Raw genomic sequence first — 288,358 nt, forward strand, 5'->3', positions numbered from 1 at the left:
AGGATTTGAGGATGAACCGAAAGGAGAACCCAATTCTCCTATCCATAGAAAATCATGATGCGGAGAGTCAGCTACGAAAGTAAATTGATATGTCGTGAGGAGAAATGGACTGTCATTGATCTTAATGGATGAATCTCAATTCCTCGTCACACAGTAGGATAAGGGTTATTTGGGATTTGTGGGATCTCATGACAGGGTCTCCTTATGGAAGTGATCCCTAATTTCAACCACTTCGAAAGTAGGCAATGAGTTGAAATTGTTACGTCAGTATAGTTCTAAAAGTTTACATCAAATACATAGGATAGTCCACCTACATAAATCAACATTGAGGATAGGAAACCAAGCATAGATTAAGTGTTTAGTAACATAATGGTGAAATTGAAGTCCTAAAATTGCCTTCACCAATCGATTTCTCTTGATTCACTCTGCATTTCTACTATTTTTCTTGATCAAGCTTTCTCTCCCTCTTTTCTCTTCACCCTAGTCTTTTGATTTTCTCATCCTTGATACTCTACACATTAGTCTAGACAATTAAATTTGGTTAGTAAGATTACTCAATCACCAGTCTTTATGATTTCGATATCTTTATTACTTGACGACATTTCTGTGCACTTGCGGATTTATCATCACTTCATCTACCATCAAATATGATCAATCTCAAAGGGTCGTAAGGTGTACGTCTATGTGTTTCTTTTTTAACCACCTGATGTAAACAATTCACCCTGTAACAATCATTCTTAGTGAATTTTATTAATAGCCTTAGATAGATCAAATGTAATTTTATCTCCACCAATCAAAGAGAGTTTAACATTCTTAATTTCTATTATGGCTCTGGTGGTGACTAAGAAAGGCTTTCCTAGATTCTCGAGTTGTGGAGTTAATTTATCTTGCATTAATGCACTGCACTCCTTTGTTAAAGCCACAACTTCATATTCCTCAAGCTTCCCATCATGTGATGTATGAATGACTTTATTCTTTTCGATTCTTATACCGTCTTCAACCTCCTCACTCAACTTAGGCTCCTCCAAAGCTTTACCACTACTCAAAGTAATAGCATCACAATGTTCAATAGGATTTGTCTCGAGTTGACTTGGAAATCTATCCGAAGCCTTTGAAGAAAAACTATCAACTTGTGCAGTTCGAGTTTCTAATATATGATTATAGTTAACTAAGTTATCGAGCATGCCTTCAATCTGTTTAATTGTGTCTCTCGTGTCTTGATGTTATTGTATATACTTCACCATTTGTTGCAAAAACTCCTCATGTTGTTTAGTTGGAGTTGCAATAAAATTTTCCTTAAGAGTTTCTAAGTTGGATTTTGGTGCCTAATGAAATTTTGATAGTGGTCCATAGTTTCCTTCCCCAACTTGATCCTGATTGCTCCTAAAATTTTTTTTATGATTCCCCTAACCAGGGTTATAGGTGTTTGAATATGGATCATTCTGCAACTATTGGTTGTAGTTATAGATGGTATCCCATTGTTCCACTTGTACTCCTTGTGAATGTGCAAATATTATTAGGCAATTAACATTTGTATGATCATTACACCACAAATCTCACAATAATCAATTATTAGCAAAATTCACAGCATTAAATTAATCAAACCTTCGAGTTAGAATGCCCATCTTCGCATGCAAGGGAAAGAAAGAAATAAATAAAAGAAAGAAAAGAGAAAAAAAATTTAAAAAAAAAAGGAAAGGAAATACAAATAAAATCTAGATTAACTAAATTGAAAATAAAACTAATATCAATGAAAATACAGTCCTAGACAATGATGTCAAAAACTTGATGAGTGCTAACAGCAAGTGAATGATCACTGTCAAGTAGTAAAAATATCATCATTTATGACTATGTTGTTAAGGACCAATTTATGTGCCACAAAAGCTATTTAGACAGATCAAACAAGGGAATTATTGTGAAATAAGCAAACTAAGAAAGTAAAATTAAAAGAATAAGAGTTCGGTTTCATCATGATGATCGTTGATAATTTAGTTGTGAATCACTCTCTTACCTCAATGTTAGATCATGCTTGAAGGTGGTCTATCCTAAGATACCCAATGCTCCATTTCAGAAATACACCAGTATATCTATTCTAACGCAGACCCTACTTTCATGAAAATCAAATCGGGGTAGACACTTTACGCTCTATGATAGCTATGCTATCCTTGAGAGAGTTTGAAGTACTTTCGTGAACAAATCCTCAAGTCCTGTTCTTATAGGTCTGAAATTAGATTTCACCTTCCGATCCATTCCCTTTTCTCTTATATATATGCTAACGGACATTAATACATATTAGCATATTAAGTATATTAAAAACCAAATCAATAATCAAACATATTACACAATAAAAGATAAAAGTCACAAACTATTAATTGTCAATTCAATATCGGGTTACTCTCTAATTCAAGAATTAAGAGAATTACTCTATACTATTAGAATTATTGGTTGTATACATCATAGCTCCTCCAAAATCCTCGATGTGGCCTCCTCCTCGATCCCCTACCACGGGATCGGGAGATCTCTTAATTCCCCCAATCACCATAACCCTTGTCTTCTTTTATAGTTTCAGAACCTTGACATAGTTTCCTAAAAACAAGGACAAACCTTAACATAATTTCTTAATTAAAGAGGTAAATAGGTTATTCGCCCCTCCCGCATCTCTAGCATCCGTCTCAACCTAACAATCTTAACCCTAGCTACTAATTGGGGACTTCAATTGTAAGCTTAAAGACAAGGTGTGGGGTTTAGTTTGTGGTGATTTGAGGTGAGCCTTTGGGACTTCGAGTTCATTGGTCTGCTTGAATATAATATACTTGAGTAATGAATAATAAGGGGATGGTCAGAAAATTTTAGCTAATGCCAAATGAAGCTTGCCCTAACCTGCCCAGTGTGATGGTAGACTTTCACATCATCAAAGGGTTTCTTGTAAATGTTGTGAAATACTTGTTCTTGTTTTTTTTTAAGTGATCCAAGTATACAACTTTTACAATCCGGCTAATCCTAGAGGTGACCGATTTAATCTTACGAAAAATTTTTAACGGCCACCAAGATAAAATAAAAACACACAGATGATCCAGTGTCATAAAATTTTTCAAACTCCCTCCTGTTGAATACAGCAGCAACTGCCATTGCAGCAGCATCTGGACAACATAAAAGTTGTATGAAATATAATAAATTACCTTTGATTACAACACAAGTTATCTGTCCAAAATCCGATACAAAGTTACTCCAATTGAAACTGTATTACACATTTGAGTAATTTAGATAAAGCATACATTCAACATCTGAAAAATAATATATTGTGAAGAGAATCTGCAAGAACAGCAGCAGTTTTCAGTATGCTAAACAAGAATAACAATTTAGCCGAGTAATTTCCAATAAATTCTATATCACCAAATCCTTAACGGGATTACTATAGCTTGTGCCTTTGCTGCCGCGTATACTCCCAAAGTGCTATGGCGCCACTGACATGAACATTGAGTGACCTGATGATCCCCAGTTGTGGTATCTCAACACAGCCATCGAGTACATGGATAATATCAACAGGAATACCTTCCTTCTCGCGGCCTAAGACCAGAACCTGCCAATGAATGAGGTGCCGGACGATCACTAGTGTACAAGATTCCACTGAATTCGAGTAGGCTTTGAGCAAATTCTTGCTTACCGTTTTTGTCGGGAAGGAATACTGATCAAGGCGTGTGCTGTTTGCCGTCTGCTCAAGGCCCAAGATAGAAAAACCTTCTTTTCTTTTCTTTTCCAGGAAACCTTTGATATTGGAAATTGGAACCTCTATAATAGGTACCCATTTCTCAGCTGTCACACTGTGGGAGAAGCATTTGTTGAAGACTGGATTCTAAATGCAAGGAATTTACTCATGCATAAAACACATCCAAATCTAAGGAATCAACCCATGACAACAGTTTGGATGTTTCAATGATATATTTGGAACGGTTTCTTCTCTACGATGAATATATATTTTCTGGAACTTCAACAATGGAAACAAGCAACATAAAACCAAAAAAAATCAGATGTCATGTTCGCTAACAGTTTATAAACCAAATATGGCCTGTCTGATCAAGTAGCATGAATATAGTGACTTACCAGTTAAAAACTTAAAATAACATGTTTTCAAGACATGAGAAAGAGCTGATAATTGCACATATCCCTACTAATCTTACAAATATTGATAGGAACTTCAAAAAAAAAAAAAAAAAAAGCAGGCTAAATGAATTTTGCTGGATACCTTAAACAGAGATACGTCAAAATTTTAAATTATCTTGTTTTCTGATACCATTTTTTATTTTCTTTTCATTTATTAAAATTTTCATCAACTCATATTGTTCCTCAATAGGCATACTGAAAAGTTTGTTTCAACCACCTAACAAAAAGGATTTCAAACTAAGTGTGGATAAATGTTATCGAATCACAGTTTGCAAGTTCCAAGGAGAAAAGAATTTGATTTTCTGAAATAAAATTATAGAACTCAATCTGCATAAGTGAAGTTTAAACAACTGTAACCACCTTAGAAGGATGACAAAAGGAGAAAAAAGTAACCTGATAAGTTGGAATTGCTTGTCCTGCAAAATGCTAGCATCGGCAATAACCAAGCCAGCTGCTTTGAATATCTATCCCAAAAGAAATCCTTTCAAGTTTAATTCAAGAGAAACACTATGCAGCAAATAATAATTTACCTCACAAGTTCGTGCTAAGCCAGCAAGATTTGGTATACGGTCAATCAACGAAGCTACAAGAATAAACTGTTGTTTCTGTTGTCTTATCCTCTCCAAAGCTTGATTCCTAACTTGCAACACTGAGTCAAAAAGCTGGTCTTCCTTCTCAAGGTCTGAACAAATAGCATGGATCCTAAATGAGCTATGTTTACAATACCACTTTAATCAAAGATATAAAAGATGTTTCATTTCATGGATCTTATTACTACACAACGTGCTACCATCTTATAATTGTGGAGAAACTGCAACAAAAACTATCTAGGGATAAAAGAACTACTACAAGTTTTTTTATCCAAGTATCAGACTTCTATGTTTTCGACATGTAGATACATTATCTGTGACATCTAGCATAGGTAACCAAGAAGAAAACTACAATGCACATACAATTCTAGAGGGAATGTTGTGTATTGGTAAAACACCAACAACACTGACAATTGTGTCATTAATGGATTTAAGCATCTAAATTATTAAAATAAGACGCCATAGGAAACTAGGGTTTCCTACAGAAAAGATGTCTCTTTCAAGAAGAAGTTTACCCGAAAGTAATCTTGGAAACTCAACATCACTAGCCATGGCGATACTATCATCGTCAATAGAGGGCCTAACTTCCTTCTGCAGTGTGATTTTCCTTTGGAAATCCAAGTTAGTATCCTTCAACATTGCTTGTGGTTCTTTAGAACTGCCATCAGGTAATTCTGCCATGTCCTTGCACATATTTGTAGCATCAAAATGCTCATTCTTAATGATCATGGCATCCTTAGCCATGGAGAATCTAAGATCCTCTCTCACACCCTACATGTAGGGATGAAACATCAATAATTAACAATAAATATACAAGAGATCCAGATAACCAGTACTTACATTTAAAAAGTCCATTACTTTTTCCATCAGTGAAATAGGCACACATTCAAACTCAGATCCCTATGCAAGGAGGAAACAAACCTTTAAGAGTAAAGAACCCAGCTTCTATAGTGAAAAAAAGTATCCATGACACTACGTCATTTAAGACACATCTAGCTAATTGTATAACAGAAATTTGAACTTAGAGGGAACTAGGAACTTATAGAGTTGAATATATTTGACCTCTTTCTGGACATCAAACACACCAGAAGGGGTTGCAGATAACTTGGGATCAAAAGCATTAAGCAGGCCTTCCATTGATGCCCTTAACCTGAATGAAAACAAAGACAAATCATCAAGTGATAAGATAATGCATAAAAAGAGGTTGATGAGTGAGACATGTTCCAGAAAATTGTAGTCAATGCTTCATTATCTTGCTACATATTCCTACGTAGTAAAATAACCACTTGAAATCAATAATACTTCAGCTTTGAACACAGAAAAATAATGACATTAAAGCCTTTTATATCACAGAAGTAACCTATAAGAACAATAACCAAGTTTGGGTCATGCTTGGTAGATAGAGAAAAGCACTGCCATTAGAAGTGCCTTTTACTGTAAAATCAATTGATTAAATTCCAATAAAAAATTAGAAGTGCATTTTATGTACAACTCCATATGCTTCCTTCACACTGTTCATACACCACCTTCGTGCTATCGGCACACCACGTTTGCATTGCCAATAAAATTTTGCCTTTAGGACATCCATACAATTCCATATGTGGTGAAATTCAGATTGACCACAGAAAGACTCCCTCCTCCGCAACATTTGAGGTCACCTCATTATAATTCCAATGTCTCCAACCTAGTGGAATGTTTGATGGCAGTCAAAGGATCATCATTATATGACACAAATTTAATAGAACCAATTATCACCAATAATCCCAATTGGTGATCATGAGATATGAGGCCAAGGAGGGTGATTACCAACAAGATAGAAGAAAATTTTCTTCATTATGGGACAATAGGAGAATTATCAATAGCAGTGAGGAAAACTTATTCATATAAAGAGGATATCTCAAAGTTCTTTACAATTTGTTCATATTCACAGAGTTGCCCTGAAGACAAAGTCTAAGTATAGGCAATTTGATGAAAGAAAAAAACATAAATTTTGTTTGGGATCAACAAAAATCTAGATTAACTTTGAGGAATAATTTAGGGGAAAAGGCAACAACTCAGCCCATGGGAAGTTTTTGAGGTTAGGAGAGAAGAGAGCAGAAATAAGGTGATGTTGGGTACACCAACTCCAGCTATCAAAAAAAAACCCTGAGAATCTACAGAAGAAGAAAAACCCATATTGTGAACATTGTCACAAGCTTGGTCACAATAAGAAAACATATTGGAAGATTCATGGGAAACTTGCAAATTGAAAGCTCTCACGCTCACAAAACTAAAGCAACATCGCAATCAAAGAAGAAAATTTTGTACAAATTGAGTCTAACACTTTTGGTAAAGAACAACAAGAGATTTTAAAGCAATTGATCAAACAATTGCAGCAATTGTTCTACTCAAAAATTTCTCCAGGGTAAAAATTTTATAATTGCCCTAGGTATTATTAGAAAAGATAAATTGATTTAATGAATTGTAGATTCATGAGCTTCAAACACATGACTGGACAGAGAGACTAAAAAAATTTCAACACATGTCATGGGAAAATAACAAATTCCACCCATGACGAATAAACTCCACCATGGTAGGTCCTAAGCCCAGATAAAAGAGAAGGGTTGCGTTAGGTTATCAGCCAGCATAAAACATAGGCAAATGTTATGTACGGATCCATTAAACTATTGCACTAATGTTAAATTATTCCTCAAAAGAAGCATATTGTAGGGTCCAACTGCAAAGACCGTTATATATCCATGAGAAATTGGATGTAGTATTAAATATACAATATTTTTCACTCTAGATTAAATATGAATAGGTGCGTTTTAGATTTGGAATACAAAACATAGAAACGTTCATTGACAAAGCAATAAAGATAGTAGATACGATTATGAAGAAAAAAATTAATATTTTATGTTTATAGAAGACAAAATGAGTAGAGGAGAAGATAAAGATGATAAAGAATTCAAATTTTAAGTTATAGTATACAAGAAAAAATAAAATGAGAAATAGAGCAAATATTGTCGTAGATAAGTTGCTAAGGGATGAGGAGTAGTAGTTAGGAAAGGAGATAGGATTATAGATCTTAAGATAGTGGTAGTTAAAGAAACTATTAATGCAATTAGTATAAATGCACCTCAAGTAGAATCAGATGAAAACACAGGTTTGGAAAGGCCTAGATACAACAACCAATTCTTATCCCACTATGTGTAGTTGACTATATGGATTCTTCTACGGCATTAGGCTTTATCACCTACTATATCATGATTTATATTTAAATAAATTTTATCTTGTTTATTTTGTTAACCAAGTCTTTTTTAGTCTCCATCTTCCTCGTTTGATGTGCACATTTGTCATAATTTCATATCGTCTAACTGAAACATTTATTGTCTAAGTCTATGTTCGTACAATCTTAAACGTGTCTCTGTGAGTTTTCCCTCAATAGGTGTAACCTCGACTTTTTAATATTTTCATTATGATCCTGTCCATCCTTGTAAGTTCCCATATCCACTTTAATATTTTCATCTTGCAACTCTCGTCTTCTACTCATGTGTTTGAGTTATAGCACAACATTCAGCTTCATATAACATAACAGGCCAAATCGTCGGTTCATAAAACTTTCCTTTTAGTCTTAGAGGTATTTTATGATCATAAAGAACACCTGACGCTCTCCCCCATTTCAACCACTCGCTTGTTTTCTATGTGAGATATATCTCAAGTCCTTCATCATTTTGAAGAAATGATCCTAAATATTAAAAACTTTCAGTTATAGACAACTCGTCATCTCCTATCTTAGCAATTATTTATTACGTCTAATATTGCTAAACTTAAATTTCAGATATTCTGTCTTTTACTCTACTAAGCCTTAACCTATCAATTCTAGTGTTTCTCAATAAGACTCGAATTTAGCATTTATTCATTCACATGTTTTATCTACCAACGCAATATCATCTGTAAATATGCACAACCACAATACCGTATCTTAGATATGTTTATCCATGATTAGTGTAAAAATATAAGAACTTAGAGTTGATCCTTGATGTAACCCTATCTTTATAGAAAACATTTAGATTATCTATCTGGAGTCTTCACTTTTGTTATTATATCCACGTACACATCTTTAATTAGTTCAATATATATTATGCTAATAGCTTTTACTTGTTAGAATTCTTCATATAATTTCTCTAAAGGCTTTATCATAATCTTTTTCTAGGTCAACAAATACCATATGTAAGTCTTGCTTCTATTCCCGATACTTTTCAATTAGTTGTCTGAGAAAATGTATAACTTCTATTTTCGACCTTCGAGACATAAATCTAAATTAATTTTCGGTCATGTCTCCTTCCTAATCTTTTTTTCTTCCTTCCTAATCTTTTTTTCTTACTCTTTCCTAAAGTTGTATGCTATGACTCATTAATTTAATACACTATAATTCGTATAATTTTGTACGTCTAATTTGTCTTATATACCCTCCATCATTATTTTTATTTTTAATATCAGATTTAATAACATTATAAGTCATTCAATATCTTACTACCCTAAGCATTTTCACATCTCTATCAGAATATCATTCAGTCCAACTAATTTTCCATTGTGAATTCTATTTAAAACTTGTTTGACTTCTGAAGTTTGAATTCTATGATAAAAATTTAAGGGGGAAAGAGCATTTTCTAAGAAAACACAGAAAAATCATTTTCTGAAAAATGAGAAAATACGATTTTCTGGAAAATGAAATGAAAATGCAAACAAACCAAACACATCCTAAATTTTTATACTCATTTGACCTACTTAAATTAAGTTGGTCAACTAAACCTTCATTAAAAAATTAATGAAAATATCGCTTCCATCACTCTTTTATTTCCTCATCATTTAATAATACTCTTGTAACGACCTGGCCCTTTGGCCTTTTGGGCGGCCCTTGTGGCGGCCCACTGGCGGCCCCTTATGTCGTCGGCCCATTTGGCGACCTCTAATGTCGTCGACCGACGACCCTTGGCCGTGCCGTTACTCACTAGGACTTTCCACCCCTGTCAATGGATTTTTGCCTTCCCCAGGATTCGAACTCTAGACCTCCAGGCTTAGGTACTAGAGTTTATGAATCCTGGTAGCCAAGTGAGCGGCGCTCACCACCGTGGCACTGGGTGCCTCCGCTCTACGCACCACCAAGGCACTGGGTGCCTCCGTTTCCTGCACTGGGTGCGTCCGCTCTGCGCACCACCGTGGCACTGCACTGGGTGCCTCCGCTCGGAAGAGCGTCGCGCAGGGCTAAGGCATGGGTGCCTCGGTTACCAGGATTCATAAACTCTAGTACCTAAGCCTGGAGGTCTAGAGTTCGAATCTTGGAGGAGGCAAAAATCCATTGACCGGGGGTGGAAAGTCCTAGTGAGTAACGACACGGCCAAGGGTCGTCAGTCGGCGACATTAGAGGTCGCCAAATGGGCGGCGTAAGATGGGCCGCCCAGAGGGTCGTTCTGATAAAAGGCGGCGCTGCCGGGTTCATAAACTCTCTACTTGGTTTGAAAGTCTAGAGTTGAATCACGGGAAGGCAAAATCCGCGGCGGTGGAAAGACACAGTGAGTACACGGCCGGTCGGCGACCAGGGTCGCGAATGGGTCGGTCGTTCTGATAAAAGCGCCTTTTTGTTATAGCGACCGTTGGCGACCCGTTAGCGACCCTCGGGTGCGTCGGCCGTCGATCGTGCCGTTACTCACTGGGTCTTCCACCTTGGCCGATGGATTTTGCCTTCCACTCAGACCTCGGTAAGTAGTAGAGTTATGAATCTGGACACTTGGCTACCAGGATTCATAAACTCTACTACTTAGCTTGGAGGTCTAGAGTTCGAATCCTAGGGAAGACAAAAATCCACTGGCCAGAGTGGAAAGACCTAGTGAGTAACGGCACGACCGACGGTCGACGACCCGAGGGTCGCCAAATGGGCCGCCAAATGGGTCGGGTCGTTACAACTCTATTGCATTTATCTTTAAGACATTTTATTTGGATAAGATTTATTGTCTTCCTCCCTCTCACTTTAGCGATTTCTCCTTTTGTATCTAATTTTCAATATAAGTGTTCAAAAGTTTCATTCTTGGCTTCATACATTAATTTCTTAGCTTCTGTCTTGCTACTGTATACCTTTTTAAGTTTTCATCGCTTACAAGTGTATAATATCTTATAAGTTGTTCATTTTTTCTTCACTTTCTCTTATACTTTCTCATTTCAACATCAAGATTTTTTACTTAGTGGTGCATATCCCTTTGACTCACCGAGTACACTCTTGGCTATTATTTTCTACTTTAATATTATTTTATCCCATATTGTATTCGAGTCACCGTGTATTTCTCCTAATACTTATGCTCCTACCCTCTTATTAAATATGTTGTGTTTCCCATCTTTTAACTTTCACCACTTAATTGTATGAGTTGTGCATATTTTCATTTTATTGATATTACTTAAGGTGTATATCAAACACTACTAACCTACGTTGGGTAGTTAAGTTTTATCCAGGAATGACTTTGCAATCTTTACCACTTTTATCCTTCTTCATAACCATAAGAAAGTCAATTTACGATTTTTTATTCTCACTTTTGAACGTGACCAAGTGGTCTTCTATTTTCTTGAAAAATGTATTTTATAGTATAAGGTCATATGTTATTGCAAATCCAATATAATTTTTCCTTCATTTTTTGTTCCAAAGTCATAACTGGCATGCACCCTATCATATTCTCATTTTTAGTGCTACATACCCATTAAGATCTACTATTAAAATTATTTCGATTGATGGAATATTTTATAATACCTCATCTAAGTCGTCCCAAAATCTAAATTTAGTGTGCTTATCTAATCCTACCGAAAGTGCCAAAGGCCTATATGATATAAATTTTTTTTTTTGACAAACGAGATAATTTTAATAGGAAATCTATATAAGCATGTAGGAATAAGAAATAAGGAATATAATAGGATGGATAAGACCTATGATTTTAGAATATGAAATGAAGAAAAATATATATTAGATTTCACAATAACATATGAACTTATAATAGCTAATGTGTTTTTCAAGATGAGAGAACACCTAGTTATGTTAAAGTAGAAATACTAAGTCAAAATTTACTTGCATATTGATTCAGCTAGGATCGAGATAGGTTGATGGCGGGTGAAGAGTTTGGATAGTAAACGACACTTGCGAAACAACGAGTCGGCAACGATGAAGAGGTTGACTGCCCGATTGGGATTAGGATAACCTCCGAACTATTGATATCCTACTCAAAAGAAAAGTTAGAAGGGGGCCGAGGTGGTCCTCAGCAAGACCCCTTAAACGCTCAAGTCACTCGAAGACTTAGAGAAGAGAGTAACAAATATGTGAAATAGACAAGAATAATGTACCACCCCAAGCGTTTGTGGCATTAACTTATATAGAGGTGAAGATCAGTGAAAACTATTTTTCCTTTACCCAAAAGATGCCTCTCTTACATCTATGCTAAAGGGTGCATCCCTTGGTAATTAATACAACTGTTTCATAATAAATGCAACTGCCACATAATCATATAGTCCATGCCTTCGTAAAGACACTCAAGCTCTTAGTGTTCGAGCATGCTCAAGAGCTCAATCCACTCGAGCACTCGGCTGCTCAAGAGCGCAATCACTCAAGGGCTCAAGAACACAACCCACTCGGGCACTCAGGAATGCAACCCACTTGGTCGCTCAGGAGCACAATCATTTGGGTGCTCGGGAGTTCGACAACCTCAAACCATTCGAGCTCAGGCTCCCGTAGTACATCAACCCCTTTGGCAATTTGATAGATAAGCTGAGCATGATTACGTGACTGGTTCGAGATTAGGCCATGCAGGTGCATCACTTGGGTCAGGCTGAATACCGACGATATCACATATGATTAGGAAAAGAAAAAAAATTACAAAAATTACAAGGGCATCATTAGAGAAAACCTAGCTATCCAATATAGGTTAGTGGTGTTAGACACATGTTTCAAGGATAGTATAAGTAAAAGAAAAACATACATAACTCCTAAGATCAAGTGGTGAAAGTTAAAAAAATAAAAACCAAAGTATCTTTTAGAGAGGGTAGGAACACAATTATTAGGAGACATACATGGCAACTCAAATATAACATGGGGTAAAATAGCGTCAAATTAGCATGACTAAATAAAGAATTTTGATGGTGCAATGAGGAAATACAAGAGAGTAATGGAAAAAATAAACAACCTATAATAAATGTACACTTGCAAGAAAAAAGAAGTCACCCCAAAATAAAGGGAAAGAGATATTTATATAATAGTAAAGTGAGATAAAGTAAAATAACGGATCTTACTCAAATAAGATGCATTAAAAATAAATTTGATATGGTACTATTGAAGACTGAGAAATAAGGGAGCTGTGGAAAATTTAGGTGGCCAACTTAATCTACGAAATTTAAGTAGGCTAGAAAATTATGAAAATTTTAATTTTATCAGAGAATTCAAATTTTAAAAGTTAAAAAGCATTAAATGGGATGCAAAATGAAAAAACAATTGGACCGGATGATATTCCAATAATGATATAGAAGTTCTTAGAGAAGCAATATATTGAATGACTTAAAAAGTCATTCAACCTAATATTGAAAACAAAAAAATATTTGACCATTAGAGTGTAACTAGATCTCACCCAATGGAGTAGAAGAATCCATATAGTCGATCTCATCTAATGGGATAAGACTTGATTGTTATTGTTATTGTTATTGTATTGGAGGGAAACTATTCTAAGTAAGTTCTCTAGTCCCCTATATAAAAACAAAGGAGAATTATAAAATTATATTAATTAAAGGGGCATTAAGCTAATAAATTATATCATAAAATTTTGAGAAAGAGTGATAGAAAAAAGATTAAGAAGATCAAGATGACTGAAAATCAATTTGGATTCATGCTAGAAGTTATATATTTTAGATAATTTATTGAAAAATATTGGGAAGAGAAGAAAAATTTACATATGGTATTACCTAAAATCTCTTATAATAGAATTTTGAGAGAAATTATATGGAGAATTATAGAAAATAAAGATGTTATTATAATATATATTGCAATAATTAATGATATGTATGAATGATATAAATGAAGACTCTAGGCGGATTAACTAAAGTATTTCTTATAAAGATAGGGTTAAATCAAGGATAAATTTAACTTCATATCTTTGTATACTAGTTATGGATGAACTCACTAGACACATTCGAAACATGTTACCATAGTGTATATTGCTAAGCTTGAACCCTGACGAGAAACACTAGAAATAAAAGTTTTTCAGTTTAATAAAGTAAAGATAGAATATATAAAATTTAAGTTTAGTAGTAGTAGACACAGTAAGACAATTGTTAAAATAAATGATGACAGGTTGCTTGTAATTGAAAATTTTAAGTAACTAAGAATGAGTTTTCAAAAGAATGGAGCGGTTAAGATAGATGTTTTACATAAGATACAAGTAGGATTGTTGAAATGGAGGAGGTCATGTGTCCTTTGTAGCTTAAAAGGAAGCCTTACAAAATGACTATTAAACCTGTTATGTTATATGAAGTTGAATGTTGGGCTATGAAGTATACACACAAATAGAAGATAAGAGTCACAGGATAAGGATGTTAAGGTGAATGTGTGGACATATGAGGATGAAAAAAAAATAAGAATTGAGAATATTAGAAAAAAAAGTCTAGGTTTCACCTATTGAGGTAAACTTCAAAAGGTACGATTAAGCTACTACGGACATGTACATAGACTACAAATAAATGCCCCGGTTAAGCATGTGAGAAACAATGACAAATACACACATTAAGGAAGAAGAAGATTTAAATAGATGATAATATAGTAGAAGATAGAGCCTAGTGGCATACAAGCATCCATCTAACTAACATCACTTAGTGGGATAAAGATTTATTTTTGTTGTTGTTATGCCTTTTCTCAAAGAAATCAATAAAATTGAGTCATGGATTTAAAACACCTTCAATAATTATAGAGGAAACCATATCAATACATGAATTGGATTGTATAAATATTTTTGCAAAGTTTTATAGTGGGGCTTAACCTCTTGCAAAAAACATACAATGGCCTTTTAAACTTTTTTCATGATCTTCCATGTATGTCTTCATTTGCAATGTTAGAAGATTGAGATAAGATTTAAGCTCGAGGTGGTTGAGTTGATATTGGTGATACTAGAGATAGATTGAGAGTAGGCAGATCCAAACTAATTTAGTGTTTAGATGCTTCCTCCTAGAAATGAGAAGTTAGAATGGCAAATAGTTCATTTCAGGTAACATCCATGGATATAAAAACTTTTCAAGTGTACACACAAGTGCCATAAAATGAAGCTTTCCTTGGTGTTATTTATGAACACATGCAAATGAAAAAAAAAAGAAACAACCAAATACCTTAGGAACAAGATGGATAGGATAAGCTACACAATCTAGATAAAAATGGGGAAAGTATTTGAATCAACTTTTTGTCTCCAAGAATACAAAAAGAAGCTTAGTTGTTAGTTGATCAAAAAGTAATAGTAAGAATGGCTTTGCCCCAAAGATATTAGAGGCATTGTATTGGAATTGTGTTTCATCATTTTATGAGAGTGGGTCTTACTTTAGATTTCTCTTTCTCAAGCTATAACCAAGTAATACATGTACAGGACACCAAACATCCACATAAACTAAAGACTAGCATAATGAAAAGTTTTGCCAATACCGACCAAAATGGTTGACTCCAAGCTAAGGGTGAGCAGTCAATCCGCCAAACCGACCAACCCGCTTATACCGACCCAACCCGAACCGAAAAAAAATAATCCGCCGGATATAGGGCCGGATGTAGGGTCCTAATATTGCATTATCTGATCTAGTAGGGTCGGATAATTTTTTATCCCAATAACCGAACCAACCCGATCCGATCACCCCTACTTGTAGCAACTAATGTTGATAAGCTGTTACACGTTGTAACAACTACTGCCGATAAGCTGCTACACGTTGTAATAGTTATTTCCAATTAGCTGCTATAACGTGTAATGAGTAATGTCTATTATCATTTTTAAAAAAATTATTTATTTTTGTTATATTTATATTTATATTTATATTTATATGTTATATTTCATTGGATATAGGGTCGGATATCCAAATAACTGACAACCCGTCGGATATCTGAAATATAAGAACCGCCGGATATAGGGTCGGATGTAGGTCCCGATTTTGCATTATCTGATCTAGTAGGGTCGGATAGTTTTTTACCCCAATAACCGAACCAATCCGATCCGTGATCACCCCTACTCCAAGCATTGATAAAAAGGAAGTTTAGAATATGCAAGTATTAGTAGATAAACTGGAACTATCTCGAGCAATTCTAGAGTGACAACCAAGGTTCTCAACAGAATTCGCTATTCTACTTCATGGACTAGAAGAATGGTACTCTCAGCTACTGCATGCACAAGTGTAGGACAATTGGATTCAACTATAGGGGATGAATAGACGCTTGCAGATTTTACCATCATTTTCTCGTCTACAATGAGTTAGCATACTGTGGAAATAATAGAAACAAAACTCAAAGCGAATATGAAGAGAAGAAATGCAAACCACACCAAGATTTACATGGTTCAAAACCACCCACCAGTTTCTACCCCACAGTCTATGTCATAAGGTGAATCACTCTAACACTACTATGTTTTCTCCTTCTTGAATATTTTTCAAAGGCGAAGAAATCTATCATGTTCCTACAAGCAATACGCAAAAAAATACAAGAATACAAGAGAGAAATGAAATGAATAAATGAACTTTACAGCAATCACAATCATGCTTTGCTTTGAATTTAATGATTTTTTATTGCTCTTTGAAATCCTTAGAATGCAGCAGCACTCGCCCAAAGGAACTCAAGAACCTTAGCCTCGAAGCCTTCATAGAACTAGCTTTTATAAGCCTCCGCATGAATCAGAATAACACTACCCATTCAACTGATCAAACACCTCTAGTGAATTGCTCGACTATGATTTGTCAGAATTCAAACGATTACCTACATCTATCTAGATAACAATTCTCTCCTAGTTTCTTGGCATAGCAATAGTCGACTAATATTAATCGTCTAGATCTCAAACGAAATAGAACAGAAACATTTTATTGTTTTACCAACGTTAGACTGCTCAATCAATTGCTAAAACCTAAAACACAATACATGATTTCATATTTACGAGTCAAACCTTGAATCCGTACAAACCACAACTACATATTTTCTGATTCACCAGTCGCCTAGACCATTTCTATTAGTTGACTCATGTAATCCCAAATTCAATCATACCGCAACTTTATGGATTTGGGTTCATTAGTTGACTATCATTGTGATTATAGCCTTACCAAAGTTGAATCCCTGTCGAGACTCCATATCTCTGAGGCCTGCTCATTTGCCTAGTAGAAATCGGTCTTAACTAACCATGACTTTATGGCTATCTAAAATCGGATTGACCTCAATCTACTAAGACTTTCTGTGTAAAGAGACTCATCATCTTTAGGATTTTACCGCGCCAAGAAACCTCTATGTTTCTTAGACTTCAAGTACCTAACATCTGGTCATCATTGATCAGCTAGAACATCCACTGTCAACTATCCGGTCCTTAATAACCTACCTAAACTTCATTCATTTGTCAGGCATTTGATCCTTGTTAACTTTCCTTGACTTCTCATCAAATGTCAAACATCTTATCCAACTTGACATGTTTGAACTTCAACTACTGACTCTTTTGTTGAACCTCAACTTCTATTTTCCAAGTATTTGTCAATTTTAACACACTTGGACTTTTAAAATATCAACTTGACGCAACACAGCAGAGCAAACGATCCTCACCTAGAGAAAAGTTACCGATTCCCACCTAAATAAAAGGGAATCGAAAACTTTATTAACTCAAAACTTGTCTATTACATGACATCCTAATCTTTTATAGTTTGATAACCAGACCTATTCTTTATAAATAATAGACTTTTTAAATAAAACCCTAACCAACTTTTCAAAAAAAAAACTAAATATTTTTTTAAGTTCCAATTTTTAATAAAATAAAATTCTTGAATGAGTTATTCTCCACAACCACTTACTCCAAAGAGTACTTACTCCGTCAAGTGGAAATGTGGTGGCAAAAGGTGATTCGCTCGCCCTCCATGCCTTCCAGTCCCCAGCCAGCACGGAAGAGGTAAATCACGGATAGCTACTAGCCTTGGGCAGTTGAATAGCGCATGGGGGAAGGCAAACACCCAGCTACTAGTCGAGATTTGACCCACAGACCTCATGATGACAACACCACCATAACTAGCCAACTGTCCATCCCGACCATCAAGTGAGAATGCGGAGTAGTCATGAAGTGGAGGTGCCTTTTTAACCAAATCAAACAGTTGGTTTATTTCTTCAAACTTTATCTTGTTAATGTTGATGTGTTTACTTATTTTATCGAGAGGGAAGGTAGAATAGTGATGAAGTGGAGGTGCCTTTTAGCCAAATAGAGCAGTTATTGATTTTTTCATTCAATCATTATTTTTTTTTATGCTAATATATTTACTTATTTGCATTATTCTCCTGCACTAAGAAAAACTCGACTCCTTATGAGTTTTTGATTTTTTTTCTTGGATCGCCTTTTCCAAGCATAGAAAATAATTGATTCGTTAACCCTATTTAGTAATATTTCTTCATTAATTTTGTTCCTTGGATGCCCCTTCCAATGAGAAAGAAATAAATGCACTTTGTTTCTATTTTTATATTGTGACTTTGAGATGTTATCTTTTGGTCATCCTTTCTTTCCAACAAGTAAGTAAATATCTAAGTTTGTTGTATGACAAGAATGATATATTGAAATTATATAATGTGAAGGTGATAACGATGAGGATAATTCCAGAAAACCAATAACAAAATCAACATACAGAGACGCATGCTTGAGCTTCTCCCAACAAATTAGCATATCATCCAATTTAAAAATTGAACTTAGGTTTAAATAAGGTTTAAAAAATCAAATAAACAAGTTATCAATCTCTCACAACATCACCAAATAAAGTAATTATGAAAGGATTCATGTCAAGTGATTTGTAAAATTTTAAATTATTGTCTTGCATTACTAGATCATGACATTTGTTCACTTATTTTTCCTCATTTGACTTATTTTGGTGGCATAAATGAGTCATAATTTCAAAGTCTAAGTCATGGTTACTAAAGAGGTTAAGTCAATAAGAGATTTTTCTTGGATTGCATTATTATGGGACTTGTTTAAAGTATCATCGAAGGGCTCTTCTAGATTGTTATTAGACATATGTTTTAATGAGGTTTGAGCTATCAAAAGATTTATCTGACCACAACTCTTTTGATGATGATTTTGAAAATTAACTTAAGGAAGATTGTCTCTTAAAGTTTGATGGGCGATATCTTTTCATCAGTTGTTTTCTCATTTCATGCTAATGTACAATAGTGTTTTGTCCACTTTGGAACATCGCTAATAAGTTTTAGAAATCCAATGAGGGTAAATTTCGCAAATTGTACTCGTTGAGTAGAGGTAAAATTATATTGGTCAAAATAATTTTCAGTATCGTCCAACCAATCAAGAAATACATTAGAGTTCCTAGTTCCATCAAATTAGGGGCATATGTCCTAACACATGGTTTGGAAAAATAATTAGATTCCTCTTTTGATATGGAATGATGTGATTGTGATGTTTTACATGTCATTCCCAAATTGAATAGTATTTGAAGAATAACCATTATTGTTGTTAAGTTCATCATTCACATAAGTATAATTTGGTTGATACCTCAACATTTCTGAAATCTAAATGTAACATATATCTAGTGGTAACTATGGTGTTTTCCCTTATCATGTTGATCTAAATATTTATAATGCAAGTAAATACAATGAATGATTAGCAAATTAAGTGCAAGTAGAAATATATTAATAATGATATTTTTTTTATAAATGATAGTTTTTTTATGACGACTAAATTGAATATGATTTTTTTCATGAATGATGTGATAATATGTATGAAATTGTGAGAAAAAAATTTAAATGTGGGTTATTTAAAATTATCAACTAAATAAACAAGAGTCAATATTCAAAAAGGAAAAAATATTTTATACCGAGATAATGCAAGTTTCATTGATGTTGAAGTTATTCAATAAAGCTCACAAGCAAACTTGATCTCCTCAGCTTGTGATCTCTTATGTTATCGGTGGATGTCATGAAGAAACAAAGATGATGGAAGCAACGGTAATTAGAAGATGATGATGCACAACAATGATATTTGAAAATGATTATAGAGCATGAGAATCCGATTAAAACCCCAAAACCGATAAAAATAAGGAATTAATGTTGGTGGTGAAATAAAATACTGAAAGGTGGAGATAGGAGTAGATGGGTGTAGGATGCAATGGAAGAAACAATGTGTGGCGATGATGAGAGAAGATAATCTCAATAAAAGTGGTGATGGAGAAGATGAAGCAACACTACTCGATGATAAGATTGCGATGGGTGGATTAGTAGCAAAAAAAAAGAAAATGATTGTACATAAGGAAAATAAGGCGTGGTGAATAATAATGTAAATGATAGCGTTGGAGAGAACGTTAATGGGAAAAAAAAGTAATGGCGGAGACAAATAATAATTGTGAAGAGGGATGGGAAGGTATTGAACACCAAATTAGAAATTCAACTCTGATACCATTTGACGCAACACAGTGAAAGGATAATGATACGATCCTTACCTAACGGAAAGCGCTAATATCATTTGACACAGCACAGCAGAGTGAACAAAGGAAAGCCCTAATACCATTTGACATAGCAAGAGAATAAAGATACAATCCTCATCCAGAGGAAAGTCACAAATTTTCACCTGGAGAAAAGGAAATTGAAAACTTTATTAACTCAAAATTTGTCTACGACACAGGAAAGTTACATCCTAACCCTTTTTATAGTTTGATAACACAACCTATTCTTTATAAAATAACAAAAATTTTAAATAAAATCTTAATTATTCTAATAAAAAGCTAACAATTTTTTTTTTAAAAAATAAACTTATTTAAAAAGTTCTAACTAATTATAAAATTAACTGACTTAGATAACTTTTAATAAAATTAAATTCTTGACTACATTATTCTCCTTAACCGAAGAGTAATTAACTTTATCAAGTGGGAAGGTGATGCAGTTATGAAGTGTAGGCGCCTTTTTAGCCGAATGAGTGGTTACTAATTTATTTCTTCAACAATTGTCATTTTAATATCGATGTATTTGCTTATTTTGTCGAGTAGGAAGGTGGAATAGTTGTGAAGTGGAGGTGCCTTTTTGCTAAATTGAGCAATTGATAGTCTTTTTCTTCAATCATTATTTTTTTTATGCCAATATATTACCTTATTTGCATTACAAGTATTCGGTCAACATTAACCTATTTGACTCATTCAATTCATACAATAGTCAATAGGACTGTAAATGAGCCAAACGTTCATGAACAAGCTTAGTGTTCGGCTTGATAAGAGTTTGTTTATGTTCGTTCAATAACAAACATATTACAACAACAAAAACAACCAAGCCTTTTCTCACTAGGTGGGGTCGGCTGTATGAATCCTTTTATGCCATTGAACTCTATCTCTTATTATATCATCATATATATTTAAATAAATTTTATCTTGTTTTATTGTTGCTAACCAAGTCTTTTTTGGTCTTCTTCTTCCTCGTTTGATATGCATATTTATCATAGTTTCACATCGCCTAATTGGAGCATTTATTGGTCGTCTAAGTACATGTCTGTACCATCTTAAACGTATCTCTCGGAGTTTGTCCTCAATAGATGCAACTCCGACTTTCTCTCTAATGTTTTCATTTCTTATTTTGTCCATACTAATATGTCCACACATCCACCTTAACATTCTCATCTCTGTAACTCTCATCTTCTGCAATAAGAAACATATTACTCTATAAAAATTTTAATGAACAAAGTTTGAGAACCACGTTCATCAATAAAACTTTTATCAACATGGTAAGTAAACAAATAAGCTTTCAAAATGAATAAATAAATTTGTATTATGAAGCTCAATAACCAAACAAACTTAAAATGTATAAGTTTCAAACAATCAAACAAGCTTAAATTGAAAGCTCTATAACATTTAAACGAACCAAGCTCAAATCAAGCTTGAACTAAGCTTAAGCTCATAAAAAGAAACCAAGTCAAGCTTGAACAATCATTTCAACGGCTTAACTCATTTTATGTTCAGCTTAGTTCGATTATCTTATCAAACAAGCATGAACACCACAAAGCTTGGCTTGTTTACCAAACCTCACTTAAACAATCTCCAAAACATGTTTTAATAACAAACATATTACTCAAACATGAAAATATAATCCATAACACACTCATCCTTAATTAGGGGTCAATTGCATCAACAATCTCCCTTTTTAAATTTGACAATATGTTTAACTTAGACTCAACTAACATTCTAAATTTTATCTATGATGCCAAAACTAAGTAAAGATTTCCTAACTTAAATGCTTTAGTTCTCTCCCTTATGAAATGTAATCAATTAGCTCTATAGATCATGAATGCTCTTATATTCCCCTATCCTACACAACATATCGTTTAGCAAAACTTTACTTAAAAATCTTGTTATATTATAGTTTGCCTCCGATTTTTGAACCTGTTCCTCGATCCATTTACTTCTCTTAAGTGGAGTCTTCCTTTTTTTTATCCTTTGGGGCTTCATAATCATTTATGATGTACTTCATCCATGACCTCCAATATGTGAAATCTCTTATTCCAAATGCTAGTGGTACTCGGATGACATAGCCACATATGAAATCCATCGTGAATTTGGCCCCTCTAGCAATTTGCCTCCTTGGCAATTAGTCCGATGAAAATTAATCTTGCTCTGATACCACTTGTACTGCGTTAAAAATGGGGGGTGTGAATAAATGCTTGCATATTTTGCGATCGCTTGCTCATATACAAGTTAATACACAATTGAAATAATAGAAAGAAAACACAAAGAAAATTAAAGAGAAGAAATGCAAACCACACAAAGATTTATGTGATTTGAAACCCTTGGTTCCTACTTCATAGCCATCAATAACATGGATCACTCCTCACAACACCACTATGTTTTTTCCCTCTCGGATATCTTCTAGAGCCAGAAAAAAAATCATGTTCTTGCAAGCAATACAAAAAGATACAAGAACATAAGAAAGAAATGAAATAAATAAATAAATGAACTTTACAACAATCGCAATCTTGATTTGCCTTGTCTTTGATAGCTTTGAATTGCTCTCTAGAAGCCTTAGAATGTAGCAACACTTGCCAAAAGGGCCTCCAAGAACGTTAGCCTCAAAGCCTCCACAAATCCGACCTTCATAAGCCTCTACACGGGTATAGAAGTCGTCATCCAATCAACTAATAAACACCTCCAATCGACTTCTCCACAATAGCACATCAAAATTCGATAGTTTACTTGCATCTTTATCCAAATGAAAACTTTTGGTTTCTTGTCTTGTTCATACTTGTCAAAAGCGCTCGCTTCGTTCGCTTGAGCGCGAGGTGCAAACTTCACGCTTTTGTGAACTCGGAAGCGCAAGAGGTCCAGGAAGCGTTCAGAAATTTCCTATTTTGTTCATTTTTTTTATAAGTTTAAAGCCCTAGACCTCTTTAATCTTCATCTACTTCAAATGTTGCCTCTCGCCGCTCTGCTTCTTCAATTGCTTCAAAGATAAGTGCTTCGCCTCTGTTATTTTTGTTTATTAGACTCTAAATTTTTCCAATGTGCATCCCGTGAGTATCTCGCGCCGCTTCCGACGGCTCTGCATGCATCACGCCGTCGTAGGACACTTCCGGCATCCGACGATGCATTCGGCACCTCGAGACACGTCGCAGCGCGCTTCCAGTGGCACCGAAGGCGTCCTGCGACGCCTCCGGTGGCGCCGGAAGTGTCACTGGATGCCTCCGATGGCACCAACAGCATCGTCGGATGCCTCTAGTGGCGCTAGCAGCGTCCCATACGCCTCTAGTGCCGCCGAGGCGTAGCGGCGTCGCGGTCACAATCATGACGCTACTGTTACTTTTTTTTTTCAAATTTATTAAATTAAACAACTCCTAACTTAAGTGAGGTATTAAATGGGGTATTTTAAATAGATTTTTAAAAAACCTAATTAAATTTATAAATTAATATATTTAAAACTAAAAAAATAAAAAAATTAATAAATTTTAATAATTAATATAAAAAGATTTAAAATTTCTAAAAAATATATTTAAAATAAAAAATGAATAAATTTTATTAATTAATATAAATCAGATCTAAAATTTATAAAAAATATATTTTAAATATAAAAAAATCTGATTAATTTGGATAAATTAGATTTAAATATATAAAAATATATTAAAATTAAAAAAAATTTAAATTTTTATTAATTCAAATAAATCCGTATACAAGATTTAAAATTTAAATAAAAAAATATATTTAAAATAAAAAATCTAATAAATTTTATTAATTAGATTTAAATATATAAAAAATATATTTTAAAATTAAAAATATAATAAATTTTATAATTAGATTTAAATATATAAAAAAATATATTTTAAAATTAACAATATAATAAATTTTATTAATTCATAAAAAACAGTAAATCAAATTTAAATATATAAAAAATATTTAAAATAATAAAATTCTAATTAATTTTATTAATTCATATAAAACAGTAAATCAGATTTAAATATATAAAAAATATATTTAAAATAAAAAATTCTAATAAATTTTATTAATTCATATAAAACAGTAAATCAGATTTAAATATATAAAAAAAATATTTAAAATAAAAAATTCTAATAAATTTTATTAATTCTTATAAATCAGATTTATTTTCTATAATTATTTTTTTTCCTATTTTATATTTTTTATTGATTGATTATTATTGATTTCAGCGGTCTTGATTCTTAACCATGTCAACAATTCTATCAACTCAAAAGAATATTGCTTGGAATTATGTAACATGTTCGTATCCTAAAAATCAAAATATTGTCAGTTGTATTTTTTATGATAAAATAACAAATGGAGAAATTTATCGATACAAACTATATTTAGTTGGGGGCAATAAAAATATGAAAGTTTGGTGAACTATCCTGAGCATGTTAAAGAAAAAATTAGAGAGCTCATGTAAAAAAAAAGAGTAATTTGTCCTTATTTTGATAATCTTGATGATTTGGAAGAGTTGGAAGAACATGAAGAAGATGATCATCAAACTAAAGTGAAAAGGAAACGACCAATATCCGATCCAAGCAATCATCCTACGGTCCAAGGTAAAAAGTGTAAACAAACTAGACTTATTAATCTTTATTTTATGAAAGATGATGAAATTGTCAAACGAAGACATGTAAAAAACAAAGGACAATTTGATGAAAATAAAAAGAAGTTAAGAGATATTGTAGTTGTGAAATTGCAAAATGGATGTATAATGTTGGAATTTAATGTTGTTAAATGTGACTCTTTTGAGCCTTGTATTGAAGTTATTGAACAATTTGGATCGGGATGAAACCTTCATCATATCATGAAGTGAGGGTAAGTATTTGAAGGAGTTGGCAAATACGAACTCACTTCTCAAATCCCATGAAGAAGATCATGCTAAGTTTGGGTGCACAATAATGGCAGATGGATGGACGGATTAAAAGGTAGGACTCTTATAAATTTTTTGGTGAATGGTCCCAAAGGAAATATATTTATTGAATCAGTTGATGCTTAAAGCTATTCTCACACAGCGAACAAGATGTTTGAGTAACTTTCTAAATTTGTGTATCGCATTGAAGAAAAAATATGGCTCAGTCGTCTTTTGGAAAACTGATTTCCACACTTGCACTGGACTCCTTGTGCAGCTCATTGTTTAGATTTGTTGCTCGAAGATATATTCAAAATTTCTCATCTTAAAAAATTGCACGAACGGACGTTGATGGTGAATGGTTATATTTACAACAGACCACAAGTATTGAGCATGATGAGAGAGTTTACGGGATAGAGAGGCATGGTAAGAACCGTAAAGACACGTTTTGCAACCACTTTTTTTATTTTAAAGTGGTTTCATGTATAACAAGCAAATATGAGAAAGATGTTTACATTTGAAAAGTGGGCAAATAGTCGATTTTCTAAAGAGGATGTAGGAAACCATGTAGCAGAAATGAAATTGATGCCTTCTTTTTGGAAAACTACGATTTTTGCATTAAAAGTTGCTCATTGGTGAATGTATTACGACTGGTAAACAGTGAAAAAAGGTCGCCTATGGGTTATATTTATGAGTCAATGGATAAGGCCAAAGAAGCTATCGCTACATCATTTAACAATAATGAAAAGAAATATCGTAGCATTTTTGAATTCATTGACTAAAAATGGAATGTTCAACTCCATCAACCTTTGCACGCAGCTGGATATTTCTTCAATCCAGAGTGTTTTTACACAAACTTTGACATAGAAAATGATACAGAAGTGATGGAGGGTTTGTACAAGTGCATATCTAGATTGGTGAGAGGAGAGGATTTACAAGATAAGATCACGAATCAATTGAAAAAATACAAGAAAGTAGGACTTTTTGATTTGCCAATGGCTATCCGACAAAGCACTTTAAATTCACCAGGTAAATTTGTAAATAATATATTGTGCAATATCAATATTGGATGGTAATAAAGTTAATTTAATAATTTATATGTTTTTGTATTTCAAGCTGATTAGTGGTCTTCTTATGGTACATCAATGTCTGAATTAAAATCATTTGCAATGAAGAATTTAAACCTCACATGCTCTTCTTCATGCTGTGAATGTAATTGGAGTGTTTTTTTTAACATGTAAGTTGGAATTTTTTTAATACATATTAAAATTTATATTATGAACTTAATCTTTTACTTTTTAATTTTTTTTGTAGATACATTCTAAGAAAAGAAATAGGTTGTCTCAAATTGAATGATTTGGTATATATCAAGTACAACAGAGCTTTAAGGAGAAGATATGACATGCAAGATAAGATTGATCCTATTACATTGTCAGAGACAGATGATAGTAATGAATGGTTGTTGGGAAAATTGACAGTGGTAAAGACAATGATAATGATTGAAGATTTGTGTTGAAGTGATGTAGCACGAGCATCTGGGATTGGTGGAAGTGCATATGGCTTTCAATCTCGAAATGCGTCTTCTTCAAAAGAAGCATCATCATTTGCATCCGCAAAAAGAAAACAATCTTCATCAAGCGAGGGAGATGATGACGTAGATTTGAACAATGAAGATGAAGAAGATGATTATTTGATATTTCATCTATCACATTTTCAAAGACTTTTGATTTATTTTTAGTTTTTTGAATAATCTACAGCTTTATTAAAGAACATTTTGTTTATGGTTATTTGGATTTTTAAAGACATTTTCAAAGACTTTTAATAAATATAATAGTCCTTTTGTTTATTACGCTTTTTTCCATAAAGTCTGCGTTTCGTCTTGCACTTTGCGCTTTAAGCCCCAAGACCCTTGAGCGTTATTTTACGTCTTGCGCTTTTGACAACTATGGTCTTGTTAATAGGCAAACAAAACCTAAACAAAAACATTCTAGTTGTTTTGTGTTCTATTTGAGTTAACTACTCAAACCCTGTCCAAATTATAATTTCATGGTTTTAGATTCACAAGTCCAGTTAGAAACCCTATAAATCATTTCCGCCAATAGACTGTTGTATAGACGAATTCAACCATATCATAACTTTATGGTTTCAGATTCATCAATCGACTCAATCGATTGGATTATTTTCATCAGTTGACTACTACTGTGATTCCAACCCTGAATCTATGTCGAGCCAAAAGACTCCATATCTTTGGGCCTTCCTTGTCTACTTGTTACAAATCGATCTCAACTTACCAAGACTTTATCATTGTCTAGTATTCAATTGACCTCAGCTTACTATGACTTCTTATGCCAAGAGACTCCTCGTCTCTATGATTTCAGTAACCAAGAAGCCTCTATGCTTTCGAGACTTCAACTACCTAAAGTTCAATCACCATTGATTTAGGACTTCCACTGTCAAGTATCTAGTCCTCAATGACATACCAGCCTTTCTTCACGTATCAAACATTCGGTCCTCATTGACTTGCCTTGACTTTTCATCAACTGCCAAACATCATATCCACCTTTAGATGTTTGGACTTTCATTGTCCACTCTCTTACTGGACTTTTGCATTTGAAGTACCTGATAAACCTTGACTTAGGTGTTAATTATACCAATAATCTCCCCAACAATCTCCGAAACATGTTTCAATAGCAAAACATATTACTCAAACATCAAAGCACAATTCATACTATGGTCATCCATGATCACAAGCCAATTGCATCAGGAACAAGTTCTTAGGAAACATAAGCTTTCAACATGTAGAAGGCGATGAATTGGAAAACAAGCATAGATAAATAGCAATATTAGCATCAAACCAACGTAGTTGGAAAACAAGTATGGATCAAGCCAAAAAGTTCCATAACTTTCTTGAAAACTAGATGCTCAATTAATAAATGGTTAGGAAAAAAATTTGATAACAAAATAAAATCAGCTAGAAAAATAGATAAAAATCATACTTGACACAGTCTGTATTTTTTGCCAAATGTAATCTCAAATCGCCAAAACACTTCTCCGCTAGCGATGCAACTTCTGAACCATTATTTATCATAATCGGCCACAATTTGCATAAAACATGATAAACAAGTAGCTGAAACATCAAAGGATGAGAATCCAAGAGAATCTAATATGATTACAAATGCTAGAAAATTTCACAACTTGAATGAAGCAAATACAGTACCTGAGTAAAACCACGTAGACTGTGATGATGTGAGGTTAATAATGGAATTATTGGAGGAAATAATTCATTTAAATGTATTCTTTGGGCAACAAGGTCACTTTCATGACGTATCACATTAGCTGCTATAAATACATATGAAGAAAGTGCCTAGACGAAGCAGTCATCCTTAGTTGATCAGAATTGAGATGAGATTTTTAAATCAGTAGCACTAAATTACCTGTGGCCGCATGTTATAGTTGTGAAAAATAGGAATTAATTGCTCTTCGGCCTGAAACAATTATGACATATATTACCAAATGCATTTAAGTTCCAGCTACAGTTACAACTTGCAAAAGGAAAAAAAGAGACATATAGCATTTTCCCCTTTAATAAATGCAAACATCTATACATGCAGCCTTGTCAACTAAGAAAATTGAAGATTAGGAAGAAAAGCGAAACTTCTTTGTGCAATGATAACAGAATCCAGATATTGCAACTTCAAGTAACTCTATATGCTACAACATTCGATTCCAGAAATGTGTTCCTCAATTTAAAAAGGAAAAGAAATTGATACAGAAACACTATAGATATTGGGCAAATTGCCCAAAGGATGCACATAGGTTTTGTTTTTGTTTTACTCAAATCATGCACCACAGTTTGTTTCTTTAGAACAAGTCCCCCTCCTTTTTGTTACATACCCAAGAGACCCCGATCCATATGGCATTAAACCCTTCTTTATAGTTTTCTTTGAGGTTTGACACTTAAGTATCTTAGACAAACAAAAGTATCATTAAATTTTTAAGACCAAAATCAATAAAAATAAATATTTTGAATTTAAATGGATATTAAGGTGTTTTCTCAATAAAATGATAATTTTATACTTAATGAGAGTTCTTTTTTAACAGAAAATGACTAGAATATTCTAATTCAGAGGAGGCATTAGTATATTTCGGGGAAAATGAGTTTTTTAGGCATCAAGGTATTTTTACATATACACTTTATGACCCTACCATTATAAAAAAAAATTAAATGATACCATAATTTTGCTCCTTGGACTCCTAGGAAATCACATCCAAAGCTAATATAAGGCAATCAACCCACTACCTACTACCTACTACCTACGAGGTTGGTGGGCACTTAGGCAAAGGCCAAGGCCATTGATATTAAAATTCAATAAAAAAGCAAATTAAATTCAAAATGACTAATATTAATGAATTATATATTGACTCATTAATTTATCAAAATTTACAAATAAGTTATAGAACATCAACGATGACAACTAAGTCTTTATCCCATTAAAGGCGATCGGCTAAATAAGTTATAGAAAGATAACCATAAAAACAACAACAATAATAACCAAATCTTCATCCCACCAATTGCCTCCTATTTTACCTTGTATCATTGCTAATAAGTCTTCTTTGGTCTCTCTCACATTGCCTACCCAAGGCATTTTATGGTCGCTTATGTCATACCATGTTGAACGTGTCTCTCGAAATTTTTCCTCAATATGTGCAACCACAATTTTCTCTAGTTGTACAATTTAAGAATGACCAATCTTGGGATGGATCACTAAATGTAGTAAGAACTCTAGTAGTTATATGTTTAGGTAATGTTGGGTACTCACTGATTGGGTAACATAAAGTTATTATTTGCTTAGAGCTTCTTGTGTCTCAAGGATAGGATCACTTGTCAAGATAAAAGTATTCATAACATGTTGAGCATTTCTTAATGAAAATCAATTATCAATGTACTCATTTTCAATTAATGATTGTTGAGATTCAATTAGAAATTTTTTGGTTTTAAAAGGGATAAATTAAGGAGAGTTTCTTTAAATATTTGGCTACGGTAACTATGATTAAAGGACTAGAAATCAAACCATTCTAATAACAGACTAAAATGAGATTGTAATTTTCTTCTACTGGTCAGACTATTCAATCCAAATCTTCATTTTATGATGTCAAACTTTTGATATATGTGCTCACAGCCTACACCCCTATAACTAATTAGGACATTTGAAACATTTTCTTTTTGGTTTAGGAACTTTTGAAACTTGTAATAGATAAACAAGCGAGGTATTCTTCGTATATGTGATAAACCACATAATCATAATTTCCCCTAGCATAATTTCCTTATTGAGACTTGAAACACTCACCAAAGATGGAAATTTTAAATAAATTTGTATTGCAAAAGTCTCTAAATACTGTCTTACAGCTGGAAGGTTGTTTCTCTGCAGGAAAAAGAAATACATATTATCAGGTAACATTTCAGGAACCATTGTGAAGAAGCATAAAAAAGAATATAAACAAATTAGTAAAGAAGTAACAGAAACAGTTTCAGTATTTTGAATTCTGACTCTGATGGGAACTACTTCTATGTATCATCCTCTGTTCCCATAAAAATATAAGCATTAATTTTTTTTTTACACTGATAAACCATGCAAAGCATAACCTTTTCTTTTATGTGTGTTAGCCTTTTAATTGTGATTGTTATAATGTATATGTTCAGTTCTACATGGGACATTATTTTGCTGCATTTGCTATGTAAGAGTCATATATGCATTACATATACCTGATATTGTTCTTTTTTATTCAGAGTAGTACAATTTCATCACTTTTAACTTGGAACCAATACTGTCAAAATTAAGTCTTCACTTTTTAAGGTTATCTTTTTTCTAATGCCCTTGGGTGGAGACTGCATTTGAGGTGATAGCATAGGCCTCCTTGGATCCAATGCCTCTTCTCTCCAAATTTCAACATAATATTCTTTTCCATACTATTGCCAAAGTAAAAAATCAGAAGCTAACACTTCCTGAAAAGATCTGTTATTCTTCTCTGTATACTCTTATTTATTACTTTCAAAATCTTCACTAGACCACATAGCTCCTTACTCTTCAAAAAGGAGAAAGTACAAGACAAGGAAGAGAAGACAAGGGTTTGATGTTTATTGAAGTTAAGTGTCATGGGTATTATGGGACTCTCAGGTGCCAAAAGACAGTCGTGTATTTTACACTAGCATATTATCCATAGACTCACTCTATAAATAAAGAGCAAAGCCACTATGAGCAAAAGGCATCTGGTCCGCCTACTACTAATTTATGTGACTATTGTTATGGTTCTAGTGTTCTGAAGTGCTATAATCTATCCAATGAAGAGTTATATCAGATAATCTGATTTCATTTTGGTAGTTTCTCTCTTGTATGTCATTCTACCCTGTAAAAAATAACTAATGCTTTATGAGGTTTCTCCACCTTTAGAAAGAAAAAATCATTTCAATTAATAGTTTTGAGGAGTGGCTCGACTAACAAGTCATAGACTATGGAGTAAGAGCCTAGGATCCGAACCACATAAAATATCTATCTTAGCATTGTGTTTATCTTATATCTTTCTGCTACATTATTTTTGACATTTGAACTGGTAACCAATTTTCGCCAAGAGTAGAAAAAGGGTATTTAAATTTATAGATCTAAGATGCCCTGTGATCCCAACAACTGACAAAACAAAATTTTAAATTCTTTTAAAAATGGAACTATAGCTCAGCTACAGAATTGATATTCCTCCAGCCTTTGATGAAAAAAAAATTGCTTATTGAAAGTCACCGATGAAATGCTACATTCAAGTAAGACTTTGATTGTTAGATAGTTATGATGAATCAATTTGAACCCCAATAATCAAGAAAGAAGTCAGAAGAACAAATGCACAAATCTAAGGCAAATCAAAAGTAATAAGATAATAGATTTGTTAATAAATGTTTTGCCTCAGTCACTGCACAAAATAGGAGAATATCAGAATGCAAAGAAGCTATGATCTCACTAACATAACAACATCAGAATCTGCAATTAACTTCTCAGTACAGGGATATCAAAAGCAGAGTAAACAAACACAAGTGGCTCATGTAGCAAAATCACTTCCACAAGCTCTACAACAACACGACGTAGAAGAAGAATCATCTTATTTCAAATTGTCAATGATTGGAGGAAAACAAATCAACATTTGATCAACAAGATACCTCTTTAAGTATCTCAACTATGACATCAAAAGGTATATTTAAATTTAAAATGCATATAATATGTTTTGCTTGAAAGGGAGCCTTAGCGCAACGGTAAATGTCATGTGAACTGGTGGTCATAAGTTCGAGTCACGAAAACAGCCTCTTGCAAAGCAATATAAGATTACGTACAATAGACCCAATGTAGTCCGACCCTTCCCAGACCTTGCATTAGCGGGAGCATCGTGCACTGGACTATCCTTTTTATATAATATGTTTTGCTTGATGAAAAAGACTAGTATAAATATAGGCGTCCTCAAGTAAAGACTAAGCCAAAGAAGAAGAGAAAGAAGAATTCAAAACCAATGAAGATATGCTAAGATAACAAAAGGTCAAAACACAGATTAGTATCACAGACGCTCGCAGTAAGTCTTCCAAAATTTGTATCACCCTTTCTGACTGACAATCTGTCTGAGGATGAAATGTTGTACTAAATAATAGTTAGTTCCCAAAGCCAAATGCAAACCTTTCCAGAAAGTCGAGGTGAACCTTGGATCTCTGTCTGATACTATGGAAACGAGAATCCTATGCAATCTGACTATTTTCCGAATGTACAACTCTGCATACTGAGTCACGGAGAAGGTCGTCTTCACTGTTAGGAAGTGCGCCGACTTAGTGAGACGATCAACTATTACCCAAATGGCATTAAAGCCTTTCACCGTCTTTGGCAAGTCCACTACAAAATCCATGGTGACGTTCTCCCATTTCCACTCCGGAATTGGAAGTGGCTTAAGCATCCCTGCTGGCCTCTGATGTTCTGCTTTGACCTATTGACAAGTTAGGCAATCAGAGACAAAACGCGCGATGTCACATTTCAAACCTGAGCACCAATAAAGTAACTACAGATTCTTGTACATCTTCGTATTCCCTGGATGTACAGAATATGGAGTATTATGGGCTTCTGTCAAAATCTCGACCCTAAGCGAGTCAACACCGGAACCCAAAGTTGACCCCGATATTTGACGGTACCATCTTCGACCGAATATAAACCCAATCCCTTAGACTCATCCTTCTGTCTCCACCTTTGTAGTTGCTCATCAGTAGCTTGTCCTATCAGAATTTTGTCCCTCAAGGTAGGTTATACTGTCAGAGTGGTTAAGTTAGGAGTATGGCCCCTAGCATACATCTCGAGATTAAATCCCTGAATTTCTAGCTGAAGAGGTCTCTGTACTGATATGATAAAGAACCTTATAAATAGATCGCCTTGAAATTCAACTTGGGGAAGGGTATTGACGCCACACTCAAGCAAGATGAGAAAGTGAGTGATAAGTCATAGGGTTTGATCGCCACAAGTTGCCTTGATAAGATCAGAATTAGTTCTTTGCCTAAGAACTAGAAGGAAGCTCTCACGAAAGAGAAACTCAAATTTTCGTTCAAACTCACATAATTTGCCATGCAAAAGTTCTCCTATTTAACATCCCCTAAGATCCACTATGCACTAATTATGCAATAAATATCATGCTTGCATGCATGGTATTTATTATCCACTAATGCAACCACTAATCCCTAATAATAGCTTAATGCAACCATGCATGCATGGTATTTTAATACTAGCTTAGGAACTCTCCAAAAATGCATTAAAACCCCACAAAGGATATCAAAAATCACTTTAGAAACCCCCCCCCCCCCCCCCCAAATGCATACAAAAATGATCCTCATGTTGGTTCAATTTCAATTTCAAATTGAAGGAATGTGATCCATTTAGTTGTTGCCTCCATTGTGCATTGATCCTCCTTTTCCTTGAGCCCCATTATTAAGCCTTCCAAAGCTTGCTTCATTCTCTTAGTCTTGGACCTTGTCATGGGTCCCCCAATTCCCTTCAATGCCTCTTCTTCGCTCACATCATTCCCTCCTTTAGATGAATTCATCCTCGAATTTAGGTCTTCATCACCTAAATCAAAAGTACTCAAATCAGCCACATTAAATGTTGCACTAACACCATACTCACCGAGCAAATCAATTTTGTAAGCATTGTCATTAATTCTTTCCAACACTTGGAATGACCCATCTCCTCTTGGTTGAAGCTTTGATTTCCTTTGGGTAGGAAACTGTTCCTTCCTCATATGAACCCACACCCAATCACCGGGTTCAAGGAGAACTCTTTTTCTCGCTTTATTGGCTCGATTTGCATATTGCTCCATTTTCTTCTCAATTTGAGCTTTAACTTGCTCATGAAGCTTCTTCACATATTCTGCCTTTGTTTTGTCATCCTTGTGAACTAAAGAAGAAGTGTTAGGTAAAGGAAGCAAATCAAGAGGTGTTAGTGGATTGAACCCATAAACAATCTCAAAAGGAGAAAATTGAGTAGTAGAATGGATCGCCCTATTATAAGCAAATTCAACATGAGGTAAACATTCTTCCCAAGACTTAATGTTCTTCTTAATAATTGCTCTAAGAAGAGTAGAAAGTGTCCTATTTACCACCTCAGTCTGGCCGTCAGTTTGTGGGTGGCATGTGGTGGAGAAAAGAAGCTTTGTTCCCAGCTTATTCCATAAGGTCCTCCAAAATGGCTTAAAAATTTAGTGTCACGATCTGAAACAATGCTCCTAGGCATACCATGAAGTCTTACCACCTCTTTAAAACAAAGATCAGCCACATATGAAGCATCCATGGTCTTTGTGCAAGGTATGAAGTGTGCCATCTTGGAGAATCTATCAACTACAACAAAAATGGAATCCTTACCTTTTTGAGTAATGGGTAGCCCAACAACAAAATCCATGCTAATAGCTTCCCAAGGAAAATTAGGAATAGGCAAAGGCGTGTAAGCACCAGAATTTAGATTTTGCTTTTCAACACAAACCGGCACCTCTTGACAAATTTTACATACATGTCGATAAAGTGTGGCCAAAAATGACCTTTCTTTGATCAACATCAAATGTCCCATTAAACCCCCCTCATGTGCTTCCCTAACTAGCAATTTACACATGGATCCTCTAGGCACACAAAGTCTGTTATTCTTAAACAAGTAGTTGTCATGCCTAACAAATCCATTTTGTGATTTTTTTTCACACGCAGCATATAATTGGGAAAACTCATTATCATGTACATACAATTCCTTAATATGTTCAAAGCCAAGCAATTTAGTTTCAAGTGTAGCTAACAAGTTATACCTTCTTGAAAGTGCATCTGCTACAACATTTACCATTCCTTGCTTATGCTTAATCACATAAGGAAATTGTTCAAGAAATTCGACCCATTTGGCATGCCTTTTGTTGAGCTTCCCTTGCCCTTTCAAATACTTCAAAGATTCATGATCACTATGAATGACAAATTCTTTAGGCAAAAGATAATGCTGTCATGTTTGCAATGCTCTAACAAGTGCATACAATTCTATATCATAAGTGGAATAATTGAGGGTGGCGCCACTTAATTTCTTACTAAAATATGCAATGGGATGACCATCTTGAAGTAAACACCCCAATACCCACATGAGATGCATCACATTCAATTTCAAATGATTTGGAAAAATCAGGTAAAGCAAGAATGGGTGCGAAAGTGAAGATCAAGATCTACGGAGATCACTGTGAGTTTTATAGTTTTTGTATTTATGTATTTTTCATGCTTTAGAACTATCAACAATGGTATCAAGCATTGTTCTAAAAATTCATGAAGCTTACCCCTATGCCGGGAGATCATTGCTTGCCGGGGACAACATCTCGAAAGAGGAATGCTATTAGCGATAGTGTCACTCGCCGACAAAAATATTGTTGTGAACAGTGCTACGTCGAGTCAAAAAAAAATGACAATGTCATGATTTCCATCGAAGTCGGGCTTCACATGGTGGAAGGTCGATGGCAATTATTATCGTGACAATTCGGTGGATGTTTATATCGAATTGTGATGTTGTTGATTGCTCTACAGTCAGTGCACATCCTCCATGATCCATCCTTTTTAGGCACCAAAATTATGGGTACAGCACAAGGACTAAACTTTCTCTAACCCATCCTTTTTGCAATAACTCCTCCACTTGATTTTGTATCTCCTTTGTTTCTTGAGGGTTGCTCCTTTAAGCTGGCCTATTGGGCAGAGAAGCGCTAGGAATAAGGTCTATTTGGTGTTCAATCCCCCTCACTGGTGGCAAACCGTGAGGTACTTCCTTGGGAAACACATCCTCAAAATCTTGCAAAATAACAACATCACTAGGCAAGGAGTTAATATTATATTCCAAGCAAGTTTCCTTGCACAAAAGAAGAAATATAGGCTGCCTTGTCAAATAAGCTTTCTTCACCTCACTTCCTCTTGTAAACAAATTTTCTATTTTTCTCTCTTTCATTTCCTCATTCCCTCTTTTCTTTCGAATTTTGTCCTCAAAATCAAGCATTTTCTTTTTCACACACTCTTTCTTTTTCTTAAGCTCTCGCTCTTCTTTTTCTCTTTTCTCTCTCATTTTTATTTGATCCTCACAAACCTCCCTAGGTGATAACGGTACAAGTGTGACTTTGCGAGAATTGTGGACAAAAGAGAACTTATTGGAGAATCCATCATGGTGAGCTCGCCTATCAAACTGCCAAAGTCTTCCAAGAAGAATGTGGCTTGCCTCCATAGGCACAATATCACATAGAACTTGATCTTCATATTTGCCAATGAAGAAATTAATCAACATTTGTTGGTTCGCTACCAATTCATCACTATTACTTAGCCATTGGAGTTTATATGGTCTTGCATGTGATGTAGTCTTGAGGTTGAGTTTGGTGACCAACCTAGTGCTTGCCACATTGGTACAACTTCCACCATTAATGATCATAGAGCATGTCTTACATTGAATAAGGCAGCGGACATGAAAAATATTTTCTCTTTGGTCCTCCTCATGCTCCTTGGCTTGGCTTCCCAATAATCTCCTAACCACCAAGAGATCTCCATCTTACGCATAGGCTGCTCCATCATTTTCCTCGGTGCTTGAGGAAGAGGAATGAGAAGAAATTTCTTCACTAAAGATACTCCCATTAACCCTCACCACCATAGTCTTCTTATTCGGGCATTCGGATGCAATATGATATGTTCCCAAACACCTAAAACACTTGATATCCCTACTCTTAGAAGTGGAAGAACAGGTTAGTAGGAATAGGCTTCTTAGTGCTTGTTGCCTCCTTAGAATTTGAAGAAGAACCCTCCTTCTTTGGCTTGTCCTTCCAACTTAAAGAGTAGTTTGGAGAAGATGATTTCTTCATAACGTCCTTTCTCTTTAATTGTTGCTTTATTTTCATTGCTTGATGCACTAAGTCGTTAAGCTCCACATAATGTTGTAACTCCACAATGTCTCCAATATCTCGGTTTAGGCCATGGAGAAACCGAACCATGGTAGCTTCCCTATCCTCCACAATATTGGCCCTAATCAAAGCCACCTCCATCTCCTTGTAGTAATCATCCGCACTCCTACTCCCTTGGGTGAGTCTTTGCAATTTATTGTGCAATTCCTTGTGGTAGTGGGAAGGCACAAATCTCCTTCTCATCAAAGTCTTCATTTCGTCCCAAGTGTTGATAGGAGGCTCTCCATACCTTCTTCTCTCCTTTTGCAATTGATCCCACCAAATTAAGGCATAATCGGTGAACTCAAGGGCAACCACCTTTACTTTCTTTGCATCATTGTAATTGTGGCATGAGAAGATTTGCTCTATTATCATCTCCTACTCAAGATATGTTTCGGGGTCATTCCTCCCTTGAAAGGAAAGTATCTGGACTTTCACACCTCCTAGATCATCTTCTCGTCTATGGTCTTTACCTCCTCTTTCACGTCTTCTTCCCCCTTCATGCCTCCTTCTTTCTCTTGGTGAATCATAGAATGGGTCACTTTGACGAGATTCTTCATGATTAGAATTGCCCCCGCAGTTGAAAACTTTTTCTCCTTCAAGTCGGTCCATCCTTTCGTGTAATTCTTCAAGTTGTCTTTGAAGCATTCTCTCAAATTGTTGAGTAAGTGTCTCCATTTGAAGCCTATTAAGATCTCACCTAGGGGAATAAGGTGATCTTTCCCCACTCATGCTTGCAACAAAAGAATATGACAAGGAAAATTACAAAAGAAATGGTAGATGGACCTCACCACTCTACTCATGTGGTTGCACTCAAATTTATCCACTCAGCTTCCTTTATAAGCTCTTAAGGAATGTCTTTCTCAAGACAGCAAGTAGACAATCAAGTGAACAAGAAACCAACAAGAGAAATATAAGTAGAACAAAAGAAATAAATGAATAAAACGAGAAATTCAGCAACGATCAAGAGCAATGAAAGGAATATCTTTGAATTCAGATTTCACAAAGAAAGAATATTGAGTCCTTTCAATTCACATTTTTTTTTTCCGAATTTTCCTGCCTTTTTTTTTTTTTGAGTTGAGGACCCAAATAGTGAACAAAAATTTGCGACAGATAGGGACGGAGAGATCAACAAAGAGGGACAAGAACAAAGATGAAAACAAGACACAAACCTGAAAATCAAGGAGCCAAGGCTATGATACCAAATGATAAAGAACTTTGTAAATGGATCGCCTTGAAATTCAGCTTGGGGAAGGGTATTGACGCCACACTCAAGCAAGATGAGAAGGTGAGTGATAAGTCATGGGGTTTAATCGCCACAAGTTGCCTTGATAAGATCAGAATTAGTTCTTTGCCTAAGAACTAGAAGGAAGCTCTCACGAAAGAGAAACTCAAATTTTCATTCAAACTCACATAATTTTCTATACAAGAGTTCTCCTATTTAACATCCCCTAAGATCCACTATGCACTAATTATGCAATAAATATCATGCTTGCATGCATGGTATTTATTACCCACTAATGCAACCACTAATCCCTAATACTAGCTTAATGCAACCATGCATGCATGGTATTTTAATACTAGCTTAGGAACTCTCCAAAAATGCATTAAAAACCCACAAAGGACATCAAAAATCACTTTAGAAAAACCCCCCAAAAAATGCATACGAAAATGATCCTCATGTTGGTTCAATTTCAATTTCAAATTGAAGGAATGTGATCCATTTAGTTGTTGCCTCCATTGTGCATTGATCCTCCTTTTCCTTGAGCCCCATTATTAAGCCTTCCATTGCTTCATTCTCTTAGTCTTGGACCTTGTCATGGGTCCCCCAATTCCCTTCAATGTCTCTTCTTGGCTCACATCATGATAATTGTGCAATGACTATCGTTTTCCTACTCAAAGCATCAGCAACCACATTAGCTTTTCCGATGTGGTAGCTAATATCACAGTCGTAGTCCTTCACAAGCTCTAGCTATCTTCTCTGTCTGATATTTAACTCTTTCTGGGTAAAGAAATACTTTAGGCTTTTGTGATCAGTAAAGATTTTGCACTTCTCCCCATACAAGTAGTGTCTCCATATCTTCAGAGCAAACACCACCGCTGCTAGTTCAAGATCATGAGTCGGATAATTCTTTTCATGCACTTTTATTTGTCGGGATGCATATGCAATGACTCAATCACGCTGCATAAGAACCGCCCCCAAACCTAGCTTTGAAGCATCTGTATATAACATATACTCTCCTTGTCCTGATGGCATAGCTAAAACCGGCGCCGTGGTAAGTGCTTGCTTTAACCGTTCAAAACTGTCTTGACAATCAACTTCCCTTTCAAGAACTTTCCTCTGATACCAACTAAAACGATCCAAATTTTTTTTTAATATTTCCAACGAAAATAAGGGATATTGTCTGTAATTAATAAACCATACTCCTACACCCAAATCCATTACAAGTACCATGAAAGAAGAAAAAATCCTAAACTAGACTACCATATTATAACGGCTAAATTCGATACTACTTAATTCCTTCTTGATCATATTCACTGTTTATTTATTCTTAATTGCGGAATGGTAAGGTCCTCGGGAGTGTCCTGTCCAACCCAGTCAGATTAAGGGTCCGAGCCTCCAACGTCGTTAGTTGCTTGACCTGTCACATAATCAAACCCCGTGAGTCTAACTCAACACCTCTAAACTGCAATAGAAAAAAAAAATTCATATACCATTGCATGCATAGTTAAATCTACCCTTACTGAAATTTCTTGTCGAAATACTAGTAAATTAAACAAAAGAAAAATATAGGCATCTACTATGAAGCGTCAACTTTAAATACAACAACTCACGTATCGTTCTTGGGTGGATGTATATCATATATCCTTTATTCTTTATTCAATTGATCAATTTGTATAATCAAGGTACCAGGCGGTGGGGCGTCAACAACTCTCGTCACTGGGCCATGGCCAAATGTGAAAAATCTGATATTGGGGTCCCTCTGGGGCCTTGTCCTGTAAATGGGGTCCCTCTGGGGCCTTGGCCCTCACAGAATTTTCTATAAATCCTCATCATCATTATCATTTATCTTTATATAAGCATTCATCCACATAAGACCCAAACAAATCAATAAACATGGGCCTGGTTCGATGAGCATGGATATCTTTAAGCGAATACACTAAATCAGTATGATAATCATTTACTAGATAAGGCCAATTAAACAACCTTACCAATAATCTACTTGCGGCTCAATCAGACATGCATATCGCTAACTACGTAAAACTCAATAACTTGAATATTGTTAACTATGCGAAGCTCATTAAGCATGGATATCATCAGTTAAGCTCAATAAGCATAGATATCATTAACTACACAAAGCACAATAAGCATGAATATGATTAAGTACATAAAACTAATTAAAAGGTCTTATCATTAATCTATATGAAACTCAAATAAGCATACATACTCCAGCCTATAAGGATGAACTCAAAACCCCCACCTTAGGGACCCCAATCCTCTATTCACGGAACGAACTCTACCTTGCGACTCCACTCCCTCCCTGCCCGAAGTAAGACTTGCCTCCAGCCCTCTATACACCTCCTGGACCTCATCCTAGAGAATCCCAAAAAAAACACAGCAACACCCCTGCAAGTCCCCAACGTCTTTACCCTATGGAAACGGCAAAAATCTGAGGGAAGGAAATGCAGTAGCATCCCTGCGGGTTTCCAGCAGCCCTACCCTAAGAGAACAGCAAGATCTGAGGGAAAGAAATGCAGCCACATCCCATGCTGGTTTCCAGCGACCATACACGACAAGACAACAAGATCTAAAGGAAAACCTTTACCCTACAGAACCCCCAAAACGCAGCAACCTCTCCTGCAGTTTTCCAGCAACAAAACTTGACAAGAACAACATGAACGAAAGGAAAATTTTGAGGAGCTTCGAGAAGCCACGTTGTCAATCAACACGACATGCTTCTACGCATCTTCGTGAAAGATTCCAGCAAGTACCAATACTACAAATTGAATGGGGAAAGAGAAGAGTTTTGGAGGTGCCTGGGTGCTCGGAGGCTTGGTGTTGGCTCGTTCTTCTCTCCTCTCCCTTCCTTTCTGCCGCCGCCGAGACCCCTCCCTTCCCTCTCTCGCGTTCTTTTTTTTTCCTCCTTTTTCCACCACCCCTTCCTCTTATAAGCAACTCAACCCTAGGGTTTAATCCATGCATTGGGTTGAACCCATAAGTCCCTTAATTGATAAATAACGATTTAACCCCCCCCCCCCCCCTACTTTCATAATTATTTCAAAGAAAAGTTTATTATCACCCCCCCCCCCCCCCCTTTTGGAATTTCCCCCCTTTTCTTTTCTCTCTTTTTTTTTTTATTTTTTTAAGAAAACGGACCTTACAAAAATATTAAAAAACAAAATCTAGGTTGCAACTAAACTTCGAGAGACACGTTTAAAATGGCACTAACATGTTTATAGACGACTAATAGATGTTACAGTTAGGTGATGTGAAATTATGATAAATGTGCACATCAAATATGGAAAAGAAAGACCAAAAAAGAATTGGTTAACAATAAAATAAGATAAAATTTATTTAAATATAAATGATGATATAATAGGGGATAGAGCTCAGTTGCATAAAAGGATCCATATAGCGACCCCACCTAGTGTAACTTTGTTGTTGTTTTTGTTGTTGTATCATTTTCATCTTCCTATGCATCCTTGACTTTCTTATTGTAGCAACGTACTATTGTGCTACCGTTTCTTCTTTAGAATCATCTTTCATACATAAATAATTGTGATGCAGAGAAGCATGGGCAAAACAAAAAAAACAAAAAGGCTGACATGCAACTAATCTATATTTGCAAGGCTGGCTTTCTTCGTAGAAAGATTGAACAAAATATAAAAATGATATAGACAAAGTTCAAACTAAGATCTCAATGTAAAAGAAACTAATACATTCAGAAATAATTTGAATGCACATTGGAGAAAGGCTTACATAGAGGCAAATGTGCAGGTCAGACGTAACTTTTCTGACAATGTCATCCTCAACAAAATGTGAAAGTATACAAATCATCTGCCATGCTCGGACCTTTCTCCTATGAACCTGAGAAGCCATTGAGAAAATTTTGAAACATGAAACATTACCTACTAATATATAACACGTCAGAAAAGGGCTAGAAAATGAGAGCACGCACACCACTATACTTCTTGTAAAGTTCTTTTGCAAGATCTTGCTCATTGACCTGTAGAGAATACAAGGTAATGCTACCTTCAAACATGAACCAGAAAACTAAAAGCATTGATTAACGAAACATCTAATTATAGATAACAGATGAAACATATTATATACATGTATCATGAGAAATACCTCAGTAATTACTAACAAACACTTATCCATTATAGTACTCACATTCATACAAGGTAAGTCAAGAGCAATTAATTTTTTTGCCAAAGAGAAAATAAGGTATAGTAAACTTAACAATGCAGGGGAGATAGACCTTCAAAATTAATTAAAACTCAACAATAGACTTACATGCCTATGTAAATCCTTATAATTACTCAAGAAAAATGTTTGTAAGCATAGTCTGGTTTCAAGTGACAATCTGTATTATTCATCAGAATTAAAATGTATCATTTCAGCTGCTGCTCCCTATGCATACTGTCTTAGCACAGATAAATGTCACTACATTATTTGTGCATACATAATTTTAGCGGGTATTTACCAAGGCAATGCTTATCTCAACCAATAAAAAAAAAAAAAAAAGCAGCCCGGTGCACGAAGCTCCCGCCATGCGGGGTCCTGGGGAAGGATCCATTGTATGCAGCCTTACCTTGCTTTTTGCAAGAGGTTGTTTCCAGGATTCGAACTCGTGACTTTTTTGTCACATGGCAATAACTTTACCGTTGCGCCAAGGCTCCCCTTCGCTTATCTCAACCAATACAATCAATAAAAAATTTGCTCAATGATAATTGGCACTATCAAACCATTAAAGTCTGCCCATCGACATGCGGAATAGCCCAAGACACAACTATGGCACGAACCCTTCCAATGGCGTTGATAAGAAACTCATGCAAGAGTTTTGTCTCCGTAAGAGTTTCATTTATTCATTGCAAGATCTAACAATGCCTGCACACTGCGGACATCCGACTCCTTTCCTCTTCTCATTGTTGTTTCATCAAAAGATCCATCGATGTTCATATGCCATTGAAGTTTAGCTCCTTCCCCCTTCTCCTTGTCATTTTAGTCACGATAGCAACAATCGAAATGTCCATGATGTGGTTGATGTCTCCTTATTTGCAACGGAACAGGTAACCTTTTTCCTCCTCTTCTCCCCCTTCTCTCTTCCGGTGTTCAGCTCATCCTTCAACACTCCATACGCCTCATATAACTCGAACCAAACCGAAATCCTAGATCAAATATTAAGATTAAATCATGACTGATACAATCAAGAAGGGACTAAGATTCTCTAGTCCCAAAGTCTTCCCATGCCAGTAAAGTAACGGATTATAGACCTATCTATTGTCGTACAGTCTTCTACAAGGTCATATCAAAGTTATTGGCAGGTCGTCTAGCAAATATCATGGACAAGTTCTTACATCAGTCACAAGCTGCGTTTGTAAAGGGCAGACTCATTACAGATAACATACACTTGGCTCTGGAGCTTTTTAGGAAATACAGCCGAAAGCGATTGTCTCCGAGGTGCATGAAGATTGACCTGCAAAAGACATTTAACTTGATCCACTGGGAATTCCTAAAGGAGATACTCCTTGGGTTGCAATTCACAGGGAAGTTTATAAATTGGATTATGGAATATGTGACCACTACCTCATACTCACTTGCCATTAATGGAGGGACTTTTGGACAATTCTGTGGAGCTAGAGGATTGAGGCAAGGAGACCTACTATCACCATATTTATTTGGAATCTGTATAGAAATCTTTGGGAGACAAATTCAGTAGTGCACAATTGGTTCAGCCTTCAGATTTCATGCCCAATGTGCACCTGTGGAACTAACTCACCTAGCCTATGCTAACGATCTCTTTCTTTTCCATAAGGGTGATGAGAATTTGATTGCAGCTTTATCTACCTGTCTGAGTGAATTTGGGAAAACAACAAGCCTTCGGGTTAGCAAGATGAAATCATGTATTTACTTAGCTAGAGTTGAGGATAGGGTCCACATGAGGTTGCTATCCGGAGGGATCTATATCGTTTAGATATCTTGGAGTTCCCCTTGCAACTGAGTGGCTTCGGATTTCGAACTATAGCCCTCTCCTTGACTCATTGGTCCGACGTGTTAACGGTTGGCCAAACACGCTCTATCTTATGCAAGCAAGGCACAACTTATTTCCTCGACGCTTTAAGGGGTGAAATGTTTCTCGATGTCCATCTTACCAATGCTTATGGGAATCATAGACCGTATCTATAGGATTTACAGATCTTTCATGTGGACATCTAAGCATCCTTCAGATCTTGGGCTGATATGTGTAAATTGAAGGAGGAAGGAGGCTTGGGATTTCAGGAGTTAAAAAGTTGGAACTTAGCTATGCTAGCTAAGGTACTTTGGCGGATTGAGGTGAAAACAAATGCTCTTTGGATCAAATGGAACCTCCACATATATATGAGGCATGTAGATGTGTGGTTCAAGGAAGTATCCCCTTCAGATTCACCTTTGATTAAGAGGTTAGTGCTAATAAGGGACCAAATTCTTTCAGATGCGAGCTCGACATTTGATGCTAGACAAAGACTAGCAAGATGGTTTGCACAGGACGGTGGAGTGGCAAGGGCATATGATTTCTTTAGACGTCCCAGTCCTAAAAAGGTATGGGCGTGAACAGTGTGGAAAACTTACTTGCAACCTAGTCATGCTACCACTTGCTGGATACTAACCTTGGGGCATCTTCGCACTAAAGACAGGCAGGAATACTTGGAGGATAAGCGGTGTGCATTTTGTCGACAAGTGTAAAAAACACGGAAGCATCTGTCTTTTGGGCGCCCCCTATTGTTGAGTTATGGAGGTGGGTAAGAGACGGGCTCCACATGCAACAGGAGATGTCCTCTTTCAGGCATGCTCTAAGAGTGTTTGGGAGATGTTACCATGGGAATAGGGTAATAATGAAGGCTCGGTACTTGGCGTTGTTTTTGTTAATATATTATGTATAAAAAGCTAGAAATAAATGTATCTTTGAGGGTGAACAATTAAGTATTGAGAGGATATTCAGAAGTGTGTGTATACATGTATGGGTGTACTCTGGTCTGATGTTGCGTCAATCATAAGTAGCCACGATAGACCATTTCCTATACTCTTGAACTATGATATGAAATTTTTTCTTATAAAAAAAAGGGACTAAGATTCCAAGCAAAGCTAACAAAAATACCCTCTCATATGGTGGCTTGCTCGATTTCCTGATTTATCTCTCTACAAATGGCTATGGGGCTGGCCATGTGGAGCGTCCGACATCAGCGTATGACCTTTTGCAGAAAAAAGAAATGGGATAAGATATAAAGATTCTCTTTCTGCAACTCATCCTTACACATAATTAGATTATGTTTGTCAATTGTTATAACTCACAAGACAAAACTGTAAACATACTAATCCCCTATACACAACCTACTATGGAGTTCCTCAACCCTATCCCAAATGGATTGTGCCCTAGTAATGTTTTCCCCATGGAGAGATTTTGAGCTTCTTATCCCCTATAATTCCTTTATGAGGAAAAGATTGCAAGCTCTCTTCCCTCTCCCTATGACCACATCTTTTCTAATCTAACACTACAAATGCATCAAGCTCTAGAAGCGCAATCAACACTCAGTCATGTCTTAGCTTTCCCCTATTTCACCCCCTATGAGTGATGCCAATCACTATCTTCATCCTCTCGTGAGCCCTTCATTACATTTGTGCGCTTAAGAACTATTGATGTCCAACATCCCCCTCTTCCTACAAGCAATATCAATAATCAACCTCCCAATGTGGGCAATTGCTGGTGCACTTCGGCTTGCAGCAATTTTTTTTCACATACAGTGTGAAGGATCCCTCTACTTAGTTCTCTATGGTTTCTTAAGGGAAAGAAATGCCCAATCTATGCATCTCATCAGACTATGCGGGAATCCCAAAGGTCAGTGGTGTAATTTGAACAATTTCATTTGCAAATCTTCAAGTTGTATGCTTCTCCTTCTACCTTGCCTTGTTTAAAATCAAATGTATAATGTATAGGCAGACATTGTCCTTGGAGTTCTTTGCACCTTCTTCAAGTTTTAAAGTGAGTGTTGCTCATGTGGACTAGTAAGATACTAGACTAACTTCCCTTTCCTAGTAATATAGTTATTTGAGACGTGAGACGCCCAAAAGCGCATAGGTGTTGTAGGGCTTGAGGCACTAGGCGCAAGGTGAGGCATACGCCTTACGGAAGTAAGGCACTTTGGATATAAATTTTTACAATTCAAATATATATAGGGAATTTCTACCAAAATAATTCACTAACATAATTCAAATATTTTACAAATCATTAAACAATAATGTAAATATAAAATTCACTAACATTCAAATATTAAAATAGTTTATCTTCATAATCAAAATCAAACTTCAAATTCAAGAAAAATCAAAATGAAATAAAAATTCTAAACTAATTTACAATTTGAATTGGTGAGGAATGAGAAAATAGAATCATTTCTGAACTAATTTACAATTTGATTTTGTGAGAAAAAAATAAAACCGATAAAAAAACTTATGAACTTAAATCTGTGAGGAAAAAAACATGCCGTTACAATGAAACAAAAGGAGAAGAGAAAGAAAGTGAAGCCAACTCTAGAAGACTGATGTTGATGTTATAGGCGAGTGAAGAGTTCATGTTTAAGAGGGCAATGTAGGGGAAGGGAGTTTGATGCTGAATTTTTAGGGAGAGGAAGAGTCATGCAAGAGAAAAACAATGAAATAAGTTTGCAAGGGACTAGGGGAGGTTGATGTTCATTTTTTAGGGGAGAGGAAGAGTCAAGCAAGAAAAATGTGTCGCATGCATGTAAGTTAATGTTACCTAATTAATTTAAAGGGTATTAAAGGTATGGGTTGGACTTTAAAAAAAAATAAACTTCAATAAAGCAAGGAAAATCGTGCCTTAAGCGCGCCTTAGCCTCTCAAAAGACATGCGCTTCATTCAAGTATTGTGCCTAGGTCATGCCTAGGCACACGCTATTCACAACTATGCCCGGTAATTATTCTTTTTTAGTTTTTTCCCCCTCAAGCCTTGATTTATCATTCAGGTAAGTGGCTACAACAAGGAGTCCCTTGTTTTCCTCATGAATTCAATTATGTCAAGCTCTGCTTCAGGTATGATACTTACCTCCATTTAATGGATCATTATCCATCAAATAAGAGGCATTGTAATGGTAAATCTTTATACTTTGTTTTGACCTTCTAAGAGGAAAATAGAGAAAGGGATTTGTTAGTATTTGCAACAAGGAGAAGTCATCACTTTAGCGGCCCTTACAATCTCTGGAAGGGGTAAATCATGGAGGGCATTTGCTTTAGCGCAGCGGCCCTTTGCATGGGAGAGGTCAAGCACCCAACATTTTTGCACCCAATGGAAATTGATCCCAAGACCTATTACACCAAACACTCATGCAGGTACCAACTGCGCCAACCCGTGAGGGCTAGGGATTTGTTACTATTTGATTATATGATGAGGTCGTCAAAATGAGGGGTATGGTTTAATCAAGGCATTTTAACAGATGTACTAAAATAAGACAGCAATGTCCAAGGATATGTTCTCCTTGGTCATGCTGTCATTGCAGAAGTGAACAAGATCCTTGGCCTCTTTAAACTAAAGTCTTCTACACCTTTAAATGGATGGCTTTTATGGTTTTTGAAGAAGTGGCTAAGGGAAAAGTGTGAAACTATACTTCTAGAATCAAAATGTGAAGCTTTTAAGGGTTATCTCGTTAGGGTTTTACCACAGATAATTATTATCCAAAAAAGGACACAAGGGTATAAGAGTCAAATTCCTTAATCTTTGTAGCAATTTTATGTTTAATATAAACTGTACCATCAACTGCCAGTAACTTTTTTATTTAGCTATTATAGGTTGACTCCTAAATAATGATTGAAAATGTAGCTCACCCTTGTAATATCATGTTAGTTTAGGAGGTGTTTACATTTGTGGATTAGAAAATGCTAAAGGACCTTGGTTAGGAAAATTGATAGAGAAAGAATTCCATCTTGTTTACTCTTAGTTTCTTGATCTTGTTTGGTTTAACCATTGACGCTTTTTATACTTCTGCACATGCATCATGCACAGTAGTCGCTCATGCTTAAATATTCAAGCTATATATTATTCTTAATGTTTCCTTATAAAATTGCTTAATCTTCGTAACATGTTATAGCTTAATATTATTGCTTTCATAAACGGCATGATAATTGGGGCACTAAAATGATTGTATTCTACAATTACAAAGTCTTTAATAAACTAAATGGAACAACTACAATGATAGTACATATGATGATCTAAAGCATACTAAATAAGTTAAGTGAAATAAATAAAATGAATGCTTAAATAAAACCAAGCTACCTTGATGGTTGCAACCCGGAGCATTAAATTACTACTAAACACACTAGAATCTAGATTTGTAGCTTATGAATGTGAAGAGTGCTGCTATGCTTTGGCAACTATATGTATGTTAAGCATGCACAATGTACTCTTAATTCCTTCCAAGCACAAGGGATAAACCTTTTCCCAACAAGTTCAAAACACTCAGCTAATTTACAGATAAAGCTAACTATAATGATAAAATATGGTACAACTCATTCATAGTGTAAGTTGTATATATTTATACTTTGCTATGCTCGTTGCTACCTGCCAACCTTCCATGGTACATACATTTTGTTGTATCGCTAACAACTAGTATAGTTGATTTTGACTTAGCGAGGTTGAAGAAATTATCATTCCTTGTTGCTGGTGTCATGCCATGCCTATTGTTCTGGAGACTGATTGTGCATGCTAGTTAGAAAGTATAATCATTAGCCAGGATGGTTGTCATAGTGCTACTTAAAAAAAATTATTGAATTGACATTTTAATTGCTAGATTTATATTTGGAGGTAAATAAATTAAGTGGAATGGTATTTATATTAGATTTGAGTTGATCTCAACATGTTCTGAAAGTGCAAGTGTCAATATGACACAATGAAACTGAACCATTTTGAACATAGACAAAATTCTGGCAAAGATGCTTGAAACCTTGATGCATAGTAAAGATATAGTTGTTGTATAAAGATTGTGTTCCTGACCGTATAAAAATAATAAATGTATGATTTTATTTACCTCTAGCAAAATGAATAAAACAACATCATGAAAAATGTGCAAACACATTTGGACACTACTTAAAGAACCACCAACTTACCTGCACCTTATAAGTACACTAGTAGTATCCAAAAAAATTGAACAAGAATATTTGAAACTCACAAAAGAGAAGGATCTAGGAAGAAAAACAAGATGCACTTTCATTTTGTTCATTCTGCTGCATTACTAGAGAAATTGACTTGTTTATATAATTAAAGCATTATCAAATTGCACATACATGTATCCTACGTACAATATCATATGGCTCAATAGAATCAAGATAATTAGTTATTTTTAATCTAATAATCTGTACCACAGAGTCGAGCATCTCCAATAGAAAAACTTTTCCACTTGAAATTGCATCATTCTTTTCCCTTTCCCCATCCTCTAAAGTAAAATTTGCCAGCTTGTAGAAGAGAGCAGCAACAGATGCACGAGCATACATCTCAGTATTAATAAACATCTGAACAGTGTAAATCATCAAATTTGACAGGTGAAACTATTTTAAAAAGAAATCAGGATTATTATTAAATAAAGAATCAAAGTCTATTTCATTCTAAGTTGTGTGTATGTGTACCTGCAAGAGACATGTTAAAGAAATTATAAAAAAAAAAAAACAGCAGGAGGATGAAAAAGATGGGAAATTCATTCATCCAAGAATGTTATATTCTGAACACTTTTCACTGATTCATCTTGTTTTAGGAATTTAAAGAATGTCAAATTAAGGCTCAAGATAAGACGTTAAGGGTCAATTTGTTGTTAATTACTTAATTGGACCAAATTTGGGTCTAATTAGAAGTTTTGTGGACTCCCCTTATGTGGAATTTGCCTGGAATTTGCTAGGGTTTAAATTGAACTCAAATTAGATTTCAAACAAGTGTGTTTGGGTTGAATCAAATCAAAACCAATTAAATTTGAGCTGAACCAATCTGCTTGCTAATTTATGTAGCTAGCTGGGTTCGGTGACAAAATATGGTTTCTTCCTATTTTTACAAATTCCATGTGATTTTCACTCCCATTCAAAAGTCCCTGTCCCTTCCCTTATTACAATTCTCTACTCCCTTCCTAGATGAGCCAAAAAAATGGCCTCCCCACCTCCACCCAATTGTGCATGAGTATTATCTTGGTGGGTCAGAGGGCCAGACATCAAACAGGAATGTCTTGGTGGGTCACGAAGACTAGACACCAAGCAGAAGAAGTCCCGATAAGTTGAGTTTATTTTTGGTTGAGGAGAATAATGCAGTCAAGATTTAATTCTATTTAAAAAATACTTAAAGTTGTCCAAGATGTTAATTTTTATAATTTGTTAGAACTTTTAAAAAGTTTATTTTTTTAGAAAAGTTTATGAGAGTTTAATTAGGATAATTTGCTATTTTATAAAAAAAAAAAAAAATAGGTCATATTATCAAACTACAAAAGGAGGTTGGAATCCCATGTAACGAACATGTTTTGGAGTTGTTACAATTTTCAAAAAAAAAATCTCTGAGTAAGGAACGGTACTTCCTCTAATGAGGATCGTATCTTTATTTGTCTATTATGCAACAACAATTGACTTTTCTTCCTAATCAATGCAATGGGCATATACATCAAACATGATTGTGGGTGAGTTTTCCCTTCTTACGTTGCTTTTCAACACAATCCATGAAGTAGCAAAGGGTCGATTACTTAAACTCTGTGTTTTCTTCTTCAATTATACTTCCCTATCATATCAATAGTGATGGAGCTTATCATTCCCTTGGCATCTTTTGTTTGGTTGAAAACTTAGAGAATATAAAGAAGAGTAACAGCAGAATAAAAGTGCTAAAAGATTAAAACATAGAAAGAGTAATAGCAGAATTAAAGTGCCATAAGGTGAAACTTAAAACCAAGCCATGTGAGTTGCAACCTTCAGCCCATTTGCATGCAATGTAGTTTTAGCCCCAATTTGGATATGTTGTAGGCTTTGAACCGATTTTATATGCATTAGCAAGGGCTTCGACTCATTAGTACACGCCTGATTTAGGGCATCAACCTATGTATCAAGTGTCACCTTTGTAAATGGTGAGTGTGGCTCTAGTGTTTCAACTTAATAAAAGAATATAAATATGGACTTAAGTGGTGATAAGAAGATTTAACATTCAGCTTGTAAATGAAAATAAATTGAGCTAGATCATTATTTAAAGAGTAATGTGGATATTCGTTGATTTAAACTGCGATTACATGGAACTCTTTCTAAAACATAATAATTCATGCATATTTATCCTATATACACACTGCCCACTTTTATGCGCATACCTTGTGTTTCTATAACCTCAAAATTTGCAGCGAGGGAAAATGAGATGTTGGTTAGTTGGAGTTGTCAGTTTCTATAATTATCATATGTAATTATTTACACATCTTGCAGCATTTTCTTCTTGTATGACGCATTGTTCCATTACAAGAATCAACTTCTTTATTGTGGCTTTTTCTTTTACATAAAGGTTTTTACTTCAAATTATATTTTTATTCCAAATCAAAGGAACTCAATAATAAAAATGTCTTTACTATCATTCCTGTGTTCTCATCGAATGTGGAATTATTCTTGGAAAAAAAATAAAACAAAATATGCGTTTAGAATTATCATGGGTGAGGTGCCCTTGTATGCAAAACGAAAAACCTATTACATGTGAAAAATATTTATATTAAAACTAGGGTTGTGATTTAAGTTATGAATTTTCTATTTATTTGACTTTAATGGATTTTTTTAATTTGTGTAATTCACAGGAAGTTGAATATATCTAAGCGATAAAATCTAGAGTCCAATTTCCTTTTGGTTTGGTTTTTTGAACCAATAGTTCTATACTAAGGTTCTTATCTATATCTTTGGTGTCAACATCGGTATGATTTCTTAAGCTTCAAATATGGGAATGAGAATGTAGTTGACAATTGTGCCAAGTTTGATAAGATGGCAGAGATTTGATTCCAATTGTTTGCTCAGGACAGTGCTTCATCTAGGGGCTTGCGCCCTACATCTCAATTAGGTTATCTAGCCACTTTCTAGCTTCTAGAAGGCCATAGACAAAGCTTTTGTAATCAAGATCAAGATATAAATCTCGTACCATGTTGGGTGACTCATTCTGATAAATTATCAGAACTTGATACTAAACGCATATTTCACTTAGATGAGTATTGTATTGTGCCAACACTTGACACCCCTTAGCATACTATAATATAAGTTAAGATGAAATCAAAAAATGTTATTATTTTATGTATTGCATTCATACAAGATAATCTATTAAAACTATACCATTATAAATGGAACACAAAGTCTGAAGTTAAGTATATAGTTATTTACGTTCTTCCTTTTCTGCTTCAACTCTTTTCTTGTTTCACCTCTAATTTGTCACTAACACCGTACATCAGAATGTGAGCACAATACTAAAACAATATGGTTCTTGTTCAAAGTTAAGTACATATTTGTCTTTTCTTCCTTTTTTTTTCTTTATCTCCTTTCTTGTTCCACCTTCAAAATTTGTCACCAACACTATACATCAGAATGTTAGTACAATTGCGAAGCAATATCATTTTAATCAAAGATAGAAACTCCATACAACTTAATGGAGGTCTACACATTCATATCAGTCTCAATCAGAACTCCATGTTAAGCTCTAAAAAGAGGCTAAGTTCTATGGATGTGGTGGTTGTGAACATATATACAGTGTCATCTGCATCAGGACTTGTATTATAAATTGTTGGGATAACAAAGAAAGAATTGAGCATTAAGAGCAAGCATCAATCATCAAGATCTCAGACTCCTGAGTAAGTCCCAACCATATCCGCCACAGCCTAATCAGTAAAGAGGTTAACAGAGAAATTGACTATCTCTGCAAAAGAATCATGAACCTCAATGTCATTCTCAGCAGCCTCAGCTATATCACTTGCAACCCAGCCTTCACTGCAGCACCACCTTCCAGCATGTTGGCAAGTGGCTAGGCAGTTTTCACAGCGGCGAGGGTTCGATCCCCAACAAAAGCACTTGCAGCAAATTTATGTGTGCATGGGTGCTACATCAGCAGCTAGCACATTTCTTTAATTTACTTGGTGGGCGGAATGTGGGCCCGGACCATTAATCGGGTTGCAAAATCTCGATACCTGGCATAAAAAAAAAAAGTATTCGAAGTACTTAGCTCAAGGAGCCAACAACAGGGGTCCTTGACTGGTCATGTTTACTATCACACATGAGGCACAGCAGGCCAGTAGGCAGTGATCAAGAAGTATTATTTCTGGTCATGGTTTCGTTGCTAAGAATTGTCATGGGTAAGGTGCCTTTATATGCTAAATGAAAGCCCTTATGAACATGACACACTTGTAGCAACTAATTCACATTTGCAAGTTATCCATTGATGCAATTCAATCTCTTTATATAATGTCTAGAGCCATGCTTAGCCCTACCTAAAAACATTTTGCTTGTAGATTTAGCTACAAGGGAATCTTTGTGGCACTTTTGAACAACTAGTTGTGGAACAACACACCAATTAATCTTTGGTGGTTCCTCATCAACTTTAAGAAAGAGTGATAGAAAAAAGATTGAGAACAAAGTGACTGAAAATCAATTTGGATTTATACTTGAGAAGTTGGCAATAAAAGGTATACATTTTCTTAAACAACTAATTGAAAAGAAGCAAAAAAAGAAGCAAGAGTAACACTTGGTATTCTTTGGCCTATAAAAAGTTTATGATAGTCTCGAAAGAAATTATGTAGAGAATTCTAAAAAAGAAATGTGCTATGACAAAGTCTTGTTTCGTATATTGAGATAATTAAAGAAATATATGAAGATGTAATAACAAAATTAAAGACTCTTGACAGATTAACCGATGTGTTTCTTATAAAAATAGAGTTACATCATGATCGACTCTAAGTTCATATCTTTTTACACTAGTTATAGATGAACTGGTACATGTTGTTTGTAGATAACATTATTTTGGTCAATGAGAATAGAATATAATGAGTTACATATAACTGAAAATTTTAAGTATCTAGGATTATTTTTGTAAAAAATGGAGAGCTTGATAGAAATGTTTTACATAGGATACAAACATAATAATTGAAATAGAGGAAGGTGTCAGGTTATTCCGTGTGATCGTACCATACCTATAAAACTTAAAGAGAAGTTTTACAAAATAGCAATTCAACCTACTATATTATATAGAGTTGAATATTAGGTTATGAAGCATGCACACAAGTACAAGATAAGAGTTGAAAAGATAAGGATGTTAAATTGGATGTGCGGACATACGAGAATAGATAGGAAAAGAAATGAAAACATTAGAAAGAAAGTCTAGGTTGCACCTATTGAGGAAAGACTCAAAAATATGTATTTAAATGGTATGCACATATACTTAGACGACCAATAAATACCTCAAATAGGTGATGTGAGATCATAATAAATAGGCACATTAATCAAGAAAAAGATTTATAAAAAAGACTCAGTTAGCAATGATATATAGGATAAAATTTATTCAAATATAGATAATGATATAATAAGGGATTGAGCTCATGGTATAGGAGAATCCATAGAGCCGACCCCACTTAATAGAATAAAAGTGTGATCGTTGTTTTTTCCTCTGACCAACTCCTTGAAATCATGGTGCACATGATTTATTTAATATGTATATACCATACCTATCCATCAAATACTACCCAAGTTGGATAAGAGAGTAAATTGAGTATTTAGATGTTGTGATGAATTAAATTCTGGTCAAGAAAAAAGTCCTACAATAGGTAAGTTTTAGGCCAGAGTTTTGAATAAACTTAATAAAGAAGGGGCAATTGTTCACCTTGTAGTACAAAAGGGTAATTGTTCAAGTTGTGTTGAATATTGAATGACAGTGTTAACTACATAATACAAAGTTGGCTTTAAATAGAATACTGACTTGTGTCAACGTTGGTTAAACAAATGGAGAGGTCAATGTAAACATTGTTGATTAATAGATCCATTAAGCCTAAATGACTGTTTAGATCCTCCCTTTGGGACTGAGCATGGGTATATGCAGTTGACTTGAGTTAATGAACCATATAATGTAAATCAAATTTAGTGTGGTATGTAAAATTAACACAGAGATGGAGTTATGGTAGGTGTTGAGTGTGGGTTAGGATGCTCATCTACTGCTCTTCCCTATCAGGATTACCATATATGAAAGTTATATTAATTGTTTTTGTTGCTTTTTTCTTCAATTGGACTCCTTGAAAGAACAATAGCTTAGCCACATGGTATGTCTATTAGAGAAACATGTTTACAGACATATGTCAATCATGAGATCATGGTTTAGCCACTTGGCTACAAGATTATAATTTAAACAATACATTAACTCTACACTAACTGATATAAAAAAAAAGATGATTAAATTTTATTAATTTTGATTCCTTCTTCCAATTGCATGAGATCATGGTTTGAAATCTCATATTGTATTGGTTAGCATGGTCAAAATGTATTGTTCTGATAAATTGCACTAGTAATCTTTTGTGTCGTGATGTCAATCATGTGAATGAGTATTGTGTTATGCTGACACTCAACACTCTCTTGGCATGGTATAACACACATTAAGATTACCTAAAACTTGTGTTTAAAAACTCTTCTCCAGATTTTGAACCTTGCATGCGATTATCATGCTCTCATTGATATTATCAAAAGCTTTGCAAAAAGTTTTAACCTTTGGTGGTACCGTCCACGTAAAATCAAGTGCATGCTCAAATTTATAAACATATTACAAAGAATAGATGGAAAGTGCACATGTGATATTGAGAAACATGATTAAGAAACTAAGCCCAAAATATAACTTTGAAATTTATATTGTAGAAAATTACAAATGGAAAGAAATAGGTATATACTCATATTTATATTTTTTTATGTTTATAATGATGATGATGCAAGACAAGAATTTGGTCATGATTGCAATATAAATTTTTCTGCTGACACTATCATTCCTTTCTTAGTTTCAAATTTCATTCTCTAAAAAAAGAATTAAGAAATTAAAAAAAAAATCTATAAAAATGTTGGTAAACAAAAATATTGAAGATGAGAACAAAAAATAGTTTCCGATTTTTATAAACAAACACACCATAATTTTTACTTGGAATTCTATATGATAAAGTGTGACCAATCATTGTCGCAAAAACTATGTCATGTCAACTGGGTTAGGACCAACTTTTAAAATCTCAACTCGTGTCGAGGTTTCGGTCCTAGACCAGAACGATACGATTTCGATATTGTATCGTGTCATGCCAATATAATTTCGGTATTTTTTAAAGATAAATATAAATGTATATTAATATTTGATTATTAAATATGTTTTATATTTTAAGATGTTGAATTAATATTTTAGTATTTTCTCAAAAGATAATGCCTATTAATTTTTTATAAAAAATATTTTAAAAAATAAGTAATTCTTAAAATTCAAAACTAAATTTAAAATTATAAAAATAAATATAAAATTATTTAAAAGTTTATATTAATTTTTTAATGTATTTGTAAATTTTTAATTTTAAAAATTTATTTGCAATGTTTAATAATTATATATTTTTTTAGTTTTTAGATTATTTTAGATTTATGTTTAATTTTAAAATTATTTTATAAAATATTTATTAAAATTCAAATTTATTTAAAAATTTTGAAATAATTTTTAATATTTTATAATTATTATTAATAATAGTTTATTTTTTAAAAAAATAGACATTTAAAAAATTAAAAATTAACTATATAAAAAACTAAAAAATCAAGAGTGTGGTGACCTGCAAAGACCATCGCTACACCGCGATCCTTACGGAGGGTTATAGGAACATATAAGCTTTTATTAGAATTTTAAATTAATTTTATATATTTTAATAGGATAATTTAATTTAGATTTTAAAAAATATATTTGATTATTTATTTAAATTAGAAATAATTAGATAATTAAAAATAATAATACATAACTAAAATAAACAAATAAAAAAAAAATTATTATATATTTTAAAAATTAAAATAAATAAAATATTTAATTAATTAGATAATTTTATTAGGATTTAATTAAGCCTCTTTGAATTATCCTCATCCATCCTTGGAATTGTTTTAATTAAAAAAACTTTGAATTAAAAAACCTATACGCGTCGCGACTACCGCAACCCCCAGCCTCGGGGTCGCGCGACCGCGGGGGTCGTGCGGCCCCCCTGCGTGGCCGCGGGTGTCATGACGCCCTTTGCACGACCGCGGGCATCGCAACACTCCTCTAGCATCGCCGCAAGCATCACGGCTGCTTTTGGGACTGGTGTCAGTTCGTGCCGATGTCCGTCGATGGGCGGAATGAGATGTTTCGCCCGTTTCAACCAATTCGGCACAAAATCTCAATCCCTAGTTAGGACCTTGGCTATTCTTCCCATCCAATAGCTTGTATATTGCCATTTATTAGCACTCGTGTTGAGATCCCTACCCTATAGTTCTCTTTTGATGTGGTACCACCATTAGACCTAACCGCGGACCATGTCTGTAACTAGGTCCACGGATCGGTTACCCGTTGACCTAGTTATCAAGCCTGAACGATAACCGGCCCGACCCCCAACCAGGCCGATCACGATTCATTTTATTATAGATAATATATTTTTATCGATGGAAATTTGTTAAAAATACTGATATTGCATAGATTTGAACCTAGATCTCTTGGGGTGAAAGTCAAATGTCCTATCCATATGATTTATCATATTGGCATCTATGATTGTTAGTTAATTTTTTAATAACTAATCAATAGTTTTCTTTTTCCATATAAAAAGAAGAGTACTAGAGTAAATAATAATAATTTATAAATTATTAATTAATTAAGAGAATTTTGTTAGTTAATTTATAAATTTTTAATTTTTAAAATATAATAATAATCTTGAACCATGGTGAACAATGCATGAACCATGAGCTGGCTGTTCCGAACAGTGATCCGTAACCGTCTTGAACGGTTAAGGTTAAGGCCGACCCTAGGAACCGTCAAACCGTCAATTCCGAACTATTGAACCGTTGATTTTGAACCGTGGTCAGATCTGTCCATGGTCAGGTCTGTCCACCATGTTCCACTAATGCCACTACCTCATTACCAATTTAGGTCACAATGAGCCAGTAGAATGGCATGTGCTACCCATTATCAGCAGCAGGAAGAGAGATTCAATTTCATGCTTTCTCCTTCGTATCTTAAATTCTTCTTTTTAGAAATAATTACAAAGAGTTGAACAGACATGTAAAAGTACCTCAGCTTTCCAGATATCCATAATAAAGAATTATTAATCCAATAAGTATTACATTGCAAACAATGTCCAGATACTGCAAAAAATAGGAATACCTCTGTGAATTCTTGATCAGGACTTTGAGCAAGCATAGAAACCTCAATTTCAGCTTCATGATTTTCAGACAGCTCTGCTTCAAAATCCTCATCAAAGGCCACTGCAAAAAAAAGAGGATTTATAAGGACAATGGGGCAACCTTTTGCACTACTCTTGAAGAAAAACAAAACAGTTGAGTCAGCAAATATAGTGGGGAAAAATACACCAGAGCCATATAGTGTCAGCAACTTCAACTCTTTTATATAATATTTAATTGTTGCCGGATACAACAGCAACAGTCCTGTTAAGTGTAAAGCTCCAAGTCGAATGGTGCGGGGACTTCTTTTGCCATCATCAAGAAGTTTTCCAACGAACTGCAAGATAACAGGGAATTAAGTTGATAAATAATTTTGGCAGAGGATTATTTAATGACATAATATATCAGGAAAAAGTAACAAAAACAGAAAAAGACTCCCCTATTCCATTCTAATTAACATTCTAGCACCAATAAGAACTGATGGATGACAATGAATAAACAAACACAGAAAATGGAAATGACTGACAAATTAACCCTCCAATAAAATGAGTAGCTAAGCTAAAATCAAACAGCAGAGTATGTGCCATGAATATAAACATCATATTTATATGCTAAAACTACTCTTGAATAGAATCTCCAACCATAAGCAACAACCATCATCAAACTTCTTGAGAACTACATTACAATCTTCACAAAACTGTGTCCAAAGCATATTTTATGTGTAAAAAGCAAGAAAAAATAGGTAAATTTTAACTAGAGTAATGTTTAACACTAATACAGAATATTTAAAGTATCTAGGCACAACACAGGACAACCTGTCCATAGGAATCTGTCTTTGTGATTGTAGTGTTCTCATTTATATCTATGTAGGAAAACATTTAGGTTACCAGCAGAAGCAGTATATAAATTATGCAGTTCATGGATGTCAGAAGAGAAAATGAGAAACAAAAACAGGAATCTAATATGTGAACTGTCTACATTTTGTATAGCAGAGACTCCAATACCTAGGTAATGAATGTGATCAAGTAAACATTGAAGGAATATTGAGAATCCAGAGCTAATGAGGTGAAAAGAAAGGACTCAGCTTTAATCAATTCTGCTGACATCATGCAGATGTGGGATAGAGGATATATTGGAATTCAAATGGTTGTGGAAAAGATTCCTCTGAGAAAAGGATCTGGAAAAGGTTCAAGATAATGAAGAAAAAAGAAACCATTTTACTGGAATGTCACAGATCAGCTTCTACTCCAGTCAGATAACTTGACCTCAGTTAGAAAAATTTGATAACTAGCAAATCTATCATGGTAGCATGTAGCAAATTGATCCGTATGTTATCTATCTAATTTTTTCAACTCAAAAGAAGACAGACATGAAACTGCATTAGGTAATGAGCTATAGACTAGAAGGATAAAGGAAAAGGAAAGATAATACAAGGATAAGTAAGAAAGAACGGAAAAAAAAACTTCCAATGCTCCAGCATCAAGACAGCATAGAGTTTAAGTTTGTCAAGCTGCAACAAAATTTAACAAGGAGTTGACCTGAATGAAAAATTTAACAAATACATACCCAACACAGAAAATTAAGAATGCTCAAAATCACACAATCTATCAATGGGAACTTGATCACAACAATGGAACATCAAGAAGAGTGGAAGAGATAGGAGGATAATGGTGTTAAGAACCAAAGATTGTCACATCCATAGGTGTGGTTTACAATTCAAAGTGATGACATTTTAAAGCCAACGTTCAAAATCTCAAGTTGTGCTGTATTGGAGTATAGGTCTTTGACTAAAATAATATTGTTTAGGGAAATGACAAAGGAGATAAAGAAGACAGAAAAAGAGAACTACTGACTTTGCGTCCCATTTGGAATGCTATAGTTTTCACGTTATGTTGTACGAACACAAACTACAAAAAATATTAGTTCAATTCATCTACACGTTATATTATACTAACAGGTGTCGAATATCTACATCATAAAATACTCATCGATAATTGACACAGCGACATAAGATAAATTACTTGTTCCGAATCTAAATAATATCAAGTTTTGATAATTTATTGATTCAATCGTGTTACCAGCATGATACGAGATTTCAAACCAACGTTAAAGCAATGAATAAACAAAATTTAACATAAATATTAAAGCTCTTTGTTCCAAAAGAATGTTCCATTAATACAATAACTAGTCTAAGTTAGGCACACAATTCACAAGGTTGTATCATCAAGGATATGCATTCATTCCATTTGTTCCTTCCCGATGTTATCAGTTATGAAGAGAGTGAACAAATAAGTACAATTATAACTTAGCCTTGGAAGGATACATATCAACTGTGCTACTAGCATAATATGAGATTTCAAACCATGGTTAAAGCAATAGATAAACAAATTTAACATAAGTATTGAGGTTTCTTGTTTCAAAAGAATATTCCATCAACACAATAGTTGGTCTAAGTTAGGTACAAGATTCACGAGGTTGGGTCACCAAGGATATGCATTCATTCCATATGTTCCTTCTCAATGCTATCAATTATGAAGAGAGTGAACAAAGCAATACAGTTATAACTTAGCTTCCTACCTCAAATATATTAGACATAAGTTAGAAGCATGCTAGCTTAGATGCTCAGTGTTACATGCCTCCCTCTCTGTCTCACAAACCATTTTTTCCTAGTTTCTTAGTGCTCATCAAGACCTACCATTCTAAATTGCTCTAGTGCCTCATCCTCCTCTTAACTCCACGACACCTTCATATGGTCCACAATCCTAAGTATTATGGTTGACGAATCTACTTGCACACCCCTAATCATCTCAATGAATGATAGACCATCCCTCAATACAATCTCCTCATTTTCTCCTCTAAACCTCTAGAGCATACTATGGATTGAAATTCCGTGTCGGGCGGCACGGACGATTTTTACCGTTTCATTGGGGAACCGAAATCAGCACCCTAGGCGTGACCGTTTCAAGCGCGTGTCGCGAGCTGCAGAGCGTCCCAAATACATCACCAGACGCTTCCGGTGCCACCAAAGGTGTCGTCGGACGCATCTAGCGGCGCCGGAGGTGTTGCGGGGCGCCTGATGCATTGTGTCAGAGGAGTCACGACGTGACTCTTCTGGCAGAGCCCAAAGCGTAACGCAACGCTTCCGGGGCCGCTGGAAGTGTCGTCGGACACTTTCGGTGCCGACGGAGGCATTGTCGGACACCTTTGGAGCCACTGGAGGCGTGAGGGGAGCCGGAGGCGTAGCGGGTGCACGTCGCGGGCGCAGGTCGTGGGCGTGCGTCACGGGACTGTGCAAAATGAATGGTAATTCAAACAATTTTCATTCACAAGTGTGATATTTTGAAGAGTCTTTTATAAATCCTAATTAAATTATCTTAATAAAATATAAAAAAAATATTTAAAAATATTTAAAAATTTTAAAAATTATAAATTTTTAAAAATTATAAATTTTTAAAATTTATTATGAAATTGTTTTTGCAGTTTTAAATTTTATTTAAAAATTCTAAAAATCCTAAAAAATTTTATAAAAATTCTAATAAATTAAATTTATATTCGGATTTTTTTAATTATTGTGTATTTTTTTACTGTTTTAATATTTAATTGATATTTTAATATTTATTATTATTTTAAATATATATTATTTAAATTAATAATTAATTAAATGAATAAATAATTAATTTATATAATTATTATATATAAAATAGTATCTTTGTATTAATTTATATAATTATGATTAATTAATCTGGGTACTGGAGAACTTTAGAGGTTACCTAAGCAAATGTTAACCCATGTTTCCATCTGATTCACGCTACTCCTTTTAGTATTAGTAAGATAACAAGATAACATATTATGATGTATTAATTTTAATTTGAATTATTGATAGATCAATTTTTTTTTAAAACTACATTCAATTATTTTTTCAATCAATACTAAGTTGTTAATAATGGAGAACTTATATAAAATCAATATATAATTTATTTTAAAATTATACACAATAAATATATTTATCTAATAATTACTATATATAAATAAAAAAATACCGAAACTTTATCGGCATGGCACGATACGATACTGAAACTGTATCGTTCCAGTCTGCACCGAAACCTCGGCATAGATCGAAATTTTAAACCTTGGAACATACTGAAAGCACCTATGGGGGAAATTATTCTACATGAAACCCTAGGTAGTCCCCATCTAGGTTTATATAGGTATTATTGACAAAGACGAATGTTATAGGTAGACCCCTTACATATTGCATATTTTCATAGTGTATAAGCCCACATCTAATTTATCCTATCACATATGCTCATAACACTCCCCTCATGCCAGTTAGAATACATTGTACAGATCACCTTATGATAAATAAATTCAACTTTAAATTTCTTAGCATTTTGGTTAGCAAATCTAATGACTGATCAATGAAACTAATAAAGCAATCGTGATTTTATTTAACTGCAATTCATTCCGTTGAAATGGCAATCCATCTCTATATGCTTAATACTTTTATAAATAGAGGACGGTGTCTTATCTGAAGAGTACCCTAAAGAAAGCTATTTTATTTCATGATTGATGTTTTGCTCTGACTGTGAGATACTCTAATGCATCTAGAAATTGCATTATCTGAAAGAAAATAAGCAAACAATGGTTATAAGGTCAAGTGCAAAGGTTGAATATAAAGTGATGATCTTCGCAACATGAGATCTCATTTGGGTTAAGCATCTAATGATCAAGCTAAGATACACCCTGTAGGACCAATGAAGGTTTTTTATGGCAATTAAAACAATGATGCATATAGTGTTGAGAACTAAGTATAAAGAGATTGAGCGGTCCAATAAAATTTTATATTTAATTAGTTCAGACACTTAGTAGGTTTGTTAACCAAATTGTTAAGAGGGCTTAAAAGCTAATGGATTCAATGTTATACACATTGTATAATTGATTTTTACAGTAAAGCTTCATTGGCTCTATAGGGCATGTCTTAGCTCGTTCATTAGATGTTTAACCCAAGTGAGCTCTCATGTTGCTAAAGTCATCACTTAATATTCTACCAACGCACTCAATCTTATTACCAATATTTACCTCTTGTTGTTCTAGAAAAAGGTTCCATTCTAAGAGAACACAATAGTCAGATATAGACTACCTATCTATAGGAGACCCTACCTAGTCTGCATTAGAGTATCTCACAATTAGAATACAACATTAATCACAAAATAAAATAACTGCCTAGAGAACTTTTCGAATAACATAGAATCCAATTAGTTGTTATGCCAAATCTCATGACATGAATTCTCGCCAAACTAGTCGATTAGACTAATAGCAAATGAGCCTTTTATATTTCACAAGGTCAATTAGTGGCTCCGCTTATCTTGATACTACTGAGTGATCTATATAACTCCTAGTCATGTTGTAAAGAAGGAAAAGAAGAGCTAGACTTCTCGAATCATTTGAATTCGTATAGTGATTTCATCAACTTGCAAACTAGACCAATCTCCCAGTAATTAAGTAGTGAACCTAGAGGTTTCTTTATATGAACCTCCTTTGAAAGAAAATCATAAAGGAGGAAGACAATTTTGATGGCAAGATGATGTAGGGGCAGCGAAAGGAGAAAAGGAGTGATCGTGGCTACTAAAGAGAATGTATCAAGGTAGTCAACATTATAAATCTAGGTGTAGTACTTGGTCACAAGCTAGCTTTAAATTGATCAACATTGTCATCAAGTGAATATTAGAGTAAGAAAACTAATCTACAATCTATTATAAACTTCCTAAGATAAAGATGAACCAATTTCTAGTGTTATTAAAATGTAAAGCATTCATCTCGTCTACTATAGTCTAACTCTATCAAGGTTCAAAATCTCAAGTCATGCAAAAATTTTGATCTTTGACTAGAATGATAGTGTTTCAATATTGTGTCAATGTTTAGATGCATGGTGTCAATAATGTATTGGAGCTGAAAAAGAAAGGAGATGAAATATAAGAAAAAGGCATTGTTTATGTCGAGCGTGGTTTTAAATCTTGTGTCATGCCAAGCGAAACAATTGAAACATACCATTCCAATAAATTATCGAAACTCGATACCACTTAGCACACACAATATCTCCTTCCTTTGCTTCATCTCCTTCCTTCTTCAACTACACATTGGAGCATTAGCACAATATTGTAACTATATTTTTGCTTGGCATGGCTCAAGATTTTGAACTTTGATGTCGAATGATATCGAGTTTCGGTGATTTATCGGAATGATATGTTTTAACCATTTCGCCAGTATAACTATGTAGTAATGTGGCAATTTGTGTTTTGTTAATCGTCTCATTAATCAGTCATGTTATTCGAGTCATTAATGGGTCATGTTACTTGAGTCCTTCAAAAAATATACAAAATAATATAAACTAATTATATTTTAAAAACAATGATATCAGATATAAGATTATCTAAACCTCAAAAAAAAATTAAGTTATATAACACAAAAGTTATTCTTGCCATGTTTAATATTGTTAGATCTAGTTGAAAGCAATGAAATCTCTAAATTGGTGGCTGGAGAGCAAAATTTTTAAATATGTTGAAGCATCTTCATGCGGTGGATATCGACTATACACTAGTAGATGAGGTGTATCAGGTGTTGAACCTAAAGGTAGGGATTCCCACAACTAGGGTGGGGAATGATAACGGTGTTGGAGTATATAAAACTATACAAGTGACTTGGATAGAGATAGGGTAGATAGAAAGAGAGACTCATAGGCCACATCAGCAAAGATAAAGGCAGAACATGACACAATAAGAGTAGCAATTGATAGCCTTCTAGAGGTGTGAATAACAAAAGTACAAGATACAGACTATGGTAATAACTTATCACTGCCAAGGGATACGACATAAACAAAGTAAGTGAACCTAATGACCTTGGTGGAAGGCAATAGATGGCATCTTAACGGAAAGAGAATAGTGAAGGGGATTTGACTAAGAAGGGTGAAGGATGGTATACGATTGATAAGATCCCATGTGGGAATAGCATTACCCCAGAACAAAGCAGGCAGAAGCTTATACTAGAGGAGAGTCGTATCAATTTCACCTATGTTGATCTTTCAATTCTACCACACCATTTATTGAAGTGTGTGTAATGTAAAGACTATGAAGAAGACCATATCTCGATGGGAATGATAAACAAATAAGAGAACTATTTCATAGCATTATCACCACTTAAAATCTTAAAAGAGGTGCCAAATTGATTTTTAATTTCCCTATAAAAAGAAAAAGTTCAAAATGTCTATTTATTAGAAGCACCATGTCATTCTACAATAATTATCCATGGAAGTTGCAAAATATTTGAAGTTAAAGCACATCAAAATGAATCAAAGCAATAAGGTGAATAGGAACACTTTATGGATACTTCTAGTGAAAGTGAACTTAATATGTTTACCCAGTTAACCTGACTTACATTCAAGAGACTGAAGACTAGAATGACTAGTAATCATTTGCTTCAAGTTCTAACGAGGAAGATGACCAAGATAATTGTATAGCTAGAGAGACGGGTTGGCAAAGAGAGTTGAGACAATCTAGGCATATTCAACTAGTAAAGTTCTTGAGACACATGTCAAAATCTAATCACCTTACTCATCTTTAAATTTTGAATAGAAACAGAAGTAGCATCAAATGTGACAAAACAATTCAACGATCGATCAATTAAGTTTACTAATAGACAATAAGCTCGATAAAAATTTATAAGTACAGGGAAAAAAAATAAAGAATGGGTGAAAGTGAAACATCTCTAATGTCCTTAACCAAAGAGTGAAATACATTGGCTATCCAAACATGGTAGAATTCGTGAGTAACAAGACTACAGAGAAACAAAATGAGTTTCTAGAAATATGTGCATAAGCCCTTGATTATATAAGATAGCCTAGAACTATAAGATAGACAGTAATTCAATCTACTTCCGTGGGCAAATGCGGTAACTAGCTGGTATGATCTTGGCTGAGATAATGCATTAGCAATCACTTAGAGTTGAAAAAATCAAAAGCACTCCCTTGCAAGAACAATAGTGGTGTAATTCAACTAAGAAGATTGAGGAACATCAGATTGGGTAGACAAGTTCTGTGAAACGGATGACTTGTGGGAAATCTATATAGAGAATAGCAAGAATCTTAATGTGCCCAAATCTACCACAATCAGTAGTCATCTCGGTTTTGCCTTTACATAACTAGAATAGGTTACAAATTACATAAGATACTCGAGAGATATCATTCATGTAGAGGGTTTGAGAATGTGTTCAAGAACCATAACAAAAAAGAAGCAGAATGCACATCAATCTAGGGTCAACAAACTTCTACAGGACAGCAAGAAGTTAGTCATCAATTTGCAACTATATGGCTCGAGTGGGCTCTGGAACCTCAAGTACTCGAGCAGTGAGATACTACAACTTTCCTTGACGCATGAACAATACGCAAATAACTACAACCCAAGAAAGATAATTCTTCAGTTCAATTTCACCATGGTAATCGTCATAGACCCAAAGAGCTTAGGAGAGGTGATAGCAGTCGTCATGGAAGATACAGAACATAAACTCAACAGGTGATTCATCGACGAATTACCTTGATAGCTTTGGTACCATGTGGGAGGAAATTATTCTTCAAGAAACTCTTACTAACTCCCCTATGACAAATAAAGAATTCACCTTATACAAAACAAATTAGCAGATGTGGGAGGAAATTATTCTTCAAGAAATCCTAAATAGCTCCCCTCTACCTTGATACTAGTGTTGTCAAATAAAGAATTTTTTTGTACAAAACATATTTACATGAGTTCATAAACCAGTGGCATCTAATAAGAGCCCAAAATACACCCCTAGAAGCACATCTCCCACTCGTTGATGGCAAAACCTTCGCAATTTTTACATTATCTGACAAGATCCCAAGTCTAATGCCAATATCCTTGATGCGCTCCCTCGTAGAATCTTCTCATCCATTTTGCCTCACCACCAACACAATCTTTCCTTGCATCCAACCTTAAAACAACCACACCAATTAAAGCAATTGAAAAAACCTGCATGTACAAAATAAATCCCATCTTCCTCTACTATATTGCATCCCTCTCCCTCTCTAGTTCCTGCAAACCAACCTGCCTGCAACAAACCGTAACAGTCCTTCCTATGAAACCACCCCTCGACTACAAAGTTTCTCCTACAACAAACCTTCCCAAAGTTATTGCTACTCTATAGATCTCACAGATACAACACCTGTAGATCTGCTCTGTGGAAATTAGCAAAAAAAAAAACTGCAAATTTGTTTTAGCAGATCAGAAGATTCCTACTAGAGAAACACCTCAACGAGCTTATCTTCACGTAGCATTTGATTCAAGACCACTCTAAGAGGAATACCACCTCATCCGAACTACTATAGCTTCTCTTTGCTTCTTTAAATCTCCACTTCCTCAAATTTATAAGGTGGGCTCTTGTTAGCCCACATGTAAAGCAATATGTTAAGGTTTGAAGGTTCAATAAGAGCAATGCTTCAGGCCATCCAATGCTCTCCTCTTACACATCATCCACATTGTGGCTACTGACCTTCAAGACTACCTCCACATCATCAGTCATGCCATCATTTCTCATCTAGAAGAGAAACTGTTATCACCAGCTCAAGTAATGATCACATCATCCCATGAGAACACAAATCATCCATAGGGCTCACGAGAACCATCAGATCTAGTGTAGAAGATGAATAATAATCCTTGTATTGATAGGCATTTTAGAGATACCTTGTCATCCCACAAATTGAGGATACAATCCTAAAGTGGGTTTATGTCATCTGGTCTTAGCTTATACTAGTAATAGGAAATTTACACAATGCTCAGTCGTTCATCAGCTTTGTCCATGTCCAATGCAAACTAAAGTTATTAGTAGAACCATCAATTTGAGAGGTGAGGTGATGGTAACAAAAACCACTGTAGATTGTTCAGGAGATTATAACCCTAACATGTGTACATGTTGTATTCTATAACTTTCCACTTACTATCAACGTTTAAGAAATTGAACTGTCACCTAGCATTGCCAAAATATATTTTTCCCATTGGGAGATCAAGACTCAGAAGTGAGATGCATAGGGTTTGGTCAGTTTTGCCTGTGTCACAATAGTGTGTCTCATGTGAAGAGTAGGAATGGGCAATGCATTTGTTTGTCTCAATCAGCATGGATAGTGTGGAAAAAACAATCTTGGCAGTAAAATCAATCTTGGCAGATTTATTATTTATTGTAGATTTGATTTGATTTGCTATAATTAATTAGGAGATATTCTATAATTAATTATTTTGATTTCTTAAGTAGGAGTATGTGACTTGTATATAGAGAATTTACAGATATTGAAATAGAGCAAGATATTTTCTTGAAAACTTTCATGGTATCAAAACCATCCTAACCTAAATCCAGTTCTACCCGGCCATCGTTGCCAACTTCCATCTTTTTTGACTAGAACATCTCTTCTGTAAAATACCACAACAAAATAATAATTAAATAATAAAGTTTAATAGACGAATAACCTTAATGGAATTTTTAGAAATTTTCTGAGAATTTTTCGGAGCTCGTATGACGAATTTAAGGGGATGAATTTATAGGTTAAGTGAAAGCTTGTTTGGATATCCCAATTAAAGTGGGAGTTGATTGAGGAGTGTACTTAGGATTTGATTAAGCAAAACCTACGTTAGGATTATAAAAAGCTATTTTGTTTATTTTATTTATTTCTCTCCTCTCCCTCACACCGATTCTCCTACCCGATCCCTAATCTCTGTCGAACCCTTGCTCCCGACGCCAAACCCCTCCTCCCTCTCGCTGCGATCCCGACTTCTCCTTATTCATCTCTCGAACCCACCGCGCCACCTTCTCCTCTCCATCGCCGCTTCTTCCTTCTCCTCTCGTTACCACCGACCACCACGGCTCGACGCCGGCCGTTAGCCCTTCCACATCTTCTTCGTCACCCGATGTCGAGTCGTCCTTGTCATTCTAGCGATCATTGACGCTATCCTACCCCGATTCTTACCCGATGCCATTGTCTATGTGCGATGTCCGATCGCGCCAGCGCCGCCCTACGCCGCCATTGCTTGAAGGGAGGAGTCGATGAAAGGAGCTATGGGAGCCTTTCTCTCTCCCTCGTTTGCAGATCTAAGTAGAACGATGGCCAATGCCACCGGTGAGGGCATCGCCGCGAGTCCTCACCAACAAACAGTGATGCCGCTGCCCTATTCCCTGAGCGCCGAAGCCACTCGATCTAGCCATTGGCGGTCTGAGAGCCATTGGCGCATATTTTTCCCCGTGTAATCACTGTTCCCATAATTTCTCCCCATGTGCACGACCGATCGTCGGAGGCACGGCTGCCTTCGAGAGCCGATGATGCTACAATGCCAAGATTGAAGCCACATCGTCCTCGGTCGTGCCCTAGCGCCATCGTCGCCCTCCTCGGTACTGGATCGACATCACGACAGCCCTGGATCCTTCACTATGTGGCTACATATCTGGATTTGGGGTAAGTTGGTTAGTTTCAAGTAATGGATTGAGATTTGAGTCTAATCCTCATGTGTTAAGATGTTAGTTGTGATTTAGGGTATTTGTCTTGGGAGATCAGCAACCCCACCTTGTACCGGCTACCAATTCTCGACAGCCAACATCTTAGACCATGGATCAACAGCAGTGCATCCAGATTTGGGTGAGTTTAAGATTTAAATTCCTTTCTACATTGGATTGGATTACTGGTGATAGATTGTGGATTGATTAGGGTTATTTAGTCCATTTTGTTGGTAGAATGCTTAAGGATACTTAAATCCAAGGTAGTTGTGATTGATTATCAACCTATTGTTTTATTACGATTGTAGTTGATACATGGATTAAATGGTGGTGTTAAATGGAATAATCAGTTGATTGGGGTTGTCATGATTGGTTGATGAGAATTAAGGAATTGATCGGTGGTTTAAGAATGGACTCATTAACTAATTAGATTTGGATTGTTAAGTGGAATTAAATGAGATTACCTAATCGAGTTAGAATTGGGTTTTGGGTTTAGCTAGTTGTTGTATACGTGATTAGCTAAATTGTATATCATGTGATTTGCAAGACGTTGATTCGAGACGAGCATCTCGACGTGGGATTTGTTCCAATGCGATCGACAGATAAAGACGGGTGGGTACCTTTGACTTATCTCTTTTAATATTGTCATTATGATATGCGTAGTAATTTATACCTAGTAGTAATGGTTGTGTTTAGCTGTCATTGGTATGTCACTACTTGATCCCTATAGCATGCCTTTGCTTGTTATTATCTGTTATGCATTTAGACTTATATTTTTTTGTTCTTGCCATGTGTACTTATGATCATATAAGTAGTGACATGCGTTGTCTTACTGTGTACAGGACTAGTTACTAGACATACCTGACATATGTACCTAGTTTCATGATACTTAGAGCCTTGTTGGATTTCACCTTTTTGGTATATATTATAGAGGTGTCAGAATTTACATGTTGTAGTGTCATGCGCCATATTACATGATTGTATGCTAGCACATCGCCAGTTACATAATCTGCACATGCAATCACTCATGGGTTAGTGGTACATCAGGCAGGGTGTGTGCAGTTTGCTCTGTCAGGGCTCCACTGGTCCGCTCATGGGTATGCAACGTGTAGCGGGCATGGATCCCTCCCCTTGACCATGATACAGGGAGATGAGAGCTTAGGCTCCCCACTATGTTTGGGGTAGGAGGATAGGTGCACTTCGACAGCATCCTGCCCACTCGATCACTCAGGAGTAGTGATGGCAGAGTGCACAGTTGTCATAGCCCTACCCACTCGATCTCATCATCGTATGTGAGATGGCTGACTGGCGTTAGGGGTGACCATGTCATTTGCATCATATGCATGGATTACATTTATTGCTTGTGATTGCTGCATTTTGGATGTTGTATTTTTGTGGATGCATATGTTTGACATGCATACAGGATACATTATGTATTTGGTCTGATGACTCTGCATCTGTTAGTGAGGTTCACACCCTTATGTTCGGATAGGAGGTCCCGGTGAGTACAATTTCTTCTGTTATTCAGTTTTGCATTTCCTTTTATTAGTAAGGAGACTGTACTTTATGATTATTATTGGTAGTTATATTTTACTATGCATATCTGCTTGATACCCGCTGAGTTGTTGAACTCACTACCCCTTATTTTTCATGTTGTTTTCAGGTTAGCACATAGATGTCGTGTGGCTTGGAGTATCATGTCTACCAATCCCACGTCACATCAGAAGATGGTTTACCTCGCTCTTGATTTCTTTTTATATATTCTTTATTGATTTAGCTTTGTATTGGTGTTTAGCCATGTGGCTATTTTATTATTTTGGTGTTGTGTTTGTGTTTAAGTCGTGTCGGCATGCATTATGTTGTTATGGTTGTATGGGCTTCCCGTTTATTTTTCCGTTGTATTTTTAGCGCAACCGTGTGAACTGTTTAATATATATACCTGCGTGGTTGTGTTTTTAGTACAGTCGTGTGGGCTATTTAATATATATAACTGCGTGGTTGTGTTTTTAGTGCAACCGTGTGGGCTGATGCATTTTGTTTGTGATGTATTCATGCTTCAGATTGTCACCAGTACAGGGGAGATGCTGCCAGATTTTCCCGTGGCAGAGACTCCTCTGGGGCGCGTGACATCTTCCTACAACTAATAATGTCAAGACTCCGAGCAGATTTCAATAAGCTCTTCCGTAATCTCAATTCTGCCCCAAATCTCCCCATGATGCCATGATTCCCAACTCAACCAGAAATCTCTGGTTCAATTATCATCACAAATTGAATGACCACAATTATCTTCGGTGGTTACAATCTATAATGATGTTCATCAACGAGCGAGGAAAAAATGGTTATCACTTAAGTGTTATGAATAAGCAGTCCGTGCCGAAAACAATCTGGTTATGTCATGGCTAATTAGTTCTATGAATGCAGAAATTAGTGAGACTTTATGTTGCAACAGCCTAATATATATATGGGAGGCAGTTCAGGATACTTTCTCTAGTCAAGACAACATTGTTTAATTATTTCACATTTAAAACACTCTCCAATACTTCAAGCAAGGTAACCATCCAGTGACAACTTATTTCACAACTCTCTCACTATTGGCAATAGGTGGATCTCTTTGAAACCCATAACTAGAAATGTTCTTAAGATCAAATATATTTAAGAAATTTGTGGAAAACAAGAGAGATTTTAAGTTTTTGATAGGATGTGATCAGTCTCTAGATGCAATAAGGGGCAGAATCCTCGGCACAAAACCACTATCAAGCATGGTTGAAAATTTCATTCCGTGCTGGGCGGAACGCCCACGCACTGAAACCGGCATCAATTTTGCGACAATTTCATGCACACGATAGAGTAATCGCGCTCACCAACGCTCGACAAAAGGCATGTCATGATTCCATCGCGACTGTCGTCGGAGGAGTCGCAGGACTCCTTCAACGGCGCCGGAGGAGTCCTGCGACTCCTTCAGCGGCGCCAAAGGAGTCCTGCGACTCCTCCGGTGGCGCCGGAGGCATCCCCCACGACTCTCTAGCACCGCGACACACAAAAATCGTGAATTTAGGGTTTTACTGTTAAAAATTAAATATTTTGATTTAATTAATTCAAACATTTCTAACTTAAGTGTGATATTTCAAAGAGCCTTTATAAAGTCTAACTAAATTATTCTAATAAAATATAAATATATTTACATTTTTTAAAAAAAATAAATTTTATTAATTAATATTCTGAATATTAATTTTACTAATTTAAATTGTATTTTAAAATTCTAAAAAAATCTAATAAATCAGATTAATATTCTGATTTTTTTATTTTTTTTATTTTTTCTATTTAATTAATATTCTGATTTTTTTATCATTTTAAATATATATTATTTAAAATAATAATTAATTTAAATAAATAAATAGTTAATTTGTATAATTATTATGCACAACGTAGTATTTTTTTAATTAATTTATATACTTATTATAGAAAAAATATAGAATTAATATAAAATTTAGATCCATGAATATTAAGATATTTAGCTTTTTAAATTTTAGAATTTTTTTTTTTTGAACATAAGAAACATATATTTTTATCTGAGAACATCTCTACTAATCTACTTAGAAAATATTATATGTCCTTTATTTAAGAAATTTTGATAAAGGTCTGTCAAATTTATGATTTCTAATAAAACACTTGTAATTTTGTAAATCTTTGATCATTTTAAACTGAGATAATTAAATTATTATTATTAGAAGATTATTTCAAGTTTAAATAAAAAAATACCGAAATCATATTGGCACAGTACAATACGATACCGAAACCATATCGTTCCGATCTGGGACCGAAACCTCGATATGGGTCGAGATTTTAAATCTTGCTATCAAGTCTTCGGGAGGCATTTTCAAAAGTTAGAAGGGAAGAAAGTCATATGTTGGTAATGTTGGGACATTCAAACATCGAAATTCAGCCTCTCAAGTCCACTGGAGCAAGTGCTCCGACTGCCCAGAATCCCTTTTACAGCACAATGAAGGGACGTCCTTTTTCATAAAAAAAAAAAAGAAGGGACATCCTAGGTGTGACTACAGTTGAAAGCAAGGTCACACCAAAGACAAATGTTGGAAACTTTATGGGAAACCAACAAATTGGAAGTCCTCTCAAGACCACAAAACAAGGGGAAATTCTGTAGTCACACCCATGACACAATGTGACAACTTAGTTCCTTTATCTAATGAACAACTTGATATTCTCACATCCAAGATGACATCTGAGGACCATTTCATACTCCGAGTCTCACATGCTCAAAGTGGTTCCTCCTATTGGTTGACGAGCACATTAGACTATGTTGGGCATTCCTAATAACAGGCGAATCAAAAGCAAGTATATCTTCCAAAGCTTCCATGTTATAGTCAAAAACTAATTCAAAGCTAATAATCAAATACTCAAGACTGACAATGCCAAAGATTTTTTTCAATTCTTGGCTCATACCTCAAATCTCATGGAATTGTCAAACAAAGCTCCTATGTTGACACACCGCAACAAAATAGTATGGCTGAAAGGAAGAATCACCACATTCTTGAGGTGGCCCGATTTCAAACTAATGTCCATTGCAGAAGCAATCCTCACTTCTACATACCTTATCAAATGCCTGTCTTCTTGAGTACTCAAATACTGCACTCCATTGCAGACACTACAAAACATATTTCCCCAGTCTCACCTTATCTCCAATCTTCCTCTCAAACTCTTGAATTGTACAACTTTTGTGCACATTCATTCTCAATATCGAGGCAAGCTTGATGCTCGGGCTCATAAATACATCTTTCTTGGTTATTCCTCTAATCAAAAAGGATACAAATGTCATTCACCAGTCACCAAAAAGTTCTACAATATTATGAATATTACATTCTTTGAAACTTACCTAACTACTCTAATACTACAATTCAGGGGGAGAAATTGACCAGTGAATTGCAGCATTACGAGTGCCCCCAAAAACTAGTGATTCGCCATCACCAAACCTTGATAATTACCCTCCTCATCCTCCTCCTCTACAGATGTATGAAAGAAGAAAACATCAAGGGTATGTACTACCTCAACATTGCCAAGAGAATTCCCCGAGCCAAGTTGAACCTAAATCACAATAGAAGACAACAGATTCTAGTCCATAGTTGAATTCTACATTAAATCTACCAATTACACATAGGAAAAGTATAAGATCTTACACTCAACACCCTCTTCACAGTTGCATCTTCTACGTGAAGCTATCATCACCATTTCATGCATTTGTGACTTCTTTAGACCGAATCAATATTCCTAACTCTGTGTATGAAGCTATTAAAGTTCCTGAATGGAATAAGGCAACTCTCAAGGAGTATAATACACTAGAAAAGAATGTCATATAGGTGATAACAAAGCAACCACCACGAAAGAAAATTGTGTGGTGTAGATGGCTATTCTCAGTTAAACAAAATGCAGTGAAACCATAGACAGGTAAAAAAGCACGCCTAGTGACAAAAGGATATACTCAATCATATAGTATTGATTATCATGAAACTTTTGCACCCGTAGCTAAACTCACCCATTGTTGCCAACTTGGAGTGGCAACTCTATCACCTTGATGTTAAAAATGCTTTCTTTAATGAAGATTTGACTGAAGAAGTATACATAGATATCCCTTTTGAAACAAGTGATACACAAGGAAAAGTAGGCAACCTCAAAAGGGTCATGTATGGACTGAAACAGTCACCAAGAGCATAGTTTGACAGTTCACAAAAATCTTAAAGAATGATGGATACTCTCAGTCACAAGCTAATCACACCTTGTTCATAAAGTATTTCTCAGATGGAAAAATCACAATTCTAAATGTGTATGTTGATGACATTGTCTTTATAGGAAATCATGGTGATGAAATTAGAAGACTCAAGTCTCTCATGTCCAAAGAATTCAAGATCAAAATTTAGGATAAAGTATTTCTTGGGAATGAAGGTAGCACGAAGCAACAAAGGCATATTTATTTCCCAACGCAAATATGTTCTTGATATGTTGCGTGAAACCAGAATGAGTGGGTGCCCATGGATCTCAATACGAAGCTTATGTCTAGAACTGATGAATTAGCCTCGAATAAGGGGCAATACCAACAGTGAGTAGGTAACTTGATTTACCTAACCCATACATGTCTGGACATAAGTTTCTCAGTGAGTCGAGTGAGTCAGTTTCTGAATAATCCATCTATAAATTACATGAAGACAATAAATCGTATATTGAAATAACTGAAGAAAGATCTAAGGAGGGGTCTTATATTCAAAAAATCAGGTGGCAGATCTTTAGAAGTATATACTGATGCTGATTGAGCAAGATCTCCAAATGATAGACAGTCTACATCAGTATATTGCTCTTTCGTATGGGGAAACCTAGTGGCATGGCAAAGCAAGAAACAAAATGTGGTTGCTAGAGGTAGTGCAGAAGTTGAGTTTAGAGCACTAGCCTTAGGTATTTGTGAGGAGATATGGCTAAAGCGACTGCTAAATGATATCAAAATTGAGACATCAAGCCCTATTCAAATCTTATGCGACAACCAGTCAGCTATCACAATTGCCAAAAATCCTATCCACCATGATCGTACCAAACATGTGGAGATTGATCGACATTTCATCAATGAGAAAATTAAAGATAAGTCAATCATTCTCAACTACATTCCATCAAAGCATCCTAACCAAGCCCTTGTTCAGACCTAATCTAAGTGAGATGAACACGATCCTTGGATTGCAAAACATCTACCGCCTAGATTGAGGAGGAGTGTGGAAAAATAATTTTGGCAGTAAAATCAATCTTAGCAGATTTATTACAAATTTATTATTTATTACAAATTTGATTTGATTTGATTTGCTATAATTAATTAAGAGATATTCTGTAATTAATTAGGAATTTTAATTCCTTAAACAGGAGTATGTGACTTGTATATAGAGGATACACGGATATTGAAATAGAGCAAGATATTTTCTTGAAAACTTTCAAATAGAAACCACATGAATCCGTCGGACCTCAAACATTAAAGATTATTTTTTTAACGATCATGGAGAGGGAAAGAGGAAAGAAGAAGCTATTAAAGGACTTGATCTAGTTGAAGTTGTTGGAGGTTGAGTGTCGAAAAAAATTCACGAGACAACAAACTAAATCAAGTGGTAAAAGCATAAGAGAACAAAGGTAAGGTAGTTGGAGGGAATTCCACAAAGTTTCAAGCCTTATTGATAGTTCAATTTGGTGAAGGTAGGACAACAAAGGGAGTAGTGAGTGCCACGAAAACTATGGACATATGACACAAACAAAGGCATCCATGGTACCGTAATATTGCACCCAAACTTACCTTCTTGGTTTGTGAGTTTGCAGACAAGTATAAGACACATAATTTACTCGACTTCCTTCATGCTTGAGTAAGCTAAGTTTAGTTTCTCAAGAGCAACATGAAACTGCAGTATAGATTTGCAGATATTATAATTTCGAAGTCCTCCAACTGCGTCTTGTGTAACATTAAAATACACACATCATAGAAACAATAATAAAACATTTCTATATAGAAAACAAATGCAAAAAATAACAAATCAAAATAAGAAATGAAATTGTATCCCTCTTTAAGAACGCTTTAAGAAAGGAGATGCAAATAAGAAATAGGAGTTGGCTCTCATTTCCATGCATAATATTTTTAAAGGAATGTTAATTGAACTCCTCTCCAAGCCAAATTAAGAAGAAAGGGAGAACCACATTCAGAAAATGTTCCTGATGTTTCTAAAAGACACATAAAGCTCTATATTAAGAACTAAGAAGAAAGGGAGAAACACGTTCAGAAAATGTTCCTGATCTTTCTAAAAGACACAGAAACGGAAACAGCACTTACCCACTTCAAAGGGCCAGGTTTGTTATCTTTGGTATCGTGCATGGCTAAATGACTAAATAATGACTGATGCAATACAGAGGAAAGAAGTGCAGCAATAGGTGCAACCCTCCTCTTATTGCAATTGACGTGTAATATCCAGGATGACTGAGCCAATTGCATCATCTGCAAAAAGGAAGAGCGTTAATATTATTTGATCTTGCATTTTACACAAAAATTCACTCATAGAAATCCTGAAAGTAGCTTTACTAGATTCTTAAGTATGTCAAACTAGCAGCTAATTTATTATGATGGGGAATATATAACCTCGGACAAGAGAAGATTTGTCATCCGTCAAGGGACTTTAACCACACAAACAGAAATAGATTAGGAAACAAAATTAAAGTAGTAGTCAAACATAAGTACTCCACATTGCTAATAAGGTGTAGAGGCTTTTATTTCCCAATTCATAAAGCTAGATTGTCACAACCATAGAGATCTTGCAACTATTAAACATAGTTCAATTGGAAGTTAAAGAAGATTTGCTAATCAATCTACGCAAGGAAAGAAAAAAAAACTAAAGCAAGATTTAAACTCTCAAACCATACCGTAGCTCATGGTAACGTATCCTATCATACCAGTATTGTTTCAATTTAATTAATAAAGGGGGGTAGGTCAGTGCATGAAGCTCTCATCAATGCGGATCTTGAGAAAAGGTCGGATTACATTGTGTCAATTGCACACAGTCTTACCTTGCATTTTGCAAGAGGCTATTTTCATGACTCAAACCCGTCACTTCAATGTCACATGGCAGCCCCATCTTCAAAACTCAATTAATAGAATTATTAACAATAAAAGGGATAATCTGGTGCACAAAGCTCCCGCCAATGCAAGATCCCAAGAAAAAATCGGACCACATTGGGTCTATTGTATGTTGTTTTATATTGCATTACAAGAGGTTATTTCCCCTCAAGGTCACACTACAATGTTATTAATAACTCAATTGAATTATTATTAATAATATAAGTAATTATATTTAGTACAATTTTTAATTAATTATTTAGTTATTAATTAATTAGATTAGTAATACATATTTAGTCTTCTATTATTTTTGTTAATTAATCTAATCACCTTAGTTTAATATTTAATTTTAATCTTAACATTTTCTAGTGCCCATGAACTTGACATGCTTTTCTTTTAAATATTGTAAAATTAAACAATTTTGTGGAAAAATTAATTTCTCTTTTTTTCCTCAAAAATGGAAATACACTATTATATACAAAATTACAATAGATAAAATAGGAAACAAGGAGAGATAATAGGAAACTAACTTATTCCTAAATATAAGATATCCTTCTAACTAAACCCTCTTAATTTAAGAGATTTCCTAAATAGATGTTTTCCATTCCGAGCTTGACTATAAGATCATGAAATGTTGAACTGGTTAGTCCCTTTGTTAACGCACCAGCGAATTTAGTTCTGAAGGGACATATGACATACACATTGATCCTTCCTCTAATTTTTCCTTGATGAAATGTCTATCAATTCCAATATGCTTAGTCATATCATGTTGAATAGGATTATAAACAGTATTGATAGCTGACTTATTGTCCCAATAGAGTTTTATGGAACATTCTCATTTAACTTTTCAAATTATCTAGAATAATCTTCCGTCGAAGTAGTTTACATAATCCTTGAGCAATGGCCCTAAATATTATGTAGATGATATTGCCACCACATTTTGCTTCTTACTCCATGTCACCATATTACCACCAAAGAGAGTACAATATAGTTGATTTTCTATCCACTAGAGAACCTGCATAGGCTTTTAAAGCTAGTGTCTCACTTTTCTTAAACAATATTTCTTTCCCGAAGTGACTTTCAAGCAATGTAATACTCTGTAAGCAACTTGAAGGTGAGATTCTCTTGGAACATGCATGAATTGACTAATTACACTGCATATGCTATGTCTAGCCGAATGTGAGCAAGATATGAGTCTACCAACCAACCTATAATACATCCTTTTGTTAGATTCTTCGTTAGCTTCTCCTATCTTGTGATTTGGATCCCTTGGATTAGAAATTGGCTTACACCCAATCTTTCCTATTTCAGCTAATCGACAGTCACATACTTCTATCGTGAAATAAAAATTCCTTTGGTAGAGTATGCTACCCCAATACCAAGGAAGTACTTCAATTTGCACAGTTCCTTTATTTCAAACTCCTCCACTAATTTACGCTTTAGATCATGTTTTTCCATTTCATCGTTTACAGTTAGAATGATATCATCTACATAGACTAGAAGAGTTGTCACCTTCCTTGAGTGCTTAATGAAGAGAGTATAGTCCCCTTAGCTTTGTTTATACCCAGACTTCTTTATAATTTTTACAAATCTTTTGAACCATGCCCTAAAAGATTATTTTAGACCATAAAGAGCCTTCCTCAATTTACATATTCTGCTCCAGTATCCCATGCAAATCTTGGTGGGAAGTTCATGTAATTTTCTTCATTTAAATATCTATGGAGAAATATATTCTTCGCATCATACTATATTTACATATTCTCTGAAGGAGAGTGTTGGCGCAACGATAAAGTTGTTGTCATATGACCAAAAGGTCACAGATTCAAATCCTGGAAACAACCTCTTGCAAAAAATAGAGTAAGGCTGCGTACAATGGATCCTTCCCCGAGACCCCACATGGCGGGAGGTTCGTGCACCAGGCTGCCCTTTTTTTTTTTTACATCATACTGTAAGAGTTGTTAGTTGAAGTGTGTAGCCAAAGATAGTTGAACTCTGATACTATTCATTTTTGCAACTAGAGCAAAGGTCTTCTGATAATCTATCCCATAAGTCTGAGTATATTCTTTTGCCATGAACATAGCTTTATATCTCTCAAGAGATCCATTTGCTTTGTATTTTAGTATAAAAATCCATTTATAATCAACAATGTTCTTCCCCTTTGGTTTATCAACAACCTATCATGTCTCATTCTTTTCTAATGCATCCATTTCCTCCCTCATGGCATCCCTCAATTCCTTTTTCAACAATGCCTCAGAAAAACTGTTAGATTTAGGAATAAACATGGTATTTAGATTTATAATGAATTTTTTTGTGGGTTGGTGATAGATGTTTAAGAGACATAGTGAGATAGAGAGTAGAGAGAGTGTTTGGTACATTCTCTAGTACCTTTTCTAAGAGCAATGGGAAGGTCAAAATTGTCTGTTAAGTCTATGGGTGGTTCAGTAGATTGTAAAGATTGGTCAAATCTTATCGTGATTCAAGTTAAGAATTGGAGGTTTGTGGGTGAGGTTCTTGGACCTATATCACTTCTGGAGCAGCCTTTCTCCTTGAATACACTTGAGGAATCCTTGGAGTATCATGAGGCACACTAGATAGGAAGGAAGATAGAGGTGACTCACTAAATGGAATAGGAATAGAAGGTTATTTGGTATGGATTTGAGTAGGAGGAAGATCAAGAGCATTAATTGATACAAATGACTCACAAATGCTATCTTCTGTCATTGAAATTTCCCCATGAGAATAGGACTTGGAGAATAGAGTATGTTCAAACAAGATAACATCAGCCGAAGTGTAAAACTTTTGAGATGAAGGGTGGTAACACTTGTACTATTTTTGAGTGGATAAGTATAAAGGAAGACACATCAACAAGGACCTATTTTACCTCGTAGTGGACCATGGATATAGACAAAGGCAATGCACCCAAAAATCCTAAGAGTAAGCTCATTTGTGGTTTGGAAATGAGGATAGAAATTGTTGAGAAGTTGCATGGGACTCTTGTTGTCTAAGACACGTGAGGGAAGTCTGTTTATCATGTATGTGACATTAAGGACAGCCTCTCCCTAATAGAATTTAGGGGCATTGTTATGGAAGAGAATAGCACATGTAGTGTTGAGCAAATGTTCATTTTTACTTTCTACTATTTCATTTTGTTAGGATGTATTAAAACAAAATGAGTCATGAATAATCCCCTTGAATTAGAAATAGGGAGACAAGATTTAGTTGAAGTAATCTCTAGCATTGTCAATCCTAAAGCTTTTGATTTTAACTCCAAATTGATTTTAAATCATTAAGCGGAAATTAGGAATAACAATGCTCACATCAAATTTTTGTTTGAGGAGAAACAACCATGTAACCCGAGTGCAATCACCAATTATGCAAACAAACCATCAAGCCTCAGAAATATTAGGAATATTAGAAGGACCCCATATGTCACTATGAATCAAATGAAAAGGAGTAGAAGTTCTTTTATTGCTAATAGGAAAAGGTACACGAGAATGTTTTGCCAATTCACAAGCATTACACTGAAATTTAGAAACATCCAATCCTTGAAAAAGAGATGATCAAGAGGTTTGTGATACAACCAAATGTTGTCATTATTGGAAAAACCGTGAAAAAACAAATTATTCCTAATCTTCTTAGTGGATTCAAGACAGTAAAGACTGTTATGTTCCTTAGTGTGTTACATGGGGGTATCCATCTCAAACCTATTTTCTCTGTGTCTCCTCGCATATTTAGTTGTGTTTGTTTTGATCATGATTTTACTCCTAGCTTAGATACATCGTCTCCTCGCTCCATTAAATACATCTTGCTTGGATACTCTCATACACAAAAAGGATATTGTTGTTTTGATCCACTCACAAAACGCAGTTACATCTATGCTAATGTTACGTTTTTATAGTCACAACCATACTTTTCCCCCATCTTGCTCAATCACCAGATACATCAACTTCTCCATTACTAATCCCACCATCTGTCTCCCACTATAAATGCTCCATCTTCCAAACCTACAGGTGTATATGAGGCGTTCTCGACTAAAATTTGTCTCATGTCCCACACCTCCTCTTCGTGCAGCTCCTAGTGCTCCTCACCCCTCCAATATTTATCTACACATTGCTCAACATAAAGGTATTCGTTCTTGCACTACCCATCCTTTATCTAACTATATCTCAACTTCCTATTATGAGGCTTATCAACACTCTGCTTAGCGGACTGCAATGGGTGAAGAAATATCCGCTCTTATCTCTCATGGTACTTGAGAGCTAGTAAATGCACCACCGTCCGCTGTTATTGTTGCCTATCGTTGGGTGTTTACTCAGAAGTATAGAGTTGACGGTACTATTAATCAATACAAAGCTCATCTGGTAGTCAAAAGATTTACACAAACTTATGGTGTTGACTATTTTGAGATGTTCTCACCTACTGCTCGTCTGAATTCTATTAGAGTTGTGCTCTCCTTAGCTGTCAAACAATCTTGGCCTATATTTCAGCTAGATGTGAAAAATACATTCCTTCGATTTGCACGAGACCATTTTTATGGAGCAACCTCCAAGGTATGTTGCTAAAGGGAGAATGCTTCTATGGTTTGTAGACTTAAAAAGGCTACTTATGGTCTTAAACAAAGTCCTAGAGCTTGGTTTGATAAATTCAGTGATATAATCAAAGTTGTTAGCTTTAGACAGTGTAAATCTAAACATTCTGTGTTTGTACGACATAACACGAATGGGATTATCATTATTATCATTTTTGTTGATGAAATCTTAATATCTAACCGTGATATACGTAGAATTGACGAAACTAAGAAGTATTTGTAGCAACACTTTGTTACTAAGGATATGGGGTGTCCTAAGTATTTTTTAGGAATTGAAATTGCTCACAAAAAAGTCTAAAGTTTCATTATGTCAACGAAAGTTTGCTATAGATTTACTCAAAGAAATGGATTGCTTGGAACGAAGTCGGTTGATACTCCTATGGATATCAATCTAAGTGTTTAGGATGATACTAGGAAATTCTTTGAGGATAAGGAAAAATATAAATGGCTTGTTGGGAAACTCATTTACTTAACCGTAACGAGACATGACATCTCTTTGCAGTGGGAATAGTCAGTCGTTTTATGGATAAGAATAAGCAAATGCACTATGATGTTACAATCAGGATTCTTAAGTACATCAAGAGGTTGTCATTTAAGAGAAATGGGCACCTAAAGATCGAAGCATATTCTGATGTCGACTATGTTGATTAAAGACTGATAGATGGTCCATTTCTGGATATTGCACTTTTGTAGGGGGATATGGCGAAGTAAGAAACAAACTAATGTTGCTAGGTCAACTGTCGAAGTTGAGTACAAAGTGGCTATAACTAAGATGTTATGGCTAAAGAATTTGCTTGAAGTATTAGGATTCACCGACAATGAACCACTATGTACTGTGATAATCAAGCGGTTATTCACATCATAAGTAACCCAGTTTTTCATGAGGACTAAATATATTGTGGTTGACTGTCACTTTATTCGTGAGTGTGTAATAGACCAGAAAATTGCTACTCCATTCACATCATCATCTAACCAAGTTGTCGACATCTTCACTGAAGCATTAGGAGAAAAACGATTCTCTTAACTTTGTGACAAGCTAGATAAGATTGGCATATATGCTCCAGCTTGAGAGGGAGTGTTGAATATAGTAGCTTAATTATAGGGATTGTGATTGATTAATTTGATTGTGATTGATTGTAATTAGCAATTGATAGCCAAAATTATAGGAAGTCTTATCTATATAAATACTAGTGTATTTGATAGAAAAGATAATTGAGATATACATTTTTTTCTCTTCTACATAGGGATATGATACCATAATTGTAGAGATTTAATTAAGTCTAAATAATATAAATATATATATATGAGAATGATGAATAAAAATAACGTAATACTTTTAATTTCTTCAAAATTTCTTAACAATGATCTAATTTGTTTGAAAATGATTAGAAATTATAATTTATTTGTAAGCATTTTATGAGAAATTTATTCATGAGCATTAAATATTATTTTAATATTTTTTTATAATAAAACCTTAAATAAAAAAACTATTGGGTGTATTTTAATCATTTAAAATTGTATTATTTAATTTGATTTTGATTTTGTTTTTTCTATGTAATTATAATTATTAGAGTGGATGAAAAATAAAGTTATTTAAAAATTTTAGACCAAAAAAATTATATTTTAGCTTTAAACTATATTTTAAATTTTGTAATTAAATTTCCTAAATTTATAATTATGAATTTTTTTAAAAAAAAAGGTAAATATATGAAACTCAATTAGAACTAGACATAATTATTTTAAAATTTAAGATTTTTTTATATAATCATATTTAAATTTGAAAATAGAGTTTTCTTTAAAAAATATTTTTGTTTAATTGTGATGGTTACAATCATAATTGTGAATATAATGTACATTAAATATTATTTCAATGAAACAAATTAAAAGTAATGAAACAATAAAACAATTAATTCAATTAAATAAATTTTTATTTAATTAAAATAGCATGTCGAGTAATACTTATTTGTTAATGCTCAAACAAGAGTTAAAAGAGGATAAGAAACTTAACATAAATCCCATCGAGAATAGTTTTCATATTATTTGTTCACATAATCCCTCAGTTTCTTCTTACATACAAAACTCAGAACACAAAAATCTTCATCGATGTTAAATACTAAATTTTATTCTATCTAAATTTTTTTATTCTAATTTTTTTTTCAAAACTTTTTAGATAAAATAAAATTAATATTCTAAATTTTATAGATAAGTGAAATTTAGTTTAACGTTAAATAAAGTTTATTAAGTCGATATGGAAATTAATATCAAGTGAGTACAACCCAAATTCTATGTGGATTTATTTTGATCTATTTAAAACTAAATCAAGTTTATATATAAGATAAACTAATTCAACGAAATTTATATCTAGTTATTTAAATAGGTTATTTAATTAGGGTTTTATTCATTCTTCCTCTTGGTTCGCATGTGCTCCGCACGCCTCATCTCAACAACATCCTATGCACACCCACCATCCACGGCTGTCCGTGCCTACCATAACTTTCTTCCTCTCCTCCTTTTATCATTCTTGCTTGCTTCTTTTTCTCTCTCCTCTCTTTTCTTCCCATCTTTCAGTTTCAAGCTTGTTCACATGTCAGTCAACAAGCGGAAGCATAAATTTTGGTTGTGCCAACTAGTACAAGTTGGCATTTCAAACACCGCACTCAAGTATATGTTTTTACAGTGCTAATATGTGTCAGTCTACCTATAACTTAGCCTTCCATATCATTCTTATTCTCAAATCTTAATAGTGCCTCTCCAAGAATAGCTTACCATTGATATGGGAATTCAACTGAAAAGCTATGTAAAACCTAACATCAATATTCTGTATGGAATTGTTTAACTAGCACTCTTGTGCTTCCTTTGGAAAACAAAAAACTTCAAAATTCTGTTTCAAGAATAAGAATCTGCATAATTAACTAATAGAGAGAGGCACCTCATCAATAACTTCACATGGATGAATACTGGACAATGTGGCACTAGAGCATAATAGTCCCAAAACCAACCTCACAGATTTCAGCAAAGGCAACAGAGAATTCTCACCAGCATTCTCAAGACTGCTTTTGGATCAAAACAATAAAAAACGTTATCAGTATATTGTAAAATATCTGAAATTGTCAACAGCAGTTTCTACAGAAAGCAACATGCACTTAACATACCATAGTTGTATGAGTATAATTGCATACAACATCAAAGTGAAAATTACAAAACAGAGACAATGTAGCAATAAGGATCGTGTGATTTAAACTTATAGTGATATTTTAGGTACTTTGAAACCAGATTATTGTAAGGCCTATATAAGAGATCCTTTATCATTGTTTTTATCATTCAAATAATAATGGTATTGAAATAATAAGTATTTGTTAAGATCAGTGAGACAAGAGGGATGAACAGGCGCAACCCTATAATTAAAATTTAAACTTTTGTGCTTGCAATTGCTTAACTTGTATAATATATTAGCTTGATTTTCAGATAATGCACCCAAAAATAAATAAATACACACAAAAAACAACAATGCTAATACAAGGATTCATACTCCACGTCACTACTCAAAAATCCCCAACAAAGGAAAAACATTGCTTTCTAGAAGGTGAAGGAACCTCATTTTCCTCTTTTACAAAAGAATAGTAATTTAGGATACAAGAGAAAAGTAATAACAAAAAAGAAAACTAAATCTTTCAAGAGAAAAAACTACTAATTCATCTGGAGCACTTATGAGCACAAAAGAACAAAAGTTTAGAGAATGTATTGATGTCCTTTGAGGTTGCCCACTCCCCTATCTATTCAATCTACTCAAATTGTTCCTTAGTCGACTAAAACATAAACCTCAGAATTTTATATGCAGCAATTATTTCTCCTTTAGTGGAATCAATGAGCTAGTCGAATCAAATCCTCATCAATCGACTTCAACTAGCATGAAGAGACTCAGCTAGATAACTCACCTTTTCTTCTAACAACCTTGTAACGAGTAAGCATATAACATGTTTTCAGTCAACTCAAATCCTCAATAGTCAACTCTAATTGTCATTATTCAACTCAATTGGATGGCTCTTGTGACCTTTTTTCTAACCACTTTGTTTTAAGTCGACTCACATGGATAAATGATTAGGCTCTAGTAACTCAAATCTTCTTCCCATGAATCTTTTGTGAAGAATAAGTCTTGAGTAGACTGAAGATCATGTTTGTCAACTCAACTCTAATCAGTTGACAAATAGTCAACTCATATAACTTCAGTCAATTAAATTACATCTTAGTTGACTCAAGCAGGAACAATGCTTCTATTCACAACAAATTATCAATAGCCGATTGAACTGTTCAATTGACTAAATTGCTCAACTTTGAGCTTATTTGTTGACTTCAACCAAGAACACCTATTCCTTAGCCAAGTACACATTTAAGTAGAAATATACAAAATGCATTCACATGTAATTTCCCGCCTTACATGTCTTTATACCGATGATACTTTGCACTCGAGTCCTTCCAGACTAGCCTCCATTTCTTCTATGTTCCAAGCTTTCCAAACTTGACTAAGCCTTCCAGTTCTTCTCAATCTGGGTCTCTAAACCAGCATCATCTTGGCATGTGCATCTACTTCAACACTTGTTGAATCATAAGCTCCTTGCTTCACAATCATTGTGGCAGGAGATTTTACAATTGGATCTTCCTTAACGACATTTGACATGCCCTTAGTCAACCTTAACCTTTTGAACATTTTTTACTCGTGTTGCATATTTTCTTTTGTCAAGCATCTAGTCAATCTTAATGTTTTAATCTTCTTCATTTCCCAAAGACCTCTTGCACATTTTCCTCTACCAAGCATCTAGTCAGCCTTAAACTTTTACCTCTTGGATTTCTCATTTTTGTTAAGTATTCGGTCACATATGACCTACTTGGACTTCTTCATTCGTAATGTATCCATGGATCTTAAGGTATTTTAACTTCTCCAATATGCACTTGCAATTTTCGATCAAATTCCTAAATCTATACATTTGACATTGTTTATGGTAACATAAATTAAGCTTAACTTATAAATGTTGGTACAATCATGTCCTAAATGGTCGTGTTCAACCAGTAAGCTTAGATGTGTTTGGAAAAATATTTTAAAATAGGTTTTTGCCAGATAGGTGTGTAGAGTTGGCAGGGAACTGGTATCTGCACATGAAGCTCATAGAGCCTGTGACTTGACAAGCTCAACGTGGTTGAGTTGTGATGTTGACTTGGTGGCACAAAGATGGTTCAGCTCAAGGGTCAATACTCAATAGATAGGCTCAAGTTTGAAGAATGGTATGGAATATCCAAGGCATTGCAAGACAAGGAGATTAGAGTTGATTTGATAGCCTTTGCATGAGTTATAAGAGGTGAATTTTGTACGTGACAGTGATAGTGATTAGTGAAAGATGGAATGTGGAGCAGGCCGTAGGCTTCGTGCATCTGAGGAATTGAGGATCTAACAAAAGGTGAACACTGGACAACATAACACTACGACAACAAGAAGAAAGAAAGCTTTAAGTGATTGTGTGACTTATAATCTCTGGATTCACGATTTGAGTTAAATAGGCTTGATTAAGCACCTTTAAAAAGGGAACATGTGTTCCTCGTCATAGTCTAAGGATAAGCTTAATTTAGGAGAATTGCAAGGGCTTACGAGGTGTAAACCAAGCAAAATCAGAGATTGGGATGCTTAGTCTACTACTTAGTCAAATAGAATCATGTGCTTGAGCAAAGATTTGGTGTTTCTCTAATTTATAAAACTAGATGTTAGTTAAGTCAACTCATCTTGCCATTAGAAAAGATAAATTTGTTGTATCGACTAGGTAAATCAACTACATGAGTATCAACCGAAAAGTCATTAGCGAATAAATACATGATTTAATTCGACTTAGTCGATTGGATGTATATTGAGTCAATTGACTCATCGCGCAACCGACATAACAGTTCAAACACAATAAAGATTAAATAAAAGTAATTTAATAATTTCAATCAACTCTTAGTTAGAGTAGGGATAATTTAAATAGACTTAATGAAACACTAATAAAATTATTCCATTGATTTAATATATTTTTTCTTTAATTTGAATTATGCGTATAACGTATTTATTCGTTAGTGAACTTTATAGTTACTTTATTGTTTAATATTTTATAGACTATAATTTTGTTAGTGAAATAATTTGGTAGAAATTCTCTATATATGTTTAAATTGTAAAAATTTATACTCAAAGCCTTATTTTGGTAAGGTGTGCGCCTCACCTTGCGCCTCATGCCCTGCAGCACTTAGGCATTTTTGGATGCCTCACGCCTAAAATAACTATGGTGTTGGCATAGCTTTTACATATTATATTTTGTTTTTTTAATGAGTAAATAAAGTGATTGGGAAAAAAAGAAAAGTAGAGGTTGTTCTAGTAGAGGATAAACCCCAATGGCATGAGAGGATTCATATAGCCGATCCCACCTAATAAGATAAGGTTCGATTGTTGTTATTATTGTTAGTAAATAATGTGATTCTATACATATCAAAAGAGATGATATTCCTACCTTGAACAATTAATGAATTTTGACCCGATATCAAAAGTGAGCAAGTGTTCATGTATTCGTATAAATATTCGCTCCATATCTACATGTTCATTCTCAAAAAGGCACCTATTTCTAGCTTCTCATATGTGATGTACCATGCAAGACATTGTCAAGTGCCATGTGTCTTGCCTTGGTTACCTGCCCGGGTAGCGTTGTTTGAATACCCAGATCATCTGCCTCAAGGTCCTCGTTGCATTCTGCATTCCCAGCCATAATTGGACATTCATTGATAGCACCTTGCTCACAAAGCACTGGAAATATAGGTTATCAAGTGTTCCCTCTACTGCTCCACTTAACGCACTCTCTTCCACATAAGGTAGTCGGCCTCGCATTGGCAACCTCCCATACACCATCAACCAAACAATGGAAGCATACTGAGGCAATATAAAGAAAAACTTATGTGTTCACTTTATAAAATTAGGATTAACATTTCTACATGTCACTATGACCATAAATGTTAACCTTTCATTTGTATATGGCAAAACTTAAAATTAAGTGTGTTGTTTAGATTTTTGATATTTTGGTTCACAATGCTTGTTGTAATCTATTGTGTTGAGCCAAAAATTATCAAAGTTCATATTCACTAATTATTGGGAAGGCAGATGTACTGACAAGTGTACTTTCATGATTGAAAATTTTAAATAACTTAGCATAATTACTATTTTCGAAAATATGTCATCTCGTTTGTCTCCTGTTTAAAAATTCACATATTTGATTAAAATTATGCTTGCTACTATTTTAATACTTTGAAAATTGAAACTATTGAAGTTTTAACCTATTTTATAAATTTTGTATCAAAAATGATTATTCATAATATTCTCTCATGATAAAGAAGTCGACTATTAAGTCAGCTACCATCTAGTTCAGTCAACTATTATAGATAAGGAGTCACCTGAGTTAGAAAGTCTAAAAATATTTGTTATGCTTTTCAAAATTTAAATTTGAAATAGAAATATTTATCATCTTTTGGACTTATTTGACTATTAATCTCTCTACTTCATATTTATCATTTTTGAAGTATAATAAATGGAAAAAAGAAAAGCTAAAGTTACTAAACCTTGTTTCCTATTGGTAAAACTGAAGAATAAAGGCAGCTTGGAAGTAAGGGGAGATAAAAATTTTGAATTTATGATTTCTATGTTCCCTAGCTTAAAAAGGTTGGTCATGCACACAAAAAAGGAGATTGTTGGTGTAATCATGCCAAGTGGTCAAGTAGCATGTTTTGGCATTTTTGTTTAAGGGTTTTAAGTTTTGTCATGGTACTAACGTGTGCATGGTGTTTGCAAGAACTTGGTAACACGCACATGAAGCTCGCAGAGTTTGTGACTCGACAAAGTTGAGTTATGAAATTGACTTGGAGCAGCGAAGATGGTCCAACTCATAGTCCAAGAGATCAACTAGAGTTTGGAGAAGAATGGTATGGGATAGCTGAGAGGCCGCAAGACAAGCAAATTAGAGCACCTTTAAGAGCTTCAACAAGAGCCATCTGAGATGGAATTTAAAGGTGGTAGTGAAGGATGACATGTTGTTCAAGCTGTGGGCTTAGTGCATTTGAATAACTGAGGACCTGAAAGAAGGTGAACTCTTGGACAACATAAAGTTGCGACAACCAAAAGAAAGTGACCTATAAGAGATTATGTGACTTGTAGTCTCTGAATTCGCGATTTTGAGTTAGATATGCTTATTAAAAACTTTTGACATGGGAGAATGAGTTCCTAATTTGTAGTGTGAGCATAAGCTTGATCATAGAGGATCACGAGGGATTACAAGGTGTAAGTCCAGAAAAATTAAAGATTGAGTCAATGCTCAAATAGAGACTTGGTCTCTATTTAATTTGAGTTGACTTACGTAACCGTTAGAAAAGAAAAGCTTGTCGTATCGACTAGTTGAGTTAAATGGAACGTCATGGAGTCGACTAAAAATAAAAGTCATTAGTGCATTAGCTTACGGTCTTATCTAACCAACTCAATCAACTAAAATGTTATGAGTCAACTAGATGCAAGACTTAGTTAACTGAATACTAGTCGTTTGTCGATAAGATTATCTAGATTATAGTAAACTATTGTTGGACATTTAAGTCAATTAATTCCAACCAGAAACTATCCAAATAAGTTATTGTAAGTATTCCCTTCTCTATGCTCATTCTAATGCTTCTAATACTCACGTCTAGTAATATCTTCCTTGTATTTACATTTCATATTTTATTTGCAAGAAGATATTGTGTACAAAGTTTCTCCATGTCTCTCAAAGGAGGCTTTCATAGTGGCAATTTCATACTCAATCCACCGACAAATCGCTAGGTCACCTAACCCTTCTTGCTAGTGCTTGTGATTCCTCATATTACTTCTACTTATCAATTGTACATCTTTGTATTTGGCTAAGCAAAAAAAAGGAATTCTATTTTTCAAGTTAAGTGCTTTTCACCCCCTCTAGACACACAACGATCCTAACAATAAGATACGCTTTAGGTCATAACAAGGACATTAAACCTTAAACGGGGAGACTGAGATTAAGCATCCTGGCACAATGGTTGGGTTTAAAAAGGTTGATGGGTATGTTCTCTCATTTGGCCAGGTAGAACACCATTTTAAAAGAGAAACCAAATGACACAAAGACGAAGAAAACATGAACCTTGCAGTGCTGCATTGTTTCCACATGAGGACATAATAAGTATGGCAGACAGTTCCAAATGTTCGTTAGTAAATCTCACCTATGAAACTTAAGTTGGAGCTACAAAAATGGTGCTAAGTATTCAGTGTCCACAAGAAATACTGACAATATTTTCTACTAATATTGAAAAATCTTCATAGTGCTTATCAAAATCTAATTATCCCATAACATTCAACTCCAACAGGCTTAAGAATTAAGATCCATGCATAGAATCTCAAAGTAAGGAGAATAAATGATAACTGAATAAAAAATCTTTGGGAAAAATAATAATTGAAAGTAATTGCATATTTCCTGTAGGCATATCACCTGTCAAGGATATCGAGAAAGACACTTCTCAGAGTTGAATGAGACAATAAGGAGACAGCAGAACTAATGTGACTATATGCCATGACGTTACTGGGAATTGAAAGCAGAGATGCCAGACAAATCCACTAAAACAAAATATTGTTAGATACAATCTAAAACACGGAAAATATAATTTGGCAAATTATCAAAATAAAATATCTAGAAAGATAACCTTCCAATTCATCAAAACAGCTCTTCGACTTCGAGTCAGTAGTCCATTAGCTAGAAGTTTCTTCATATTATCAAGGAAGTTAAGAACCAAAGGATCCAACAAATGTATGGCTTCCCTATCAGGCCACTGAGTCTCGTTGTATGACAACACAAAATCCAGATTCAACTTGGTGAAGTTGTTAGGAAAGACTTTTAAGACATACGCCAATGCTTCATATGTAGCCAAAGATATCTCTGCCCCAACCTATATTTGGATGAAAAATCCTCAGAGGTGAAATGCACAACCTCCATCTTCCAGCAAGGTATGCATAAAATTTCAATTTACCATTATCGCATTAAAAGAAACAATCCACAGCAAAATGAACTTGCCTCTGTATGGTAAATAGAAGATTGGACAGCTTTCCATGAAAAGGTCCATAAGAAAGAAAATGTATCAGAGAAATCACCACTCTCCAACTCATTGCACCATGAAGAGATAGAAGCAACTGTCCTTAGAGAGAAAATCTGTCCATAGAGAAGCAACAAGATCAAACCCTCCCTACCAGAATAACCACACAATGAAATAATGAAACCCAAAAATATATGAAAACAAATAATGTTAAAGATAAACACCATAGTAAAACCAGAAAATGGAATAATTGATCTAAATCCAAATACTTTTCATTGTCAACAAATTTTATGAAGATTAATGGTTAACACAATTAAAGTATGCATATCTTCCATCAAACAAAAATTTGCAGGTCCCTGTCTATCAATCACTATTTTACTAAGATCCAGTCCCAAACATTCTCATGGTAAAGTATAAATTATCTTCTACAATCTCTCAGTCAAGAATCCTTAGAAATATGACTTCTGATCTAGCCAGGGACATCACTGATTTAGTCTGCATAAAGAAAGACATCTTTGATGGATTTTAACCTTGGAAAGCTATACCATCTTTGTGCTTAAGTATAAACCATCTTAAAAATAAATATGTAAGTCTAATTTTTCACCAAACTCAATTCATGCAACAATATTTGGACTTCATTGTAGAAAGAAGGTTTGGTACAACAGAAGATGTTACCAGCACCATGAACTAGAGAAACAAGTTGATGCTTGAAGTTTATATATTCAATGTCTGCAGGGAAGCAACAGACTCTCTGATTCACCTAAGGGGGTGTCCTGTTCCTCGAATCTTGAAAGTTCTGCTAGGAAGATTTTATGGAAATGTGAGATTGTTGCATTTGGTTCATGACATTGGATGGATTCCTAAGCATCCTGCATGCCTATCGGAATCAGACAAAACACAATCTGGTAAACATTTACCACAGAAAATTGCAATAACTGCAATCATGATCTTAACTCTTAAGCATCAGCACAGCCAATCTTAATCCATTGGTATGGCTGTTCTAAAAAATTCACTTGCAGAGAATCTGAACCAACACAAACAAACTCAGGATCAGGAAAAAGTTGTTTGGTTTTGTTATTAGAACATCAGCAACCAGAACTTTTAAAACCATACTACTAGGTGTCTGAGCAGCACACACACACAGAATGAAAGAAGATAAGAGGTCCATCTTTTTAAGCCCAACAGTCAGTACTTTTTTTATTTTGAAAATATTGATTTTGATTCAGGACCAAGACATAGAGTATATAAAAGAACAGTCACTATTACACAAGTTCTAAATTGGTTCTAGTTCCTGAAAATTCCTATGAATATCAGGAAATATTCAATGGAAGCACACAGATAATCTAACCAAAACCAGAAGTCAATGGAAGCACACAGATAATCTAACCAAAACCAGAAGAAACAATTGTCACCAGATATGCTAGAATTTTAATGTATACAAAATGCTACAAAATTAAAGTAGCTGAATAATTACACATACTCATTAATCCACATATGCTTTTTCCCTCATGAATGCATCGGCAAAGGATTATCAACCCATATGCAACTAGTGGGATGTTGAAGCATTCTTATATATATTGTGGCTTCAAAGCGTTGATCCAATTATGTGGTGACACATTTGTTTTTTTTTATAAGTAGAGAGATTTTTTTTTTTTGATAAGTGAGAAATGTTTTTTTGATAAGTATGTGGTGACACATTTGTTATATGTAGTGGTGTGGGGGCATGTCATGACATGATCATGTGACATAACACCCATCGAGCTAAAAAGTACTTTTAAAAATAATTAAAATTTATATAATATAAAAACAGCAAAGTTATAAAAAAAAAGAAAAAAGGAAAAAGAAAATATTTAAAAAGGAAAAAATAGGTTTTTAGAATTTTATAGATATTTCAGTTATTTATTGGGAAATTTTAGAAATATTTTGAAAAAATTTAAGACATTTCAGTAATTTTAAACTAAAGTTGAACAAAATATCCCAATCTAACCTTTTATTAATCAGAAATATTTTGGGTTTTTTAAAATTTTACTGAAATACACCTAACCCCTACATCGGCGTGGGTGGGTCAGATCTGCCATGCAAATCACTCTAGGCCCAGCCCACAGGTTGACCTGCTGTTTAGGCCAGGCTTAGCACAACATGACCTAATTTTTGGTGGGTCATGCAAATCACTCTAGGCCCAGCCCACAAGTTGACCTGCTGTTTAGGCCAGGCTTAGCACAACATGACCCAATTTTTGGTGGGTCATGCAGAGAACAATAAAGTCAGGGTTCAAAATCTCGAGTTGTTCGTATCTTGCCAACGTTCCGATGTACAGTGAATTAGAGGTGGAAGGAAGAAAAAGTAAAAAGATAAGACAACTATATGCTTAAGTAAAATGTTTGCTTTCCATCTAGAAATTTATGATTTTGATATTATCTTCTATGGAGGCAATGTATGAAAAAAGTATTAATATTATCTCAATTTCAACACACAAAAGAGTGTCTAGTGTTGACATGAAATGATACTCGTCAATATGATTGACATAACGACAAAGGATATGTTGTCTTGATGTCAAGTAGTATCGAGTTTCAATAATTTATCAGAACGATACATTTTGATTTTCACCTGACCGATATGAGATTTCAAACAATGGACAAAGCTTGCAGCGCCATGTTAGGTAGTGAGCGGACCAAGCCCTTTCGACACCTCAAGTGATCCCTAGATGTAAAATTTTTTTTATATAATCCATGTGTGAGGAGATTAACAATCTTCCCACGGTTCACCTACTGTGTAAATCCGGAGTTCAGTTTATGCACACTTAGAAGCTGACCTAGAGGATATTCATCCCATTTGAGATTCAAGTCCTAGTCCTCTTATTGCTCCTTTGACTAGTTTACGTCTACACCACAACACATGTGGGGGTAATAATGTAATATTGAAGTATAATTCTTTTCTTTTTTTTTGATAAATAAAAATATATTGAATCCAAAGAAAAAAAAGATACAAACTGGATTAGACAAGTCCAAACACCAACATCAACCATCCCATATAGCAAAATTAAAGTATAATTCTTGAAGTGGTTAGGGTGTTAAAACTAAATAGTGTAGTAATTCTAAGATGATAAAACAATTTTATTTTTATATCTAGAGGGGAGGGGAAGTCGAGCCCCACCTAGTGGGATAAGACTTGGTTGTTGTTGTAGTATCTAGAGGGAGGGGAAAGAAAGGAAGAATGTTGAAGGAAAGAAGATAGGAAAAGAGGGGGAGGGATTTCCTTTATTTTGTCTACTTTAAAAAAAAAGTTTAAAAAAAATGAGAAGAAGAAAAATGACTACTTTAATACTTTGATTTTTGTCATTCCCAAGACATATAAGGTTAAATTGGTCATCTTAACACATTTCCTAAGTTTCTCCCTTCTCCCACCCACTTTTGAAGGAACCAAAAGCGGATACAAGATAATAAAAAATTCTTCCTTTCTCTTCTGTTACATTTTATTCTTCCATAAAAAAAGATCATTACTACGGTACTACCCCTCCCCTCTATTTGGACTCCCTTCCACTCATGTAGAAGCAACATTAAAGATGAATCTAACTTTGTGCATAACATTTAATTCCTCTTAAGAGTTATATTTCATGCACATATATGCTAAAATCTCACTGTGTACATCTGTGCTCACTATGTCTTTATTCTTACAGTGGTTAGCTTCTGAAGCAGGGACTGATTGCCATTTCCATACGTTTTGCTTAGAGAAACACAGAGATTGAATCAAAAACAGATTCAATGATAATAATTGTCATTTCCATTTTGCTTCAAGAAAATATTTCCCTCATTCAAATGTTAAAAATGTTCTTAATTACAAGGGAATTTTATTTTACCATTACAGACCCCGGTTATACTTTCTGAAACCATGTTTGGTTTTGAATGTAGATTTTCAACAAAGAATTGTATCTGTGTGACTGTGTGAATGCTCTTGTGTGTTGAGTAGTGTTTTAGTTTAGTGGTTGATATTGTCACAGGTGAAGAGCCCTTCCTTTTATGTTGAATGGATCCTTCCACATTATGACAAGGGTAATGTCAAGAGAGAACATAAAATGTCAGCGGAATGTGCAGGGATGTCAGATATCAAATATTCATCATGTAGAGCAAAACAAGGATCTCCTTGGAAGAGGATAAAAGAGAAAGAAAAAGTTTTTGTATTATAGCAGTAAAACCTTACCTTTATGTAGTCAACTCCAATAAACTTGTTCTACAATACTTTATTTTGGAATTTAGACCAATACCCATAGAAATATCCTCTTTCCTAATACCTTGATCACCCAAAATGATTTTTTCAGTCAAAATCAAGTACAACTATAGAGCCAAAGTATAGTCAAGACTCGATCAATACAATTATCTTAATTTTCTTCACTCTTAAGCAGTGTTCTAAAAATCGGCCTAGGCAACCGCCTAGGTGCTAGGCACCAGCCAGCTAGCCGCATTGAAAACAAGCTAGTCGGCCAGCTTAGGCGCCCTTAAGCGGCCCTAGGCACCGATTAATTGGCCTAATTGTCTAGGCACCGCAGAAATAATATAGGTTTTCATAATTTTTTTTAGTTTGGATTTTTAAATTTAAAGTTCAATTAAAAAAAAACTAAAATGTAACCCTTTTTTGTATTGGGCTTAAGTTTTATAAGCCCTAAACTTTGGTCCAACAAGAAATTAATTTGTTAGTTTGCCCTAGCAGATAGCACCAAACTTCATCTTCTTCGCACTGAGTAACCAAAACTAGAGAAATCAAAGCAAATGAAGAAGCCTACATTTTGGAGAAATCAAAGAGTTAAAAAGCTAGAGAAATCGATTTGAAGAAATTATTTGATCTTTCTTCAATTGAGCAACTTGGAAATGATTGAATTGAAGGTTGGTCAAAACCTCATCGTTTGGAAATGTGATTTCATCAAACAACCCCGAAGAAGCTCTAGAGTGAGAGAACTTTATGAGAATGATTTTGCATCCGAAGAAGAAGAGAAGGATCACAATAATGAATTGAGTTTGTGTCCGATGAAGAATAAGTTGTTGAAAATTATAGAGAAGTAGAATAAATTTATGATATTTTATTAGTTGTGCAATTTTGAACTCATTTTAAATTTGATGTTATTGTGTTGGACTTATCGAATGTGATTTATTATGTAATTCATGTTGATACCATAGAATCTGCCTAGTGGCGCCTAGTCCCCGCCTAAGTGGCCTAGGCACTAAGTGTTGGTCTGACGCCCGACTAGCGCCTAGCAAATTTTAGAACCTTGCTCTTAGATGGACCTCAAGATGATTGGTGATGTGGCAGAGAAGCACGTAGCATCACTCCAATCTTGGAAAGCATGTTTTCCATTTATCAAGAATATGAAAGTTTATTTTTTCCCCTAAAACTCTCTAATTGCTTCTTGGGTCAGGTGCATGGCCTAACCTTCCTTCTCAAACTGCATTAATCATTTGTTTAAGGCAATAAGATTTGAGCCACTTGTTTGCAGAAGGGGAAGAGAAACAATGGAAAGAAGAGTGTGGATGAACTTCTCCATTGATGTAAGACGTAGGAGGAGGAAAAACATAACTTATTGGAGACGTTGATGGGGAGGGAAAAGGTTTGGGAAGGAAAAGAACATATCAGAGTTGGTGGTGGCATCCATCAAACATATGGAGTGAAAGCTAAGAGAGGAAGGTTGTTGCCTGTGCAGAGAAAGGAATGGAAGGAGGAAAGCACAGTGTTTTTTCAGCAAGAGCATGAGATTCATCCTGGATTGGGAGAGGGAGTGAGGTTAGGGGATCTGTGGAAAAGAAGGTGAAGAGGAGAGAGGCTATGACATTGTTATGATCAAGAGAGAGTAGTGCTCTGAGGAATGAAACATGCGGAGAAGGATGCAATGATGCACCAGCTGAGGGGAGACTTTGCAGCTAAGAGATGTATGCATGTAGCACAAGTAAACTGTTGACATGACAAGGAAGCTCATAACAGAAAATGCATAGACTATGGACTATGAAGTATTATATTCAGCTTACTCAGATTGTATACTTGGAATGAATAATCAAATTCAGGACCACTGAATTATGAAGCAGTTTGAAGACCATGCAGCTCAAGCCAAAACAACAATATTTGAATCAATCCATTTTGGTCAACATTAGAACCATTAAACTGATTCTAATATAATAATACAAATTTCTGCATTTTTATTGTTTGAGAGAAACAACAAATAATGTGAACACGTGATCTCATAGTAAGATCAGTACCAAGACTAGACTAAATCTAAAACTATGATAACTAGTGACGACAAACAGAATAAAAGCAACATAAAGATAACTATCAAGCACTATTATTTGACTTTTGAAGCATTCATATTGGTTGCAGTAAGGATATTTGACAAATACCTCATAAATTCTAGTAAGTCAAATCTAACAAATTTTACAAGCTCATGAGCGGCATTCCTCATACAACAATACTTCTCCAAACATAGTGAGATAAATTAGTGAAAGGCGAGTCAAGGTAGTGGCTCCATCCATATATTCATCCAAGAGAATTACTTATCCAATTATATCATTATTCACAAGAAACTAAAGCTTTATGCAGAATACCAATGTGCTGTGGCTCTGCACAAATTTATCTACAGAACATGCTTCTAGATGCCTAAGCCTATAAGGAATCCACCTACAAACATAGGATACTGGATGAACAGAAGTAAAATACTAATGCCTATGTATGAATAGATTGATTAGTAATGATCAAGACCAATAATATGGAGAATAAAACTTACAGCTTGCAGAACTCTAGAAGTTATAACAGAAGCCAACCGCCTCTGACTTGGACCTCCAAGCCTTCCTTTGATAGAAGGAGGTAACTGCAAATCCTCAGCAGCAGGAATTGACCAGAATACTGATGATGCTAACTTCGTAAAAGGGACAAGATGTTCCTACAAGAAAATTTCCATGTCATATATAATCAGAGTCCCAACAACTGATTAAGAGAAATTGCTAATGATAGGATACAACCGTATATGCATAGCAATATTACCAATAAGCGATGAAATGCTCCAGCAGCTTTATAATATATGGAAATTTCTGGCAGAGTTTCTCTCCCCAATTGGTTAATCATACTGTATTCTGTTCTGTATTTATCAACAGAGAGGTGCACAACACTGCTAAGTCCAATTTGTAGTTCTTCAATAAGGGCCAGAAAAAGAATAAAAAGTTTGATTGGTACCCATTCACTGCATAAATTCTGATTGCCAAGAGAACTGCTGTACTTCTCTAGGCACTGCAAGTATCCGAAAAAAAAAAGTAAGCCTCACATTTATCATTGTCAATATGATTCCTAGTAGATGACAATTAAAAACTTGCACCTATATCTTAGGAAACAAAATACTTGTGCCATGGAATATCCACAGCTTCAATCCAAATAAAATAAAGAATTGCAAAAAAAAAAAGGAAAAATCAAAAGTAGGTAAACTATAGAAGACAAGACCATGGTTCCCAAAATCTGAAGGATCAAGAAAGACGATTGGGGGGTGAATATCGTCCGTTAAAAATCTTTTCTTTTATCGTAAAACAAATCAGAATAAGCAATGGAATAAGACAGCAAAAGCAATGCAATAGACACAGTTGGTTACTTGGTTCGGCGCCTATGTCGACTCCTACTCCAAGACCCGCAATTGTTGATCACACTGTTGGGTAATCCACTAAAATACCTTTTTTCGAAATCTTCGAAAAAGAGGTAATTCGTACAATGAAGTTTACAAGAAGGTATGCAAGCTAAAAGTAAATGTACCAACAAATAAGATTTAAGATGAAGATCGTCGGAGCTCTTCAGCGTCGTAGCTTGCACACAGAATTAAAGCATAGAGCAGTAGCAGCACCAATAGAGAAAACAAAGATCAAAAGGTTGCACAGAAGTTGTTGTTGTCGACTCTAATCACAAGGTCTTTTTATACACTACGTTCAGTTGACCGAAAAAGCCTTCGGTCGACTAATCCTTTCGGTCGACCGATCTCCCTATCGTCGACTGATCACGCACCCTTCCTTCTTCACTGAGATCTGATCTTCGCCTCATTAATTGCATTTAATGTTCGATCGACTGATCACCTTTATTGGTCAACCGATCCCTCTGTTTTTCAACTTTTGCCGAGATCGAATCTACCACCAAATTAGGTTCGGTCGATCCCTGAATTCGATCAATCGATCCCTAAGTTCAGTCAACCAATCCGCCTGACTTCCAACTTTGCTCTGCACGATCTGAACCCTGCCACATCAGCTAGGTTCGGTCGATTGAGCCTTATGTTGGGCCGATCGATCCCTTCAGATTCTGCAAAACAGAGTTAGTTCCACAATATAAAAAATACTTCTCCAGCACAAAGTTAGCACGTATAATGCTACATGAGACCTGTCTTAATCTCAACTTAAAAACCTCCCGGTTTCTTCAATTAGATTAGCGACCTAAGGTTTGTCCCTTCTCGGAACACGGCCTTTCCGTCGCTCCATTCCAATTGCTTATCTCAACCTACCTACCAAATATTTGGTCCTCTAAACCTGTTTCAACTTTCTCTGCTCAATGTCTGATCGCCTGATCCACTAAGACTTTTCCTGTAATACTAAATTAGCCAACAGTAATAATAATAATGTAAAATACTATGATAAAACTAAACTTAGGTTTACCAAGATCCATTGGTCTGGTCGACCGCGCAGAATTCACTCCTCTAAGACTTCTTGTTACCTAAGATTACCTCTCCCTAAAGTTTTCATCACCTAGCTTCACTCATCAGGACCTAGGGTTACCTCCCCTAGGGTTTTCACCTTTACCTAGGGTTTGCCTCCCCTAAGTACCTAAGATTACCTCCCTTAGGGTTTTCCTCTTTACCTAGGGCTACCTCCCCTATGTACCTAGGGTTTTTCTCTTGCCAAGCATCAGGTCACTTTGACCTGCTTGGACTTGCTAGTCACTCGGTAGAGTACTGACCCACTTGTCACTCATCTGGTCAACCTTGACCAAATTCCATTAAACATATCTATTAAACATCAAAACTCTGGAGGTCAATTGCACCAACAAAATCAACGAATACATTGCCCAAAATCTATTAGTATCAACAAAAGTGAGTATGATTTTTCTCGAGAAATCAACTATCTCATGATGTCCAACAGGGACATCTAAAAACTAGAGAGATAAACATTGGCTAAAAAAGAGTAAAATACCACTAGGAAATAAACGAAATTGGTTCAGATTGGTCAAGTTGAGAGTAAAATGGATGGAATAAATGATAATTTGATCAGACTATATTAATGTTTGAAAACTCAACCAATCTACATAACTTCTTGTTGATCGTAACTTGAATCCTAGCTTAAATTGCTAAAGCCACACCACCCCTCTAGATTTTTTGCAAGCTCAAGATTTACTGTGATCGTAACTTGAATCCTAGGTTAAATTGCTAAAGCCACACCATCCCTCTAGAGTTTTTGCAAGCTCAATATTTATTGTTCAACCTTTTCATTGTTAGTGTCCATCACCAGCTAGACTGTACCACAGTCATCTCTTTCTTGTTATAAAAAATGTGGAAACATTATCTGCATCCTTAAGATGATTGAAAATCATTTGTTATCTCAGACATGAAATTATTTTATTTTCTTTTGATTCTTTTTCTTACAAACTCCTGTTTCACTAATACAACATTTTCGATATGACCAATGCCTAAATTTTTCTAACAATTCGATTCGAATACATACATCTACTTTGGAAATCAAGGCCAAGAAAATTGACATCAATTTACAGTAATACAAATACAATTATGCACCACCCAGCAAGACCAACACCAAAAGATAAATCCTTGAGTCAATTAGAAATTTCAGATAATAAAAAGAAAAAAAAATTGATTTTACATGACATCCAGTATGAATAGGTTTCAAGGAATTAAAGGCAAGAAAAAATATTAATAAAGAATAAGCAATTTTTGCGTTTGAAATGTTATTAGACATTCTATATAGTCTGGTAAAAGGACTACAAAAGTTATGTTATGCTTAAACTCTATCCTTCCCTTTAAGTAAGCATAGGTGGGCTTAAGAGTATATTCCCAAAGTTCTTTTAGACCTCAAAAGACATTTTAGCGCTTTGAGATACAAAAGCCTACATAAAATTTCTTATTGTTACATGTTCTTGTATATGACTTGTTATGAGCATGCTCGAGCCCTCAGTTTGCCCTGCATATCCTTGTAAAGTGGCTTATCAATATTAGCAGTTTATATTTTGTGGTGGTGCCTTTTTGTTATCTAGTTGTCAAACATAACATGTCAAGGTTCACTTTCCGAATAGGATCATGGTGAATTTGTGGTACAACACGTCAAGAGAGTGCAAAGACTCTCCATGTGCCACTCATATCTTGAGCATGCACTGACCTTATATTTTTAATGATGTTGATTTAGGCTCCTTTAAGCACTTAACTAAGATAAATCTGTCATTGGATAAAATGTGAGTTTAGTAGTGTGTTATGCCAATCAAGCGGATGATACCTATAATATTCATTCATTATTCCTTATGTTGAGTTGTGTTCTTGTTCACATATTTAATGAACCTTATGCTAAATTTGTATTTATATATGCATCACTATAGACTTGACAGCTTCCTTTCTATACTTGATTATCCTAAATTTCATTTGAAGAGTATTTGACTATAAAAAATATATAAATTAGATGATTTTCTAGTAGGTTAAGCTTTGACATTATGGTAAATAAATCATAGTTTAACCAAAACCAACAGCTCTGCACAGGAAAAAAAAAAGCAAAAAACAAAGACAATTGAATGTACAATATAGATAAGATCCTCAATTGAAAGTTAAAGATGCTTATTAATAAAGAGAAATCCTAGAGGAATGGTGCATAGAAGAAACCAGAATACAGGTGAACTAAATAAAAATGTTTCAAACCATGAATATTGCTTCCAGATGTTTTGCCTCTGTGAGAACAAGGAAAAGAACCCTTGCCCACCTTTGGGCCTCTCTTCCCCATGATTCAACATCTTCATCATCAAAACTTGTTGAAGATTCAGAGAACTGCATCTGCACAATAAAGCTCATAGGAAAGTCAATAAGATTCTCCAAAACATACATCCTGGAATTGTTACATTTCAGAAGCCATTTCTGCACAATCACTCTTAAAGATCCTGCAAGATGAAACAAAATTGAGTGCGAAGAAAAAATCTACACTTATATAATGATGTGCACAAAATCACTATAATAGGATGCAAATAATAGAAGGCCCATTGACACAACAAATAAAAATTAAGAACAAAATATAATCTAGACAGATAAATTTTACAGAGTAAAATAATGACAAGAAGGTGATTCATAAGCTCATCCTTTGTCGCAAGCATCTTTCATGAGGACTGAAAAGAAAGGATTGCAATGTTTGGCATGCCTTCCACAGTCTTCCACTTTCTCCAACAACATAAGGTCATGTGAGGGACATGTCGAGGCGAGTCACAGCTCACAATAAACTTTTTCTGCAATAGTGATACCTCTTCCAAGTAAGCTTCCTCTTCTTCTTGAGTGAGTTAGGTTTTCTCCAAGCACTAGGAAATCTTTTTCTTCTGCAAGGCCTCCTCAATCCTAGCAAACCCATGAGATCACATATAGTTTATTATTACTTACGCAAGGCCTTCCTTGCCCCAAGCTTATCTTTTTCTTTCATAAAAGAGTATGCCTTTGTATTGGTCATCTTTTTGACAAGTTAGGGTTTTGTCGAGGTAAGAGAAGTCTTCTGTGACCCTTCCCAAACCACTAACAAAGCTTTTTCCTTCTCCCATGAGCCCTCCTTGCACCCACCATACCCATAAGGCCACTATATGGCTTCTTGCTTCATCTATTAGGTGTTATTGAACCATGCATGTGTTCTTCCTCTTCCAGAAGAGAGCATGCCTTCATCATTCTCATTTCAACAAGTTAGGTCCTCTCCAAGTAAGAAAAGTTTAGGCCTCCCTAAACTTGTCCAAGCTTTTTCCTTTTTCTGCGAAGCCTCCCCAAACCCACCATACCCACAAAACCATAAACGTCTTTTTCCTTCTTCCACTAGACCGCCCAAACCTCAAGCATGTCTCCTGCAAAAGAGCATGTCTTTGGCCTCGTCCTCATGCCAAAGAATTAGGGTTTTCTCTAAGTAAGAGAAGTCTTTGTATTCATGTTGATATGTCTTGCACAACATAGACACTATCATTCTAGCCAAGGATTGATATCCCAAATAGGAATGATATTTCAAACCTTGGTCATGAAGAGGTCTAATGGGGCAGAGAAGGATAAGGAGGATATGATCTTGAAGGTTAAAGATAATGGTTTATGGGTTTTATTGAACCGCTATTAGTCCAAACTGGTTTAAGAATAGTATATTGATGGCTAACAACAAATTAGGTGTATCTTTAATAAGTTGGGAAAAAGAGACACCCCTTTGATGATAATGGAAAATAGAGCATCAATGTGATTCTTATGCAACATCAACTTTGGTGCTTTTTGAATTTTAAGAATTAAAGACAACCAATGCATCCAATTTGCAGATAGTAGGAAATAGTACCATTATCAGTAAACTCCCGAGGAACTTTTGCAATAAAATGCAGAAGCAGATCAAATTCAATATCCATGACATTTGTCAGGGATGATGCAGCATTTAGAACATCCTCGCACACTGGATTACAAAGAAGTCAGACTATCTAAATACTAATTACTTCTGCATAAAACAAATACATCTGATAGCAAGGCATGTAAAACATACCTCTTCTACGATAGTTTGGATTGAAATGTTGTTTACTTCTCTCAATAACAATTCCTAGAGCATCTAACAATTCAGCAGCATCAAAGGGCAAACATCTTTCTTCAGTAAATTTTACTTGTTCTGTAGCTGAACATTCTTTGTTTGCAGGATGTGTGTCACAGCAACAGGCTGCTGAAGCAATACAGGAGGCAAGAGCCATTAATCCAGCTCTTCCAAATGAGTTAGATGTAGCAACCAATGCCAAACTTGAGATAAATGCTGCACTCTCACTGTAATAAAATATTATAAATATCAGGATTAACAAATGTAAATCCAGATAAAACATAAAAGTTTAAAATTTCAAATTCAAAGTGAGAGGAAAACTTCAAATGTAAGATAGAAACCACTAGCAACAACAGAACTCTAGAAAGAAACTGATGCTTGCAGCTATTACTGCCTCTCTTGAACTCAATAATTATTGATGATATAAAAATACAACAGAGAAACCTAGAATCCCAACTATTTGTAGTTGGCTGCATAATTGTCATCCTGCCATTAAACTCTCAGTCTCAGTAGGCAACAGCAACATACAATGTATACATTAGCTTACAACTATCATAATCAAGGATGAGTCGTAACATTATTTTACAAACTATTATCTATGGATAAGATAGATATGGACACTGAGCTCCCTCTCATCCAATAAGAGATAGTTCTTGATGCAATTGTGTACTAAGTGGTCGGACTTGGCCTTGGATTTTGATGTTTGGACAAACGGTTTAAGTTAAAACTTGCGTACGTGTTTCCATACATGTTTGATATGTATGTTAAATTGTGCAAAAACTTAGCATGACTTACATGGAGCTTATGGAACTTGTGACTAGACGAGATCAAGTGTAGATGATGCAGCCAAGGCAACACACTCAATGGCTTGGAGGTTCGATATAGTTCAAAGAAGGTTGCATGAGGCATCCGAGAAACCGTAGGATGAAAAGTATTGAGGCGGTGTTGCAGCAGCCCCTAGAGTTTGATTTAGTGCAGCAAAGTTAGTTGGCTTGATGGCTCAAGATCCACTAGAGATCAGAGAAGAATGGTATGGGAATCCAAACAACCATAGGATGAGAAGTATCAAGGTGCAGTGTTGACAACAGTTGAAAGAAGGCAAAATACAAAGGTAAAGTATGAAGGATGGCATATAGAGCAAGTCATAGACCTGATGCATTCAAGAGACGAGTAATCTAATAGAAAACAATTTAATTTGCGAAGTCAAGCTGCAGAAGAAGGTAAGCTCCTGTGTGAATTATGAGAATTAAGAAAGAAACATGTATCCTCGAGAGAGGGTACATCTCAACTTAGGAGAAGATTTAATCACTACGATGATCATAATCAAGGCTCTAGTCGACTAGAGTTAGTTCTAGTCAATCAATAGTGAATTGAGTTGATTAAGAAGTTGACTTAAGCTGAGTGACTCGCAATCAAAGTGTTTTTTATTCGGAGCATAGTCAACTGTCAGTCACCTGACTGCGGACTCAAGTTTGGTGGCTTGCCAAGAATATTTCTATTTAGAGCCTAGTCAATTGGGCAATCAACAGATTCAATTCAGTCGACTATGTTGAAATCCAATTGACTAATGTTGGAATCCAATCAATTGATAACTCAAGGAAAAAGCCAAAAATAATTGTGACACACTTAAGTTGCAACGATCAAATGACTTAGGGTCCACAGGAGATCAGTAGATGGATGATGGAATCCAATCAATTAAGGTAGTCATTGGCAGAATGTAAATAAAAGTGATTGAGAAAACATTGACTGAGCTCACGATAGAACAAAAGAATAGTGAGGCTGAAGAAAATTAAGGTGATAAAAGGAGAACCAAAAAGTGTATTTAGAGGAAATTTAAATCGTATAATTCATTAGGTCATATCTCTTATATTCTTAGCCTAATCCTTTAAGCTCTTGTTGTAAAGCTTGTTGTTGTATATCTTATTAGCAGTTGGTATGCATTGAAGCATTTATGATTTTATTTACGTTGCATAGCATTGTTTTATATGACTATGCTAAGCCATTAGCAAGAGTAAAAAGTTTTAATTGTAGGTTAATAGCTATTCACCCCTGCAAGCTAATTTCTCAAAGTACGAACAATAACTACTATATTGCCCCTCACGAGTGTGGTGCATTGGTAAAGCACTTATAGAAACAACAAGAGGAATAGGGTTTGAATCTCAAATGAGATGAATATCATAGAAGTCGACTTCTGAGTCTACATAAGCTAGGTTCTGGACTTACCGAGTAGGTGAACCAAGGGAGGTCGTCTACCTCCTGTATTAGTCAAACGAAATTCAGACACCTAGTTTACCCCAAAAAAAAAACTTTATATTTCAACTTACAAATCAACCTTAATAAAAAACCTACAACCAGGCAGATACATGCTTCTGCAAGATAAGAATAATAAAGAGGAGACATGACGCATATTTAGTACTTATTTATACATACACATTTTGAAGTCCCACTGAATTTCCTACCATGTATGTTCCTAGTGCTTACCTGTACAGTGATTGAAATATGGTTTCTGCCAAGCGGCACAGATAATTTTTACCATTCCGATACGGGACCGAAGCTGGCACCATACATGTGACAATTTCATGTGTGTCACGCGCGCAAGGTCAGTCGGAGGTATCCCAATCTCCCGGAGGCATCACATGAGCCAAAGGCGTCGCGGGACGCTTCTGGCAGCACCGAAGGTGTTGCGGGGCAGTTCCGTCGGCAATGTCCCGCGACGTGCAATGCCTCTTGTTCCAAAGAAAATTAAAACCGATTTAATTAATTCAAACAATTCCCAAGTGTGATATTTCAAAGAGACTTTCATAAACTCTGATTAAATTATCACAATAAAATATATAAAAAATATATTTAAAATTTTAAAAAATTAATAAATTTTATTAATTGATATTCTGATTTTTTACTGTTTAAAATTTTATTTAAAAAATCTAAATTTCTAATCTATCAAATTTATATTCTGATATTTTTTTACTGTTTTCATGTTTAATTGATATTCTGATATTTTTTTTACTATTTTAAATATATATTATTTAAATTAATAATTAATTAATTAAATAAATAGTTAATTTATATAATTATTATATAGAAAATAGTATCTTTGTATTAATTTATATAATTATGATTATTTAATTTAGGCGTTGGAGAATTATAGAGTTGACCTAAGCAGAATGTTACAAAAACCAATCTTCCATCTAATTGATGTCACTCCTTTTGGTATTAGTAAGATAACATATTATGATGTATCAATTTTAATTCGAGTTATTAATAGATCAATTTTATTTAAAGAAAACTATATTTAATTATTTTTTCTAATGGAGAACTTACATAAAATCAATATACAACTTATTTTTAAACTATACACAATGATATATTTATCTAATAATTACTATATATAAATAAAAAATATTGAAATCGTATCATTCCGGTCTGGGACAGAAACCTTAACACAAATCAAGATTTTAAACCTCAACACAAGTAAAGATTTTAAACCTTGTACCTATACCAGCTCAAGCAAGCAAATATGATTCTAGTAGCATACGTACATTGATGCTTCTTATAATTCCCAAACAAATTCAAGAGATCAAACTACATCCGGGCATTGACAAAAAAACAACTTGAGTCAAATAGTTGGTTATTTACGCCCCCATTAGACCGCACCACCTCATCATATGGCTTAAAAGTACAGTTCACATCATAAAATCATACATAATCAACAACATATTCAGGTGCAATCTGACATTAGCTACACCACCCCGATTGTTCCTTTTCAATTAAAACACCTCACCATCCTAGAACTACAACTACTTCAATAACAATCAGCTGAAAAATAAATAATAGAACTACCGCTTCAAATTGAAAGGCCCAATCACTATTGAAATGCTTAACCATCAACTCATCATTTATCTCCCTCATCCTGCACAACTTTCAATTTGGGACTAAATTGTCAAAAATCAATTTCAAATACAGTTAGCTATATTAAATCAAAGTTCAAAATGAAGTTCACTCCAAATGAACCTATCATCCTCCTACATGGACAAATTGGTAAAGAAGTAATTTATCCAATCATTACAACCAAAATCCAAAAAACATCAAAGTAAAATCAGTCACTGATTTGACACCAAATAGCCCACAATACAATCTCTACCAAGAATGTCAAAAAATTTCAAGAAAATTGGAGAGAAATATTCACCTGAATGTCAAATTACGAGAAAATTCACAATAGAATTTTGAAGCGCGTTCGATTGTATTTGAAGTGTAAACTCCTTTGACACCTACAAAAAAGATAGAAATAAGTTTTACATTAAAGATATATGTAAAAACTGCTAGAAGAAGCACTTTCAAACAAGCAACATCATACAAAATTTTATATGCCACAGCTTTATTTAAACATTTAGCAATTACCAAAGCACATGGTTTGAAATCTTGAGTCATGTCAAATGGCATGAAAGGCACTATTCTAATAAATTAAAAAGTCAATGCGAGATATGCACTATAGTGCAAATCCTGTTACTCGTGCAAATTATTATAATCAACACTCGGCATCCATCGACACACTATAATACACATTGAAGTATGTTGAGAGGAATCTAGATAAATGCAACAATTGATTATTATTTTTTAAATTTATTTTTAAAAAAATAATTCAATTAATTATTTAATTCCTACAGTCTTATTCTTAAAACTAAACAAGCAAGTTTGCAAAAAACAGACATATCTAAATTCATTTGGATGAATATTTAATAAAAAGAAAATTAAAAATATTTTTAATTCAACTATTAAATTGATATCCTCTTATCTTTTTAGAAGTAAAAATCTAAGTGAAAAAAAGATTAAATGAGTAAGACTCATTTGAATTTAGCTCCGCATGTTATATCAGATATCGAAGCATGTCAAGTATTGACAATGCATGATACTAAAAAATTTTAATTCAATTACTAATTGTTATATTATTATTTTAGAACTAAAGAAACTAAGTGGAAGAGAATTAAAGAGTAAAAGTTATCTAAATTCATCTCACACGCTTTAATGAATGACAAATCATGTCACGATGAAGCCGAACCAAAAAAACAATATGAAATGATATTTTAAGCCTTGCTAGATGGTAGTATGGTACATGTCATTTTATATGCACAAAATAATTAAGAAAAAAACACTAATGATATCAAAAAGTAAAATCAACAACTATAGTTAAATTTCATCAACAAAGATGTGAGAAATAACACCATTATTATATAAGAGATGTAAATCTCATATGTGAGGATCTTGAAATCAAATTAACAAGCTTATCTTCCCAAGAACAATATTGAAAACTCTAAAATGAACATGTTGATGAGCTACTTGCAGCTGAATTTACAAAAAGGATGTTTGCATATTAGACCATTCAATTAATATTGAATCAAAGTCTAACAAGCATCCTGACTCAAAATACATCACCTCACATTTGTGAAATTTTTAATCAATTTCTTTAAAACTATAACAATGCTCCAAGTCATGAGAAATATAGAACTTACATTTGTGAAATATAGAACTTAATTCGGTAAATTGTTGAATAAAGATGAAAACAAAGTTAATACTTTAAAAGTACCATCTAAAAATATTCTATTGACACTTATGCTAGATAGTAGATATCAGTGCACAAAGCTCTTCCAAACATTTGTACTATCGTGAAATGTGGAGAAAAACTTGTCAAATTGCCAAAGATAAATTTAATCTTCACAGATGAAAGAACTATATACAAGTGTGATCTAAGAGAAATTATGTGCCTCAACTATTAAACAGACAAAATGTCCTTGTTCAAATTTGTAGTGATTTTTTGTTCAGTGAAAGGGATGACCTCAGATGAAGATTACAATGAGACAATGTTGGTTGACATGTGAAGACAATTCTACTTCAACTCCTCAAGAGTCAAGTTCTTCTTGATGGAAAAGAATCATGCAAATAAAAATAGACGATGTTAAAATTAAACCAATATAGGATCCAAATTTAGTTTTAATTATCTTTAGTTGGTTGAAAATATATTTTTAATTGACTTCTAGATTATAATTTCCAATACACTTGGTTTATTTTACTAGTCTTAGTGAGACTAGGTTATTGTAAAGCTTATAGAAAGGCCCTCACCTTATTGTTTTATTTATTCAATCACGGTACAAATATCATGGTTTATAATTTCTCTTGGTTGAGGTTTGGAACCCTGTGAGATCACCTACAAAGGCACACATGGACCCATCTCGTGTTGCATCAGCTAGTTATCCTCATAGTATTCGGTTGTATCTCAATCGGGTGTAAACTTATACCATTTGTGCTATAAAATGTTATGCGTGAACCACACGTGTGTTTGCATACCAGATATGTGTTATGTAATGACTCAATTACATAAAATCTGCCAAGTCTGTTTAACCTTTGCTGGGTAGGTAAAATGTATTTGCATTTAGCTTAACTAATAAATTCAGGATGCACAGAAAACTTGAACATGCATACATTACCAATTAAAGTGTCATGCAGAAGTAATGGTATAAAAATAAAACAATTACTGTAGCAATGATATAATGTATACTGAATAACTTTAGGATACCTTATGAGTGGATCACATCTCTACTTTATTGAAATAATTCCACTAGAAAAACTAACCAAAATCATTATGGTGCGATACATCATTCAGAGCTCGAGTAAGAGATCCAAGTACAAATGCTTTTGGAATTAAATGTATGCAGTTCCCAAGATTCCCCCAATCCATGCACAAGAATGAAGCCAAAATCAAGCATCGCACTGAAAAATTGAATATATGAAGTCAAGGTTAACAGCATATCAACATTAGTGGCTAAATTGTATAAATCAAGTTACACAATGAAGCTGAAGAGGGGGGGAGAAAAACCTTGCGGATTTTCATGAGAAAAACCACGCTCCCACAATATTGCTAGCCAAGTAAATCTTGCTTCTGGATTTTCCATTTGAGATATATAAGATTCACAAGAAAGTGAGGAGCTATCAGGTAAACTGGACTGAAATAACAAAGACACCTGAAGGAAACAAGAGATTAAACTTGAAAGCGACAAACAGAACAATGTATACATCCATGCAGAAGAGGAGCTAAGATCCATAAGATTAATCTGTATATTATACTGTTAGCACAAAATTCACAAGGTTGCAAAAGAAAGCACTTCAAGAGGGATAATTTTTTGAAGTAAATAAGCAACACGTCTTGAAAGTGCATTGTGAAAATATATTTTACAATTATCCACTGAGAACTGTGGCTTATTTTATAACTTCTTTATAATAAACCAAAACAAAAGGAGCAAGTGTTTGACTGTTTGACTAATGAAACAATAGAAGAAGCATGGATAACTGGAGAAATTCAGTGCACGAATTGGATTATTAACTGCATGATTCAAAGCATACAAAGATTTAAGAGCTGCCATATTTTATATTAAACCATCTGGTCAGTAATGCATTGTAAAACTCATCAACTTATGAAATATGCACTATAACTAGAAAGGTGAAGGAAGAAATAGCAATGACTAGACAGAAAGATACTTGGTGGCTCCAAGCTGCCTCAACTAAATGTGTGCCGTACTCTTCAAGCATTTCATATAGGAGAATGAAGACCTTCCACCTCCCATAACTATTCAAAAACTGATCCATTGTATGGTACACTTCGCCTACACCTAAGGATCTAGCCTCTCTATCGGCCCATCTTTCTCTTTTAGTTTCACCAACACTCATTGCAACATCATCCAAATTGTTTTTATCATCCTCTAGTCTCATTCTTGAATCACCAGAGAAGCAGCCATCATCATGGATTTCAAGCAAGGAATAGTGCTTTAACATTATTTTTAGAATATATAATGCTTGTTTCCTCATAGAGGAATCATTATCAACCTGCCAAGTGACAAAAAAAGAATAAGAAACATATAGTGCCAGCAAAGGATGATGGCTCCACACACAACATGACAAAATAAGCCAATAATTACCAATCCCTTGCGGATTTCCTCCCAAAATTCCTTCCGTTCTATTGCATCAAACAATTTAGTGTTTTCAGTTGATTGGTTATCAAATTTGTCATTATCAAAAAATATAGAAAAATATATAGAAAGTATGCTAAATGCATCCAGCCGTTCAAGATGTCCAAGACCAAACAGAGTTGAGCAGCAATGCCACAATTCTTTTGAGAAACTGACCCTGAAAACTTGATCCAATTGTGTCAATATATCATAGCATGCTACAAAAGTGAAACAACTGAAGTACACTCCTAAAAGTTCTAGAATAGAGAAAAGATAGCCTCACCTTGAAAGTCTACAAAGTGAGCCTTGCACCCAAACAGTGACAGGAGATAGCTCATTGAGACACCTAATTATCACTGGAAGGAGTATTCTAACAGCATAAGAACGATGCTCCGAACTCTGCATATGCACCCCAAGTACCAACCTTGACAAATCCCATGTAAGATTATTGATAAAACAAACCAAAATGTCTTCTTCCTCAGCTGAGCTTTGCCCTAAGACCAGCATCTCCTTGCATCTCATTGCAGATAGTAGTAGTGATTTCAGGACACGGCAACCACTTTGCAATGGCAAAGCACCTAGTGGAATGCTGTCATAATCCTGATCAACATTGTCAATCTTCCATTGATAAGTTGCTAAATCTTCACTTTCATATATGCCTAGAGAAAGTCTTAGTGACCTAAGACAAAATGGTACAAGTGTCACTCCCATAAGTTCCCAAGGTTGGAATTTGGAAACAACATCGCAGAATAAGACATCCATCTGAAACGATCAGGAGATGAGATAGAGCTTATTAAGAGGTATAATTGCATCAGATATAAAGACTCAAGTACCTGGCTGAGCAGCTCGGACTCATCTGGACTTGCTTTGAGTAGCGGTAGAAAAACTCTCCATATAAACCGGCTCATTGAATCATATTGAGAATCTAAACAGAATGTGGCCTTTTCATGTAAAAACAAAAATAAAATAAAATAAAATCAGATAGAGAAGCATTTTTTGAACTTACCGGTTTTTCCAATAAGATGGCAAAGGGAAGTCATGTAGGATAAGATGTAATTCGATTGACGAGGCTGAAGTAATATGAAAGATAGTTAACAATATCAATGATTCGAACGGGAAAAAAGTTGCTTTTTATGATTAATTTCCCTTACTTGTACGACTGCGGGGAAGGCTTCGAGTAGAGAGGAGAAGAGGGCGGAAGAAGAGAGGGAAGAGGATGCGAGGATGCAGTCGAGGATGGCCGGGGCAGCGGCGGAGGGGATGACAGAGAAGCTCTCGAGGAGCGAGGCAACATGGAATGAGACGGGTGCAGACGGCGCTTGTGGGAGACCCCGGAACTCCATGGTTTCGCTTCGCTTTGCCGATCACCTCTCGTTATGCTGTCCGAGGAGGAGAATGGAGTAGCCGCTAAGCCCTAACGCCTAGCAAGGGTTTTAACTGGCGAGCGGGACATGAATTCGAACATTTCGTTGCAATTTAATAAAACTATTAAAACCCTAAATCCTAAATCTCTGACCATAAATATCCAAAATCCTTCGCACCTACACGGACGCCCAATTTTACCAAATGTAATACTTTCCCCTGCGTACTCTTACGAACTCCACCAAATTTAATCCCTTAAGAGCAACTCCAATCTTGTCCAATCGTGTCCCTTTTAGGCTACGTTTGGTAGACTGTAATCTATCTTGTAATATAATCAGGATTACTTTATTTGTTTTAACTTTAAACCTGTAATGTAATGTAATCTCGATTACAAAAGGTAGTGATGTTTTGTAATCTGGATTACAAAGCAAATATTATGTAATCCGATTACATTACGAGGTCACTGTTTAACTAAAATTTGAATGCCGAATATACCCCTACTTAGTCGACCGCTCGTTGGCCGCCGACAGCTCATCGGCCACCGCCCACCCACCGACCGCCGCCGCCGGTCGCCGGCCGCCACCGCCACCGGTCGCCGGCCGTCGCCACCGGTCGCCGGCCGCCGTCGTCGGTCGCCGTCGCCATCGGTCCTCGGCCGCCGCCGCCGGTTGTCGGTTGTCGGTCTCCTCCCGTCGGTCGCCAGTCTCCTCCCGTCGGTTGCCGGCCGTCGGTCGACGGCCGCTATCGTCGGTCGTCGGTCGTCGACCACCATCGTCGTCGTCGCCGGTCACCGGCTGTCGGTCGCCGGTCACCGGCTGTCGGTCGTCGGCCGGCCGGCGTCGATCATCGGACGCAAGTTTCGACAGAGATGCAGCGGCCGTCGGTAGAAGTCGCAGGATATTTTTGTCATTTTATAATAATATGAATTACATTTCTTATAAAAAAATAATTGATACCAAATAAAAGAATGTAATCACCCTTGTAATCAAAGATTACATACATTATATTACCAAACATAGTAATGTAATCAAGATTATATTACATTACAAGTTAGATTACATTACCCCCAACCAAACGTATCCTTAGTGTAAAGGGACACCAAATGCATGCTAATCATGTTCTTTAAATTTGCACCATTTTGATGCAAGTTAACAGTCCAACCAAAATGGTGAAGCACCGATTTTCCTTTTTTCTTTATTTTCTCCTTAATTATTTATAGTTGTGTATTATCTTTAAATATTAGTATTTCTATTAAATTATTTCTACTAAAATTTAGAAGGAGTGTACTCATTTTATTTTTTTTACTAAAAATATAATATCATACAAAATTAGTTATTATATACTATAAAATTATTAATTGTAATAATAATAATAATTATCATAATAAAAATATTTAACAAATCAATATGTAGGTTGAATAATAAATTATAAGATGAAAAAATAAAATATTCTAAGAAATATTTCTTTTATGTAAGAAATGATGTGTATTGGTTGGAGCTGAAAAAAATATTTGATACTCAAATAATATCGATATTGAAAATGTACCAAAATGAGTTTTATAGTTAGAGATGGTCCAACCACTATATGAGAAAAAATTGAACTTTTTTTTAATAACTTGGTGTCCTAACTAGGCTTCGCCTGATTATTTTTGGAGGTGGACAATCCTCCCTTGATTCATCCATCAGGTACATGCGAAATACTCACAATAATGCACCGACAACTAACCTCCACGGCCTTTATCGTCCTTATAAAGTCGTCCAACGACGAATTGAGTATCCTACCTCTAAAGATAAACTCCAAGTCTTTTTTCGCTTGTGGATACTTTGGACCAAGACTATCAATCCAAATTTTCCACCAAATTCAACATTAGCATATGCTTCAAAAAAGGATCAAACCACGGTGCTCTTGAATATCTCCATAACACCTTATCATTGTGTCAAGCAAGGGACTAGAAATAGTTGAATTTTAAATCTCTAAAGATATATATCTTCTGCTATGTACATTATAGGACATTTTATTTTAGCTAACTGTTTCACTGAAAACATTATAATCTTACTATGAACGAGTATTTTGTAAGATACAAAAAGTAAAACTAGTAGTAGGTTGTCATAACTCTCGCTTAAAATATATAACTCTAATTAAATATTACCGTGTGTGTATGTGACATATAGTTATTGTGATAGACCAAAGTCATACAAAGTATATGCACATAAGTGCAAATACAATTACCTAACCTTCCTATACAAAGAATCACTATATTAGGGTAAAATGTTCCCAGTAATTTATCTATTTGTATTTAATTGGAGGATCGTGATACTGGACCATCTTAAATGAGAATTATTATATTTTGCTCCAATAAGTGCAAATACAATGAAAAATATTGATATGAGTAAATTTTTTATAGGTAATGCATTTTATGAGTCACTCACTTATCCACCCATTCATACAACTTCTATAAAATTGAAGTTAACATCTATCAGACACTAAACAAGGGATTTCACAAGCTTGATAATTTTGGCCGTAACTGGGATTTAACTTAGAATACAAATCAATTTCACCTCTCCCTATATAAAAATGAAAGGCTAGAGAAAAGATAAATTACCAAAAGTTTTAGGGTTGAAGGCTTTTAATCTTTCAACTTATTAGACTCCTTAAAGCAATTTAAGGGTTTATTGATCACTAACATATTTGTATAACATAGTTTGGCAGCACTCAAACTCAAACTACATAGCCTCTGATCCTTTAAAGGATCATTTTTCAAAAGCTAATATATTTTCTCTTTTTTTCCCAACAATGAAGGATGGAGAAATCTCTTACAAGTTCAAAATTATAAAGGATTGCAAAAGAGGAAAAGCACATGCAATATAAGACTTCTAATAGGATTTAATCAACTCTAATTCTCAATCACTCCTCATAGCTTTCAAATTCTTGTTACATATGTACTTGTTGCCTAACAGTCTACTAGTTTGTCACCATTAGTGGATTAGTCCTTGTGATTAAACCATCATCACATAGCAATGACTCCTTTCTACTTTTCACATCCGTAAATAATCAACTAATCACTTACCATTACTTAACTAATTTTGTCAGTTTACTATCCTATTAACTCAATAGAATCATTTTGTTTGTTGACTCCTCGGACCCACTCTACTACTTCAATCAGTTGTTCCTCCGGTTGACTGAAATCCATAGAAGTTAATTGCTCTAAACTATATACCCAAGTTTATCATAACTTTGGAGTTTTAGTCTATCAATCGACTCCAACATCATTCCACTAAATTCTATACCAGTCGACTAATATCAACCCTTATACCTCAAATCCATTTAGAATGTTGGATTCCCAGCTTTTAGTCAATTGTTGTCCATTAACAATTGATTATTGACCCCTGACTAAGACCATTTCTAAGATCAAGTTCACCAATGTTGAGTTTTATCCTCATCCCCATGGATACATGTCACTTAATATTTAGCTAACCAAAGTCTTACACTTTATAGTTTAATTTCGCCCTCAATCATCTACCATTAGGCCATATGTCCCTTGAATGCTCCTGAGCCCTTGGCTCCTCCACACATCATCTTTCATGTCATGCTGACATAGTCTACAACAATGACTCCTAAGCTCTCGGATGCTACCTCGATACTCCTCGTCTAGTGATCCCTCGGTCTACCTCATGTAACCTTCATCAATCTTTATAAATTTTCAACCATCAAGTTGTTAACTTGATTACGCTAGGTTAATGCTTCAGAGCTACTCTAGCACTACCTCAATGTTCTTCGGCATGCGATCCCTTAAATGTTTCATATCATTCTTCTCTTAGTTCTTCGGACTTCCAAGCCACTAAATATACCTAGTCATATCAAGTTAATTAGCTCTCCAAGTTTCATGTGTATTCTTTAAAGTCCTTGCACACTAAAAAACACATATCAAATACACATGATACTAACTAGCTCAAATCATTTGCTTAAACATCAAAATCTATGATCATATTAAACCACTTAGATCATGATTTCCATCAACACTCATGTATCTGAGACTTCCTCATTTACCTAGTATAAGTTAACCTTGACTTGCCATGGCATCATCATTGCTTAGTATTTAGTTGATCTCAACGTACCAAGACTTTCCTTGTCTAAAGACTCCTTGTCTTTAGGACTTCATCCATTACCTAATATTTAGTCAGACTTGACCTTCAAAAACTTTCACTTGTCTAGCTTTAGGTTACCCTTAATCTGCTATGACTTCTAATGCCTAGATTTCAGTGCTTTGGGACTTCAACTTTGCATAATATTCAATCACCCTTGACCTACCTATGATTCATTATTGTAAAGTATCCAATATTCCATTACATGCTTAGACTTCCATCACTTGACTAACATCTAGTCCTCCTAAGCCTATTAGAATTTCCTCACTGTCAAGCATCTAATCCTTCAAGACCTACATAGTCCTTCATCTTTTCCCTTGCCAAGCCCATATTAGAATTTTCACGTCTATTAATATATATATTAGACTTCAATCAATATTAAATGTCTAGTCAATCTTAACCTATTTAGATGTATTTACTATCAATTATATGATCAATCTTGACCTATTTGACATAACATCTTCAATCATGAAACATGTTGTACAAATATATTGCTCAAATATTGAACTCTCAATCTACACCATGATCAACCTTGACCAGGGGCCAATTGCACTAACATTCTCTAGTTAAATTTAGAGGAATATGAGAAAACGTTTGGGAAATGTTAATATTCTCTAATAAAAAGTTGGAATTTTTTGTAACTCTAGGGGGAGTTTAATTAGATCCTAGATTTAGGCCCCATTACATTATTTTAAATTTTGTATTATCCTATTTTAAATGGATTTCCAAACATTAAAAAGGAAGATTATTGATGTAATCATGTCCTAAGTAGTCACCTGCTTATCGGGTAGTCATTCTTGACTTATTAGGAATCATCCATCCTTATCCTCCATAAATGAACTTTCATCACTTGCCTAACATCCAGACTTGTTGGTGCTAGGAGCAACATATCGAACATATATTTTGATGCATGACTAAGTTTAAAGTTATCCTATTAATGATCTAACAAAGTTGTGTCAAGTGTGTAGGTGTAGGTAACTTATCAAGTGGAAAATTCTAGGTTGGGAACAAAGCAAAAGGAAAAACCTACTGGGACTAGGCAGTGGAAGTATTGACTGGGAACCAGACAACACAAGTCCTAGTGGGACTAGGCATGGGAAGTATTGATTGGGAACCAGACAACACAAGTCCTAGTGGGACTAGGCATGGGAAGTCTTGATTCAAAATCAAACAACACAAAGTCCTAATGGAGCTAGGTAGTGGAAGGTATGGTTGAGAACAAGCAAGGATAGATGGTCAAAGACCTAGTTGGGAAATAGATAAACCCAGTTGGAAACTAGGCAAACTTAGTTGGGAACTAAATGTAGCAAGTCCAAGCAAATTAGCTAGGAGCTTAGGTCTTGGCAGCAAGTTCAAGCAAGTCAGCTAGGAGTGAGTGCTTGATAACTATGTCTAGATGGGTCAGTTGGGAGACGAACATCTAGCTAAGGTATATAAGCTTAACGTTAATATTTCTATCATTCTCATTATGTGCCACTTTTGTAGGGAATCATTTTTCGACAATTCTAAGATACCAGAAGGAAGTAAGGGGTGACTGATTGGGGATAAACCTTGACTAATTGAGTTGGGATATTCCAAGCAACTAGAGCAAGGAATAGGGCATCTTAGCATCCGAGCGACCTCAGATAGCTTCCAGATGGTCGTAGATGACAAGAATCCAATGATCAAGAGGAGTCAGTCAAGATCGGTGATTACCCAAGCTCTAGGTGATCAGAGGGAGTCCAATCGACCAGAGACCACGGACGACATTATCAATGGTAATAGAGTTTATAGCCAAGTCGGGAAGGTCCTATCAACCAGAGCAATTCCAGTCGATTGGAGTAGTGTCATATCAGCATCGACTTTGGATCTATAAAGGGAGGCTCAAGGCACTTATTTATGAATTCAAATTTTCAAATATTGTCTTTGTGCTCCTCGTGTTCTCCTGTGTTGATGTGTTGCACTCATGAGCTTCAACTTTGATTGGGAACTTGTGAATTGTAACTGTGTTTCTTTTGGTTGCCATATTATTATATATTGAATTGTGCTTTCCCTTTCTAGATTCATTTTAAGGGTCTCTCCACCTCTCGAAACTTTCTTGGAAGGAGAATATTGTTAATAAGAATCATTTTTTAACCTGTGTATTAGTCTTTAATTAACATCTTAATTTTAAATGTCTATCGTGTTAACTTCTTTATCAATCTCGCATGCATATTGTGTTAACTTCTTTATCAATCTTGCATGCTTATTGTGTTAAAATCTCTCTCAATCTTGCATGCTTATTATGTTAAATTCTCTGTTGATTTTCCATGCTTATTGTGCTAAGTTTTCCTTTTTCATTGTATGTTAAGTTTGCTTAAGTGATTGGTGGTTTTGTTACACATCTTGTTCAAGTAATTTAGGATTTGTTCTTACTTGCTCTAAGTTTAATTTCCACTACATATTGTTCTAGTTTAGAATTTAGCTTTAATCTATCACCTCGTAAAATTGTAAATGTTATTCACCCCCTCTAGCGTGCAATTAGGTCTTACAAGACTTTCTTTTCCAACACTTGTTGAACTTTTTCATTATCAAGTGTCAAATCAATCTTGATCTACTTGGTCTTTTTGTTTGCTAAGTTCTTATTGGACTTTTTACATCTATTAACACTTATTAGACTTCAATAAATATTTAATCAACTTCTATAATATGGTTTAACTTCCGAAGAACACAAGGGTTGAACTTGGAGCAAAAATGTTAAGTTTCGTTTCCAATCCAAGTTTAACTTTGAAGAACGAACTTGGAGTAAAAATGTTAAATTCCATTTCCAATTCAAGTTTAACTTCTGAAGAGCACATGAGTTGCTAGGAAACGTTCTGTGCTTGTACACATTTTTGTACAGGGGAAATAGAATGGTATTCCGAGTAGCACCCAACAAATAGTATCAGAGCTAGTTTTCTGCCTCTATGTGTTTGGTTTTCGGTTAAATTATGCACTGCTCATACATAAGTTTAGGTCAGATAATAGTAGGATGTGCTAGATAGATTAACTCTGTGGTTGCAGGCATTCTACATCCAACTATTATGGCTTTTGTGTGCTTGTGTGTGATTTGAACCCTCGTGCATGTCGAGGTTGTTGTGTGTGCATGATTGTAATAATTAAATATAGTCGGTTGCCGTATTATTATTATTATTGTTTTACATTCTGTTCGATCTAGATTACATGTGCATTTCTTTGTGGAATATATGATTGATAAATGTAAAACTTTATTTTTGTCGCATATCGTATCCTTGCAAAGTGTGGTGCTATTTGAGGACCAGAGGCGCAGTGGAAAAGGAAGCAAGATAGACGCGACGAAATGACCCGTTGGTGGCGGCTAGGGTCAGCGGCATATGGAGGACAACTATGGATGAGGCCATAATAGTTGGAAAATTATTTTTCTATATTTATTGCCTTTATGTGATGTGATGTGTATGCCTTTGTGTGCATGTGTGATATGTGTGCATGTTAAAATTCCTCGTTTAAATAACTAAGTGGGAGAGGGTTTATTTAAATAAATTCCACGGTCTCCATTACTGTTTGTAAGTGATGCATTCAAACTTGCGCATTAGCTTTAAGTGTCTTCCTCTACATCGAATGAGTTTGTTTGTAGATCACTAGATCAAATTCCTCTATAAATGATTATAGGAAATTATTTAGTTTTGTGTGATCTTCTCCATCAAAAGGAGCACAATCCTAATTAATGGACTAAATATCAAGTAATGGTATACACTTAGGCGCATTTAATAGTATCCTCCCAATCAAAAGTCACTGCTATTATTTTGTATGACCGAAAACAAACCAACTATTAATTTTATTTATCATAAAATTAGGTTGACAAGATAATAAAATTAATGGGAAAACCTCCTCTTACAAATGTTTGAATTAGTATACATCCACACTATCGTGGCATACTAAATTCACAGTGTTTGAGGTGTTGGTGAATTTAAATTATATCGTTTGAGGGATCAATATTATTTTAGATTCTAAAGTTTTGACCAAATATCTTATTTTGTGATTCTCAGGATTTCAAAATGGCTTTCAATCCTCTCACTGTTATTTTAAAAGAAAACTAACTTACTAGTCTCAATTATATTGATTGGAAATAAAACTTGGATTGTCCTCACAGAAACGAGAACAATAAAGGTGTATCTTATTCATTAGTTGTCAAAACATGTTTAGTGGTGTTATCTACCGGTACCTGGTGTGTAGATATGGGAGCCATTGATCATGTCTGCAATTTATTGCAGGGGTTCCAGGAAACCTGACGACTACATGAAGGAGAAATCACCGTTTACTTGGGCAATGCTATGAGAGTGACGGCTGTTGCAGTGAGAGATGTTTTATTATCTTTTGATAGGAATAAAACTTTGATTTTGAGAAATTATCTTTGCGTACCATCTTTTAGAAAGAACTTGATTTCAGTTTCTAAATTATTTATGGATGGATATTTTATTTCTTTTGATGACAAAGTAGTTATCAAGAAAATAGGGTGATTATCTGTTCTGGTACGTTGGTTGACAATTTGTACACTCTAAATCCAATAACTCCCATGATGCAACAAATAGAAATTAATAACACATCTTCTAATTCTAATAAGAGAAAACAACCTTTGAAAATGAACCAAACATATCTTTGGCATCTAAGACTTGATTAGATTAACTTGAGTAGGATTCAAAGGCTAATAGTCGATGAACCTTTGGGTTCATTGGTGGTGGAAAACTTTCCAACCTGTGAATCTTGCTTGGAAGGAAAAATAATCAAAAGACCTTTTAAGGCCAAGGGATATAAAGCCAAAGATGCATTGGAATTGGTTCATTTTAATTTGTGTGGACCTTTGACTATCCAGGCGAGAGGTGGTTTCGAATATTTTGTGTAACACCCCACCCTCCTCACTACTGATCTGTGAGGATGGAGCACTATTGGACTACTAACTTTACTTAACTAATCTTGTTCACATGTTGATAGTTATGCTTATAACTCTTTACAAACTCGAAACATACAATTAACTAGCAGCGGAAAACTAAATAACTCATCTATACATTCTACTCAAGCATTTCTTCTCAACTAAAACTATATATATTAATCTGAACATGCTAAAACTGTATATTACTCTGAACATGCATGCAACAATAATAAACCATTCTATGAATAAACCATCAACATGAAAGAATAGTTCTAACAATGCAAAAATGACTCAATCCACCTAAATTTCACAAACAGTCTAAATACATAATCTTAATAAATTCTTTAAGAAAATCCCAAGGCTTCCATAGTCCAAACATCACACATCTATCCGCACCTCCTTGTCATCTTCCTTCGCTATAGCTTTTCCTTTCCTTTATCTGCAGTAAGAGGAAATGCATCTATAAGCAAAATTGCTTAGTAAGCGCTATCTAACTCACAAAACTCGAATATGCATGTGAACATACTGAAATGCTAAAAACTGAATGCTTAAAAGAAATACTACTCATTCTCATCCAATAGCAAAAGAAACAAAACATATTGAAATGCTAAACATGTAAAGCTTATTTCACTTGTAATAAAACTTATACTTTTATACTTCAAAATAATAATCAATCTCTTCTGGGGCCCAAGCTTAGTACCATTGTGCGCTCCCTAATAGGAACTGAGGTAGCGAGCCACCAGTCCTATGAGGGTAAAGACCTCGGTCTTACCAGGGCCGAGACCTCGGAAACGGTCACCTGGATTTGTTTAACGACAACCTCGGAAGTCGGGTACTAACCTCTTAAAAATAAAATACTTATTATCTTTTATTACTTCTAATATATAATGCCTTGGCATTTCTTCAAGCACTAGGCGTGCCTTTGATCCTCAACTTCTGGAATTTGGGATCAAATCAAGACCTTGGTCTTTTCTTGCTTATACTTCTCACAAAACCAATTATGAATTCATAAAAATCTGGAACCATGCTAAGAAACTATTCTTATAACAATTGGTTCTAAGAAAACTAGACTGAAATCGAAAACTGCAATGCTAATCATAAAAGAGTTCAAGCTTGGTACGGTAACAAAAGAGATCGAACTGCATGCTTAGAAATGAAAGGTTGTCCAGGCCTGTTAAAATAACAAGAACTTGCACTGAATTATTGAGCATCACAGAAAAGCCTAAACTTTCATACTTGAATCAAACGACATGATCTAATCTGGAATACTAAACCAAAATTACAAACTGAAGTTAAATCTGCAGGGATAAACATAAGTCGATCATGCCCATTAAGGTAACAAGGGAATCACACATGCTAAAACTAAAATAGAAACTGCTGAAGCTTTAAAGGGAATCCACAACATGCTCATCACATACACAACAGGCATACTTAATGCATCTAGAAAAAGGTTTGCAGCTGGGAACCAAATCAAACGTATCTATTCTTCATACCCAATGCTACGGTAGGAAAAAAAACAAAATACAACCATACTTCATGCTCAATACCACGACAAGGAAAACACAAAACCCGATCATTACTATTCTGCAGTAATCCACAAAAAGAACGCTTACCTACATGCTTAATCTAATTACCTTCTTCTATTAAGATCCATTGCAGAAATTTCAAAACCAACAATCTTATCACATACTTCAAATTCAAGAAGAACAAAGGTCCGGAAACTACTCCTACTGCAGGTGAGTAATGCTTACCTTGGTGTTCTTGGACTTACAACCGAAGAAAGGCAGCTAGGGCTTCGGGAAAACTCAAGCTCTCGCCCTCTGCTTCGTGCTTACAACTTCTCCTCACCAAGAGGATCGTAATGGTGAAGAAACCTCTCGGAAATCACCCTCGACCGCTCGCTGGAGAGAAGCCCTAGCTTCTCTTCTCTGTTTTCGCCCAAACGGTAGTCGCACGCGAGAGAGGAAGAAGAGGTTTAGGTCACCGAAACAAAACCTCAACTTATCCCTCTTTATAACTTAGTATTTCTGTTATTAACTACTACTTAAATATATTTCCGCCCGATATTTGCTCAGCACTGCCCGCTTGGGCGCTTGGTCATCGCGCTTCGCTTAAGTCTTGGACCGGGTTGTAAGTCGCGGGTTCGAACCTCGGCCGAAACTCTTTTATACTTAATTATTTTCTATTTTCTATTACTACTTAAACTAATTTTGCTATCTATTTTATTAGCACCGCCCGCTTGGGCACTTTGGCTATCGCGCTTCGCTTAAGCCTTTGACCAGGTCAGAGGTCGCGGGTTCGAATCTCGGCCGAACCTCTTTTATACTTATTTATTTTCTATTTTCTATTACTGCTTAAATTAATTTTGCTATATATTTAATCAGCACGGCCCTGTTGGGTTCCTGGTCAGCCGAGACAATTTAAGGCTTTGCTTAACCGGAGGTCTTCGGTTCGAACCTTAGCTCAAGCTTTTTATTTTTGCAACTTGTTTCTTTTAGTAAAAATACCAAACGAACTCCAAAAATTACATAAAAATACTCTAAAAATCTCTAGAATATTTCTAAAGCATTTCTAAATTTTTTTAATTACTATTAGGACTTGAAATGAGGAAATTTGGGTTGTTACATTTTGTCTCTTTTATAGACGACTATTCGAGATATGGGTACATTTACTTGATTCGCCGCAAGTCTGAGTGGTTTGATAAGTTCAAAGAGTACAAGGCTGATATGTAGAAATGTCATGGTAAAAGTATCAAGACACTACGGTCTGATTGTGGTGGTGAGTACCTCTTAGGAGAATTTAGGAATTACTTATCAGAGGTCGAGATTCAATCCCAACTGTCTGCGCCTGGTACACCCCAACAGAATGGTGTGACAGAACAAAGGAATATGACTCTTATGGAAATGGTTAGATTAATGATGAGTTATTCTGAATTATCAAATTCATTTTGGGGATATGCTCTGGAAACAGCGACGTATATTCCGAACTTGGTACCTTCTAAGTCAGTACCCTCTACACCCACAAAATTGTGGAATGAACATAAGTCTAGTTTGAAACACATTTGGATTTGGGGTAGTCCAACACATGTGCTAAAGGGAGATGCTGATAAGTTGGAATCACGTACAGAAGTTTGCTTATTTGTGGGTTATCCTAAAGGAACAAAAGGTGGTTTATTTTATAGTCCTAAAGATCAGAAGGTCATTATTAGCACCAATGCCCGATTTTTAGAAGAGGACTATGTGATGAACCACAAGCCCATAAGTAAAATTGTTCTTGAGGAAATAAGAGAAGATATGTCTACTTTAGTACCAACGGTACAAGATGAGATACCACAAGAAACTGCAACATGTGTCACAAATGATGCACAATTATAGGTAGTGCCTCGTCGTAGTGGGAGGATTGCTCGAGGACCTGATAGATTCATGTTTTTGGGAGAGTCTTCGGACTTGATCCCTGGTGAACATGAAGCTGATCCCTGGATATATGATGAAGCACTCCAATATAAAGATGCAGCATCTTGGCAAAGTACAATGAACTCCGAAATAAAATCTATGTATTCTAATCAGGTCTAGGAGCTTGTAGAACCACTAAATGGTGTAAAAGCCATTGGATGTAAATGGGTCTACAAAGAGGGAATCAATTATGGGGAAACTTTTTCGCAGGTAGTCATGCTTAAGTCTATCCGGATTCTTTTATCTATTGCTACTCATATGGATTATAAGGTTTGACAAATGGATGTCAAGACAGCTTTCCTTAATAGAAGTCTCGAAGAAAACATCTATATGAAGCAACCAAAGGGATTCATTGCAAAGGGTAAAGATCATCTTGTTTGTAAGCTCAATCGATCCATTTATGGACTGAAGCAAGTTTCGAGATCTTGGAACATCCGGTTTGATGAAGTGATCCAGTCTTATGGATTCATTCAGTGTCCGGATGAGTCTTGTGTATACAAGAAAAGTGACGAAAATGTGGTGGTATTTCTTGTACTATACGTAGATGACATTTTGCTCATTGGCAACAATGTCAAAGTGTTGTCAGACGTAAGGGTATGGTTATCCAAGCAATTCAATATGAAGGACTTGGGAGAATGTGGGCATATTCTTGGGATCAAAGTAATAAGGGATCACAAGAAAAGAATGTTATGCTTATCCCAAGCTTCATACATCGATACTATTCTAGCTCGTTTTAGTATGCAAAACTCCAAGAAAGGTTTTCTACCTTTTCGGCATGGAGTACCTTTATCTAAAGAGATGTGTCCTAAAACATCAAAGGAGATAGAGGAGATGAAGGTAGTTCCTTATACTTCGGCTGTAGGAAGCCTAATGTATGCAATGTTATGTACGAGATCGGATATCTATTTTACCGTGGCCATGGTTAGCAGATATCAAAGTAATCTAGGACAGGGACATTGGACTGCCGTAAAGCATATATTAAAGTACTTGAGAAGGACTAGAGATTATATGTGTTTACTTTGAGAGGTGGAGCCATAACATGGAGGAGTGTTAAGCAGAAATGTGTTTCGGACTCCACCATGGAAGCTGAATATGTGGCAGCCTCAGAGGCAACCAAAGAAGCAGTATGGCTTAGAAACTTCTTGATGGACTTAGATGTGATTCCTGGTTTGCCCAAAATTATCACAACTTATTGTGATAATAGTGGTGCAGTAGTAAACTCGAAGGAACCATGAGCCCATAAGGCAAGTAAACACATTGAGCGCGAGTACCACCTGATATAAGATATCGTAAAGTGAGGAGAAGTTGTTGTCGCTAAGATTACATCAGCAAATAACTGTTAGAGTGTATACTAAAAGTCTAGCTTTTTGTAAACATTTATTCTGAAATAAAGAATCACATTGGTCAAATGTCTACATTTATATGCTAAGTGTTGTTGTTCAATTAATTTATATTGTAGACAATATGATGTGTGGTGTCACACACAGAAGATCATGTTATCAGTTCCTTATAAATTATAAACAGTAGCTCAAGACTAAGATGGATAGGTACAAACCATTGGAATAGTCGTAGTATAATTTGGTATTAGTTTATCTTGACTATAAAATTACACTAGTACACTCTGAGTGTATTGAGCAGGACCATTTAAGGTAAGTTCTTTTTATACTGACTGCATAAAAGAACAAGACCTTTGTTATTATGGAAGTGTGTGCTCTTAATCATCATATAATAACAAGCACATGTACTCAATATTCATTTCTTTAATTTATCAAAGGGTGTGATTTAGTTCGATAAATCAATAGGCCCGATAAGTTGGGAAATGATATTATTTATATGGTGTATTGTTGATTATAGAATGAAACTGTGTCCTAATAATCTAGGTTGATGATGTCCCCAAGAGGAGCTCATAAGGATTGTCATGTAATGTAACACCCGAAAATTCTCAAATCAATTTTAGAAATATTCTATAATTTTTCTGGAATTTTAGAATATTTTTATGGAATTTTTGGAGTAGCAGAAGTAGTAAAAATAAATAGAAACGTAAAATAGCCTAAGCGGGAATTGAACCCGAGACCTATGAGACCCTATGTCTTACAGACAACTCTAGTAACCAGGAGGCCCCAGCAGGGGTGTGCTGAAAGAAGAGGGAAACAGTTATATTTAAGGTTTAGTTAGCCAAATAAACCACTTAATATAAATAGGAAAAAAAAAATTAAGTGAGGAGTTATTAGTTTTCATCGGAAGCTTTTCCTCTCCTCACCCTAATTCCGCCGACCCCTCTCCCTTCCTCACCTCTCGGCGCCCAAGTCCAAGGAAGAACCTAGGGTTCCATCCCTAGGGCCATAGGAGTATCTTCCGGCAACATCAAGGGTACGAGGACGCTCCTCTCCGCGAGAAGAATGCATAGACACGAGAAGATCGTCGAAGAGATCCCTTCTCCGGAAAACCTAACGATTGGATTGTAAGGAAATCTAGCGCAGGATGTAAGAAACCCCTCACCTGCAGTATAAGTAGCTATTCGTGTGTTTTATACATTAGTTTAGTAGTATGCAGATTTTCAGTTCGTAGGGTGTGTTCTAGTGCACACCAAGTGCTTGATAAAATGTTTAGCTCAGTAAAATGCTACAGTAGGCATTTTAATAGATCAGTAAATGCAGTAGGAGCATTTAGAATAGCATATTTAGTCTTGCTACAGCTTATATGGGACTACGGTCCAATGGGTGGGCTCCCACAGTCGCCTCTAGGTTCTGACAACCTAGTTCTAGGTTCAGATAACCTAGTAAGAGCAAGGTAAAGTATATTAGCTACAAATCAGTATTTTACTTTTCAGTGGCATTGTACTAGACTTCAGTTGTTCATGGGCTGGGCTCCCATAGTCGTCCCTAGGTTTAGATAACCTAGTAACTCTACTAAACTCGGGATTTGCAACCCCGGGTCTAGTTAGGGATGCGCGCATAGCAAGTACAGTTGCCGGACCCAACAACAGTATGATTAGTATTTTCATCTATATATGATATATAGTTTTCCAAAGCTTCACAATTTATTTATGTGATTTCAGTTCAGGATTTATATCAGCTTAGCATTTATTTAGATAGCTGTTGTATGTTGTATCAGTTTAGTTCTATTTTGTTGATACCAGAAGATATTGTCATGCTCAGCTTTCACTCTCTATATTTTGTATGCCAGAATGCCATGTTTTAGCATGTTCAGCACATTTTTGAAATAGCATGTTTCCAGAACATAAATTACATCGTATGCATGGTTTTGTGAGGTAGATAATTTCTTACTAAGCTCTCGAGCTTACAGATACTTCTTTTCCTTATACTACAGATAAAGGTAAAGGAAGGATGGATTAGCAGAGGCTGAAGGTCAATGCAGTGAAGATGTGTGTGGATGAGAACATAGAATAAAGATGTTTGGGATCTAGCAAACCTGCACTTAGTATTTCTGATTTTAGTTACTTTCCTACATTGTAGAATGGTTGAGTAGCATGAATTGTGTAGTATGCATTAAGTTTGTTATTAGATAGTACCTTATGAGTAATGTTATGCCTAGTAGTTGGTTTTATGCTTATAGAGTTGACACATGTGATTGGGCACAAAACAGTGCTGAAATTAGATTCCTGAAGCGAAATCAGAAACCCCAATCGCTCAGCCGATCGATTGGAGGCTTCTCGATCGATCAGTTGATCGATTGAGAGCTGATTTCCACGAACAGTAAGCTCTGGAATCGATCACGGGATCGATCGAGGAATTAGCCTCGTGAACAGAGAGCTTCTGAATCGATTGCTGGATCGATTGGCAAGTCTGGATCGATCAGTCGATCGATCCATAATATTACCCCCGCGCACAGTAGCGCGCTGAATCGATCAATGGATCGATTAGTCAGGCCGGATCGATCAGCTGATCGATCCAGAATTTAGTCCGTGCACAGTAGCACGCTGAATCGATCAGCGGATCGATCAGATGACTCCAATCGATCAGCCGATCGATTGGAGTGTCTGATTTCAGCTGGAAGGGTCTCATTTCAGTCTTTTGATCAAATCGAAAGTTCGGATTCCTTCCCTAGTGTATGCATGTCAATGGAAAGGTCTTTGAACCTAGTCTTATAGACTGTGATGGTCATTAGCAGAGTAAGATTTTAATTAGCACAGTTTTCCGCACCTTATAGTTAGCACAGCATAATGTGACGGTCCGACCTCGCAGCCTAGTTAGTAGGAGGTGGGTCGTCACAGAGTGGTATCAGAGCAAAAGTTCCATACTTCCTACACACACATCAGCATTGAACCTGCAGCTTCCAAGTAAGAACATCTCTCACTTCATTTATATTTTGTTTGTTTTCATGTTCCTAGATAACTAAAGCATGCTTGTATATGTATGATAGTACCCAACATGATAACAATGGTTATGCAACATGATCCTACTAGTTATGTATGTCCTCTGTGTGTTTAGAAAATGGTACGAGGACACCCAGCTAGAAAGACACCAGCTACTGAGCCCCAGCATGAGGCAGGCAGCTCAGTGCCTCCCCCAGACCTTACCGTAGTAGTGGCTCAGTTACAGAAGCAATTAGCTGAATAGCAACAGGAAATAGCCACTTTAAGGGCTAACCAGCAGAACACTCCCACTGTCACTCCAGAACCTAACTTAGCAACTCCAATAGTGATAGAGCTTCCACCAGTCCAAACTGCAGCACCAGTAGCCCCAGCAGCAGGGGCAATGAGGGAAGCCTATCTGATCCAGTGGCAGAAGATCAAGCCGGAGAATTTCTCAGGCACCAGTGAACCATGGGATGCTCAAGCTTGGTTCAAAACACTGGAGAGTACGATGGAGCTTCTAGACTGGCCAGAGCATGAGAAGGTGAAGTGCGCCTCTTTCTGTCTGACAGGAGACGCACGTATGTGGTGGGAGAAAGTTAAAGCGAAGCGCCCAGTGAATCAGATGACATGGGCTGACTTCGAAAAGGAATTCTTCGAGGAGTTCTTTCACATGCGGGTCACAAATTGCCACTACGACGAGTTCACTGAATTTCGCCAGGGCAACCTTTCAGTGGAGGAAGCCGTGAAGAAATTCAACAGATTGGCTCGTCTATGCCCTGAATTAGTCAGCACTGAAAAAGAACGAGTCCGGTTGATGCTCAAGATGCTAAGGCCGGAAATAGCAATGAACGTGACCAGCGGCGTTCAGAGGCCGCAAACCACTGAAGAACTAGTAAGCAGTGCTCTGACCACCGAGCACTACCAGAACAATATCAAACAGAAGAAGCAAGTCCTCTCAGAGTCCAAAGGTCAAGGAGGCTCAGGTACTCAGAAACACCAGGGCCACAACTCCCACGGCTCTAACTGGAAAGGGAACTCCAGCAACAAACGCAAACCAGGGAGTTACCCAAAAGGAGGACCAGTTAGTAAACATCCCAGCTATCCCAAGTGTTCCACTTGTGAAAAATTTCACCCAGGAGTTTGTCGCAAGGGTACTCGAGGATGTTTCGAATGTGGCCAGGAAGGGCATATGGCTAAACAATGGCCAAACAAGACCAGCTTGCCTCCACCACAGCCGATTCAGTATGAAGTTAAGCCAGCACAGTTGCATCAGATGCAGGCTGCTTTAGACGGTCCACACATCAGCCAGGGCAGATTAGAAGCCCCTTCAGCCACGACGAATGCGAGGATCTACTCACTCACTAGAGAGGATATAGCGAATGCCTCGACAGTTGTTACAGGTCAGATCAGTATTTTACAGCAAAGTACAACTGTCTTATTCGATACTGGGGCAACCCATTCTTATATATCCAGGGCGCTTTCCGAGAAGTTAGCGATACCTCCAGAAGTACTCAGCGGTCAGTTTCTGACAACACTACCTTCGGGAGAAATTATGGCATCCACGCGCTGGCTCAGAGCAGTGCCAGTCATTATAGCAGACAGAGAACTCTTTTGTGATCTGATAGTGCTAGATATGACTGATTACGATGTCATTTTTGGAATGGACTTCCTGATCAGATACGGTGCCTCTATTGAGTGCTGTAAACAGAAAGTCATATTCTAACCTGAAGCAGGAGTACAATTTGAATACAGCGGAGAACCGAAGAGAAAAGCCAAGAAATTTCTCTCAGCTCTGAAAGCACAGAAATTGCTAGATTCAGGATGTACGGGATTCTTAGCACATGTAGTCAGTACCAGCCAGGACAAGGACCGAAAGCTAGAAGAGGTCCGAGTCGTATGTGACTACCCAACAGTCTTTCCTGAGGAATTACCAGGCCTAGCACCAGACAGGGAGATAGAATTTGAGATAGAGCTCATTCCCGGTACGAATCCCATCTCCAAAGCACCCTATCGCATGGCTCCAGCAGAACTGAAGGAACTTCAGGAGCAACTACAGGTGCTGCTTGACAAGGGCTTCATACTTCCTAGTCACTCACCATGGGGAGCGCCTGTACTGTTCGTGAAGAAGAAGGACGGGAGCATGCGCCTGTGTATAGATTACAGAGCATTGAATCAAGTCACGATCAAGAACAGGTATCCTCTTCCCAGAATAGATGACCTAGTTGATCAGTTAAAGGGAGCAGCAGTGTTCTCTAAAATAGACCTCAGATCGGGATATCACCAAGTGAAAGTTAAAGAAGGTGATATACCCAAGACGACTTTCAGGACCAGATACGGACATTATGAGTTCGTAGTCATGCCCTTTAGCGTGACGAATGCTCCAACTACTTTCATGGACCTCATGAACAGAGTATTCAGGGAATACTTAGATAAGTTTGTTATCGTGTTCATCGATGATATCCTTATCTATTCCAGAACTCAGGAAGAACATACAGCGCACCTGAAAATAGTATTGCAGACTCTTCAGCGGAACCAGCTGTACGCCAAGTTCACGAAATGTGAATTCTGGCTAGATCAGGTAGCCTTTCTGGGTCACATCATCTCCAAAGATGGTATCATGGTAGACCCCAGTAAGATAGAAGCTGTGAGTAGCTGAAAAAGACCCAAGAACGCTAGTGAAATCAGAAGCTTTTTGGGACTAGCAGGTTATTACCGAAAGTTCGTAGAGGACTTCTCCAGGATAGCCTCCCCACTGACATCTCTTACCAGAAAGAACAGAAAATTTCAGTGGACAGAGGACTGTGAGAACAGCTTCAGCGAGCTAAAGAGGAGATTGACCAGTGCTCCCATCCTGGCTCTACCAGAAAACACAAACAGCTTTGACATTTATAGTGATGCCTCTAAGTTGGGACTAGGAGCAGTACTGATGCAAAATGGCAAGGTGATCGCCTATGCCTCCAGACAACTTAAGGATTATGAAAGGAACTACACTACTCATGACCTCGAGCTTGCAGCAGTTGTCTTCGCTCTAAAAATTTGGAGACATTACTTGTATGGAGCTAAGTGCAGAGTGTATACAGATCATCAGAGTTTGAAGTACTTCTTCACTCAGAAGGATCTGAATATGCGACAGCGTAGATGGCTCGAGCTAGTCAAGGACTATGATATAAACATCGTCTACCACCCAAGGAAGGCCAATAAGGTGGCAGACGCACTTAGCAGGAAGTCCAGTGCCACCTTACTATCCCTGGCAGCCATGTCACCAACCCTATAGAAGGAGATTACAGATTTTTGGTCTCGAACTTATAGCGGGACAGCTCTCTACTATGACTTTAGCATCTACCTTGCTTGGTGACATCCAGACAGCTCAGGGTCAAGACCCTGAAATTCAGAAAATCAAGCAAGGGTTGACAGAATTAGAAAGGGGAGAGTTCAGGGTCTCAGATAGTGGAGTATTATATTTTGGTGACATACTTTGTGTTCCAGATCAGGAGGAACTAAAGAGAAAGATTTTAGACGAGGCTCACAGGACTCCCTATGCGATGCATCCGGGCTCCACCAAAATGTACCAAGACCTGAAGAAATGTTTTTGGTGGCCTGGGATGAAAAGAGACGTCGCTAGATATGTTAGTATTTGTCTGATCTGCCAGAGGGTCAAGGCAGAACATCAGAGACCAGGAGGAGTTCTGCAGCCTATTCAGATCCCGGAATGGAAGTGGGAGGATATTTCCATGGATTTCATAGTGGGATTACCCAGAACCACGAATGATTTTGATACCATCTGGGTAATAATTGACATGTTGACTAAATCAGCCCACTTCCTAGCTATCAGGATATCCTACTCCATGGAGCAGCTAGCTCAGTTGTATCTCAAGGAGATCGTTAGACTACATGGAGTCCCATGGACCATTATTTCAGACAGAGACAGTAGATTCACATCACTCTTCTGGGAGTGTGTACAGTCAGCATTGGGCACCAAGTTAAAATTTAGCACAGCTTTCCATCCTCAGACAGATGGTCAGACGGAGCGGGTGAATTAGATACTCGAAGATATGCTCTGAGCGTGTGTCCTAGACTTCAAGGGAAGTTGGTGCAAATATCTGAGTTTAGCAGAATTTGCATACAACAATAGCTATCAAGCCACCATCGGCATGACACCTTACGAGGCTCTCTATGGGCGGAGGTGTAGATCTCCAATTTGCTGGTATGAAAGTGGTGAACAGAAGGAACTAGAACTTCAGACAGATCTAGTAGCAGATACCACAACAGCTATACAGCAGATCCGCCAAAGGATAGCGACAACTCAGAGCCGCCAGAAAAGCTATGCTGATACACGGCGCAGACCCCTAGAGTTTTCAGTTGGGGATACAGTATTTCTCCGAGTGTCTCCCATGAAGGGAGTAATGCATTTTGGGAAGAAGGGCAAATTAAGTCCCAGATATGTGAGACCATACCTTATCACTAGAAGAGTTGGCAAGGTAGCATATGAACTAGAACTACCCCAGGAGATGTAAGCTATCCACAATGTATTTCATGTCTCAATACTGAAGAAGCATATCCCAGATGCCACCCAGGTGATTGAGCCCCAGTCGGTACAAGTCCGCGAAGACCTCAGCTATGACAGTCGGCCTATTTAGATAATAGACCGTGCAGTTAAGAAATTGCGGGATAAAGAGGTACCATTAGTAAAAATTATTTGGCAAAGTTACACAACAGAAGAGATAACTTGGGAGACAGAAGCTAGTATGAGACAGAAGTACCCAGAGTTTTTCTAAGTTCGAGGACGAACTTTTTATAAGGTATGGGGGATTGTAACGCCCGAAAATTCTCAAATCAATTTTAGAAATATTCTATGATTTTTTTGGAATTTTAGAATATTTTTATGGAATTTTTGGAGTAGTAGAAGTAGCAAAAATAAATAGAAACGTAAAATAGCCTAAGCGGGAATTGAACCCGAGACCTATGAGACCCTATGTCTTACAGACAACTCTAGTAACCAGGAGGCCCCAGCAGGGGTGTGCTGAAAGAAGAGGGAAACAGTTATATTTAAGGTTTAGTTAGCCGAATAAACCACTTAATATAAATAGGAAAAAAAATTAAGTGAGGAGTTATTAGTTTTCATCGGAAGCTTTTCCTCTCCTCACCCTAATTCCGCCGACCCCTCTCCCTTCCTCACCTCTCAGCGCCCAAGTCCAAGGAAGAACCTAGGGTTCCATCCCTAGGGCCATAGGAGTATCTTCCGACAACATCAAGGGTACAAGGACGCTCCTCTCCGCGAGAAGAATGCATAGACGCGAGAAGATCGTCGAAGAGACCTCTTCTCCGGAAAACCTAACGATTGGATTGTAAGAAAATCTAGCGCAGGATGTAAGAAACCCCTCACCTGCAGTATAAGTAGCTATTCGTGTGTTTTATACATTAGTTTAGTAGTATGCAGATTTTCAATTCGTAGGGTGTGTTCTAGTGCACACCAAGTGCTTGATAAAATGTTTAGCTCAGTAAAATGCTACAGTAGGCATTTTAATAGATCAGTAAATGCAGTAGGAGCATTTAGAATAGCATATTTAGTCTTGCTACAGCTTATATGGGACTACAGTCCAATGGGTGGGCTCCCACAGTCGCCTCTAGGTTCAGACAACCTAGTTCTAGGTTCAGATAACCTAGTAAGAGCAAGGTAAAGTATATTAGCTACAAATTAGTATTTTACTTTTCAGTGGCACTGTACTGGACTTCAGTTGTTCATGGTGTAACGACCACCCTTCATACTACTACTACACTCTAAGGATGACCGTTACTTGACTACTAACTCTACTTAACCGGTATGATTGTTAATCAAATGGAAACCCTACCGAAAAATTTCGACAGAGTCTCTCCTGTACCGGTGACCATATTCAACAATACATGTAATATATACTCAGCCACAAGCGGCTGGAACACATATCAATCAACCACGCAGTTAAATAAGTATCAAATACACCAATATCTACTTACTAAACTGAACTCATCCTACATGCAACCTAAACAGAATAATCCCAAATGACATGAACTTAAAATACAACTCAAATGTTTACAATAACTAAAATGCGGAAACTAAAATTAAAACTTCTTTCCTAGTCCCAAGGCTTCCATAGTCCTGGCATCACACATCCTTCGAACACCTCCTTGTCGCCTTCCTTTCTATATCTTTTCCTTTCCTGTATCTGCAGTAAGAGGAAGTGTAGTCTATAAGCAAAATTTGCTTAGTAAGCGCTATCTAACTCACAAAAATCTCGATATGCATGTACATATATCTATAACATGAACTAACTGAATGCTTACTAAAGACTACTCATGCTCATCTAATAGAAAAGAATCAAACAGGCTGAAATGCTAAACATGTAAGCAAGTCTAACATAAACATAAACATAGGCATAAACATGACTTGAACATACTTGCATGCGTACTTATAAACCTACTATTGTGGTGATCTAGTTGCACTTAGCAGTACCGTGACATAAGTTGTTGATCAAACAACTACTCTAGCGCTAGGTTGGTAGGGATCCGAACTTAGGACCGGAGCCCCCCTTTATTCTGGCGCGCTCACCGGGCTTAGGTCCCCAGATCATACCACCATCCCAGAACATATCTTATTTGATTCTGGCGCGCTCACCGGGCTTAGGTCCCCGGATCATATCACCATCCCAGAACATATCTTAGTTGACTCTGGCGCGCTCACCGGGCTTAGGTCCCCGGATCATACCACCATCCCAGAACATATCTTAGCTGATTCTGGCGCGCTCACCGGGCTTAGGTCCCCGGATCATACCACCATCCCAGAACCTATCTTGGTCTTTTCTTTCTTTTCTTAATCTTTCGTATACTTTTCTTATAAATGAATGTTTCTTACAAAACTGAAATGTTTAAACAAATTCTAATACTACAATGTTTAAACAAAATCTGCATATAAGTTTAAACAGAAATCTGCATATTAAGCTTAACTAAAATCTGCATATTAAGCTTATCTAAAATCTGCATACTAAGCTTAACAAAATCTACATACTAATACTTTATTAAATTTACATTGATCAACATGTAAATCTCTTTTCTCATTTTCTAAACTAAACTTCTATTCTGAACTTATTACTTGCATATCTAAACCTCTAGCTCAGATTTAACATAAGAAAATTATCTAAACCTCAAGCTCAGATTTAACATAAGAAAATTATCTAAACTTCATGTTCAGATTAAACATAAATAAATTATCTAAACCTCAAATCTATATACTTGAATGAAAGTAACACATCTAATAGTTGGTTTTATGCTTATAGAGTTGACACATGTGATTGGGCACGAAATAGTGCTGAAATCAGATTCCTGGCGCGAAATCAGAAACCCCAATCGATCAGCCGATCGATTGGAGGCTTCTCGATCGATCAGTTGATCGATTGAGAGCTGATTTCCACGAACAGTAAGCTCTGGAATCGATCACGGGATCGATCGAGGAATTAGCCTCGTGAACAGAGAGCTTCTGAATCGATCGCTGGATCGATTGGCAAGTCTGGATCGATCAGTCGATCGATCCAAAATATTACCCCCACGCACAGTAGCGCGCTGAATCGATCAATGGATCGATTAGTCAGGCCGGATCGATCATCCGATCGATCCAGAATTTAGTCCGTGCACAGTAGCACGCTGAATCGATCAGCGGATCGATCAGATGACTCCAATCGATCAGCCGATCGATTGGAGTGTCTGATTTCAGCTGGAAGGGTCTCATTTCAGTCTTTTGATCAAATCGAAAGTTCAGATTCCTTCCCTAGTGTATGCATGTCAATGGAAAGGTCTTTGAACCTAGTCTTACAGACTGTGATGGTCATTAGCAGAGTAAGATTTTAATTAGCACAGTTTTCCGCACCTTATAGTTAGCACAGGATAATGTGACGGTCCGGCCTCGCAGCCTAGTTAGTAGGAGGTGGGTCGTCACATGTAAACCCTGCAGGTGGACTTAGCCCGACATGACGATGAGATTGAGTGATACTACTCTTGGAGTTAGATATTAATTAAGTGAGTTGTCAGTAACTCATTTAATTAGTGGATATTTTATATCTTAAACACAGGGAGATTAACACACTCATGATAAGAAGGAGCCCATATAATAATATGGGATTGGTGTGGTAGTTCAATAATAACTCTTTAGTGGTATAAGTTATTATTGATGAACTCGAGTTGGGTGTTCGGGGCGAACACGGGAAGCTCAAGTTCATCAGGAGACCAAAACCAATTCCTCCTCTCAGTCGCTGTCGTAGCCTCTTAATTATAAAGTCTTATACCCACTTTCTTACCCATCCTTAGGTGGCCGACCAAGCCAAGCTTGGAGCTTAAGCAAGGGCCGACCAAGACATGGCTTGGATGGGTTAAAGTGTGGCCGACCCTAGCTTGAACCCAAGCATAGGTGGTCGGCCACAATAAATTAAAAGGATTTTATTTTTTTAAAATCTTGCTTATGTGGAAGCCATGGTTTTAAAAGAGAGTTTAAAATTTAAATCTTTCCTTTTATAGCTTTCTACAAAAGATTAAGAGAAAGGTTTGATATCTTTCCTTATTTGTAGTTAAAAGGAAGATTTTAATTTTTGATAAAACTTTCCTTTTTTTGTAACCATCCTCATGATTTTAAAAGAGAGTTTTAAAATTATAAATCTTTCCTTTTATAGTTTCTACAAAGGATTAAAAGAAAAGATTTGATATCTTTCCTTATTTGTAGTTAAAAGCAAGATTTTAATTTTAGAGAAAACTTTCCTTTTTGTAAATCATCCACATGTTTTAATAGAGAGATTTTAATTTATAAAATTTTTCTTTTATGACCAACTATGAAGGGAATTTTTTAAAGAGAAATTTTTATTTTAAAATTTCTGAAAACAAATTAGGAAGTTTTAATTTTGTGTTTAAAACTTTCCTTCCTTGGAGGATTTGATATGGCCGGCCACATCCATAGAAGAAAAGGAAATTTTTTTATCAAATAAATTTTCCTTTCTATGGCTAGGAAAATAAGGAAGTTTTTATTAAAACTTTCCTTATTTGCCAAGACCAAGGAATATAAAAAAGAGGGTAGAGGTGCCTCATCTTAGAACAAGATATCCTCTAGTATTCCTCTCTTCCTTGTGGTGGTCGGCCCTCTCTACTTCCTCTTCCCCTTTTCTTCTTCCTTGGTCGACGACATCTACTCTCTAGGAGACCCTTGGTGGACGGATTTTGCTTGGAGAAGAAGTAGAGAAAGGAGACTATGTTTCTTTGCATCCCTTGGAGCTTGGTTGGTGGCCAAAGTTCTTCATCTCAAGAAGTTCCTTGGTGACCGAAACTAGCAAGGAGAAGGAGACTTGGGTGGATTCTCATCTCGGTAGATCATCACCCGCACGATGTCCGAGATAAGAAGAGGAATACGACAGAAGATCGTGAGGTCTATAAGCTATAAAAGGTATAACTAGTTATTAGTTTCCGCATCATAACTAGTTCATCCTTTTATTTAGATCTTGAAATACCAAACATAAGAGGCTAACGTTTCTAGGTTTCGAATTTGTGATTCGAGTTTGTGTTTCTTTGTTTTTTTAAACTTGTGATTCGATTGTTCTTTTTGGTTAAACCTAGGGTTACTATAAGAAAATTAAATATTGAATTTCGTTGAAAGGCTTTGTCTAGGAAGTGGTGGATGCTCCCATACCCAAGAAGGCCTAGTGCCTCGCCATGTTTAACCTGGAAGCCAATCTCTGAAATTAATATTTAATTGAATTTGTAACATAAGTAGATTTGGATTAATAATGTTAAGCATAGTTTGTGATCCAAGTCTAAACCACTAAGAACAAATAAGTTGAATTTAGAATCAATGATGTTAAGTTCCGTTTGCGATTCCAAATTTAGTTTCTAAAGAACACAATAGGTTGTTAGGAATGGTTTAGGACTTGTACAAAATTTTTGTACAGGGGAAATGGTATGATATTCTGAGTAGCAACCAATAATTGGTATCAGAGCTAGGGTTTACCTCTATGTGTTTGGTCTTCAGCTTAATTATGCACATGTCATACATATCTTAGGCAGGATAATAGTAGGTGTTCCGGATATGAGAAGGGCATGAGAGGAGTTAATGAGAGGTCAAAGGGCGTTTTGGTCTTTTGGGGCTGATTGAGGGTTTGGAGTGCTTTTAAGCACTGTTCATAGATTCAGGGAAAAGGGGGGAAGGAGGGGTTCGTGATTTTGGGGCCACCACCAGCCATCAAGGAGGCTCTCTCTCCTTCTCCAGCTCTCCGCCGGCGCCGACGAAGCTGCCGGCGCTCCCTTCTTCTCCTCCTCTCCTCCCTCGCCGGCAGCCTCCGCGCGCACAGCGCCTCCCTCGCCGGCAGCCTCCGCGCGCACAGCGCCTCCCTCGCCGGCAGCCTCCGCTCGCACAGCGGCTCCCTCGTAGGCAGCCTCTACACGCAGAGCAGCCCTCCTCCGGCACTTACTGGCAGTCCTGGTGCCGACTTTGCCTAGTGTTCCGGCCTACGCGCCGTTGTCGCATTCCGGCCTGCGAGCCGATGTCGTACGCCGGTCGTGTCGCCATGGTATTCCGATTGTGTGTCACCCTTCAGATCCATGCCACATTCGGCTCCGCGTTGTCACCTCCGGACCCAGCTCCTCTTCGGTCGGTTCAGAGGCATCCACCCTTCCGGGTCAAGATGACTCGGTCAGTTTCACGACCAGCTCACTCATCCATCCGAGGGCGCCCCCCTGGGCCAGGGTACGTTCTCGTACCTTTTCCGCATTTAGTTAACTATTCTGTCATTATTATGCGGTTACTTATATGTCTGGGATTTGCCTCGAGCACCGAGGTACCAGAGACCGGGGGAACCCGGTCGCTGGATACAGGTACAGTTGAGAAGAGGAGGACTTCTGACGATCTGGTCAACGTAGAGGATAGATCATCGACCGGGTCATGGGGATGCGGTCAACCTTCCAGACACGTCACACCGGCAGGTTCGTTTTCTCAGCTTCCAGACAGGATCAAAATGGCGCCGTCTGTGGGAACGCGCCTGATCTGGAACGTGAAGATGAACGACGCCGGATAGTTCTGCCATCCTCATGATCACGGTCAGTTTTTCTGATATTTATCCTGTCAGTTATATGATCTGTATTAGTCCCGAAAGCCCCCGATCCGACCGGCCGGGAGGTTTATATCCGAGCCAGGGGCTCGAAGCCGAAGGCCCCCGAGCCGATCGGCCGGGAGGTTTATATCCGAGCCAGGGGCTCGAAGACGAAGGCCCCCGAGCCGATTGGCCGGGAGGTTTATATCCGAGCCAGGGGCTCGAACCCGAGCCGATCGGCCAGGAGGTTTATATCCGAGCCGGGGCTCGAGGCGAAACCCCGAGCCGATTGGCAGGAGGTTTATATCGAGCAGGGCTCGAACAAAACCCCGAGCCGATCGGTAGGAGGTTTATATCGAGCCGGGGCTCGGCCGAAAACCCCGAGCCGATCGGCCGGAGGTTTATATCCGAGCCAGGCGCTGCGAAAACCCCGAGCCGATCGGCCGGAGGTTTATATCCGAGCCGGGGCTCGGCCCCGAGCCGTCGGTCGGGAGGTTTATATCGAGCCGGGGCTCGGCAACCCCGAGCCGATCGGTAGGAGGTTTATATCGAGCAGGGGCTCGAGGCCCCGGCGATTGGCGGGAGGTTTATATCCGAGCGAGGGGCTGGCCCCCGAGCCGATCGGTAGGGAGGTTTATATCGAGCGGTCTCGAGGCGAAGGCCCCGGCCGATTGGCGGGAGGTTTATATCGAGCAGGGGCTCGAACAAAACCCCGGCCGATCGTGGGAGGTTTATATCGAGCCGGGGCTCGGAAAACCCCGAGCCGATCGGCCGGAGGTTTATATCCGAGCCAAGGGCTCGGCAAAGCCCCGAGCCGATCGGTGGGAGGTTTATATCGAGCCAGGGCTCGGCAAAACCCCGGCCGATCGGTGGAGGTTTATATCCGAGCCGGGCTCGGCCCCGGCCGATCGGGGGAGGTTTATATCGAGCCGGGGCTCGGCCCCCGGCCGTCGGTGGGAGGTTTATATCGAGCAGGGGCTCGAGGCGAGCCCGATTGGGGGAGGTTTATATCGAGCAGGGGCTCGAACCCCGAGCCGTTCGGTAGGAGGTTTATATCTGAGCCCGTGGTGCCACGGGCTCGATGGCGAACCCAGCCGATCGGCGGGTTTGAATTAGCCCACGTCCGTCGAGCTCAGGCGTTAAATATCGAGTCGGCGACTATAAAACCCGGCTTGAAGACCGTCGAGCTCCGACGTTAAATATCGAGAGTCGAACCGGCGACTATAAAAACCCCGGCTTGAAGACCGTCGAGCTCCGACGTTAAATATCGAGAGTCGAACCGGCGATTATAAAAACCCCGGCTTGAAGACCGTCGAGCGCCGACGTTAAATATCGAGAGTTGAACCGGCGACTATAAAAACCCCGGCTTGAAGACCGTCGAGCTTCGACGTTAAATATCGAGAGTCGAACCGGCGACTATAAAAACCCCGCCTTGAAGACCGCTGCATGGACTAGTTATCAGATATTCTATCTCCCCCGTTCGGGGTTGAGCGGCCTTCGCTGGTCACGGACCAGATTCATGATCATCTATCTCCCCCGTCCGGGGTCGAGCAGTCGTCGCGGCCAAGTATCTATTCTTCCGATCGACGTCACCACGGTCGCACGCGCGGCATCATCCGCCCGGCATCTATCTGACCGATCGACGTCACCACGGTCGCACGCGCGGCATCGTCCGCCCGGCATCTAACCGCGGTCGCACGCGCGGCATCGTCCGCCCGGCATCTATCTGACCGATCGACGTCACCACGGTCGCACGCGCGGCATCGTCCGCCCGGTATCTATCTGACCGATCGACGTCACCGCAGTCGCACGCGCGGCATCGTCCGTCCGGCATCTATACATCCGATCGGCAGCATTACGATCGTTCGCACGACAGCATTCGTCCGGCGTCTATCCACCCGATCGGCATCACTTCGATCGTCCGGTCGGTATCTTCGTGGCTGCATATTAGGCATTGGTCCGGTTACAGATTTGATCCGCTCGGCACGAGTACTATCTCATGCGACACCATTATTATAGCGACCGGTCGCGGGAGACAGTATACTTTGGGTTCAGCGATTTGATTTTGATATCATGAGCGGTTCCGCCCTTTGCGATAGACTTGTCCAGTCAGTCGGACTCACGCCTCCTTCGACTAGACTTGAAGGGGAGGCTTGTGTTCCGGATATGAGAAGGGCATGAGAGGAGTTAATGAGAGGTCAAAGGGCGTTTTGGTCTTTTGGGGCTGATTGAGGGTTTGGAGTGCTTTTAAGCACTGTTCATAGATTCAGGGAAAAGGGGGGAAGGAGGGGTTCGTGATTTTGGGGCCGCCGCCAGCCATCAAGGAGGCTCTCTCTCCTTCTCCAGCTCTCCGCTGGCGCCGACGAAGCCGCCGGCGCTCCCTTCTTCTCCTCCTCTCCTCCCTCGCCGGCAGCCTCCGCGCGCACAGCGCCTCCCTCGCCGGCAGCCTCCGCGCGCACAGCGCCTCCCTCGCCGGCAGCCTCCGCTCACACAGCGGCTCCCTCGTAGGCAGCCTCTACACGCAGAGCAGCCCTCCTTCGGCACTTACCGGCAGTCCTGGTGCCGACTTTGCCTAGTGTTCCGGCCTACGCGCCGTTGTCGCATTCCGGCCTGCGAGCCGATGTCGTACGCCGGTCGTGTCGCCGTTGTATTCCGATTGTGTGTCACCCTTCAGATCCATGCCACATTTGGCTCCGCGTTGTCACCTCCGGACCCAGCTCCTCTTCGGTCGGTTCAGAGGCATCCACCCTTCCGGGTCAAGACGACTCGGTCAGTTTCACGACCAGCTCACTCATCCATCCGAGGGCGCCCCCTGGGCCAGGGTACGTTCTCGTACCTTTTCCGCATTTAGTTAACTATTCTGTCATTATTATGCGGTTACTTATATGTCTGGGATTCGCCTCGAGCACCGAGGTACCAGAGACCGGGGGAACCCGGTCACTGGATACAGGTACAGTTGAGAAGAGGAGGACTTCTGACGATCTGGTCAACGTAGAGGATAGATCATCGACCGGGTCATGGGGATGCGGTCAACCTTCCAGACACGTCACACCGGCAGGTTCATTTTCTCAGCTTCCAGACAGGATCAGTAGGATATGCTAACTCTGTGGTTACAGGCTCTAACTATTATGGCTTAATGTGATTGTGTGTGATTAGACCCTTGGACATGTCAAGGGCATTTTATGTGTGTGCATGATTGTATGTATTAAATATAGCAGGAGCTGAATTAGTTTTAGGATTTTACATTTTTGTTTCGATATAGATTACATGTACATTCCTTTGTGGAATATAGGATCGATATATATTAAATTCTATTTTTGTCGCGGATCATATCCTTGCAAGGTGTGGTACTATTTGTGGACCAGAGGTGCAGCAGAAAAGGAAGCAAGATAGATGCGGCGACTAGACCCGATTGCGGTGGCTAAAGATGACAGCAGCTATAGTTGGTAGCACACGGAGGATAGTGATGGAAAAGACCATAATAGTTGGAAAATTAGTTTTCCATATTTGTTGCTTTATTTGCTGTGATGTGTGTGTGCATGGTTAAAATTCCTCACCTTAAATAACTAAGTGGGAGAGAGATTAGTAAATAAATCACACAGTCTCCATTATTGGTTTATAAGTGATGCAATAAACTTACGTGTTAGCTCTAAGTGTCTCCCTCCATAACGGATGAGTTTGTTTGCGAATCACTAGATCAAACTTCCTTTCTGGATGGTTATGGGAAATTATTTAGGCGCGTGTGATCTTCTCCAACTAAAGGGGCAGAATCCTATTTAATGAATTAAGTATCAAGTAATAGTATACACTTAGACACATTCAATAGTATCTTCCCCAACGGAGTCACTGCTATTTTTTGCATGACCAAAGGAATACCAACTATTAATTTTATTTTTCATAAAGTTAGGATGATAAGATAATAAAATTAATGGGTAAAACCTCCTCTTACAAATGTTGAATTTGTATACGTCCACAGTAACATGGCATGTAAAATTCACGGTGTTTTGAGGTGTTGGTAAATTTAAATAGTATTGTTTGAGGAGTCAATATTATTCTAAATTTAGAGTCTTGACCAAAGTTTATTTTATGATTCTTAGGATGACTTTCAACCCACTGGTATTATACTGAAAGAGAACAAACTTACTGGTCCCAACTACATAAATTAGAAAAAAAAATCTGGACATTATCCTAACTCCTGAAGGCTATAAGTTTGTACTATTAGAGGTCTGCCCTAATGTGCCTAATAGTGATTCTAGTGAAAAGGAGATTGAGTCTCATAAGAAATGGGTAAAGGCAGATGAGATGACGCGGTGTTACATTTTGACTTCAATGTCAAATGTGTTGCAACATCAGCATCAGGACTTACCAACTGCTTATGATATGATGAATAATCTCAAGGAACTCTTCAGACACCAGAATCGGGTTGCTAAGCAAGAGGCAATGAAAAAACTAATAACAGTCACTATGTTAGAGGGGACACCCGTAAGGGATCATATCCTAAAGATGATGACTTATTTGAACAAAATACAGATCCTTGGAGCTGAAATTGATGGGGAAACCCAGATCGATATTATTTTCTAAACGCTACCCAGATGTTTTGAGCAGTTCCGCCTGAACTATAACATGAATAAAAGGGCTTATACATTGGCAGAACTTCTGACAAAACTTCAGGCAGCAGAAGGTATATTTCATCATAGTTCTCATATTCACTTTGCTGAAAATGTTTCTACTTCTTAGTCAAAAGGCAAGAAGAAGAAGAAACAGACTGGTTCAGCAAAGAAGGTGAAAAGATCTCTAGGTACTAGACCTAAAGCTGGAGTGAAGAAGCTAAAGGGCAAGTGCTTTATCTGCAAGCAGTCGGGACATTGGAAGGCGGATTGTCCTCGTAGGAGAGAGAACAATAAAAGTATATCTTATTCTCTGGTAGTTGAAACATGTTTAGCGGTGTTATCTACCAGTACCTGGTGTGTAGATACAGGAGCCACTGATCATGTCTGCAATACATTGCAGGGGTTCCAGGAAACCCTACGACTATTTGAGGGAGAGATAACCGTCTACATGGGCAATGCTACGAAAGTGGCGGCTGTTGCAGTGGGAGACGTCTACTTATCATTTGATAGGAATAGAAGTTTGGTTTTGATAAATTGTCTTTATATACAAACTTTTAGAAAGAATTTAATTTCAGTTTCTAAACTGTTTGTACATGAATATTCTACTTCTTTTGATGATAAAGTAGTTATCAAGAAGAATAGGGTTATTATCTGTTCTGGTACATTAGTAGGCAATTTGTATACTCTAAATCCAATAACTCCCACAAAGCAATATATGGAAATTAATAGCACATCTTCTATTTCTAATAAGAGATTCCTTCTCTCAATCCCTGTTGTAGCCTTCTCTCGATCAGGAGGTCGACCACATCCTTGATCCCTGTTGATAACACAGGAAGCTCAAGTCCATCAGGAGGCCAAAACTAATTCCTTCTCTCGATCACTGTTGTAGCCTCTATAAAGCCTCGCATTCACCCATTTTGGTTTTACTTCCTACCCAAGAAAGGGGACGGCCACATCCTTGCTTGGTGCCCAAGCAAGGGGCCGACCAAGCCTTACTTCCTACCCAAAAAAGGGATCTACCAAGCCTTGCTTGGTGCCCAAGCAAGGGGCCAACCAAACCAAAAGAAAAGAAAAGCAAAAAAGGGAGACTTTTTCTCAACAGAATTAGAGATTTTTTCTAAAAAGAATTACGTTGATTCTTTCTTAGAAATTTTGTAAAAAGAATTATATTAATTATTTCCTAAGAAATTTTTCTAAAAAGAATTATGTTAATTCTTTCATAGAGATTTTTTTAAAAAGAATTATGTTGATTCTTTCTTAGAAAATTTCTAAAAAGAATTATACTAATTTTTTCTTAAAAAAATTTTCTAAAAAGAATTATGTTAATTCTTTTCTAGAGATTTTTTCTAAACAAAATTATATTACTTTTTCTTCTTTTTTATCTGGGGCAAAGGGTTATAAAAGGAGAGGAGGTTGTGCCACAAAAATCAACAATTCAATTAAGAATTGATAAGTTGTTCTCCACAACTAAAAACCCTCTCCTTTCCCTTACGGTCGGCGCCCCATTTTTTCTTTTCTTTCCTCTAGGATCGGCGCCCCATCTTCTCTTGGTGGCTAGAGCTTAGAGGAAAAGAAAATGAAGAGACGAAGTACCTTGGTCGCCGGCGGTTTGGAGGAGAAGAAGAAGGAGGTGTTCCTTTCTTTGCATCTTTTGGTGGTAGGCGGCTTGGAAACAAAAGGGGTTCGGGTGTTTTTATCTTGGTAGATCATCGCCCACACGACGTCTAAGAAGAGGAGAGGAATACGGTAGAAGATCAAGAGGTCTTTGTCAACAAAGAAAGGTAGAACTAGTTATTTTTTCCGTAGCATAACTAGTTTTGTTTTCTTTGTATGGATCCTGAAATACCAACACAAGAGGCTAGCGATTTCGTGTTTTCGTTTTTGTGTTTCAATTTTGTGTTTTGATCTTGTGCTTTGATTGAGATCTCTGTAGTTAAACCTAAGGTTACTGTGAGAAGTTTAAATATTAAATTTCTTTGAAAGGCTTTGTCTAGGAAGTGGTGGATGATCCCATAACCAAGAAGGCCTAGTGCCTCACCAACGACCTAGAAGCCAATCCTTAAAATAAATATTTAATCAACTTCTATAATATGGTTTAGCTTCAGAAGAACACAAGGGTTGAATTTGGAGTAAAAATGTTAAATTTTGTTTCCAATCTAAGTTTAACTTTGAAGAACGAACTTGGAGTAAAAATGTTAAGTTCCGTTTCCAATCCAAGTTTAACTTCTGAAGAACACATGGGTTGCTAGGAAATGTTCTATGCTTATACAAATTTTTGTACAAGAGAAACAAAATGGTATTCCGAGTAGCACCCAACAAGTGGTATCAGAGCTGGTTTTCTGCCTCTGTGTGTTTGGTTTTCGATTAAATTATGCACTGCTCATACATAAGTTTAGGTAGGATAATAGTAGGATGTGCTAGATAGATTAACTCTGTGGTTGCAGACATCCTAGATCCAACTATTATGGCTTTTATGTGCTTGTGTGTGATTTGAACCCTCGGGCATGTCTAGGTTGTTGTGTGTGCATGATTGTAATAATTAAATATGGACGGTTGCCGTATTATTATTATTGTTATTTTACATTCTGTTCGATCTAAATTACATGTGCATTCCCTTGTGAAATATAGGATCGATAAATGTTAAACTTTATTTTTGTCGCGGATCATATCCTTGCAAGGCGTGGTGCTATTTGAGGACCAGAGGCGCAGCGGAAAAGGAAGCAAGATATACGCGACGATATGACCCGTTGGCAGCGGCTAGGGTCAGCGGTATACGGAGGACAGTTATGGATGAGGCCATAATAGTTGGAAAATTATTTTTCTATATTTATTGCCTTTATGTGCTGTGATGTGTATTCCTTTGTGTATATGTGTGAAATGTGTGCATGTTAAAATTTCTCGTTTAAATAACTAAGTGGGAGAGGGTTTATTTAAATAAATTTCACGGTCTCCATTACTGTTTATAAGTGATGCATTCAAACTTGCGCATTGGCTTTAAGTGCCTTCCTCCACATCGAATGAGTTTGTTTACAGATCACTAGATCAAACTTCCTTTATGGATAATTATAGAAAATTATTTAATTTTGTGTGATCTTCTCCATTTGAAGGGGCACAATCATAATTAATGGACTAAGTATCAAGTAATGGTATACACTTAGGCGCATTTAATAGTATCCTCCTAATCGGAGTCACTGCTATTATTTTATGTGACCGAAGACAAACCAACTATTAATTTTATTTATCATAAAATTAGGTTGACAAGATAATAAAATTAATGGGTAAAACCTTCTCTTACAAATGTTTGAATTAGTATACATCCACACTATCGTGGCATACTAAATTCATTGTGTTTTGAGGTGTTGGTGAATTTAAATTATATTGTTTGAGGGATCAATATTATTTTAGATTCTAAAGTTTTGACCAAATATCTTATTTTGTGATTCTCAGGATTTCAAAATGGCTTTCAATCCTCTCGCTATTATTTTAAAAGAAAACTAACTTACTGGTCCCAATTATATTGATTGGAAACAAAACTTGGGATGCCCTCACAGAAACGAGAACAATGAAGGTGTATCTTATTCATTAGTTGTCGAAACATGTTTAGTGGTGTTATCTACCGGTACCTGGTGTGTAGATACGGGAGCCATTGATCATGTCTGCAATTCATTGCAGGGGTTCTAGGAAACCCGACGACTATATGAAGGAGAAATCACCGTTTACATGGGCAATGCTATGAGAGTGACGGCTGTTGCAGTGAGAGATGTTTTATTATCTTTTGATAGGAACAAAACTTTGATTTTGAGAAATTATCTTTACGTACCATCTTTTAGAAAGAACTTGATTTCAGTTTCTAAATTATTTATGGATGGATATTCTGTTTCTTTTGATGACAAAGTAGTTATCAAGAAAAATAGGGTGGTTATCTGTTCTGGTACGTTGGTTGACAATTTGTACACTCTAAATCCAATAACTCCCATGACACAACAAATGGAAATTAATAACATATCTTGTAATTCTAATAAGAGAAAGCAACTTTCGAAAATGAACAAAACATATCTTTGACATCTAAGGCTTGATCAGATTAACTTGAGTAGGATTCAAAGGCTAATAGCCGATGAACCTTTGGGTTCATTGGTGGTGGAAAACTTTCCCACCTACGAATCTTGCTTGGAAGGAAAAATGATCAAAAGACCTTTTAAGGCTAAGGGGTATAGAGCTAAAGGTGTGTTGGAATTGGTTCATTCTGATTTGTGTGAACCTATGACTATCCAGGCGTGAGGTGGTTTCAAATATTTTGTCTCTTTTATATATGACTATTTGAGATATGGTTACATTTATTTGATGCGCCGCAAGTCTGAGTGGTTTGATAAGTTCAAAGAGTACAAGGCTGATGTGGAGAAATGTCATAGTAAAAGTATCAAGACATTACGGTCTGATTGTGGTGGCGAGTACCTCTTAGGAGAGTTTAGGAATTACTTATCAGAGGTCGGGATTCAATCCCAACTGTCTTCGCCTGGTACACCCCAACAGAATGGTGTGGCAGAACGAAGGAATATGACTCTTATAGAAATGGTTAGATCAACGATGAGTTATTCATAATTATCAAATTCGTTTTAGGGATATGCTCTGGAAATGACGACGTACATTCCGAACTTGGTACCTTCTAAGTCAGTACTCTCTACACCCACAGAATTGTGGAATGAGCGTAAGCCTAGTTTGAAACACATTTGGATTTGGGGTAATCCAACACATGTGCTAAAGGGAGACACTGATAAGTTAGAATCACGTACAGAAGTTTGCTTGTTTGTGGGTTATCCTAAAGGAACGAAAGGTGGTTTATTTTATAGTCGTAAAGATCAAAAGGTCATTGTTAGCACCAATGCTCAATTTTTAGAAGAGCACTACGTGATGAACCACAAGTCCATGAGTAAAATTGTTCTTGAGAAAATAAGAGAAGACACGTCTACTTTAGTACCAACGGTACAAGATAAGATAGCACAAGAAATTACAACACGTGTCACAAATAATGCACAATTATAGGTAGTGCCTCATCGTAGTCAGAGGGTTGTTCGGTGACCTAATAGATTCATGTTTTTGGGAGAGTCTTCGGACTTGATCCCTGGTGAACATGAAGCTGATCCCTGGACATATGATGAAGCACTTCAAGATAAAGATATAACATCTTGGCAAAGTGCAATAAACTCTAAAATAAAATCCATTTCTGTCGTTAATATTTTACCGACGGAATTATAATTCCGTCGTTAATTTTGCAGGAAACATTGTTCCGGAAGTCGGATAACTTTCGACAGAAGCACATTTTCCATTGGTAAAAAAAAGGTAATATCGACGGAAAATTGTGATTCTGTCGGTATTTATCGACGGAATCAGCAGTTCCGTTGGTAAATATCGCCTGATTCCGTCGGTAATCTATCGAATCCTTATGTTTCAATAATTTTCGATGGAACATTGTTCCATCAGTATTTCGACGTAAAATGAAAAAAAAAATTAAATGATTAAGTTTGTTTTCACGCTCTTCCCCATATACATTTTTCAAATATATAAAAAACTATCATAAACGATGGTATCATATAATCCACACATCAAATATAATCTACACACACATATATATATCATATAACAATCACACACTAATATAATCCACAAAAAAAAACACATTCCATACAATCCATATCTAACTAAATCTACAGAATATATAGATGCAAATATCCATATCTAAATTCAAGTTTACAGAATACATACCACACTAGAAAGTACTCCAAATAATACAAGAATGCTAAATAATAAAAAAAATTATGTAGAAAGTCAAATACACAATGATCATGTTGATGTATAAATAAACCATTTGCATATATATGTATAACGAATTTTATATGAAATGATACCTGAACAAAAATGAGCATATGATGTAATGAAGAGCCAATTTGTAAATAGGACCGAACGTGACTCCTGAAACATATAGTAATAAAATATTTAGAAATAATATATTATAATATCAAAATAGAATAAATATATTACCATGGTCTATATGTGATAAATAAAAACTAAAGTGTAGTTGTACAAACCTCAAAAAAACTAATCATCACCATCTAATGGATCACAAGTCTTCTGTGACTCAAAAATCATGTGATGCCTGAGTGAAATTAGCCATAATCGCTTGCATCTGGGCCATGAGAGCTTCATTACTCTTATCACGTTCGACTCTCTTCTTCTCCTCATCAGCTCTCTACTGATCCATATCGGTCATCCTCTGATCTATTGATTTCAGTTGAGTATGCAGTTCTTAATTTTCATGTCTTAAAGACTACATCTCACTAGAAGAAGAGGAACTAGCACGACCTACTAGATTCCTCAAACAATCAAATGCAACTTTAGCCTGAGAGCAAGGCTGTAGAGGGTGGAGTTTTTTGTCCTTCCACCGACAACATCATAATAAATCTCATTTAGAGCATCGGTGGATAAAGACTATGACTCTCTCCCCTCTGCTGATAGTTGAGATGCCTGAGCCACCCTTTCTATCATTTGTTGCTGGATAAAAAAATATAATATATAATTTGATTAGTATTACGAAATACTAATGAAGATAGAAAAGAACAAATATAATAAAGTTAATAATCTTACATATAGAGTCTGAGATCGAGAATTAACAAATGATCCATCCTTCTTCTTGTGAGTCTTGAGAAAGACCTCCATACATGTGGGCTGTCGGGCAAGGTCACTTTCCTACATTCTAAACATTTGGGAAAAAATTATACAAGTTTGGTAATAAATACAAAATTTGTTACAAAGTATAACTTTAAATTATACTCACCAGATCCATGGTATGCTCAACAATAGATCTGGATCCTGATGTATGTCGAGCGGTTCCGGTGCTCGGGTCACCTGACTTTGTATTTCTATTTGCTCTTGCCTTTTCAGCATTTGCTTGGCACCTTTCTATAGCCTAGGTGTCCATCCATGTACTCCAAATCGTCTCAAAAACATACGTAGGCCTAGTGCCCTTCTTTCTCATATAATACATATGATCTCTGTATAGTTTGACACAGTAAATATTCTATGTAGTTTTAAACTATTATTCTTGCCCGTCCACCCATGTATATCTTTTCTGTAATTATAAGTTAAACATTTAGTTTAAATGATAACTATATTATAGAATACCAAATATATTATATTTACTTACACAAATTCATTATAATAAAATAGTTTCATCTCCTGGTCTATATACCTCCATATAGTACCAGACACGTAAACTCGTTCCTTGAATTTTTCAGTGATATATGTGGCAACTCGGTGGCCATCTGAAGTGAATCTGCATGAAATAATATTAAGTTATGAGAAATATATTATAAATAAAGTTATATATGAACTTGAATTATTATTAAAAAACATACTTACGAGTCCCCAACAACAGTAAGAACCTTGTAGCCACGGGGTGCCATAGGCTGCTGCTCTGCCATAATAATATCTGCAAAATAACATTGCAACACATCATAATAAGGTTTAAAAACATGATAATACAAATACAAAATAATATGAAAACATAACTTACCAGCAGAAATAATAATGTTAATATTTAATCATCAATAACATTTGACTAATTAACATTAACAGTTTCTATGTCCTCATCGCTAGATGAGCTTAGTTCAACTCCATCCTCACTGTTGGGCATCTCTCCATCATCCATCTCTTCGTAAATGTCATTAACATCTACAAGTAATTGAGAAGTAGATTGGTGTTGTAAATCAACTGAATGTCTCTTCACTTCATAATTCTGAAATGCATCATGGTTTTGAGCAGTGATTGTGTTCAACATCTCTATGGTCGAGCGGGGCTTGATTCGACAAATAGATCATTCACTAAATCTTTTTCTCTTGGTAGGGTATTCAAGATAGAAAATTTGACCCACTTGTATCCCGAAAATAAAAGGCTCAAACTTGTTGAATCTTTTATTTTCATTAACCTCAACTAAATTATAATTTGGATGAATTCTAGTACCTATTCTTAGGGTCGGATCATACCATGAACATTTGAACAACACACACCTCTTTATTGGTAATGCAGGATATTTAATCTCTATGATTTCGTCAAATCTATCATAGCAATTAAACTTAGTGTTATTGTTGTCCATAGATCCTTTGACGCAAACACCATAATTATAAGTTAATCTCAGTGAATCTTGTTGTGCCACATAGAATTTAAGGCCATTAACATAGTAACCAGAATACACCTTTATTTTATGAAGGGGTCTTAATGCAATATTCATTATCCTATCATCTTGTACATTTGATATTCTACGGTCTTTCACATATAAAAATAGTTAACATATATATTAGGACACTTCTTAATAGACATGAACTCAAAAATTTCACAAATTCTCTAACTTACATATATTTGAAACCATAATGCAAATTCGGTCTCTAACTTTGTAGCTACCTCACTTGCACCAATTTTGCTCATGCTCATGATGTCACATAATATGGCAAGCTGTAGCAGCAGATGCATACAATCGTTGAAGTCTAACAGTTAACGGAAAATAATACATCACTTTCCAAGCAATTTTTTTCTTCTTATGCCCTGGTATGCGAGTACTATGCTTATAATGAGGGTGTGTACAGATTTTGCATTCACGCAGATCATTGTCTTCATTCCAAAATAGCATGCAGTTGTTTATATTGTTGGTTGCTACTCGGAATACCGTCCTAGTTCCCTTGTACAAAAATTTATACAAGCATAGAACTATCCTAGCTACCCATGTGTTCTACTAAAGTTAAATTTGGATTTCAAACGATACTTAACATTATTAATCCAAATTTTTCTTTAGAAGTTAAACTTAGATTGTGAACGAAACTTAACATTCTTACTTCAAGTTCAACCGATGTGATCTTCCTAAGTTAAACCATATTACATAAGTTAATTAAATAACTATTTCAAAGATCGGCTTCTAGGTTAAACATGGTGAGGCACTAGGCCTTCTTGGGTAGGGGATCATCCACAACTTCCTAGACAAAGCCTTTCAAAAAAATCAAAAATTTAACTTCTTACAGTAAACTCGGTTTAACTATAGAGACCTCAATAGAAACACAACATCGAAACATGAAATCGAAAAATAAAATCGATAACAAAATGATAAAATAAAACCGATAGACTCTTATGTTTGGTTTTTCAATATCTATACAAAGAATATGAACTAGTTATGATGCGGAAACAAATAACTAATTATACCTTTCTTTGTAGCTAAAGACCTCTTGATCTTCTGTTGTATTCCTCTCCTCCTCTTGGACATTGTGTGGGCAACGATCTACCAAGATCGAATCCCCTCGAACCACTTCTTCTCCTCCAAGACTCTCGAGCTACCAAGGGATGCCAAAATAGGAAACTCCTTCTCTTCTTCTCCCACGTTTCGGCCACCAATAGCTTCTCCTTTTTCTTTCAATTTTCGGCCACCAAGAATAGATGGAAGCCGACCTTAGAAAGAAGAAAAGAAGAGAAGAAGAGATGGTGCCGCCGACCTTAGGAATAGGAAAGGGAGAAAGGAAAAACCGGCCACCAAGGATTAGAAGATGAGGAGATGCCCTAGATTGTGTGTTCGGCCGGCATAAGAGAAGAGAACAAGGAGAAGGGGCCGGCCACACAGTGCTAAGATGAGAAGCTTGGAATTAATTATCATGAGGCATCCTCTACCTCTCTTTTATAATCCTTGCTCAAGGCAAAAAAAGAAAGTTCTAAACATAATTAAAACTTCCTTATTTGTGGCCTCATATTAAAAAAAGGAAATTTTAACGACAATTAAAATCTCTCTTTTCTAAATTTCCTATTGTACATGACAATAAAGGAAAGTTTTAAAATGAATCTCTCTCTTTTAAAACATGTAGACAACTAAAAAAGGAAAGATTAATCAAAACTTCTCCTTTTTAAATCATGGTTACAAAAAGAGAAAGTTTTATCAAAAATTAAAATATCTCTTTTAAACATTATAGATAACTATAAATAAGGAAAGATTTTATCAAAATTAAAATCTCTCTTTAATCTTTTGTAGATAACTATAAAAGGAAAGATTTTAAAACTCTCTTTTAAATCCATTAAGATGGTTATAAAAGTAAAGTTTTTAACAAAATTAAAAATTTTCTTTTAACCATTGTAGTTAACTAAAAAAAAGAAAGATTTTAATAAAATAAAATATCTCTTTTAACCATTGTAGATTACTACAAATAAGAAAAAATTTAACAAAATTTTGTTTACAAAAAATTCTTTTTCCTTTCTTAGTGGCCGACCCCTAGCTTGGGCACCAAGCTTGGCCGACCACCTCTTGGCTTCCAAGCTCATGCTTGGCCGGACCCTTGCACCAAGCAAGGATGTGTCCGGCCCATTGCTTGGACAAGAAGTGGGCTTTGTGGATACAAGGATTTATAGATGCTACAATAGGGACTGAGAGAAGAAATTGGTTTTGGTCTCCCGATGAGCTTGAGCTTCCTGTGTTCGCCCCGAACACCCAACTCAAGTTCATCAATAATAGCTCATACCACTAAAGAGTTATTTAAGGAACTACCTTCATCTCCTCTATCTCTTTTGATGTCTTAGGGCACATCTCTTTAGATAAGGGTACTCCATGCTGAAAAGGTAGAAAACCTTTCTTGGAGTTTTGCATGCCAAAACGAGCTAGGATAGTATCGATATATGAAGCTTGGGATAAACATAATATTCTTTTCTTGTGATCCCTTATTACTTTGATCCCAAGAATATGCTCGCTTTCTCCTAAGTCCTTCATATCGAATTGCTTGAATAACTATACCTTTACTTCTGACAGCACTTTGATATTGTTGCCAACTATCAAAATATCATCTACGTATAGTATAAAAAATATCACCACATTTCAGTCACACTTCTTGTATACACAAGACTTATTCGGTCACTGAATAAATCCATAAGACTGGATTACTTCATTAAACCGGATATTCTTAGATCTTGAAGCTTGCTTCAGTCCATAAATAAACCGATTAAGCTTACATACAAGATGCTCTTTGCCCTTTGCAATAAACCCCTCTAGTTGCTTCATATAGATGTTTCTTCAAGACTTCCATTAAGGAAAGCTGTCTTGATATCCATTTGTCAAACCTCATAATCCATATGAGCAGCAATAGATAAAAGTATTCGGATAGACTTAAGCATAGCTACCGACGAAAATGTTTCCTCATAATCGATTCCCTCTTTCTGAGTGTATCCTTTTGCAATAAGCCTTGCTTTGAAAGTTTCCACCTTCCCGTCTATCCCTCTTTTTCTTTTGTAGACTTATTTACACCCAATGACTTTTACACCATTTGGTGGTTCTACAAGCTCCTAGATCTTATTAGAATACATAGATTCTATTTCAGAGTTCATTACACTTTGCCAAGATGCTGCATCTTTATCTTAGAGTGCTTTATCATATGTGCAGGAATCAGGTTCATGTTCACCAGGGATCAAGTCCAAGACTCTCCCAAAAATGTGAATCTACCAGGTTACCAAACAACCCTCCCACTACGACGTGACACTGTTTGTAATTGTGTATCATTTGTAACACGTGTTGCAGTTTCTTGTGGTATCTCATCTTGTATAGTTGCTACTAGTTTAGGCATGTCTTCTCTAATTTTCTTAAGAACAATTTTTCTCATGGGCTTGTGGTTTATTACATAGTGCTCTTCTAAAAATCAGACATTGGTGCTAACAAAGACCTTCTGATTTTTAGGACTATAAACCTCCTTTCATTGCTCAAACAAGTGAACTCCTGCCCAACTTATCAGTGTCTCCCTTCAACACATGTGCTGGACTACCCCAAATCCGAATATGCTTCAGACTAGGCTTACGCCCATTTTACAATTCTATGGGAGTAGAGGGTTCTGACTTTAGAAGGTACTATGTTCATTGCCATTTCCAGAGTATATCCCTGAAACGAATTTGGTAATTCTGAATAACTCATCATCGGTCTAACCATTTCTATAAGAGTCCTATACCTTCATTCTGCCACACCATTCTGTTGGGGTGTATCAGGTGCAGACAGTTGGGATTGAATCCCGACTTCTGATAAGTAGCTCCTAAACTCTCCTAAGAGGCACTTGCAACTATGATCACATCGTAGTGTCTTGATACTTTTACCATGACATTTCTCCACATTAGCCTTATACTCTTTGAACTTATCAAAGCAGTCAGACTTATGGCACATCAAGTAAATGTACCCGTATCTCGAATGATCATTTATAAAAGAGATGAAATATTCGAAATCACCTCTTGCCTGGATAGTCATAGGTACAAATCAGAATGAACCAATTTCAACAGATCTTTAGCTCTATACCCCTTGGCCTTAAAAGGTCTCTTGGTTATTTTCCCTTCCAAGCAAGACTCACAGGTTTGGAAAAATTTTTCACTACCAATGGATCCAAAAGTCCATCGGCTATTAACCTTTGAATCCTACTCAAGTTAATATGACCTAGCTTTAGATGTCAAAGATATGTTTAGTTCATTTCCAAATGTTGCTTTCTCTTATTAGAGTTAGAAGATATGTTATTAATTTTTATTTGTTGCATCATGGGAGTTATTGAATTTAGAGTATATAAATTGTCAACCAATGTACTAGAACAGATAACTTCCCTATTTTTCTTGATAATAACTTTGTTATCAAAATAGACAGAATATCCATCCTTGAATAGTTTAGAAACTGAAATCAAGTTCTTTCTAAAATTTGGTACGTAAAGATAATTTCTCAAAATCAATATTTTATTCATATAAACATCTCCCACTGCAACAGCTGCTACTTTTATAGTATTGCCCATGTAAACAGTGATTTATCCTTCATGTAGTTGTCAGGTTTCCTGGAACCTCTGTAATGAATTGCAAAAATGATCAGTGGTTCCCGTATTTACACACCAAGTACCGGTAGATAACGCCACTAAATATGTTTCAACAACTAATGAATAAGATACACCTTTATTGTTCTCATTTCTGAGAAGACAGTCCACCTTAGTGTCTAAGTTTTGTTTCCAATCATTATAATTGGGACTAATAAGTCTATTCTCTAGTATAACAACTAAGGAATTGAAAACTATTTGAAATCCTAAGAATTACAAAATATTTGGTCAAGACGAACATCTTAAAATCCCCATGAATTTTGTTTGCCACGTTAGTGTGGACGTATACGAATTCAAACATTTGTAAGAGGAGATTTTATCCATCAATTTTATTATCTTGTCATCCTAACTTTATGACACGATATTTAAAATTCATAGTTGGTATGTCTTTGATCAAATATTCGGTCAAAAACTTTAGAATTTAAAATAATATTGATTTCTCAAAGCAATATCATTTAAATTCACCAACACCTCAAACACCGTGAATTTTGTATGCCACGATAGTGTGGACGTATACAAATTCAAACATTTGTAAGTGGAGGGTCTTACCCATTAATTATCTTGTCAACTTAAAATTACCTCAAACACCATGAATTTTGTATGCCACGATAGTGTGGACGTATGCAAATTCAATCATTTGTAAGAGGAGGTTTTACCTAGCTTTATGACAAATTAATAGTTGGTTTTTCTTCGGTCACACAAATAATAGCAGTGACTTCGATGGGGAGGATACTATTAAATGTGCCTAAGTGTATACCATTACTTGATACTAAGTCCACTAAATAGAATTGTTACCCTTCAGTTGGAGAAGATCACACACATCCTAAATAATTTCCTATAATCATCCATTAAGGAAGTTTGATCTAGTGATCCACAAACAAACTCATCCTATGTGGAGGAAGACACTCAAAGCCAACGCGCAAGTTTGAATTCATCACTTACAAACCAGAAATGGAGACCGTGGAATTTAATTAAATTCCTCTCCCACTTAGTTATTTAGAATGAGGAATTTTAACATGCATACAAGCACTTAAAACATAAGCACACACAACATAAAAGGCAATAAATAAGAAAAATAATTTTCCAACTATTATGACCTCATCCAATATTGTCCTCTGTATGCCACGAACCCTAGCTGCTGCTATCTTTAGCCACCGCCATCGGATTTAGTCGCCGCATCTATCTCGCTTCTTTTTCTGCTGCGCCTCTGGTCCTCAAATAGCACCACATCTTGCAAGGATACGATCTGCGACAAAAATAAATTTTACATATATCGATCCTATATTCCACAAAGGATTGTACATAGAGCCTAGATTGAACAAAATGTAAAATCTTAAAACTAATACAACTCCTGCTGTATTTAATACATACAATCATGCACACACATAAAATACCCTCGACATGTCCGAGGATCCAATCACACACAATCACAATAGCCCATAATAGTTTGAGTCTGTAACCATAGAGTTAATCTATTTACACATCCTACTATTATCCTACCTAAAATATGTATGGCATGTGCATAATTAAACTAAAAACCAAACACACAGAGGTTAAAACCTGGCTCTGATACCAATTGTTGGTTGCTACTCAGAATACCATCCTAGTTCCCTTGTACAAAAATTTGTACAAGCATAGAACTATCCTAGCTACTCATGTGCTCTACTAAAGTTAAATTTGGATTACAAACAATACTTAACATTATTAATCCAAATTTCCCTTTAGAAGTTAAACTTGGATTGGGAACGAAACTTAACATTCTTACTCAAAGTTTAACCGATGTGATCTTCCTAAGTTAAACCATATTACAGAAGTTAATTAAATAACTATTTCAAAGATCGACTTCCAAGTTAAACATGGCGAGACACTAGGCCTTCTTGGGTATGAGATCATCCACCACTTCCTAGACAAAGCCTTTCAAAGAAATCGAAAATTTAACTTCTTACAGTAAACTCGGTTTAACTATCTCTTTTCTAAATTTCCTATTGTACATGGAAATAAAGGAAAGTTTTAAAATGAATCTCTCTCTTTTAAAACATGTAGACAACTACAAAAAAGGAAAGATTAATTAAAACTTCTCCTTTTTAAATCATGGTTACAAAAAGAGAAAGTTTTATCAAAAATTAAAATCTCTCTTTTAAACATTATAGATAACTACAAATAAGGAAAGATTTTATAAAAATTAAAATCTCTCTTTAATCTGTTGTAGATAACTATAAAAGGAAAGATTTTAAAACTCTCTTTTAAATCCATGAAGATGACTATAAAAGGAAAGTTTTTAACAAAATTAAAATTTTTCTTTTAACCATTGTAGATAACTACAAAAAAGAAAGATTTTAATAAAATAAAATATCTCTTTTAACCATTGTAGATTACAACAAATAAGGAAAAATTTAACAAAATTTTGTTTACAAAAAATTCTTTTTCCTTTCTCAGTGGCCGACCCCTAGCTTGGGCACCAAGCTTGGCCGACCACCTCTTGGCTTCCAAGCTCATGCTTGGTCGGGCTCTTGCACCAAGCAAGGATGTGTCCGGCCCATTACTTGGATAAGAAGTGAACTTTGTGGATACAAGGATTTATAGATGCTACAATAGGGACCGAGAGGAGAAATTGGTTTTGGTCTCCCGATAAGCTTGAGCTTCCTGTGTTCACCCCGAACACCCAACTCAAGTTCATCAATAATAGCTCATACCACTAAAGAGTTATTATTGAACTATCGCACCAATCTCAAATTACATTATGGGCTCCTCCTTATTATGAGTGCATTAATCTCCCTATGTTTAAGATATTGAATGCCCACTAATTAAATGAGTTACTGACAACTCACTTAATTAATATCTAGCTCCAAGAGTAGTACCACTCAACTTTATTGTCATGTCGGACTAAGTCCACCTGCAGGATTTACATGACAATCCTTATGAGCTCCTCAAGAGGACATCATCAACCTAGATTACTAGGACACAGTTTCATTCTATAATCAACAACACACCATATAAATAATATCATTTCCCAACTTATCGGGCCTATTGATTTAACGAGCTAAATCACACCCTTTGATAAATTAAAGAAATAAATATTAAGTATATGTGCTTGTTATTATATCATGATTAAGAGTACGCACTTCCATAATAACAGAGGTTTTGTTCTTTTATGTAGTCAGTATAAAAGAAACTACCTCAAATGGTCCTGCTCATTATACTCATAGTGTACTAGTGTAATTTTATAGTCAAGATAAATTAATACCAAATTACACTACAACCACTCTAATGGTTTGCCCCATTCCACCTTGGTTGTGAGTTACTATTTATAATTTATAAGGAACTGATAACATGATCTTCTGTGTGTCTCCTCACACCATGTTATCTTCAATATAAATTAAATGGACAACTACATTAGCAAAAATATAGACATTTGACCAATGTGATTCTTATAAATGTTTATACAAAAGCTAGGCTTTTAGTATACATCCTAACATATACAACAATCAATCTTCTCTATAGGCAAACCTAAACCTCTGATCAATTTTTTTATACTATAAAAACTATCAGTCATTATGTTATTAGCAGGAAGAAATTCTGACATTAACTGACAAATGTCATCGTAACATCATTCTTAAAAATAATATTTTGCTTTCATATTCAATAACCTTGCAGTAGCTGATAATTGAGAATGACTAGAGGGAATGTCTTTCCACACTTCTCTTTCACTAGCTTTTAACATTTCATATAGTTGTTAATGTTCAGGTGTTGGTGTTTCATCTGTATTGGAATAATCAACTGCAGCATTCATCGCATTGTGCACTATTGATTGCATTGCAATATCATTAGTTGATGATTCAGGAGCAGTAAAAGATGTGGCATATGATGAATCACCAGAAGGCCTAATTGATTCATACAGATAAGGCTCTCCGTGATAATACCAATTATAATAATTTGGCACAAAACCATTTCTACATATGTGTACTTTCACGATATCCTCATCACGAAATGCTCTATTCCTACATTTCTTAAGATTACATAGACACCGTAATTCAACACCATTCATACATTCTGGATGATTCTTAGAAAAATTCACAAACTTTTTGACTTTAGCAATAAAATCATCTCTAATAAATTCGTTTTCTAATCGATTATACATCCAATCTTTGTTCATAGACATTTTCACCTAAAACTAATAAATTGAGAATTAGAAATTAGTATATATTAACATACTAATACAAAACAAACAAATGGACTATATTATGTTATAGATTAACATACTAACATAACATATTTCTAAATTGAACCATGTTATATAACATAAAGTATAATTTACTAAATTATACCTGAAGATGTATAGGTCAATCAGAGAAGAGCAGCAAATGCTATCTGTTTGCAAAATAAAAATAATTTAGTTAAAAAATTATCACAATAAATGACAAATTGCTCGCGCCAGCCAGCACAACCTGTTGGCGGGCGGTACAGCTAGACAGGCCGATGACGACCAGCACAGCCGCCAGCTGCAGCCGCCAGCAGCCAGTTGGCGACCGATGACGGTCGGCACAGCCGCCACAAACAACTGGCGATCGCTGGTGCTTGCTGGCACTCGCTAGAAAATTGGCTGCGTCGGAAAGAAGGAGAAAGGACGAAGGATACCTGCGATCGGAATCAGGGAGAACAGAGAAGAAGTCGCCGTGCGTGAGGGAAAAAGCGAAACGCTAGGGATTCTTTAAGGGGATTTGTCGACAAAATTATAATTCCGTCGGTATTCCCGTCAGTAAAATTGTTTTTTTTTTTGTGTAGTGTTTAATACTTATTCCTAGTTGCATTTGGTATCATATAGGAAGATTAGTAATCAACACATAATTTATCACTCCTAATAAAAGGGAGATTATATCACAAGGCTAATTCAAATGTTCAATAGAGGATCTATAGTTCTCAAGTTGGTATATCTTTCAATGGTTCATTGTTGCATCGAATAAATACTTGAGTGTGTCTAAGTACGATATACATTATCTGCCCAAATAGAATAATAATTACTTTGATGTTTTACTAGAGGTCCATCAACTCTTGTGTTAATTACTTGCACTAGTAAATAATTTTTATATGAGATTAAGGAGTTTGATCGAATTGAGGCCGGTTATTTTAAGATTAGTTGGATGCATGTAGTTTGAGGAAGAGTATTGAATAATTAAATATTAATTATCTTAGTCAATTAATTCAATATTACAAAATCAATGATTAATTTGCATAAATATATATTTGAGGGATCAAATTAAAAATTAATTAAGAATTAATTAATTTTATTTTGACTCAAATTATTTTGCTAATGTTATAGAAATTAATTTAGAGTGAAATATAATGTTGGAATGATTTTACAAATCTGGTAAAAGCATTAAAAGGGTACATTTTTTTTTTTGTATTTTTTCAAATTAAATTAGATGATAATTAATTAATTGGATCTAATTAATCTCTTTTAAGTAAAAGGCCTAATTAGTAAATAATTTGTTGAGAATTGCTCAATGAGTTCACTTCATTCCAAGCCACCCTAGAATTTTGACATAGCTAAGATAAATACCTCCCTTATACGCCAGCCACTATTTCAAAGGCTAGTAGACACTCATGATTTACTTCCTTTGTGTTGGTCCTGGGACGGGTTGGTGGGGGTGCTGGGGGCGAGTGTAGTCACCTTTTGCCACCATGTGTCGGGTAACTAACATCGAATGACTAAAGTTCTTCAACCTCTATCACATGCCATTTGATCTTCTATTCTGTTGGGGTTAAGAAGGTGAAAGGGTACCTCTTCCCCTTCATCTTCTAATCCTTTCACCTTCCTCCATTAATGGAAGTAGAGGAAGAGTCATCTTCCTCTATAAAAGAACGTCCAAGACAATTGGTGCAAGAGAGAAAGAGGGGTGCATGTATCAGGAAAAAGTTGCTACGTTGTGTATGTAAATGAGATTAAAGCACAATAGAAGTGCTGTTAGAATTCTGTCGAAACCGTGTGTCTTGCAAAGAAGAAGAACATTCGAGGCTTGGGATTTGGCTCGTGGAATCTTGAAGAGCTTTTTGATTCGTTCGTGATCGTTCTTTCGACGGTAAGTTATTCTTCAATATCTTCTCCGATCTTCTTCTCTAAGCATCACTGTGAGTTTTTTCATTTTGTACGAAAAGAGAAGATCAAGATCTACTATAGGAGATCACTGTGAGTTTTATAGTTTTTGTGTTTATGTATTTTTCATGCTTTAGAACTATCAACAATGGTATCAAGCATTGTTCTAAAAATTCATGAAACTTACCTCTATGCCGGGAGATCATCGCTTGCCGGGGACAACATCTCGAAAGAGGAATGCTATTAGCAATAGCGTCACTCACCTGCAGAAACATTGTTGTTGTGAATAGTGCTGCATTGAGTCAAAAAAATATGACAACATCATGATTTCCATTGAAGTCAGGCTTCACATGGTGGAAGGTCACTGGCGATGTTTTTTCTGGGTTCGACAAGAGCATCACGGTTGCCCAGGGATGCGCCTGTGGCTGGCAATGCGGCAGTGGGCTGCCTCTTATTGTTTCTATACAAGTATACACCGATGACTACGTTGGGGCAAGGGCGACTGGCGTCTAACGTTAGAAAGGGTCGGCAACTACCCCAGGATACCGACAGTTGGATACTATTGTAACACCCCACCCTCCTCACTACTAGTCAGTGAGGGCGGAGCGCTACTGGACTACTAATGTAATGACCCGCCTTCTACTAACTAGGCTATGAGGCTGATCGTTACATTATGCTGTCAAATTCATGTGTGGAAAGCTGATCTGATGAAAATTTTGCTAAACTAATGAATATGCTTCTGTTAATCGCTATACTATCTGAACTTAATGTTTAAACTACCCCTTGAATTGCTGTGACTATGCTAGAAGGGGTGTTCTAGGTCTTTACTGTCATCTGGAGCTGAACTAAAGTGTTTTCAGCTAGTACTAGGCATCTGATCGATCCACGGATCGATCCAGCGTGCTACTGTGCACGGAGACTAATTTGGATCGATCGGATGATCGATCCCGGTTGGGCAATCGATCCAGTGATCGATTCAGGACCCTACTGTACGCGGGAACTAACGTCTGGATTGATCGGCTGATCGATCCAGTATGTCCAATCGATCCAGTGATCGATTCGACGACGCGCTGTACGCGGGTTCAACTCGGATCGATCGGCTGATCGATCCACAAACCTTCTATTCACGACGAAACTCGGCTGGATCGATAGACTGATCGATCCAGACGCATTCTGTTCACGGGATAAGCTGCCCAATCGATCAGCTGATCGATCGAGAAGCCTCCAATCGATCGGCTGATCGATCGGGGTTTCTGATTTCATATCAGAACCTGATTTCAGCCCTGGTTCGAGCAGAAATCTCATATACCAACTCTAAACTAACTGAAATGCATTCTAACAACAATTAACTAGCATCCTAAACATGGCATGGTGCATATTTCACTAGTTCATGACTTTTAAGCAAACTGAAATACGAAAACTAAAAGTAACAAGGTTCTAATAGTTAGACTTGCTAAATCCCTAAGATCTTCATTCCAAACTCCTTTTTTTTTTTCACACACATCTTCGTTGCATTGTCCTCCAGCCTCCGCTAGTCCATCTTTCCTTTACCTTTATCTGCAGTATAAGGAAAGAAGTATCTGTAAACTTTACGCTTAGTAAGAAACCATCTACCTCACTAAAATATGCATACGATGCAATTTATGTTTTTAAAACATGCTATTTGAAATATATGCTGAACAGGTAAAAGCATGACATGGTAGCATACAACATAGAAACCAAAACTAATCATAGAGCTATCACATGTATCAGTAATGGAAACTAAGCTGAATCATGAACTGAGTTGAAACTAAAACTACATTAGAACTGAATTTAAACTGTATACACAACTGATTTGTGAGTTTTGAAAACTATTTACCATAAATAGATTAAAATAATAATCATGTTGCTGATGGGCCGGACATCTGTACGTGCTATGCGCGCATCCCTAACTAGACCCGGGTTTGCAAGTCCCGAATTTAGTAAGGTTACTAGGTTATCTGAACCTAGGGACGACTTTGGGAGCCCAACCCAATGGATATCTAATCTAGTACAGTGCCACTGCTAAAATAAAATACTGATTATAGCTGAGTTCTTCTTATATTGCTATTTTTAGGTTATCTGAACCTAGAGCTAGGTTGTCTGAACCTAGAGGCGACTGTGGGAGCCCACCCATTGGACCGTAGTCCCATATAAGCTGTAGAGAAACTGCATATGCTAATTAAATGCTTCTATCACATTTAGCTAACTATTAAAATGCCTAAGTCGCATTTTAATGGTGCTGAACATACTATTGAGCACTTGGCGTGCGCTGTTGCACACCCTATGCGCCAAAACTCCATAAACTACTAAACTAAAACATGCAATCACATGAAAGCTACTTATACTGCAGGTGAGGGGTTTCTTACCTCCTGCGCTAGTTTTCTTACGATTCTAATCGCTAAATTTCCGGAGAAGACGATCCTTTCGACGATCTTCTCACGTCTATGCGTTCCTCTCGCGGAGGGGAGCGTCCCCGTATCCAAGATGTCACCGGAAGAAGCCCTTGGGGCCCTAGGGATGGAGCCCTAGGCGTGCTTGTGGTTGGCGCCGAGAGGAGAAGAGTAGGGAGAGGGGCGGCGTGGGTAAGGGTTTTGAGGGAGAGGAGAGTTGCGTTAAAAATAACTCTTCACTTAATTCTTCCCTATTTATATTAAGTGGGTAATTCAGCCCAACTCAAATATAAATATAATTGTTCCCCTTTCCTTTCAGCACGCCCCTGCTGGGTTCACTTGGTTACTAGAGTTTACCCTAAGTCATAGGTCCCAACAGGTGTCGGGTTCAATTCCCGCTTAGGCTATTCACGATTCTATTTATTTTTACTACTTCCGCTACTCTAACAATTCCATAAAAATATTCTAAAATTCCAGAAAAATCATAGAATATTTCTAAAATAATTTTGAGAATTTTCGGGCGTTACAATCCCCCATACCTTATAAAAAGTTTATCCTCGAACTTAGAACAATTCTGGGTACTTCTGTCTCATACTAGCTTCTGTCTCCCAAGTTGCCTCTTCTGTTGTGTGATTTTGCCAAATGACTTTTACTAATGGTACCTCCTTTTTCCGCAATTTCTTAACTGCTCGGTCTATTATCTGAATAGGCCGACTATCATAGCTGAGGTCTTCGGGGACTGGTACCGACTGGGGCTCAATCACTTGGGTGGCATCTGGGATATACTTTTTTAGCATAGAGACACGAAATACATTATGGATGGCTGACATCTCCTGTGGTAGCTCTAGCTCATATGCTACTTTGCCAACTCTTCTAGTGATAAGGTATGGTCCCACATATCTGGGACTTAACTTGCCCTTTTTCCCAAAACGCATTACTCCCTTCATGGGAGCCACTCTGAGAAATACTGAATCCCCAACTGAAAACTCTAAGGGTTTGCGCCGTGTATCAGCATTACTTTTCTGGCGGCTCTGAGTTGTCTCTATCCTCTGGCGGATCTGCTGTATAGCTGCTGTGGTATCTACTACTAGATCTATCTGAAGTTCTAGTTCTTTCTGTTCACCACTCTCATACCAGCAGATTGGAGATCTACACCTCCGCCCATAGAGAGCCTCATAAGGTGCCATGCCGATAGTGGCCTGATAGCTGTTGTTGTATACAAATTCTGCTAAACTCAGATATTTGCACCAACTTCCCTTGAAGTCTAGGGCACATGCTCGGAGCATATCTTCAAGTACCTGATTTACTCGCTCCGTCTGACCATCTGTCTGGGGATGGAAAGCTGTGCTGAACTTTAACTTAGTGCCCAATGCTGTTTGTACACACTCCCAGAAGTGAGAGGTGAACCTACTATCTCTATATGATATAATGGTCCGTGGGACACCATGTAGTCTGACGATCTCCTTGAGATACAACTGAGCTAGCTGTTCCATGGAGTAGGATATCCTGATAGCTAAGAAGTGGGCTGATTTAGTTAACCTGTCAACTATTACCCATATGGCATCGAAACCATTCGTGGTTCTGGGTAAGCCCACTATGAAATCCATGGAAATATCTTCCCAATTCTATTCTGGAATCTGAATAGGCTGCAGAACTCCTCTTGGTCTCTGGTGTTCTGTCTTGACTCTCTGGCAAGTCAGACAGGTACTAACATATCTAGCAATGTCTCTTTTCATTCCAGGCCACCAAAAATGTTTCTTTAAGTCCTGGTACATCTTGGTGGAACCCGGATGCATCGCATAAGGAGTCCTGTGGGCCTCGTCTAAGATCTTCTTCCATAGTTCCTTCTGATCTGGAACACAGAGACTGTCACCAAAATACAACACCCCGCTAGCGGATACTCTAAACTCTCCACTTTCTGATTCTGCTAACCCTTGCTTGATTTTCTGAATTTCAGGATCCTGCTCCTGAGCTGTCTGAATGTCACCAAGCAGGTTAGATGCTAATGTCATAGTAGAGAGCTGCCCCACTATAAGTTCGAGACCAAAATCTGTAATATCTTTCTGTAGGGGTGGTGACATGGCTGCTAGGGATAGTAAGGTAGCATCGGACTTTCTGCTAAGTGCGTCTGCTACCTTATTAGCTTTTCCTGGGTGGTAGAGGATGTCTATGTCGTAGTCTTTGACCAGCTCTAGCCATCTACGCTGTCGCATATTTAGATCCTTCTGAGTGAAGAAGTACTTCAGACTCTGATGATCTGTATACACTCTGCACTAAGCTCCATACAAGTAATGTCTCCAAATTTTGAGAGCGAACACCACTCCTGCAAGCTCAAGGTCATGAGTAGGGTAATTCTTCTCATATTCCTTGAGTTGTCTGGAGGCATAGGCGATCACCTTACCTTCTTTCATCAGTACTGCTCCTAGTCCCAATTTAGATGCGTCACTGTAAATGTCAAAGCTATCTGTGTTTTCTGGTAGAGTCAAAATAGGTGCATTGGTCAATCTCCTTTTTAACTCGCTGAAGCTGTTCTCACAGTCCTCTGACCACTGAAATTTTCTGTTCTTTCTGGTAAGAGTTGTCAGTGGGGAGGCTATTCTGGAGAAGTCCTCTACAAATTTTCTATAATAACCTGCTAATCCCAAAAAGCTCCTGATCTCACTGGCGTTCTTGGGTCTTTTCCAGTTACTCACAGCTTCTATTTTACTGGGGTCTACCATGATACCATCCTTTGAGATGATGTGACCCAGGAAGGACACCTGATCTAACCAAAATTCACATTTCGTGAACTTGGCGTACAGCTGGTTCTGCTGCAGGGTCTGCAATACTATTCTCAGGTGCTCCGCGTGTTCTTCCTGAGTTCCTGAATAGATAAGAATGTCATTGATAAACACAATAACAAATCTATCTAGGTAGTCTCTGAATACTCTATTCATGAGGTCCATGAAAGTAGCTGGAGCATTTGTCACGCCAAAGGGCATGACTACGAACTCGTAGTGTCCGTATCTAGTCCTGAATGCTGTCTTGGGTATATCCCCTTCTTTAACTTTCACCTGATGATAACCTGATCTGAGGTCTATCTTAGAGAACACTGCTGCTCCCTTTAGCTGATCGAACAGGTCATCTATTCTAGGAAGAGGATACCTGTTCTTGATGGTGACTTGGTTTAATGCTCGTAATCTATACATAGGCGCATGCTCCCGTCCTTCTTCTTCACGAACAATACAGGCGCTCCCTATGGTGAGTGACTAGGGCGTATGAAACCTTTTTCAAGCAGCTCCTGTAATTGCTCCTGAAGTTCCTTCAGTTCTACTGGAGCCATGCGATAAGGTGCTTTGGAAATAGGATTTGTACCGGGAATGAGTTCTATCTCAAATTCAATCTCCCTGTCTGGTGCTAGGCCTGGTAATTCCTCAGGGAAGACTGTTGGGTAGTCACGTACAACTCGGACCTCTGCTAGCTGTTGGCCCTTGTCCTGACTGGCATTGACTACATGTGCTAGGAATCCCGTACATCCTGAATCTATTAATTTCTGTGCCTTCAGAGCTGAGAGAAATTTCTTCGCTTTTCTCTTTGATTCTCCGCTATACTCAAATTGTACTCCCGCTTCAGGTTGGAATATGACTTTCTATTTACGGCACTCTATAGAGGCACCGTATCTGATCAGAAAGTCCATTCCAAATATGCCATCATAATCAGTCATATCTAGCATTATCAGATCACAAAAGAGTTCTCTGTCTGCTATAATGACTGGCACTGCTCTGAGCTAGTGCGTGGATGCCATAATTTCTCCTGAAGGTAGGGTCGTCAGAAACTGACTACTGAGTACCTCTGGGGGTATCGCTAACTTTTCGACGAATGCCCTGGATATATAAGAATGGGTTGCCCCAGTATCGAATAAGACAGTTGTACTTTGCTGTAAAATACTAATCTGACCTGTAACAACTTTCGAGGCATTCGCTATGTCTTCTCTGGTTAAGGAGAAGATCCTTGCATTCGTCATAGCTGGAGGGGCTTCTAGTCTGCCCTGGCTGATATGCGGACCATCTAAAACGGCCTACATCTGATGTAGATGTGCTGGCTGGCCTCCATACTGTATCGGCTGTGGTTGAGGAAGATTTGTCTTGTTCGGGCATTGCTTAGCCATATGCCCTTCTTGTCCACATTCAAAGCATCCTCGTGTGCCCTTATGACAAACTCCTGGGTGAAATTTCCCACAAGTAGCACATTTGGGATAACTAGGCTGTTTGCTCGCTGGTCCTCCCTTTGGGTAACTCCCTGGTTTGCGCTTGTTGCTGGAGTTCCCTTTCCAGTTAGAGCTGTGGCCCTGTTGTTTCTGAGTACCTGAGCCTCCTTGCCCTTTGGACTCTGAGAGGACTTGCTTCTGCTGCTTGATATTGTTCTGGTAGTGCTCGGTGGTCAGAGCATTGCTGACTAGTTCTTCGGTGGTTTGCGGCCTATGAACGCCGCCAGCCACGTTCATTGCTATTTCCGGCCTCAGCATCTTGAGCATCAACCGGACTCGTTCTTTTTCTGTGATGACTAGTTGAGGGCATAGACAAGCCAGTCTATTGAATTTCTTCACGGCTTCCTCAACTGATAGGTTGCCCTGACGAAACTCAGTGAACTCATCGTAGTGGCGGTTTGTGACTCGCATGTGAAAGAACTCCTCGAAGAATTCTTTCTCGAAGTCAGCCCATGTCATCTGGTTCACTGGGCGCTTCGCTCTAACTCTCTCCCACCACATACGTGCATCTCCTGTCAAGCAGAAGGAGGCGCACTTTACCTTTTCATGCTCTGGCCAGTCCAGAAGCTCCATCGTACTCTCCAGTGTTTTGAACCAGGCTTGAGCATCCCATGGTTCACTGGTGCCTGAGAAGTTCTCGGGCTTGACTCTCTGCCACTGGATCAGATAGGCTTCTCTCTTTGCCTCTGCTGCTGGGGCTACTGGTGCTGTAGGCTGGACTGGTGGAACCTCTATAACTACTGGGGTTGCTATATTTGGTTCCGGGGTGACCGTGTGAGTATTCTGCTGATTAGCCTTTAAGGTGGCTATCTCCTGTTGTTGTTCTGCTAGCTGCTTCTGTAACTGAGCCACTACTGCTGTAAGGTCTGGGGGAGGCACTCAACTGCCTGCCTCATGCTGGGGCTCAGTAGCTGGTGTCCTTCTAGCTGGGCGTCCTCGTGCCATTTCTAAAGGAACAAAGGACATATATAACTAAAGCATCATGTGTATATACTACTATCACTATCATGTTAGTTACTATCACTACTAAGCATACTTTAGTTATCTACAAATATGAAAGCAATAAACATAACAAAGTGAGAGGTATTCTTACTTGGAAGCTGCAGGTTCAATGCTGATGTGTGTGTAGGAAGTATGGAACTTGCTCTGATACCACTCTGTAATAACCCGCCTTCTACTAACTAGGCTGTGAGGCCGATCGTTACATTATGCTATCAAATTCATGTGCGGAAAGCTGATCTGATGAAAATTTTGCTGAACTAATGAATATGCTTCTGTTAATCGCTATACTATCTGAACTTAATGTTTAAACTACCCCTTGAATTGCTGTGGCTATGCTAGAAGGGGTGTTCTAGGTCTTTGCTGTCATCTGGAGCTGAACTAAAGTGTTTTCATCTAGTACTAGGCCTCTGATCGATCCACGGATCGATCCAGCGTGCTACTGTGCACGGAGACTAATTTGGATCGATCGGCTGATCGATCCCGGTTGGGCAATCGATCCAGTGATCGATTCAGGACCCTACTGTACGCGAGAACTAACGTCTGGATCGATCGGCTGATCGATCCAGTATGTCCAATCGATCCAGTGATCGATTCGATGACGCGCTGTACGCGGGTTCAACCGATCGAGTCGATCCACAAACCTTTCCTTGCCGATCGATCGATCGATCGATCTAGACGCCGCCGAGGTAATGTACAAGCGTGCCATGATGAGAGGCCTCAATCGACACTGATCGGGTTTGATTTCATATCAGAACCTGATTTCAGCCCTGGTTCGAGCAGAAATCTCATATACCAACTCTAAACTAACTGAAATGCATTCTAACAACAATTAACTAGCATCCTAAACATGGCATGATGCATATTTCACTAGTTCATGACTTTTAAGCAAACTGAAATACGAAAACTAAAAGTAACAAGGTTCTAATAGTTAGACTTGCTAAATCCCTAAGATCTTCATTCCAAACTCCTTTTTTTTTTCACACACATCTTCGTTGCATTGTCTTCCAGCCTCCGCTAGTCCATCTTTCCTTTAACTTTATCTGCAGTATAAGGAAAGAAGTATCTGTAAACTTTACGCTTAGTAAGAAACCATCTACCTCACTAAAACATGCATACGATGCAATTTATGTTTTTAAAACATGCTATTTGAAATATATGCTGAACAGGTAAAAGCATGACATGGTAGCATACAACATAGAAACCAAAACTAATCATAGAGCTATCACATGTATCAGTAATGGAAACTAAGCTGAATCATGAACTGAGCTGAAACTAAAACTACATTAGAACTGAATTTAAACTGTATACACAACTGATTTGTGAGTTTTGAAAACTATTTACCATAAATAGACTAAAATAATAATCATGTTGCTGATGGGCCCGGCATCTGTACGTGCTATGCGCGCATCCCTAACTAGACCCGGGTTTGCAAGTCCCGAATTTAGTAAGGTTACTAGGTTATCTGAACCTAGGGACGACTGTGGGAGCCCAACCCAATGGATATCTAATCTAGTATAGTGCCACTGCTAAAATAAAATACTGATTATAGCTGAGTTCTTCTTATATTGCTATTTCTAGGTTATCTGAACCTAGAGCTAGGTTGTCTGAACCTAGAGGTGACTGTGGGAGCCCACCCAATGGACCGTAGTCCCATATAAGCTGTAGAGAAACTGCATATGCTAATTAAATGCTTCTATCGCATTTAGCTAACTATTAAAATGCCTAAGTCACATTTTAATGGTGCTGAACATACTATTGAGCACTTGGCGTGCGCTGTTGCACACCCTATGTGCCAAAACTCCATAAACTACTAAACTAAAACATAAAATTACACGAAAGCTACTTATACTGCAGGTGAGGGGTTTCTTACCTCCTGCGCTAGTTTTCTTACGATTCTAATCGGTAAATTTCCAGAGAAGACGATCCTTTCGACGATCTTCTCGCGTCTATGCGTTCCTCTCGCGGAGGGGAGCGTCCCCGTATCCAAGATGTCACCGGAAGAAGCCCTTGGGGCCCTAGGGATGGAGCCCTAGGCGTGCTTGTGGTTGGCGCCGAGAGGAGAAGAGTAGGGAGAGGGGCGGCGTGGGTAAGGGTTTTGAGGGAGAGGAGAGTTACGTTAAAAATAACTCTTGTCTTAATTCTTCCCTATTTATATTAAGTGGGTAATTCAGCCCAACTCAAATATAAATATAATTGTTCCCCTTTCCTTTCAGCATGGCCCTGCTGGGTTCACTTGGTTACTAGAGTTCACCCTAAGTCGTAGGTCCCAACAGGTCTCGGGTTCAATTCCCGCTTAGGCTATTCACGATTCTATTTATTTTTGCTACTTCCGCTACTCTAACAATTACATAAAAATATTCTAAAATTCCAGAAAAATCATAGAATATTTCTAAAATAATTTTGAGAATTTTCGGGCGTTACAACTAACTTTACTTAACTATCCTTGTTCACATGTTGAAAGAAATTCCTAAAACTCTCGGAGAACTCAAAACATACAATTAACTAGCAGCGAAAGACAAAATGGCTCATCTAATATATTCTTAATAAATGACAATCTTAATAAATTCTTATGCTAGGTCCCAAGGCTTCTATAGTCCAGGCATCACACATCTATCCGCACCTCCTTGTCGCCTTCCTTTGCTATAACTTTTCCTTTCCTTTATCTGCAGTAAGAGGAAAATGCAACTATAAGTCAAATTGCTTAGTAAGCGCTATCTAACTCACAAAACTCGAATATGCATGTAACTGGAAGAAATCTAAAACTGAATGCTTAGAAAGAAATACTACTCATGCTCATTTACAAGCAAAAGAAACATACTGAAATGCTAAACGTGTAAAGCAAATCTAAACAAACATGCTAGCATAAAAGAAAACTAAACTTGCAGGATTTTAAACTTATGTGAAGCTTGTTTTACTTGTTTAAAAACTTATACTTTAATACTTTTATACTTATGTGAAACTTATTTTACTTGTTCAAAAGCTTATACTTATAATACTTCAAAATAATAATCAACTTTCTTCTTGGGCCCAGGCTTAGTACCATCTTATGCGCGTTCCCTAATAGGTTGGGGTAGCGAGCCACCAATCCTAAAAGAGCAGACCTCGGCCTACTAGGGCCAAGACCTTGGAATTGGATACCTGGATTTGTTTAATGACAACCTCGGAAGTCGGGTATTAGCCTCTTCAAAGTAAAATATCTTATTATCTTAATTACTTCTTCTTTAAATGCCTTGCCATTTTAACGAGCACCTTGTGTGCCAAAATCCCTAAAGTCTTGACTTTGGGATCTACTTAAGGCCTTGGTCTTTTTCTTTCTTTTCTTTATTTTTCTTATACTTGTTAATACATCTAATAAAAGAAGACTTTTTTAAAAACTGAAATGTTTAAACAAATTCTAACTTTGAAATACATAAACAAAAATCTGCATACTATGCTAATCAAAATTCTGCATACTATACTAATCAAGATTCTGCATACTATGCAAACATAAATTTTGCATACTATGCAAACATAAATTCTGCACTATAATACTTAACTAAACTGCACTATAATCTTTTTCTTTAAAAACTGCACTATAAGTTCCACCAACAATCTGCACTACAAGTTCCACAAAAAATTTGCACTATAAATTCCACCAAAAATCTGCACTACAAGTTCCACAAAAAATTTGCACTATAAACTTTAAAGAAATCTGCATCATAAGCTCTTAAGAAATCTGCACTACAAGTTCTAAAGAAATCTGCATTTTAAGCTCTAAGAAATCTACACTACATGCTTAATTAAAATCTGTACTATAAGCTTACATAAAAATCTGCACTATAAGCTTAATTAAAATATGCACTATAGGCTTAATTAAAATCTGCACTATAAGTTTAATTAAAATCTGCACTATAGGCTTAATTAAAATCTGCACTATAAGCTTAAATAAAAATCTGCACTATAAGCTTAATTAAAAATCTGCACTATAAGCTTAATTAAAAATCTGCACTATAGACTTAATTAAAATCTGCACCATAAGCTTAATTAAAATCTGCACTATAAGCTTAATTAAATTCTGCACTATAAGCTTACATAAAAATCTGCATTATAAGCTTAATTAAAATCTGCACTATAAGCCTACATAAAAATCTGCACTATAAGCTTAATTAAAATCTGCACTATAGGCTTAATTAAAAATCTGCACTACAAGCTTAATTAAAATCTGCACTATAGGCTTAATTAAAAATCTGTACTATAAGCGCTTCTCATGCTTCGAATTTAAGAAGAACAAAGGTCCGAAACTACTCCTATTACAGGTGAGAAGCACTTACCTTTGCGTTCTTCGGCTTACAACCGGAAAGAAAACTTCTAGGGTTTACGGGAATTGCAAGCTTCGACCCCTCCTTCGTGCTCACGGTTTCCCCTTGACGAGAGGATCACAACCATGTGAAGATCTCCTGGAAATCTCCCTTGGCTGGCAGCCGGAGAGGAACCCTAGATCCCCCCCTTTTTTCCTTCGCCTAAATAGGAGACGTTGTGCCGTCGGGAGAGAAAAGGAGAGGAGAGGTTTAGGTTTTGGAAAATAATCCCTAAGTTCTCCCTTTTTATAACTTAATATTTCTGTTAACTATCTTAAATAAATTCGCTACCTTTTCTAAACAGACAAATCCAACATCAACCTATCCCTTTTATAATCCAATATTCTGTTAACTATCTTAAATAAATTTGCTACCTTTTCTAAACAGACAAATCCAACATCAACTTATCCCTTTTATAATCCAATATTCTGTTAACTATCTTAAATAAATTTTGCTACCTTTTCTAAACAGAACCGCCTGCTTGACCACTTGTTCAGCCGGATTTGCTTAAGGCTTGGTTCGGCCGGAGGTTGCAGGTTCGAATCTCGGCTAATTTTCTTTATTTTTTACAACTTGTTTCTTTTGGTAAAAATACCAAACGAACTACAAAAATTACATAAAAATACTCTAAAAATTTCTAAAAATCTCTAGAATTTTTTAAAGCATTTTTAAATATTTTTAAGTACTATTAGGACTCAAAATGAGGAAATTTGGGTTGTTACAACTATTGTTGACGATCGCATTCGTTGCGGTTCGTGAGGCATGAAGGTGTGCAATGAAAGCGACGAAGAAGACGAAAGGTTTCTTCATGCATGCATAGTAATTAAAGTTTCTTTAGTAATAAAAAAAGGAAAAGTTATCCACATGCACATTTTCTTTATAAAATCAAAATGTAAAAAAATATAAAAGAAAAATAATATATGATATATATTATTTAATGATTCATTGAATCAAATATGTTTTTGATCCAAATCAGACTGTCAAATTGAGTTTTTGACCTAAGTCTAGTTTAACCCATTAGTTGATTTAACCATAGCAGTTTTGGTTCAATAAGACCTAGTTCTGGTTTAAATCATTAGTTAGTTCAACCAGATTAATTTGATCCTATCACATCAAGAGCTGGTTCAAATCATTAGTTGATTAAACAGACTAGTTTAACCAGATTAGTTTGGTCCAATCTGACTCGGTCTATGATTTAAACCATTAGTTGGTTTAACTAAATTAATTAGATTTGTTCTAATGGGTCAGACTTAATCCAATAGATATTGATTTGATCAAATGGACCTAAGTTTGATCAATAAGTCTGAGATTGACTTAAATGAGCTTAGATTAACAAAATAAAGGTAAGACATCCTAGTCTAATTAGGTTATTCTGTTGGAACCCCAAGGTTATTTTGATGTGATCAATAAGTTAAGTTAGGTCCTGTGGTATTTTAACCCTGTGCCTAAGTGTGCAGGAACTTAGGAGCACAGGAGGTCGAGCAGAAGATGTGGCTAGCGAGAAGGACAACACGGGGAGAGAGCCAACGGGCTCGGTGCATCTGAGGGACAAGGTACCGCGGAAGAGTACCCCGGCGGACGAGAATGAAGTATGCGCTGGTTCCGAGGGACGAGAAGCCGGAGCAGAAGATTGCTCGGGGAGTAAGAGACATGGCTAGCGAGAAGGTTGGTACGGGGTACGACCGAGGGACGAAGAGCTACGGATGAGTACATTGGCGAATGAGAAGGAAGCACGCGATGATTCCGAGGGACGAGAAGCCGGAGCGGAAGCCTGCTCGAGAAGGCCGGAAGTTGGGTTCGGGTGAGCCCTATTCCAGATGGCCGAGATCATCTAAGCGAGGGAAAGACTCGGATCGAGGCGAACGGAGCTGGAGCAGAAGACCAGGGCTGAAAAAGTCAACGAGGTTGACTTTCCCCACCCGAGGCGGTCCGGGGCGCCCGGAACAGTCCGGGGCGCCCGGAACAGTCCGGGGCACCCGGAATGCTAATTCTATCCAGAATGATGTGGGCGCTGATCATTGTGTCAGGGATAAAGTTTTATTCCCTCTCAGGCGCTTGGAACCCTTCCAGGCGCCCCGACCAAGGCTTTAAATACAGCCTTGGTCCAGAATCTAGATAACAGACAAACAATTAGCATTTCCAACACTTGTACGCTTCATTTGTAGTTTAGCTTCTTTATTTTCTATGCTTAAATGCTGTAAGAGGCTTCTCCACCTGAAGGAGATAGTTAGTACGCTTCAACTTCCTTGGATTAACAACCTCCCCGGTTGTAACCAAGTAAAACCCCTTTGCCTCTTCTTTCATGTTTTATTTGTTTACTTTATTTATGCAAGTGTTTATTTGAAAGATCGAGAAGGGTTACTTTTTATTTTTACAGGGCTATTCAACCCCCCTTCTAGTCGGCCAATGCGGACTAACAAGTTCTAAAGAGGATAATGGACAAAGTTCAAGATCTGGTTTCCTAATTGACCGATCTAATGGGGTAGTTGACTTAGACTCCTGAAAATAGAGAAAAATTATTTTTCTTGATTAATAATGTTGGTTATATGCCTGTATAAATTGAATTAAGCTAGTTCTATACTGGTAAGTTGGTTTTGTACTAATTTATTTAATTTACAGATGGCATAGACTATTACCACCTTGACTTATCATGAAGTACGACGGAACCAGCTAAGGGAGGAAATTCAGGAGATTGAATATAGCCCAATTTATGGAGTCAATGAAAACATTGAAAGGCTTGATTGATTGTTCTAGAAACTCGAGCGAGAAGAGTTTCTGGTCCTGGACAATTATTGAATCTGGGCTTTGATGCGTTCATTGCTGGAGTATCTCAAGGTAGAAGCAGACTATGTATGGGATGAATCTCATATGTACAGTTGTGTGTGGAGCTTCTTCACCATGTGGATCAAGAGGATCCCGAAGAGTTTGAGGAGGATCCACAACAGGATTTGAATGTAGATCCAATAGAGAATTCTAAAGTTGGTCTACCGGAGATTGCCTCAAATGAGTCCAGGTTCAAGGGAATTGAGTTGATCACTGCACTGGTGTTTGTCGTAGTGGGAGCGGTATTGATCTATTTAGTTTATTAGAGTTCTTTTATTATTATTGTCGTTATATACGAACAATATTAGCCCATTTAGTTTTTGAGTCATGTAATAATTTCTGTCATTATGTACGAACAGAGTTATTTTTGAAAAGTTATGTTATGTGTTAACAAACTTGATCAAGATTAGTTCATGTTGAATTCAATGATTAGTTCATTTTATAATATGTTTATTTATGTTAGATTATAACAAATAAAAATATTATAGTTAAACTTAATAACAAAGATAAATTATATGAGGATAACTACAAAAGCTGGTAGCTCAAGATACAATATGTCCTTGAGGAAAAAAAGTTCTTGAGGCTATAAAACAGGTTATAGAAGAACCTATAGATGGCCCCACTACACAGAACAACTGAGATCTTGATGCCTATAAGGTATGGAAGAAGAAGGACTCCATTGTTAAGGGAATATTAATTAATTCAATGGTGGATAACCTAGTTTTTAAATATGAGTCATATCTTACAACTCATGCAGTCTGGGTAACCCTTAAGGAGAAATACAGTGGAGTAAGTCTGAGCAAGTTTCGATAGCTGATGATTAAGTTTGACAGCTACAAGAAGCATTCAAATCTTTCAATGGTTCAACACCTTAGGGAGATGTCAAACATGATTCAAGAGCTTAAAACTGTTGGTCATGAGTTGATCGATGAACAACAAGTTCAAGCAGTTATTTATTTCCTTCTAAATTCTTAGAAGACCATGAAGTAGACCCTAAATTATAGTGAGAGTATTAAGACTTTCATTGACATCTCATGCCATTTAGAATTAGAGGCATAGAGAGTTGAATTCGTAAGGATTTCTGGGCTAGCCTATGTGGCTATTGGTTCTGTTGGATCATCTGGATCCAAGAAAAAGAAATGGTTCAAGAAGGGAAAGGGAAAGAAGAAAGAAGTTGTTGTTGTGGGATAAGACCCAATCAAGAAGAAAGGAAAGAAGACTAGATTGAAACAATGTAAGCGTGTCTTCTTTTCCTGATTATTTTGTTGCTAGTTTAGTGTTGTTAGCTAATTCTTATCCTTTGTGAATTATAGATTTGGGATCAACTAACCATGTAACTTGGAAGTGAGTTACATTTGTAGAGTACTGATGGGAACCAGCTGGTAACAAATGAATCTATATAGAAAACAATACAAGAGTTGAAGTCAAAGGAGTCGACACTTGCAAACTCAACCTCCATTGTGGTAGTGTTTTGTTTCTGTATGATGTCCTGTATGATCCTAAAATTTAATGGAATCTTGTTTCTATTATAGATCTTCTTGATTTAGAGTATTGTATTAATTTTTATAGCTAGAGTGTTGAACTTAAGATTGACTCAGTGCCAATCGGGTATGATTTTTTAACAAATGATTTTATGGTTCTTGATGTAGAACTAGATGTCAATTGTGCTATTGAGGATTGTTTTTTAAATATTACTCTAACTAGTGATGCAAATATAACTAATGAGGTTTAATATGCTTGATTGTACACATAGGACAAGAATGTATGAATCAGTTAGCTAGAGAGGGTCTATTGGGCACTTGGGCTAAGATTCACTTATCTATATGTGAGCATTGCCTTGCTAGAATCCTGGGGGTTAGCTACTTATGTTCATGATAGTTCTCATAAGTATGAAAAACTGGGATATAGGGGGTAAGAAATGTATCTTTATTAGATATCATGAGACCTCTAAAGGTTATATTTTCATAGGTGAGCAACTAGATCACTATGTGAAAAATGACTTTTTACTTCGCCACAATTTACTTCGTCAATTTAAATATACGAACTAAAAGTGTATAAGCAACTTCGCTGCAAAAACCGACGAAGTATATACGAATATAGACTTCGCAGATTTAAAAACACGGGCTTCGCTTTAAACTGAAATAAGCTATTACTTCAGAAATTTGTTAAATACCGAAGTCGTAACGTCGTGAATATATTTTTTAGTGTTTACTCTGAAGTAATAGTACAAAGAGTTAACTTTTATTTTTACAAAGAGACTCTGACCACTTTTATTTCCCCCCACTTCCTTTCGTTTTCTTGGGTTAGGGCTTCCGCGCCGATGCTCCTCTTAGGTTAGGGCTTTCCCCTTCATTTCAGTCCTCTCTGTTCCCCCTCGTTAGGGCTTCCGATTTGGAGTCTTAGGCAACAGAGACGAAGGTTTGCAGCAGTCAGCCAAAAATAAGGTTTGGCAACTTGAACTTTCTTACGCAGGGTTTAGGTTGCAAGTGTTTGAGATATACCGTATGTTTTCTTTCCTTCGATTTCTTTTTCTTATTCTTCTTCTTTTTCTCCTCCTTTATTTTGCAAAATCATGTTTTAGATGGTTTCCAATTTGTTGTAGGTTTGGTGCTATTCTTCCAACAAAGACAAGTGTTTGGAAATTTTTTTTGCTCTTTTTTTTTTTTTTTTCAGTCTCTATGTTTACGAGGTCATTACCTAAAGGGTTGATTCATGATGCTTTCTTGGAGCAGATACTTCTATTTTCAGTTGTTCTTTATTTGGTTTGTTGTTGTGGATCGTGTATTATGGGATTGATTTCTGTTGTGAAAGTTTATACCAATTAAAATTGTTGGTTTTTGATGTAGAAGAATGCATTTCAGCTACACAAATATAAATTTTTATTGAGCACTGACTATACTTCATGAGATTTATGAGTCATCCCATACTTTCGTTCTTTATATATCCACATATTGTACAAAATACGCATTATTTTTTCTTCATGATGAGTAGAAAATATTGACAGCTGTTGGAATCAGTATAAAATATGGAACTGTGCTGGATATGAATTTGACTACCTTTTTACAGTCTTACTCTAACTTTTGCTTAACATATATGTAGTATCTTCAGGTTTTGATCAAAGAACACATTGAGCTAGCAGTAAATAATTTTAGCACGATAATTCTGAGAAAAAATCTACCTTTTCTTGTTTTTATAATTAATGACATGAGTTTAACTACAGAAATACCCATCTTCATCTGTTGACAACAAAGATCATGCATGAAGAAAATTATGATACAAAAAAATTGTCCTGATTGATTTGCAGGTATATGTTCCTGGTGTTTTGGCTTGCAGTTCACATGTTGAAAAATGGGATCTGATTGCTGTGTCAGTTGCTGTGGAACAACCAATTTCAGATGGTGGATGGGCTTTTGGTTTTACACGAGGAATTGTTTTACAAGGGTCGCAGTCAGGTCGATGATGCCAATTGATAAACCAACAACTTTATGAGATTCAAATGAGTCTATAGATTTATCTTTCACTAAATTCGCACTATTAAGGAAAATTTTGCCAGAAAAAATCTTTAACATGGTCTCTGTCCTAATTCTAACATCACTGTAAACCTGGAGTTTTCTAATTGAGTATGCCAGTTTAACATGAATTTCTATATGACTTATCTTTGGTTATTCCAAATGTGAAGTCGTTTTTGAGATTTTACTTAATTGTAGCAATGCATCTTCAATCTTTTCTTGTCATGATTGATTGCAGTTGATGCAGTAGGCTTGTACATGTGGTTCATTTGTAGTCATTTTCTCTCTGAAACTTTCTTGACATTTACCTATCCGAATTAATTTAATAATTTGTATTTTTTTGTTATCTATGATGTTACAAAGTAACTGTAGTGAGTGCATTAATTTGCTTCTGTTTGCATGATTTTAATATTTTAATCGCTAAGAATATTTCCTTCCATGAATTTATTTTTGATATTGATTTGTTTGAGGTGACTATGGATGTATGCTAATTGTGGTGGCATAATTTCCAAGTCTTTTTGGTGTAAGCAAATATGAACCTTGTCATGAATGCCTACCTAAGAAGTTTTTGTCTACTTGTTTTTTTTTTACGTTTTTATTAATTTTCTGCTCGTTTTGTTTTAATCTTGTATCTTTTAATTTAAATTTATTTTTTAGTTTCCTTCAAGACATCATTTATGTAACAGAGTGAATATATATTTATGCAATAAAAAAAATGCAGATCCTCAATATCACGAAAGAAATGGCCTGTATATTGGCCAAGGAACTGCTTCATTGTCAAGGGCTTCTATGTTCCGTGTATCTTATGGGACTGCTGTGGAGATGACAAACCGAGTGTACAAGCTTCCATCATTTTACAGTATGCTCATATATGAATGAATTTTTTCTTCAGTGTTATACTACCAATTATATTTCTCATCTTAATCTAAACTCTTTTAGAAATCTTGTTGCTGTCTGCATATGCCAATTATTATCATATTGCATTTCATTGTTCTGCGACATGCTGAACTCAAACTGAAAATAGCTTATCAAACAGAGTTTGTCAAATCATATATTTTTTTGTGACTTTTATTTTTGCTGTTTCTCTGGCTAGATGTACTCGAAGGAGAAATATTTCTGCAAAACTTGCCCAGCATTGTTACGGCTTGTGTTTTAGGTATCAATAAATTTACTTGTTTTTGTTTTCTTTGCTTGTCTTTGATTTCAGAGTAACACTCTTATTTCCTTAGTGTTTCAATTGTTTCTAGTATTTACATTTTTTTTTGATAATTTTTTCAAAGCAATCCTAGAGTTCTCATTGGATCATTGTGTTTTTGTGAAACAAGAAAGAATACTTATGGCTTGATATTTCATTTATAGGATACTAGCATAAAAGAACTTTGTTGCATCTTGTATTCTTCCTGCTCTAGTTTGTGAACCTCATGGATTATGGAAGGAAATACCTTATGCAGATACTAAAGGTGCTTCTACTGACATTGAAGTAAATTAAAGTATCCAACTTTTATTGCTGGAATCATACTTCTCCAGTTATAAACATCATTTACCTGCTATAGGTAGTTTTTTTTATGTTGTGAGTTATCAAGTTCTTTAGTTACTAATTTTTGCAAAGATATATTTCTGTTCTTTAGATCCTCAAGAAGGTGAAAGAATATTGGACATGTGTGCTGCTCCTGGAGGGAAAACAACTTCCATTGCAATTCTTATGAGGAATAAAGGTGAGGTTATTGCAATTGATAGATCTCATAATAAGGTCAACTTTCTTGCCCTTGAGTCCATGGATTTCATCATGTGGTTGGGTATGATTGACCTTATGCAAGTTACACCAGTTATTGGTGCCTCAAGTGATAGCCTCTAACGCCCTGGTGCTGATTGGTAACTTATAGTATTTCTTTGTTTAGAGCTGTCACTGAATCTCCTGATCATGTTTGTTTTAGATACTTAAGCTTTACATTAAGGGTATAGGATTATCCTGGATTTAGTTGAGGATTATCCTAGACTCTGCAGTGACAGGTTCAGAGATAATTATCTGTTGTGGTACATAAAGTTAATTATTAAGAAACTAAATATAGTGTTGCACACTGAATCAAATCGTTCACGCCCTGCTACTACTTTCTTCTCATGCTTTGATATGACTTCTTTCCTTCTTTTTTTTCCTCGCCCTTAGATGACACCCTGTTTATGGTTTTATACAAAACTGTGTTATGCATAGTTCTATTAGTAGCTGGGGGAAATTAGTAACTGATTTGGGGCTAACATGCGTACTTTCCTGTGGGAAGAGGGGAAAGGTGAATAGGGGTACCTTTTTTTGAGTTATTTGTCTATACAAAGTGTGTATGTGCTTAGTAATGGGGTGTGTGTGTGTGTGCTTAGTAAGTATTCTCAAAATCCATTCCAAATCGGGCTTCTGTAGCCACTGAGCTTACTTCAAGCATCCAAGTTGCTGGGTTATACTTCTCTTTGATTTTTAAGATTCCAGAAATTGTCTATAAAACATAACAGATTTTTTGCAAAAGTTAGCTACAGATATGTTAAGCAACCTGAGCTTCACACAACTTGAGCTTACTTTAGGCAGATTTTTTTAGGATTCCAAAAATTATCTTTTGTGATAGATAATGCTTACTTCAGTTAGCTTACTTCAAGTATTGCTGGTCTCCAGTTAGCTTACTTCAAGTGTTGCTGGACTTCACACAACCTGAGCTTACTTCAGGCAGATTTTTTTAAAAATATTCTTTTGTGATTGACAATGCCTCAACTTTTAGTCCAGTAAAATAATGAGCATGTAAGGCCCAAATTTATTTAGGCTTCTGTGACCCACATGCTATAATTCGAACAAAATTGTTACTATAAGAGTGCATATAAAAATACATATTTATTTGTCTTATCATGCTTTTGTTAATTTAATTCATGGTTTTTTTGTCAACTTACTGTGTTTTGATTTAAAGTTTTCAGCTACAAAACATAACATGATGATTCTTTCTAAATTGCAGTTCGCAGGTTGTGTGAAGAACCAGTATTATACGCAGACACAATATGATGAAGTGAGAATTGAATGGAGTGAATTTGTGTACTCGTTCTTGGAGTGAATTGCAGGTAGTGTGAATGAACCAGTACATGTTTTTGGTTTTTTATAGCTTATTTTGGCCATATTTAGGGAGATTTGTTTTGTATAAACATATGCTGAAAGCAAGGCTTATGAAGTTACCTTTTGTGGTGCTCAAAATTACTGAAGTCTAAAAATAATGAAGTAAAAAGAGAAAAAATACTTCACTTTATTCATAACATCCGAAGTAAAATCTACTTATAACTTCGAAGCAATACAATTTGTTGCTGTAAAATAGTATCAACTACTTCGGTTATTACCAAAAATTCCGAAGTAGTATCTATCTATTACTTCGATCTAGAACGAAGCTAAATGTAATTTAATCGATAATTACTTCAGGAATTAACGATATATGACGAAGTAAAAGTAATCCATTACTTCATTTTTAACCGATGTTAAAGTAGGTATATTACTTCACAACAAATACTAAACGATGAAGTCGCAAAGGATTAATTACTTCGGTGTTTTTAAAAACCGACGAAGTTATATGCACTTTTTACTTCGTAATATGTCCGAACCCGACACCCAATACGACTTCGCTTTTTCTGGGCCTACGACTTCGGAGTTTATCCGAAGTAAAATGAATCTTTTTACTACACGCGTGTCTACTTCGGTAAAAATAGGTCTTTTACTTCAAGTAATCAACGAAGTAAAAAGTCGTTTTTCACATAGTGGATGGAACCATCTCCAAACTAGATTTAAGAGATGCGACTTTTCTCGAAACAGAGTTCTCAACCAAAGGTGATGTTAATAAAAGTGTTCATTTTTTTAGGAGGATGAGATATTATCAATAAGAGAGGTGTTAAAAAAAATGTCTGAGTCTAGTTAACTTAGTGGAAGTGATTTGCCAAGTCATAAGTTGACTTATCAACAACCCAACTTACGAAGAAGCGTTCGTAAGATTAAACCTCAGAAATAGTTTGATATTGAGAATGGCTTACCCTTATTCCTTGTAGAAGGGTTCTCTCCCTTGGGGGAACCTTAGATCTTCCATCTTCGCTGATCCATTCCACTTCCAGAGCAAGGATTGTAAACAAGAAGACTAGTGACACATAGATAAATATTCCTCTCTTCTTTATCTTGTGTTTAAGGTTGTAGGATGGTTGATTTCACGTCTTTTGTTTGTAAATCCCTTGCAATGGAGTAGATATCCATATCTAGGATGTAGAAAATAATTGTAATGTGATGTAATATATGAACTATGTATTTGGATATTTTCCTATGCAATGAAGTGTTTATATCATGTTCTATGTGTATTGTGCCTTGTATGTGTTTGACGAAATGTGTGTGAGGTAAATTTATGTAGATGTAGGGTTTTGATCATCATGTAAAGGAAGAGCCTTAGATTGTAAGACCATGAGACATTGTGATAGAAGGTATCCCTTACTTTCTACAACATTTCCTTGAAACAGGGATCGATTCCCTATAAGGGAAACTAATTAGAGTTTAGAGGGTTCTTCTAAATTAATGTTAGGAAGTGACTTATGTAATCTAGGAATGTATGATCGGGGGGCCCTGTGATAGAGGGCAACCCTTTAACCAGACTTCCTAAGTTACCTCTTTTACTTAATTGTATTAATCTACCGTTAGGAGGTAAATCGATCAACTTTAGGATTGTATGACCAAGGGACCCTAGTGATAGGAGTATCTCATTAACGGACTTTCTAGAGCTACTTCTTTACTTAATGACGGTAGAACTTGGGTAAACTCTTTGGTGCAATTTACACGGGATTGTACCGGACTCTAGTTAGAAGCCCTACACGAGTCTAAGCATGAAATTAGGTAGATGAACAATGCATAGAGATATTAACTAATATCATAACGAAACTGAAATCCTAGCTTCTATCATTCACCATCCACCTTCTTCTCTACTCTCTTATTCCTTCTTTCTCTCCTTCTCCTTAATCTTTCTCTTACTCTCTTTTCCAACCAACACTTAATTGTCTAGATAATTAACCATGAGAAGTTAACTAGTGCTTAATCAACAATTCTTGTGGGTTCGATATCTTTTGTATTACTAACGACGTAACCATACACTTATGGTTTATAACAAGTTTTTAGCATCATTGTCGGGGACTATTTCAGATTAACATTAGTTAATTAGCATATGAGTTACTCTAGATATTTTTCTTTTTCTTTTTGCATTTACCTTCTTATTTCATTATGCATTTTATTTCTTGTCTTTAATTCTGTATTTTTAGTTTTTCTTATAATTCTTTTAGATATCATGAGTACTAACGTGTTAAGTAGGTCTCCGAGAGAATTTTTCATTTCCATGAGTGCAAGAGCAAGATCTCCTATTGATGAAAATTATAATTCAAATGATGATCAATTTGAGTTCCATTATAGAGTGTGTGGTAGCACGTTTCATCCAGCTGCTATTTGCTAGTTTTTCCAAAAAGCTACTAAAACTTTAGAACTTTAGTATTTGGTTTAACTACTCTTGTTTACCCATTTCGGGTAGATTAAGTTCGGTTACCCAGTCAGGTAAATAGGTTTCGGAGTTGCCAGCTATTCTGGACCCTCCTTCTATTTTGAATTAATTTTGAATAATTGATTTTGAATTTTGAATTTTGAGTTTTGAGTTTTAATAATTAATTTCGAATTTTGAATTTTGAATTTTAGTAATTAATTTCGATTTTGAATTTTAGTTATTAATTTCAAATTTGAATTTTTGAATTTTAGTTATTAATTTCGAATTTGAATTTTTGAATTTTAGTTATTAATTTTGAATTTTGAATTTTGAATTTTAATAATTAATAATTAATAATAAATTTCGAATTTTGAATTTTAATTTTAATTTTAATAACTAATTTCGAATTTTGAATTTAATTTTGAATTTTTAATTTAATTTTGAATTTTTAATTGAATTTTTAATTTTGAATTTAGTTTTGAATATTAATTTGAATTATGTTCTTAATATTATTTTTCTATTAGCTCCCCCTGGATCATAGCCTCGATATGGTCTATCAAGGTAATAGACTTGATCCTTGGGGACCCAATAGTGACCATTTCCAACTTGATTAACCTAGTTGGATTTTGGCACCCATGCTTGGACAATTTTTCTATTATTTCTATTAACTAGCGATAAATATGATTTTTATTTTGGTTTAGTTTTAAATCCAAGTCCAGTTCTGTTGTAAACGGCTCGCTGTTTTCCAAGAATCAGATCCAGATTCTTGGAGCCCAAGGTGAACCGTTCCAACGTGTCCTTGAGTTCTTTAATTTGAGCTTTCAAATTGGAATTCTCTTCCTCAAGTTGTTGGACTTGAGTTGCACTTCCAGTTTGAACTGACTCAGTTAAAGAGCTCGAGTCAGTCGCTTCCTTAAGGGCTGTTACCTCCTTTTGGAGCGACTTAACCCGGACGTTGGATTTAGCCAACTTTTTTACTAAGTAAGGTAATAATTCATGCAAGTTATCTAATTGAAATTCTGCGAGTAGTGAACTTACAGTGGGTTTTGGTCCTTCGGAAACGAATGCGGATTCGTGGCTTCGATCAGACTCAGTCTCGGATTCGCTCTTGGTTTCTGACTCATACTCGGACTCAGTTTCCGCCACGGTTGCTTGTACTGGTAGAGCGAGGAAGCTCGTCGGTTCTTCTTCGTCGGACCCGGATTCATTTGATGACTCAGACCATGTTGCCTTCAGTGCTTTCTTCGTCTTGCTTGTTCCTGCAAATAACGCAACACCTTCCTCGGCCGGAATAGTATTAGTCTGCTCAAATAATTTATTTATTAAAACATGCTTACCTATTTTCGTATCAAGAATACCTTCGTGTAGCTCAATCAGATTCTCCCACAGCTCCTTAGCGCTTGAAAATGGGCTAGCGCGATTCAGCTCCTTATTCGTTAAACCACACTGAAGTGTATACGTTGCTTTTGCGTTTGCTTCTACCTTTTTGATAAGGTTTGCGTCCCAGTTCTCGTACGGTAGTGGCTTGGCAGTTGAAGCCCAGTTTTGACGATCATCCAGACTTCAAAGTGAGTCTGGAGATACGCCTCCATCCGACCCTTCCAATCTCCGAAATCATCTCCGGAGAAGAGCGGTGGGCGAGCAGTGTTGTAGCCTTCTTGATGGGCCATTTTTAGAAAGACAATCTTGCAATATAAACACAATAAAACTTGTTCCAAGACTTAGTCTTGGATTAGTAGTGCGGGAGAGAAAAAATAGTAATTCAGGAATTTTGAGAAAAAAATAATAAAATATTATTAAAATATTATTAAAATAATATTAAAAAATATTACTACAAATTTTTGAAAACGCAATATTTCGCTAATTCCAACCAATGGTGAAAAGATGAAAATTAATTTTTCAAAAACAGTTTTGGAGGGAAAAAACGAAAGGCGTAAGGTTTTATTTTTAACCTATACAAACGACAAAGCCACGAAAAATGCTTGAATGGTGGTTGCACCAGTTCAAAGCGACCCCGCTCTGATACCAATTGATGGATCGAAAGCGCTAGAGGGGGGGGGGTGAATAGCGCTCGTGGCTATTTTAGCGATTTAAAACACAGAATAGAAACGCAGCGGAAAGTAAAATCAAACACAGAGACGCAGGTGTTTTACTTCGTTCGGAGCCTATGGCGACTCCTACTCGAAGGCCCGCGGTCCTTGACCGCTTTCGGTGGGCAACAACTATATATCGGAAAGATTACAATTTGAGTTACAATTAAAGCAATAAGTAAATTAATACCGACAACAAAAGATCGAAGAGTCTGAGCTTCGGGTTGTCGATGTCGAGTAGTAGCACTTCAAGGTCGTCTCGTTGGCAGCACTTCACAAAAGAAAGCTTGGAATTTGATGTTCTTTGGCTACACCCTCGACCCTCTTTTTATATGACGTTCCGGGCGCCTGGATCCCTTCCGGGCGCCTGGAGTGTGACGTGGCCAACCAACTAGGATGCTCCACGTGGCGAAGTCGCGGCAGGGATAAAGTTTGGTCCCGGGCGCCCGGACCTCCGGGCGCTCGGATCCATCCCGGGCGCCCGGACCACCTTTTTCCAGCAGGTTCCTCACCTGCAAACAAAGGTTAGTCCGAGCAAAATACCCTGCAAGACAGTGTTAGAATCTGATAAAACACAGTAAGTAATAACTGACAGTCTTCGGACTGTCCGAGTCTGACTTCGGATTTCCAACCGGAAACCCTAGGTCGACCCGACGCCTACTGTTCCCTCTATGTGGAACGCGTCCTCACCTACTCCCCTCAGGAGAGATTACCTGATGTCAGTCCGGTCCTCCAGACCGACTGGACTTTTCGCCTAGGGTTACCACCCCCTAGGACCTAGGGTTACTGCCCCCTAGGGTTTTTCTCCACCTAGGGTTACCGCCCCCTAGGACCTAAGGTTACCGCCCCTTAGGGTTTTCCTCCACCTAGGGTTACCGCCCCCTAGGACCTAAGGTTACCGCCCCTTAGGGTTTTCCTCCACCTAGGGTTACCGCCCCCTAGGACCTAAGGTTATCGCCCCTTAGGGTTTTCCTCCACCTAGGGTTACCGCCCCCTAGGACCTAAGGTTACCGTCCCTTAGGGTTTTTTACCTGCCTAACCGCAGCTAGGACTTTCCTGAAACACTCATTCAAACATGTTAGATCACACACTAACTTAACTTTGAATCCTTTTCCATTATCAAAACTAAGATTCAATCGTCGGATGCTTCCTGCACCAACAGATTCAACTAGGGAGGCCTTCAACTTGAGTATCCTATAAGGTAATGGTGAAGTGACATCCGTTTCCTGTTGGGAGAGTAGTCCAACAGATTGTTTGAAGAGACAGAGGGGATTAATTGAAGAGGGGCCCTGAGAGAAGAGCAAGAGGGATTTCAGGCAGTTATGAAGGAGCAAGAGCTGGTTGAATAGGCAAAGATGCTTATGTTGGTCTAGCTGACCCAGGACCCTGATCAGGCACTAATCCCTCAGACACATGACTCGTCGATCTCTTGGTGGATGAATGCTTGGAGTGAGGAGTAGTTGAAGTAATGCTCAAAGCTAGTGGAGGAATTGGTTGAGTAGTGGTGGAAGTTGTTGTTGTCTCGGGAGGTTATATAATTGGGGGAAGTGCATGAGACATAGGTATGAGAAGGTCTGGCCTCATCATAACAAGTGCAAAATGAGAACCATTATGTTTTCGAGACCCACGCTTTTTACCTCAATTATAAGAGATCTCGACCAAAGTAAGGAGATACCTTTTAGGGAGGGGCTAATCGCGCATGTCCAGGCTTGAAGCCTCTATTTGAGGGTGTTGGTGCTCGATGATGAGAGGAGTATTTGACTCTGATGCCAACTTTAATGAGTTAGAAGGGGACTCATGAGTAGGTTCGGCCAGGGGGATTAGACCCTCAAAGGTGGAGGCTTGAGCAAGTTGATATTCCTTCAATAAATCCTCCCCCATCTTGGTTAAGGTTTCTCTTGTTAACTGAGTATTTTTATACAAGAAAGTTGAAAGAATAACCTCAGCTATAAAATGAATGAAAGTTAAAAACTTACACCACAGAGGACTAGTGAACAATAACTAATTAAGTACAAAGAAAGCAGGAATTTTCACTTACTAAAGGTAGCACTCAGTTCCAGATTGACTGGGGTCAAGCAAAAAATAAATAATAAGCCTTCTATGGTTAGCATCGGTAGATTGAATTTAGCGCCTTTCAGTTTTCTAAAGATTCCTGAAGGATAGAATCGGTGGAGACGTTACCTAAGTCAAGGATAGGAGGAGGATTTTGTTGCCAGGTTGTGGCAAAAGGTGCAAGGGTTGGGAGATGAATAAAAAAATATTTATCCCTTCATTCTTTCTGAGCGGGCACCTTGTTAAATAAGGTAGCTTTGGTAGGAGATTAAAACTTAAATATCCTATTTTCTACTTGGCGAGGAATAAAATAGTAGTAAAATAGATGAGGAGACAGAGGGATGTTTAATAAATGAAAAACAATAACCACACCATTTAAGATGCGGAAGGATTGAGGGATAAGCTGGTGGAGTGGAATACCAAAATATCGGCTAACTTCAACAAAGAATGGATGGGGAAAACAGAGCCTAGATACGATCTGTTTCTTAAAAATGGCCACACATTATGGTGGAGGAAGGAGGGCAATTTTCTTCAGTAGGAACAACTATAAAGGTAGGAAGACCATAGGATGTTAAATAGACGGAAAATAATGATCACACCACTTAAGATGTGGAAGGATTGAGGCATAAGCTGGTAGAGTGGAATACCAAAATATCGGCTAACTTCAACAAAGAATTTATGAAGGGGATAATGGAGCTTAGATACGATTTGTTCCTTAAAAATGGCCACACATTACGGTGGAGGGAGGTGAGGGCGATTTTCTTTAGTAGGAACAACTATGAAGGTAGGAAGACCATAGTTAATGGTAAGGTGGAATGTGTCGTCGATGGTAAAACTCGAAGAACACTGTATATACCATTCACCACTCTCATCCATTTGTGAAAGAAAATGTTGTAGAAATAAACCGGGGAAAAGATAGACCGAAGGTCAAAGAAGAAGTAGCAACACAACACGAGAAGGAATAAAGCTTTAGGGTTTTCTCTTTCTCACAAAGATTTTATAAAGATGCCTCGGAAACGCCTCTCAACTTAAACCATTAGATTACAATAATGCAAATGCAAGTTTGGTGGTGAACCGTCAGATATCCAGAAAAAGTAAGAGATAAGTAAAAAGTGGTACACTTATGATGATGTATACACACGTGTCACCAATGAAAAACCAACAGCGAGAACTGATACGATAGGCATTTAATTGGCAGAGTCAATATTTTTACCAAGGTAAGCATAATTTTCTATATAAATTCCTTAAACGAAGAGAATGATTAGTCATAAATAGTCGTAAGCTCGAATGAGTTTTCAAAACTCATCCAGAATTATTGGGTGAACATATTACATTAGATCACGTTGGTTTGGGACATACTAAAGGGTGTTATACCGAACAAGCTTACGATCGAATGAGTGTGAACTTAAATGAATCCCAACTTTGGTCGACAGTAGGGATGGATGCCCTTGGTCAGATGGAAGGTGCAAGTAATAGTTCGTGTGGCCTGAGCAGACGATCTGGAGAGGCATCGCCTCATCTCGCCTAAGTTTTTGCCCAGATGGAGCTAGACTATCTCTGGTGGGGGTTACATAGTGAAGTTTTGTAAAAATAAATAAATAAATGGTAACAACAAAAATAAAAATATGGTCAATGAGTTTAATCATATACTTGAATAGGCAACAACAATCTAATAGATGTTAACAATCAACTTGAACATATAAGAAAATACATGGCAGATTATGAGAAACGGGGAAGCAAGTCGGATGAAGTAGCATGGAGTATCTTCTTATGGTCCAGAAAGCTGGCTGGAGGAATGAAGGTTAAATATCCACCCTTTTTAACTACATCATCACTCCTTAGGCTCTGAGAAAAAGAGCCTTAGAGATGGAATCAACAATAGGTGCATTGAATTCATGGGTGTGGAAAAGGGTGGTCTTCCTCGCGTTAAAACACTCGTCCTCTCTTGCCTAATAAGTTATTAATGTCATTTAAATGATCGTCATTTTCATCTGAGTGGTCAGTAAATTGGTGAGTAAGGAATCTTGCTCAGTCTTTTGGGTCAGTAACTCAGCTTCCTTGGCAACTAGCTCAGTTGCGTGAGTAGACTTTAATTCAGACATTTGAGCATAAAATTGCTTATTCTCAGTAATTTGCTCGTCCAATTTCATTTTCATCTCTTCTCGGGAGTCCATTTCTGATTGGAGTTGAGCCTTAAGATTTTCTGAGGTGGTCTTTCATTGAGTTGCTTTCTCACGCTTAGCTTCGATTAGTTTTTGAGTTTCTCTCAATTGAGCAGATAACTCTTTTATTCGCTTAGAGTTTTGTGCAAAAATAGCTGTAGAAGTTTGCTCTTTCAGTAACCAGTTCTCCTTCGCTAAATTATACAACTGTTGAGCAATGCTCATACTAATTACCCAGCACTAGAAAATAAGCACAGTTACTAGTTTCAAAGAGGGGATAAAAATAGATGGCTAAGTGATGATACCTTGGTCTACTCATACAAAAATTCATCTGCCAGCTCTATGGGTGTGAGTTTGCTAAGCTGGTGTTTGACCGCCATCAATGTATCTATTAAGTGACCTCCTAATATAGGTAGAGTAGAAGGAAGAAGAGATGACGGATAAATGGAAGCTTGTGCAGAAGGCAAAGCAAAAAATGATTGACGATTGAGGAAAACTCTCTGGAATAATAGATGTAGTACTCGGGCTGGGAGATATAGAGAGGATGGGATCTGGAGAGCAGTCCAGTAAAGAAGTATCCTCTTGAGGTTGGTCGAGAGTGGAAGCTGATAAGGTAGGGTAAAGGATAGTCAATGTTTGCTTGGGGGACTATTCTCGTACATCCTCTTTGGTAGGGGTTGATTGAGTAGAAAGGGTTTGCTTCTTATGAGAGGGGGCAAGAGTTAACTTGTGCTTCTTGTGTTGTCTCTTGGGAGAAGCTACCTTCTCTGGAGAAGAGTTCACAAGGGTTGGAGAAGGTTTTGAAGGTAACTCCCAGATACTCTAATTGTACTCACCTCGATCTCGCGATCTTTAGAGGCCTCATCAGAAGGAGGGGGTATTGGTAAACCCCGCTCAGTTAATAATTCTTGTTCTTTGGCATAAAGTTCTGCCTTCTTTAGATCGATCGACTCACCGATCAAGGATAAGAGAATAGAATCCACTATATGAAATAAAAAAATACCTTAGTTAGAGATAGTGTAAGTATCAAAGTTAACAAAACTTACCAAAGGGACAGGGTAATCTCTTTTGAATAGGGCTTAAGCTAAAAAGATATAAAATGCCCTCCTATAACCATTTGTGTTTTTTAAACGTTGAAGGCTTAGTTAGGGGAGATAGGTAAGAAAAATGGGATCTTTTTTCAATTTTGTAGGATCAAGAAGAGGAGGAAAGGAAGATTGCCAAGCAGTGGACCAAGTGACAGAATCAGATATTTCTATAAAGAAGAAATGAGATTTCCATCCCTTATTCGAGGATGACATTATTGGGATGTATACTATAAGCTTAGCTTTTGTATGAACATCTGTTTTGAAATATTTTGAAATGAGAATCACTTTGGTCAAATGTTTAAATTTTATATTATATATATGTTAATGCAGTTATCCATTTAATTTATGTTATAGATAACATGGTGTGTGGTGCCACACAGAAGATCATGATATCAGTTCCTTATAAATTATAAATAGTAGCTCACAACCAAGATGGATTGGGATAAACCATTGGAATGGTTGTAGTGTAATTTGGTATTAGTCTGTCTTGACTATAAAATTACACCAGTACACTATGTGTGCCTTGAGCAGGACTGTTTGAAGTTATCTGATTTGTACTGACTACATAAAAGAACAAAACCTCTGTTATTATGGATGTGCATCCTCTTAATCCATATATAATAACAAGCACGTATACTTAGTATCTATTTTTTTTAACTTATCAATGAGTGAGATTTATTTGTTAAATCAATAGACCCGATGAGTTAGGAGATAGTACTGTTTATATGGTGTGTTGTTGATTATAAAAGGAATCTGTGTCCTGATTATTTAGGCTGATGATGCCCCCTTGAGGAGTTTATAAGGATTATCATGTAAACCCTACAGGTGGACTTAGTCCGGCATGATAATAAAGTTGAGTGGTACTACTTTTAGAATCAGATGTTAATTAAGTGAGTTGTCAGTAACTCATTTAATTAACGGGCATACAATATCTTAAACACAGGGAGATTAACACACTCATGATAAGAAGGAGCCCATATTGTAATATGGGATTAGTGCGGTAGTTCAATAATAATTATTTAGTGGTATGGGTTATTATTGATGGACTTGAGTTGAGTGTTTGGGCCAAGCACAGAAAGCCCAAGCCCATCAGGAGGCCTAAACCAATTCCTCCTCTAGGTCCCTGTTGTAGCTTCTATATAAAGCCTCACATCCATCCATCCATGTTTTGTTTTTTAGTTAATCTCATCTTCCTAGGGTCGGTGGCAAGGATTATAAAAGGGAGTAGGTAGCAGCACCAAAACCTAATTTTCCCACAATTCTCTCCTCCTCCTTGCTAGGGTCGGCGACACCTCCTCCTCCTTGCTAGGGCCAACACCCCTTGCTTAACATCCTTTATGGATGGCGGCTTGGAAAAGAAGAGGAAGAGGAGAAGGTGCCTCATCCTAGAGCTTCTTTTGGTGGTCGGCGGTTTGGAAACAAAGAAGGGAAGGGTGTTTGTTATCTTGGTAGATCGCCCCCCACACGATGTCCAAGAAGAGGAGAGGAATACAACATAAGATTAAGAGGTCTTTAGCTACAAAGGAAAGGTACAACTAGTTCCTTGATTTCGCTGTGTAATTAGTTTAGTTTTCTTTGTATCGATCCTGAATACCAACACAAGAGGCCAGCGATATTGTATTTTGATCAAGGTGTGCTTTGATCTGTCAAGTACTTGCTTGATTGATCAAACACATGTCTGATCAAAAATACAGGTTGCTAGGAAAAGTTCTATACTTGTACAATTTTTGTACAGGAGAAATTGAAATAGAACGGAATTCCAGCGCCTTAAGACATGTCCTCGAAGAAGACTGCTTTCGGTTAGGATTAGAAGAGTTAAACCCTAAATTCTAATTTTTTAGGGTAAATAAACAAATAGAAATTACGAGAAGTAGGAGGAATTCTGAATAGACGGAATAGCATAAACATCCCGCACATGTAACGAAAGGCATTTGGAACAAATTGTTGCAAGGGAATGCGAAAGTATTGACTTACCACTAACAAAAAGGGATGAATGAGGAAACATAGACTGACCACTAGTTGGTCAGAAAAGAAGGTAATATGATTATCAGGAGGAAGGTGAAGACGATCAGTTGGGGAAGTAAGGCGAATGTGGTAGTTAAGAGGTATTTCACATCTGGAATAGAGATAAGCTCGATCAGAGGAATCGAAGCTTGAAGAAGTAGAAGTGTACCATAAAGTGAAAGACTCCTGGGCCATGATAGAATCAATCTTAGATAGAGAGCCAATAACTTACTGGATTGTCTAAAGTTTGAGAGAAAAGGAGTGCTAGGCAAGGAGGATCGCCAGAGACAATAGATGGAAGAAGGAAGGTTGTTGAAGAAAACGAACTTGAAGAAAGAAAGGATGAAGGTTGAGAGACTTACAGTGTCTAGGGTTTTATAAAAGGGAAAGTTTAATCGCCACCGTTAAATGGGAATGACATGACTAAGGAGAGTCATTGATTTACAAAGGGGGACGTGCTGTTGCATCATATGAAATAGGGAATGTCATAAAACGTTGTCAAAATGAGTGGTGGTGCCACGTGGCACTCACGCATATATGACCATTTATGATGGATAGGATAAGAGATGTATTTTTTGAAAACAAAATGTCTTTTCGCAGCTCCTTGATATTCTCTCCCTTATAAAATAATCAATTATCAGCAAGCAATTCTTGAAAAAGTCACTAAGCATATTGGGTATGGGTAAGAGTACGAATTGTCGAGCAACCCTAGTAAGAAGGTGAATGTGTGAGAAATAGAACTTGAGTCCAATCAATCATTTACATCTCCTTTAACTAGACTTAAAGGGGATGCTAGTGATACAGGTTATAGCGAACGGATCTCGAAGATGATGTGGTGGTCAAAGTCAAGGTAAGGTAGGAGTTAAGGGTGGAATAAGGGAGCAATCCCCATCTGATTCCTTTGATCACCCAATTCTCAGGTCTTGCTCGAAGAGGCTTTGACACAGGATGCTCAGATAAAGCCGACCAACCATAAATCCAGTCGGATGTAAGGACTCTAGCGTTTTATTCTAAAAATCAAGAAATAATATACCCGGCTAGTCAAATAGCCGACCAAGATCAAAAGGGTTTAGTTGGAGGAAAGGATAATCGAGCTCTAAACACACTTAGCCTCATAAAACCCTTAATATACGGTTAGTTAGATAAAAGCCGAATGAACATAAGGTTCTCTATGAACACCCGGTCGAACAAAGCTCGGGCGGGCCTAGAGATACTTAACCTTATATACAACTTTTAATATATAGTCGATCGGATAGAGGCCGAACGAACATCAGGTTTTCTGTCGACACCTGATCGAGGAAAGCCTGGGCGGGCTAAAAAATACTTAACCTTATATATAAGTTTTAATATATGGTCGGCCAAATAGAGGCCGAATGAACGTAAGATTCTCTATAGACACCCGGCTGGGCAAAGCCTGAGTGGCCTAGAAATACTTAACCTTATATATAACTTTTAATGTACGATCGACCGGATAGAGGCCGAACAAATATCAAGTTTTCTGTGGACACCCAGCCAGGCAAAGCCCGGGCGGGCCCATAAATAATTAACCTTAACCTTATATATAACTTTTAATATGTGGTCGATTGGATAAAGGCCGAACGAACATCAGGTTCTCTGTGGACACCCAACCAGGCAAAGCCTGGGCAGGCTTAGAAATACTTAACCTTATATATAACTTTTAATATACGGTCGACCGGATAGAGGCCGAACGAACATAAGGTTCTTTGTGGACACCTGGCCGGGCAAAGATCGGGCGGGCCCAAAAATACTTTACCTTATATATAACTTTTAATATGCAGTCGACCGGATAAAGGCTGAACAAACTTAGATATACGTGACCTTATAAAACTCTTAGTACAAGATCGGCCGGACAAAGACTGATAGAACACAAGGCTTCCCTTATACGCCCAACCGGATATATATCGGGCGGACTTAAAGACACTTATCCTTAAGAAACTCAACACGTCACTTAGTTAGACACAGGTCGACTGGGTTTAAGCTACCTAATGTCACATTATCCTTGAGATAAAGTTATAACATAAATGATTTAGTATATGATTTCTTAATAAAGCTTAGTCTTTGAACAAATCTCTACATTATTTAATATATGACAGAGCAGATTGATATCATGTCAAGCAATATGGCGACCCTTGTGAGCTGACTGAGATATACTCAGTAGACCAGCAACAGACAACATTGTGATAACCTGTCAAAACTTATCGAGGAATATTCCTTTAGGGCTTTCTTCAAAGGCTCTTATGTTTCTCAATAAGGGTTTGATACATAAACAATAAAAGAGGTACATCTGTGGATAGTAAAAGATTCCTCGGACTATATGAAACACCTAGGTTGTACTTTCTTTCATCTTCTAGCAAACTTTGATGTACCTAGGACCACCTCACGATTGCAGAGGTTATGTGAGGTGGTATAAAAAGGGAGGTCCTCTCCGTTGGCAAGGTATGTGAGCATCTGCATCTGAACCCTATCTTCTCGTAAGCAGTCTCCTTACTTTTCTTTATCTACCTTCTGGAGAGAGAATTGACTAGAGCGTCGGAGGGCCTAGCCAGGGATCTCCACCCCGGTCCTAGGTTACTAACACTTTGTTGGATCATCTGATTGTGCGCAAGATTATTGAGGAGTTTCTTCGGATCTCCAAAAGTCTTCTATCTGTCAACAAATCATCCATCGGAGCCAGTGCGCCATTTCTTCATTCTTCAGATAGGATCAGTATATCTTACGAATGACTTGTAATGAGAAGGGCATCAACCTTTTATGACATTATCAAATCTCGCCTCTATTCATATCAACGTCGAGCTCTTCAAGATAACTCCAAGGGAACAAGCTTTGCCTTTGGAAGGTACTAGCCACGAGCGAAGGAGAATGACCAAGAAGAGTAAGAAGAAGCAAAAGGAAAATCTTCTTCCTTTGGGTGGCTCATGGCAATAAGAGGAAAACCTCTTGTTGTGGCCAACCGCAAGAGAGAGGGAGAGGGAGAGAGAGGTATTGAGTTTAGGTTTCCAAAACCTAACCAATGTAACGACCGCCCTTCTTACTACTACTCTCTAAGGGCGACCGTTACCTAGCTATTACTCTACTTACTAGTGTCACTTATGCTAATATTAGCAACACTTAGATTTATCACGACCCCAGAGGAAGTCCTACCGAAAAATTTCGACAGAGTCTCCCCTGTACCGGTGACCAAATCAACCATACAGACACTATATACACAGCCACAGGCGGCTGGAACATACTTTTTTCACAACCACGCAGTATAATAACACAATAAGAAGAAGGAAACTACTCTAGCAATAGCAAACAACTATATCACTCCAACAATAGGACCCAACTACAAGTGCGGAATAAACTTAATTACAATCTCAACTCATAATAATATTTAAAGAAACTAAAAGAACTCTAAATAGAAGAGTCTTGACAATTTGCCAGCAAACTCTGGATCTCTCCATAGTCCAGTCATCACACACCTTCATCACCACCACCTTGTCGCTTTCCTTTCATATTTTAACTTTTCCTTTATCTGCAGTAGGAGGAAAAATAGATCTATAAGCGAAACGCTTAGTAAGTACTATACTATCTCACAAAAACTCGAAGTGCATAAAAATACAAACGATACTGAAACTGAAATGCTAAAAGAAATCTACTCATGCTCATCTAATAGCAAAGTACTCAAATAAACTGCATACTCATGATATACAAGAATAAAGCTAAATACTGGAAATAATACTAAACATGCTCACTAAACTGATAAGAAAGTAATGAAACAAATGTTGTATGCTTAGAAATAAAGAAACTAAACTTCTGTTGATTCTAAACATAGGTCATACTTGTTTCATTTACTTATAGCTTTATACTTGAAATTAATCTTTTAATTTCTTTTACTTTTACTTTTCTTTCTTCTTCTTTTTCTTTGGGCCCAGGCTTAGTACCATCTTATGCGCGCTCCTTAATAGAGACTGTTGTAGTCCCACAGGGTAAAGGCCTCGGTCTTACCAGGGCCAAGACCTCGGAAACGGTCACCTAGACTTGTTTAACGACAACCTCGGAAGTCGGGTACTAGCCTCTTACTTTAATTTACTTGTTATCTCTTTTTAACTAGACCTTGGTCTTGTTCTTACTCATAGTTGCTCATTATAGCAAGGAAAGTCCAAACTAAATGCTATGTGCATACATGTATATGTTAAAATATGTTCATGCATATCTTAAAGCAAAGGGAAACAAAAATCAGCATACTACTATATGTTATAATGTGTTCATGCACATCTTAAAGCAAAGGGAAACAAAAATCAGCATGCTACTATATGCTAAAATCTGTTCATATGAATACTAAAAATCTGCACATGTGAATAACAAAAATCTGCACACGTGAATCATTAAAAATCTGCGAATGAAACAGAATTAAAAACTAATACTGCTCATGCTATTCTAATACTGCATACTTTAAATAAAGGCTGCCCTTCTAACTAAATAAGGGTTGTTCTTGCCCTTTGAGTTGCAAGGAAAATGCTAAACCATTCTAACTAATTAATGGGCTATTCTTGCCTTTTTTTGAGTAGCAAGGAAAATGCTAAACCATCCTAACTAATTAAAGAGTTGTTCTTTCCTTTTTAAGTAGCAAGGAAAAAGCTAAACCATTCTAACTAATTAAAGGAAAACAAATCCAAACTCTCTAAGCATGCTACAATAAACATAAATCAAGGAAAGCAAGTCTGAACTCTCTAAGCATGCTGTACTAAACATAAATCAAGGAAAACGAATCTGAATTCTCTAAGCATGCTGTACTAAACATAAATCCCGGAAAATAAATCTGAATTCTCTAAGCATGCTGTACTAAACATAAATCAAGGAAAGCAAGTCACACTAGCTGTTCAAACTAAAGATCTGCTGAACTAAAACCCCCCTGCAAACATGTTCACAAATATCTAAACTGCCTATAAAAACTTATTCACAGCTCCTGTTTTCATAGAGTAAAAGAAAACCTTTAAGCATGCTTCAAACAAACTGAAACCAAGCAATGACAACGAACCAACTACATGTTAAAAATTAATCTAACACATTCTATGTTCATTACTTAGCACAAAATCCGAAATTAAGGAATCAAGCTTGCTGAATTGAAGCATAATAAATCAAGCCTAACCCAAAGAAACCTAATCCACTCAAAACCCCCCTTCTTTCTTCTTTGATTCACAGCAACAAGCACAACCAACTGGCTGTACATATGATCCGAAAGCAGAGAAAGCAAGGAAACTCATGCAAGCTTCGGAAACAAGAAGAACTACTTATCCAAGACTCACCGCAGAAATCATCCAATAGGGAAACTCACGGAAGATTCAAAACAAGGAGAACTACAATCCGAAAACAAGAAAATGAAACCCTAATTTCGGAGCAACTCCTACCACAGGTGAGTAGTACTTACTCCTCGATTGCTTGGACTTACAACCGAGAGGGAGAGGCGGCTAGGGTTCCAGGTGGAGCTTTAAACTCGGCGGCTCCTTTGTGCTTCCGAGCTCCCTTCGTCGGGATGACCACCCACGGGTGAAGACTGGTCGGAAAAGGGCTTCGCCGGCGCCGGAGAACAAAGCCCTAGCTTTACTGCGTTTCCGCCCGAGTCTAGAAGCGCCGACGCACGCGTGAGGAGAAGAGAAAGGAATTAGGGTTCGGGAAAGAAATTAGCCCTTTATAACCTAGGTTTTATTTCTGCCCTTTACTATAACTTAATACATTTCGCTACATACTTGGTTAACAAATCACGCGCAGCCCAGTTGGTTGGCTGTGTTTGGTTAGGTCGGGTTCGGTCGGAGGTCTTGGGTTCCAGTCTCACCTTCAACATTTTTGGTCAAAACTTCTTTCTTTTTGTAACATACTAAACGACCTCCAAAAATTATGTAAAAATACTCTAAAAATTCCTAAAAATCTCTAGAATATTCTAAAAGTATTTCTAAATGTTTTTGAAGACATTTAGAACTCGAAATAGGAAAAATTGAGTCGTTATAATCAAGCTAATAATAAATTGTGTATTAATTTTCTCTTAATGATATCAATATATAGTCCTCTTTAATGAGTTAAATTAGAAAGCTCAAATCTAACATATTATGCCTTAATAAAAAATTAGTCCATTAACCCTTTGGTTTGGTTCACAACTACATCAAGTTGGTTCATAGCTAAACCAAATTGGGTCCAACTTTTTCATAAGAGATGTGACCCATCCGCGCTTCCATTCTAATGAATATTTCCATATTTGTCTTATGTATGGTCCAACCAAATATTTATCTCATGATATGAGAATCCTATTCTGTAACTTATTTTATATATTTTAGAGACTCGTAATACGTGTGACCCAATAGGTTCCTTATTTATCTTGGCTGTCCATAATTAACTACTTAATTATAGAACAATCATGAGTGACACCTAGTAGTACATTATAATTCCTAATTAATTGAAAAATCATAGTTCATCTTAGAACTAATTTTGAACCCTTCAGTAGCTATAGTGAGTCATGCCTCATTTCTTTCACTCATCTTATACCCACTTGGTTCAGGGCATGGTCTATGTGTCTGCCCCCATTAGGCTGACTACGTAACACCTAGCTCAAGTAATACTTCCTCATTCTGTGGATTTACAAGGAGCAGTGAATCTTCTGTGAGTTATCCAAACACCTTCGGGCACTTCGACTTATACCCAATCATCTTGGGTCCACACCTCCAAGCGATGTTTGCTTAAGGTGTCAAAGTATAATCTCCATGACCAAGATAACTTATATACTTCAAGTAGAAGGAAACTTACACTCAAGTTGTAGTAAGAACTTTACAGACATATCCATATATGTAGAGAACCATATGAAATCTTACAACAAGCCACTTCAATGAACTAGTTACCATAACTAGCATTCACATTTAACTCTTGATATCCCAATGCCTCTAGCTAGTAAGAAATAGTTGCTTGGCCGAACCAAGGAGTATAATCCATGCTAGTCTTATAGAATTGATGATGTTTGAATGTACCAATTTGATGATAAGGGAAATTCTAATATATTCATAATTACACATGTAGAGATAATAATAAGTTGTGATTTAATCATAAATTCTCTCATGGTATGAATTGTATTGTAGATATTCACTAAATAAGTTTAAGACTATTTAAACATATAATATGCACTCAAATAGTGAATCTATATTTATCAAATAAATAGTAAAATCATAAGGTGATTGCCTTAGGACATCCTTCAAAATAAAAAAAAATAAAGTCAAATAATTTGTTTTCTAAGACTCTATTAACTTTGCATCATAATGTTAGAATAAAACTGTCACACCCCGGAGGAGTCCCTGTCCGAAGAAATTTCGGCAGCATCTCCCCTGTACGGCGGACAATCTGAAACATTACTACATCACCCTATACCTCAGCCACATGCGGCTGGAATAGATAACAATATAGAAATAACACAAACACGCAATTAATATACACCGCCTACTTGGCTGGACATAAATGAATAAAAACAACCACACAGTTAACAACAACCCACACGACTGGAAACATGCACAGCGGAAGACACAAAATAATACGAACGTAAAACTAACAACGACACTAACAAAAATGTCTGCAACCACCAGACGGGACTCCAAAATCCATATCGAAGCATACAATACCAAGTTCACAAAACCAAAACACAAATAGCGTTAGCAACCAAAACCAGAAAAAGAAACTATCCTCGAGTGTGTCGTGGGACTGGCAGCTGGGACTCTCCAAGCATCCATGACTCATCTACCTGTTACCTGGCGAAAGAAAACCATTTTGCGGGGTGGTGAGTATTGGAACTCAGCGGGTAAGGAAAGAGATAGTGCATGAACATAACATATAACTAGAAAGTGAGCCAAGAGTATACAGTCTCATACAGAAACAGCAGATACTACAAAAGAACCAAAATAAGCACTCATACCTGAAACCATATCCTAGGCTAGGTATGGTAAGACAGAACTGGTACTAATCTGCTACAGTACTACTCATAACTACAGAGACAAGAAGCAAGGTATATACAAGCAATAACATCGTATGTAAACGACAACAGTAAGTAAGCAATAACAGCATATATAAACAACAGCAGCCCAAGCAAATATAATAACAGCGTATGCACGGATGGTCACTCCCGCCCACCTCTCTGCACCATGACCCCTGTATGGTCGAGAGGCCGGGTCAATGACAGACTGTACACCACTCCAGCTACCACTCACACGAGTGGCCGAGGGGACAGTTGCATAGTAGCTAACTAGCTACATCTGCGACGGGGTCCCTGCTGCTCGTACTCCAGCTACCACTCACACGAATGGCCGAGTGTGGCACGATAGGACAAACGACATCAACTCCAGCTACCACTCTCTCGAGTGGTCGAGGATGCGGCATGCATGCAATGACATGATGTGAATAATGGAACAGTCATCATATATATATAGGCAGAAACAGGTATGCTACATGAAGCCAGCATGCTCAATATAGTACATAAATAAACAACAGTTAAAGCATACAAATATGATATTTAATATCTGCTACTGATCATGGACAACAACAAGAGACTGTATGGATATAAAAACGAGTAACTCAAAGGTTTTGAGTGGAAGTATCAAGCATAGGAAAAATTTCGAGTGGAGTCAAGGTAAAGCAATTCTTATCCAAAATAGCTCATGCACTAAGTTCGTAGAACTAGAGAATCAAAGGAAGAAGTACCCGCCTTTATATGCAGATCGTGCTAAGGAATCCCACGTTAAGACATCCATCTTCAATATCAAAGCCCTGGATTTAATTAACGTACAGATTTAGCTAATTACACATAAATTAAATAGGTAAATCAAATCCCAAACTAATTAGGGATAACCCCAATCGAACATTCATCAATTAATCATTAATTAATGATTAACTTCAATTAGTCTAATCCATTAATCAAATTAAGGTCAACCCTATTATCAACCCTAATTGATCCATATCTCCTTCGCAACCCATCACCTTCTTCTAACATTCCTGATTATCCAATCCAACCCTTCAACATAGAACACTATCAAGGTCCAAATCTAAATATAGGATAGTACTTAATCCTATTACACGGAGCAATTAACTGTTAACCGAAATCATACCTACACATCCTATTATCTCAAGCTTGTTCAAACCATTCGGGGGCAATAGGAAGGAAATCGAAAGAACCCATAAGAAGAAGCAAGGACATCAATGGAGATCGTTTATACACCTACTCCTATCCCTTATTCCCAAAACTCATACCTACAGGAGAGATTGTACCTGCTGGATCGGTTAGGGCACGGCTGTGTTGAGAGGAGGGCGGCGGCTGTGGCTCGTCACAGTGTCTCTGGTGTTGGCGCGAGGAGAGGCCAAGGCTCGGGAGTTGGTGGCGGCGACGCGTCTTGGCGAAGAGGAAAAGAGGGGATCACAAGAAGGGAATCGGCCGGTGCTCGCCTGGGTGAGGCTCGGGGAGAAGAAGCTCGGCGCGGTCAAGGGGGCTAGGGCACGGCTAAGGGGGGTTCGCCGGTGAAGAGATTCAGGGCTCCTTGCTTGATTTCCGGCAATCTCCGAGTGTCTTCGGCTAGGAGAGGAAAGACAATGGTCGGATCGGAGCTCAGGGGTCGGTGTCGGCCATTCGGTGACTGGCGATCGGTGTCAGGCCGAGGCGGTCGGCAGGGACGCAAGAGAGGAATCGGCAGGGGAAGAGGAGAGGCGCGCGGGTGAGATGCTAGGCACGACAAATCTAAGGTTTTTATAATATAAACTTAGGTTTAGATAAATTAAAACCTAAGTTTATTCCTCATTCAATTGTCATATTTGGGTATTCCAAACGGACCTTTTCCAAAACCTATAATTTTATCCCCTCAAAATATGTCATACGAGTTCCGATTAAATCCCAGAAAATTTCTAAAAATTCCTGAAAAATCTAATAAGATTATTTGTCAAATAACCCTATTTTTAATTATTATTTTGTTGTCGTATTTTACATTCTCCCCCACTAATAAAAATTTGATCCCCAAATTTACTACTCAACTCGGGGATCCTCATCCAAGGATAACAACCAAACAAGATACTCTTATATCATTCAATCCAAGTATCCATAAACAAATCTCCAATCGTAAGATATGACTCTGCGGGTTATGAGCTCATCATGCTACCGCTACTCCACACTACTTTCGAACTAACCGTAGTTAAGTCAACTACTTCAGAAATCCATAATCCACTATCAATAGATCCTCCAAATACTCAAGTATCCCCATACAAGAGTTCTAATCCAAAATTCAAAGGTTCAATCAACCGTAAGATTTGCTATATCTCTCTTTATGTTTTACCACCCACATAACCTTATAAAACCTCAAAACGTTTGTGTATTGTGTGGGCATACTGTGACGTGTGAATAATGTGCTATTCTTAACCCGATTTGACTCAAAAACCAACGACTTACCTCAAAGTCATAGTCATTTGTATCTCAGGTGACCACTGGTCCCAAACCATGCTTCATCTATTTAATTATAACATGAAGGTGAAGGTCCAATAATCTTCTCCACCAAGCATACCTATGCTATCAGTGGCACTAAGATGCTAAGCTCTGATTAACTTATGTCTTTTGATGGTTTTATTAGCATGCTTTGAAGTTAACCATTTCACACCCAAAGTCACAGTACATGCAACGAAAACTCAGTGATGAAAGGTCTATGAAGAGCCCTCTACAATTTCCAACCTATAACTTTTAGCTCCATCGGAAAAATATAAAACTTAAGGTTAACTCTTTATGTGAATCAACAATTACATGTACTTCTAAGTGCAGACCTCTCTAAGTGTATTTTGTTCTTGACATCCTTGATGAAACTCAATTGCCAGAATGACAAGTATCACTAGGTGAAGTCCTAAATTCTGGATAACAAGACCACTTCAGAACTTGACCAAGATTGTGAACAAGGCTAAATGCCACCATGCAAAACCAAATCAATAAGTACCCAAGAGACAAGTATAGAAACAACTGGTCTAATAGCAAACTAAACAAGATAGTGAATACAAAAGGTATAACCACAATAGAATTATACCTTACTTCCTATAGCTCGGAGATGTTCTGCCGCTGCCTCGTCCCAAAACTCAAGAGTCACATCAAGGGGGCGAAGCCAAATCGAAATGTCAAAAAAAAAAATAAAACTCAAAACACGGAATTAACTCGAAAAAAAAATCATAAAGCAAACCAAGATCGAAACCGCACTGATACTAATTAACTCGAAAATCCAAAACACTAACAATAAATCACAAAATCTGAAACATAAAAATAGGCTTCGCAACCTGGCTCTGATACCACTAAATTGTCACGCCCCAGAGGAGTCCCTGTCCGAAGAAATTTCGGCAGCACCTCCCCTGTACGGCGGACAATATGAAACATTACTACATACAAAATATACATCAGCCACACTCGGCTGGAATATATATGTAAAATAGAAATAACACAAACACGCAATTAATATACGCCGCCTACTTGGCTGGACATAAATGAATAAAAACAACCACACAGTTAACAACAACCCACACGACTGGAAACATGCACAGCGGAAGACACAAAATAATACGAACGTAAAACTAACAACGACACTAACAAAAATGTCTGCAACCACCAGACGGGACTCCAAAATCCATATCGAAGCATACAATACCAAGTTCACAAAACTCAAACACAAATAGCGTTAGCAACCAAAACCAGAAAAAGAAACTATCCTCGAGTGTGTTGTGGGACTGGCAGCTGGGACTCTCCAAGCATCCATGACTCATCTACCTGTTACCTGGCGAAAGAAAACCATTTTGCGGGGTGGTGAGTATTGGAACTCAGCGGGTAAGGAAAGAGATAGTGCATGAACATAACATATAACTAGAAAGTGAGCCAAGAGTATACAGTCTCATACAGAAATAGCAGATACTACAAAAGAACCAAAATAAGCACTCATACCTGAAACCATATCCTAGGCTAGGTATGGTAAGACAGAACTGGTACTAATCTGCTACAGTACTACTCATAACTACAGAGACAACAAGCAAGGTATATACAAGCAATAACAACGTATGTAAACGACAGCAGTAAGTAAGCAATAACAGCATATATAAACAACAGCAGCCCAAGCAAATATAATAACAGCGTATGCACGGATGGTCACTCCCGCCCACCTCTCTGCACCATGACCCCTGTATGGTCGAGAGGCCGGGTCAGTGACAGACTGTACACCACTCCAGCTACCACTCACACGAGTGGCCGAGGGGACAGTTGCATAGTAGCTAACTAGCTACATCTGCGATGGGGTCCCTGCTGCTCGTACTCCAGCTACCACTCACACGAATGGCCGAGTGTGGCACGACAGGACAAGCAGCATCAACTCCAGCTACCACTCTCTCGAGTGGCCGAGGATGCGGCATGCATGCAATGACATGATGCGAACAATGGAACAGTCATCATATATATATAGGCAGAAACAGGTATGCTACATGAAGCCAGCATGCTCAATATAGTACATAAATAAACAACAGTTAAAGCATACAAATATGATATTTAATATCTGCTACTGATCATGGACAACAACAAGAGATTGTATGGATATAAAAATGAGTAACTCAAAGGTTTTGAGTGGAAGTATCAAGCATAGGAAAAATTTCGAGTGGAGTCAAGGTAAAGCAATTCTTATCCAAAATAGCTCATGCACTAAGTTCATAGAACTAGAGAATCAAAGGAAGAAGTACCCGCCTTTATATGCAGATCGTGCTAAGGAATCCCACGTCAAGACATCCATCTTCAATATCAAAGCCCTGGATTTAATTAACGTACAGATTTAGCTAATTACACATAAATTAAATAGGTAAATCAAATCCCAAACTAATTAGGGATAACCCCAATCGAACATTCATCAATTAATCCTTAATTAATGATTAACTTCAATTAGTCTAATCCATTAATCAAATTAAGGTCAACCCTATTATCAACCCTAATTGATCCATATCTCCTTCGCAACCCATCACCTTCTTCTAACATTCCTGATTATCCAATCCAACCCTTCAACATAGAACACTATCAAGGTCCAAATCTAAATATAGGATAGTACTTAATCCTATTACACGGAGCAATTAACTGTTAACCGAAATCATACCTACACATCCTATTATCTCAAGCTTGTTCAAACCATTCGGGGGCAATAGGAAGGAAATCGAAAGAACCCATAAGAAGAAGCAAGGACATTAATGGAGATCGTTTATACACCTACTCCTATCCCTTATTCCCAAAACTCATACCTACAGGAGAGATTGTACCTGCTGGATCGGTTAGGGCACGGCTGTGTTGAGAGGAGGTCGGCGGGTGTGGCTCGTCACAGTGTCTCTGGTGTTGGCGCGAGGAGAGGCCAAGGCTCGGGAGTAGGTGGCGGCGACGCGTCTTGGCGAAGAGGAAAAGAGGGGATCACAAGAAGGGAATCGGCCGGTGCTCGCCTGGGTGAGGCTCGGGGAGAAGAAGCTCGGCGCGGTCAAGGGAGCTAGGGCACGGCTAGGGGGGGGTTCGGCGGTGAAGAGATTCAGGGCTCCTTGCTTGATTTCCGGCAATCTCCGAGTGTCTTCGGCTAGGAGAGGAAAGACAATGGTCGGATCGGAGCTCAGGGGTTGGTGTCGGCCATCCGGTGACTGGCGATCGGTGTCGGGCCGAGGCGGTCGGCAGGGACGCAAGAGAGGAATCGGCAGGGGAAGAGGAGAGGCGCGCGGGTGAGATGCTAGGCACGGCAAATCTAAGGTTTTTATAATATAAACTTAGGTTTAGATAAATTAAAACCTAAGTTTATTCCTCATTCAACTGTCATATTTGGGTATTCCAAACGAACCTTTTCCAAAACCTATAATTTTATCCCCTTAAAATATGTCATACGAGTTCCGATTAAATCCCAGAAAATTTCTAAAAATTCCTGAAAAATCTAATAAGATTATTTGTCAAATAACCCTATTTTTAATTATTATTTTGTTGTCGTATTTTACAAAACATAGTCTAGTGGATGAAAGCTCAGCTTACTTGTGGCATAAACTTTTGGGTCATATATCCAAAGAGCGGTTACAAAGATTAGTAAAGAATGAAATCCTTTACAATTTTGATTTTACTAATCTTGATATTTGTGTGGATTGTATTAAGAGAAAACATACAAAACACATAATTAAGAAAACAACTATAAGAAGCATACAACTTTTAGAAATTGTACATATCTACGTATGTGGATCTTTTGACGTTCAATTCCTTGGCAGAGAAAGTATTTCATAACCTTTATTGATGAGTATTCATGTTATAGCTATGTCTAGTTATTACATGAAAAATCTCAATCAATAAATATTGTAGAGGTATTTATTAATGAGGTTAAAAGATAATTAGATAGAAAAATAAAAATTGTCAGATCCAATAAAAGTGGTGAATATTATGGAAAATATAATAACTCTAGGCAATGCCATGGTCCATTTGCTAAATATTTAGAATAACATAATATTTATGCTTAATACACAATGCCTAGGAGACCACAATAAAATGATGTTGCAGAAAGACATAATCGTACTCTAATAGATATGGTTAGAAGTATGTTAAGCTATTTTCAACCCTTATCATTGAGGATGCATGCTTTGAAAAAAGCTATGTACTTGTTAAACAAGGTTCCTAGTAAGGCAGTTCCAAAAACTTCTTTTGAACTGTAGATTAGAAGGAGGAATAGTTTAAGTCACCTACATATTTGGGATCACCCCACGAAAGTAAAAATTTATAATCCACATGAAAAGAAACTAAACTTACGAACAACTAGTAGAGTTTTCATTGGTCATCCAGAAAAATATAAAGGGTATACATTTTATTGTCCTATCATTCTACGAAAATTGTTGGAACTAAAAATGATAGGTTCATTGAGAATGGTGAAACTAGTAAGAGTGTTAGAAGCTAGGGTACAAATATCTTTGCCCATTACTTCTTCTCAAGTTGTTGTTCCTATGTTTGTTGGACATTTTGACAACCTATAAGAACAACAAATTAATGACCAAACACTTCATGTTGTTGTTCACAATGAACCTAATGTTGATGAACTATAAGTAGTAGCATTAAGAAGGTTTGAAAGGAAAAAAAGATCAGCTATTCTGAATGATTATTTGATTAATTTATAAGAATCATAATTTAACTTAAGTATTATTGAAGATCTAGTTTCATTTTCACAGCCATGGAAAATGTTAATTCTTTTAAGTGGTTTGATGCCATGATTGAAGAGTTGAAATAAATAAATCACAATAAAGTTTGGAACTTTGTTGAATTACCTAAAGGGTCAAAGACGGTTGGATGTTAATGGGTCTTAAGACCAAACATGGCCCTAATGGTAATATCGAATGATATGGTTAGACTTGTTGCCAAAGGTTTTACTCAGAAATATGGTGTTGACTACACATAAACCTTTTATTCTATCTAAAAAAGGACTCATTAAGAATTATTATTGTGAGATACGGCAAAATAAAATAACCTATAATGATTACTGGGAATTTTTGGACATTTTTCTGGATTTATTTGGAGGTCGTATGATAATGTTTAAGGGGATAAATTGTTAAGCTTAAGGTGGTACAGTAAATCATCATTAAAAGAGGGTTAGTTAAGGAGTTGTGAGAACTTAACCTAACCCAAACCCTCCCCTTATAAGCTACAGTGCACCCGCCGAGCCCTAAAACGCCGACTCCCCTCTTCTCGGGTCATTTCCTCCCGATCTTGTCGACGGACGCAGCTCCGACTCACGGCCGCGTCGGAACGCCGGCGTTGTGTAGCAGGGTGAGTCTCCGACTTCCTCGGCAGATTAGAGGAGGTCTCACCGACGGTGTCTTCCCTCGAAACCGCCTCTTCGCCCAGGGGATGTCCGGTTGGGTGATGAGATTTGGGTCCCGTCGACACGGGGGGTGATATCGCCTGTTTCCAAAGCGAAGCTGGACGAGGATTTGCATTTCAAGGAGCTGTCTCATTTTCCCGAGCCTTAGAGCCAAGCCGATTCCGTCGAGTTTCTCTTCCCCCGCTTGTGGCGGCTCCTGGCAGTGAGGTAGGTCAGGTATGGTTTCGATTAGGGTTTACTCTTAGCTATGGAGGTTGTGATTTGAAGCCAGGATGCAAGCATATGTTGATTGAGGTATTGTTGTGGCAGTGGCTTGCTGGGAAGGGCTCGATCACAGTTCGAGCAGCTGGTTTTCCTCCGGGAATCAATAGGTAAGATCCCTACCCTTGCAGATGTTAGGTTGTAGACCTAAATGTTGGTTTTCGGATTGAATTTGATACTGATTAGGCAACGTTTGGGATGCTTGTGATGCATATAGCTCTGTGAGAGCTTGGATATGTGATCAGCAATATTGGGCAGCCTCAGTGTGCTAGTGGCAGCGAGTCCAACTTCCAGCTGCTGTTCTTTATCCGGGACTCATTGGGTAAGGTCTCTATCACTTTAGATGTTAAATTTACAGACTTAGGTGTTGAATTCAAGTAGGATGTGTGCTGAATTGTGTGATTTCAATGATTTGTAGCCTTGTAGAAACATTGGTTGTGCATCTGAGGTAGTGAGCAGCACCATTGTGTTTGTGCCGACGATTTCACCTATCGGCAGTGAGTCAACAGCGGGGAGTTAGGTAAGGTATGTTGATTTTGTTAGAGATTGGAATATTGGAAGCAAATGGGAAGTTGTGTTATTGGATGCTCAGATGATTGATAGTTGTTGGTGATAACCTTGTTCAGTAGATGTTTATTTGGATATAGTGATTTAGCAATTTTAGCAAGGTTAAGGTTTTGCTGGGGTTGTGGGAATAGAGAATGTAAACTCAGAGTGTGGATTGGGTATTAGTAGTTCAGTGTGGTTGCGGTTGGATAATAAATGGAACTTGGAATCAATTCATCTGTCGTGTACATTAGTACAGTTCATTAGTTGTATATATATATATATATATATATAGCTAAAATTGATACGTTGACACAGGACTTTGATCGGGACGAGCGTCGTGACGAGATTTGGCGTTGGATTCAGCCTACATTTAGAGGCGGGTACTTCTTAACTTGCTCCTTTAGATATCGGTCTAAGTGCATGAGTTAGTTTCATATATGCAGTATTTATCTTGACTCCACTCATTTTATTTCTTGTGCTTGATACTTTATCCACTCAATCTTCGAGATGATCACTTTCTTATCTATACAGTCTCCCGTTGTTATTCTTGATACCTAGCAGATACTAGATGCCATGCTTACCTGTTTATGCTTACCTGTTTGATTACTGTTTATTTATGCTTAGTATTGAGCATGCGGATTCATGTAGCATACCTGATTTTCTGTTATATATATATGATGACTGTTGCATTATTCGCATCATGTCATTGCATGCATAGCCGACGACTTTGGCTCCCTTGTGGTTGAGACGGTCGTTGGCCTGGGCCGCACGCTCGGCCACTCATGGGTAGTGGTAGCTTGGAGCGTGCCGCATGTCCTGTCGTGCCCCCCACTCGCTCACTCATGGGTAGTGTCTGCTGGAGTCGCGGGCAGCAGGGACCCCCGTCGCAGACGTAGCTATTCAGCTACTATGCAACTGTCCTCTCGGCCACTCGAGAGTAGTGGTAGCTGGAGTGTGTACAGTTTGTCATTGTCCCGGCCTCTCGTCCATACTGGGGTCATGGACTTGAGGGGTGGGCGGGAGTGACCATCCGTGCATACGCTATTTTTGATATACCTGCTTATGCTGTTCATGCTTACTTATGTAGTTCTGTTATCACATACCTGTTATATATGCTTGGACACTGATTACTATTGCAGTATACTTTATATGTGATTCTGGTAGTTATGAGCAGTACTGTAGCAGTTTACTTTATCTCAGACCTTACACTGTTAGCCTAGGATATGGTTTTAGGTATGGATATATATACTTTGTTTACCCTGTAGTATCTGCTATTTATCTTTCCGAGACTGTATCCTTTTTGTATTCCTGTTCTTTATGTTACTCATGCACTGTCTATCCTATTACCCGCTGAGTTTTATACTCACCACCCGCATTGGTAATTTCACCAGGTAGCTGATAGCGATGCTAGTACGCTTGGAGGAGGATCCCGACTGCCGGTCCCATGTCACTTCTGAGGATGGTTTTACGGTTTTGGTTTTCATTTTATTGTGAGTTAAACCTTTGAATTTAGCATTGTAATAATTGAGCTGTGGACTTGTTATTTGTATTTGGTTGTTTTGCCGATGAGTCAAGCCGGGCCGGCCCGCGGTGAGTTTTTGTTATTTTATCTTTGTTATTCTTGTTTTCCGCTGTGTTTGTTTGTCCAGCCGTGTGGGCTGTATATTATCTGCGTGGTTGTGATATATATATTTGTATATGTATTATCTGTGGTGTTGTATACCGGTTCTATTTGTCACTGCTACAGGGGAGGTGCTGTCCGATTTTCGTCGGACAACCTTACTCTCGGGGCGTGACAATTATGGTAATGATAACTCATTATGATTTAGAGCTACATCAAATGAATATAAAAACTACCTTTTTGACTGGAGATTTATATGAAGTGGTTTATATGGATCAACCTAAGGATTTTTCAATTTAAGGAAAGGGACACATGGTGTGTAAGCTTAAGAAGTCAATATATAAACTTAAACAAGCTCCTGACAATGGTATCTTAAGTTCAATAATATTATAATTTCCTTTGGATTAAAAAAATTTGATGTAAATCAGTGTATATATATGATGTGTATAAATTATACCTATTTTAAGCATCGTTTAACATATATCTTGTTGCATTTCATGAGCATGATTTGCATTCGCGCACCCTATTTCTATGCGATTTCATTACTTTTACTCTTTTAGTTTGGGAAATCATTCTTTGCTTATTTTCATTGACAGAACTTGATTTTAGAACAAAAATAAAGATAAATTTCTTGGAATGTGAAGTTAGACCAAGAAGCACGCTCTGCCATGTCCCATGACATGGGCATGCTCCTATGGCTAAAAAAATATAAAGAATGGAGTGAAAAAAGACTCAACACGGGCTAGCCATGCCTCATCATCGTGCTAAATATATGAAGCATACATGAATAAAAGGCTTTCTAAAGGGAGTTTTTAATCAAAGAATATGCTCCGGCCATGTCCTGTACCATGGTCGTGTTCCTCAGACAAAATTGGGCCGAAATAGCACTAAAACGCCATCAACAACTTCCACTATGGCTAGGTTGTACCATCGACCACTGCTGTGTTAATTATAGCCATGTTCCAGTGTTAACCACGGCCTGACCGTGCCGACAGCCATGACCGTGTCAGCCTCCGACCCAAACTACAGACCAAACATCGAATGGTCATAAATTTTGCCTCAGTTTGGGGCACGGGTTGTGCAACCTATCAAAATATAGATAATCTCAAGTTCTATAACTTTACTTCAGGATTTAACCTAAGAAAATCGGGTCTAAGTGGTAAAAAAATGGTTTTGGCCGAGCTTAACAAATTTGGCAAATATAGACAGTTTAGGAGAGATATAAAAGGGTCAAGGAAACCTTTCTTGGGGTCATCTTGGACCATGGGGATCCACCCCCTTCTTGGAGAGAGGGTTTTCCCCTTTTAGGAGAAACCCTAGAGCTACCATCCTAGGGCCACTACAATGATTCGTCCACCTCTAGAGCAAAGAACCATTCTGAAGACACTGACAATATTGTCGCTAAGCATTTCTTCCTCTTTATTCTCTATTTTGGATTGTAATAATGCTTCTCTCAGTGCCTTTGGTTTGTAATTCACTTTCTATGCAGTAGTTATCTTGATTTTAGGGTTAGGAATTAGCCCTTTTTGTTGGGATCTAGCGCACTAAACACACGAAAAGTGCAGTGGAAATTAACTAGATCCTCTATCTAGCAGATCCATGCAAATGGAAGAAACATTGCTAAAAATAATCTATACTAAGTTACATGATAAGATTATACCCTTGATGCGTGCATACGATCTCCCGACGGTTCGGATCTCAGCACGATCACACGTTTGTGCCTCTACGGTATCCACACAAACAAGCCTTGCATTCGTTTGTCTCACAAACTCACAAGATGGAGATGGAAATCACTCAAGGTTGTGCTAGCAACCACAATGGTGATTTCAACCAAGAGAGGGAAGGAGGAAGAAGAAGAAGACCAAAGGTTTTTTTACCTTCTCATCTCATGAAAAATATCATCCAAAATGATATATATATCCATCTCATGAATACCAAAGGGGGTTGCCCTTTCATCTTCCAATCCAATGGCTCAAAATTAACCATTCAATCCAATGGTTCAATTTTGACCATTTAAATCCTTGGTGAACTCGAGTTCACCCAATGCGTCTGACTCATTGATTCTCATACAATTTTGAATTCAATAAATCACCATTTCATTTATTCGAATTGACTCAATAAGTCTAGTTTGAATTAGACTTAATCCAACAATTAGGTCCAATTAAGTCTTACTCAATAAGTCTAATTCGGATTAGACTTAATCCGATGAACCCATCTCTATATCTACTTGTTCTTTATGTGTGACCAAATAGGTTCTCGTAACGTTGACAATGCACCCAAATCAACATTTAGATACATAAGCAATGAGTGACATCTAGTAAGGCATCATTGCTATCCAAGTGATGAGAAAGTCGAGATCCAACCTAACCTGTCCGTGGCTATTATCTTGTATGACTTGGTCCCTCTATCCTTGATATCTAGATTGATCAATGAGACATAGACCGTGTCATCCTCTTATTAACCTTTGTGTTTCTTGATCTCTATGTAGACACACTCAATCAAATAAGCTCAATATCTCATATTGACTCATTTGTGCATGACCATGCTTTCTTGTGTCCTACTAATCAAGGGACCCACAGATATCACTTCCATCATATGGAAGCGATAGATCCCATCTACATCACTCACATTCCTCTGCATAATTCATTGCATACCCAGTGATCAGCTTTATTGTCCACCTTGTTACAGGTGACGTTTGCTGATACCAAGGTACACAACTCCTTATGTAGGGAACCGTAGTGACTTCAAGTCTAAGGACTATTTATACCAATAGTCATATGAGAATGTTTATGACACTCATATAATGATCCATGAAACATTCTCATGGTGGGTCATTTAGTATATATTCTCTAATATATACCCATGTGTCAACCTGATATCTCATATCCATGACTTGTGAGATTAAGTCATCCGTTGACCTATATGCTAGTCTCAATGCATTAATATTGTCCTTGTATATTAATACTTGACTAGGAATAGTTAAGAGTAGTGTTCTATGTATATCTACAATATCTCACTATCAATTCAACCAATTGATATGCTGTAGATAAGAACCTACTATTCAAGGACATTATTATACTTATTCAATCGACACTAAATTGAAACAAATATAATAACCAACTTTACCTTTTATTAATAATGAAATATGATACAGCAAGAGCCCTTTACACTCATCTCATAATTGGTACTAGGGCTAATATTAATAATTTTAATATGTAAACATTATTTTGTTGAATCTATTAAATTTGAATGCTTCTTATTCAATTGTAGCAAAAGGCAGAATCCTCTACCCCAACGACCCCCATGGGAATGTTTCTTATTCAATGACATGTGTGTTTATGGTTCACGTCTACTATGTATACACAATCTTGATCCCAAAAATATATGATTCATATCCCATGAGGTGAGGGCATGAACCTAAAGGAGAACTCAATCCTCCGATCCATAAAAATCTGAGATGTGGAAAGTAGCCTACGAAAATAGATTAGTATGCCACAAGAAGTAATAGATTATCATAGATCTTAATGGATCAATTTTAATTCATTGCCATGCAGTAAGAGAAGGCAACTTGGGGGGTATGGGATCATGTGACACGGATCTCCTCAAGAAAGCAATATCTCAGTTCTGTCTCTCTAAAAGTAAATGATGAATTAGAATGGATACTCTGGTGTAGTCCCAAAAGTTTACATCGGATATCACAGGATAGTCTACCTACATAAATAACCATTGAGGATAGGAAACTAAATATAGATTAGGTGTTTAATCATTAAGGTGAAATCAAAATCTTAGGATCCTTTCCCTAACTCAGATTTCCCTTGTCCACAACTCTCTCAACCCTCTCTCTCTCTCACTCTCATTCTCGAGCTCTTGCAACTTATGATTTTCTAGATAACCTACTTTTCAATTTTGACTAGTACTAGATTCACAGTTCTCTTGAGATTGATATCTTTTATTACTTGATGACATAATTGTGCGCTTGCAGTTTACCACATCAATATTTAAAGGTTAGTGGGAGTAATTTATTTTTCTGATTCTATATGTTGTGTTGGTGTGAGATATCGAAAAAAAATTAAAATAAATAGGGTTATTTGAGAAATAGCCTTATAGAATTTTTTTAGAAATTTTAGAAATTTTTTGGAATTTTCGGAGCTCGAATGGAGGGTTTTGAGGGGATCGATCGACGGGCACGGATTAAGCCTATTTGGGATACCCGTTTAAGTGAGGGAATGTTTATTATTAATATTTCTTTCTTTTTAATTCCCCAACCCTAAATTGTCGAGCCTTCCCTGTGATTTTTCGATCTCTTCCCCCGACTCCCTCTCTCGGTTCCTCCTCGAGCCGAATCCTCTCTTCTTCCTCTCGCTTTGATCTCTCTTAGTTTCTCTCGCCTTCGCCGCTGATCCTGAGGAGCTCGTCGTCGGATCTCGACGGTGCCGAGGAAGTCCAGGCCATCTTCGGCCGAGGGGTCTTTGCTCCGGTGGTGCTTGTAGCTGAACGACGACCCCTTGATGGCTAGGGCACGGTGAGGAACAAGGTTTACATCATCTCCCAACCTACTGACTCTCTCATTCATCTTCCTCAAGTTGCTCACAGAGCAATCCGCGTATTCTCTAGCCGGATCGGGCAGCGACGCCATCGGGAGGTGATCTAGAGAGGTAAGGCTTCGTCGGATCATTGTTGATTAAAGGTTTAGCTAGATTAGGTTTCTTCTCAGTGTTAATCTTTCTTGTTCTGGTTTAGGAAAAAGAGTTGGATCATGTTCTTATTGTTCCCCTGATTAGATCTTGAATTGTTGACCTCATCTCTTATGATCCGATTGACTACAGTGAGGTGAGGTTCTGTGATCATGAGTGAATCTAGCGGAGACGTTCTGTAGGCTATGAGGGTTGCTTGTTTTTGGTCCGGCAACACCCCAACTAGTAGCTCTCCTGGTTTCCCCAATTAACAGTGGTTGTTAATTGAGGGTTTTGGTCCGATCCAGCAGATCACCTTGTTGTCCAGTAGCTTGACTGAGGTATGTGTAGGAGTAATTGATACATGTTCTAGATGAATCAGGTTAAGTGTGATTGATTAGTTAAATGTAGGTAATTGATCTTGGTTGTAGATCATATTGAATTTGGAGGATTTCATGATTAGTATGATTGGAACATGTGGTAGATCATGTGTAGGCTTGATTTGAGGTTGTAATTAGTCGTGATGTGATGAGGGTTTTGCCCTAATTTGGTATTAGGGATTTTATTTAGCTATTCTTTTGGATTTAGCTAAATAAAAAATATATATATTGTTTGACACAGGACTCTGATTCGAGACGGGTGTCTCGATTTTGGATTGCTTGAGGGTACCTTCTATTTGAGGTGGGTACCCTTTGACTTATCTTTTTGATATTATCTTATGATATGTGTAGTATATATATAACTAGTGGTAATTGGTAGATTTATCACTTCCCTGGTTATAGTTTATTCGATACCTACTACATGCTTCTACTGTTAGTTGCTATACATTAGACTTGTATGCTCTTATCTTCTGTCATGCGTATCTATATTCATAGAGATAGATTTATTTAGTGCTTCCGTATACTGGATTAATCGTTAGACATATTAGATATGTGATCTTGGATTCATGTTGCTTATATCATTGTTATATATGTGTTTATCTTTCTGGCACATATATATGGATGAGGATATGTTCAGGTATGACATACTATAGCATCATGCACCATCCTGCATGATTGAATGCTGGGCGATTGACGACTCCATTATTGTTGAGCTTATCGGCCGACTACATGGGCCTGCACACAACGTGTCCACTGCATGGGTAGTGGCACAAGACCCAGGGTATGTATGACAGGTTGCTCTGTCAAGGGCTCCGTTGGTTCACTCATGGGTAGTATGACGCAGCGTGATAGCAGGATAGGGATCCCTCTCCGTCATCGCGTACCAGGAGATGAGAGAATTGCGCTCCCTCACTATGTTTGAGGTAGGAGGATAGGTGTACTCCGACAACATCCCATCCACTCGGTCACCCCTCAGGAGCAGTGATGGTAGAGTGCATGGTTGTCATAACCCTACCCACTCGGTCTCACCATCGCGTGTGAGATGGCTGACTGCATCAGGGGTGACCATGTCATATTACATCATATGCACAGATTGTATTTATTGTGATTGTTGCATATTGGATGATGTATTTTGGTGACTGCATATGATTGACATGCATATAGGATACATTCTTTTACTCTGACTATCTTTACTTGTGTATGTTCACAGTTACTGCTCAGAGGACTTGCAGGTGAGTACAATTTATTTCAGTTATGTATTTTCTTATTATTCTTGCAGTAGACTGTATTACATGCCTATTGTTGGTTACTATATTGTATTCAGTTATGCATACTTGATATATTGTTTAGGAGACTGTACTATAGGTTATTGCTGGTAGTTATATGTTATTGTACATATCTATTGGTTACCTGCTAAGTTCTTTGGACTCACACCGTTACATTACTACTTTTTAGGTTGATGCCGTCGAGAGATTCCAGTCGCTAGCCCCCTTTGTCGCGATGATTTTCGGTTGTAGACTTTGGTATTCGTTTCTATGTCGATATATACCGGTGATGTGGGTTCTTGTACTTTGGACTTTGTGTTGAACATTCAGGTTTTCTACTCTTGTTTTTCGCTGCGGATATTTCATTACTTCGTGGATTTCATTTCCTTCATTGTAGTGAAGTAGGATTTATATATATTTGTAATGATTTTTATATCGTCTTTTCTTTTAGTTATATTTGTTGTCAGCTGGAGGCTGCATTATAAACTGCGTGGATTGATTATAAATTGCATGGATTGTTTTATTTTTGTATTGTATTGTTCCAGCTGTGTGAGCTGAGGTATGTATATATGTATCTCAGGATTCATATTGTCACCCGTACAGGGGAGATGCTGCCGAAATTTTATCGGCAGAGACTACCTGGGGTGTGACTGTTGGGCCATGTAATAACTAAACAGTAAACATAGTGGAAAAGTGAACCCTTAAGAGATCCAAATGAATTCTAATTATGACCCATAATGACCCAAATATGAATCGATCACTGGATCGATTGCCCAACCGGGATCGATCAGCCGATCGATCCAAATTAGTCTCCGTGCACAGTAGCACGCTGGATCGATCCGTGGATCGATCAGAGGCCTAGTACTAGCTGAAAACACTTTAGTTCAGCTCCAGATGACAGCAAAGACCTAGAACACCCCTTCTAGCATAGCCACAACAATTCAAGGGGTAGTTTAAACATTAAGTTCAGATAGTATAGCGATTAACAGAAGCATATTCATTAGTTCAGCAAAATTTTCATCAGATCAGCTTTTCGCACATGAATTTGACAGCATAATGTAACGATCGGCCTCACAGCCTAGTTAGTAGAAGGCGGGTCATTACAGAGTTCGATCTCACTTGGTTACTAGGATTCATAAACTCTAATACTTAAGCCTGGAGATTTAGAGTTCGAATCCCGGGGGAAGCAAAAATCCACTACCAGGGGTGGAAAGTCCTAGAGAGTAACGGCACGGCCGACGGTCGATGGTCGACGACCCGAGGGTCGCCAAATGGGCTGCCAAATGGGCCGCCAAATGGGCCGGGTCGTTACACTTTTTATAAGCATCTTTATCATCACGAGAGGCATTAGAAGTAGGTGGTTTAGGAATAGACTGCTCTAGGATATATAGTTTCATTTCTTGCTTGAGGATAATTCTCAAATTTCGGTATTAGTTTAGGAAATTAGCTCCATTGACCTTATCATTCTCAAGGACTGATTGCAGTGATATCATATTTAACGTATTTACAGACATGGTAATCTACAATAATAATAAATATAGAAATAAGCATCATACAATAGATTCACTTAATTAGATCTTTAATTAAATGATTATCCCACTAAATTATAAGCCTGGGTAGGAGTAAGTCATGGATGTGGGCAAACATAGTTTACCCACACTACTAACCCCATACTCAATAGAGATTAGGAACTAGTCATGGATATGGACAAACATAGTTTATCCATACTACTGACCCCAAACTCAATATAGATTATATTTTAGTGGACCAAGATCCATATTTTATTTTATCTTGAGTTAGCTTTGACAATCACCCAAGACTTGGCTATTTAGGTAGGTAACTTCTACCAATTATATCTAATGCAACTCTTGGATAATTAGGTGAACAACACAATTTATTCCACTACAAAAATCTATGAATTAGGGATGAAATTTAGGGACAAATATTTTTTGTCCCAAATTTGCAACAAATTTAATGACAAAAAAAATTTGTCCCAAATTAGTGATGAAATTTGCAACCAAATATTTTTATCACAAATTAGCAACAAATAATATTTTATCACAAATTTATTGCCAAATAGCAACGAATTTAATTTTCATTCCAAATTTTATGACAAATAAAATATTCATTGCCACTTTTACAATAAAAATGAGATTCATTGCAAATTCTGTGATGAATTAATAATTCATTGCAAATTCTGTGATGAATTAATAATTCATTGCACGTTCTGCGATGAATTAATAATTTATCGCAGAAGCTTAATAGTTTAAGAAGAAAAATCTTGGATGAATCTAGAAATCATCCTAGAATTGGGGATGAATTCTAGATTCGTCGCCAAATCTGAAACGAATCCATGCATTTGTCCCCAATTTTAGGATAAATCCAGGATTCGTCCCAAAATAGAAAATAATTGAAATTTAATAGAAATAAGTCCGAAACCCTAAATATTAACCTAGAGATCTCCAAATTACATGAAATAAGTTTTCATGTGTTCATCTTATTCTCCTGATTATATAAATGCTCTCATATATCATTTTGACTCAATACATTAAGAGTAGTGATTTTTTAAATATAAATATGACCAATTTGACCTAATATTAAAAAATTATTATCTTAATATTAAAAAATTACCATATAAACATGATAATCAAATATGATTTTTTTTTATAAATAAATATAATTTATTATAAAAAATTATTACACTTAATATATTGGGTCAAAATTATGGATGAGGGTGTTTTTATGATCAGGAGAATAATACAAACACATGAGAACTTGTTTATAAAATTCTGATATCTCTAAGTCCATATTTAGGGTTTCTGATTATTTATTCTTTTTTATGTATTTATTTTTTCAAATATGGAATGAATCATGGATTCACCCCTAAATTGGCGACAAATCCCTAGATTTGGGGATGAATCCTTGGAATTATTGCCAATTCTGGGATGAATCTAAGATTCATCCTAGAATTTAAAAAAGAATCATAAACCCAAAATATGAATCTAGAGATCTTGAAATTTAATAAACTAGTCCCTATGTATTTGTATTATTCTCCTAGTCATATAAATATCATCATACATCATTTTTATCAATTATCTTTTTTCCATAGCAAAGTGATATATATGTAGTTTACTATAAATTTAAAAAGTTATTGTTCAACACATATAATATGTGTGTTCAAAACCTTAAATATGGACCTAAAGTTCTCAAAATTTTATGAAACAAGTTCTCATGTGTTCATATTATTCTCCTAATCATAAAAATATCCTCATTTATAATTTTGACCAAATATATTGAGTGTAGTAATTTTTTTAATGTAAATTAGGTCATATTTATGTTAAAAAATCACTACACTCAATATATTCGGTCAAAATTATGGATGATAGTATTTTTATGATCAGAAGAACAACATGAACACATGACAACTTGTTTCATGAAATTCTGATATCTTTAAGTCCATATTTAGAGTTTTGTTTGCTTTTTTCCTTTTTTTTTTTTTTTTTAATTTTGGGATGAATCCTAGATTCATCTTAGAATTGATAATAAATCCAAGGATTCATCCCCAAATCTGGGATGAATCCATGGATTTATCCCAAAATAAAAAAAATAAAAAAAAATTATAAATTCTAAATATGGATCTAGAGATCTCAAAATTTCATGAAATTAGTTCCTATGTGTTTGTATTGTTCTCCTAATCATATAAATATCCTCATACATCATTTTTATCTATTATCTTTTTTTTATAGCAAAGTGAAGTATATATAGTTTAATACAATTTTAAAAAGTTATTATTCAATAGATATAGTATGTGTGCTAGAAATCCTAAATATGTACCTAGAGATCATAAAATTTTATGAAACAAGTTCTCATGTGTTCTTATTGTTCTTCTGATCATAAAATATTCTCATACATAATTTTGAGCCCCATGTATTTAGTGTAGTAATTTTTTTAACATAAATTAGATCATATTCATGTTAAAAAATCACTACACTCAATATATTGGATCAAAATTATGGATGAAGATATTTTTTATGATCAGGAGAACAATACAAATACATGAGAACATGTTTCATGAAATTTTGATATATCCAGATTTAGGGATATCAGTTGCTTTTTCCTTTTCCTTTTTATTTTTTTTTAATTTTGGGATGAATTCTGGATTCTTCCCTAAATTTGGCACAAATCCATGGATTCGTCGGTAATTTAGAGAAGAATCCAAAATTCATCACAGAATTAAAAAAATAAAATAAAAAATAAAAAATAATAAATAATTAAAAATCCTAAATATGGACATAGAGAGATTAGAATTTCATGAAACAAATTTCTATATATTCGTATTATTCTCTTGATCATAAAAATATTATCATCCATAATTTTGACCTAATATATTGAGAGTAGTGATTTTTAACAAGAATTTAACCTAATTCATGTTAAAAAAGTACTACACTTAATAGATTGGGTAAAAATTATAGATGAGAGTATTTTTATGATTAAAAGAATAATATGAACACATGGAAACTTGTTTCATGAAATTTTGACATCTCTGGGTCTATATTTAGGGTTTTCTATTATTTGTTCTTTTTTTTAATTTTATTTTTCAAATTTGGGATGAATCTTGGATTCATCCCTAAATTGGCGATCAATTTATAGATTCGTCCCTGATTTAGGGATGAATCCTTGGTTTCATCGCCAATTCTAGGATAAATCAAAGATTTATCCTAAAATTAAAAAAATAAAAAAAGGAAAAAAATAATCGTAAACCTTAAATATGGACCTAGAGATATCAGAATTTCATGAAACTTGTTACTATATGTTCATATTGTTCTCCTAATCATATAAATATCCTCATACAATATTTTTATCTATTATCTTTTTTTCATAGCAAAGTGAAATATATGTAGTTTACTATTAACTAAAATAGTTTTTTTTTCAATACATATAGTATGTGCCATTTGAGTTTTAAAAAAAATTATCTTTTTTCACCGCACCAATATACGGATATTATGAGTTTTTGGTAATGTCATTTGAGCTTACCAATGCTCCAGTGGTATTTATGGATTTGATGAACCATGTCTTCCTAGGGTATCTAGATCACTTATCATCTTCATCGACGATATTTTGATCTACTCGCGTTCCAAGGAGGAACATGCACAACATCTTTGCATAGTCTTGGAGCCTCTTCGACGACATCGTCTATATACGAAGTTCAGCAAGTGTGCTTTTTGGCTACCTTCAGTTGATTTTCTGAGACACGTGGTTTCTAACCGAGGTATTTCGGTAGATCCTTAGAAGATCGAGGCTGTCACCAGCTGGGAGCAGCCGGAATCAGTTCAGGAGATTTGTAGTTTCTTGGGATTGATCGGATATTACAGATAGTTCATTGAGGGTTTCTCTCACATTGTTATGCCGCTGACACGCCTGACTATGAAAGGTGTGAAGTTCACTTGGTCAGAAGCCTACGAGACCAGCTTCTAGGAGCTGAAGCGGAGATTAGTATCGACACTAGTTCTGGTTTTTCCCTCTGGAGATGATGGATTCGTACTCTACACCGACACTTCTCTACAGGGTTTGGACATTGTTTTGATGTAACACGACAGGGTAGTCTCCTATGCTTCTCGTCAGTTAAAGGTGCATGAGAAGAACTACCAGTATATGATTTGGAGTTGGCCACTATTATCTTTGCTTTGAAGATTTGGCGACATCATCTGTATGGTATTATATTTGAGATTCTCACTGATCATAAGAGTGTCAAATATCTTTTCACTCAGAAGGAACTCAATTTCCAACAGAGGAGATGGAGGGAGTTCCTGAAGGATTATGACTGTACCATTAGCTACCACCTAGGGAAAGCTAATGTGGTTGCCGATGCACTTAGCAGGAAGTCCAGGGGACTTTAACATGCCACCGAGTTTTAGTCACGAACTTGATTTAGTGTTTATCCGAGTTCGGCCTTGAGGAGCAGGGATAGATAGAGCAGGGTATCCTTGTTACCATGGTTGCTCAGTTATCGATCAAGATGAGGATCTGAGAGGCCTAGGCCGGTGATCAACGCCTATAGTCCATTAGCAGCCAGATAGCTTTCAGGCAACAGACGGAGTTCACCTGAGAGGATGAGGGTATTATGTATTTTTGAGGTAGATTATGCGTACCTCAATCTCACCCAATTATGGAGGAGTTACTTCAGGAGGCTCATCACTCCCGATTTACTATCCACCCAGGCAGAACCCGCATGTATCAAGATTTGAGGCATTCCTATTAGTGGAACGACATAAAGAAAGATATCGCGGAGTTTGTAGCTAGATGTCTAGTCTGTTATCAAGTGAAGGCTGAGCACAGAGACCTGCCAGATTACTTCAGAGGATTCCTATTCTGGAGTGGAAATGGGAGCACATCACTATCGATTTTGTGGTGGGATTGCCTAGGACACAACGAGGCCATGACGCGATTTGGGTAATTGTTGATCGATTAACCAAATCCGCACACTTCATAGTGATTCAGAAGACCGATTCTCTAGATTGATAAGCAGAACTGTATTGTCGAGAGATCATCAGATTTTATGGTGTTCTCTTGAGCATTATATAAGATAGAGACCCACGGCTCACGTCTCGATTCTAGCAAAGTCTGCAGCATGCTTTAGGCACACAGCTCCATTTAAGTACATTCCATCCACAGATAAATGGATAGTTAGAGTGAACTGTCCAAACTTTAGAGGACTTGCTGAGGTCTTGTGTTATGAATTTCGGAGGTAGCTGGAAGGACCACCTACCATTAGTAGAGTTTGCTTACAACAACAACTATCATTTAGCTATCCAGATGGTACCATTTGAAGCATTGTAATGTAGGTCTTGTCGGACACCCACCCTCTAGGAGGAGGTTGGGGAGGCCGAGCTACTAGGACCTTAGAGAGCTCAGCAGGAGGTAGAATTGGTCCGCACTATCAGACGGAGGATGTCCGAGGCGTAGGACCGTCAGAAGAGTTATACTGATCGGAGACGGAGATCCTTGGAGTTCTCTATTGGCGACCATGTGTTTTTGAGAATCTCACCCATGAAAGGGGTGAAGAGATTTGACCATCGAGGTAAGCTAGCTCCATGATACATTGGGCCTTTCCAGATCTTGGAGAGGGTTGGAGTGGTAGCTTACCGTCCGACGCTACCACCGTCTCTATTAGGCATTCACAATGTATTCCATGTGTCCATGCTGAGGAGATATGTACCCGACCTAGTACATATTCTATCAGATATATCAGTTTCCATTCAGCCTAACGCTACTTACAAGGAGGTTTCGGTACGAATTCTGGACCACGGAGAGCGTCAGCTGTGGAACAAGACTATCCGACTGGTTAAAGTCAGATGGCAGTACCATTCTGACGAGGAGGCTACCTGGGAGCTCGAGGATACAATCCGAGCTCGATACCCCCATCTTTTTACTTGAGGTATGTGGGTTAGAGTTTTGTTTAGCATCTATACCGTTTATCTATTGCTAGTACTCGCTGATAATAAATAACGAAATTTGGGGACCAAATTTTTATTAGTGAGGGAGAATGTAAAATACGGTACCCAAATAATAATAGTATAATAAGGTTTAATGGACAAATAACCTTATTGTATTTTCTGAGAATTTTTAGAAATTTTTCTAGATTTAAACGGAGTCCACATGACACATCTAGAGGATGAATCTTTTGGAGTAAGGGAAAGCCTGTTTAAGCTACCCTATTTGAATGAGGAAATGTTTAATTTCCTTATATATTATCTTTTCCTTTTTTTTTCTATTCATTCCGTGCTCGTGCCCTAAACACATCCGCCGACCCCCTTCATCGCCCCATCATCGCCGTCGCCTCCCGATCTCGCCGGCGTAGATCCACCTCCCTCCGTTGCGTGAGATCAACCGGCGATGCAGTAGCTACTGCCGCCGAGGGAGGTGACACTGTGGGGCCACTGCGAGAGCTGCGAAGCCGATCCCCTCACGATCCACCACCTACCTCTCCTCATCGCCACCCCTTCTTCTTCTTCCCTGATCCATTATCGCCAATCGATCATCGACACCACCCTCTTCTCCTCACGACGATGACATCTCATCGTTTCCTCTTCACCCAAGCTACCCTGTGCTGGGCTGTCTTCTGCCAAGTGCAAGGAATTTTGATGTGTTCTAGCTCTGGATTTATCGTCGGTGCAAATCTATCGCCGCCCTTCTCAGATTTGGCGCGGCACCACAGTAGCCACCACTGGGCTTCTTTTCGCTTTATCGCTGCGGTGCCCTAGTGTGACGACCCGCCTTCTACTAACTAAGCTGTAAGGCCGGACCATCACATTATGCTGTGCTAAACTATCCCCTGACCATCATTAAATCTAGTTGCGGAACTGTACTATTTAAAATTTTGCTAAACTATTATCATTTCTTTATTCTATATGTGCTAGAGGGTGTAATCTAAGCCATGCATAATATATTTTACATCCCTCATGGTCAAGGAGCTGGACTAAAGGTTTCCCGACTGATTTCAGGCCTCCCAATCGATCAACAGATCAATTGGAAGGGTCGAATCGATCCGGTGATCGATTCAGCAGGCTACTGTATATGGGGCTTAGGTTGGATCGATCCAGTGATTGATCCAGCACGCTACTGTGGTCGGGCAATATTCTGGATCGATCGGCTGATCGATCCAGACTGGCCAATCGATCCAGTGATCGATCCCAGAGCCTTCTGTTCGCGACAGAATTTGCTGAATCAATCGGCTGATCGATCCAGAGGCCTACTGCTCGTGGTACGAACTTCTCAATCGATCGGCTGATCGATTGAGAAGCTCCAATCGATCGGCCGATCGATTGAGGTTTTGATTTCATACCAGAAGCCTGATTTCAGCACTTTTTCGTGCCTCAATCCCCCCCCACAAGTTCTAAAACAACTGGAAACATTATAATAGCAAACAACTGACATTCCAAACATGATCACTAATAACCTAAGCAGGTTTTCTATAATTCCATTCATTTAGACGACTAAACAAACAAAAAGAACATAAAAAGAAATGCTAAGTTCTTAAATGTTCTAGTTCTCCCAAGGTCTTTATTCCAAGCTCCATCCACACACATCTTCATCGTTGCATTGACCTCCAGCCCCCCACTAGTCCATTTTTCCTTTACCTTTATCTGCAGTATAAGGAAAAAGTATCTGTAAGCTTGAGAGCTTAGTAAGAAACCATCTACCTCACTAAAATATGCACACGATGCAATTTATGATTTGAAAACATACTGGTTGAAATACATATTGAACAGGTGAGAGCATGGAATGGTATCATACAACATAGAAACCAAATCTAATCATAGAACTATCACATGTATCAATAATGAGAGCTAATCTGAAACGTGGACCGAGCTAAAATCAAACTAAGCTAGAACTGTATTTAAACTGTATTCATGACTGATTTGTGAGTTTTGAAAACTACTTATCATAATAGATTAAAATACATAATCAAACTGCTGATGGGCCCGACAACTGTACGTGCTATGCGCGCATCCCTAACTAGACCCGGATTTGCAAGTCCCGAATTTAGTAGGGTTTACTAGGTAATCTAAACCTAGGGACGACTGTGGGAGCCCAACCCAATGGATATTTAATCCAATACGGTGCCTCTGCTAAAATAAAATACTGAATATAGCTAAATTTTCTTATATTGCTATTTCTAGGTTATCTGAACCTAGAGCTAGGTTGTCTGAACCTAGAGGCGACTGTGGGAGCCCACCCATTGGACCGTAGTCCATATAAGCTGTAGTAAAACTGCATATACTAATTAAATGCTTCTATCGCATTAGGTTGAACTGTTAAAATGCCTAAGTCACATTTTAATTGTGCTGAACATACTATCGAGCACTTGGTGTGCACTGTTGCACCCCCCCTATGTGCCCAAGAAATCCATAACTACTAAATTAGAGCATGCAATCACACGAGAGCTACTTACACTGCAGGTGAGGGGTTTCTTACCTCCTGTTCAGATTTTCTTACAAATCTAATCGCTAGGCTTTCCGGAGGAGAGATCTCTTCAACGATCTTCTCGCGTCTATGCGTTCCTCTCGCGGAGAGGAGCGTCCTCGTATCCTTTGTATTGCCGGGAGGTGCTCCTAGAGCCCTTGGCTTAGTGCGCCGAGAGAAGGAGAGGAGGGAGGGGGCGGCGTGAGGTTAGGGTGAGGAGGAGGAGAAAAGTCACGAATAAAATCTAATAACTCCTCTTTTAATTTCCTATTTATATTAAGTGGTTAAATTCACCCAACTTAAACATAAATACAATTGTTTCCCTTTCCTTTCAGCACGGCCCTGCTGGGTTCACTTGGTTACTAGAGTCCGCTATAAGTCGTAGGACCCAATAGGTCTCGGGTTCAATTCCCGTGTAGGCTATTTTCGTTTTCTATTTATTTTTGCTACTTCCGTTAATCTAAAAATTCCATAAAAATATCCTAAAATTCCCGAAAAATACTAGGATATTTCTAATAATTATTTTGAGAATTTTCGGGCGTTACAATCCCCCATACCTTATAAAAAGTTCGTCCTCGAACTTAGAATAACTCTGGGTACTTCTGTCTCATACTGGCTTCTGTCTCCCAGGTTGCCTCTTCTGTTGTGTGATTTTGTCAAATTACTTTCACAAATGGTACTTCCTTGTTCCGTAATTTCTTAACTGCTCGGTCTATTATCTGAATAGGCCGACTGTCATAGCTGAGGTCTTCGCGGACTTGTACCGACTAGGGCTCAATCACCTGGGTGGCATCTGGGATATGCTTCTTCAGCATAGAGACATGAAATACATTATGGATGGCTGACATCTCCTGTGGTAGCTCTAGCTCATATGCTACCTTGCCAACTCTCCTGCTGATAAGGTATGGTCCCACATATCTGGGACTTAGTTTGCCCTTCTTCCCAAAACGCATTACTCCCTTCATGGGAGCTACTCTGAGGAACACTGAGAACTCTAAAGGTCTGCGCCGTGTATCAGCATAGCTTTTCTGGCGACTCTTAGCTGTCTCTATCCTCTGGCGGATCTGCTGTATAGCTACTGTGGTATCTGCTACTAGATCTGTCTGAAGCTCTAGTTCTTTCTGTTCACCACTCTCATACCAGCAGATTGGAGATCCACACCTCTGCCCATAGAGAGCCTCGTAAGGTGCCATACAGATAGTTGCCTGATAGCCATTGTTGTATGCAAATTCTGCTAAGCTCAGATATTTGCACCAACTTCCTTTGAAGTCTAGGGCACATGCTCGGAGCATATCTTTGAGTACCTGATTTACTCGCTCCGTCTGACCATCTGTCTGAGGATTGAAGGCTGTGCTGAACTTTAACTTCGTGCCCAAAGCTGACTGTACACACTCCCAGAAGTGTGATGCGAATCTGCTGTCTCTGTCTGATATAATGGTTCGTGGGACTCCATGTAGTCTAACGATCTCCTTGAGATACAACTGTGCTAGCTGTTCCATGGAGTAGGATATCCTGATAGCTAAGAAGTGGGCTGATTTAGTCAACCTGTCGACTATTACCCAGATGGTATCAAAACCATTCGTGGTTCTGGGTAATCCCATTGTGAAATCCATAGAAATGTCTTCCCACTTCCACTCTGGAATCTGGATAGGCTGCAGAACTCCTCCTGGTCTCTGATGTTTTGCCTTGACTCTCTGGCAAGTCAGACAGGTGCTAACGTATCTAGCGATGTCTCTTTTCATCCCGGGCCACCAAAAACGTTTCTTCAAGTCCTGGTACATCTTGGTGGAGCCAGGATGTATCGCATAAGGAGTCTTGTGAGCCTCATCTAGAATCTTCCTGCGTAATTCCTCCTGATCTGGAACACATAATCTGTCACTAAGGTACAATACCCCACTATCAGATACTCTGAATTCTCCACTGTCTGATTCTGCTAATCCTTGCTTGATTCTCTGAATTTCAGGATCCTGTTCCTGAGCTGTCTGAAGATCACCAAGCAAGGTAGACTCTAACGTCATAGTAGAGAGCTGTCCAACTATGAGTTCAAGACCGAAGTCTGTGATCTCTTTCTGTAGGGGCGGTGACATGGCTGCTAGAGATAATAGGGCAGCACTGGACTTTTTGCTAAGTGCATCTGCTACCCTATTTGCCTTTTCTGGGTGGTAGAGGATGTCTATATCATAGTCCTTGACCAGCTCTAGCCATCTGCGCTGTCGCATATTCAGATCCTTCTGAGTGAAGAAGTACTTCAGACTCTGATGATCTGTATACACTTTGCACTGAGCTCCATACAAGTAATGTCTCCAAATTTTGAGAGCGAACACTACTGCTGCAAGCTCAAGATCATGAGTAGGATAGTTCTTCTCATAATCCTTGAGTTACCTGGAGGCGTAGGCGATTACCTTGTCGTTTTGCATCAGCACTGCTCCTAGTCCCAACTTAGAGGCATCACTATAAATATCAAAGCTGTCTGTGTTCTCGGGTAGAGCTAGAATAGGTGCACTGGTCAATCTTCTTTTTAGCTCGCTAAAGCTGTTCTCGTAGTCCTCTGTCCACTGATATTTCCTATTCTTCCTGGTGAGAGCTGTCAGTGGGGAGGCTATCCTGGAGAAATCCTCTATGAATTTTCTGTAATAACCTGCTAATCCCAGAAAGCTTCTGATCTCGCTAGCGTTCTTGGGTCTTTTCCAGTTACTCACAGCTTCTATCTTACTGGGGTCTACCATAATACCATCCTTTGAGATGATGTGACCTAGGAAGGACACCTGATCTAACCAAAATTCACATTTTGTGAACTTGGCGTACAACTGGTTCTACTGAAGGACCTGCAGTACTATTTTCAGGTGCTCTGCGTGTTCTTCCTGAGTTCCTGAATAGATAAGAATGTCATCGATAAAAATAATAACAAATCTATCTAGGTAGTCCCTGAATACTCTGTTCATGAGGTCCATAAAAGTGGCTGGAGCATTCGTCACGCCAAAGGGCATGACTACGAACTCGTAGTGTCCGTATCTAGTCCTGAATGCTGTCTTGGGTATATCCCCTTCTTTAACTTTCACCTAATGATAACCTGATCTGAGGTCTATCTTAGAGAACACTACTGCTCCCTTCAGCTGATCAAACAGGTCATCTATTCTGGGAAGAGGATACCTGTTCTTAATCGCGACTTGGTTTAGTGCTCTGTAATCTATACACAAGCGCATGCTCCCGTCCTTCTTTTTCACGAACAATACAGGCGCTCCCCATGGTGAGTGACTAGGACGTATGAAGCCCTTGTCAAACAGCTCCTGTAGTTGCTCATGAAGTTCCTTCAGTTCTGCTGGAGCTATGCGATAAGGTGCTTTGGAGATAGGATTCGTACCGGGAATGAGTTCTATCTCAAATTCAATCTCCCTGTCTGGTGCTAGGCCTGGTAACTCTTCAGGGAAGACTGTTGGGTAGTCACATACGACTCGGACCTCTGCTAGCTGTTGGTCATTGTCCTGACTGACATTGACTACATGCGCTAAGAATCCCGTACATCCTGAATCCATTAGTTTCTGTGCTTTTAAAGCTGAGAGAAACTTCTTGGCCTTTCTCTTCGGTTCTCTGATGTACTCGAATTGTACTTCTGCTTCAGGTTGGAATACGACTTTCTGTTTATGACACTCTATAGAGGCACCGTATCTGATCAGGAAGTCCATCCCAAGGATGACATCATAATCAGTCATATCTAGCATTATCAGATCACAAAAGAGTTCTCTGTCTGCTATAATGATTGGCACTGCTCTGAGCCAGTGCGTGGATGCCATAATTTCTCCTGAAGGTAATGTCGTCAGAAACTGACTACTGAGTACCTCTGGGGGTATCGCTAATTTCCTTGCAAATACCTTGGATATATAAGAATGGGTTGCCCCAGTATCGAATAAGACAGTTGTACTTTGCTGTAGTATACTAATCTGACCTGCAACAACTGTCGAGGTATTCGCTACGTCCTCTCTGGTCAGTGAGTAGATCCGTGCATTTGTCGTAGCTGGAGGAGCTTCTAGTCTGCCCTGGCTGATGTGTGGACCATCTAGAGCGGCCTGCATTTGATGCAACTGTGTTGGCTTGGCTTCATGCTGAATCGGATGTGGTGGAGGAAAGATGATCTTGTTCGGACACTGCTTGGCCATGTGCCCTTCTTGTCCACACTCAAAGCATCCTCGTGTGCCCTTACGACAAACTCCAGGGTGGAATTTCCCACAAGTAGCACACTTTGGATAGCTGGGCTGTTTGCTAGCTGGTCCTCCTTTCGGGTAACTCCCTGATTTGCGCTTATTGCTGGAGTTCCCTTTCCAGTTAGAGCCGTGGGAGCTGTGGCCCTGGTGTTTCTGAGTACCTGAGCCTCCTTGTCCCTTGGACTCTGAGAGGACTTGCTTCTGTTGCTTGATATTATTCTCGTAGTGCTCGGTGGTCAGAGCACTGCTAACTAGTTCTTCGGTGGTTTGCGACTTATGAATGCCGCCAGCCACGTTCATCGCTATTTCCGGCCTCAGCATCCTGAGCATCAACCGAACTCGTTCTTTTTCTGTACTGACTAGTTCAGGGCATAGGCGAGCCAATCTGTTGAATTTCTTCACGGCTTCCTCCACTGAAAGGTTGCCCTGGCGAAATTCAGTGAACTCGTCGTAGTGACGATTCGTGACCCGCATGTGAAAGAACTCGTCGAAGAATTCTTCCTCGAAGTCAGCCCATGTCATCTGATTTACTGGGCGCTTCGCTCTAATTCTCTCCCACCACATGCGTGCATCTCCCGTCAGACAGAAGGAGGTGCACTTCACCTTCTCATGCTCTGGCCAGTCCAGAAGCTCCATCGTGCTCTCCAGTGTTTTGAACCAGGCTTGAGCATCCCATGGTTCGCTGGTGCCTGAGAAATTCTCTGGCTTAACTCTCTGCCACTGGATCAGATAGGCTTCTCTTCTTGCCTCTGTTGCTGGGCTACTGGTGCTGCAGGCTGGACTGGTGGAACCTCTAAGACTACTGGCGTTGCTAAGTTTGGTTCCGGGGTGACTGTGGGAGTATTATGCTGATTAGCCTTTAAGGTGGCTATCTCCTGTTGCTGTTCAGCTAGCTGCTGCTGTAACTGAGCCACTAATGCTGTAAGGTCTGGAGGAGGCACTGAACTGCCTGCCTCGTGCTGGGGCTCCGTAGCTGGTGCCCTTCTAGCTGGGCGTCCTCGTGCCATTTCTAGAGGAACAAGGGACAGACATAACTAAATTATCACGTTTACATAGCTAATGCTGTCATGTTAGTTACTATCATAGATAAGCATACTTTAGTTATCTACAACATGAAAGCAATAAACATAACAAAGTGAGAGGTATTCTTACTTGGAAGCTGTAGGTTCAATGCTGATGTGTGTGTAGGAAGTATGGGAACTGCTCTGATACCACTCTGTGACGACCCGCCTTCTACTAACTAAGATGTAAGGTCGGACCGTCACATTATGCTGTGCTAAACTATCCCCTGACCATCATTAAATCTAGTTACGGAACTGTACTATTTAAAATTTTGCTAAACTATTATCATTTCTTTATTCTATATGTGCTAGAGGGTGTAATCTAAGCCATGCATAATATATTTTACATCCCTCATGGTCAAGGAGCTGGACTAAAGGTTTCCCGGCTGATTTCAGGCCTTCCAATCGATCCACAGATCGATTGGAAGGGTCGAATCGATCCGGTGATCGATTCAGCAGGCTACTGTATGTGGGGCTTAGGTTGGATCGATCCAGTGATCGATCCAGCACGCTACTATGCTCGGGCAATATTCTGGATCGATCGGCTGATCGATCCAGACTGGCCAATCGATCTAGTGATCGATCCCAGAGCCTTTTGTTCGCGACAGAATTTGCTGAATCGATCGGTTGATCGATCCAGAGGCCTACTGTTCGCGGTACGAACTTCTCAATCGATCGGCTGATCGATTGAGAAGCCTCCAATTGATCGGCCGATCGATTGAGGTTCTGATTTCCTACCAGAAGCCTGATTTCAGCACTTTTTCGTGCCTCAATCCCCCCACACAAGTTCTAAAACAACTGGAAACATTCTAATAGCAAACAACTAACATTCCAAACATGATCACTAACAACCTAAGCAGGTTTTCTATAATTCCATGCATTTAGACGACTAAACAAACAAAAAGAACATAAAAAGAAATGTTAAGTTCTTAAATGTTCTAGTTCTCCCAAGGTCTTTATTCCAAGCTCCATCCACACACATCTTCATCGTTGCATTGACCTCCAGCCCCCACAAGTCCATTTTTCCTTACCTTTATCTGCAGTATAAGGAAAAAGTATCTGTAAGCTTGAGAGCTTAGTAAGAAACCATCTACCTCACTAAAACATGCACACGATGCAATTTATAATTTGAAAACATGCTGGTTGAAATACATATTGAACAGGTGAGAGCATGGCATGATATCATACAACATAGAAACCAAATCTAATCATAGAATTATCACATGTATCAATAATGAGAGCTAAACTGAAACGTGGACCAAGCTAAAATCAAACTAAGCTAGAACTGAATTTAAACTATATTCATGACTGATTTGTGAGTTTTGAAAACTACTTATCATAATAGATTAAAATACATAATCAAACTGCTGATGGGCCCGGCAACTGTACGTGCTATGCGCGCATCCCTAACTAGACCCGGGTTTACAAGTCCCGAATTTAGTAGGGTTTACTAGGTTATCTAAACCTAGGGACGACTGTGGGAGCCCAACCCAATGGATATCTAATCCAGTACGGTGCCTCTGCTAAAATAAAATACTGAATATAGCTAAATTTTCTTATATTGCTATTTCTAGGTTATCTGAACCTAGAGCTAGGTTGTCTGAACCTAGAGGCGACTGTGGGAGCCCACCCATTGGACCGTAGTCCATATAAGCTGTAGTAAAACTGCATATACTAATTAAATGCTTCTATCGTATTAGGCTGAACTGTTAAAATGCCTAAGTCGCATTTTAATTGTGCTGAACATACTATCAAGCACTTGGTGTGCACTGTTGCACCCCCCCTATGTGCCCAAGAAATCCATAACTACTAAATTAGAGCATGCAATCACACGAGAGCTACTTATACTATAGGTGAGGGGTTTCTTACCTCCTATTCGGATTTTCTTACAAATCTAATCGCTAGGCTTTCCGGAGGAGAGATCTCTTCGACGATCTTCTCGTGTCTATGCGTTCCTCTCACGGAGAGGAGCGTCCTCGTATCCTTTGTATTGCCGGGAGGTGCTCCTAGAGCCCTTGGCTTGGTGCGCCGAGAGAAGGAGAGGAGGGAGGGGGCGACGTGAGGTTAGGGTGAGGAGGAGGAGAAAAGTCACGAATAAAATCTAATAACTCCTCTTTTAATTTCCTATTTATATTAAGTGGTTAAATTCACCCAACTTAAACATAAATACAATTGTTTCACTTTCCTTTCAGCATGGCCCTGCTGGGTTCACTTGGTTACTAGAGTCCGCTATAAGTCGTAGGACCCAATAGGTCTCGGGTTCAATTCCCGTGTAGGCTATTTTCGTTTTCTATTTATTTTTTCTACTTCCGCTAATCTAAAAATTCCATAAAAATATCCTAAAATTCCTGAAAAATACTAGGATATTTCTAATAATTATTTTGAGAATTTTCGGGCGTTACACCTTGAGCCCTAATGTTCTCTGTTCAGATTTGGAGAGGAGGACAACCTGAAGGGCGCTGGAATTCCGTTCTGTTTAAATTTCTAGTACAAAAAAATTGTACAAGAACAGAACTCTTCCTAGCAACCTGCATGTTTGATCAAAGATGTGTTCGATCAATCAAGCAAGCTCTTGAATGATCAAAACACACCTTGATCGAAATACAAGATTGCTGGCCTCTTGTATTGGTATTCAAAATTGATACATAAAATCGATACAAAGAAAAATGAAACTAGATACGCAGCGGAATTAAAGAACTAGTTGTGCCTTTTCTTTATAGCTAAAGACCTCTTGATCTTCTGTCGTATTCCTCTCCTCTTCTTGGACGTCGTGTGGGCGACGATCTACCAAGAACAAAACCACCCTCCTTTTCTTCTCTTCCAAAACCGCCGGCCACAAAAAGGAGTCTCTAGGATGGGGTACCTTCTAATCTTCTTCTTCTTCTTCTTCTTCTTCCTCTCCTTCCTCTTCTTCCTTGAGTTCCTCTTCTTCCTTTTCTTCAAGCCGCCGACCACCAAGAATAAGAAGTGCCACCGACCCTTGGAGAACAAAGAAGTGTCGTCGGCCCTTGGAGAACAAGGAAGTGTCGCCCGCCCTTGGAGAACAAGGAAGTGCCGTCGACCCTTGGTGGAGAAGAGGAGCCGACCACAAGCAAGGGAGAAGGGAAAATTAGAAAGTTAGGTTTTAGGGGTCACATCCTACTCCTTTTTATAGACTTTTCATCGGTTACAAGGAAAGAAAAATTAACAAAATTTTGTTTATAAAAAATCTAAACAAACTATGTTAAAACAAACTAAGTTAAGTTAAACTAAGCCAAGTTAAGTTAAACCAAACCAAGTTAGGTTAAACCAAACCAAGTTAAGTTAAACCAAACCAACTTAAACCAACCCCGATTATGGAAATGTGGATGCGAGGCTTTACATATTAAGGCTACAACAGGGACCTAGAGGAGGAATTGGTTTAGGCCTCCCGATGGGCTTGAGTTTCCAGTGTTCCCCCCGAACACCCAACTCAAGTCCATCAATAATAACCCATACCACTAAAGGGTTATTATTGAACTACCACATCAATCCCATATTACAATATGGACTTCTACTTATCATGAGTGTGTTAATCTCCCTGTGTTTAAGATATCGTATATTCGTTAATTAAATAAGTTACTGACAACTCATTTAATTAACATCTGACTCCAAGAGTAGTACCACTCAACTTTATTATCATGTCGAACTAAGTCCACCTGTAGGGTTTACATGATAATCCTTATGAGCTCCTCAAGGGGACATCATCAACCTAAATAAATAGGACACAATTTCCCTTTATAATCAACAATACACTATATAAATGGTACTATCTCTCAACTTATCGGGTCTATTGATTTAACGAATAAATCTCACCCATTGATAAGTTAAAGAAATAAATACAAAGTATATCTATTTATTATTATATCGGGATTAAGAGTACGCACATCCATAATAATAGAGATTCTGTTCTTTTATATAGTCAGTATAAATCAAACAACTACAAATGATCCTGCTCAATACACACATAGTGTACTAGTGTAATTATATAGTTAAGACAAACTAATACCAACCAATGGTTTGTCCCTATCCATCTTGGTTGTGAGCTACTATTTATAAATATAAGAAATCGATAACATGATCTTCTGTATGGCACCACACACCATGTTATCTACAATATAAATTAAATGGACAACTACATCGACATATATAAATATAAAATGCAGACATTTGACCAAAGTGATTCTCATTTCAAAATATCTCAAAATAGATGTTCATACAAAAGCTAGGCTTATAGTATACATCCCAACATAACCATTAGAGGAACCATCTCCTCTTCAGATTTAAAGAGGAGAGCTTCAACTCCTCATAACTGTGTTTGGTGTCTTTGTTGAGCAGCTATGGATTTAAGGGGGAGCTCCATTTTCTCCACAGTAGTTTCAGATTGTCTTCATCGAGGGTTGCGAATCTGGATTGGGGGTGAGCCTTATAAGGTATTGGATTAGTAGAATCTGATTTTATGATCTGTATTGGGATTGTATGCCTAATTGATTCCCTACCTTCATAACTCCAACCAACACCAATTTGGAGTAACTTGTAGCTTCGGCTATCTTTGTTTGTGGGCAAGTAGTGCCTTACACGAAGTCTTCTTGCTGCTACACTTGAGGTAATTGGCTAACCCTAGCTCAATGTGAGGGATTGATTTATATTTATTGATGATTTTGGTTGTTTGTGTCGGAGATCAGCAGCTCCATTGTAGATTCGGACATCACTTGTTGAGAGCGATTCACCATTTCTCGGCGGCAAGTATCTCTGGATGTGTGATAATAAGAAAGTCTCTGATTTTAGGTAAGATTGGTTCATTCATTTCCCTATTATGTTTAGTGGAAGATACAATGGAATAAATGATAGGTTAATTGATCATGGAAGTTGATTTGTGAGATCTCGGAAAATTTAATTAATAGGGTTATTTGGAAAATAGCCTTATAGAATTTTTTCGAAATTTTTCGAAATTTTTTGAGAATTTTTCGGAGCTCGTACGGAGAGTTTTGAGGGGATCGATCGGTGGGTTCGGATAAAGCCTGTTTGGGATACCCATTTAAGTGAGGAAATATTTATTTAAATAAATTCTTTTTTTATTCCTTTTATTTCTTTCTCCCTTACAACGCCGATCCCAAACCCGAGCTTCCTCCTCACTTCCCCGATCTCCCCTTTCTCTTCTCTATTCTCTCCCTTTCTCGCGGATGACGCGACGCTGAGGCCGGATCGGGCAACGACGCCACCAGGGGGATTGATCGCCGGCGGCTGAGCACCTCCTTCCACCACCGTCCACCAAATCTGGGAGGGGATTTGTTGGTTCGGCGCCAATGGATCGAGCCGTGCCATCGCCGATCGTCGGCATGAAGGGGGCAATTAGGGTTCCATGGGTAAGCAACCCAACCTTTATCCTTCTTCCCTCCTCTTCTCTGGATTTTCTCCGACTTGTGTCCTAGCACAGTCGACGGATTCTTGAGGTTGCTGACGCCGTCCAAGCTACTTCTGGTGGAGTGATCGCTTCCTCGGCCGGTTCTTGTGCACGAGCGACGACGGCTAGGTGGCTAGGGCACGGTGGAGGGCTTAATGTGCATTGTCTCCGGCCGATTGGCCCTTCGCTCTTTCTTCTTGGGTTGTTCACAGAACAACCCGTGTCTCCTCAAGTTGGATCGGATTGGTTGATACCTTCTGGAGACAATCGATTGAGGTTTCGGTTGATGATGATGGGATCAATTGAGTTGGGCAGAGGCTTGAAGGGTTGTTGCATGATCCGTGATCTCCACTGATTGAATCCTTCTTGATCCGATTGATTCTAGTAGGTGAGGTTCTGTTCCATTTCTATGGTGTTGATTTATTGATCGCCTGAGATGTTATCTTCATCCGATCAGTAGGAAGGATTTTAGCAGCGAGGTTGTGTTGCTGTGATGCTGGAATTGTGGTCATTGAGGTGGTTTACAGCAACGTTTCTAGTTCGGGCAACTCTCCAACAGCAGCTACCTTTCCTGGCAGCACCATTTCTTTGTGTGGATCAATAGAACAGTGCTAGGAATTTAGGTAAGGTATTGGATTTTTGATTTTAGTTATAGATCATGGTGTGATTTGATTTCTAGATGGTTATGCATGATGTAAATGAATTATACTAGTTGTTAATTGTATGTAGGGTTCTTGATCTTGCTGTAGAACAGTTATTTTAGGTTTATGTATTGCATTAGGGATAATTTGATTACATGATTAGTGTGATTAGATTTAATTACTTAAATTAATCTAATGGAATGATTAGGGTCAAGACAATTAACCCTAGTCAATTATTAGATTTAATTTAAGTTTATGTTTCTAATCTAACTGGTGATTAGGGATTAGGTAACTAACCCTAATTGACCGTTAGATTTTATTTAGGTAGGATGCGATTGACTTGATTAGGGTTTTGCCCTAATTTGGTTTTATGGATTTTATTTAGCTATTCATTTGATTTAGCTAAATAATATATATATATTGTTTGTTTGACACAGGACCGATTCGAGACGGGCATCTCGACTTTAGATCGCTTGATTGTACCTTCTATTTGAGGCGGGTACCCTTTGACTTATCTTTTCGATATTGTCTTATGATACGTGCAGTTTATATATAATTACTAGTGATTGGTAGATTTATCACTTCCTTGGTTATAGTTTATTCGATACCTATAGGCGGTTACTAGTGATTGGTAGTTTTAGTACTTCCCCTGGTTTTAGTTTAGTTGATACCTGATACATGGTTCTACTGTTAGCTGCTATACATGAGTATGTTTTTCTTCTGGCTATGTTTATCTGTGTTCATAGAGATAGAGGTATTTATTGTGCTTCCCTCTATAATGGATTAGTTGATAGATATGTTGGATATGTTATGTTGGATTCATGTTGTTTATTATCCTTGTTATATATATGTGTTTATCTTTTTGGCACCTATACATATGGAGGATATGCTCAGGTATGACATACTGTAGCCGCATGCACCATATCGCATGATTGCATGCTGGGCGATTGACGACTCCATTATTGTTGAGCTCGTCGGCCGGCTACATGGACCTCTACACACGTGATCACTACATGGGTAGTGGCACAACACTCAGGGTGTGTATGGTAGGTTGCTCTGTCGAGGGCTCAGCTGGTACACTCATGGGTTAGTGTGACGCAGCGAAGTAGTAGGACAGGGGTCCCTTCCCGTCATTGCGTACCGGGAGATGAGAGCGTTAAGCTCCCTCACTCTGTTTGGGGTAGCAGGATAGGTGTACTCCGACAGCATCCCGTCCACTCGGTCACTCATCAGGGGTAGTGGCGGTAGAGTGCACGGTGTCACAGCCCTACCCACTCGGTCTCACCATTGTGTATGAGATGGCTGACTGGCGTCAGGGGTGACCAGTCATATTGCATCATATGCACAGATTGCATTTATTGTGATTGTTGCATATTGGATGGTGCACTTGGGTGACTGTATATGATTGACATGCATACAGGATACATGCTTATTTTCTCTGACTATCTTTGTCTGTGTATGTCCACAGTCATTTGCCTAAGCCTCGCTGGTGAGTACAGTTTGTTTTAGTTATGCATTTCTTATTATTCTTGCGGTAGACTGTATTACATGCTTACTATGATTACTGCAGTTTATTCGGTTATGCATACCTTTTATACCGTTAGGAGACTGTACTATATGTTATACTATTAGGATATTGTACCGTAGGATTGTTGCTGGTAGTTATATATTGTTGTACATATCTATTGGATTACCTGCTGAGTTCTTTGAACTCACCCCGTTGTTACTATTTTTCAGGTTGAGGCCGTCGGGAGATATTCCAGTCGCTAGCCCCATTATCGCGAGGATTTTCTTTATCGGATTATATTTTGCTTTTGCATCTTATATACGTGTATTGTGGGTTTGTATTGTGGACATTGAACATTCGGGTTTGCTACTTTTGTTTTCCGCTACGGATTTTCTCATTACTTCGTGGATTTGTTTTCTTCGTTGTAGTGGAGTAGGATGTTTACATATATCTTCGAGGATTCTTTATCGTCTTTCTATATTAAACTGCGTGGATTGATTATATGTTGAACTGTGTGGAATGTTGATATAAACTGCGTGGTTTGTTTCTTATTTGTATTGTATTGTTCCGGTCGTGTGTGGCCGAGGTATAGATATATGCATTCTGGATTCATATTGTCACCCGTACAAGAGAGATGCTGTCGAAATTTCTTCTGACAGGGATTACCTGGGGCGTGATAATTTATTTGGTATCAGAGCAAGGTACATGATACTTGCTCTTCGTTTTGGATTTTCGAGGTTTATCTGATACCAATTTATTTGGTATCAGAGCTAAATTTTTTATTTAGCTTGGATATTTCGGTATTTCGGATTTGTATGGATTTCTGTCGATTTTCTCATTTCGGAATTTCGAGGTATTTTGACGAGGTTCTATTGATTCTATTTGGGGGCTAAGCAGCGATAGGATATCTCCAGACGGCAAATAGGTAAATTAGGTAATTTTATAATTCTTATACCTTTAGTGATATCTGGGTAATATTTTGTTTACAGATATGACACATACACGTATTCTGGTACCGAGATGTGACCGCCCTCGTAAGAGTCAAATAGATTCTCCGGAGACAGAGTCTCCAGAGAGATCTGCTAGGATCAAGCATGTTCCATTTTTGACAAACTCATCAGGGTATTATAGGCATGTCAGATTATAAGACCCCGACGGTTCCGACTTCAGAGGTATCTACCTCGACTGTACCACCAGTGGTACCACCGTTGGCATATCAGGCACCTCCCCCATCAGTAGTACTCGCGGTATACTCGGCACCCTCTCTAGCCATGTCTGTTACTGCATACTCGGTATTACTACAGATACCTGTGTCGGTTACTATATACTAGGCACCCACACCGGTAGTACCGGTTACTTCTTACCCGGTACTGCCCACCGTACTTTTAGTACTTATATCTACCCTGTAGTTCCACCAGTAGTACCCACCCCGGTTTATGCGGCAGCACCAGTAGTACCTCCTCCGACTTATCCAGTAGTACCACCCATAGGATCAGCTCCAGTGGTTCTGTCCAGTTCCGTAGCGATATCTACGGATATGGTTGCGGCACTGGCACAGATCCTAGCCTTAGCGGAGTTGGTGAAAAGATTGATTTACGCTATTTTGCGGGGAGACTGATCCGAGCGTGGCTCAATCTTGGATAGAGTCTATGGAGCGGACATTCTTTTACATGTCTGCTCCGAGTGGGAGAAGGCTGAGCTGGCTGCTTACTACTTACGAGATGAGACAGAGATCTAGTGGGACACACAGTGCTCGATTATTGGTGAGCAGCATATTACCTGGACGAGATTTAGGGAGGCGTTCGAGAGTCAGTATTTCCCCCGAGCATATCAGATGACTCGTCGACAAGATTTTCTGAGTCTTCGACAGAATAACCACTCAGCTATGGAATATAATGCTGAATTTAATCGGTTGGCTAGATTCTGTCCTGAGTTGGTTATCGAGGATAGATCTCGTATGCTTCAGTTTATCCAGGGATTGGACGGGCATCTTCAGGTGAAGATTGTCGGTCTTGGTATTGCATCATACACAGAGGCACGGGATAGGGTTCTTATGATTGAGTTAGCTCAGCAGAGAGCAAATGCGGATAAGAAGAGAAAACAGACTGATCGGACTTCCGGACATATCCACCAGCCACCGACTATGGGACAGCAGTAGAGCAGTCGCACTCAGACGGGTCAGGGTACTTCTGGGTCATCGGGACGACTCCAGAAGTCAGGACGATCTTCATTTGGATGTTCCCGATCTGCTCAACAGAACCAGAAACAGTCCACCGGTGACCCTCACTGCACCAGATGTGGATCCCGAGATCACATCACCTTTGCATGCACTCTGGAACAGTCAATTTGCTATTATTGCAAACTGCCTGGCCACATGAGCCGAAACTGTTCGCTAAAGGCTCAGCATGTAGCTTCCGGGATTTCTGTTCCGGGAGGACAGTTTGGTCAGTCCGGGACTCAGCAAGGCGGGCCGAAAGCCCAATCTTCACATCGTCAGCAGAGGACAGCTCCTCCTGCAGCAACTGCATATGGCATGCATGGGCAAGAGCATTCTGGTGTCCTTGTGGAGAACCCCACGGTATTCCGCCTTAGGATTCTCTTGTACTATTCGTCAAGAAGAAGGACGGTACTCTGAGGTTGTGCATCGATTATAGGCAGCTGAATGTAGTGACTATCAGAAATAAGTACCCCTTGTCACGGATTGAGGATTTATTTGATCAGCTCAGAGATACATCAGTGTATTCTAAGATTGATCTGCGGTATGGATATCATCAGCTGAGAGTCAAAGATTCTGATATTTAGAAGACAACATTTCGCACTAGATACGGACATTATGAGTTTTGGTGATGCCATTTGGGCTTACCAATGCTCCCGCAGTATTTATGGATCTGATGAACCGTATCTTTCTGGAGTATCTAGATCAGTTCGTTATTGTGTTTATCGATGACATATTGATCTATTCGCGTTCCGAGGAGGAAGATGCACAGCATCTTCGCATAGTCTTGGAGACTCTGGGACGACATCATCTGTATGCGAAGTTCAGCAAGTGTGCATTTTGGCTATCTTCAGTTGGTTTTCTGGGACACGTGGTGTCAAGCCGAGGTATTTCAGTAGATCCTCAAAAGATAGAGGCTTTCACTAGCTGGGAGCAGCCGAAGTCAGTCCAGGAGATCCGCAGTTTCTTGGGACTGGCTGGATATTACAAACTATTCATTGAGGGTTTCTCCAGTATTGCTATGCCGTTAACACGTCTTTTAGGAAAGGCGTGAAGTTCATGTGGTCAGAAGCTTGCGAGACCAGCTTCCAGGAGCTGAAGCGGAGATTAGTATCAGCACCAGTTTTGGTTTTACCTTCTGGTGATGACGAATTCGTACTTTACATAGACGCACCTCTTCAGGGCTTGGGCGCGTTTTGATGCAGCATGGTAGGGTAGTCTCCTATGCTTCTCGTCAGTTGAAGGAGCATGAGAAGAACTACTCAGTACATGATTTAGAGCTAGCTGCTATTATCTTTTCTTTGAAGATTTGGCGACATCATCTTTTTGGTATTACTTTTGAGATTCTTACTGATCATAAGAGTCTCAAATATATTTTCAAACAGAAGGAACTCAATCTCCGACAGAGGAAATGGATGGAGTTCCTGAAGGATTGTGATTGTACTATTAGCTACCATCTGGGTAAAGCTAATGTGGTTGCTGATGCACTTAGCAGGAAGTCCAGAGGGACTTTAGCTTGTCACCGAGTTTTAGTCACGGACTTGATTAAGGGATTCTCCGAGTTGGGCCTTGAGGAGCAGGGACGGACATAGCAGGGTATTCTTGTTACCATGATTGCTCAGTCGTCGATCAGGATGAGGATTGAGAGGCCCAGGCCGGAGATCAGCATTTACAGTTCAGTAGCAGCTAGATAGCTTCCGGACAGCAGACCGAGTTTACACGAGATGACGAGGGTATTGTTTATTTCCGATGCAGATTGTGTGTGCCTCAGTCTCACCCAGTCATGGAGGAGTTACTTCAGGAGGCTCATCGTTCTAGATTTGCTATCCACCCAGGTGGGACCTGTATGTATCGTGATTTGAGGCGTTCCTATTGGTGGAACGGTATGAAGAAAGACATCGCGGAGTTTGTAGCTAGATGTCTTATCTGTCAGCAGATGATGGCTGAGCACTAGAGACCTGCTGGTTTACTTCAGAGGATCCCTATTCCAGAGTGGAAGTGGGAGCATATTACTATGGATTTTATGGTAGGATTACCTAGGACTCGACGAGGTCATGATGCAATTTTGGTAATCGTTGACCGATTAACCAAATCCGCACACTTTTTAGCGATCCGGAAGACTGATTCTCTGGATCGATTAGCAGAGTTATACTGTCGAGAGATTATCAGATTGCATGGAGTTCTGCTGAGCATTATATTGATAGAGACCCACGGTTCACTTCCCGATTCTGACAGAGTCTGCAGCAGGCCTTGGGCACACAGCTTCGTTTCAGTACGACATTCCATCGGCAGACAGATGGGCAGTCAGAGGGACTATTTAGACTTTGGAGGATTTGCTGAGATCTTGTGTTATGGATTTCAGAGGCAGTTGGGAGGACCACCTGCCCTTGGTGGAGTTCTCCTACAACAACAGCTATCATTCGTCTATCCAGATGACACCGTTTGAGGCGTTGTATGATAGACCGTGTCGGACACCCATCCTCTGGGAGGAGGTTGGGGAGGCCCAGCTGTTAGGACCTCAGAGAGCTCAACAGGAGGCAGAGTTTGTTCGTACTATTAGACGGAGGATGTCTGAGGTTCAGGACCATCAGAAGAGTTATGCTGATCAGAGACGGAGACCCCTGGAGTTCTCCATTGGTGATCATGTATTTCTTAGAGTTTCACCCACGAAAGGGGTGAAGCGATTTGTTCTTCGAGGTAAGCTAGCTCCACGAGTTATTGGGCCATTCCAGATCTTGGAGAGGATTGGAGCAGTAGCTTATCGTCTGGCGCTACCACCATCTCTAGCTGGCATTCACGATGTATTCCACGTATCTTTGCTGAGGAGATATGTATCCGATCCGGCATATGTACTGTCAGATATATCGGTTCCTATTCAGCCTAACGTTACTTACGAGGAGGTTCCTGTACGGATTCTGGACCATAGAGAGCGTCAGTTGAGGAACAAGACGGTCCGGTTGGTTAAAGTCAGATGGCAGCATCATTCTGACGAGGAGGCTACTTGGGAGCTGGAGGATACGATCCGAGCTCGATACCCTCATCTTTTTTACTTGAGGTGTGTGGATTAGAGTTCCTTTCAGCATTTATACGGTATGGGTATATTCTAGTGTTTGCTGTTGGTTATAGCGAAATTTGGGGACCAAATTTTTTATTAGTAGGGGACGATGTGAGACCTCGGAAAATTTAATTAATAGGGTTATTTGGAAAATAGCCTTATAGAATTTTTCCGAAATTTTTAGAAATTTTTTGAAAATTTTTCGGAGCTCGTACGGAGGGTTTTGAGGGGATCGATCGACGGGTTCGGATAAAGCCTGTTTGGGATACCCGTTTAAGTGAGGAAATGTTTATTTAAATAAATTCTTTTTTTTATTCCTTTTATTTCTTTCTCCCTTACAACGCCGATCCCAAACCCGAGCTTCCTCCTCACTTCCCCGATCTCCCCTTTCTCTTCTCTATTCTCTCCCTTTCTCGCGGACGACGCGACGCTGAGGCCGGATCGGGCAACGACGCCACTAGGGGGATTGATCACCGGCGGCTGAGCACCTCCTTCCACCACCGTCCACCAAATCTGGGAGGGGATTTGTTGGTTCGGCGCCATTGGATCGAGTCGTGCCATCGCCGATCGTCAGCGTGAAGGGGGCAATTAGGGTTCCACGGGTAAGCAACCCAACCTTCATCCTTCTTCCCTCCTCTTCTCTGGATTTTCTCCGACTTGTGTCCTAGCACAGTCCGGATTCTTGAGGTTGCTGATGCCGTCCAAGCTTCTTCTAGTGGAGTGATCGCTTCCTCGGCCAGTTCTTGTGCACGAGCGACGACGGCTAGGTGGCTAGGGCACGGTGGAGGGCTTAATGTGCATTGTCTCCGGTCGATTGGCCCTTCGCTCTTTCTTCTTGAGTTGTTCACAGAACAACCCGTGTCTCCTCAAGTTGGATCGGATTGAGTGATACCTTCTAGAGACAATCGATTGAGGTTTCGGTTGATGATGATGGGATCAATTGAGTTGGGCAGAGGCTTGAAGGGTTGTTGCGTGATCCGTGATCTCCACTGATTGAATCCTTCTTGATCCGATTGATTCTAGTAGGTGAGGTTCTGTTCGATTTCTATGGTGTTGATTTCTTGATCGCCTGAGATGTTATCTTCATCCGATCAGCAGGAAGGATTTTAGCAGCGAGGTTGTGTTGCTGTTGTTGGGTTTTTCTGGCCGTGAAAACCGCTTTTTCGCGTCGCGGAAACCCCGAATCACCCAAAGCCGTAGATCCGTGCAAGGAAAAACCGAATGAAATACAAGTACGAGTTTCAAAAACTTTAGATCTACTACTAGATCTATGTGTTGAGAGCTTTTACCTTTGTAGCGAAGCCCTTCGCAATCCCGCTTGTCCTCGGTTCGCCGGATCTCGAAAGTGTCAAAGTGGACACTTCTCTATGTGTATCCACACAAGCAAGAGATGGAGAAGAAACCTTAGAGTGTGCTAGCACTCAAGCAAGGTCTCGGCAAGAAGGAGGAGAGAGAGAGAAGAATTGTGAGCAAAAGGAAGAAGAAGAAATCAATTAGCCTTGAATGAAAAAAAAACATCCATCCACACTAAAAGTGGCCGACCACATTAAGCCTTGTAACCCCCATGGAATATCAAGAGTCACAACTCTTGGTAACTCCCATGAGGTGGCATTTGGTCAAGTCAAACTTGACCAAATGAAGAGGCCTTGATGATGTGGCATTGGTCAAGTCAAAGTCAAGTCAAAAACTTGACTCTTCATCTTCCTACTTAAGTCAAGTCAAACTTGACCACTTCTATCCCTTGGTTGATCTAATCTAACCATTGGTTCAAGCCAATTTTAATTTAATGAATCTCTATTCATTGAATTAAATTAATTAAATGAGTCTAAGTCCAAATTAGACTCACTTAACACATGAACCAACTTGAGTCCAACTCAATTAACCTACTTTGGATTACTCTTAATCCAATTTGGTTCATTATATGAACCTAATCATTTAGGTTCATCAAATGAACCTAGTCTCCATCTAATTGCCCTTAGTGTGTGACCCTATAGGTTCTTGTAACGTTGGCAATGCCCCTAAACCCATTTAGGAACATAAGTAATGAGCGGTATCTAGCAACACATCATTACTACCCAAGTTACAAGAATGTTGAGATCCAACATCACCTTGTGACTACTAATTGTGACTCCTCACAATATATGACATTGTCCTTCTATCCTAGACATCTAGATTGATCAATGTGAAGCATAGACCGTGTCATCCTCTAATCAATCTAAATCTTGAACTCCAAGTAGACTCACTAAATCAAATGAGCTCAATATCCTATATTGACTCATTTGGGCATGGCCATGCACTTCGTGGTCTCACTCTATCAAGAATACCGATGTCTCTCCCGTCATATAGGAGGGATAGATCCCATCTACATCACTCACATCCCTCCGCATAATTTGTTACATACCCAGTAATCGCCTTTATAGTCCAACCAGTTACGGGTGACGTTTGACGAAACTAAAGTACATGACTCCTTATGTAGGGATCCATGGTGACTTTAGGTCTAAGGACTAATAGTCATACTAATATCCACATGAGAAAGTATATGACACTCATATAACGATCCATGATACTTTCTCATGGCGGGTCATTCAATATACATTCTCTAATTTATACCCATGTGTCAACTTGATATCTCTATATCCATGACTTGTGAGATCAAGTTATCGAGTTGACCTACATGCTAGTCTTATTGCATTAACATTGTCCCTGAATGTTAATACTCGACTAGGAATGATTAAGAGTAGTGCTCCCTATATCATCTCATTATCGGTTCAACTAACCGATTGATATAGGTGAGAACCGTCTACTCAGGGATATTATTATACTTAGTTTATTTGACACCAATACAAGTAAGTATAATAACCAAAATCCAAATGCCCTTTATTTATAAAGAATATGATAAAATAAGTCCAATATACAATCATCAAATGATTGGCTCTAGGGCTCTAGCTAACAATCTCCCACTAGCACTAGTGCCAATCAGTGTAGGCTCTAAGCCCAAATGACCTAGTGTGACCATCATGCTTCCTCTGTGCCAAAGCCTTGGTCAAGGGATCTGCGATGTTAGCCTCTGTAGGTACTCTGCAAATCTTCACATCTCCTCTCTCGATGATCTCTCGAATGAGATGGAAGCGCCGTAGTATGTGTTTGGTCCGCTGGTGTGAGCGAGGTTCCTTCGCCTGTGCTATAGCTCCATTGTTGTCACAATAGAGCTCAATGGGGTCAGCAATGCTAGGAACCACTCCAAGTTTAGTGATGAACTTGCGGATCCAAACTGTCTCCTTTGTTGCCTCAGATGCAGCAATGTACTCGACTTCTGTTGTAGAATCAGCTACTGTATCCTGCTTCGAACTCTTCTAGCTAACAGCACCACCATTAATGTAAAATACGAACCCCGACTGCGATCTATAGTCATCCTGGTCGGTCTGGAAGCTAGCATCACTGTAACCCTTTACAGCTAGCTCATCATTGCCTCCATATATCAAGAAATATTCTTTAGTCCTTCTTAAGTACTTAAAAATATTCTTGACCGCTATCCAGTGACTTTCACCTGGATCTGACTGGTATCTGCTCGTCATGCTCAAAGCATACGAGACATCAGGTCGAGTACATAGCATGGCGTACATGATCGATCCTATGGCTGAGGCATAAGGGATCTGATCCATGCGGTCTCTCTCCTCTCTAGAAGAGGGACCTTGAGTCTTCGAAAGACTCACGCCATGTGACATCGACAGAAATCCCTTCTTGGAGTTCTGCATGGCAAACCGAAGGAGTACCTTGTCAATGTATGCACTCTAACTTAGGCCAAGCAATCTCTTAGATCTATCTCTATAGATCTGTATCCCTAGAATGCGGGATGCCTCACCTAAGTCCTTCATTGAGAAGCAACTCCCTAGCCAAGTCTTGACAGACTGAAGCATAGGGATGTCCTTCCCAATGAGTAGTATGTCATCCACATACAATATGAGGAAGACAACTATGCCCCCTACAACCTTCTTGTAGACACAAGGTTCATCTTCGTTCTTGATGAAACCAAACTGTTTGATTGCATCATCGAATCGAAGATTCCAGCTCCGAGAAGCTTGCTTTAGTCCATAAATGGACCTATGCAGCTTGCATACTCTGCTAGTATGCTGTGGATCTACAAAACCCTCAAGTTGTGTCATGTACACATCCTCGAGCAGGTTTCCATTCAGAAACGCGGTTTTGACATCCATCTGCCATATCTCATAGTCATGGTAGGCTGCAATAGCAAGCATGATCCGAATGGACTTAAACATCGCTACTGGAGAAAAGGTTTCATCATAGTCAATACCATGAATCTGCTTGAAACCTTTAGCTACCAAGCGACCCTTATAGATAAGTCCATCCATGTCAGTCTTTCTCTTAAAGACCCACTTACATCCAATGGGTTTTACCCCTTCAGGTGGATCAACCAAAGTCCATACTTGGTTGGTGTACATGGATTCCATTTCGGATCTCATGGCCTCTAGCCATTTCTCGGTATCTGGTCTCATCGCAGCTTCCTGATAGGTGGTAGGCTCATCCTCTATGAGCATAAAGTCATCATGGTCAGACAAGAGAAATGAGTATCTCTCAGGCTGACGATGTACCCTATCAGACCTGCGAAGAGGTATGTCTACTTGAACTGATTGTTGTTCCTCAACTCCTTGTGGAACAACATCATCCACAACACTTTGTGGTTCCAGTTCAATTTCCATCGAGGCATCATTGCTATTGTTCGCATCTTGAACTTCTTCAAGATCGAACGCACTCCCACTAATCTTTCTAGAAATAAAGTCCCTTTCTAGAAAGACTCCAGTCTTTGCCACAACTACCTTGTGCTGACTAGGAATGTAGAAGTAATATCCCTTAGTTTCCTTGGGATATCCGATAAAATAGCACTTGTCGGATTTAGGTCCTAACTTGTCTGAGACTTGACGTCGAACGTAAGCCTCACAACCCCAAACCCTCATGAAAGACACCTGGGCATCTCTCCCAGTCCATATCCTATATGGTGTCTTTATCACGGCCTTGGATGGAACTCGGTTGAGTATAAAAGCTGCCGTGTCTAGAGCATAGCCCCAAAGGTATGTTGGAAGATCAGTGTGACTCATCATAGATCGTACCATATCTAATAGGGTACGATTCCTCCTTTCGGATACACCATTCCACTGTGGTGTTCCAGGAGGAGTGAGTTGGGATAGAATCCCACACTCAGCTAGGTAGTCACGAAACTCATGGCTAAGGTATTCTCCACCTCGATCTGATCGAAGTATCTTAATACTCTTGCTGGTTCTATACTTCATTCTTGAATTCTTTGAACTTTTCAAAGGATTCAGACTTATGTGTCATCAAGTACACATAACCATATCTACTGAAGTCATCAGTAAATGTGATGAAGTATCTATAACCGCCTCTAGCAGAAACATTGAAAGGGCCACATACATCACTATGTATGAGTCCTAACAAATCAGTTGCTCTCTCGCTGTGCCCACTAAAGGGAGTCTTGGTCATCTTGCCTCGTAGGCATGACTCGCATATCTCATATGATTCAAAATCAAATGAGTCCAACAAACCATCCTTATGGAGTTGGGATAAGCGCTTGTCATTTATATGACCTAAGCGACAGTGCCAGAGGTAGGTTTGGTTCATGTCATTTGACTTGAACCTCTTGGTATTTACGTTATAGATAGGGCTCTCAAGGTCTAGAATATAGAGTCCGTTTAACAGAGGTGCACTACAATAGAACATATCGTTTAAATAAACGGAACAACATTTGTTCTTTATAGTAAACGAGAAACCTTTCTTGTCCAAACAAGAAACTGAAATAATGTTCTTAGTTAATGCAGGCACATAACAACAATCGTCTAACTCTAGTACAAGCCCAGAGGGCAGAGATAAAAAGTAAGTCCCTACAGCAACAGCAGCAACCCGTGCTCCATTGGTCCACCTCGCCCTTTGTCAATGCCCTGCTATTTCTCAGCACCTGCACATCAGTACAAATGTGAGAAGCACATCCAGTATCTAATACCCATGATGTAGAAATAGATAGATTGACTTCTATAACATATATACCTGAAGTGGAAGTCTCACTTCGCTTCTTCTTAAGATCCTCCAAGTATACCTTGCAGTTCCTCTTCCAGTGCCAGGTCTGACCGCAGTGGAAGCAGGTAGCGTCCTTGGCAACCCCTCCTTTAGGCTTCAGTGCCTTGCCTTTTCCCTTGGCTTGGGACTTTCCCTTGCCTTTGGGCTTGCCCTTGCCCTTATGTTTCTGAATCATCAGAACAGTGTTGGGCTTAGCCTTCTTAAGGTTTAGCTCAGCAGTTCATAACATGCTGAGCAACTCGGGCAGTGGCTTGTCAATCTCGTTCATATTGTAGTTTAGAACGAATTGACTGTAGCTATCCGGCAAGGATTGCAAGATCAGGTCAGTGGCCAGCTCTTGGCCAAGAGGGAACCCCAACCTTTGTAGGTTTTCTATGTACCCAATCATTTTGAGTACATATGGGCCTACTCTAGCCCCGTCTGACATCTTGCACTGAAATAGTGCCCTTGAGATCTCAAATCTCTCATGCCTCGCTTGACCTTGATACAGTTGACGAAGATGTTCAACCATATCGTAAGCGCTCATTAACTCGTGTTGCTTCTGAAGCTCAGAGTTCATGGTCGCGAGCATTAGACATGACACATCTAATGCGTCATCTTGATGCTTCTTGTAAGCATCTTTGTCAGCTCGCGGGGCATTGGCAGGAGGAGCCTCCGGAATGGGCTGCTCCAGAACGTACAGTTTACGTTCCTGAGTGAGAACTATTCTCAGATTCCTGTACCAGTCCAAGAAGTTTGCTCCGTTAAGTTTGTCCTTCTCAAGGACAGATCGCAGGGAGAAGGTGTTCGTATTTGACGTCATGGTTATCTACAACAGAATAAAAGAAGAAATAAATATCATATTATTTTAAAATCATTTAATTAGACCTTTAATTAAATGATGCTCCCACTGAATTCTATAATTCTTGTGGGACAAGATCCACATCATACTAACCCTTGAGTTAACTTTGGCTAATACGCCCAAGCCTTAGTATGATCGGTAGGTAACGATTACCAATTACATCTCTATGCAACTCTTGTTTATAAAATCAATATCCGCATTTATATTAAAACTCGAGTTAGCTTTGGCTAATACGCCCGAGAGTTAATATAGATGTGATTTTGACCTATTTTAACCAACCGTTGGAAGAATGCCTATAGTTGACTCGATCTAACCGAGCAACTAGGAATACTCAATCTAATTGAGTTTGTATTTACCCATGCGATGATAGGCGGGACCAAGATTGTCCCTCCTTACCCTACCAAGATAATATGTATTGCTCTGCTTTGGCAGATTCAATAATACATGTGATCGAGGTAGTGATAGGTATCACGACACGGTTAGGCATTTAGAGTTGGTTCGATCGAGATCTAATCTAATAGAAAAGGATGCATCTTGTGCACAACTTAGATCTAATCTAATCGCAAGGGTGCATCATGTGCACGACTTAGATCTAATCTAATCGTAAGGCACTAATTAATTAATTACTTATTAAACATGCATCATATACATAAGCAATTAACTAATTAATCTATTTGTGATTTAGTCATGGCTCCACTATGATCTTCTCAAGCCAATGAGAAGATCGAATGGTCAACCTAGGGTCAACAGCTTCTCCAAGCTCCTCCCTTTGACCACCTTGTGTTGCTCGTGCCCGCCTCGGAACTTCGTCTCGTGTGGACCCTCCACCGCTCCAATTTGTACATTACAATTTGAAACTCGAGTTACATTTGAGTCTAAATCTAATTTACAACCAGAATATATGAGAAAGGCACGACGCGCAGGTCGCGGAAAAATAAAAACATACAACACTCGCAAACACATAACGGCACGCAGGCCGTATTATGAATTACAACACAATCCAATCATATTGGGTTTTTGGGCCATGACTATCACAAAATTAATATATAATTCAAAATTATATATTTTCATAATTTTCTATAATTTTAAAATTAATTTTTTAAAATTTTTACGAGTAAAATTTCCCGGTGGTCCCGTTTAGCGGTTTCGGGCACAATCGAGGAACGGATCCCCTTGCGGGGCCAGGGGCAGCGCCCCTACCCGCGATCTAACCATCGCGAGGGTTCCTTTGCGATCCAACAGCGCCTAAACTCGCTGTCCCAAAACGATTTGGGTCGATACATTGCCGTTTCGGAAAAATCTTCCCGGCAGGTTCGTTTTTAGCGATTTCGGGTGCAATCGCGGAGCAAATCCCCTTGCGGGGTTAGGGGCAGTACCCCTACCCACGATCTAACCATCGTGAGTTGCTCCTTTGCGATCTAATGGCACCCAAGCCCGCTGTCCCAAACGGATTTGGGGCAAAACGAAGCCGTTTAAGGAAAAACTTCCCGGTAGCCGAAGCCTACAAGTGCCGAGATACTTGTGCTTCGCTTCTACGGAAAAATTACCCATAAAAACATAAAAAACTAAATTTTACAGAAAATCACAGAAGGTTTAGTTTTCATAAAACCAAAAATTAAACTCGTACAAGCCTTGCACGTGGCTCTGATACCACTGTTGGGTTTTTCGGGCCGCGAAAATCGCTTTTCGCGTCGCGGAAACCCCGAATCACCCAAAGCCGTAGATCCGTGCAAGGAAAAACCGAATGAAATACAAGTACGAGTTTCAAAAACTTTAGATCTACTCCTAGATCTATGTGTCGAGAGCTTTTACCTTTGTAGCGAAGCCCTTCGCAATCCCGCTTGTCCTCGGTTCGCCGGATCTCGAAAGTGTCAAAGTAGACACTTCTCTATGTGTATCCACACAAGCAAGAGATGGAGAAGAAACCTTAGAGTGTGCTAGCACTCAAGCAAGGTCTCGGCAAGAAGGAGGAGAGGGAGAGAAGAATTGTGAGCAAAAGGAAGAAGAAGAAATCAATTAGCCTTGAATGAAAAAAAAACATCCATCCACACTAAAAGTGGCCGGCCACATTAAGCCTTGTAACCCCCATGGAATATCAAGAGTCACAACTCTTGGTAACTCCCATGAGGTGGCATTTGGTCAAGTCAAACTTGACCAAATGAAGAGGCCTTGATGATGTGGCATTGGTCAAGTCAAAGTCAAGTAAAAAACTTGACTCTTCATCTTCCTACTTAAGTCAAGTCAAACTTGACCACTTCTATCCCTTGGTTGATCTAATCTAACCATTGGTTCAAGCCAATTTTAATTTAATGAATCTCTATTCATTGAATTAAATTAATTAAATGAGTCTAAGTCCAAATTAGACTCACTTAACACATGAACCAACTTGAGTCCAACTCAATTAACCTACTTTGGATTACTCTTAATCCAATTTGGTTCATCATATGAACCTAATCATTTAGGTTCATCAAATGAACCTAGTCTCCATCTAATTGCCCTTAGTGTGTGACCCTATAGGTTCTTGTAACGTTGGCAATGCCCCTAAACCCATTTAGAAACATAGTAATGAGCGGTATCTAGCAACACATCATTACTACCCAAGTTACAAGAATGTTGAGATCCAACATCACCTTGTGACTACTAATTGTGACTCCTCACAATATATGACATTGTCCTTCTATCCTAGACATCTAGATTGATCAATGTGAAGCATAGACCGTGTCATCCTCTAATCAATCTAAATCTTGAACTCCAAGTAGACTCACTAAATCAAATGAGCTCAATATCCTATGTTGACTCATTTGGGCATGGCCATGCACTTCGTGGTCTCACTCTATCAAGAATACCGATGTCTCTCCCGTCATATAGGAGGGATAGATCCCATCTACATCACTCACATCCCTCCGCATAATTTTTTACATACCCAGTAATCGCCTTTATAGTCCACCCAGTTACGGGTGACATTTGACGAAACTAAAGTACATAACTCCTTATGTAGGGATCCATGGTGACTTCAGGTCTAAGGACTAATAGTCATACTAATAGCCACATGAGAAAGTATATGACACTCATATAACGATCCATGACACTTTCTCATGGCGGGTCATTCAGTATACATTCTCCAATGTATACCCATGTGTCAACTTGATATCTCTATATCCATGACTTGTGTGATCAAGTCATCGAGTTGACCTACATGCTAGTCTTATTGCATTAACATTGTCCCTGAATGTTAATACTCGACTAGGAATGATTAAGAGTAGTGTTCCCTATATCATCTCATTATCGGTTCAACTAACCGATTGATATAGGTGAGAACCGTCTACTCAGGGACATTATTATACTTAGTTTATTTGGCACCAATACAAGTAAGTATAATAACCAAAATCCAAATGCCCTTTATTTATAAAGAATATGATAAAATAAGTCCAATATACAATCATCAAATGATTGGCTCTAGGGCTCTAGCTAACAACTGTGATGCTGGAATTGTGGTCATTGAGGTGGTTTACAGTAGCGTTTCTGGTTCCGGCAACTGTCCAACAGCAGCTACCTTTCCTGGCAGCACCATTTCTTTGTGTGGATCAACAGAACAATGCTAGGAATTTAGGTAAGGTATTGGATTTTCGATTTTAGTTGTAGATCATGGTGTGATTTGATTTCTAGATGGTTATGCATGATGTAGATGAATTATACTAGTTGTTAATTGTATGTAGGGTTCTTGATCTTGCTGTAGAACAGTTATTTTAGGTTTATGTATTGCATTAGGGATAATTTGATTACATGATTAGTGTGATTAGATTTAATTACTTAAATTAATCTAATGGAATGATTAGGGTCAAGACAATTAACCCTAGTCAATTATTAGATTTAATTTAAGTTTATGTTTCTAATCTAACTAGTGATTAGGGATTAGGTAACTAACCCTAATTGACCGTTATATTTTATTTAGGTAGGATGCGATTGACTTGATTAGGGTTTTGCCCTAATTTGGTTTTATGGATTTTATTTAGATATTCATTTGATTTAGCTAAATAATATATATATATTGTTTGTTTGACATAGGACCGATTCGAGACGGGCATCTCGACTTTAGATCGCTTGATTGTACCTTCTATTTGAGGCGGGTACCCTTTGACTTATCTTTTCAATATTGTCTTATGATACGTGCAGTTTATATATAATTACTAGTGATTGGTAGATTTATCACTTCCTTGGTTATAGTTTATTCGATACCTATAGGCGGTTACTAGTGATTGGTAGTTTTAGTACTTCCCCTGGTTTTAGTTTAGTAGATACCTGATACATGGTTCTACTGTTAGCTGCTATACATGAGTATGTTTTTCTTCTGGCTATGTTTATCTGTGTTCATAGAGATAGAGGTATTTATTGTGCTTCCCTCTATAATGGATTAGTTGATAGATATGTTGGATATGTGATGTTGGATTCATGTTGTTTATTATCCTTGTTATATATATGTGTTTATCTTTTTGGCACCTACACATATGGAGGATATGCTCAGGTATGACATACTGTAGCCGCATGCACCATATCGCATGATTGCATGCTGGGCTATTGACGACTCCATTATTGTTGAGCTCGTCGGCCGGCTACATGGACCTCTACACACGTGATCACTACATGGGTAGTGGCACAACACTCAGGGTGTGTATGGTAGGTTGCTCTGTCGAGGGCTCAGCTGGTACACTCATGGGTTAGTGTGACGCAGCGAAGTAGCAGGACAGGTGTCCCATCCTGTCATTGCGTACCGGGAGATGAGAGCGTTAAGCTCCCTCACTATGTTTGGGATAGGAGGATAGGTGTACTCCGACAGCATCCCGTCCACTCGGTCACTCATCAGGGGTAGTGACAGTAGAGTGCACAGTGTCACAGCCCTACCCACTCGGTCTCACCATTGTATGTGAGATGACTGACTGGCGTCAGGGGTGACCATGTCATATTACATCATATGCACAGATTGCATTTATTGTGATTGTTGCATATTGGATGGTGCACTTGGGTGACTGTATATGATTGACATGCATACAGGATACATGCTTATTTGCTCTGACTATCTTTGTCAGTGTATGTCCACAGTCATTTGCCTAAGCCTCGCAGGTGAGTACAGTTTGTTTCAGTTATGCATTTCTTATTATTCTTGCAGTAGACTGTATTACATGCTTACTATGATTACTGCAGTTTATTCGGTTATGCATACCTGTTATACCGTTAGGAGACTGTACTATATGTTATACTATGAGGATACTGTACCGTAGGATTGTTGCTGGTAGTTATATGTTGTTGTACATATCTATTGGATTACCTGCTGAGTTCTTTGAACTCACCCCGTTGTTACTATTTTTCAGGTTGAGGCCATCGGGAGATATTCCAGTCGCTAGCCCCATTATCGCGAGGATTTTCTTTATCGGATTATATTTTGCTTTTGCATCTTATATACGTGTATTGTGGGTTTGTATTGTGGACATTGAACATTCGGGTTTGCTACTTTTGTTTTCCGCTACGGATTTTCTCATTACTTCGTGGATTTGTTTTCTTCGTTGTAGTGGAGTAGGATGTTTACATATATCTTCGAGGATTCTTTATCGTCTTTCTATATTAAACTGCGTGGATTGATTATATGTTGAACTGTGTGGAATGTTGATATAAACTGCGTGGTTTGTTTCTTATTTGTATTGTATTGTTCCGGTCGTGTGTGGCCGAGGTATAGATATATGCATTCTGGATTCATATTGTCACCCGTACAAGGGAGATGCTGTCGAAATTTCTTCTGACAGGGACTACCTGGGGCGTGACAATTTATTTGGTATCAGAGCAAGGTACACGATACTTGCTCTTCGTTTTGGATTTTCGAGGTTTATCTGATACCAATTTATTTGGTATCAGAGCTAAATTTTTTATTTAGCTTGGATATTTCCGTATTTCAGATTTGTACGAATTTCTGTCGATTTTCTCGTTTCGGAATTTCGAGGTATTTTGACGAGGTTCTATTGATTCTATTTGGGGGCTAAGCAGCGACAGGATATCTCCAGACGACAAATAGGTAAATTAGGTAATTTTATAATTCTTATACCTGTAGTGATATCTGGGTAATATTTTATTTACAGATATGACACATACACGTATTCTGGTACCGAGACGTGATCGCCCCCATAAGACGCAAATAGATTCTCCGGAGACAGAGTCTCCAGAGAGATCTGCTAGGATCGAGCCTGTTCCGTTAGGGACAAACTCGTCAGGATATTATAGGCACGTCAGATTATAAGACCCCGACGGTTCCGACTTCAGAGGTATCTACCTCGACTGTACCACCAGTGGTACCACCGTTGGCATATCAGGCACCTCCCCCATCAGTAGTACTCGCGGTATACTCGGCACCCTCTCTAGCCATGTCTGTTACTGCGTACTCGGTATTACTACAGATACCTGTGTCGGTTACTATATACTAGGCACCCACACCGGTAGTACCGGTTACTTCTTACCCGGTACTGCCCACCGTACTTTTAGTACTTATGTCTACCCTGTAGTCCCACCAGTAGTACCCACCCCGGTTTATGCGGCAGCACCAGTAGTACCTCCTCCGACTTATCCAGTAGTACCACCCATAGGATCAGCTCCAGTGGTTCTGTCCAGTTCCGTAGCGATATCTACGGATATGGTTGCGGCACTGGCACGAATCCTAGCCTTAGCGGAGTCGGTGAAAAGATCAATTTATGCTATTTCGCGGGGAGACTGATCCGAGCGTGGCTCAATCTTGGATAGAGTCTATGGAGCGGACATTCTTTTACATGTCTGCTCCGAGTGGGAGAAGGCTGAGCTGGCTGCTTACCACTTACGAGATGAGACAGAGATCTAGTGGGACACACAGTGCTCGATTATTGGCGAGCAACATATTACCTGGACGAGATTTAGGGAGGCGTTCGAGAGTCAGTATTTCCCCCGAGCATATCAGATGACTCGTCGACAAGATTTTCTGAGTCTTCGACAGAATAACCACTCAGCTATGGAATATAATGCGGAATTTAATCGGTTGGCTAGATTCTGTCCTGAGTTGGTTATCGAGGATAGATCTCGTATGCTTCAGTTTATCCAGGGACTGGACGGGCATCTTCAGGTGAAGATTATCGGTCTTGGTATTGCATCAAACACAGAGGCACGGGATAGGGCTCTTATGATTGAGTTAGCTCAGCAGAGAGCAAATGCGGATAAGAAGAGAAAACAGACTGATCGGACTTCCGGACAGATCCACCAGCCACTGACTACGGGACAGCAGTAGAGCAGTCGCACTCAGACGGGTTAGGGTACTTCTGGGTCATCGGGACGACTCCAGAAGTCAGGACGATCTTCATTTGGACGTTCCCAGTCTGCTCAACAGAACCGAAAACAGTCCACCGGTGACCCTCACTGCACCAGATGTGGATCCCGAGATCACATCACCTATGCATGCACTCTGGAACAGTCAGTTTGCTATTATTGCAAACTGCCTGGCCACATGAGCCGAAACTATTCGCTGAAGGCTCAGCATGTAGCTTCCGGGATTTCTGTTTCAGGAGGACAGTTTGGTCAGTCCGGGACTCAGCAAGGCGGGCCGAAAGCCCAATCTTCACATCGTCAGCAGAGGACAGCTCCTCCTGCAGCAGCTGCATATGGCATGCATGGGCAAGAGCATTCTGGTGTCCTTGTGGAGAACCCCACGGTATTCCGCCTTAGGATTCTCTTGTACTATTCGTCAAGAAGAAGGACGGTACTCTGAGGTTGTGCATCGATTATAGGCAGCTGAATGTAGTGACTATCAGAAATAAGTACCCCTTGTCACGGATTGAGGATTTATTTGATCAGCTCAGAGATACATCAGTGTATTCTAAGATTGATCTGCGGTCTGGATATCATCAGCTGAGAGTCAAAGATTCTGATATTCAGAAGAAAACATTTCGCACTAGATACAGACATTATGAGTTTTTGGTGATGCCATTTGGGCTTACCAATGCTCCCGCAGTATTTATGGATCTGATGAACCGTATCTTTCTAGAGTATCTAGATCAGTTCGTTATTGTGTTTATCGATGACATATTGATCTATTCGCGTTCCTAGGAGGAAGATGCACAGCATCTTCGCATAGTCTTGGAGACTCTGGGACGACATCATCTGTATGCGAAGTTCAGCAAGTGTGCATTTTGGCTATCTTCAGTTGGTTTTCTTGGACACGTGGTGTCAAGCCGAGGCATTTCAGTAGATCCTCAAAAGATAGAGGCTTTCACTAGCTGGGAGCAGCTGAAGTTAGTCCAGGAGATCCGCAGTTTCTTGGGACTGGCTGGATATTACAGACGATTCATTGAGGGTTTCTCCAGTATTGCTATGCCGTTGACACGTCTTACTAGGAAAGGCGTGAAGTTCATGTGGTCAGAAGCTTGCGAGACCAGCTTCCAGGAGTTGAAGCGGAGATTAGTATCAGTACCAGTTTTGGTTTTACCTTCTGGTGATGACGAATTCATACTTTACACAAACGCACCTCTTCAGGGCTTGGGCGCGTTTTGATGCAGCACGGTAGGGTAGTCTCCTATGCTTCTCGTCAGTTGAAGGAGCATGAGAAGAACTACTCAGTACATGATTTAGAGCTAGCCGCTATTATCTTTGCTTTGAAGATTTGGCGACATCATCTTTTTGGTATTACTTTTGAGATTCTTACTGATCATAAGAGTGTCAAATATATTTTCACACAGAAGGAACTCAATCTCCGACAGAGGAGATGGATGGAGTTCCTGAAGGATTGTGATTGTACTATTAGCTACCATCTGGGTAAAGCTAATGTGGTTGCTGATGCACTTAGCAGGAAGTCCAGAGGGACTTTAGCTTGTCACCGAGTTTTAGTCATGGACTTGATTAAGGGATTCTCCGAGTTGGGCCTTGAGGAGCAGGGACGGGCATAGCAGGGTATTCTTGTTATCATGATTGCTCGGTCGTCGATCAGGATGAGGATTGAGAGGCCCAGGCCGGAGATCAGCATTTACAGTTCATTAGCAGCCAGATAGCTTCCGGACAGCAGACCGAGTTTACACGAGATGACGAGGGTATTGTTTATTTCCGAGGTAGATTGTGTGTGCCTCAGTCTCACCCAGTCATGGAGGAGTTACTTCAGGAGGCTCATCGTTCTAGATTTGCTATCCACCCAGGTGGGACCCGTATGTATCGTGATTTGAGGCGTTCCTATTGGTGGAACGGTATGGAGAAAGACATCGCGGAGTTTGTAGCTAGATGTCTTATCTGTCAGCAGATGAAGGCTGAGCACTAGAGACCTGCTGGTTTACTTCAGAGGATCCCTATTCCAGAGTGGAAGTGGGAGCATATTACTATGGATTTTGTGGTAGGATTACCTAGGACTCGACGAGGTCATGATGCGATTTGGGTAATCGTTGACCGATTAACCAAATCCGCACACTTTTTAGCGATCCGGAAGACTGATTCTCTGGATCGATTAGCTGAGTTATACTGTCGAGAGATTATCAGATTGCATGGAGTTCTACTGAGCATTATATTGATAGAGACCCACGGTTCACTTCCCGATTCTGACAGAGTCTGCAGCAGGCCTTGGGCACACAGCTTCGTTTCAGTACGACATTCCATCCGCAGACAGATGGGCAGTCAGAGGGACTATTCAGACTTTGGAGGATTTGCTGAGATCTTGTGTTATGGATTTCAAAGGCAGTTGGGAGGACCACCTGCCCTTGGTGGAGTTCTCCTACAACAGCAGCTATCATTCGTCTATCCAGATGGCACCGTTTGAGGCGTTGTATGGTAGACCGTGTCGGACACCCATCCTCTGGGAGGAGGTTGGGGAGGCCCAGCTGTTAGGACCTTAGAGAGCTCAGCAGGAGGCAGAGTTGGTTCTTACTATTAGACGGAGGATGTCTGAGGCTCAGGACCGTCAGAAGAGTTATGCTGATCAGAGACGGAGACCCCTGGAGTTCTCCATTGGTGATCATGTATTTCTTAGAGTTTCACTCACGAAAGGGGTGAAGCGATTTGTTCTTCGAGGTAAACTAGCTCCACGAGTTATTGGGCCATTCCAGATCTTGGAGAGGATTGGAGCAGTAGCTTATCGTCTGGCGCTACCACCATCTCTAGCTGGCATTCACGATGTATTCCACGTATCTATGCTGAGGAGATATGTATCCGATCCGGCACATGTACTGTCAGATATATCGGTCCTATTAAGCATAACGTTACTTACGAGGAGGTTCCTGTACGGATTCTGGACCATAGAGAGTGTCAGTTGAGGAACAAGACGGTCCGGTTGGTTAAAGTCAGATGGCAGCATCATTCTGACGAGGAGGCTACTTGGGAGCTGGAGGATACGATTCGAGCTCGATACCCTCATCTTTTTTACTTGAGGTGTGTGGATTAGAGTTCCTTTCAGCATTTATACGGTATGGGTATATTCTAGTGTTTGCTATTGGTTATAGCGAAATTTGGAGACCAAATTTTTTATTAGTAGGGGAGGATGTGAGACCTTGGAAAATTTAATTAATAGGGTTATTTGGAAAATAGCCTTATAGAATTTTTTCGAAATTTTTAGAAATTTTTTGAGAATTTTTCGGAGCTCGTACGGAGGGTTTTGAGGGGATCGATCAACGGGTTCAGATAAAGCCTGTTTGGGATACCCGTTTAAGTGAGGAAATGTTTATTTAAATAAATTCTTTTTTTTATTCCTTTTATTTCTTTCTCCCTTACAACGCCGATCCCAAACCCGAGCTTCCTCCTCACTTCCCCGATCTCCCCTTTCTCTTCTCTATTCTCTCCCTTTCTCGCGGACGACGCGACGCTGAGGCCGGATCGGGCAACGACGCCACTAGGGGGATTGATCGCCGGCGGCTGAGCACCTCCTTCCACCACCGTCCACCAAATCTGGGAGGGGATTTGTTGGTTCGGCGCCATTGGATCGAGTCGTGCCATCGTCGATCGTCAGCGTGAAGGGGGCAATTAGGGTTCCACGGGTAAGCAACCCAACCTTCATCCTTCTTCCCTCCTCTTCTCTGGATTTTCTCCGACTTGTGTCCTAGCACAGTCGCCGGATTCTTGAGGTTGCTGTCGCCGTCCAAGCTTCTTCTAGGGGAGTGATCGCTTCCTCGGCCAGTTCTTGTGCACGAGCGACGACGGCTAGGTGGCTAGGGCACGGTGGAGGGCTTAATGTGCATTGTCTCCGGTCGATTGGCCCTTCGCTCTTTCTTCTTGAGTTGTTCACAGAATAACCCGTGTCTCCTCAAGTTGGATCGGATTGGCTGATACCTTCTGGAGACAATCGATTGAGGTTTCGATTGATGATGATGGGATCAATTGAGTTGGGCAGAGGCTTGAAGGGTTGTTGCGTGATCCGTGATCTCCACTGATTGAATCCTTCTTGATCCGATTGATTCTAGTAGGTGAGGTTCTGTTCCATTTCTATGGTGTTGATTTCTTGATCGCCTGAGATGTTATCTTCATCCGATCAGTAGGAAGGATTTTAGAAGCGAGGTTGTGTTGCTGTGATGCTAGAATTGTGGTCATTGAGGTGGTTTACAGTAGTGTTTCTGGTTCCGGCAACTCTCCAACAGCAGCTACCTTTCCTGGCAGCACCATTTCTTTGTGTGGATCAACAGAACAGTGCTAGGAATTTAGGTAAGGTATTGGATTTTCTATCTTAGTTGTAGATCATGGTGTGATTTGATTTCTAGATGGTTATGCATGATGTAGATGAATTATACTAGTTGTTAATTGTATATAGGGTTCTTGATCTTGCTGTAGAACAGTTATTTTAGGTTTATGTATTGCATTAGGGATAATTTGATTACATGATTAGTGTGATTAGATTTAATTACTTAAATTAATCTAATGGAATGATTAGGGTCAAGACAATTAACCCTAGTCAATTATTAGATTTAATTTAAGTTTATGTTTCTAATATAACTGGTGATTAGGGATTAGGTAACTAACCCTAATTGACCGTTAGATTTTATTTAGGTAGGATGCGATTGACTTGATTAGGGTTTTGCCCTAATTTGGTTTTATGGATTTTATTTAGCTATTCATTTGATTTAGCTAAATAAAATATATATATTATTTGTTTGACACAGGACCGATTCGAGACGGGCATCTCGACTTTAGATCGCTTGATTGTACCTTCTATTTGAGACGGGTACCCTTTGACTTATCTTTTCGATATTGTCTTATGATACGTGCAGTTTATATATAATTACTAGTGATTGGTAGATTTATCACTTCCTTGGTTATAGTTTATTCGATACCTGTAGGCGGCTACTAGTGATTGGTAGTTTTAGTACTTCCCCTGGTTTTAGTTTAGTTGATACCTGATACATTGTTCCACTGTTAGCTGCTATACATGAGTATGTTTTTCTTTTGGCTATGTTTATCTATGTTCAAAGAGATAGAGGTATTTATTGTGCTTTCCTCTATACTGGATTAGTTGATAGATATGTTGGATATGTGATGTTGGATTCATGTTGTTTATTATTCTTGTTATATATATGTGTTTATCTTTTTGGCACCTACACATATGGAGGATATGCTCAGGTATGACATACTGTAGTCGCATGCACCATATCGAATGATTGCATGCTGGGCGATTGACGACTCCATTATTGTTGAGCTCGTCGGCCGGCTACATGGACCTCTACACACGTGATCACTACATGGGTAGTGGCACAACACTCAGGGCGTGTATGGTAGGTTGCTCTGTCGAGGGCTCCGCTGGTACACTCATGGGTTATTGTGACACATCGTAGTAGTAGGACAGGGGTCCCTTCCCGTCATTGCATACCGGGAGATGAGAGCGTTACGCTCCCTCACTATGTTTGGGGTAGGAGGATAGGTGTACTCCGACAGCTTCCCGTCCACTTGGTCACTCATCAGGGGTAGTGACGACAGAGTGCACGGTGTCACAGCGCTACCCACTCGGTCTCACCATTGTGTGTGAGATGGCTGACTGGCGTCAGGGGTGACCATGTCATATTGCATCATATGCACAGATTGCATTTATTGTGATTGTTGCATATTGGATGGTGCACTTGGGTGACTGCATATGATTGACATGCTTACAGGATACAAGCTTATTTGCTCTGACTATCTTTGTCTGTGTATGTCCACAGTCATTTGCCCAAGCCTCGCAGGTGAGTACAGTTTGTTTCAGTTATGCATTTCTTATTATTCTTGCAGTAGACTGTATTACATGCTTACTATGATTACTGTAGTTTATTCGGTTATGCATACCTGTTATACCGTTAGGAGACTGTACTATATGTTATACTGTTTGGATACTGTACCGTAGGATTGTTGCTGGTAGTTATATGTTGTTGTACATATCTATTGGATTACCTGCTGAGTTCTTTGAACTCACCCCGTTGTTACTATTTTTCAGGTTGAGGCCGTTGGGAGATATTCCAGTCGCTAGCCCCATTATCGCGAGGATTTTCTTTGTCTGATTATATTTTGCTTTTACATCTTATATACGTGTATTGTGGGTTTGTATTGTGGACATTGAACATTCGGGTTTGCTACTTTTGTTTTCCGCTACGGATTTTCTCATTACTTCATGGATTTGATTTCTTCGTTGTAGTAGAGTAGGATGTTTACATATATCTTCGAGGATTCTTTATCGTCTTTCTATATTAAACTGCGTGGATTGATTATATGTTGAACTGTGTGGAATGTTGATATAAACTGCGTGGTTTGTTTCTTATTTGTATTGTATTGTTCCGGCCGTGTGTGGCCAAGGTATAGATATATGTATTCTGGATTCATATTGTCACCCATACAGGGGAGATGCTATCGAAATTTCTTCTGACAGGGACTACCTGGGGCGTGACATGATTAATTAGTATTGGATTGTTTAATGGATGGTTTTGATGAGTATGTGGATATATTGTTATTAGTTGGATTTAGTGGATGGTATGATTAAACCCAATTAGTTGTAGTATGATTAAGGCTAACTAGGGGATTAATCAAAGATCATATTTGATTAGAGTTACCATAAGTATATTGAGGATTTTATTTAGCTATTTATTACATATGTAGTTAGCTAAATACATTATGTGATTTGCAGGACGTTGACTTGAGACAAGCATCTTGATGTGAGATCTATCTGATACGACCTTCTTTTTGAGGTGGGTATCTTTGACTTATCTCTTTTGATATTATCATTCTGATATACGTAATAGGTTATAGCTAGTAGTAATTGTTATGTTTATATGTATGTCACTACTTGATATCCGTAGTATGCCCATATTGTTATTTATTATGCATTTATACTTATACCTCATGATTCTTGCCATGTGTACTTATGTTCATAGAATTAGTGACATACAATGCATTACCGAGTACAGGTCTAGCTACTAGATTTTCATTACCTAGCATGTGTAGCTAGATTTTCATTACCTGGCATGTGTACCTAGATTTTCATTACCTGGCATGTGTACCTAGATTTATTACATGTCATGTGTACCTAGATTTATGATACCTAGCTCATTATTATGGACTCGGTTTTCCTTTGATACATATTATATGGAGGTTGATATTTTCAGGAGTTACATGCTTTAGTGCCATGCACCATTTTGCATGATTGCATGCTGAGCGATTGTCAACTCCTTTATAGTTGAGCACATCGCCAGTTACATGATCTGCACACTCAACCACTCATGGGTTAGTCGTATATCAGGCAGGGTGTGTGCAGTTTACTCTGTCAGGGCTCCGTTGGTCCGCTCATGGGCAGTGTAACTACAGCGTGGTAGCGGGCAGGGATCCCTCCTCTTGACTATGACACAGGGAGACGAGAGCTTTGGCTCCCCCATTTAGTTGGGGTAGGAGGATAGGTGTACTCTGATAGCATGTTGTCCACTCGGTCACTCAGGAGTAGTGATGACAGAGTACATAGTTGTCATAGATCTACCCACTCGACCTCACCATTGCGTGTGAGGTGGCTAACTAGCGTCAGGGGTGACCATGTCATTTGCATCAGATGCATGGATTGCATTTATTGCTTGTGATTACTACATTTTGGATGTTGCATTTTGGTGGTTGCATACGATTGACATGCATACTGGTGTCTTTATGTATTTGGTCTGATGACCCTGCACCTGTTGGTATGGTTCACACCCTTATGTTCGAATAGGAGGTCCTGGTGAGCATAGTTTCATCCGTTGTTTAGTTTTGCATTACCTGTTATTGTTTAGGAGACTGTACTGCATGATTATTACTGATAGTTATATCTTATTATGCATGTCTGATACCCGCTGAGTTCTTGAACTCACCCCGTTGATTTATTCCTATTTCAGGTTAAAGCCGCCTGGAGATCCTGTCCGCCAGCCCCATGTCACATCGAGCGACTTCTTCCGTTATTGCTTCCGTTCACTTTATTGGTTTTGGACTTATTCATGTATATGTATCTTTGTATGGAATTTAGCTTTGTGTTTTCTTGTATTTGGTTTGATGTCATCGTGTCAAGCCGGGCCGGCTCGCAGTTAGTTATTTTGTTTGTTTCATGTTCGTTATTTTGTGATTTTCGCTGTGTAATGTTTCAACCGTGTAGGCTGTCTATTAATTGTGTGGTTGTGTTTACTTCCAGCCTGTGGGTTGTTTATAAACTACATGGTTGTGTTTATATCCAGTCGTGTGGGCTGTTATTTGCTTGTGAGTAGCCATGTGGCAATGTATGTATGCTTCAGATTGTCACAGTTACAGGGGAGATGCTGTCCGTTTGCCGGGCAGGGACTCCTCTGGGGCATGACAGTATGTGTGTCTGAAACCCTAAATATGGACCTAGATATCTAAAAATTTTATAAAACAAGTTCTCATTCGTATTGTTCTCTTGATCATAAAAATATCCTCTTACATAATTTTGACCTAATATAATGAGTGTAATAATTTGTTTACACGAATTAGGTAATATTCATGTTAAAAATTACTACACATAATATATTGGGTCAAAATTATGGATGTGAGCATTTTTATGATCAAGAAAATAATACGAACACATGGCAGCTTGTTTCATAAAATTTTGATATCTCTAGGTTCATATTTAGAGTTTAGTTGCTTTTTTTTTTTTTTAATTCTAGGACGAATCCATGGATTCATCGCCAATTTAGGGATGAATCTAGGATTTGTCCCAAAATTTTAAAAATAAAATTAAAAAGAACAAATAATCAGAAATCCTAACTATGGACCTAGATATATTAGAATTTTATGAAACAAGTTCTCATAATTTTGTATCATTCTCTTGATCATAAAAATGCCTTCATCCATAATTTTAACCCCAATATATTGAGTGTAGTGATTTTTTAACAAGAATTTAACCTAATTTGTGATAAAAAATTATTACACTCAATATATTGGGTTAAAATTATGGATGAGAGTATTTTTATGATCAGGAGAATAATACAAACACATGGGAACTTGTTTCATGAAATTTTGATATCTTTAGGTCTATATTTAAGGTTTTTGATTATTTATTCTTTTTTATTTTAATTTTTTAAAATTTGGGATGAATTTTGGATTCACCCTTAAATTGGATATGAATATATGAATTTGTCCCAGATTTTTACAATTCCTTAGATTGGTTGTCAGTTCTAGGATGAATCCAAGATTCATCCCATAATTAAATAAATAAAAAAAAGAAAAAAGAATCATAAACCCAAAATATGGACCAATACAAATACATGAGAATTTGTTTCATGAAATTTCGATATCTCTATGTCCATATAAGGTTTTCGATTATTTATTTTTTTATTTTTTTATTTTTTTTCAATTCTAGGACAAATCTTAGATTCTTCCCTAAATTGGCGACGAATCCATGGATTCATCCAAGATTTGGGGACGAATCCTTGGATTTATTGCCAATTCTTGGATGAATCTAACATTCGTTCCAGAATTAAAAAATAAAAAGAAAAAGGCAAAATCAATCGAAGCCTAAATATGATCCTAGAGATATCATAATTTCATGAAACAAATTTGTATGGGTTTGTATTATTCTATTGATGTCACGCCCTGAGGGTAAGGTTGACTAACGAAAATCAGACAGCACCTCCCCTTAGCAATGACACATGAAAGAAGTATACAATGCCACAAGGCTACTCACAAACCATCAACAACATACACGGTTGGAGCAAAACACAACCACGCAGTTATATACACAACCCACACCACTAGAACAAAACACAGTGGAAGTCACAAAATAACGAATGCAAAACCATAATACAATTAACTACGAGCCGGCTTGGCTTGACACCACAACATCAAACTAAATATAAGAGACCACCAAAGCTAAGTTCCGAGTCCACTTTGAGTTATTACAATACCAAGTTGACAAATCCAAAACTCAAGTAAAGCAGGAAATAAAACTAGAAAACTATCCTCGGATGTGACGTGGGGTCAATAGTCAGGATCCTCCAAGTATTTTTGTATCATCTATCTATTCTCTGGCGAAAGAAAGACCAGCTCAAGGGGTGGTGAGTACTAGGACTCAGTGAGTAATAGATAGATAGTGCATGAGCATAATATATATTTAGAGATCAAAGGTATACAGTCTCATAGGGAAATGTAACATGAACTACAGTGTTATTATAATAAATATCCATACATGAGCCCATATACTAAGCAAGTAAGAGAAAATCAGGTGTAGTGAGGATTTGCAATAATACTGCTCATAACTACAAGGATAACATGTGAGATATATACATACTACAGATAAGAAAGCCAATGTCGAAGTACATGCATCAGGTATATAACTCAACATATGTAAGTATACCACAGTCATATGGATACAATAAGAACAACAACATAAGCAAGCATAATAATAAAAGTGTATGCATGTATGGTCACCCCGCCCATCCCTCTGCACCACAACCCTTGTATGGTCGAGAGGTTGGAACAATGACAACTGTACAACACTCTAGCCGCCACTACTCTCGAGTGACAGAGTGGACAGTTTGTGTAGTAGCTAACTAGCCACATAGCAACGGGGATCCTTGCTGCTCACATTTTCAGCCGCCACTACCCATGAGTGACCGAGTGGGAGCACTACAGGACAAGCAACCCACTCTAGCTACTACTACCCATGAGTGGTCGAGTGAGCGGCCTTAGCCAACGACTCTCTCAACCACAAGAGAGACATGGTCACTGACATGTATGTCATGACATGATGAGCAAGATGCAATAGTCATCACATATATAAATAGCAATTAGCTATGGTATAATAAAACTAGCATGCTCAATAAGGTACATGAATAAGTAGCAATCAAAATAAGTAAACATGGTATCTAGTATCTGCTAAATATCATGGATAGCAATGAGAGACTGTATAGATATGGATTCGATCAGCTCGAAGATTAAGTAAATAAGTATCAAGCACAGAAAAATATGAGTGGAGTCAAGGAAAATACAGCAACTATTCGAAAATATAGCTCATGCACTAAGGTCAAACTACTAAAGAGACAAAGTAGGAAGTACCCGCCTCAAGTATAGTGCATGCCAAGAGATATCCCCATGTTAAGTGGCTTGTCGTAACTCAAAGTCCTGCAACAACATGTTCAATTAAGCTACTCCCTCATGTATCAAATGGCTAACTGAATTTCTATTTAAATCAAGAAACTCCAATCCATTCGTTAACCATGGTTAATTAAATAAATCGGATCTAACTCAAACCCTAGATTAAATCCAACATTTAACCTCAATCATTTCAAACAACCACCTGGATCATTTATCCCTAATCTTACCAGCATCAATTCAGATTTAAGCTGCAACAAGAATCAAATTTCCAACACCTTACCCTACTACAAGGTCTCCCCTGTTGACCCACGGCTGGAAAGAGCGACTGCCAAAAAATGCTAGCTAGAAGTTCTTGCTGCCAAAGATTTGTGGCCGACGCTACAAAGCAGCCACTTCCAGGACACCCATCTCAGTTAGCACAACATCCCATACTGAAATTGAAACCCAAATCTCTACGAACCTAAAAGCCAAAACTGAAATGCCTTACCCAATCTTAGTGTCAGCAATTCGCTCTCCAACATAGACTAGATCAAGCGGCTGTAGAGATTGGTGAAGAAGGGATAGAAGGTGGAAACTCGATATTAGCCACTGGAGGAAGGAATAGCCATATGAGACACTGACTACAACCAAAAATCCAGTACTGGAACCAGAGATTCAACTCCGACGGAACTAGAGCTCGGATCTCCCCCTCTTGGCCAAAGATGAACTTGTGCGGAGCAGCAATTTGGAGGGGAGGACAATTGGTAAGACTTTAGGCAAGGGGTAGAGGAGATGGGAGGCTTAGCCGATGCCAGGATGGATAGCGTGTGGGTGCAGGATGCACCAGAATTGAACCTGAGTTTTGATATTGTCAAAGGTTCAAGTTAAGTGTTATTATGATCTAACAAGTTAACCAAGTGTGCAGGCTGTTTACTCAATCGAGAAAGCCCTAGTTATGACTAGGCAGGAAAGACTAAGTAGATCGTGGAACCTAGGCAGAAAGTCCAAGTGGGTAGAGAGGACCCAACACTTGGCAGAGAGATCGAGAGCTCTGGAGGACCAAAGATCAAGAGAGTCCTGGCGTGTAAAATACCGAAAAAATAGAGAATAATAATAAGGGAATTTTTCAAAATTTTTGGAAAATTTTCGGAAATTTTTTGGAGCTCGTATGGACGAGTTAACGGGGATAATAATGGGGCACGGGAAAGCCTGTTTGGGTTACCCCATTTAAACGAGAAAAAATTTCTTTTCCTTTTTATTTTTATTGTTTCTTTCTTTTCTTTATTTCCTTTTCCTCGCCGAACCCCCTCCCCCGCGCGTCTCTCTTCCTTTCCCCGCCGAAGCTCTCTCGAGCCCTAACCGTCGGCGGTTACTGTAACGCCCGAAAATTCTCGAAACTACATTATAAATATTCTATGATTTTTATGGAATTTTTAGATATTTTTTCAGAATTTTCCGAGTAGCGGAAGCAGCAAAAATAATTAGAACCGCAAAATAGCTTAGGCGGGAATCGAACACGGAACCTCTCGGATCCGATAACTTTTAGTTAGCCTTAGTAACTGGTGAACCCAGCAGGGTCGTGCTGAAAGAAAGAGGAATCAATTATATTTATATTAGAGTTGGGTTCAATTATCCACTTAATATAAATAGAAGAGTTAGGTTGGGTTTGGTTTATTTTAGAATTTGGTTCGGCAAACTCCTCCCCTCCAAACCCTCACGCCGAACACCCTTCTCCTCTTCCTCCTCTCGGCGCCAACCACAAGGAAGACCTAGGGTTCTCTCCCTAGGGCCCCAAGGACATCTTCCGGCGATAACTCCGGCACGAGGACGCTCTCCTTCGCGAGGGGAACGCTTAGACGCGAGAAGATCGTCGAGAAGTCGTCTCCACCGGAATTCTAGCGAATAGAATTGTAAGGAAATTAGCGTACGAGGTAAGAAACCCCTCACCTGCAGTATAAGTAGCTCCGTTTGGGTTTTCTACGCATTAGTTTAGCTATATGCAGATTTTTATCAACGCATAGCGTGAAATTGACCCTCCTCGCAGGTTTAGGGATTTAGTGAGCACTTCTAGATGGGCCGGACACGTAATCCCTCTTCAGTGGGAGTTTCTAGACGTTTTTGGGTGCCTAGAAGTGGTCTCCCTAATAGAGAGGAGAGTTGGGGGACACTAAGTGTTCGATAAAATAGCTAGATAAGTAAAAATGCAAACTAGGCATTTTAACAGCTCAGTTGAATGCATTAGAAGCATCTAAATCAGTAAATCAGTTTATTCTAGCTTATATGGGAGTACGGTCCAATGGGTGGGCTCCCATAGTCGCCTCTGGGTTCAGACAACCTAGCTCTAGGTTCAGATAACCTAGAAACAGCAAATTAGAACAGTTTAGCTATATTCAGTATTTTACTTTTCAGTTGGCACTGTACCGGATTAGATATCCATTGGGTTGGACTCCCACAGTCGTCCCTAGGTTCAGATAACCTAGTAAACCCTACTAAATTCGGGACTTCCAAACCCGGGTTTAGTTAGGGATGCGCGCACAGTAAGTACAGTTGTCGGGCCCAACAGTACATGATTATTATTTTGATCTACTATGCTATTAGTTTTCAAAACTCATAAAATCAGTTATGTTAGTTGAGTTTGATTTCAGCTTCAGGTTAGCTTCAGTTAGCTTAGTTCTCTATTATTGTTCTATGTGATTAGCCTGCTATGCCATGCTTTAGCTTACATGTTTAGTTATTTCAGTTTATGCTTGCAACCATAGTATGTCATGCCAGTACATGTTTTCGAATAGCATTCTTTAAAAGCATGTTTGCATCGTTGCATGTTTTAGTGAGGTAGTTGGTTTCTTACTAAGCTTTAAGCTTACAGATTCTACTTTCCTTATACTGTAGATAAAGATAAAGGGAAAATGGATTAGCAGAGGAAGCTGGAGTTCAATGCAAAGATGGTGTGTGTGGCAGGAACTGGAATAAAGGATCCTTAGGGGATCTAGCAAGCTTAAACAATTGAACCTTTAGTATTTCTATTTTCACGCACTTTTAATTGTTAAATGCTACGAACTAGTAAACCATGCTTTATATCCAGTTTAGAATGCTAGCCTTATGTCATTAGAATATATTCTATGGATTGTATAAGTGAAATGTGAGATTTTGGGATGAACAAGTGCTGAAATCAGAGTTTCAGTGTGAAATCAGAAACCCAGATCGATCCACGGATCGATCAGAACTGGGTTGTGCCACTGGATCGGTCAGCTGACCGATCCAGTCGCGAACAGAGAGTTTATGGATCGGTCAGCCGATCGATCCAAATGCGAACAGAGGGTGCAGCAACTCACTGATCGGTCAGCCGACCGATCAGTGAGCCACTGGATCGGTCTACCGACCGATCAGTGCACTCCTGGATCGGTCGGTAGATCGATCCAGCTGCATACAGAAGCGTTGAAGCTTGTGGATCGGTCAGCCGACCGATCCAGAGCCTTCTTCCGTGCTAGTATCAAGCTGGATCGATCACGGGATCGATCCGACAGCCCAATCGATCCATGGATCGATTGAAATGCCTAATTACAGCTAGCAGGACATCCGAAAGGCATAGAATATCTCCCCTAGCATGTGTACGACTCCTAGGTACACCTAGAATATTAAGTTCAGTTTACAGTAATTAGTTTAGTAAAAATTTTAATCAATCCAGGTTTTTCGCAATAGTAATTTAGCACAGCATTACGTAACGATCGGCCTTGCAACCTAGTCAGTAGGAGGCGGGTCGTTACAGAGTGGTATCAGAGCAGTGTTCCATACTTCCTACACACACATCAGCATTGAACCTGCAGCTTCTAAGTAAGAATACCTCTACTTTATTTATGTTCCTTGCTTTCTTGTTATAGTTCATGTTTATAGATAACTGATGCATGTTAGTATGTGATAGTAGATAACATGATAGCAATAGTTATACAATTATAATTGTATTAGTTATACATGTCCTGTCCTCTATGTCTTTAGAAATGGCACGAGGACGCCCAGCTAGAAGGACACCAGCTACTGAGCCCCAGCATGAGGCAGGCAGTTCAGTGCCTCCCCCAGACCTTACAACTAAAGCCGTCAATTTGGGTTGGGCCCGTCGGGTTGGCCCGCCCCGCCAAACAATTTAAGTGGGTTGGGTTGGAATTTTATCAACCCAAGTCCACCGTGGGCCGACCCGCCTAGGCCCGCGACCCGTGCGGGTCGGCCCGCTCGGGCTTGGGTTGGCCCGCGGGTTGAAAAACACATGTAAGCTAAGTTTTAGGCCAATTTATTATCTTTCTTTGTTATAATTTTGAAATAAAAATAGTACTTTTCATCCAACATAAGTACTCGTTTGTGTTCATTTATATTTAAAATACATGTTTATGTATACATTTAATTGTAGAAAATTTTTTCGAAGTAAAATGTTAAAGATATGAAATATTTTTAATTTTTTAAAAAAATTTTGATGGGCCCGCGGGTTGGCCCGCCAAACCCGCAACCCGCCTTAGAATGAGTTGGGTTGGAAATTTCCTAACCCGCCAAGTTGGCGGGTTGGCCCGCCCCGCCCCGCCAAATGGTTAGCCCGCCATGGGCCGACCCGCCCCGCCACGGGTTGACCCATCTGACAGCTCTACTTACAGCGTTAGTGGCTCAGTTACAGCAGCAGCTAGCTGAACAGCAACAGGAGATAGCCACCCTCAGGGCTAATCAGCAGAATACCCCCACAGTCACCCCGGAACCAAATCTGACGACTCCAGTGGTCTTAGAGGTTCCACCAGTCCAGCCTGCAGCACCAGCACTAGCAGCCCCAGCAGCAGAGGCAAGGAGAGAAGCTTATCTGATCCAGTGGCAGAGAGTCAAGCCAGAGAACTTCTCAGGCACTAGTGAACCATGGGATGCACAAGCCTGGTTCAAAACACTGGAGAGTACGATGGAGCTTCTGGACTGGCCGGAACACGAGAAGGTAAAGTGTGCCTCCTTCTGCCTGACAGGGGATGCACGCATGTGGGTGGAGAGAATCAGAGCGAAGCTCCCAGTGAACCAGATGTTATGGGCTGACTTCGAGAAGGAGTTCTTTGAGGAATTCTTTCACATGCGGGTTACGAACCGCCACTACGACGAGTTCACTGAGTTTCGTCAGGACAACCTATCAGTTAAGGAAGCCATGAAGAAATTCAACAGGTTGGCTCGTCTATGCCCTGAATTAGTCAGCACAGAAAGGGAACGAATCCGGTTGATACTCAAGATGCTGAGGCCGGAAATAGCAATGAACGTGGCTGGTGGCATTCATAGGCCACAAACCACCGAAGAACTAGTCAGCAGCGCCTTGACCACTGAGCACTACCAGAATAGTATCAAGCAGCAGAAGCAAATCCCCTCAGAACCTAAGGGTCAAGGAGGCTCAGGCACTCAGAAATAGCAGGGCCACAGCTCCCATGGCTCTAACTGGAAAGGGAACTCCAGCAACAAGCGCAAACCAGGGAGTTACCCAAAAGGAGGACCAGCCAGCAAGTAGCCCAGTTATCCAAGGTGTGCTACTTGTGGGAAATTCCATCCTGGAGTTTGTCGTAAGGGCACACGAGGATACTTTGAATGTGGATAAGAAGGGCACATGGCTAAGCAGTGCCCAAACAAGACCAGTCTTCCTCAGCCACAGCCGATTGATGACGGAGGCCACCTCGATTACATCAGATGCGGTGCTTTAGATGGTCCACATATCGGCGGATTAGAAGCCCCTCCTCGACCAATGCGGATCTACTCACTCACGAGAGGACGTAGCAAATGCCTCGACATTGTTACTGGTCAGATTAGTATTTTTCACAAATAGCAACCTGTCTTATTCGATACTGGGCAACCCATTCTTATATAGCGGGCATTCGCAAACAAGTTAGCAATACCTCCAGAGGTACTCAGTAGTCAGTTTCGACGACATTACCTTTAGGAGAAATTATGACATCTACACAGGCTCAGAGCAGTGCCGGTCATTATAGCGAACAGAGAACTCTTCCGTGATCCGATCGTGCTAAATATGACTGACTAACGTCATTTTTGGAATGGACTTCTTGATCGGATCACGGTACTTCCATCGAGTGTCGTGGCGAAAGTCATATTCCAACCCGAAGCGAAGCGATTGAATTCGTCGGAGAACCCAAAGAAAGGCCAAGAGGTTTCTCTCAGCTATGAAGGCACATAGATTAATGGATTCGGGGTGTACGGGATTTTTAGCACACGTAGTCGGCACCGATCGGGACAAGGACCAGCAACTATGAGAGGTCCGAGTCGTAAGTGACTACCCAGCAGTCTTCCCGAAGAGTTACCAGGATTAGCACCAGACGGGGAGATTGAATTTGAGATAGAGCTCATTCCGGTACCAACCTTATTTCCAAAGCACCCTACCGCATGGCGTAGAGCTGAAGGAACTTCATGAGCAATTACGGGAGCTACTTGACAAAGGCTTCATCGCCTAGTCACTCACCATGGGGAGCGCTGTATTGTTCGTGAAGAAGAAGGATGGAAGCATGCGCTATGTATAGATTATCGTGCCTGAACCAGGTCACAATCAAGAACAGTATCCTCTTCCCGAATAGATGTGTTCGATCAACTAAAGGGAGCAGCGATGTTCTCTAAAATAGACCTCGGATCGGGTTATCATCGGTGAAGGTTAAAGAAGGGATATACCCAAGATAGCATTCAGGACCGATATGGACATTATGAGTTCGTAGTCATGCCCTTTAGGCGTGACAAATGCTCCACTACTTTCATGGACCTCATGAGCAGGGTATTCGGGAATATTTAGATAAGTTTGTTATCGTGTTCATCCGACATCCTTATCTATTCGAACTCGGGAAGAACATCACGAGCACACGAGGACGATGTGCGAGACCCTTGACGAGAATCAGTTTGACGCCAAGTTCACGAAATGTGAATTTTGGCTAGATCAGTGTCCTTCCGGGTCACATCATCTCAAAGGATGGTATCATAGTAGACCCCAGAAGATAGAAGCTGTGAGCAATTGGAAAAAGACCCAAGAACGCCGGTGAGATCGAAGCTTCGGGATTAGCATGTTACTACGAAATTCGTAGAGGACTTCTCGGAAGCCTCCCCAGCAGACTCTTACGGAAAGAACAAAAATTTTAGTGGACGGAGAATTGCGAGAGTGAAAGGAGATTGACGGTGCACCTATTCGACTCTGCCGAGAAGCAGATAGCTTTGACATATATAGTGATGCCTCGAAGTTGGGACTAGGAGCAGTGCTGATGCAAGATGGCAAGGTGATCACCTATGCCTCCAGACAACTCAAGGATTATGAGAGGAATTATCCTACCCATGACCTTGAGCTTGCAGCAGTAGTTTTCGCTCTCAAGATTTGGAGACATTACTTGTATGGAGCTCAGTGCAGGGTGTATACAGATCATCAGAGTCTGAAGTATTTCTTCACTCAGAAGGATCTGAATATGCGACAGCGCAGATGGCTAGAACTGGTCAAAGACAATGACATAGATATCCTCTACCATCCAGGAAAAGCAAATAGGGTAGCAGACGCCCTCAGCAGAAAGTCCAGCGTTACCCTATTATCTTTAGCAGCCATGTCACCGCCCCTACAGAAGGAGATCTCAGATTTCGGTCTCAAACTCATAGTCGGACAGCTCTCTACTATGACATTAGAGTCTACCTTGCTTGGGGACATCCAGACAGCTTAGGAGCAGGATCCTGAAATTCAGAGAATCAAGCAAGGTATAGCAGAATCAGAAGGTGGAGAGTTCAGAATATCAGATAGCGGGGTGTTGTATTTCGGTGACAGGCTATGTGTTCCAGATCAGGAGGAACTACAGAGGAAAATCCTAGATGAGGCTCACAAGACTCCCTATGCGATGCATCCCGGCTCCACCAAAATGTACCAGGACTTGAAGAAATGTTTTTGGTGGCCTAGGATGAAGAGGAGCATCGCTCGATATGTTAGCACCTGCCTAACCTGTCAGAGGGTTAAGGCAGAACATCAGAGACCAGGAGGAGTTTTACAGCCTATTCAGATCCCAGAATGGAAGTGGGAGGATATTTCTATGGATTTCATAGTGGGACTACCCAGAACCACGAATGGTTTTGATACCATCTGGGTGATAGTCGACAGATTGACTAAATCAGCCCACTTCCTAGCTATCAGAGTATCCTATTCCATGGAGCAGTTAACTCAGTTGTATCTTAAGGAGATCGTCAGACTGCATGGAGTCCCACGAACCATTATTTCAGACAGAGACAGTAGGTTCACATCACACTTCTGGGAGTGTGTACAAACATCTTTGGGCACGAAGTTAAAATTTAGCACAACTTTCCATCCTCAGACAGATGGTCAGACGGAGCGAGTAAATCAGGTACTCGAAGATATGCTCCGTGCATGTGCCGTAGACTTCAAGGGAAGTTGGTGCAAATATCTGAGCTTAGCAGAGTTTGCATACAACAACAACTATCAGGCCACTATCGGTATGGCACCTTACGAGGCTCTCTACGGGCGGAGGTGTAGATCTCCAATCTGCTGGTATGAGAGTGATGAATAGAAAGAACTAGAGCTTCAGACAGATCTAGTAGCAGATACCACAGCAGCTATACAGCAGATCCGCCAGAGGATAGAGACAGCTCAGAGCCGCCAGAAGAGCTATGCTGATACACGGCGCAGACCCTTAGAGTTTTCAGTCGGGGATTCAGTGTTCCTCAGAGTAGCTCCCATGAAGGGAGTAATGCGTTTTGGGAAGAAGGGCAAGCTAAGTCCCAGATATGTGGGACCATACCTTATCAGCAGAAGAGTGGGCAAGGTAGCATATGAGCTAGAGCTACCCCAGGAAATGTCGGCTGTCCACAACGTATTTCATGTCTCTATGCTGAAGAAGCATACCCCAAATGCCACCCAAGTGAATGAGCCCCAGTCGGTACAGATTCGCGAAGACCTCAGCTATGATAGTCGGCCTATTCAGA

At 38.0% G+C, this 288,358-nt stretch overlaps 1 protein-coding gene and 1 long non-coding RNA gene across 4 annotated transcripts; one reads left to right on the forward strand and one right to left on the reverse strand.

The window, feature by feature from the left end:
• Positions 1–3,141: 3,141 nt before the first annotated feature.
• LOC121974929 lies at positions 3,142–116,712 on the reverse strand. 3 transcript variants are annotated; one of them, XM_042526217.1, is made up of 35 exons: positions 116,275–116,712; positions 116,130–116,193; positions 115,957–116,048; positions 115,407–115,885; positions 115,094–115,301; positions 114,657–115,001; positions 113,998–114,142; positions 113,754–113,891; positions 111,316–111,397; positions 107,088–107,356; positions 106,890–107,000; positions 105,254–105,489; positions 101,362–101,604; positions 101,105–101,260; positions 94,326–94,460; positions 93,958–94,200; positions 93,747–93,871; positions 87,137–87,257; positions 78,843–79,004; positions 59,630–59,777; positions 59,424–59,524; positions 50,423–50,515; positions 42,978–43,025; positions 42,779–42,886; positions 30,660–30,734; positions 28,746–28,796; positions 28,529–28,675; positions 28,308–28,438; positions 5,814–5,901; positions 5,592–5,651; positions 5,267–5,522; positions 4,692–4,843; positions 4,555–4,625; positions 3,665–3,821; positions 3,142–3,580 (listed from the first exon to the last, which is right to left on the reverse strand). In XM_042526217.1, exons 1-35 carry the CDS (start codon positions 116,464–116,466, stop codon positions 3,413–3,415), a joined length of 5,400 nt encoding a protein of 1,799 aa, XP_042382151.1. In that variant the 5' UTR covers positions 116,467–116,712; the 3' UTR covers positions 3,142–3,412. The 3 variants fall into 3 exon arrangements, 2 of the variants coding, with proteins under 2 accessions (XP_042382151.1, XP_042382150.1); XM_042526216.1 differs by having other exon boundaries at positions 50,423–50,572; XR_006110154.1 differs by lacking the exons at positions 3,142–3,580; positions 3,665–3,821; positions 4,555–4,625; positions 4,692–4,843; positions 28,308–28,438 and having other exon boundaries at positions 5,441–5,522; positions 50,423–50,572.
• A 70,395-nt stretch (positions 116,713–187,107) lies between these two features.
• On the forward strand, positions 187,108–188,002 carry LOC121977485. The gene is made up of 3 exons (XR_006110865.1): positions 187,108–187,174; positions 187,409–187,471; positions 187,944–188,002. It is a non-coding gene; the product is annotated as an uncharacterized LOC121977485 (long non-coding RNA).
• Positions 188,003–288,358: the final 100,356 nt, after the last annotated feature.

Source organism: Zingiber officinale, chromosome 4B (genome assembly GCF_018446385.1).
Source record: "Zingiber officinale cultivar Zhangliang chromosome 4B, Zo_v1.1, whole genome shotgun sequence".
Lineage (NCBI taxonomy): Eukaryota > Viridiplantae > Streptophyta > Magnoliopsida > Zingiberales > Zingiberaceae > Zingiber > Zingiber officinale.

Bases quoted from the DNA above. Each gene is read 5' to 3' on its own strand.
- LOC121974929 (XM_042526216.1), bottom strand. From the start codon at position 116,466: ATGGAGTTCCGGGGTCTCCCACAAGCGCCGTCTGCACCCGTCTCATTC. The intron at 105,490-106,889 runs GTACTATTTCCT...TTCATCTTGCAG, and splicing joins TCGGGAGTTTACTGATAATG to GATCTTTAAGAGTGATTGTG. The intron at 101,605-105,253 runs GTTTGAAACATT...GGATACTTGCAG, and splicing joins ATCTGGAAGCAATATTCATG to TGCCTAGAGAAGTACAGCAG.